At 44.5% G+C, this 288,358-nt stretch overlaps 5 protein-coding genes, 1 long non-coding RNA gene and 1 other non-coding gene across 8 annotated transcripts in view; 3 read left to right on the top strand and 4 right to left on the bottom strand.

Annotated features, from left to right (window-relative positions):
- Nucleotides 1-73,220: 73,220 nt before the first annotated feature.
- On the bottom strand, nucleotides 73,221-139,694 carry LOC129333817 (uncharacterized). The gene is made up of 3 exons (XR_008597457.1): nucleotides 139,527-139,694; nucleotides 73,642-73,741; nucleotides 73,221-73,444 (listed from the first exon to the last, which is right to left on the bottom strand). It is a non-coding gene; the product is annotated as an uncharacterized LOC129333817 (long non-coding RNA).
- ZHX2 (zinc fingers and homeoboxes 2) lies at nucleotides 138,282-201,210 on the top strand. 2 transcript variants are annotated; one of them, XM_054985711.1, is made up of 3 exons: nucleotides 138,282-138,367; nucleotides 194,794-197,419; nucleotides 199,983-201,210. In XM_054985711.1, exon 2 carries the CDS (start codon nucleotides 194,965-194,967, stop codon nucleotides 197,413-197,415), a length of 2,451 nt encoding a protein of 816 aa, XP_054841686.1. In that variant the 5' UTR covers nucleotides 138,282-138,367; nucleotides 194,794-194,964; the 3' UTR covers nucleotides 197,416-197,419; nucleotides 199,983-201,210. The 2 variants fall into 2 exon arrangements, with proteins under 2 accessions (XP_054841686.1, XP_054841687.1); XM_054985712.1 differs by lacking the exon at nucleotides 138,282-138,367 and adding an exon at nucleotides 160,352-160,429.
- A 4,895-nt stretch (nucleotides 201,211-206,105) lies between these two features.
- On the bottom strand, nucleotides 206,106-232,603 carry DERL1 (derlin 1). Its single transcript, XM_054984644.1, has 8 exons — nucleotides 232,359-232,603; nucleotides 223,888-223,999; nucleotides 219,679-219,743; nucleotides 218,972-218,998; nucleotides 216,487-216,582; nucleotides 214,173-214,225; nucleotides 211,576-211,686; nucleotides 206,106-210,279 (listed from the first exon to the last, which is right to left on the bottom strand). The coding sequence occupies exons 1-8, from the start codon at nucleotides 232,509-232,511 to the stop codon at nucleotides 210,141-210,143; spliced, it is 756 nt and encodes a 251-aa protein (XP_054840619.1). The 5' UTR covers nucleotides 232,512-232,603; the 3' UTR covers nucleotides 206,106-210,140.
- Nucleotides 232,604-234,864: 2,261 nt separating this feature from the next.
- TBC1D31 (TBC1 domain family member 31) lies at nucleotides 234,865-264,793 on the top strand. The gene is made up of 22 exons (XM_054985026.1): nucleotides 234,865-234,961; nucleotides 236,562-236,708; nucleotides 237,185-237,300; nucleotides 239,464-239,642; nucleotides 240,321-240,472; nucleotides 241,308-241,467; nucleotides 242,932-243,132; nucleotides 243,379-243,546; nucleotides 244,620-244,699; nucleotides 244,784-244,930; nucleotides 247,583-247,716; nucleotides 248,254-248,387; nucleotides 249,663-249,842; nucleotides 251,561-251,793; nucleotides 253,297-253,449; nucleotides 254,984-255,119; nucleotides 256,129-256,221; nucleotides 258,216-258,356; nucleotides 260,056-260,250; nucleotides 261,702-261,852; nucleotides 263,840-263,962; nucleotides 264,531-264,793. Exons 1-22 carry the CDS (start codon nucleotides 234,885-234,887, stop codon nucleotides 264,668-264,670), a joined length of 3,240 nt encoding a protein of 1,079 aa, XP_054841001.1. The 5' UTR covers nucleotides 234,865-234,884; the 3' UTR covers nucleotides 264,671-264,793.
- A 3,270-nt stretch (nucleotides 264,794-268,063) lies between these two features.
- On the bottom strand, nucleotides 268,064-268,136 carry TRNAM-CAU (transfer RNA methionine (anticodon CAU)). Its single transcript has one exon. It is a non-coding gene; the product is annotated as a tRNA-Met (tRNA).
- A 5,606-nt stretch (nucleotides 268,137-273,742) lies between these two features.
- On the top strand, nucleotides 273,743-282,971 carry FAM83A (family with sequence similarity 83 member A). Its single transcript, XM_054985679.1, has 4 exons — nucleotides 273,743-274,257; nucleotides 276,027-276,194; nucleotides 277,644-277,768; nucleotides 282,380-282,971. Exons 1-4 carry the CDS (start codon nucleotides 273,775-273,777, stop codon nucleotides 282,936-282,938), a joined length of 1,335 nt encoding a protein of 444 aa, XP_054841654.1. The 5' UTR covers nucleotides 273,743-273,774; the 3' UTR covers nucleotides 282,939-282,971.
- A 1,523-nt stretch (nucleotides 282,972-284,494) lies between these two features.
- Nucleotides 284,495-288,358, bottom strand: part of C7H8orf76 (chromosome 7 C8orf76 homolog) — a 12,397-nt gene continuing 8,533 nt past the window's right edge. The window contains exon 6 of the mRNA XM_054984366.1: nucleotides 284,495-288,272. Coding sequence (XP_054840341.1) covers nucleotides 288,099-288,272 — 174 coding nt within the window. The 3' untranslated portion in view covers nucleotides 284,495-288,098. The remainder of the gene's footprint in view (nucleotides 288,273-288,358) is intronic.

Consider the following 288,358-nt stretch of genomic DNA (forward strand, 5'->3'; position numbering starts at 1 on the left):
TCTTTTTAAATAGTCGTCTTCCTCAATTAAATGTGTAAATATCCCCCTCCCCCCCACCTTGTTTTTCCATTCATGAAAAAGAGACATTTTCCATCGTCTTTTCTTTATGAGAAATGTCATTGCAGCCCAGTGCATTTTTTTTCCTTTCTCGCTTTTTCTTTAAGGCACTGGAAAACAATTTCTTCTTAATCACGTAATAAGCCCTTATTGAGCAAAGAGTTATACCACCCATGTAATTGTAAGGGTCTGTGTCCTATAGTGTGCTAAGAATAGTGTGGATATTACCGCGCTAGGGGTGTGAAAAGTCACACTGTTTCGGGATTCTCGTTTCGGGTATACCCGAAATGAGAATCTGTTTTGGCAACAGCTAAATCAGAAATGGCAAGCCGTTTCAGGTTTAGCGGTTCGGGTATCGTTTCGGGTTGTTTCGGGTTGTTTCGGGTTTCTTTTTGATGGGAAAATGCCTCCGTCTTCCCGGACACCTGGGGAAGGCATTTTCCCACCGAATCAAGCCAAAATTGGTGGGGACCTTCCTCTAACTCTTCTCTAACACCCCCCAAGTTTCAGACTGATTGGACTTTGGGGGGCTATGTCCAAGGCCCCCCAAACCAGGTCCCCCTATCCTCCCCTAAAAAAGGGAAACGTGAACGTATTTTTAGCTTGCTGCTGCTAATCTTCTTCATTATTTCCTATGGGGAAAAAATGAAGAGGCAGGCTTGTCTTGCCAGGGGTGGCATTTTGCATGCAAAATGCCCCCCAACCCTCAGGGGCCCTTCTCCCACCTTTCCTCCCACCCCCCACCAAGGCTCAGCCTGCTCCCACTTGGGGGGCCATTTCATGGCCTCCCCAAGTAGGTGTTCTTTTCTCCACCAATTCCACCTGGGGGAGGCTTGTCTTGCCAGGGGTGGCATTTTGCATGCAAAATGCCCCCCAACCCTCAGGGGCCCTTCTCCCACCTCTACTCCCACTCCCCACCAAGGCTCAGCCTGCTGCCACTTGGGGGGGCATTTCATGGCCTCCCCAAGTAGGTGCTCTCAGCCCCCAAAGTCCACCCCCACATCCCCACACAAACCCAATTCCCCCCCCAGCAGCCACACACAGACTCAAATCCCGATTCCCCACATTAGCCCCTCACAGACCCACATCCACCCCCAGCAGCCCCACACCCATAACCCCAGGAACAGGCTGGCAAAGGCCAGCCCTCCCCCTTTGTTCCCTATGCTGGGAACTTCTAAACTCTCTAAACAACACAAAATAAATTTTTAAAAAATTATTTTCTCACAACAGGGACTGCTTTTATGCCCTGTTGTGCCTTCCTACAGTGTAACCTAAAGCAGTTAAAGAAATAAAGTGCTTTTGACAGCAATTTTTGGTAAACAGCAGTCTACTACACAAAAATAACACAACTCATTTCACATCAGAGAATCACTCAAACACAATTGCTGTCAAAAAAGGTGAAGTGGGCTGTATTATTTTGTGTAGTACGCTGCTTTCATGCCCTGTTGTGCCCTCCTACTGTGTAACCTAAAACAGTTAAAGAAATAAAGTGTTTTTGAAAGCAATTGTGTTTTCGGGTGATTCTTTAATGTGAAGTGAGTTGTGTTATTTTTGTGTAAGATACTTCTGGTATACCCTTTGGTGTGCCCCCCTGCTGTGTAACCTAAAGCTGTTCAAGAAATAAAGTGTTTTTGACAGGAATTGTGTTTTTGTGATTCTCTGATGTTAAGTGAGTCGTGTTATTTTTCTGTGTGGGGGACTGCTGGTGTAATGTGTCATAATGCTTTGCCTACTTGTACTTTGAAAGTGAGAAAATAATTTTTTAAAAAATTTATTTTGTGTTGTTCGTGTTTTATTCTTTGATGTGCAGTTGGTTCCCATCATAGGAAACAGTACGGCAGGCTGGCCAGGCTTCTCTGTAGGTGGTGGGGGTGTCAGGGGGTGGTTGTCTGTGTGTCAGGTCAGGTGCTCTTTCCCAGGGACAAGTTGGCACTCAGAAGTTTGCCCACCATTGTGGCACCCCTGGGCTGTGCGGAATTGCCCTGGGAAAGAGAGTTTAGAAGTTCCCAGCATAGGGAACAAAAGGGGAGGGCTGGCCTTTGCCAGCCTGTTCCTGGGGTTATGGGTGTGGGGCTGCTGGGGGTGGATTTGGGTCTGTGAGGGGCTAATGTGGGGAATTGGGATTTGAGTCTGTGTGTGGCTGCTGGGGGGAAATTGGGTTTGTGTGGGGCTGTGGGGGTGGACTTTGGGGGCTGAGAGCACCTACTTGGGGAGGCCATGAAATGCCCCCCCTAGTGGCAGCAGGCTGAGCCTTGGTGGGGGGTGGGAGGAAAGGTGGGAGAAGGGCCCCTGAGGGTTGGCCTGCCTCTTCATTTTTTCCCCATAGGAAATAATGAAGAAGATTAGCAGCAGCAAGCTAAAAATACGTTCATGTTTCCCTTTTTTAGGCGAGGATAGCGGGACCTGGTTTGGGGGGCCATAACATGGCCCCCCAAAGTCCAACCGGTCTGAAACTTGGGGGGTGTTAGAGAGGAGTTAGAGGAAGGTCCCCACCAATTTTGGCTTGATTCGGTAGGAAAATGCCTCCCCCAGGCGTCCAGGAAGACGGAGGCATTTTCCCATCGAAAAGAAACCCGAAACAACCCGAAACGATACCCGAACTGCTAAACCCGAAACGGCTTGCCGTTTCGGATTTAGCTGTTGCCGAAACAGATTCTCATTTCGGGTATACCCGAAACGAGAATCCCAAACCGGTGTGCCTTTGCACACCCCTATAATATCAATTGAATGTTGTTGTTGCTGCTGCTGTTCCTGGAGATCTAGGGATGAAGTTGCCTCATACTGAATCAGAACATTGGTACATCAAGGTCAGTATTATCAACTCAGACTGGCAGCAGCACTCTAGGGTCTTTGGTATAAGTCTTTCACATGATCTTCTGCCTGATCCTTTTAACTGGAGGTGCCGCGGATCAAACCCATGACCTTCTGATTGCAAAGTAGAGGCTCTTCTACCGAGCCACAGTTGCTTGGATGGGGCTTGCGGAGGGTGGCATTTGGAGAGGGAAGGGACCTCATATGGGTATAATGCCATACAGTCCACCATCCAAAGTAGAGTTGCTAGGTTCCTTGACTCCCCTGGTGTGAGATTAGGAGCCCAACTCCTATCTCACTGTGTTCACTGGGTCCCTGGCTCCCGGCTTGTCGTGCTGGTCAAAAGGTGGCCTGGGAGTGCTCCCGTACTCACCAAGGGGTTGGATCAGCCCACTGCAGGGTGCATTTTGGCCTGAATCAGGCTGCTGTGGGTGCAGGAGTGCGCCGCACCACTGGGGGCGTGCCATGCCATGCAGCAAGTGCCCTGGGGAGCATGCCCCCCTGCTGGCCAAGTAAGTGGGTGCAGGGGGGAGGGTGGGAGCAGGGGATCCCATGCCCCGGAAGAGGGAATGGTACCCCTAATCCAAAGCAGCCGTTTTCTCCAGGCAGCAGATCTCTGCTGTCTGGAGATCAGATGTGATTCTAGAATATTTCCAGGCTCCACTTGGAAGTTGGCAAACCTACCAAGGACCCACATGCTTGAAGAATCATCTCTCCTATGGCATCTTCACAGTTAACAGCCAGGCCTTCTAGTGGTTCCTTCCTTAGCTAGGACACAATACATTCCAGCCTAGGTTCAGAACTTTTCAGCTGCTGCCTTAGTTTCATGGAACAGCCTCCCAAAGGAGGTAAGACAGGCATCTCCCCTTAAAGCTTTCCAGTGAGGATGTAAAACAGAGCTGATCAGGAAAATGTATGAGTTCGTCTGAGGGCTGACTGGGTGATGGCTTATCTATAATACTGGGCTGGGGGGCACTATATTGTTTCTAAAGCTAGTTATTTATTGTTACAGGTGTTATTCTTTTTGTTACTTGCTATGGGTCCTAACCGCACCAGGAGAAAAGCAGGTATATAAATATTTTAAATAAACAAACAAATTTATGCCACACCACTTCTCTGCAATGCAGCAGATTGTGGAATGCTGTCCAAGGTCTGCACTCGCTTTATGCACAACCTTTGCCAAGACTTTAGGATATCACTGGAGGCTCAGCAACATGTGTGATGTCGAGCAAAGCCATCAATTTTCTGCAGGCTCAAAGCCAACAGTATAATCCTCTTTGAAATGCAAGATAGGCTGAATAATATGTATTGAGACTGGAAGACAACTGCAGTGCTTCAACCAATCAACATTTATTTAACAAATAACCAGTAACAGGGAACAACGACTACAACCATCTCTAACTGGCTATAACTGTCTCTTTTTTGTCTCTCTCAGCTCTGAGGAGAACTAGTGGCTCCGCCCCCAAAACTACAGTGGCTCCAACCGTCTAAATACATAACACCCCTTCCCCCTTAGTCATAATAGTCCATCAGGTGTCTCAGCAGGAATCTGACATGCTATGACCAACGTGGTCGCTGGGCCAGGGTGTCTGACACCCCTAGGTTTTGCTCATGTGGACCTACACCCTCCAGTTCACCCCCTGAATCCGGCCCGGTCCCACTTGGTTCTTGCTCTGGACCCTTCTGAGTACCTTGATTCCACTGTGGTCCTTCAGCGATAGCACTCATTGTCTTCATTGGCATCAGAAAGGATTTGTCCGGTGCAATTGCCTCCTCATTTGGTCCATGTGCTGGCATAACTGCTGCAACAATCCAAGGGGGACACCCCAGAAACCCCACACTCTACAATAAATATATATCAAAAGGAATTTAATTACAATGACATTCTCATAATATAAATACAGTAGTATACAAAATTTCATAAAGTGTTACACAACTTCATTCAATAATACAAGTCATACAATAGCATATGTCCATACATCTCCCAAATACTGTTCATAGCCAATGCCAGTTCTTTTGGCTCTGCTAAATCCTCTCCTATGTAAGTGCTAGAGAGGAAAAAATGCTTAAACCCGTACTCGTCCTACATGTAAAGACGTTAAAGTAACGAGTTCAAAACAGCCGTTAATACTGTAGATATTCAAAGCGGCTAGTTCCAAAAAGCACGCACAGGATCCCCCGCAGGATCTCCCGGCAGATGGCAACGAGCCCGCCAGCTACAGTTGCTCGTTTCGGTTTCCCTTCGTCCTGGCCTCCTTTATAGCAGTCAAAATCACAGTTTCCGAACTGATTCGCCCATAGCGAAGCTTTCCCTTTTCGATTAGTGCTAATTCACAGCAGGTCCTGTGAATACGCTTCAATGGCCAAATTGACTACCTACTTACAAATTATTTATTTATTGTTTATTTATGTCATTTATAGTCTGTCTTTCTCACTGAGACTCAAAGCAGATTACACAGTATGAGATTAGTACAATCTGTATCAAGTACATTTCCATACAGTACCAAGGACGTTTCCATAAACAATGCTATGGATGATTTGTGTGGTAGGAAGGAATGGTAAAAATACAAAAGGCCCAGGAATGCCTGTAGTTCCTGCTTTGACTGTGGTGTTGGCACATCTTAGATGGCCTTAACCAGACTCTTCCCCAGTATCAGGTACAGTATGTTCACGGTATACGTCGTTCCATGGTCCTGTTACTTTTTCCTGCCCATGGGTTGTGGCAGGTCCTGATGCCCTCTCACTCTGCACACCCTTGCAATGTGTCTCCAATGTTTGCAGGAGTGGCATTGTGCCCCCCTGAAACAGCATGACTACCTATCGTGTTGTCCCCCACAACTAAGACACATCTTTGTAGGTGTTTGTTCACCTCCTTGCTTTTGTCTGGCACCCAATTGGAGGTTTGCTTCCTCCTGCAGAACCCTCAAAATGTCCCCATCCTGGAGGTTGGAACTCACACTCGTTGAGGGCGCTGAGGGCTCCTGCTCCTCTGCACCGCCCATGTGCTTGCATCAGCAGCTTCGGATGCCAATGCTTCCTCTAATGCAATTCGGAAAGTGAGGTCCATCTTCGCAAACAGCCACCGCGGCAAGGCATCATCTCACAGACCACACACCAACCTGTCACAGAGCATTTCCTCCAGGTTAGTAAACTTGCAATGTTGTGCCAGCTGTCTCAGCACCGCGACATATGAGGCTATGCTGTCAGTGGGGCCCTGGCTCCGTATGTAGAATGCATGCCACCTCGCTATTTTGGATGGTTTCAGTGCACTTGCCTATTTCAGACGGTTTCCCCACTCCTCCACTTGAAGCCAGCTGACCTTGACTCCTCCACTTGAAGCCAGCTGACCTTGGGTCAGTCACAGCTTCTAGGAGCTCTCTCAGCCGCATAACAACAAACACCACAGTGTGTTTGTTGTTGTGGGGATAATAATAGCATACTTTGTAAACTGTTCTGAGTGGGTGTTAAGTCATCCTGAAGGGTGGTATATAAATCGGATGTCGTTGTTGTTGTTAAAATGTTCTTCCAATGCAGCTCCGATGTCCTCATAAGAAACAGTTGCCAACTGCTCAGGCGCCAGGAGACCCTGTGCCAGGGCAAACGTGCTAGGCCCACATACATTCAGGAACACCACTCTCTTCTTGGCGGGCTCCATAATTCCATTAGCCAGCAGGTAAAGTTCTGGTTGCGCAGAATAATTTTCCCACTTCCATGGGCAAGCAGGATCAAATTCCTCTATGTGGCCTTGAGCGGCCATGGTTCCCTCTTCCCTTCAGCCAGTCACTCTGCAGTTACCAGGCCTCAAAATTCTGCTTCGTCTTGCCCTTCAACTCAGCCAGTCACTGTACAGTTGCCAGGCCTCAGCATCCCATCTTTATCGCCAGTAATATGTATTGAGACTGGAAGGCAACTGCAGTGCTTCAATCAATCAATATTTATTTAACAAATAACCAGTAACAGAACAATGACTACAGCCATCTCTAACTGGCTATAACTGTCTCTTTTTTGTGCCTCTCAGCTCTGAGGAGAACTAGTGGCTCCGCCCCCAAAACTACAGTGGCTCCAGCAGTCCAAATACATTACACCGAAGACTTTCTAAACCAGGAAGTCTTCAACTGTGGCTCTGCTTGAGGTAAAGATGCCATTCCCCCACCGGAGGCAGGGGGACCCCAGCGTGGCCAATGGGGGGAAAGGCACCTGGGGGAGGCAGACATGCAAAGCACGCATACTCTTCCACATTGTGCTGGAAATTGATGTCATTTTCTGGCATGGGTGGCCATGCATGCTGCCTTGCTGCCCCCAAGGTTGGCCTCTGGGGGACCTGGCAATCCTTGCTTGGGGAAGAATGCACAAGGAAGGAAGTGCCTGGAAATGTTGGTTGAAGGAAGGTAGATTGGGTGTTATGTAACCTGGACAGAGTTGCTCGTATCAGGTTAGGAAGTTCTTGGAGATTTAGTAGTAGAACTTGAAGAGGGTGAGGTTTGGAGAGGGGGGACCTCAGCAGGATATAATGACATAGAATCCAAAGCATCTGCTTTCTCCAGAGGAACTGATCTTTGTGGTCTGGAAATCAGAGAATTTAGCAAGTATTCCCTGGGAGAGAAAAAGCATATTAAAAGTGGGACTACATTCTGCAGCCAACTCTATGCGAGGAAGTGTCATATACCTTAACTGAGGGCTCATCTTGTGACCCCGAATGACCTCTTGACACTCAGGCTAAAATGAATGACTGGTACTTGCAGGACAATAACTTTACATTCCCCTGCTATCAAGAGTGTCCCTGACAATACAGGCCTCCCTAGTAACCTAATCAAATGCTTAATTAATTAAACAACTTTATCTCCTGCCCCATTATCATTCCCCACGCCATCCTGAGTAACTCAAGTACTCTGATAACCTGGTTCCACTATTCGGAAAGGGTCACATTTTATGTATCTAAGAACCTGCCTGCCAGACTGACATTTTAGGTTCAGTCGTGCCTCTCTTGACGTCAAATTCTAAGACTTGGTTCTACTGCCGGACTGTCCCAGCAGTAGAGCTTCAGCTTCAATGTATCCTCCAAGTTCTGTACACACAACCAAAATGCCCCAATTCAGTTTCCAAACTGCTTCCCAGAGGTTTTTGTGTTGTGCACCATGAAAGGCTGCATCGGGATCATTCCTTGGGGTTTATACTGTTTTTCTCTCTGTGCATATACCCCCAAGGGATACCCCCTGCATCCCAGATCGCTGTACAGCTATGTGTAACTACACTCTTTCCTCCCCTTTCTTCCCCCACCCCACTCCCAGTCTCAGTCATAATCCTTTTTTTAAAAAAATGTCATCAATGTTTATTTTGTGTTGTGTGTACATGCAAATCTCAGCAGTTAGCCTTGGCAATAAATCCTCTTACAAGAAGAAACTATCAGGGTGACACTTTTGTTTTTCTCTTTTTAAAAAAATTAACAAAAAATAGTTGTGGTTGTGGGGAAAAAAACACTGCAGCATGCCCTGAATCCCTCTTTATAATAATAATAATAATAATAATAATAATAATAATAATAATAATAATAAGGAGGAGGAGGAGGAGGAGGAGGAGGAGGAGGAGGAGGAGGAGGAGGAGGATATTTGATTTATATACTGCCCTTCAGGACAACTTAACGCCCACTCAGAGAGGTTTACAACAACAATCACCCTGTGAGGTGGGTGGGGCTGAGAGAGCTCTCAGTTTATAATCTAAACTTTCCCTCCAGACCACCTCAGCCAATCATACAGCCCCCTTTAATGTCCAAACATTACAACTTCGTAATACATGCACAAAATTTTTTTAAAACCACACTGACGAAACCACCGGCTTGCGGTCTCCTCCTAGAAAGCCCAACAGCAGAAACAGGTATTTTTCTAGTGCAGAAATAAAAATCAGACTCCACTTCAGTTTGACTCCCTTGAGATTGGAATTAAAGAACTAAAGCCGTAAGGGAGCCAGAAGCAACGAGTAAGGGGATCTGATCCTCGTGGGCCGAATACCCGAAAAACCTGCTGTACGTTGAGCATGCAGAAGAGGAATCTCTGTCTGTCTGTCTGTCTGTCTGTCTGTCTGTCTGTCTCTCTCTCTCTCTCTCTCTGTCTCTCAGCTCCATTCCTGCAAAAACCCCTCTCTGGCTGCAACCTACTCCCCTCCCCTTTCTTTTTTACACTGATGGTGCTTTATAACCCAGGGCCAAGCTACACGTGAAGAATGACACTTGAACGGCAAGTGGATTGAGTGAAGGGCAAGTGAACATGGAGAAATAGACTTGCCGTTCAAGTGTCATTCGTCATGTGTAGCTTGGCCCCCATACTATTAAGTAATATGCCCTACAAAATTGGCAGTTGTTGGCTAAACCAGATGCAGAATGAGCCATCAGATTCCAGAGTCCTTGATCATTAGCTCACCCTAACAGGAACTCGCTTTTCTGCAGTCTTGACAACATGTTGCACTGCGGTGCTTGCTATTGTGTTGGCTTTCGGTTTACAAAAGATTCTTTCTTGTGTCATTTACAATGAATGAGGAAAATGAACATTTGTGGTGACAGTACCTGAAAAGTCCTGTCTTGGTTTTTTTTTTTTTAAACCCAAACTTTTATTTGTCTAAGAGAGAGAGAGAGAAATTGGTGGATCGGGAAGAGTAATTCATTGCACAGTGGAGGACGTGCTGACAGCTTTGAATGAATCTCTTTCTTCTTCCAGGTTTGCTTTGTTTGGTCCAACTGCATATAATGATTAGTCTCTAGTAGGAATCCCCAAAACAGCAATGACTTCCAAGAAACTCCTGGAAATGATTAGAGGGGGGAAATGACATAGGAAGGGGAGGGAAGATGTCTTTCAACCATTTACATGGAGAACAGATTTGCTAAGAAAAAGGATTATGTCTTCTGGCTCCAGGTTTTAATAAGTGTCTAATTTCTCTGTCGACGAACAATGGCCTCCTGCTTCTATACTATGCTTTGAAAGATGGGTCGCCTCGTTGTAACAGCCAAGAGGAGTTCAAAAGCCTGCTGGCTTTGGTATTCCTTGAGGATCATTAGAATATTTTAACATTTATAGAGCGCTTCCCATATATTATCTCAGTAATCTGTAAAATACCCTTGTAAGGTCAGCCAGGGATAAATTCCATATTTCAGACCAGGTTTGTTTTCACACGCCCTTAAAGGGACGGCCCACTCACAGAACGTTGACAGGCAGTTTGGCTTCCGTTTTTTCGGTGCCTTTTCTGTGACCACAGAAAGTGCGTTCTCAGAAAAGGCACCAAAAAAAATGGAAAGCCAAATAGCCTGTGACCTTTTTGCAAACAGAGAAGTCGATTCCTGGAGGAAAGCCGCCAGCATTCGGTGAGTGGGCCTTCCCTTTAAGGGCATGTGGAATTGGCCCAGGGCTGAGATGCAGTGGCTTCCCTCAAGCCACCTAGTGAATTCATGGCTAAACTGGGGACATCCCAGCTTATTCCTGGGGACATGCTTTATGGCAGAATCTCCATGCCAGAGCTCCTGATTTCAAGCAGCCTTGAAGCGGTCTTGCAACACTGGGAGACAGAAATTTTAAATATGGCTTTTTGCGGGCAGTAGCTGTTGATATGTAATCATCTTAATCAGGGCCGGATCTACGGTTGCCAACGCCCAGGGCAACTGAATACTGGCCACTTGCACGCGCAACACGCATGCTCCCAGAGCTGCGTGATGACATCACTTCTGTGACAGCATCATGCAGGGCAGCGCGTGCTGCCCCGCGGCAAGCTGGCTGTCCTGGCGCACCGCGGAGCTGGCGGCAGCAGTGCGACTGGCTGGGAGGCCACCCATGCCATTCACCTGCCCTGCAGGACAGGGGGTGCGTGGCAAGCCGGCTGTCCCTGTCCTACGGAGCAGGCGAATGGTGCGGGCGGCCTCCCAGCCACCCGCACTGCCTTTTGCCTGCCCTGCAGAGCAGGGGGCATGCAGCAAGTGTGCCCCCTTTCCTGCTGCCTGCATGCTTCCGGGGCTGGCAGCTGCGCCCAGTGCCCCCTCTTTGGCAGTGCCGGGGGCAGACTACCACCCCCTGCCCCCCCTGTCGATCCAGCCCTGATCTTAATGACTCAGAAGAGAGGTAGGCTGGGATAAGAGATATGTTTTGTTATTTGAAAATAGAATTATTCAGTAGCCTTCTGCACATGATCCCTCCATGGGGTCAGGGGGACACCATAGAGAGCAGAGGACACAATCTCAACATCACTATGTTCCCCTTCACAAAGCATCTGAGGACGGAGGCAAGACTTTGCAGCACAAAAACTATTGGAATAGAGGTAACTCAGAATGACTGGACACGGGAGGTTGCTAGATTTTTCTTTTACTCGAACCAGCTCTTTGTCTGAGCTAGAAGCTTCTATGTGATGATAATTCCTCTTTCTGTGCCTTTGTTCTCTCCCTCCCCTTGGTCTTGCAAAAAGCAAGACGATCCTGCAGAGCTATCTTGTGCAAGTATGACAGAGGCACACCCATTCTCCCTTTGGCATGCAGCTGGATTATCTGGCCATTTGTAATAGGGAATAGTGTTATTTAGATTAGGATTCTATGTTTTTTTTCTGCCATTATAAGAATGCAAGTGAATGTAAACCAGCTTCAATAAAAGTAAGTTTTATTTGTTGCAATATACTAGCTTAAAGAGTTTTTTTGCCACACATAATTCGACGTTTTCCTGTGTAATGGATGCTTTTATCCGTGCCTTACCAAAACTTCCATCATCCCAAAAGAAAGATTACTCTTGGATAGCTTTCAGCAATTAGTTAAGGCCTGTCGAACAGAAACTGCTCTTTGAACAAGTTCAGCTTATCAGTACATTATTTATAGAGTCCTTCTTGCAATGCTTTTTCTCATCAAAATACACAGATACCTTTTCGATTTTATTTATTTGTGTACAGCCTTCCAAAGAACACAGCATCACCGGCACTTTGGGTGTAAAAGGAATTTGAATCATCAGTGCAATGTGAAAAGATCAACTCTTAATGTTTCCTGAGAAGATGTAGCCAACACAGATTTGTGATCAGAGAGACACCTTTTTTAAAACAAATTCAAAGCTGGAAGCAGCACATTTATGCCCGAAAATGTTTATATTTGGCCACCAGCCATGTGTCCATTTTCAAGAGGTTCCAGAACTCTGTTCCACCGCGTTCCAGCTGAAACAAAGCCCAGTAACTATCTATTGCACACAAGTCTTATTGTATTTTTTGAAGCTATGATGTACATTATTATGTCAAATGCTGTTGCAATTTATTTTGGATTATGTTTTCCCCTTCTTTTTTTTAGCAAAGCCTTGTGTTGTTTTTCAATTACAGTGAACCCTTGTTGCAGAGATTCTCAAAGACCTGTTATCATAGAACATCTGTACCAAATATTAAAACATGTTTTTTTTTAAAAAAAATGCTTCTTTCTGGACTTACTTATTCAAGAGTGTTCATAAAAGAGGCCCTTTTTAAAAAGCTGGACCTGGTGCATTAAAAGTAATCCAAGGATGGAAACAAGGGTTGCCAACTAGTGGCAAGATATGAAACGAGAGGTTGGTCCAATCTGTTTTAAGAGGCCCAATCCAGCCATCACTGCCTAGAGACAGAAGCCAGTTGGCAATGACCACTGTTGCATGGTACCAGTTCTGTTGTGGGCCTTCCCATTGGAGTCAATTATGCCCATGACTTGATGCTGCTCTTGAATCAAGAATGTACATGTACACTGCTAAGCGAGCACAGGGATTGCACAAAGATACTGACGCAGACAGGGAAGTTCAATCACCATGCTCATCCATTTTAATGTAACATTGCAAAGCTTGTACAACAACAGGGAGGGGGTGTGGCTCAGTAGTAGAGCCTCTGTTTGATGTACACAAGGGCCCAGGTTCAGTTTCCGGTATCTCCAGTTAAAAGGATCGGGTGATGTGAAAGACCACAGTCTAAAACCGTGGAAAGCTGCTACCTGTCCGAGAAGACAATACTGACCTTGGTGGACCAATGGCTTGACTCAGTATAATACTAATTCATGTTCTCACCAGTAATTGATCGATCACCAAACAGTGCATACAGTTTTGATACCCATCTTTGATGGATTTTATTTCTTAAAAGGTAAAGGTAGTCCCCTGTGCAAGCATCGAGTCGTTACTGACCCAAGGGGGACGTCTCATCAAGACGTTTTCTTGGCAGACTTTTTACGGGGTGGTTTGCCATTGCCTTCCCCAGTCATTTACACTTTACCCCCAGGAAACTGGGTACTCATTTTACTGACCTTGGAAGGATGGAGGGCTGAGTCAACCTTGAGCCGGCTACTTGAACCCAGCTTCCACCAGGATCAAACTCAGGTCACGAGCAGAGCTTGGGCTGCAGTACTGCAGCTTACCACTCTGCGCCATGGGGCTCTTATTTTATTTCTTAAATAAGTAAAAAGATATAAGGAGGCATGGTCATAGAGTTTACAAGAAAAGATATTTATGTTAACACAGTGGACTGTTGAAAGCACTTCCCAATGAAGTAATAATATCTGAAATAAGTGATTGGACCAAAGTCTCAGCAAGTATGATGGACATTCTAATCTCAGTGGGAGTTTTTTTGAACTTGTACAGTTCTGAGATCCTCAGAATCCTTAAACAATATTAACTTCAGTGATGCCAGCTACATTTTCCCTCAAGCTGATGTTGGTTTCTTTAGTGGGAAGGTGGCATATGTTCTAAATTAATTAAATAACTACAACCAATAATGGTGGAGAAGATTCCCTAGAAGTTAGCATAGCTTTTGTCCACCATTACTGATCTTCCCCTTCCGTACCCTTCAACAAGGGAAATGCTAGGTGAGTTCAAGGGCTTATTCACTGTTTCTTAGCAGCAACGGCAAAGACATTGTCTCTGGCATCCCACATATGCCCTCAAAACTTCTATAACACACAGGGGGTTCCTCAGGAGACACGTAGAGGTTCCTCAGCAGACCAATCAACTTGATTCCTCAAGGGTAGGAAGTTTCAAAAACGACTGATCTAGCCCAAGAGTTTATGTAAACTTCTGAGAATGGTGACTTCATGCAACCAACATATGCTTAACCCTGAACTGCTTATTCAGACAAACCCTCAATTGAAAGAACCAAGCTTTCGTCGTTCTTGTTGTTCCTTAAATTAAACATATCAAATGAAATTTAAAACAATAAGCATATTGAAAATATACACTAACATCTGTGTTTGGGGCGCAAGCCAGAGCGAGGACGGCTGGTTTGCATTACTGTAAGAAATCAAAGCACCCAGTGAAATAGACAAAGTGGAGCTGGGAAAGGATTAAGCCTATTCAAGCAGAATTTTCGTTCTTCTATTGCTCTGGATTTCTGATGTAATAGAGGTTTGTGAGCTGCAGGGGAAAAAGTCTCTACTTTCAGATCAGAAGTCCTGCTTACATATCCTGAGTGGGAGGAACAGCCTGGATAAATGAATATTATGAAATATTGGCTTCCAGCAGGGTTTCTTGAAACAATTTTAGCTGACTAATGGGTTGAAATGATGTTACAAGTGCAGGTATTCTTGTCGAAACGTTGAAATAAATTCCATTGGGCTTACCAAATGGTCAAGTTAAACCTCACAGATCTCCTTCTCAAAATGTAGTTTCTCAAATATACAGCTGCCTGGACAGGTCAAAAGTATTTTGACATTTGAGATACAAGACCCAAATAGCATCCTTCCACATACAGTTCACTTACAAATAGGACTGATCTGCAAATAATGAGAGCCAGTTTGGTGTAGTGGTTAAGAGTGGAAGGACTCTAATCTGGAGAACTGGGTTTGATTCTCCACTCCGCTTGAAGCCAGCTGGGTGACCTTGGGTCAGTCACAGCTCTGTCAGAGCTCTCTCAGCCCTACTGTATGCCCATGTATGGGCAGCTGTTGATTTTGCCCATGTGCAGGGTGGCATCTGCAGAAAGCCCTGTACAGATAAGCAAAGCTGTCATGGAGGAACATAGGGAGAGAGGCAGTCCTGATGATATGCCATACTAAAGCCATGAAGAGCTTTGTATGTGATAGCCAATAACTGGAACTGAGCCCAGTAGAGTGGAATGTGACTCAGTATGGAACAAAATGTGGCTCTTTAAAAAGGAAAATAAATGGGTGATTGTCATGAGGATAATAATAACACACTTTGTAGACCGTTCTGAGCGTGGCCTTAAGTTGTCCTAAAGGGTGGTATGTAGATTGAATGTTGTTCTTGTTCTTGTTGCTGTTGTTGTTACAAACATACATATAATACAGAGCCAACTTGGTATAGTGGGTGGAGTGTTCAAGTAGGATCTGGGAGACCCCAGTTCAAATCTCTACTCTGTTATGGAAGCTTGCTGGGTGACCTTGGGCCTGTCGGACATTTTCAGCCTAACCTACCTCACAAAGTTGTCGCAGGTGCAAAAGCAGCTACCAGGCAAAAGGAATTGATAATCAGCCATCATAGGGCCACCATAAACTGGAAGCTACTTGACAACATATAACACAGACAACACATCTGATGAAAAGAACTTGATTCTCGAAAGCTTATGCTACAATAAAATAAAATTGGTTAGTCTTAAAAGTGCTACTGGACTCTTTTTGATTTTAACACACCTCTAAGAAGCCCTCCTGTCCCATAAAAATCTTTACCTGCTTTTACTGGTTATTCTAGCATCCTACCTACCCCTCCACATTTTCAATATTTTATTTTCCTTTTTAAAGAGCCACGTTTTGCTCCATACTGGGCCACATTCCACTCTAATGGGCTCAGTCCAAATTACTGGCTATCACATCCAAAGTTCTTCATGGCCTTGGTACGGCATATCTACGGGACCACCTCTCTCCCTATGTTCCTCCACAATAGCTTTGCTCATCTGTACAGGGCTTTCTGCAGGTTCTGCACCGCACATGAGCAAAATCAATAGCTGCCCATACATGGGTATCTTCTGCTGTGGCCCCTACCCTATGGAACAGGCTACTTGAAGAGGTCAAGAAAGTTCCCACTCTCCTGACTTTTCACAAATGATGCAAAATTGAATTATTCAAGAGAGCTTCCTACTCAGATACTAGTGTGAGTAAGTGGTCTCAAAGAGATGCATCATTAATGAGATAGGGACCATAGACTTTACTACTATGTGCTACTAGGTACTGTCTGTTGCTTTAAGTTTCATCCTACTGGTTAGTTCTATGCAGGGGTCATTTCATAGAAAAAGAGCTGGAGGGACTCAATAGCATAACTCATTGGCATATTCCACGCCTCTTGCCATTACTGGAAGTGTGTCATTAGCATAACTAATTTGCATATGCCACACACCCCTGACATCACCTATTCTGGCTGTTTTGGACCCAATCCTGGCCATTCAGGGCAGAAATTGGGCCCAAAATGGCAAAAAGGGGCTGAAAATGGCTGAAAAGGGGCCCAAAATGGATCACTCTCCAGCTGATGAGTGGGAGAGTGATCCACCACCCATCAGAGGCCCGATCCAGGCCATTTCGTCCCCAATCCAGGCCGAAACAGGCCCAAAATTGCCAAGAATTAGGTGGGTGGGGCCACCTGACATGTGACCTCTTTGGGGAACTGCCGGAACTGCATTCCTGCACATTCCCCCTTGAAATGAGCACTGGTTCTATATGGTTTAATAAGTCAGTCTTAGAATTGTTTATGCTCTGTTTCAGCGTTCCTTCAACTCTTTATTGGATTTCTGTTGTCGTTAAATCTTTGCAAAATACATTGCAGACCCCTGGTACAAGCCATGTACTGAATGAAGCAAAATTCTGGTACATCTTTCACTCTCCTGTTGAAATGGCCAAGGCTTAAAATTGCTTGAATCACGCCCTGAACTAGTTTTTGCTGCAAAGCTCTTTATAGCCAAACAAGCTCTGAGCAATTGTCCAATGGAGCTAGTGACACTATGTGCGAAACAGCTCCAATTCCGGGCTACATGTGCTTATCGGGAAACATTACAATGCTCTCTGTCAGCACCTGATCCAAATCACATGACTAACAGCCCAGCTTGTTACATTTGGATGAGATCTCATGCGCACAGCAGGAAACCTCTCTTTCTCTCTTTCTCTCTTTCTCTCTCTCTCTCTCTCCCTTTTTTAAAAGCACTTTTGATTGAAATCAAACACTTGGATTTTAAAAAGGGTCGAATTTTACAATGCTGAGTTTCAGGATGGCTGCAGATGATGTGTAATTAAAGCACAGATGGATTTTGGTCAAATAATACCAGATGTTGTGCTTACAATGATTTCCTCTCCGTCACAGTCTAGATCTACCCCCTACTGTGAGAAAACTGCACATTGCACAACTATTGACTGTTCTTTTGGACAGCTTGAAAGTCGGAGTCCAGGACAGGGGTGGAGGACCCCTTCTTTGGCTACATCTAAAGACCTTTTGCTGTCTAAGAATTAAGGTTGCACGTGATCTTTCCATGACAGGAAGCTGATCCGTCGCCTTTCAGGAAACGGGCCATGTGTCCTGGGGGGGATGTTTCAAATCCTACTCACCTGGTGAACATCCTGCCTACTTAATGCACACCCTACCAACTTATTCACTCCCCCATTAAGTGGCAATATTTACATAATGTCTCTTCGCCGCCAGTGGCTCCTTTCCTGCTGCATTAGCCTTTACTAAAATAACAAATTAACATGAGCACTGGAGTAGTGACCATTAAAGCCAGTGTCCATGAATCTCCTGATCCCCAACCCCTTCAGAAGAATTTTTTTGGGCAGGGAGGTTTTTCCTGCCCCATGGAAGAGCCAGAAATCATCCGTCTGCAGAAAATTCTGTACATCATGGATTGGGGCCACGGATGCTGATTGTTAGTAGGATCGCCAGTCCAGTGCTGGCTACCAGCAGGAGCTTTGGGGTGGCAGGGACACGGAAATCAACGTCACTCCAACACCACGATGTCACTTGCAGGATGGATCCAGAAGCGATGTCATTGTGTCATGGAGGTGCTCTAGGGTTTCCTGAAATTCTGTGGTTTCACCAGAGGAGTTAGCCGTGTTAGTCTGTAGTAGCAAAATAAAAAAGAGTCCAGTAGCACCTTTAAGACTAACCAATTTTATTGTAGCATAAGCTTTCGAGAATCACAGTTCTCTTCCTCAGATGCATGGAGGGCAGAAGGAAACTGGTCAAATATAGAGGAGGGGGGGAGGAGGAGAGGGGGGATGTATACAACTCCTTTGATATGGAGATGCAGACAGCTCCTTTTGGTGTGGGGATCAGTTTGCTTGTGTAAAAGTTCAAAGGAGTTTGCCGTGTTAGTCTGTAGTAGCAAAATCAAAAAGAGTTCAGCAGCACCCCTAGACTATCCAATTCCACTGCAGCACAAGCCTTCGATAATGTGCTTTTACCAGACTTTTACCCTAGATTTGGTGGGATCCTAGAGCATCACACCAATGTGATGATCTCACTTCCGGGTTCACCCCGGAAATGATGTACTGCAGCCAGAGTGACACCAATCCTCCCCTCCCCCCATTTTTCTCCACCTGAGGATAGAGGTTACAGAGCATTAGACCAGGCAACCCTAATAGCCTTTCCCAACATTAGGTCACATGCTAATGTGACCAAGAATCAGAACTCAGGATAGAGATAGACAGACAAAACAGAGCGGGGACAGAAATAGATTGTCCATTAAGGACAGTGAGGAAAGTCCGGATGGGCCTATAGCAGGGGGGGGGCTGCACCTTTACAGGGGCCACCCCAGTCCTGGGCTAGAGGCAGCCCTTGCCCCACGGCAGAAAGAACTAGAGGCATGCAACCCTATCGAGCCTCATGTCAGGCAGAGAAGGAAGTGTGCAGAGCAAAGGAGAATGCTGGCCAAGCCACGTGTGGTGCAGGGCTAGCAGGACATGTTCTTTCTATCCCCCTCCCTTCCTCCCTCCTTTGGGGGGAGGTTGCAGGGTCTGAGAGCGGGACCACAAGTGACGCCTGACACAGGTTGGACACTAGTCAGCTTCGCTCAAGTTTTGATGGGAAATGTAGGCATCCTGGTCTTGCAGCTTGGCTCTCTGGTATGTGAGGGGTGGGGCCCATTTCCTGGGCCATTTTTTCCCTTCCTGTCTGCCCCTCATGGGAGAGGAAATAGGAACGCTTTATCAGGGAGCCAGGAGGATGGCTCATTGCCATGATATGGCCTATGTATATAATTTAAAATAAAATTTAAAAATCCCTCTAGAAATGGTCTGGAGACCTACGAGGAAAGGTTGAAGGAGTTCAGTATGTCTAGCTTGGAGAGAAGATGACTGAGAGGCGACATGGTAACGATCTTCAAGAACTTGAAGGGCTGTCATATAGAAGATGGTGCGGAGTTGTTTTCCGTTGCGAGAATCAATGAGTTGAAATGAAATCAAAAGAGTTTTCGGCTAAACATCAGGAAGAACTTCCTGACAGTTAGAGCGGTCCCTCAGTGGAACAGGCTTCCTCAGGAGGCGGTGGGCTCTCCTTCTTTGGAGGTTTTTAAGCAGAGGCTAGATGGCCACCTGACAGCAATGCCGATTCTGTGAATCTAAGCAGATAATGAGAGGGAGGGCAGGAAGGGCTACATCAGTGCTTAGTTCTCATGCTCCCTTCTTACATGCCCAGGCTAAGGCCTATTGCCACCTAAGGGGAGGTAGCAATTTTCCCCAGGCCAGTTTGGCTAGGGATCCTGATGGTGTTTTGCCATCTTCTGGACATGGAGTAAGGGTCACTAGGTGTGTGCGTGCCTGGGGGGATGTATTTTGTGAATTTCCTGCATTATGTAGGGGGTTGGACTAGATGATTCTAGAGGTCCCTTTCAAACCTATGATTCTATGATTCTGTTTCTATCCGGCCCTTCCTCCAAGGAGCTCAGGATGGTGTTTATAGTTCTCCCTTCTCCATTTTTCCCCACAAGAATCTTCTTGTTGTTGTTGTTGTTGTTATTCATTTGTATACTGCTCTTAGGGTTGCCAGCTTCCAGGTGGTGGCTGGAGATCTCCCAGAATTACAACTGATCTCCAGATCATAGAGATCAGTTGCCCTGGAAAAAATGGCTGCTTTGGAGAGTGGGCTGTATAGCATTATACCCTGCTGAGGTCCTTTCCCTCTCCAAACCTCACCCTCTTCAGGTTTCACCTCCAAAATCTCCAGGAATTTTCCAATCAGGGGCTGGCAAGCCTAACTGCTCTTCTGGACAGATTAGTGCCCACTCGGAGCAGTAAATAAAGTCAGTGATATTATCCCCACAAGGCAGCTGGGGAGCTGGGGCTGAGATGAGTGGCTTACCCAAAGCAACCTGCTGAACTCATAGCAGTAGTGGGATTCAAACCAGCAGAGTCCGGGTATCTGGGTTTCCCGATTGGAATAAGAGAAGTGAGACTGTACATAACTTTGGAACTGTATTATTGCTGTCCTTCCACGCTCTTGAGAAAGAATTCCCAAAACAGGAGTCCAGCTTGCGACCTGTTGAGCGTTTGGGGAGTTGCACCTTTTCCAGTGTGTTCCACACCTTCGCAGCAGGATCTCCCACCTGGGAGTCAGCTTCCTGGCTTGCTCACGCCGTCGGGGTTACTTGATGAATGAATGAAGAGAGCATTGCTCCAATTATCTTAAGGAAGACTTTTTAGTCCGTGGACTCACTGGTGAACAGTTTAGTTCCATTCCTTATATGTATTCATGTGTTGTAAGAAAACAATGTATTAGCACCTGCACCTGCACTTTATTATTACTAAGTATTTTGATTACTGTTCTTAGTGGTTCAATTTTGGGATGCTGCATGGTGTACTTTAAGGATCTATAAGATTTGTTTCTACCGCTGTAGGTTTTCTTTTACTATTTGATATTGGACAATTGGTGCTTTATGTGTGTTGTGTGTTACATGCCATCAAGTTGCCCCCACCCCAAGGTGACACTACGAATAAAAGACCTCCAAAACACTTTATACTATTTCATATTACAGTATTTAATATTTGCCCTGCAATGGGATTTGATGTGTATGCTATATATTTAACAGCATTTGCTAGTTAACTGAGAATAGCATCTGACGGCACATGATAGACAACACGTACTGAAATGTAGCATTTGGCAGATGACTGGTGCTGATAGTCCACATTTAATGCCAGCCCATTCCAGCATATTCCCAGTCTTTGCAAATAGTCACCTTTGGGGAGCACTGAAATATGCAAGCCCCTACTGTTAGACTGAAGTGGCTTGGTCTGAGAAGGGCTGTGCTCAGCTGGACCCTGAGAGAAGAGAAGAGGCACCTACTTCTAAGGTTGCATGCGTGGAGATGGATTCTCTGGCTTCAGCTCCTGCAACTGGCACATATCCATACTCAGCTGGTAGCCATGCCATGAGCCTGTCTCGACTAACAAGCACGACATTTCCCAGTTACAATAAGAACGCTTGTCTTCACACTACAGCATATTCTCTGGCATTTTGTCTAATTCTCTTACGGCTGTCTTAAGCAATACCCCCACCCCACCCCTCCAATCCCCGTAGACTTTATTCATCATTTTTGGATGCTGTTCTCATTTATTCAGTCTACATTTCTCTTGGCACTCAATTTCATCTCATTATCCTCAGTTATACCTTTTAGACAGCCTTTTCAACAACAGTGTTCAAGCCTGGTGAGAATGTGCAGGTTTTCTTTTGTGTATCACAGTGTATCACAGTTGTTAGCGAGACTCGGCTTAGACTCAAGTAACCCCTTCATAGATTATGACTTCAGACAAATAAATTCAAAAATATTACATTTTGTGAGAATGCAGCGGGAGAATAGCTCTTGAGCATCAACTGACTCAAACAGCTAGAGTTTCGTTATTCGCATCCTGGTAGCCTCCCTGACTGGCTTTATTGTCCACCTTCTCCATGATCAGATAAACCTGCCCTAAACTCTCTAAATCTCTTCCATCATACTCCAAGGCTTTTATTCTTATGGATACTGCGTAGAGATTTGTGTTGTTACAGCCACCACATGGAGACTGCAGACTGTTATCTCCATTGTTGTTCATTTTAGTATTGGAGATTCTGATGATACAAATCCGACAAGATGAGGAAATACGAGGAATAAAAATAAAGGACTATTCATATAAGGTCAGAGCATTTGCAGATGACATAATGTTAATTGTAGAAGACCCACTGGAGAACATGCCAAAAGTGATAGACAAGATCAAGGAGTTTGGAGACTTGGCAGGTTTCTTCATTAATAAAAAGAAGTCAAAGATATTATGCAAAAACATGACTAAGCAGAAACAACAATTGTTAATGGAAACAACGGATTGTGAAGTAACTAGTAAGGTGAAATATTTGGGAGTTGAGCTGACTGCAAAAAATATAGATCTGTTCAAGAATAATTATGAAAAATTATGGACTCAGATAGAGAGAGACTTGATCAAATGGAATAGATTGAACCTGTCATGGCTGGGCAGGATTGCAGCAGTTAAGATGAATGTGTTACCAAGAGTAATGTTTTTGCTACAGACAATACCAATCATCAGAGACTCTAAACAATTTGAAAAATGGCAGAGGAAAATATCAGACTTTGTTTGGGCCGGCAAGAAGCCTCGAGTGAAAGTAAAAGTTTTACAAGATGCAAAGGAAAGAGGCGGAATGCAACTGCCCAACCTGAGACTTTATCATGATGCAATCTGCCTAGTTTGGTTAAAAGAGTGGATGACATTAAAGAATAAGAAACTATTAGCCCTAGAGGGATATAAAAAAATTTTTGGATGGCACGCATACCTGTGGCATGACAAAGTAAAGGTCAACTCGATGTTCCTGCATCATTTTGTAAGGAGAAGTTTATATACAATCTGGAAGAAGTATAGAATTTACCTACAAGAAGGAACCCCCCTGTGGGTGGTTCCATACGAGGTGATAGATCCGAGAGCTGTTGATAATGAACAACAATGTTTAACGTACAAAGAAATAACTAAAACTGAAGTATCTAAACTTAGAATAAAGACGCAAGAGGAACTATCACCTAACTATGATTGGTTCCAGTATAGACAGATTAGAGACTTATATAATTCGGACTCTGCAAAGGGGGGCATACGAACAGAGAACTCGGAACTAGAGCAGACCCTTCTTAAAGAAGACAAGAAAAGAATATCCAAGGTATACCAAGTACTGTTGAAATGGTATACTGAGGATGAGATAGTTAAAACACAGATGGTGAAATGGGCTATAAATTTTAATAAAGAAATAACAATGGAGGCATGGGAATACTTGTGGAAAACTACAATGAAGACAACGACATGTACTAATATTAAAGAGAATATTTACAAAATGATCTATCGTTGGTACATGACACCAAAGAAGATTGCGCTAGGGAATTTGAACACTTCTAATAAATGCTGGAAATGCAAGAAGCATGAGGGATCCCTCTATCATATGTGGTGGTCATGTGAGGTAGCCAGGCAGTACTGGGGTGAAATAATAAGAGAAATGAGTGAAATTTTACAATTTCAAATAAATAAGAACCCAGAACTCCTGCTACTAAACTTGGGAATGGAGGGAATTCCAGCCCATCATAGGACGTTAATATTTTATATGACAGCAGCAGCTAGACTTTTGTATGCGCAGAAATGGAAAGTACAAGAAGTGCCAACTATTGAAGATTGGATCTACAAATTGCTGTATATGGCTGAAATGGACAAGATGACAAGAAAACTGAGAGATCTGGACTCAGGGCAGTTTAACACAGACTGGGAGAAGCTGAAACAATATCTGGAGAAGAAATGGGAGGTGGGAGGAAAACTGTGGCAGTTTGAGAACTACTGAAGTACAATAAAAGTATAAAAAAGAGGGGTGACTTTACCGGGGGAGGAAGAGAAATGTGAATTTATAAGCAGTCAGATTAATAGATTGATATATATATAGATATGTATAGGTTAACTGATAGAATATTGATAGAGAATAATTAATGATAAGGTTTAAACATGAGGATTGAGTAACTAACAATATTTTCTTTCTTTGATAAGATTTATATGCACCAAACTGAATGTACAGAAGAGTCAAATTGATTGATTATGTGATGAGCTATATAGAATTACCATAAAAAGATGAAATGAGTAATATATAGAGAACAAATCAAATTGTTTGATTTGTTTGATTTAAATGTGGGAAATTTTTATGGTTTATGATATATAGGTTTATGATATATAGAAATATTTAAAACTGGAAAATGGGATAAATTGTTTATCTAAAGACGTACAGTTTGGGTGTATAATAAGAAAAGTAGTTAAAGATGTACTGCTTAATATAATGGAGAATGTATATCTGTTTTAGACAGAGGAATTTAATAGAAGTAAGGGAAAAGGGACAAAGGGTGGGAAAGCTGTTGGAAGTCAACAAAAGGGGGGGAAAGGGAGGGGGTTAGAAATGAAAAATTTGGGGAAAATTGAATGTAATGTAAAAATAAAAATATTCTAACCCAATAAAAATTTTTTCAAAAAAAAAAGAGACTGCAGCCACAGCACAGCATAGCAAACCATATCAAAGTGGAGTGATTTCAAGTCGTTTCCATAGGCATATGTATGTACGATCACAAAATATGAAGGTTCTCCAAACAAACCAAGAAATAGGATGATGCTCCAGGGATATCAAGTGAAAAAACTACGATTTCATATCCAACAAGCCATGGGTGATGCATACTTATGGTACAGCAGTTTCCCTTTCCTCCTCACCTCCCCACAGCAACTCACTCAATTTTTCCTTCTAGGGGGGCGGTCAGTAGTCAGAGACTGTAACAAGATGGGAAGCTAAGTAGGGGTCTAATAGGAAGGCGAAGCAGTCAAAATGCCCCCTCCATAGTAGGCTGCAAGCCTCTCTCTCCCTCTGTGTGTGTGTGTGCATGTGAAATTTCAAATGACCTCACAAGTGAATGGATTGGATCCAACCAGTTTTTCTATTCCTGAAAAGGGGAACAAGGGGTTCTCTTTGACCACCAAGAAGGATATGCTGGGAATCGTGGGTCCCACATGAGGAAAAGCCATGTAGGACCTTGTAGTAAGCAAAGGCATCAGATGAGATTGAGTGGGAAAGATGGCTTCGTTCAACTCACTAACTGATGAGACACAAGTCAAAGAATAATGACAAGAACTTGAAACCGATAGGTTTCAGAAAAGAAAAGCAAACAGAGTCCAAGAATTCCAAGGATTCAATGAACATCTTGATCCATTTCACGAGATCTTCCTGCAAAGACTCAGCAAACTATAGAACAAGCAAGAACAATTAAAAAATCTGGCTGTTTTCCAAAGATGCTGCCTCCTTGCTCTTCCCACACACCCCGACCACCTGCAGTTGTTCACCTTCATCCTTGCCTGCCACTTAGTCCTAACTTTCCCAACGTTTAACATCAGACGGATTTCTTTATTTTTCAAGATCTCCAGGAGGAACCTAAACATGCAATCCTGGGAGCAAGCCCCATCAAATAGACCTTGGTAGGATTCTGAGGGCCAAGCTACACATGACGAATGACACTTGAACGGCAAGTGGATTGAGTGGAGGGCAAGTGAACAGGGAGAAATACACTTGCCGTTCAAGCGTCATTCGTCATGTGTAGCTTGGCCCTAAGGCTGTCATTCCAACCACACCCACAAGTGAATAAGTCCCTTTGAACTCAATGGGATTCACTCCTTGAGCATACTTACTTTGGATTGCACTGTAAATCTCTCCTTGGGATTTTCAAAAATTTGCAGAGAGCTGTTTTCTGTCTTCACTGTTTCCTCCAGGGTTCATATTTGTAATCCTATTGACTTAGAACACAGGTCTGGTTGAAAGGGGACTTCAGTTTTTAACATAAGTTATCTGGGTCAGCTAGAATTGTCAGCAATGGCTTGGAACATTCCTGGAGATTTGTTTGACAGCACTGCATGAGGCTATCGTACTTTGGTCACATCACGAGAAGACAAGATTCTCCGGAAAAGTCAATAATGCTAGGAAAAGTGGAAGGCAGCAGGGAAAGAGGAAGACCTAAAACGAGATGACTTGACTCAATAAAAGTAGCCATGTCTGCTAGTTTGCAGGATCTGAGCAAGTCTGTTGGAGGTCTTTCATTCATAGGGTTGCCATAAATCGGATGCAATTTGATGGCACATAACACATACACACATTGTATGATTAATATGATCTTGTGTGGTATCATGTAGCACTGATTTGTATAATTACCATTATTGGTATAATGATAAGGGACCAAGGCCATTTTCAAACAAATGCAGACTGCATCTGATGAAGAGAACTGTGGTTCTCAAAAGCTTATGCCTCAATAAAGTTGGTTAATCTTAACATATATAAACAGCCTACTTGTGTACAAGAGTATACATCTCTCTGTGCATGCAGTTGCGAACCCTGTGAAAAGGATTACCAGCTGTACTAACTTTCAGGTGGGTAGCTGTTTTGGTCTGTAGTAAAAGAGCAAGATTCAAGTCCATTAGCTAACTAGATTTCCAGGGTATGAGCTTTCGAGAGTCAAAGCTGAAGAAGGGAGCTTTAACTCTTGAAAGTTTAAACCCTGGAATTCTAGTTGGTCTTTAAGGTGCTGCTGGACCCAAATCTTGCACTTCAATTGTACTAAGAGATCTAGATGTTAAACTACTCATTCTAATGAATGAACTTGCACCTTGTTCCTTTGTTCTCGCTTGCACAACAGAAAAAGGGCTCATATACTATCCCAATATTATGTCTCTGAACTTGCATTTACAGTTGAGGGATTATGTGGTCAGTAGTTGCCGATGAATTATTCTTCTGTTTAAAGACAGTCTTGTATGCAGCAGCTCCTGTTAGAAACCAAATAGAAGCAGCAGCATTCTGTGTGATCCCCTGCACACTGCCAAACCAGTGAAAAAAGTTGTATTTTGAGCTTATTGGAGAAATGCTGGGATATTTCCCATTACAATCCCTCTTTCAGGCACTGCTATAATAAACACCTGAACTTTTGCAATAAGCAATCTAACCTCCCTGAACAGAGGTTAGTGCTGTTACAAGAGAAACCGGAAGCCAATAATCTAAACAAACTCTATTTAATTTTATAACTCCCGAGAGATCTGTATATTTGGGGGTTCCAAGCCCTCTCATCATCCAGGTGCGTTCCATCTCCAAAACCCAGTTGCAACCCTTACCTTTTGGTGTCTCTTCTCTCCCCCCCCCAACCCCCACCTTTTAGTTCTGTCTGTTAAATATTAGCCCATGACCTTTTGCTGATTGGCTTCAATTAAGTCTCTGGATTTCCTCTTCCTGAGCCCAAGTCAGGTTACAGTGGAAGAATAATAAAGGCAAAAGGGAACGTGTTGCAGTCGTCCAAATAATGGCCTCTGGATGTCAGCAATGGAAAGTGAGCATGACTCGGAGCTCCCACCCACTGGGAAACCTTGATGGCATAATTTATGGGCCGCCTTTTGATACTGCCAGTAGCTTGAGCTTTTCCCAGCAGTCTGCTTCTTCTCCCATTAAAAAGAAAAGAAAAGAAAAGAAAAAAGAAAAGGCCTCAAGTGTCAAAAAGGAGAGAAACAGGGTGATGGAATTTAAGCGATAATAATTTTTAGGGAACTTACACCTATTTGCTAGACTGGTAAGTTAAGTCTGTGGGTAAACATATGCCACTGTAATTGTCAAACGCAGTAGCAACAGACAGGGGACTTCTCAGGCAAGGAGAAATCAATGGGAAATCTACCAAAGCAAAGGAATTACTGACATGCAACTAAAGCAAGGGCTGGATGCTGTCTAAATTGCATGCACTGGAGCACAGTTTCCCTTCCTCTTTCCTGCCCCCCATCCTGAAGCAGCTCCAAATGCTTCCTAAAATGTTGCAACTGAGGAATAAGGGACATCTAGAACCAACATGCTTCCACATGGGGGGTGGCTGTCACAGGAGGGGGAATTGCCCCACTTTCTGCTCATCAATATTTTTTTTGACAGGATCCAACCCAATACGTGGAGAACTAGTGTGGTGTAGTGGCTAAAATGTTAGACTAGGATCTGGGAGACGTGCCTTCAAAACCCAGTTCTGTCATGAAGTTCATTGAGTGACCTAGAACCAGTTTGGTGTCGTGGTTAAGAGCGGCAGGACTCTAACCTGGAGAAGTGGGTTTGATTCCCCACTCCTCCGCCTGAAGCCAGCTGGGTGACCTTGTCAGTCAAAGCTTTCTTGGCGCTCTCTCAGCCCCACCCACCTCATGATTGTCATGATGATAATAATAACACACTTTGTAAACCGCTCTAAGTTAAGTTGTCCTGAAGGGCGGTCTATAAATTGAATGTTGTTGTGGTGGTGGTTATTATTCTCTTTTACCCTAACCTACTTCACAGGATTGTTGTGAGAACAAAATGGGGGGGGGGAGTAAGGGCAAGATAAAAGTGTAGATAAAAGGTTATCCTAGTGCCTTAGTAACATAACTCAAGATCATTTTTGGAGATTGAAAATACAGAATGCAGACATGAGAAAAAAAATTATTTCCAGCCTTTTAATTTCAAGTACATGGCTTCTGAGTATAAAGAAAATAGTTTCCATTAGTCTGCCTATGCCAAAAACAGCTAACAGCAGCCACCTTGATTCTGTAGGCCAGCGATTTCTAAAGTGGGCAGTGCTGCCCCCTTGGGGGCAATTGTTGGGATTACCTAGGGGGCACTAAAAAGTAAGTGGTTGGCTGAGATGCCGGAGTGGGCCCGTCCAAGCTCTTTGTTTCACTTATTTACAATTGACCAAGCCTAGAGCAAAACATCTTCCACACTTCAAGTTTCTTCCTCTGCACGGTGCTGAAATCTGGTGGAAACTACCAGAATTTTTAGTAAACACGCTGCCAGAGCTCCAGTCAGACAAGCATACCACATTTTGAGAAACTGTTGTCACCATGTATGTTGTTACTATTGTTGAATTTTATTGCTATTATCTTCCTTAGTGAGTCATGTGAACCGCTGTTCTTAATAATGCTTTTAATACTGTAAGGTAGGGGCAGGGGGGATGAGTTTATGGAACCAAGGAGGAGGAGACCTGAAAAACTTTGGAAAACACTGCCTTAAACTTTACTTAAACTTTACTAAACTGTATCACAAGAGTCTCCTGGTGATTTTTCATTTCCCTAAGCATAAAAGGTGAAGTAAGTCTGATTCTTTCCCGGCTTCTCCATGCTCTGCCCATGCTGAAATTGCAGCATATGTCCTACTTGGTATATGATTTGGTAGCATGCCCTCAAGTCATAGTGTCAGTTGCGCCCTGCTTATCCGCCAAGTGTGCCTATTATACTCTGTATTGTATTCTGGGCCTCTGAGAATGAGTAAAGAAATAACTGTGTAGCTGTCTAACTTGTAGCTGTGAATCGCTTATCTTTCAGGTGGCTACTTTCACTTTCTCGACTGGCATAGGAAAGTGTCCTTGAAGTGCCAGTCGGAGCCGTATCTCCCTGAGACATGAAATGAGTTCATCCTTGTCTTCTCCTACCCTACCCCCTCCAACCTTCTAGGCCCTATGCGCCTAAATTTCTAACGGTCCTTGTCCCAAGGCAGGAATCCTGCCCTATAATTAACATTGCCTTTCCCCTTTACATCACTTCTGCCGAAGCTGTTGTCTGAGTGCACTGATACTGATGGATCTCTAATAAAGAAACTTTAACTGGACTCTTGAAGGGTCTGCAGCGAAGTAACTGGGGATCTAACTGGTAGAGCCTGACACATAGGTGACTTATGGCGACCCTGGTGGGATTTTCATGGGAAGAGACTAGCAGAGTAGGTTTGCCATTGCCTGGTTCTACAACCGTTGTCTTCATTAGAGGTCTCCCATCCAACTACTAACCAAGGCCGACCCTGCTTAGCTGCTGAGATCCAACAAGATCAGGCTCACCTGGGCTATCCAGGTCAGGACTGGTAGGTGATTTACCTGCTGGGAAAGGAGAAATGATACCAAAAATGACAAATATGCAACAACAAATCTCCAGCTTGAAAAGGTGCCATTCATCCAGAATAACATCACATTATTATACCGGTCATGTGGCTGGGCCTAATGCCCTTACTGGGAGATTTCTGGGTTTCCAAAGCCATAGATCCTGGATCTCAAAGAAAGGAGACTGATTTGTTGCCTGGTGGGATTGGAGAGGAGCTTGGAAGGTCAAAGGCTCCTCTGTGATTGAACTGATTGAAACAAGAGAGAGCTTCTGGTAGACTTGGTTTTGCTTAGCAACTCAAGGACAAACTGATGTACATGGGAGCGGAATAGCAAAAGCTCTTATTGGGTTTTTGGTTCTGGCCCATCAACCCAGAGATTTTACTCCTTCTTCTGCAGGAGGTGTTAGGCTCTCATGGCCCTTTCTTACATGCCTAGGGTAACGCCAATCACCACTTTGGGGTCAGGAAGGAATTTTCCTCCAGGCCAGATTGGCCAGGGATGCTAGAAGTTTTTCGCCTTCCTCTAGGCATAGATTAAGGGTCACTGGGGGGAGTGGAGGGGAGGGAAGGAGAGGAGAGGAGGGGAGATAGCTGTGAATTTCCTGCATGGTGCAGGTGGGTAAACGCAGGGCTCATTTTGAGGGGGAACATGCAAGAACATAGTTCCAGCAGTTCCCCAAAGAGGTCACATGTCAGGTGGCCCCGCCCACCTGACTCTCGGCCATTTTGGGCCCAGTTCAGCCTGGATTGGGGCCAAAATGGCCCAGATAGGCCCTCTGATGGGTGGTGGATCACTCTCGCACTCAGCAGTGGCCTGATCCTGACCATTTTGGGCCCCTTTTCGGCCATTTTCAGCCCCTTTTTGCCATTTTGGGCCCAATTTCGGCCCTGAGTGGCCAGGATTGGGTCCAAAACAGCCAGGATAGGTGATGTCAGGGGGTGTGGCATATGCAAATCAGTTATGCTAATGAACCACTTCCGGTGATAGCAAGAGGTGTGGCATATGCTAATGAGTTATGCTAATGAATTATGCTTATGAGTTCCTCCCGCTGTTTTTTTACAAAATGACCCCTGTGTAGACTAGATGACTTTTGGAGCCCCTTCTAGCTCTATGTTTCTATGCTTCTAGGAGGATCGGCCCCTGAAACATTTTCTCAAACCATGTGAATGGGCAGCTCTGGCCAGGCAGTCTCCATAAGGGAGTCGAGCGAACCAACTCACCGAGAGCATTTTCAGTCTTGAAATGGTTAACTCTTTATCAGGAGAATGCCATTCCTTAAAATGTTTTCCTGTCAAGTTCATGTTGATTTTAAAGAAATGGGGGAAATGAGATTTTGCAAAGGCAAGGATGCTTCTGACCTGACCGCTGACACATCCCAAACCCCTTGAGAAAGCAGATGAAACAAATTGGAATTACGTGGAAAGGGGAGTAATTAGATCTTGCGCTACTACACAAGACTTGGGCCAAGATGGGGCTCGACAGTGTTTCCTTTATGAGGCATGACAACTTGGCCAACATTATCCCGCCTAATTATTTCAGCTCCTTGAAACCCAGCCAACCCCTATATTGCTTCTCTCTACCCCAGGATTGATTAAGCAAGTGGGGATTTCGAGCACATTTCAATAAAAGAGAAAGGGAGGGATCTGTTCTTTTATGATGGTGGGAAGGGCCAGTTGTGTTTATAGAAAATTCAATCCATTTACCCTGCAGTAATTTAAAACATATCATGAACTGTGTAATGCAAGCTGGAATCAGTTCTTTTCCCACAATTCAGGCAGCAGGTAGAAAGTGCTTTTTCGAACACACGCAACGACAGGACCAGAGGAGTTAGCCGTGCATCTGATGAAGAGAACTGTGATTCTCGAAAGCTTATGCTACAATAAAGTGTGTTGGTCTTTAAGGTGCTACTGGACTCTTTATTATTTTGCAGTGACAGAAGTCTGTGTTCCCTTTGTATTCCATTGACAGGATCTCTAGATGACAACACATATGGGGTAGTGGAGGAGGAGTTAGCATGTCGGAATGGAGAAAGAATCAGGGTTCAAATGCCCGTTCTGCTATGAAGCTTGTTGGGTGACCATGGGCCAGTTGCATTCTCTCTCCTCATTTCCTTCCGAGAGAGAGAAAGAGAGAGAGAGAGAGAGAGAATGAGAGAGAGAGAGAGAGAGAGATGCCCTGACCTGAATAGCCCAGGCAAGCTCATCAGATCTCAGAAGTATGGCCTTGGTTATTAATTGGATGGGAGACCTCCAATGACAACCGGGGTTGCAGAGGCAGGCAATGGCAAACCACCTCTGTTAGTCTCTTGCCATGAAAACCTTGCCGGGGTTGCCATAAGTCAGCTATGACTTGAGGGCACTCTCTACCACCAGAGAGAGAGAGAGAGAGAATGTTAGAAGATCCAAAATTTTTAAAAGTAAATTGCAGCTAGGTTCCAGTTACCAACTTCCAGGTGGGGCCCATGGAGAAAAGGGCATTTTTGCATAATAATAACAGGACAACTAAACACCCACTCAGAGTGGTTTACAAAGTGTGTTATTATTATCCTCAGAACAATTGCCCTGTGAGGTAGGTCGGGCTGAGAGAGCTGCCATTGCCTGCCTCTGCTGGCCCAAGGTCACCCTGCTGGCTTCAAACAGAGGGAATCAAACCTGGCTCTCCAGATTAGAGTCCTGCCACTCTTAACTAGACATGGGCATGAATGGGGGGGGGGGGAATCCAAACACCCTGTTCATTGTTCATTGCCATCCACGAACAACGAACAATGAACAGAACAGAACAGAACATTGTTTGTGTTCGTGGCCCTTTAAAGATCCCTTTAAACTATCAGCTGGCAGGTAGCAGGAAAGGATTCCCCTTTGCCACCTGCCAATTGATAGTTTAAAAGGCCCTTTCCTGCCACGTGCAAGGGGCAGGGCCTTTTAAACACCCCACAACCCCCACCCCCCTGCTTCACCCCAGCGCCGCCAGGCTGCTGCTGCCGGGTGTGAGAGGGACGGAGAGATTCTCTCCATCCCTCTGACAGTGGGCTAAGCGAGCACTGCGGGCTGCTTCTGCCTGCTGTCAGAGGGACGAGGAGACTCACCTCTTCCCTCTGACAGCAGGCAGAGCCAGTGCAGCCATGGGGCCACTTCTGCCTGCTGTCAGAGGGACGAGGAGAGACTCCCCTGGTCATTCTGATAGCGGGCAGAGCTGGTGCCGCTGTGGGGCCACTTATGCCCTCGTTCAGAGAATAAAGGGCCCTGCCCCTTGCACATGGCAGGAAAGATCCCTTTAAACTATCAGCTGGCAGGTGGCAGGGGGGATTCCCCCTTGCCGCCTGCCAGCTGATAGTTTAAAGGGCCCTTTCCTACCACGTGCAAGGGGCAGGGCTCTTTAAACACCCCACAACCCACAACCCCCACCCCCTGCCCCACCCTAGCCTTGCGGGGCTGCTGCTTCCGGGTGCAAGATGGATGGAGAGATTCTCTCCGTCCCTCTGACAGCAGGCCGAGCTGGTGCTGCGGGCCACTTCTGCCCACTGTCAGAGGGACGAGGAGGCTCGCTCATCCCTCTGACAGCGGACAGAGCTGGTGCCGCCATGGGGCCACTTCTGCCTGCTGTCAGAGGGATGAGGAGAGACACCCCTGGTCCCTCTGACAGTGGGTAGAGCCGGTGCCACCACGGGGCCGCTTCTGCCTGCTGTCAGAGAGATGAGGAGAATCTCCCCGTCCCTCTGACAGCAGGCAGAGCCGACGCCATGGGGCTGATCCTTCCTGGTGCCAGCAGGATGGAGAGATTCTCTCTGTCCCTCTCACACCGAGAGAGAGCTGGCGCCACCCCCTTTGCTGTCATTTTCTCTTCACAGTGGCAAAAATTGTACTACCTGTTGTAAGCTACTTTGAGGGGTTACAAAACTGACCTTCCCAATGTCCAATACCCACCAAATTTGCAGGGGACATAGTCCTCACTGACCTCTGAAGACATCCCAAGTTTCAGAGAGATTGCAGCCCAGGAAAGGTATGATCCATGCCCCCCCCCCTTTGCTGTCTATTTCTCTTCTGAGTGGCAAAAACTGGACTGTCTGCTGGAAGGAGTTCAGACAGAGTTCAGCCAGAAGGAGTTCAGACAGAGTTCAGTCCTTGCCCGTTGCCAGGGAAATTGATTGAAGGCACCTGAGTGTCTGGCTTCCCGAACAGCGCCTGAACACAACGAACGACACTTGCGATGACCACCTGTTAGTTTGGAATGGGGATTCATGAATGGCCTGTTCACGAACAGATGAACGGGCTGTTCGTGGGGTTTTTTCGTTCGTATTGCTGTTCGTGCCCATGTCTACTCTTAACCACTACACCAAACTTTCTCTCCATTGCTTCCAATGGAACACATGCTTCATCATGTGTTGCTTTCCAGACTGGAGGATTTAGGCTTATATTCATTACATTTTATTTTTATTATTAGGATGGATGGGTACTTACGTGCATGTGGGGTTTTTTTTGTAATATGTGCAATTATACAGTAATAGTGATAGTAATATTAAAGGATTTACTACCTTGCACTATGTCCAGGAAAACTTTCTGCAGTGATGTGTATTATTCATATCATAACATTGTATAAAATGCTATAAAATGTACTCTTCATAAAACACTATGTATAAAATGTTTGCAGATGGACCATATAATAGACATATAATGTTATCCATAAACTTTGCATAAAATAGGATCTGACAGTATAGATTACAGACCCTTGGCCTGCAGTCTGGTCTTGCTGTTATTAGACCACCAGAGTGAAAAGTAATAGGAGAATCTCTCATTTATGGGTCAGAGAAAGAGAATCTTCCTTAACCTGCCAGTTCCCTCACTTCTCTAAAATAAATAGCTGGGGAAGGATATAGCTGAGCTTACTAATTCCTCGCATGACTTTTAATATCAAAGTATGACTTTTTAAAAGGCATGAAGAGAACAATGTGAAAACAAGACACTACAATCCCCCACAATAGGCTATTAACTTAGTGGTTAGTGAGGAAGAACTATATGCTATTAGATAAAACTAGGTTTTGCAACTCTGCATTTGTCTCATAATAATACTATTTGAGAGGCTATATTACTTTTAGGGCTCACTCAAGGTTTGTACAAAGAGAAAACAAGTCCCAACAAACCTGGAAAGGTCGATTCGCCCAGCAAACTGAGGGTAATTAACTGACATCCTTATACCACACATGTAGTATGCACAAAAGGCATTCCTTCTTAGAGAAGCTAATAGGATATAGTACACAAAGGGTTGTATTTGAACTAGGGAACGTTGTGTTCAAATACCCATGTACTGGATTTCTGCGGATTTTAAATCTTTGCAAATTTGCATTTATATACCCAATTAAATTATTTATTGAAATTATTTGAAATTGACTGTACTGACTGTGTAATCTGCTGTGAGTCTCAAACTCCTTCTGCATGGGACGGTTTTGCCAGTTCAGTTCCCATACTACAGCATTTTTTTGGTGACCATCTGCACTCAATTTGCCCCCATTAGTAGTCACTCCAACTACTATGCGGCTTTTTCACAGCTTTCCTGGGAGCACTTATATCCCAACTTTTTAAAAAAGCAGACAGAGAGGAAAGGGCGGGCACTGTAACGTAACCAGTGATGGCATTGGTCATCATTGCATTCATCTATCTCAATGCATTTTGACATGGTGCAGACTGAAAAGAATGGCACCACAATGACCAAATATGAGCGATGCAAAAGGGCCCAGCCAAGCCGATTCCATGCCTTTTGGCTTGACTTCTGGGATAGTAAGAAGTTATGTTCCCGGTGCAGAAGGGGCTACAGTGAGAAACAAAAATATATAACAAATAAATAAACACGAAGCTAAATGGGTGTTTCATGATCTCTCCTACTAATCACAGAGAATTCATTCATTCATTCATTCATTCATTTTTATTCCATCTTCCTTCCATCATAGAACTCAAAATGACTTCCATACAAGACTATACATACAAATAGGAAGGGAGAGTAAATCTGCAACCCACTCACAAATCAAGCCAATCCAGAAAAAAGGTTGAGCAGCCGCCTGGGTCCCCTTAGGGTTCCCAGTTGGCCACCAATGGCAGGCAATCTCCCAGGATTTTGCCCTGTTGACAGCCGATAGCTGCCAATTAGCAGGAGGTAACAAAAGAGCTGTCCCAAGGGCACCAAACAAGCAGAAAATACAAAGAGCCCTTAGGAAAATGCAATCAACAATTATCCCAAATTCATATATTTAAGGTGCTAAAAGGGCTCAGTGCGAATAAGTCCATCATATGAATAGTTCCATCATACAAATCGTCATATAACAAATATCAGCAATGGTATGAAATCACAAATTTCCTTTAGACATCAACGGTAGTATACAAGTCACAACATTTCTACAAGCAGTGCATGTAAACAGTACATAAGGTGCTTGGAAGCCCTAATAGTCCCATATGAAGCCAGAATTTTCCACAAGTATGTAGCTTCCAGGTCATAGAAGTCTTCTCTTGAGTAATGTACGCTGCCTACGGGGTTCACCAGCATGCAAAAAGTCCAGTCCTGTTTCTCCCCAAAGGCTTCTTCATAGGCAAGATATAGACCAAGTAACAGTCAATCTCATTCCACCATTGCAATTCCTTCCAGTCAATCTAGTGTCGACAATTAGCAGGAGGTGGCAAGCCTCCTAGAGATTGCCCAACCAGCAGGCACCCCAGGAACATGCATGGCACATGCGCTCCCAGCAGGTGTGACATAATTTCCAGAAGTGATGTTCTTGCACCAGCCCTGGGAGTGCTCCCGTGTTACGTTTGGGGCAAATTTTGGCCCCAAATAAGCCAATTCTCAAAGAATCTGCCCTGCGCAGAGTGCGAGAGCACTCCTGTGGCTGCGTTGGTGATATCACTTCCAGAAGTGGCGTGCGGAAGGCATGCAGTAAGTGCCAGCTCCCACCACCACCACCGGTAGGGTATAGAGACCTGGCAACCCTAGTCCCCTGCTCCTAGTTGAACTACATTTAAACCACTACACCATACTAGCCATATATGCTGCCATATTGCCCCTTAGTGAACCTCTTGAAGCTGCAGCTTGCAAGGTTCCTGAAACTGGGATGTCCTCCTGACTGACTCCACCCACCAAGGCAACACACTGGCTTAGCACTCAAAACACTCCCAGATCCAGCTTGGAGCTTGCATGAGCAACAGTTGACAATAGTTCTGCTTGCCATTCACTCATTTTCCTGTCTTGTGGATAGCCCTGAGGCCCCACTCTCAAGACTTTCCGCCCCCCTTCCTTGGGAGAGAGGAGCATGGTTCACTGGCAGAACATCTACTTTGCATGCAGAAAGTCCCAGCAGGTCAATACCTGGCACCTCCAGCTAAAAGGAACAAGTAACGGGCAATATGAAAAGCCTCTGCCTGGGTTTTCCAATGGCCTGTTACATTGAGAGAGGGGTCTCTCAGGGGTAAGAAAACCCTGACATAAATTATGCCTTTGCCTTCATACTTGCATTGACTAATCAAATCATGCCGCCAATGCTTGATAGGCTACCACTGTTAAGATATATATATATATCATTTAAAAGGCACACATTCATCACCAAGCAGCCAGCTTTGTGGCTTGGCCCCATCTCAAGATCGGAAGCCATGACTGTCGATGTGGATTCATATTTACTATGCAAGTAGTAAGGGAACGGTGCTTTGTTTCATGAAACTAATGGGCAAGCATTCATCAGACCGTATGCTATTCTACAGTAGTGCAGTGTAGGTCTCTTGAACATGCAGTTATATGCCACTAGCCGAGAGATCTGCCGCAGAAGAATAATGGGAGATTAATCAGGGCAGTAAATTAGAACATGCACAGTAGGAATCCCTTTGGAAATACACAAGGCCTGTAGACTACACTTGCTCTGATTCATTACTTCCCCAAATGTTACTGCAACATTTTTTAGGATGCAAAGATACGGTCTCTAGTATAACCCTACATAATCTCTCTGTGTGCTCTTATATTTTGCAGAACTAGTGCTATAATCAAAGTTTATAACTGTTCTTTCCAAGTTGATCTCTGGAGATGATCCATCAATGGGATTTTCCACAAGTCCCTCTCCTTCTCCAGCACCATCTTGAGATCTTCACATGGGAGTCTGGCGGTCTCTAAATCCAGTGTTTCTCATTGGCCAAAAGACATTACAATGTAGAACAAGATTATACTACCAAATAGTGCAGCAAATAGTGCAGCAATTACGGAGTGAGGTTTATATATGGATAAATATTGAATATAAAGCTATGATAAGATGGAAATGGTCAAATATTAATGACAAGGTAGATTAAATAATGTATTTAGTTTGTGAAGGTAAATGTGGAAATACTCAGTAGCTGGAATAGTATATGTATTCTTTATTTTAATATTAATTAACTCTGATTAAGATATGTTTTGAGTACTCTGTATTTTAATAACTCTTGTAGTACAAAATCCTACCCCTCCTTTGACCCTGTAGCTCCCCCTCTTCTTTCTGTACCCTCTTTATTTTGGAAATATTTTTTTAAAAAATGTTAAAAAAATGTAAAAAAAAAAGGAATTCATTGAAAGCCATTTTCAGACATGAAAGAATGCTATTGGGAGTGGGAACAGGATCACAGCAACAAACTGTGCCCCTGTGTTTATTGGAGCTTATGTGAAGATCCCTGTACCTGTATAAAGTACGTGCATTGAGGAGTCTCTCCAAAGCCCTGCACACACACATGTAGAAATCGGTGCAAGTAGAGGGACAATGGACATGAGCATGCTGGCCCCATCCCCATTTATACTGTCATCTTGTGAGCATGGTGTTCAGGCATGGAGGAAGGTCACAAATGTAGCCTTCCCCCAAATTCTCAGGAACATTTTTAATAATCAGAATTCTCAATAATGGGGAAGGAGTCTATGTGTTTATACTTACAATAAGCATAACCTCTATGTTGCCATAGGTAAACCCCAACCACAGGCCCTACTCCCTGAGAAGAAACTGAGGACAAGGACAAAAAATGGCGGAGTAAATGGCCTCCATAGTGACACTGTAGGAAACTCCCTGCATCTCTACAGTCTTTACTCGAGATGGGGACAAACCAGGAAAATTCCAAACTGTACGTTTCATGGTTTGTAGTGTTTCATGAACTACAAACTACGAACTTTCACAAACTTGCCCCAGTTCACGAACCAGTTTGTTTGGTTTGTGAAAACGTCACTTCAGGTTCAGCAGAAGGTCTGCAGAGAGCCCATCCCCTCGTTGCCTAGGAAACTGATTAATTAGCGCCAGGCTGTGTGCAGTGACGAACCAAAATATGAACCAAACAAACTGGGCTAAAATTCATCACGGTTCATAGAAATGAGCTCCTACAAACCACTGGTTCATGAACCACGAACTGGCCCGGTTTGTGATGAACTTTGGTTGGTATTTCGGTTCACGCTTGCCTCTGGTCTTTACCATAGAAATTAGAGGGGATTCCTAGAGAATCACCTGAAAGTGATGCCACATCTTCCCTAAAGACACCTTCCACAGGCACTGCCCTCAAAATCTCCTGGCATATGCTGAGGCAGTGCTGACAATGATAAAGAGCCCGCAATTATGCAAGGTGAAAAGCGGGGTCAGTGCATTCCTACCTGTTCCCCCCTACTCACATTGAAATCATGTATGCAGGGAGCTCAAGTGTTTGGGAACTAGGGTAGATCTAGGGTTCCTGAATGCATGGAGAGAGCTGTAGAGAGCCAGTTTGGTGTAGTGGTTAAGAGCACAGGCCTCTAATCTGGAGAACCAAGTTTGATTTCCCGCTCCTCCACTTGAAGCCAGCTGGGTGACCTTGGGTCAGTTACAGCTTCTAGGAGCTCTCTCAGCCCCACCCATCTCACAGGGTGATCGTTGTTGTGGGGATAATGATAACATACTTTGTAAACTGCTCTGAGTGGGTGTTCAGTCATCCTGAAGGGTGGTAGATAAATCGAATGTTGTTGTTGTTATTCAAATTGTCCAAAACACAATCAACAATAAGCAGAGGTCACATGTTATTATTGATGGGCCTTACTAAGCTGATACAAGTTTCCACCGGAGACCTAAGTATCAACCAGATATCGGCGTAATATGTACGCTGTTCCAAGTTGCACTGTCTTTTGCAGTTCTGGAGGTGTTATGTCAGAAAGCTACAGTTTTTCCATATGAATTGCAAAGTTTTTCGAGATGGTTCCAAGTTATTATTATTATTAGATGCATACACTTGTATGTGCATTGCAACTATATACACATTCCAGTGAATGAAGCTGTAGCTTGCTGCTCTAATCCCATTTCCCCTACTATGCATTCATTCTGGCTCAAAGAACGTCTGCAAAGGGTTGATAGATTGATACATTCCACCACTGATCTCAGTGTTAACCATGAACCTCTCAAAACATCATCCTCTGTCCGTTTTCTTCTCATAGTTCTCTTAGCGTACCTTTGTTTTCCTTTCTATTCTGGAAAACCGGACCTACAGGCTGAGATGCTTTAGAAATATACACACATCTGCATTGTGCTTTCTCTTATTTTACTGTCCTTCCTAAAGTATTTTACAAGACAAATATAATCAGCCCAAATTATTTGAAGACCATCCTGGTTTTATGAGGCCATTTGCTGCTGCTTAAAAACCAGAAAGCAGACAGAAATCTATTGTTCATAGCTTTGCCAGTAAGCCACATATAAAAAAAATTATAACGTACGGACTGTCTGATTATTATTTACTGGTTGCCACAACAAACCACCCCCCCCCAGATAGGCCTCCCTGTTGGGAGTATAGTAAGTCATGAAGCTGATTCTTGTTCCTAAGTATACGATCAAACCCCCGAGTTGTACGGGAAGATGTCTTTTCCAGAATCCCCCAGGAAGCCTCACTCACAATAGAGAAAGAAACAGTTCTATCACTTCTTTAAACACACAGGTACCCCACAGTGAGAAGGCTGAGCCAAATGGCCAATTTATTCAATAAAAGACAAAATACTGGAAAACTCTTGGAGGCGAACAGGGGACAAAAAACGAATTCTCGACCAGGACTGATTGAAAAAGATGTGGGGGGGGCTGATGAAATCTAGAGGCATTTGGTGGATATATATGCCTTGACACAAAAAGAGAAACATAAATTCAGATGGAGCATTTAGCAGCCAACAGTTGATGTTCACAGTAGGGAACAGAAGTTTATGAGTGTGTTGCATGTCGACGGCAATGAATCTGAGCCCCGTTTTCTCTCTTCGTTTCTTTGTTGCCTTAGCAAAGATACTTTATATGCTGAAACTGTGCCTGTTTACTGGTATCTGTATGGATAAATCACTGAGAGACTGAGGGGGGAGGTGATTTTTGTAAAAAAAAAAAAGCTGTAGTAACTGAGTGGCACATCTGCAATAGAGTGCTCCATATTCCATGATCATCCAAACAACAAATGCCGCTGTTTTTGTGTTGCAGCTACTTAATAAATAGGGTTGCCAACGTCCAGGTGGGGTTGGAGATCTCCCAGAATTACAACAGATCTACAGGATACCTCTGAAAAAATGGCTGCCTTGGAGGGTGGACTCTATGGCATTTTACCCTGCTGAGGACCCTGCCCTCCCCAAACACCACCCTTCACAGACACACACACCCCAAACTCCAGAAATTTCCCAACCCTGATCTTGGAACCCTATCAATAAGTACAACCTAATCCATTATGGGACTTAGCATTCAATTGGACTTTTAAAATTCATGGTCAGTTGACTAATATAACCTTGATTCCAAATCTGATGTAGGAATATTGCAGTAACAGCTGCCTGTTTAGCCGACATTTCATGGATGAATATAGGGGTACGCTTGCAAAAACATTTCTTCCCCTCTGTTCATAACAAGAATTAGTTCTTGAGGCATGCCCCTCACATTATTATATTATTTTGAGGGCTGTGTGAGGAATTAGCTTACCCTGCAATAGTCCATCCAATCAAAAAGCCAAGAAAGCACTTGTTCTTTTGCTTCAAACCAGAGTAGAAAACCATAATTGTCCTCAAATATGCTAATCGGCAGTTCCAAATGTACCTCAGAATTTCAGTGGGCAACCATATCCCCCTCTAGGTAGCTCAAGGCAGTTTAGAAACTTTTCTCTTTCACCATCACAACAGCGCAGTAAGGTAGGTTAGGCCACGAGAGAGAGGACTGGCCCAAAGTCACCCAATGAATTTTATGGCTGAGGGGAGATCAGAAGGTAAGTTTTCCCAGTCCTACTGCTTTTGTGTATAAATTGGAATACTTTAAAAATGAATCAGCTGACAAACCTGTAGAAAATAGACTTTATTTGTTGATGGTTGGAATACAAGATTTCAGGATAATATTCAACTTTTTTTTCACTTGGTAGGAAAAGAACCAGTTTGGTATAGTGGTTAAGAGCGGCAGGACTCTAATCTGGAGAACTGGGTTTGATGCCCCACTCCTCTGTTTGAAGCCACTTGGGTGACCTTGAGTCAGTCACAGCTCACTCAGAGCTCTCTCAGCCCCACCCACCTCACAGGGAGATTGTCGTAAGGATGATAATAACACACTTCGTAAACCGCTCTGAGTGTGGCATTAAATTGTCTTGTAGAGCGGAATATAAATCAAATGTTATGTTATTATTTAAAAAACCTTTTTAATTATAGTCTATTAGAGTTGTTTTGTAGAATATAGGGATAGAAACACTGATCTTGTTTGTTTCTACTTATCATTCTGGGTGATTTATCTTGCATTTACAATAAAAATATTTTCAAAAAGATGCTGTGTTAACTAATTAATTATAGCAACCATGTCAAAAGAAGAAAAAGTAGACTTCTATTATTCTCTTTGTATAGTCATACAGAGGAATTTTGTTCAAACAAACATGGCAAGGGGGCACATAACTTTTACTGAGTTTCATTGTCTACTGCTTGGACTCTGCAATATCTGGGCTCCCCAAAATCTGGACTCCTGAAGCCTAACATGACCCTCTGTAACTGGTGTTCTTGCTTGTGGACTTGATATCTGTTAGAGGTTATCTCTTCTTAGCTCTTTCCTAATGCCAGATGGCTAACTGCTTTGAAATCCAAGACTTTCACAAGTGGTTTTGTAATGCAGCACAGCAAGGGAGGTGGCTGTTCAAAGGGAAAAAACATCCCACTAGACATACTCAATCCTCTGGGGAGGAACCCCACACAGTAGCTCTTCGGATTGTTGCCAAGACATTGAGTGGCACAGAGTTACACCCAATAAAATATCCTTTGGACTCAATGGATGGATTTTCCTTATGTTCAGGGTTTGACAGGGTGCCATATTTGGGATCAGTAAAGAATTACACACACACAAACTCTTTCAAATGGGCTAGAGACCTAAGGATTTTGCCTCTTGGTACACAGTTGTGTTGGTTTCTGTGCTGACAAAGTTGTGTTGGTTTCTGTGCTGTGGTGGAGCCTTTGTCTGTCTGTCTGTTTTAATTTATTTATACCCCACCTTTCTCCTCATGGGGACCCAAACAGCTCACATCGTTCACTCTTCCTCTATTTTATCTTCACAACAGCCATGTAAGGTTGGTTATGCTGAGAGAGTGTGACTGGCCCAAAGTCACCCCGTGAGCTTCCATGGCAGAGAAGGGATTCGAACCTGGGTCCCAACACGCTAACCACTACACTACATATCAAGATAGCCCTGGGGAGACCTCGGTTTGAATCCCAATTCACAATGGAGCTGACTTGGTGACTTTGGATAAGTTTTTCTCTGTCATTCTAGCCTACCTCACAGGGTTGTAGAAAAGAGGGGGAAACTACATACACTTTCTTTCATTCCTCTTCCTAAAAATAAGACTGATATACTTGGATGGTCTTGGTTGCATAAGTGACAAGCTGAGACACAGCTGTGCATTGTTAATCACTGTGCAAAGGAATTTCTCTAACTTTTGATTCTGCTCTTTCTCGTTCCTCCATTTTACCCTCACAATAATCCTGTGAATAAGTCATACCAAGAGACAGTGACAACCCCAAAGTCACTCCAGTGGACTTCATGGCTGGGTGAGGATGTGAACGAAAAGGATGGATCCAGAGTAAACTGGCAATTTCTACTAGTTCCCCCTTCCCACTACAGACCCCCTCATGTCATTCCTCAGAGTCCCAAATCCCTCAGGAGCAGCATTTTGTGGAGATCAGGGGGCCGCAATGGGAGGGGAAGGCAGGGAAGTTCCACCCAGCCATCAGAAAATTTAGTCTGGATCCAGTCCTAAATCTTCCCAGTCCTGATCTAACATGCTAATCACAACATTGCACTTACTGTTATTAACATGACTACTGTGTCATAAGACAGTCTACGGCCTCACCTGTGGCCATAGCAAAAGACAGTTTGAGAACCACACTGGTCTGGGTTCTTCGTCATTTCCCTCATAGGGCATGAGAAAGGAGGAATTCTGGATTAGATTTCTTCCCTCTTAAGAGGGAATGGGGAGCATAGCTCTTTTAAAATGAAACTTTCCCCTCGGGTGATCAGATACCTGAGCAGCATGCCCATAGGCTCAGGTGGGAAATGCCTAGTTGGCTGTTTTAGGGTCAGGAGGACAGCCTCCTGTCCATCATCGATTTGTTCTGTTGGTAAGAGTTGCTGTACTGTGGCAGAAAGAGCTTCCCCCTGATGTAAGATGTGTTGGAATAGAAGCATCTCAGCATACCTGGACCCCAGGTGCTATTTTGTCCTTTTCTCTAGAACTAGACTGTGTATATTTTATTTTATTTATTAAATTTATAGTCTGCTATCCCTGCAAGCAGGCTTATTTCTGAAGCCACTTTGCCTAAGCTAGAAACTTCTCTCCGACACCTCCTTCCTTTTATGTGTTTTTGTTCTCTCTCTCTTTGTGGTCTTGCAAGAAGCAAGACGCTTCTGCAGAGCACTACTGTGCAAGCAAGCAGAGGCACACCCATGATCTCATACTCCCACTCACATGCAGCTGGATTAGCTGGCCATTTGTAATAGGGAATAGTGTAATTTAGATCAGAGTTTTTTCCCCTTCTGCTGCTACAGAAATGCAAGTGAATGTGAAGCCTGTTGCAATATACAGGCTTGAAGAGTATTTCACCACACATGATTCCATGCTTTTCTGGCTGTGCAAGTTTGCTGCATTAACTAACAAATATTCCCAATAAGATGCTCCAGTGATCTCGCACCGGGGAAAGGTACCATCCACCAGAACAGAGTACTTTCACTAGAGTAATGTATCTGTGGGATCCAACCCTCAGCTAGGTCACCTTCATCCTAACACTTCATTTTTCAGTGAGCTTGAGAATTGCACACAGGCCACTGTATGAATCAGAATTCTGACCTTCTTAAACATGCTGAGAGCTGAATAAAAGACGAGAGAAGATGTTGTCCCCACATTATCCATCCCAGAAGTCATATCTGAAAGAATCAACAGGAAGGAATAAAACCGAGTCTCAGGCTACAGAGCCAAAGAAAGACTGATTTATAGCTTTGCAGGTGGGACTTCTTCCAGACCTTACTGGAGACAATGGAAAGACACCCACGTATTTGGATGTGGTCCTAAGATCTTAGAACTTTACAAGAATGGGCATGAGAACACCCCTGGCCAAGTGGCCTTGTAATGAAATGACTAACGCTCAAATTTCACTGATCTTAGACACCACGAAGAAGCAGAGAACAAGAAAACCTCATATAATCTTCATTTGTTCCATGGCAGTTCCAAAAACAAACTCCCAGGAAAGACCCTGCCTTAGAGGGATGCAGATAGATGGTTGTATTTGTGTATCCTCAGTCAAGTCACAGTTGACTTATAACAACCCCAGCAAGGGGCTTCCAAAGTAGGTAAGAAGCAGAGGTGGTTTGCCACTTTCCTTGATGGTCTCCCATCCAAGTAACGACCCTGCTTAGCAACTGAGATCTGATGAACTCGGGTCATATCATGCTGCCTTCCCTCCCCGCCATGGTAAGCAGCTACTTCCATAGCCCTTAAACAAAACCACAATGGTCTTAGCTGAGTTCTGATTTTGAAAAAGATAGTTACTTCGGGGCAAAACTAGACAAGACAGCGGGAGGTCTCTGATTGGTGCTTCTGCAGTTTTTTAAATTGCTAAGTGTGGCTGCGGGGAGGGAAAATCATACCAGATCCTCGACTGGCAGGAGGGAGGCTTGATCCTGTCCTTTATGTTGATTTCTTGATTTAAAACTTCCCCCTCCAAACCTGCCATTTGCCCCATGGGAAAAAACCCTACAGGGACATACAGAGATCTATTTAGTTTTCTCCTGCAGGGTAAACTGAAGTTTTGGGGGTGATGAAAATTGGGAAGGTGGTACACCCAACCATAGTCCACTCCTGATCTGATTTGCAGTATATGAGTTCAGTGACACCTTAGAGATCAACAAGATTTTCAGGGTATACGCTTTCGAGAGTCAAAGCTCCCTTCTTCAGATACCAACACAACTACATACATGAAACTGATCTTAATTTTTGCCCTTCGATTCTTCCATGGCAACTATTAATTTCTGAGGGGGCGAACCTTATTACACACTTTCTACTGTCACGTCTAGTCTGGCTTTGAGGATGAAGCATACACTATATTAGGCCTGCAATATAGTTATTAGCCACAAACTGAGGACAGCTTCCTCCTTTTGTTACAGTTACAATGCCAGACACGCACACTATCTGATAAAACACTGGTTCAACAATGAAACTCTGACCCTCACCCAGACTTCATGCATGTTAGTCACCATTTTATGTTCTAAAAAGCACTATAGTTTTCTGTGTTTATCCCTCTATTTGATACCATCTTATTTTCTAAAAAAAACATTCAGTGAAAAACTGCTTTGAAGCTTGGTAGGAGCACAACACAACATCAGCACTAGTCCAGAACCAGTTTTTCTCAGAGCTCAATGTGAAGCTATCTGGGTCGTGACATTGTGGTGTCTCTTGGGAGAATGATGTTGGAAGCTTCTTTGGCTCTCCATTGGTGAGAAAATCGAGGTGTGTGTATGTGTGCACGCATGCAGCAATTTTCAACATGGCCAACTCTACGGTTACTTAAATCTAGAGAGTTGAGCAATGAACAGATAAGCTAGATGTTTCTATAAACCTGAAAAAAGCCACAAGTTTGCAAAAAAAAATTAAATCTTTTTTTTTAAAAAAAAACCCAAATAATAGAAGCAGTTCCTGTAGCTTTAAGAAATTAATGCCTTCTCAGTGGTCATGAAGAGGGTTGCTAGGCAACCACAACAATATTGCCAGCATTCAACCTTTGGTTTCTGTCAGTAAAATTAAGAGGTAGGGTTCTTTCCTGGGCTGCTTTGGCCTTTTGAGAGCTGTTTCATTGGAGCCAGGCGCAGCAGCAACCCCCAGGAGACTTGATACTACACAACTTGTATGACTCAACCAGGACTGAGTGCTTGCAAATGTTCAACAGCAGGCACCCCACAAGAGCCAGTGCAGTGTAGTGTTTAGAGTTTCAAACCAGGAACTGGAAGATCCAGGTTCAAATCACTACTCCTCCATGGCAGCTCACTGGGTGAGTTTAGGCCAGTTACTCATTATTAGCCTAGTCTACTTCACAGGGTTGTTGTGAGGACAAAATGGAAGAGAGGAGAATGATGTAAGCTGCTTTGGGTCCACGCTATGGAGAAAGGCAAGTTATAAATGAAGTAAATAAATAATAAATATGACCAAATGTAGCTTGGTGAGTGGGTGGGAAGGACAGGAGTTTCCAGAAAGAGAAAGAGAGAGGAAATAGTGTGGGGAGAGGGATACAGGAGAAAGCGAGTCCCCCCACCTCATGAGTTCCATAACATGCAGTTGGGCCACAGTTTTACCTGGTAGAGGCTGCTCAGAGGAGGGAAGGAGGGAAAAGCTAACCACAGGTCAAGAAGCAGATAAAGAAAGGTTGACTGTTGAGTGGAAAGGAAAGAAAAAAGAAAGAAAGGGGAAAAGGCTAAGGGGGATTCCAGGGAAGGGAAAGAAGAATTTTTATGTGGCCCAACTGCATGGTATGGAACTGGGCCCAGAAAGTTTGAAGCTGAATAAAGGACCTAGCTTTTAGTTTTAGTAGCAAACATGTTAAGTTATTGTTGTTGTATCCACTCAGCTTTTAAGCTGCTGAAAAAGGGATGAAGTGTCCCATTAGACCACCAAAAATGCTACACTGGGCATCATGGGACTTCCATAGAGAAACATCATATGGGGCAAGGGCTGTAGTAAGAAGGCGTATTGGGGAGGACTGAGTGCAAAAGTTGGCTGGATTCAACCCTTGGTCTTTAAACAGATTACATTCTTCTTCTTCCATTGTTCTTCTACCTAGGTCTTGAACAATAAGGCTAAGAGAAAACTTACTACAGAACCCATGTCTAAAAACACCTTCCTTTGACACTTCTCTGCAGCCTCTAAAAACTGAGCAACAAAATAAATGAGTTTGGAGTCAGAATTCTCTAAGAGGAATTGAACTTTTTGCTCTGATGTTGCTAAAGGAAACATATTCCATTTATCAAAACAAAGCATAATCCATTTTAGCCTAAACTGGAGCACATAAGGGCATTGCAGGAGAAAATGTACAAGAGAGTCCTCCAGCTGGAGGGGGCAGAGTAACCAATCTGAAAAGGGGATCCCAAGTAGACGACCCAGCAATACCATTGAAAGAGGGCAGTTAAATCGTGCATGCATAAATATCCTACATAACTTAGCTAACCGAGGATTCTAAATAGGGAGTTTACCATTAGACGGAGAGCACATCCTCCTAGCATCAAAATGAGTATATCTCTTATCTGTAGCATAAATTAGTTTGGTCATCTGTTTTCTACATTGATTTACCAAGGAAGAAAAAAGACCCTCCATCTTAAGATTTGTAAGAAATAACTTCTGTTCAAAAAGCTGGAGCCAGGGAGCCTTATAAATGTCCCTGAGGGTTAGGCTTACCAAGCTTCCTTCAGGAACCTCAAAAATAGATGAAACCAGAAATTAAAGGCACAGGTTTCTATAAAGCTAAAACCAAATTCATAATGAAGGGCTGATGATGAAATGTACCTAGGGAAATAAAACACTTAGATTGACATAAAACACCTAGATACCTAAAAGAGGAAACCTGCGAGATCTTCTACCTGTTAACTATCCATGTATCTCCTTTAGTCAAAGAGCAAGACGCAAAGTTAATAATTTTAGTTTTAGTAAAATTGATAGATAGTTGTTCATGCAGACAGTAACTATGGAATCTTTTCAAGGCCCAAAGAAAGCTGATCTGGGTTTGGGAAAGTAAGACTCAGTCATCTGCATATAGTAAGAAAGGTACTAAAATGTCTAGTAATTTAGGTGAGTGCAGAGAAGGATCAATTTAAAAAACCTGGCAAACATGGCTACATAAAGATGGTGCTAGAAAGCACCCCTGTTGAGCCCTCCAGATGATGGGGAAGGGGGTAGTTAAGTGACCCACACTATTACATTGCACTTCTCCAGTAGGATCCATATAGAGATTTTTAATTAATGACAGCAATCTCTTGTCTATTGTGGTTTGCTTCAATTTAGCCCATAGACAGCTTCTAGATATGGAGTCAAATGCATATGAAAGGTCTATGAAAGCTGCATATAAAATGCCCTTCCTTAAAATGGCATACTTACCGATCAGGTGAGATAGACCATGACAATGATTGAACGTACTATATTCCTTACAAAATCCTGCCTCTTCAGGGCCAACGGTTTTAGAATCAGCCATCCAAAACTGAAGTTTGTTCAACAGAAATGCTGCTTAGATTTTGCCTACAACTGACAACAAATTCTAATAGGTCAATAGTTCTTATGGTTGACTTTGTCTCCAGCTTTATGGAGTGGAATAATTATACTAGAATGCCATTCAAAGGAAATCACACTAGTAGAATTCACTCTAGTAAAAAGATTCGCCAAAAGCAGCACCCACCAGTCCATGTTATTAGTAATAAATTTTGCTAGAATACCATCAGGGCCTGTGGCCTTTCGAGCATAAAGTCCTTGAACAAGGTTTGCTATCTCTGAATACAGGTTGTCATTCTGGGAGATCAAGAGACATTGAGACATCTAAATTGTCATCATTTTTCTGACTTAGAATACAATGATGAAAAATGCAATACTCAGATCTGAGCAGTAATAATATGAGAAAAACTATCTCTAGTTTTTAAAGAAGAAGAGACAATTGACCAGAATCTAGAGGACTCATTATTAGAGATAGGCATGAACCAGAACAAAAACGAACCATGCAGTTCGTAGTTCATCACATTTCACGAACCACGAATTTTCACGAACCTGCCCCAGTTCATGAGCCAGTTCACTTTTAGTTTGTGAAAATGTCACTTCCGGGCCAGCAAACCACCACTTCTGGGTCAGCAGAAGGTCTGCAGAAAGCCCAACCCCCGTTGCCAAGGAAACTGATTGGCACCAGACTGTCTGCAGTGATGAACCAAAAAATGAACCAAACAAACCACCCTAAAATTCATGGCGGTTAGTCAGAAATGAGCTCTGACGAACCAGTTGTTCGCGAACCACGAACTGGCCTGGTTCATGATGAACGTTGGTTCGCATTTCGGTTCATGCCCATTTCTACTCATTATACCTGGCAGCTTTAATTAGCTTCTTCACAATTTGCTTATAAGCACCGTTAGAAGCCTGGAGATCTTTCACCAAACTATCAGTCTGGAGCTGTCTCATACATTGCGATTTATAGTTGCAAGCTATTCTTAGGTGCATATACTGGGCATGGTAGTAACAGTTTTTCTCTTTTAGTTAACATTTAGTAGACGTGACTAAACCACTGTCATTTTTGCTGCTAGGGGTCTTCTGGAGGCATTCAGCTCATCTCAAATGACTCCAAGTACAGTTCCAAAACCCCATATATAAAAATTGCCTTCTAAATTAGACCAAAGTTCGAGCCCCTTATTCTCTCTGCAAAAGCAGCAACAGCTAAAATGTATCTGCATAAGCTCACAAGCAGGGCATGAACCAGATGTGAAGACACATCTGGAATACTGTTCCATTTGCCATATCATAGAGCTGGAGAGATTATAAAAAGGGGGTTCACACACCTCCCCTACATGGACAAGCAAAAGCTTTGGAGAAAACAGATTTATAATATTAAGGATTGTAGGTAGAGAACAGTTATTTATGAGTGAAGTGTTCGATTTGGGACTGATTTAACTGTCTATTTACACAACTGCTCAACATGCAGAACAACAGCACAGCAAGTTTAAAGGGGAACTCCATCAGGCTGTGTGAGGGTGCACATGTGTTCAAAGTGTATTGCACTATTAGGAAATAATAGCTGAAGGAATTTGCTGAAGAGCCACTGATGAACAAGCGAACGGTCTGCTGAAAATTCAGCTCCCTGTTCACAACTGGCTAGGAGGACATAAGCCAAACCTGTGGGTATTTGAACATGCCAGCCAAGGGCAGCCCTAGAATTGGCCCTTAATGAACTACTTGGTGACGTATAAGCATAGGTGCCAGGGCCCTGTTCAAGCATAAAAAAGAATGTGGAGACAACTGTGCGGTAGCGTGAAAGCTTTGGGCTGTCCAGGCCCACCATAAACCTTGCAAGCCAGGCATGCTGCCCTTGCCTGGTCAACAGAGCCATTTGTCCTGTCTGTTGTAACTTCAGAAACCAGATGATGCTCCCACTCCCTTCACTGACCTCAGAGGCCCCGGTCTGGAAAACACAAACTTCAAGATACACAGATTCACCCTTGGTCCTGCCCTAACCCTTGCATGTCTTTCCTCCTTGTATAGGAGAAAACCTACATCTGTTGAGAGGCAGAACTAAGGGGAATCCCTCCCTTCCACTCACACACACACACACACACACACGTTATTTAATGTAGTTTTAGAAAAGCAGATCAATGCAAAACACAGAGCAAACGTATATACAGGAAAATAAAAGAAAAAATAGTAAAATAATAAAACAAAATTAACAGCTACCTGCGGAGTCATAATTTAACAAACCGTGGAATCTGATAACAATCAAAAAAGTGTTTACATCATGGGAAAGGATTGGGGGGGGGGGAATCTACCTAATAGCAGAACATAACATTGTAAATACAAAATGATGTTTGGATGGCTTTATAAAATGTGAACCCGCTTTATGTACAAATACCTGGTCTATGGCAGTCAAAAATAATGAAGAGTTCTGGAACACCTTAAAGAATAATGAAGATATTTTAACATTTGTTTGTTGTCTTTGCTCACTTCATTTATAGCCCACTAAGACTCAAGGTAGATCACAACATTTTAAAAATCATTCAAACCGTATATATAAACATAAGTAAACAAACAACATAAACTGCCATGAGTCAAAAACTATGATGAGGGGTACTTTGATGCACAAAAACTAGTGCCATAACAATGTTTCAAGGCATCACAGAACTCTGGGTTATTTTGGTTCATGTATTATTATTATTATTATTATTATTATTATTACTACTACTACTACTACTACTACTACTACTACTATTACTATTACTATTACTATTACTATTACTATTACTATTACTATTACTATTACTATTACTATACACTTCTAGACCGCCCTCCCCGTCAGACATGATCTACAAACAGTAACCAAACTCCCATAAATGCATGTCTCTGCCTTACACATCCCTGAATTCATTAATCTTGGATTTTTTCATTTAAAAATATCTCAGACATTGTCTAACCACTGAGCCTCAAATGGGATGCGGTTACTCTTCTACTCTACCCACAGATCTGTCAATCGCTTCACGTACACAGTGAGAGATCAAGCTTAAGCAAGGGGAAAGAACATGAATCCATAGTACTTGAGATATCAAGTACATAGGGGCTACATGGTCTTACTTAACTCAGTATTATCGGCAGCGGCGAAGTGAAAGGAAGTGCTCCAGGATAAGCTTTAAAGCTCCATCCGCTTGCAGGATAGAGGGAAGAAATTTGGCTTAAACAGCACTGAGGTTGTGACACAGACACTCTGACTAAAGTCAAGGGATTACGAGATAAGGGTTCAACTTTGACTCGCAAACAGAAAAAGAAAAGAAGGCACCGTGTAATTTAAAGATGGGATGTCAGCCTTATCTAGGGAATATTTATCACTCTGTAAGCCTTATGTTGGAATAATTGAAGCCATGTGTTTACTGAAGCCAAGGACCAATCAAGCTTACCATTTTGTGTGTGTTTCCAAACAGCTTCTTAATTTTAAAGCTACCCTCATGGTAATTCAAAGAACTAACCATTTAAAAAAGCACCAAGATGACTGGACACATAATAGGCTGTACTGAAGTTTTCAGTAAGAAGGTTGGACTAGATATCCTATTTAGGCTGACATTTTATATCTGCCTAGAATTTGATTTACTTGTGGTGATTAGACATGGGCACGAACCAGAAAAAAAAGAACCATGGGGTTTCCACGAACCACAAAACGGCATGGAACTGGCCCAGTTACAAACCAGTTCGTGGTTTGTGGTTCATGGGGTTTAAATGCCCCTTTCCAGCAGAGAAAGAGGCATTTAATCATTTAAAGGAGCCCTTTCCTGCCGCTTGCAAGGGGCAGGACCCTTTAAACTATCAGCTGGCAGGAGGGGGAATCCCCCCCGCTGCCTGCAAGCTGATAGTTTAAAGGGACCTGCCACTTGCAAGGCAGGGCCCTTTAAATGACCTGAACCTGAGCCCCCAGCCCAAGCCCCCAGCCCCTCACCCCCCCAAGCCCAAGCCCCAGCCCCCCACTTTCCTTCCCTCTGATGCTGGGGTGGTGAAGGCCTCCTTCGCTGCCCTGCAGGCCTGTGCAGTAGAGGAGAAGGCCAAAAACGCCCTTTCCGCCCCTCAAATGGCAGCTGTGGCCATTTTCAGCCACTGCCCTGCGCGCCCACAGGGCAGCAGAGTAGGAGGAAAAGGGCCCTCCTGCCCCTCAAATGGCAGCCATGGCTGGGGGTTGAGCCATTTAAAGGGCCTTGCCAATTGCAAGCGCCAGGGCCCTTTAAAATACCAGCTGGCAGTCAGCGAGGGGGATCCCCCCTGCCACCTGCCAGCTGATAGTTTAAAGGGACCAGCTGCTTGCAAGTGGCAGGAAAAGTTTAAATGGCCCTTTAATATGAACCAAACGAACCAGTAGTCCAGTTCGTGGAAGTTCATACAAATGAGCTTCCACGAACCCTGGTTTGTGAACCCTGAACCAGGCTGGTTTGTGGGTTTTTTTGGTTCGTATTTAGGTTTGTGCCCACCTCTAGTGGTGATATGGTTGCTTGACCTTCCGTCGAGGTCAGAAGCTGCAATTCAGCACACCATCCCAAACAGCAGAAACTGCCAAAGTGTACTCTCAACAAACCACTGGTCTAGCTGGTTAACCCATAGTTCCTTCCTTGAGATGGAAGCATGCAGTCTCAGTCCTCACTTGTTGACATTCAGGTCACAAACGCAGCACCTTACAAGTTTTGACTGTGATGCATTGAATATATGATGAATCCGTATGCAGAAGTTTTGCGGCAGATGCACCAGATTCCAGGCAGATGAAAACCTCTGACAGAAAGCAAATAGCTTCCCCCATGCCCAAGACCTGATTTAGAATTGCCTTATTGAGTCAAGAGTGTGGCTCACTGACTGCACATTTCGCTCACTGATTGCACATGATCCTTCAGCTCAGCACTTTTGTGTCAGCTTGTGCTAATTTTTCATTTATTTTATTTTACAAAATCTATACCTTGCCATTCTGCCCTCAAGGCCACCAAGGTAGTTAACAAATTAAAACATGCACAATAAAAACCACATTTTAAAAGCATTAAAATCACTAAAATCATTAAAACCCTTAAAACCGGAGTTAAAATACACAATAAAAAACATTGGGCAGGAAGGAGGAATTGCTGAAGGAATGCCAAATGAAACAAAATAAAGTCTTCACCTGCTGGAGGAAGATGGCAACAGGCAGATCTCCTTGGGGAGAAAGTTCCAGAGGGTTTTTTTAAAAAAAATTATTCCGTCAATCATCTTTCATGAAGAGGGCCTGTTTTACTTCAAAAGCAATGACTCTACTATTGGGAAGGCTCTCTTTCATTTGTATAGGACAGAATGTTATAGCATTTCATGGCGGATCTGCTTTCAAAGCAAACATGTGTCCCCTTCAGCATTTTGCACCCAAGACTAGAGGACAACAAGGATAAATTGACAAATCTCATAAGAATGCCTGAATCTTAACAATGCACCATTATTTAATCCAAAGCCGGAGCTCATCTGTTGCCACATCTGTTTTCCTTTCCCTGGATCCGTAATTGAGCGGCGCTTTCAAGACGGTGACATTAATGTCTTCGCATTTCAGTTCCTTGTTTGCTTTCTGTAACACTCAATTATTATGGGTACAAATCTCAAAGGGGAGAATAAACTGGCCTTCTCTTTTGTAACTTCTACTAACTTGATGGACTGCTCTGTAGAAATTGAGCTAATGTAAAGCTCTCAGGTGTTTGTCTAAATTGACCTATTAGAATCCCTAATTGCTGATGAAAAAAATAATTGCAACATTCGCTGGCCTCTGGGATGGGAAATTCCAGGAGATTTGGGATTGGAGCCTGAGTTGGCCGGGTTTGGGGAGGGGAAGGTTCTCAGTGGGGTATAATGCCATAGAGTCCACCCTCCAAAGTAAGTATTTTCTCCAAGAGAACTGATTGCTGTGGTTTGACAATCAGTTGTAATTCTGGGAGATCTCCAGGCCCCATCCAGACATTAGCAAGTGTAGATGGTCTATGGGGTAGTGGCAAAACTCATGTGCTCTTGAGGAGCACGGCAAGGCAAGATCTCTGAGACATAAGCTTCTGCCGGTCAAAGTAATGTGCAATGTGGACCAATTATGTGGCTTGACATAAGACAGCTTCTTATATCTGTTAGGAAGAGCTGAGAAAAGTCACTTCTGTTTTCTCATTTATACACAGAAAGGTTACGAACAAAGAGACTTGGCAAAACAGGTTCCAAACCAAGCCTTACTGATTTGAGGGTCACAGTTTTGTGATTGGTTAACTGTGAACATGATGCATTAACCTTTGCCACTGCACTTCCTGATTTTATCAATGCACCATTAGTAGGGAAGCCATAAACATCCAGGATTTCCTCCGCCTAGCTAAACAATCAGTGGAAGTTCCATGATAGTATTTCCTAGTATTTTCTTGATCACTAAAAGGCAGCCAGGAGGAAGACGGCTACACTGGATCAGGGACACACCTACAGTGACGGGGGCTACATGTTTCCTTCATACTATTTTCCTGAAAAACCTTGCCAGTTGCAATTAACCACGGGGCGGGGGGTGGTGGAATAGGCATATGTATTGTGTCAGTCTTCCCCTCACCCATGGCAGCAAACAGCATCTTAGAGGGGGTAGTTTTTTTCAGGGAAGGGGTATTGTCCCCCAATGATTAAGCCTCAGTCTTTATTCATTGATGAAAATATTTAGACCCCATCTTTTTCCCTTCCCCGAAAAGGTGCCCTAGGCTACAACCATATACAATCATTTTGGCTACTAAAAATTATATTCCACAATTAGGCTTGCCTGCATGTGGTGGGCAAACCCCCAATTTCAACATTAATTCCCTGTCCTTGATTATTTGCATGGGGGAAAAAATAGGGGAGGATAATGACAATGGTGACAGTCTAGGAATTTCCCCAATCCCTGTGATAAATACCATAGAGTTTGTTGGGCTTCCTAGACCATGAGCTAAAGATAACATCACATCCTCTCTGGTGCTCTAGGAATTTTCCCAGTCTCTATGGTTTCTACCATAGAGGTTAGGAAATTTCCTAGAGCATTACATCCCGTGAAGCTCCACTTTCCTAAACACTATCCCCCAAATCTCCCAGTATCATAATCCACAAATTTTGCCTACAGAAACCACTAGGAGAAGAAAGAAAACTGTTGCAACACTGCAGAGAAACTTCTCAAATAATGGCTAGAACTCAACTTAATTGTGCAAACAAAATAAGCAAGCTGACCCTGAATATGCATCAGTGATTCAGATCTGCATAGACATGCATACACAGTTTTTGTCTATGCTTTCAAATGGGAGATGATGCACAGTTAATCTAATTGCTCATGCATTGTTTAGCAATGATTCAAATCTCTGATAAATAAATCGCTGATCAGTTTTTGCAGATAAATGCCCCAATTATCTGGCACCAGCATGCAGGAAAGAGTAAATACCAATTTTAAAAGTTTCACATGTCCCTAACCATGTACAATTTTGTGAAATGGTTCCCCTATAATTCAGATGGAGGCTCTGGGCAGTGTTATTCATACAAATTGCCATCTTCATGTTTCCATGTTTCCTCAATCCTATAACCATGCGAAAAGTTGCATAAATAGTCCTTCTTTACATTCAGGATAGGGGAAAATAACAGATTTTCATTTGACTTTCGGAAAGGGATTATCTAGACAAAAGAAAATATTTCCCACATATATCAGAAAAAGCTATATTTGCTCATTACTGAACCTTTCTCTGTGATCCGTAAGCTGGTCAGCTTTGAACAATCACAGATCCAAGTTTCACGTAGGGTTCCAGTGGCATTTGAAAGAGCTTTTTCCTTTGCCGTGTATCCTGAAAAGGTCACGCCAAAAAGCATGTCATGGGAGACATCACTTTGGAGTAAGAAAACATCAAAAGGTGTGAAATGATCTCTTTTGGAAGTGGTCAACTGGAAGATTTGCCCTTCTCGATATCCCCATACTGGATGGGTCAGACACTAAAAGAATAGGAAATAGAAGTTCACTTTGACTTCTAATGAACGAGCCAAATATTTACTTTTCAAGGGCAGTGACACTTATGGCGATGCAGAATGTTCTATTATAGTTCCAAGGAGTGACAACCCAATCCTTGAAAAATTAAATGGCAAACAAGAAATAAAAGTCAGGGGTGATGCTGAGCTCTCAGTCAAATCTAATAGGTGGTTCTGTTTGCAGATTCTAGGATTATTGTGATTTTTATTAACCCATGAAGCAGGAAATGTGGAACGTTTAAGAAACTAGCAGTTGGTTGAAACTTCGGCCTGAATTCCGCTTGAGCGGTATGGAACTGGCTGCACTCGGCTGTAGCCTTGAATGGGAATGTACATCTTTCTCTGTATCGAAAGAAGCATCCGACTAGTTCATTGGGTGTGAATGAAGCATCTCCATGTGGTTCCATGCGGACATTGGAAGCACATGGAGAAGAAGCCTGTTACAGCCGATGGTTCATCTGGGCGGGATTGAAACACATAAATCAAATGCATGGTCCCATATGTGTCAGTGCATACCTGTGTGATTTGGGTTTGAGCAATAAATTCACATTGGTTATGCACTCTGAAACAAGTACTTTTGTCACAGGAGATCTCATCAAGGACTCCGAGCTGTATTTTGCAACAGAGATGTGCTGTTTGTGTCAAAGAGTGCATTTAATGCCTTTGTGACAGTTTTATTATTAAAAACATTTTTATGCTGCCTTTCCACCCATTTAGGATCCCCAAGATGGCAATCAATCAAAAAGATTTTAAAACAGTTGTAAAAAAATCCATGTTTAATTCTCAAAGTGGCCCAATCTATGGATACTTAAATCCGGAGAGTGGGACCATGAACAGACAAGACAGACCAAACTGAGAGAAGCCCCAGCTTTGCAGAAAAATCTGAAATGTTAAAAGTGGAGGGAGTTAAGCCTTTCTCAAAATAATAGTTCTACTGGGCAACACTGCATGGATGCAACAGTGGTGGTAAAGTTTTTCTGGGTTTTGCTACCTTTAGTGCACAGAGGAGTCTCCAAAGCAAGGTATGCCTGTTGGCCCCTTGTGTGCCACCACTAGCCAGCTAGTGGAGCCAATGAAGAAGAAAGGGGGCTGCACCAAAGCAAAACGAAGATGAAGAGACAATTGGGGAAGAAGAAAAGGAATCTTTAATAATTGTACAACCTCCTATTTTTAAGCTCATTAGAAATTTGAGATTAAAAGCTTATTTGGGGGGAAATGTTTTAAAAGGGAGTTGTACAATTATTAAAGATTCCTTTTCTTCTTCACTAATTGTCTCTTCATCTTAGTTTAGAGCCAGCCAATGGAGGTGCTGCCCCAGGGTGCCAGTTACCCCCTATGCTGTTAACAGCTGGCAGTGAGCAGAGCCCCTGCAATGCATTGGTGCCCCCCCCCCTTTCATTGTGTTGCCCCAGTTACTTGCATGATGTGGCTGGAGAACCGTCCTATACCGAGCCGGCACATCAACAAAAGTTGCTTGTAGTGGTATAACACAACAGTTAAAATGCATTTAGTAATAATGTCAAGCATTTCAAAAGCTCTTTCTGCAGTTAGAAAGTACTACACACCTACAGTCTTATTGCAGTTCTTCCAACAGCCCTGAATGGTAGCTCAATATAATTATTCCTCTCTAGCGGATGAGAGAAATTGGTGACACCTAGAGAGGTTATGGCTGACATGAGACTCCAATCAGGGACTTCCAAGATCACAGCGCCTTCTTTTAGCCAGTCTGCTACATCAGCTCCATATCTGATGGAGCACTGTCAAAACAACATAATAGAGAGCACAAATCCTCACATTCCTTTTCCCACCATAATGTATGGGAATATATTATAAGAAATTGGCCAAGAGTAAAGTGCAGCCATGACTTTATTAGATGGCCTTTGACTTGCCACTGTCTCTCACACCCTCTTCATACTGGTATAACAATACTGATAGCACTGTTAGAAGAATTAGGATCACAGCCTTCCGTCAACCTATAACAGGTAGATTGCACATGTGCACAACCATACTTCAGATAGGGCCACACCGGAAGGGAAGAGCGGATTTATCCCCTCTCAGTTTTGCTAATAAAAACCTGGCTTCCTTTGTTATTATTAGCATTTTAAATAGATTTTTAAGGACACATGAAGCTGCCTAATACTGAGTTAGACCTTTGATCTAGCGAGGTCCACTCTTGGATGCTATTCTGGCAGCAGTTTTCCATGGTCTTGGATAGAGGTATTTGATATCACCTGTTCCATGATACTTGAATCAGAGAGGCTGGGGACTGAACCTGGGATATTCCTCATGCAAAGCAGATGCGCTGAGCCACCGGCCACCCTTCCCAATTTTCCCCCCTTAAAACCATTAATAAAAGCAATGGGAACCCAATTTCAATTAGTGAAATCCAGCAAGGCTTGAAGACGTAAATCCCTGCTTCCCTCTCCATGTGGCCCCAATCTGAATCATGTCTGCATGTACAATTTACCTTTTACAGAGATTCATGACCAACATTCATGAACCTTATTACTTCTGTTTTGGCCCACGGACAATGTCTGTGAAGTGCTTTGAACACTCTGTGCAAATGAGAAGTGTCATCTGAACAGAATACAGTCCAAGTACGCAAAGATTCCAGGAACATGTTATAAAAATTCCTTACCGTTGGCACGATATAATAATAATTCCATGCACCATTTTCTTTGTAGACCACAATTGTCCGGCTCATTCCTGACTCATGCTGGATTGTTTCAAATATCTGATAGACCATAATAGTTCCTACGAGACCATTCTGGAAGATTGCGGAAGATTGTGAAATGTAAACACAACTCAAAAGCACAGACCCATGGTGAAATTGTTCATGGAAAGAAATCACCCAGAACATAGAACAAGCCCTTTTATTTAAAAACAAACATCTTTGCTACATACTACAGAAAAATAGTTGGAAGGAATGACAGTGGATTAAGTGTTTTGTGTGTGTGTGTGTGTGTGTGTGTGTGTGTGTGTGTGTGCGCGCGCACCATCAAGTCACAATCCCAGCAAGGGACTGTCAAGGCAATCCCAGCAAGGGACTGTCAAGGCAAGTGAGAAGCAGAGGTGGTTTGCCAGTGCCTTCCTCTGCAGAGTCCTCCTTGGTGGTCCTCTATCCAAGTACCAACCCTGCTTAGCTACCAAGATCTGACAAGATCGGGCTATACCATGCCGCCTTCCCTCCAGATTAGGAGTAAGAATACCTTAACTTTCTTACCAGTACTGTGTCTCTTAGGGGGCTCAAAGCCAAAGATGGTGAGTTACCACTTTGGCCACTTCTTTATAGGTACTAGCCTGTATCAACTTCTCTGTACTAGCCTGTACCCTTATAGTTAGGGATGCTCAAATGCCCGCCCATTTGTGTCTTGTTTGCCAATTGTGAACAGGAAACTGATTTTCAATTATCACTTGACTGATCGTCACTCTATTTGTGGGTGTTTGGCACATTGTTTCACTGTTTTCCTTCCTAAACATGGAGTACAGTACAACTGTACTAACAGCATCTTTGCACATGGGCCATTTTGCAAAAACCCAATACAAACCAGTTCAGCAGGCCTTGACAGCTGTTCAGCACAATTGTTCAGCTGATGTCTGAGCACCACCTTCAAACACAGTAAGTTCAGATGTCAAATGTGTTTGAGGAGAAATTCACAGTATCCCTACCTGCAGTTGGCAGGCAATAGGTAGATTGTGGATTAGCCAAGGCTACCATCAGTAATACATGTCCCTATTTACCATGGTGTCACGGACCACCCCAGTTTAACATGGGAAGATGAATCCACATCAGAGGAGGAGGAGGACAGCCTGCTCCCAAGCCCTATCCTCTAACTGAAGATGCAAAATCTCCTGTGGGAAACAGTTCTATACAAATTTTAGATTTAATAATGAAAGTTCACAGTGCTTATAAGTATGTAAGTACACAATTTAATGAATATCACAATTAGAGATGGGCACGAACCAGAAAAAAAACAAACCATATGATTCATGGTTTGGCAAATTTCATGAACCATGAACCACAAAATTTCATGAACCTGCCCCCAATTCATGAACTGGTTCATTTGGTTCATGAAAACATCACATCCAGGTCAGAAAATCATCATTTCTGGGTCAGCAGAAGGTCACTTTCAGGCCAGCAGAAGGTCTACAGGAAGTCCATCCCCTGTTGCCTAAGAAACTGATTGATCGGCACCAGGCTGTCTACAGTGACAAACCAAAAAACTAACCAAATGAACCAAGTTCATGACGGTTCGTCAGAAATGGGATCTGATGAACCGCTGGTTCACAAACCATGAACCAGCCTGGTTCGTCATAAATTTTGGTTCGTATTTTGGTTCGTGCCCATCTCTAATCACAATATATCCAATAAATACTTATAAATATCAATAAATATGTTCACATCCTGTAGCTCTTAAAGTCCCACTTCACTATTTCTAAGGACCAAAAATAGTTCTTTATCTCTCAACATCAAAGTACTTCAAAGCAGTCGGCTGGAAACGCACTCTAGTCTTGAGGTATTATATTAATCCAGAATCAGTGGTAAGTCCAATGACAGGTAAGTGTTAAACGTCTTACTTCCCTTATATTTATGCTACATCCTTCCAAGTTCAACACCTATGTTCTTGTGAACTGCAAGCTGACCAGCTGATTCTTAACAGTTGTGTCTCCTCAGATAAGCCGCTACTATGCCAAGACCAGGATTAAATGTCCATAATGTCCAACAGGCTGCTAGCACTAATCCTGTTTCGAAGTATCTTTTTCAAGGATGTCATGAATATACAGAAACCTTTTCAACACCGCATCATACTTTTTTCTTGTGATGTCCATGTGGAAAATACCATGTATCGAGTCAGGGAGTGGTCCTGGCAGATCCCTTCTGTGTGATGGGCCCTTCAGCAAGCCCTCAGGTGGGACTCAGAGCCAGCAAAAGCCCCTGAGAAAGAAGCCAACAGGATCGATCCACTGTCAGACCTGCTATCGTTTCCCAAAGGACACCAGGAGCAAAGAAGGTGAAGGGCTAGGGTAGAGGTCTGGACCAGGCACAAGACTGTGCACTTGACACCCTGGGGCCTTCCTTCTCCTGAGGAATAATAATAATAACATTCGATTTATATACTGCCCTTCAGGACAACTTGACGCCCACTCAGAGTGGTTTACCAGGTGTTATTATTATTCTCTTGACAACCACTCTGAGGTAGGTGAGACTGAGAGAGCTCTGAGAGAGCTGCGACTGACCCAAAATCATCCAGCTGGCTTCAAGCGGAGGAGTGGGGAATCAAACCCAACTCTCCCAATCAAAGTCCTGCCGCTCTTAACCACTACCACACCAAAGACTCTCTTGAATGCAAAGTGAACTACTCAAGATATTAACTGTAAACTCTTCAGAATATTTACTATAAAGTGCTAATCTTAGAAAAAGTGCATCATGCTTCTAAAAAATATCATATAGTAAATACAAAAATCAATATGGTCAATACATAAATACATATCAATTAAAATACTCATGTTCCGGTACATACTCACAGTAGGAAATACATTGCTAAAGAACATCACAAACCATAAAACCACAGTACAATCCGTATATTAACAAAAATTCCAAGGCGTCTCCAATAAGCTGAAAAAGCTCCTTGCTTAGGTGATGGGATGACTTGAGTGTAAAGGTATCCCGCCTGAAATGAAGGCATTACAGTAGAAACTCTGCTGCAGCTCTAGCATATCATTAAACAGTAGAGTCACTCACAAGAGCAGAGCAATAAAACAGCTAGATGCAGAAGCACGTCCCGTCGACAAAACTCTAGCAATCTTTGTTTCACTATATTAGCTTTTTCAGGGGCTGTATCATATTTCAACTCAATCATATTAACCAGAAGTACCTGGACAGAGTTCGAAGGAAGCAATGTCGATCCTAAGCAGAGTTATTCCAGTCTAAGTCTACTGATTTCAATGGGCTTAGACTGGAGTAACTCTGCTGAGGATTGCACTGTAAGTCACTGCAGGATCTGGCTTTTAATACTCCTCAGGAGTAGAGGAGATGACTCAGAAGATGATTTAGTTTATAGAAAGGAGCCTTACAAGGAAGCCTGCCTTACCTGTATTGACTCACTGTGTATGTAGTAAATAAAAATGAATGAATAAATTAAGCTTTTAGTAGACTGGAACATTCAATTTTAGATGCCTTTTGATTTTTAACCGGATATTTTTATGTGAATTTAAAATCTGTTTTTATTGGACCCAAGTCCTCAATATGTTTGTGTGTGGGTAAATCTGAATAGATTAATATTACAATTGTGTGAAATACCATTTCAGGGCCAAAGATGAATTTTTTTTGGCAGGAAGCATAGTTGAGATCCTTTCCTTTAGTCCAAGAAGGACAACTTTTTAGCCATGCAACTTGTCCAGTAAAATAATTAAGAAGAGGAACATTCTGTCCCAAAAAACTGCAGATTGGAAGGAATGTGGCTGTTTAAAGAAGGATTCACATTACTGTATCCATATGATGTACTGCTGTATTTCCCCAATCCAACAAGCACAGTTCATGTGCAGAAATGTGTGCAGAGTGCCTTTTAGGATATGATCCAGAAAGGTGTTAAAAGGTATGCCATGGGGGGATCTTATTCCAATAGGTCATGCGCAATGGTGAACCTGCTCTGTAAACTGAAGAGTGGTAGATAGGGCCAAGCTACAAGTAATGAAGGACACTTGAATGGCAAGTGAACAGACTCACGTGTATTCCTCCCTGTTCACTTGCACTCCACTTGATCACTACGTTCAAGTGTCATTCGTCACTTGCAGCTTGGCCCATAGCCATGCTCCTATTATTTCAAACCCTCCAAACCATTCCCAGATAGAAATAAGATCATGCTTGGAAGAAAAATCCTATATGAAAGATCACTAACTGTTGCAAGTCCTACCCTTTCCATTGTTGAAGGCTATTCACTGCCTGGCTGAAATTATTTACTTGCAAATGGCCTGCCCTGCACAGAAATAAGATCCCCCAAAAAAGTTTTGTTTGGGTTACAGCTATTTTAAAAGAACACAACTGTTCTATGCTACATAATTAGCAGATCAAAATTAAGTAACCCAGCGGCAGGGGGCAAAATGACAGTCTCTCTCTCTCTCTCTCTCCCCCGCCCTTGCCGGTAGTAGGCTGTGATCCTCAGGTCATTACCTAAAGACCACAAGCCTGCAGGCTTATACCCAAAGGTCATGCCTCTAGCCAAACCCAGGCCTTAAACAAGAACGAGAGAGAGACTCGGTCTGCCATCAAAAACACCCTTATTCTTTCTGTTAGATGCCCTAGTTGGACATAAATGGTATGGTTAGGACTGGAGAGCATTCTCAATGGACCTTTAAACATCATGACGGAACACTAGCAAGATGTTTTAAGCTATGTTAGGCAAAACCATGTTAATCCTATTTATTTAAGTAATTTTTTACTCCACTAATTCCTGGTAAGGATCCAAAGCAGCTTCCAACATTCACTAATCTAAATAAGCAAAATGCAGTTAGCAAACAAAGAGGAACAAACCCAGACCATACGGTGGGCAGATTCTGAATCCAATAGTCAGTTCACTCAATGGCCACTTCAAGCCATGGATCATTAAGAGTCCTTTGTCCCGTGCCTTTTGACTTACACCAAAAGGCTTGGTTTCCTTCCTGTTTGCAAGGGGCATGAGCCTTTTGGCTGAGATGTTGCACAGCTGAGAGCTAAGCTACAAGTGACGCCGGACACGAGGCAGACACAAGGCAGATTCCCAAAAGTTTTGATGGGAAGCATAGGTGTCTTTTCTGACTACCGCAGCTTAGCTCCTTCCCAGCCACCGGGGGCTGGAGTTTACCAAAGGAATTCTTATAGTTAACAACATAACACCTGCCCAACTTGCCGAGTTGGAGGGAGAATGCCTGCATAAAGATTGCTAGTATTTACAATATACGTTGATTACAAGCGAAGCGCGCTGACGGCGGGGTGCAGAGAGCTCACCTTCTGCCAGCCCAAGGGAGCCCCTGGCAGTTGCTGCCGCTCCAAGCCCCCTTGTGCCATTTCACCAGCAGCAGGACAGTTGGAAGCGCTCCCACCAGCAGCAGCACAAGAAGCTTCCCGCGCCTCGCACACCCCACATCTGCTTTGCCTGCTGGGGGGGGGGGGTCAGGAGAGCCAGGCACCAGTGGAGAGAGGTGGGTAGGTGGGTGGCAGGAGAGGTGCTGGAGAGCTGAGGGCGTGCGAGGCACAGGAAGAGAGCCGAGGGCATGTGAGGCGTGGGAAGCGCCACCCCGCCTCCTACCGGATCTTGCGCAGCTCTCCAGTCCAAGACAGGGTGGGTCTATACTAATCCTGTTGTTCTCTTCCGTAGAGGTTCTTCTCTTTCCAGATGAGCAAGAAATCCTTGCCACCTCTTTCACTAGGGTTGCCGTTTAACCTCTTGTGGCAGGAGTCCTCCCGCCATGTACCCCACACTCACTCAATACAGCAGTGGTGAGAACTGGGAGGGAAAGGGATGTCAACTGAGTTTGTGACATCACTTCCAGATTTTACACAGAAGTGATGTTACAATGTTCTAAGAAGGTGCCGAAACTCTATGGTTTAACTGTAGAGTTTTGCAAAATTTATAGAGCATTGTAACTTTGAAAGTTCCCCTCTCTGTGACTTGATGCCAGAGCTCCCAGAGGTTGATACTTGGCAACCATATTTTTCACCTACTCCTTTTTATGAATATGCAATGCAAACATGAAGTCCAAACTTTCACACTTGGACAGATCAGAGGATGCAGACATTAAAGACACTATTAGATACAAGGCCCAACTCACATTCTTAATATACTTGATTCATCCAATATTTTCTGGACAGAGACCAAAACCAGACAGGGAAAAACCGCAAGAGCAAAAGAGTTTCAAACCTTGGGAAAGCTTTGCCAGATTTCAACTTTTTAGTGAGAGGCAGACATTTTTCTTATGAAATGATGAGCACGGGTAAAAATGTCAGAATACAGAATTTAAATTAATGGAATATGCTTTTTTTTTTTTTTACAAATTCTGTATTCATTTTAGAACTGCCAGATGGCTGTTACTTGATGGGAATGCCCCTTATTCCAAAACACAGCTACTCCACTGAATTATTTCTAAGCCCCCTAGGCTCAAAGAATCCAACTGAATTTTTAATTTTTGCATGCATCCAAAAGCTAAGCAAGGGCACACTTTAGCAATCAAAAACTGAAACAAATTCTTCTAACATAGTACTTTTTTTCCCAGTTGCTCACTCATGATTTCTGCTCAGAGATGAGAATTTTAACCATTATTGGGGTCACTAGAAATATATCACAAGATGAAGATCTTTGGTCGCCTTGCTCTCAGGAATAGCTTGATAGTCCTCCTGAAAAATCTCTGTGCTAGAGCATCAGAGATCTAGAAGGTCTGATAAAATATCACAGTCAGGGCTCATTTTGAGGGGGAACACACAGGAACGCAGTTCCAGCAGTTCCCCAAAGAGGTCACATGACAGGTGGCCCCGCCCACCTGACTCTCAGCCATTTTGGGCCCATTTCGGCCTGGATTGGGGCCGAAACGGCCTGGATCGGGCCTATGACGGGTGGTGGATCACTCTCCCGCTCAGCAGTGGCCTGATCCTGACCATTTTGGGCCCCTTTTTGGCCATTTCACTCCCTTTATGCCATTTTGGGCCCAATTTCAGCCCTGAATGGCCAGGTCCATCGGGTCCAAAACAGCCAGGATAGGTGATGTGGGGGGCGTGGCATATACAAATCAGTTATGCTAATGACACACTTCCAGTGCTGGCAAGGGGCGTGGCACATGCTAATGAGTTATGCTAATGAGTTCCTCCAGCTCTTTTTCTACGATATGACCCCTGATCACAGTGATTTACAGCCTGAATCTATCTGATTCTTCCACATCTACAGGTAACAAAACAAAATATTCAGAATCTCTACAAGGTCTCTGGGCCAGGAACTTGTCATCTCTGTTTCCTCATTCATAATTAGAGATGGGCACGATCCGCATTACGATCGGAAAAAACCCACGATAATGGCAATCATGCGATTGGGAGCCGGCGGATCATGCTCAGCCATGGCCAACGATGCAGCGATCGGGGGGGGGGGGGGGGGCTGGATCGGGGCTTGATTGGGGTGATCGTGCTCTGCTCAGGTGCCAGCAATCTATTCCCCTGGCAACGGAGCCAGGGGAGTGCCTGAGCTGTGTTTGCCCTCGGTCTGTTGCCCTGGAAACCCGAATGGAAGCCTAGCTTTCCTTGATCAGCAGGGCTTCCTTCCAACCACAGAGCAGCAAAGCAGTCACCAGTTGGGAGAAGACAGCCAGGGGAGGGAGGGGGAAGGGGGTGTTCTGTAGCCATGGGCACTCCAATCTCATCCCTGCAAACCCTGATAGGCAGCTCTGACAGCCAAACACAAGCCAGACCCCTGCCCCCTGAGGGGAGGCGATTCATTGCCGTCTCCCCGTGCCCACTGGGCCTGGCATCCGCCGCCAGCACCCACCTTCCCACATAGCTGGGAATAGCAGCATGGCCAACTTTGGCCTCCACGATCCACGGATCAGGAACCAGAGATGATCAATGTGGATCATTTATTGGGGATCGTCACCAGCGCCGATCCACGATCAGCTGGATCGTTGATTTATTTTGGATCATGCCCATCTCTATTCATAATATACTTTGTTTAAATCAGGACTTAAAAAACGTAAGAACCTGTTGGATAAAACCAGGAATCCATCCAGTCCAGCTTCCTTTTTTACACAGCGGCCAACCGATTGTCTGGAGGACAAAGGGGCTGTAGGGGCCCAGGCCTGCCCTTGCCATTGTCTCCCTGCACTATTATTCAGAGGTTTGCTGCCTCTGGATGTGGAGGCTCTCTTCAGTCAGTATGGCTAGCAGCCATTGAAGGATCTCTCCTCCATGAACCTGTCTAACCCTCCATATATCTTCGTGGCTATCACTACCTCCCCTGGCAGTGAATTCCACAGTTTAATTATTCATTCAGTAAACAAGTATTTCCTTTTGTCTGTTCTGAACCTATTTCCCAACAATATCCTTGGATGCCCCCAAGTACAAGTATTGTGAGAGAGAGAGAAAAAGCTTCCTCTATCCACTTTCTCTACCCCATGCATAATTTTATAAACCTCAATCATGTCTCCCCTTAGCCACCTTTTTTCTAGATTGAAAAGTCCCAAATTCTTCAGCCTTTCCTCGTAGGAAAGCTGCTCCAACCCCCTAACCATCTTCGTTGCCCTCCTTTGTTCCTTTTCCAGTTCTGCAGTGTCCTTTTGGAGATACGGCAATCAGAACTGCACACAGTATTTCAAATGATGCTTCACCATAGCTTCATACAAGGGTATTACAGTATTTGCCATTTTATTTTCAATTCATTTCCTAATAATTCTTAGCCTGGAGTTTGCCTTTTTCACTGCTGTTGTATAATGGGTCGACATTTTCATTGAGTATTCCTCAGTATTTATTTATGTTATTTATAGTCCGCCTTGCTCACTGAGACTCAAGGTGGATTACACAGTATGAGATTAGTACAATCCATATCAAGTACATTTCCATACAGTATCAAGGACATTTCCATAAACAATGCCATAGGGTAAATAGATACAAGTTTAAAAGACATGGTGTTGGCAAGAATCCAATACAAAGTAGAAGAAAATACTGAAACAGAACATAATCACTGCTAGGATTGACATTGGACAACATAAAGCACAGGTAGTACATAGGAGTACATATTTAAAGCAACAGATAATATGTAAGGCAACATAGTGGTAAAGTCTATTGTCTCTAACTCATTAGCAAAGCATCTGAGAGCTCATCCCTACAATACAGGCCCAACATCTCTTTCAGTCTCAGCCAATCTAGATTCCATCAACGTATATTTAAAATTGGAGAGAGGTCCAATATGTATCACCTTACACTTAGCCCCACTGAACTTCATTCATCATATGGGTCACCTATGCGTCCAGTTTAGAGAGATCCTCCTGTAGCTCTTCAGAATCCACTTTAGTGTTTACTATCCTGAATAATATAGTATCATCCCCAAACTGCTCAGTCCCAGTTGCAAATCATTTATGAACAAATTAGATAGCACCAGTCGCAGTACTGAACTTTGCAGGACCCCACTGCTTCCCTTCATTGCTAAAACTGCTCTCTGATTCCTGCCATTAAACCAGTTTTTAAGCCACAACAGGACACATCCTCTTATCCCATGATTGCTAAGTATACTCAGGAGTCTTTGGTGAGGTACCTTGTCAAACGCCTTTTGGAAGTTCAAGTGCAATGTCTACTGCATTACACCTATCCACATGCTTGTTATTCCACCCAAAGAACTCCAAGAGGTTGGTGAGGCAGGAATTGTCTTTAGGCTTACCATTTGCTTAAGTCCATTGCCCACCACTGCTGCAAGCAGTTGCAGGGGGCGGAAATTAAAAATCAGTCTGCATCCTCTGTACTGACTATGTCAATTCTAGGGGAAAACTGGACATGATGTAAGGTAGCTCTAGCAGAAACTCTATGATAAAAGAACAGAGTTTATGACCATTCCTAGAGCTTCCCCATACCACTTCTAGGTTTTCTCCAAAAGTGACATTGCAGAGCAGAGGATGTGACACACCCCATATCCCTGCCCATAACCTTTCCTCCGATTTCCAGGCCCTGCCTGACAACCCTACTTCCCTTTGCAGAAGCCATGTTGATTTTCCCTCAGCAGACTTTATTCATCAATGTGCTTAATAATTCTCTCTTTAATAACAGTTATATTGGACTTTTTTTTTACATTTTTCTCATAGTAATACCCCAGAATCAAAATTCCTTTTTAAACAAATCTTTCCTCTTTACTCCATTTGGGTTCTGCTGATTAATAAGCCAAAGATTTAGCTGACTAATCTACTAATTATACCAATTAAGTTTTCAGATCTATATGAAAACTTTCAGGGCTTTGGAAATTTTGCAAAAGTCAAGATTCCTCCCTCTCTAATCAATGTAAATGTTTCCAGAACTTCTTGTTTTGTGTTGGTGCTCTTAATTCTTTCCAATAAAATTGTCTGTTTCTCCCCCCCACACACACACATCTGCTTTTTCCCATACAGTAGGGTGCTGCTCAACTAGCTAGTAGTTTGGTCAACCCCTCAGCTGAAGAATGATGGCAATAGTTCATCTCCAGGGACAGATGAGGTATATTTTGAGGCATTATGGGGCCTGCTAATAAGCCCATCTTTGAAGAGCTGTGTATCAGATGTCAGCTGACAAGCACCAAAGGCCTGATAAGTGGACAACTCGATAGTTGAGAGGAAGTGTTATGTAGTGGGTGATATGTTAGATTAGGACAATCTGGATTCAAATACTCACTGACCCATAGCAGCCATTAGATGACCTTGGGCCACCTAGTCACTCTCTTTCAACCTAATTTACCTCACAGTATTGTTCTGAAGATAAAATGGAGGAAAGGAGATCTACGTATGCTACAGGCTGAAGGGTGAAGTTAAATGTGTAACAAATAGATCTTCTGACATAGGAATTGCAGAGTCCAACAGAAATCTTTGAAAACCAATAAGGCAGTGACTCGGTTCATATATAATGCAAAGCCAAGGTTTATTTGAACTAAGATTAGTTTGTCAAACCAAGATTCAGCTCACAGACAATTGTTCAAATGCTGGTTGGTTTTGACAAACCCTGGTTTCATTGCCTTCTTTCAGTTACCTAGGAGAGCATCTCCAGAGACCAAGCCAGGTTTAAATGAGAAATAAACTAGCATATCTGTATTCAGACAAAAATCATTGTTAAGACTGGGATCAATAAACCAATTTCCAATCCAGATTTAAAGGGCCTTAACGAACCATAGTTAGCAGGATAGCCTGCATTCAGACAATCGCACTACCTATAGGTAATTTAATTAAAACATGGTTTTGCACAGTATCTGAATCAGGTCAATGTATTTGGGGGGATGTGAAGCAACAACAGCCCCATTTGGCAGTTGTTCAGCTGCACTGACAACATGAACCACATCGCCACTGGCAACAAGAGACTGGGCTTTTTTTGTAGTGTCACTGACTCTCCTCACCTGTCACCTGTGGAATGACCTGCCCCTTGAGGCTTGCTTGGCACGGACTCTACTTTCTTTTAGGCAATGGACCAAAATGTTTCTTTCTATCCAAATTTTTATCTAGAGGTTGAGCTTTTTTGTTGTTTTTACAATCCTCTTTTATCCTGAAGACGGTTACGAGGATTATGTAAGTGGACAAATGTTTTAGGACCCAGGTTTTTATTTGATTTTATGCTTCTGAGTTTAATGGTTGTTGATTTTATGTTTTATTATTTTACTTCCATGTTGTGTGAGCCACCTAGAGCAGATCTCTGAAGTGATGGCCTGTGAATGTTTTAAATAAAGTAAAATGGGATCAGGGTTGCCCCGTTGTGTGACTTCCTTCTGTCAGACTTGGCACCAGTCAAGTTGGACACTGGGCGGGGAGAGATAAAGGTCAACCATGCCAATAGACAAAAGGGCAGCAGGAAGTCTGTCGACAGGAGCAGAGCTCAAACCATTGAACAAGCTTGACCTGGAAGACATTACAGGGGTCAACAGCAATCATCTGACCCACTCTGGCCTGCTGCTGTTAAGAGACTTATTTGCTGATCTCTGAACAGCTCCCACTCTTTGGACTGAACTAGGTGGTGACCCAGGCCATATCCCAGCCTAACAGTCCACAATGTTCTAGACCTGCTTTGAGCTGACACCTTCTGTAGAAACTATGTACACCATTCTTCCCCCTCTCAAAAAAAATTGCGCTATTCTTTCTCAGGCAACCTAAGTGAATACTCTTCTGCCTCCTATGCCAACGTTATGGAAGGAAAGAGGGCCTCTTAACCAAGTAACAAAACGTACATCTTGATGGATTAAATCTGCTTTGTCAATTAAGATTATAAAAAACAGAGGATCTGGAAAACAAATTTATAAACTACAGAGCAATTTTATAAGTCTTTAGGTTAATATCATATTCCCTTCTGTTGGTTCAGACTCTGTGATCTTTTCAAAAGGAGGGAGGACATAAACGTGCCTAAAAAATTCTTTGGAAAAATAAATATTGTCCGTAAACCACATGACAAACACAGGGCTGCTCATTCTCTGAAACCCGTCTTGTGCGTAATGTGACTCCATAACCTCCTCCAGCTCCCAAATGGACAGGCGAGTTGGTGTGCTAAGAAAAGATAGCATTTTTCCTCACAGAAAAGAGGGTGAAACGTGCCTTTGATGGAGAGAACAGGTCTGTACCTACAACCAAAAAAGGCAGAAACAATTTGTGGCAAATGGCAAGGAATGGGTCGGATGCGTGTCTCTCTTCAAAGTTTGTATAATGGAAGATCATAAGAAAAGATCTTCTGAATCAAATGAGAGTTCCATTTAGGCCAGCATCCTCTTTTCCAAAGTCAATTATTCTGGAAAGTTTCCTAAGCAGTGAATGGAGGTCAAATCCTCTCCCTGCTGTTGCCCCCCCTCCACCAACGAATATTCAGAGACGCATGGCTTCTGAACATAAAGATTTTATTTAGCTATCATGGCAAAAAGCCATTGATGAATCTCTCCTTCATGGTTTAATTAATTTTAGAGTAACATAACCTGATGGTCATTGCCATATTGTGGCCCTGAGATTCCCTAAATTAATTATGTGCTATGAGAAGAAACTATCGCTTCAGACTATTGACAGTCTCTTCACAAAACTTTTTTCACTTCAAGCATATATAATAATTTTGCCAACTAGAGGCTGAATCCTACCGGTTTTTCCATTTAATCTCTCCTGATTCTATGTAGCCCCCATGCCATGTGGCTTTTGCCCACTCCGGTCCCACAATCTCTGGCATAGCTTTTTGGGTGGTCAAGGGGGGTTCCCTTCTTCTTTCTTTTGCCCACAGAAAAGCCGGTAGAATATAGAACCCTATGCTTTATAAACCAATGGTCCAAAATCAGAAGTGTGTATTCTCTGCATTTTAAAAAAGGTAGAAATCTGCACCAGTGTCCCAAATTCTGCAAAAAGAAAAGGTAAATTCAGCTATCTGATTAAGTACATGAATTAGCATGATTTCTCTTATTTTGCTTAAGGAACTAATCTAGATACACGGATCACTGGAAATGTTATTTTAAAAATTCCTCTGGCTTCTTTTACCAGGCATCAATCACATACTTTTGAGCATGTTTACAACTCATAAGGCCTATCAACTTACCATAGGGACAGACTAGTTGTGTGATAGAAGAGTCCACATGTATCCCCTCTGCTGTCTTCCTTCACTGTTGCTTTCATCGTTATTCTTCCATGTATTGAAGCTGGATTGGAAGGGGGGAAAGGTTGAAAGCACCATAACATAGTCAGGTAAGGCAGGAGAGAGTCATAGAGTAGTTCCCCTCACCCATCATCCTATTTAAAAAAATAGCCCTCATCACAGCTTTAGACATGAACCGGTGGAGATGTACATCAATATCAGTGGACTGGATAGCCATGTGTCCCATCTAGCAGAATTTTCTATCCAGTTCCACATTTTTGCACTTCCATGTATATACAACCCTGTCCCTTATATTCCATAAGATTTCCATTTCCTCTTCTAATAATACTGTACGTGTTTCAAATAACTATTTTGCAATTCTAAATTAGATGCGACAACAATCAGCGTCAAACATTGGGTACATCGTGTGTTCCCGGAGTCAGTCATTTCCCAAACAGCGAATGTTCTTCGCCAACATGAGCTCCAAGGAGTTTTCGAGGCCAACATTGTTCCTCAGCATTAAAATATGTAATGCTCAATTTGTCCTTAACATAGGAAAGGTAGCCCTAAGTGCCGCTGTCCTAGACAAAACACGGAGCAGGCGGTGCTTCTTGCAAAATACTGAAAAGTTTGCTCAGAAACTACATTCGGCCTCCGTGTCTGTCTTCCCGAGTCAGTTGCACTGAATCATTAAGTGAAAACAAGCCATTTGCCATCTGGTAATTACCTTGGGGGCTGAGGTGTAAATCCCTGTTCCTTAATCTTGCCGCCTTAAAGAAAACATTTCCACCTAGGTGGTCCAGATGGTGGAGAAGCTTTTACACAATGAATAGAAGGAACCAGAGATGTGCTTGCCTAGTAGCAAATGCACAAGAGGATAGTTTTGCAAACCTTTGGCCATGTGAGTCATTAAGAAGTTTTCAACTGATCCGTAGGCCCCCAACTATCCAGGTTCACTTCGGGTACTTCTTGGTCTCCACCCCAGCAGATCACTGTCCCTATTTTTTGTCTTTGGGGAAAACCTTGCTACAATTGTGCGTGTGTAATTTGTTAGTGTTGTCATTCTATGGGGTTCATGTCCTTCCCCAGGATTTCTAGATGGCAATATTGCAATCCTAAACTAGGGTTAGCAAACACAACTTAGGCCTGGAGTTCTCCCAGTGAACTTTAAGGAGGAGAGCATTCCGGAGGTGAGGTTCCACCACAGAAAATGTCCTGTCTCTAGTCGCCACCTGCCTCTCCTCTGAAGGTGGGGGCACAGAGAGCATGGCTTGAGAGGTGAGTCTTAACCGGTAGGCTGGATAGTTTGGGAGGAGACAGTCCTAAAATTACCCTGGCCCAACAGCACTTTGAATTGTGTCCAGAAACAAAACAGTAACCAGTGAAGATCTTTGAGCACAGAGGTGATAAGATCCCTGCAACCAACCTCTTATTGCTCTCTTATTTACAGAATACTTTATGCTGACCAATTAAATTGTATGATCCACCTCATGTCTTAATAAGAAAAATGGCTATAAATAAATAGACAGATAGACAGGATTCAAAGTACATAACTTAGACACCAGAAAACTATAATTGGAGACCACATGTTTACTTGCTTCCTCACCAAAAACTCCCTTCTCATTTCCCCCTTCACCTTCTTTCCCTCAGCACTTCACAAAAAAATTCAGTTCTTTACATTCCATACGTACTCCATATACATGCACATTATGGGAAAGTTCTCCATCTTTTCCCTTGCGTCCGATTTAAATGTGCCAAGATTCACCAGGGTTCAACTTCTGTGTATTTTTTCCCAAGTGTCAGTGGACAAAGAGAATTAGCCAATATAAAAAAAAATCCAATATGCTTTCAACACTGGAGCTTTGAGGAGGAGATCAGAAGAAGGGAAAACCAGCAACAGAACATAAAATAATATACTTTTGCCCATTCCTTTGCTGTCTTCTGTGAGAACTTTTGCGATGAACACTTGAAGTTTTTGGCATAGCCATAAGGAGAAGTTTATAAAGTATTCAGGGGTTTATATATCAGGTTGGATCTTGTACATAATGTTACCCAACCCCGTCCTTCCTATGGTCTAGAGATGCCAATTATTATTTATTATTATTTATTTAATTTGTAGCCCGCCCTCCCCACGAGCAGGCTCCAGGTGGGTTACAACAGTAAGTAAAAATACAAGGAATGAAACAGTAAAATCAGCTATCTCAAAAGGACATAAGTTTCAGTAAAACAGCGGATATAAATTCCAACATCCTAAGACGGCCCCTTCACTCTACCCCGCCCACTTTTAAAAGAGGGGAGGTGAGAGTTGGTATCATTCTGCAACGTCACATGCATGGGAGACAGAAGACTACATAGCTACCCACCCACCCCACCCCCCACTAGCAGGAGACTGGTAGGGAGGCTTATTTGATGGACCTAATACCAGCCTCAACCGAATGCCTGTTGGAACATCTCTGTCTTGCAGGCCTGCTGAAAGGATACAAGATCTTGGTGGGCCCAAGTATCTTCCGACAGAAAGTTCCGCCAGGTTGGGGCCACTGGTAGTGAGAGACCTCTTGAGGTTCCATCCCATCCTACCTTCCCCTGCTCTTTGGAGAGGTGGAACAAAGGCCGTGGGGCTGGAAAAGATGGCCAGCAATGCATGACATCACATCCACCTGAAATCTCAGATATGACGCCAGCACGTAGGGCTATGCTCTGACCATCCTCAAAAACTCCATGGTAAGTACTATGGAGTTTTCAGGGACGGCCAGAGCATTGTCTGATGCTCATATCCAAGATTTCCAGCAAATGTGACATCACATGCCTCCAGACATTATTTCTGCCCATCACCTCACTCCAAAAGCTCCTAGGGATACTGACCAGTGGTCTGGCATCCTTATTATAGCCCCCATCATACATGGCTTTTATCCACAATTCCCAGCATAGCTTTTTTTGATGGTCAAAGAGGGATAGGGTTGCCAACCCCCAGGTGGAGCCCGAAGTTCTCCCAGAATTACAATGGCTCTCCAGACCACAGAGATCAATTCTCCGGGTAAAATGCCAGTTCTATGTGATTTGATAAACAGCAATTCCCTTAGACTCTTCTTTCAGATACCCCCACTCTCTACACCTCTTTCCCTTCCTTGAATATACTCCAGGAAGGGCAACACAGCAAATACTTGTGGGAAAGAAGTCTTTGAAAGGGGATCCATGATCATTGGCCACTTCCTGGTGTCTGCCTTCCGCACGAACGGCAGCAGAAAGACACTCGTGTACAAACAAGACTTCTGGGTTTGCAACTAGCAAGGAAGGCGTGAAGCCAAAATCAGGATTTGCAGAATGAACCAGCCAGCTCCTAAAAACTGTGCTCTCATCTTTAGATGTGAGGCTGGCTAGACACTTCCCGCCCCCCGCCCCCCCCCCAAAAAAACATGAGATTATTTAAATGGCAAACTGGGGTCTTTTTAGTGGTGGATCGACTTGTAAAAAAGTACACCAGCCTGTTGAGCCATGGAACTACTGAATTATGTAGGAGGCCGTGAGCTATATTTAGGAGTTGCCAACTGGCTTGGGGGAAAAATGTCCCTTTAATACTTTGCAATCCTAAACAGAGTTACTCCAGTCTAAGCCCATTGAAATTAATGGACTTAGACTGGAGTAACTCTGCTCAGGATTGCGCTGTTAATGTGTGGAAATGGACAGTCGACGCTTTTCATGGCATGGAGGAAAGCAGCAGCATCACCTGATAAAGAAAATCTCATGAAGCCTTTGTTCAAGGGACAGACTGTTTTTCTCCAGGCCTGTTGGCAACCCCAACTATACTGAGGACTTCAGTAAAGGTTTTAGAGTCTTATCTGTGACCCCTTTGCTTCAGGGTGATAAGTAGCCAATGGGCATCAAATCAAGACCTATTGTCAGTTAAGGTTAACGTAGACTTAGCAGATTTGTAAAGGTTTTATTTAATCCTGATTTCCCTATCTCATGCTTTGAAATCCAATTTCCAGATCAGGTTTTGTTCTAGCCAGTTTTCAGTTTCATTGTGGTTACAACAATCTTCCAACATTGACAGATTTCCAGTGCTGTTTATGAAAACTCTAAGTAGAACTGTAGCCAAATTTGATATAATTTATGAAGGCATTAAGCCTGCTAAAGCAAAGGTGTTTACAGCACAACACAGCTCCTCTATAATATGTAGGCTTACCCGATATTTGACAAAATAGGCTGAGAAGGTGGAACATAAGGAGTCAGCCATTGGCAGTGGTGTGATGTCGTTTCTGGGTTTTCGCAGAAATGATGTCATGCTTCTCTAGGAATCACCAAAATTCTCCCTGTTGGATCAGTGGTGGGAAACAAAAGGGGGGGCAGGAGATCCCCCACCTGGGAACTGGCAACCCCATTGAAAAAGTTAGCTTTGAATCACGGAAGTTTATACCCTGGAAAAAAAATTTCAGTTTTTAAGGTGCTATTGGGCTCAAAGTTTGTTCATGTAGGCTTAACCAGATAACCTCCCATCCTTGCCAGCTCTTCCCCCTCTTGCCTGCTCTCACAGCAGCAGAAAATGGAGGAAATGATATTACAGACATGTGAGCTCACTTCCAGTCACTTTATCCATAACACTCTAGAAATTTCCCCAATCTCTATTGTCTTTACCATAGAGACTGGGGGAATTCCTAGAGTGGGTAGGAAGGTGATGTTACTTCAGGTCTGGCAACATGTAGTTCATTGGCCAGTTTAAGATTTCCACTAATTCTGAGTTGCTAAGCAGACTTTGCTAGACCTGAGACATAAGCTATTTAGCAAAAAAGGCTTGTCAGAAGGTGGGAACTGCAGAATGAATACTCTACAAGCAGCCCGCATGACTCCCTCCTTGATAACACTTTGACATGGAGAATACAGGCTCCCATAAACAAGCCTACCATCCCTGCTGTCATACTAAAAGCCAGAACAGTGTAGTGAGTACAGTTTCGGACTATGATCTTGGAGAACTAGGTTTGAATCTCCAGTCTGTTAGATCGTGGAGCAAGCATTCACTCTCTCTCAGCCTAACCTATCTCATGGGTTGTTGTGAAGTTAAAATGGAGGGGGAGGAGAAAGATCTTGCAAGTCCCTTGGCTTCTCCACTGAAGAGAAAAGCTGGTATAAATAAATAAGTATGGATTAACCTTGGAAGGATAAGGGAGTTCAACAAAACAACTGGAGTGGTAGGCAGGTAATCCGCTCTAGCAAATCCCTACAACCAAGCAGGCTCCAGATGGCTGCTCTTTCTTTGAATTCAGCTTGAGAAGTCAAGAGACCAATTTTCCAGATGTCTCAGACCCCGGAGCAATCTATAGCTTGACTTTTGTAGCCAGCTACGAAAAGGTAGTTTCCATTCATGCTATGGACCTGCTACCTTCTAAAGACCAGTGGTGGGCAGCGACATGTGATGTAGAGTCCCTGGGAGGAGCAAAAAATGTGACAAGTGGCATACAATTTTCACTTTCTTCTACTCAGAAGCTCTTTCCACGTGGCAAAATTATAACATTGGAAGTGTTTTGTAGGCTGAACCAGCCTATGTCGCTGAGGGAAGGGTGCTTTAAAAGGGTCCCATGTCCATTAATGTGAAACATTTGCAAGTGTGTAGCTCAACCGTTGATGAAAAACAGTCCCCTGTTGTCTGTAGCTCTGCTCCAGCCCCTTCTTTAAATGCAATCTTTTATCAAAGTCACATGTGTTTTCAATAAAAAATCACATGTGGCCACAGTTAGACCAGGAAACTGATTCACAAGTCCTTTTTTGAGGCTCTCCTATCTTTCAAGCCCACCTAATGTTTCCTTCTGTAAGAGTACGGAGGGAAATAATCAGTTTGGTTTGCTCATAACACTACTCCCATGATCTGAATCATAAGTATGGCATTGTTCAAAGGAACAGCTGGTACCAAATTGAAAACTTTAAATATCCCCTCTGAATAAGAAGCAGGGGGGGGTAGGGTGGAACTCTGTGAAATCTGTTAGTCATCAAGTCCCTCAGGTACCGACTCCAGGCTATAGTTCTGCCTATTGCTGCCCCAGCTAAAAAGATTAGTTGTTAAAGGTTTTCGGAAGAGAACATTCTGCACACAAGAAAACATACAAATGCTTCTTTCTTGTCTTCTAATCTCCACTGTTACTTTGCATTTCTCTCTCTCTTTTTTTAACCACACATGGGCAATCACACTTCAAACAGCAACAATGAGGCATTTAAGAGCCACTTTTAGCAACAGTGAATTCACAAAGCCGCCGTTTGACCTGCAGGCCTTGATCTATAGAAGCAACACGGAAGGCAACCTTACTGTAAAACTGACTCCGATTCAATTTGTTTGCTCCCCCCTCCTTCCGTGGCAACAAGAGGCATATGTAACGTGCATACTCTATTTATAGGGTATTCTGGGACAGCAGGAAGCAGAGACCAGGGCCGAATCCACATTACCTTCGCGCGTCCCGGTGTTGCGCTAAATGTCCGCGAAACACCCGGAAGTATAGAGTCTTTCAAGCGCGATTTCAGAAATCGCGCTTGAAAGACGCTATACTTCCGGGTGTTTCGCGGACATTTAGCGCCGCGCGGAGGTAATGTGGATTCGGCCCAGATTTATAAAGCCAGCCCGATATGAATTTGGCTTTTCATTTCTGTGATTCCAATTTCGTTGCCCTTCAGACAACCTTTCAAATGAGCTGCTGGGAGTCAGGAGGAACAGTCATCCCCTGTTGCCAAGCTGAGGAACAGTTTATAAGAAGCTCATTGATTGATCTTGGAGACTAATGAGATGTTGTGGGGGATACATGACAACCCTCGGTTCTCATTACTCCCACACATCTTCCTGACAACATCTCAACAACATGATATTCACTGTTCCTCCTCCACCACCCCCCACCCCCACCACCCCGCAAATGGCAGCCAATGAATTAGAGTGGAGTTAGAGAAACAGGAACGTCAGGGGCATCGCAACCTGCTTGCTAAAAGGTTGTAGGGAGCCATGTGGTAACCACACATCACTAATAACGGCCTGTATCCCACCACTCCAACAAGGCAGACTTCAAAGCCTTCCTCCAATTTAAGTGGCTGTACCCCTGACAGAAGAGCCCCTTGAGTAAGAGGAAGGGAATTTATACTGCAGAAATGTCCTTCAGCCCAAGGTGGGATACTGCTGAGTGTCTAGTTAAGCATTCAGATTCCACATAGTATGCAGCCACTTTGAAGAGGAAATATAACTGTTTCTCTTATATCTTGTAGTTTGGTGTAGTGGTTAAAAGTGGCAGGACTCTAATCTGGAGAGGCAGGTTTGGGTCCCCACTCCTCCGCTAGAAGCCAGCTGGGTGAACTTGGGTCAGTCTCAACTCTCTCAGAGCTCTCTCAGCCCCCACCCATCTCACAAGGTGATGGTTGTGGGGATAATAATAACATACTTTGTAAACCGCTCTGTGTGTGTGTAGGACATTAATACTTAATTTGCAGAGTTTAGCAGAGATTGCTCATTGGATTTAATAAGAACATACACACATTCTAGTTTAGCTCTGTAAAAATTACTTCACTACATAAAGGATAAAATAGGGTTACATTGATAGAAAATAAAATCAAAAAGAGTCCAGTAGCACCTTTAAGACTAACCAATTTTATTGTAGCATAAGCTTTCGAGAATCAAGTTCTCTTCGTCAGATGCCTGATACAGAAATTGCTAGCTGACATCTTTGCTAGTAAAAGGTAAACTCAAGACTGAGAGTGAACAGAACAAACAGCCATAAAACTTCAGCATATATCTTCACTTAATTGCCGCCACCACCACCCCAATAAACAGGTTGCCCAATAGAGAATCCTAATTCTACTTCATTATGTTTAGAGAATCCCATTTCTATGACGGGAATCCTTGCTCGAGACCTAAGTGGTTACATGCAAAGTAAGTTTACTAATTAAGTTAAGTTTCTTTCAAACAGTTTCTTTCATGACTAAAATGGAAACACTTGCTAAAATCCCAACAAAGGGCAGGGCCAACATGCTTGTGCCCACCCTATCTCCCCACTTGGTGAGTGAACACAAGAATGAGTCATCCGCATTGGGCTAGAGAGAGTTGTAGAGGCCCATTTCTTTGTGTGAATGTATCATTTTATCATTAGCTTGAAAAACATTTCATTGAATGGGTGTGTAATAAAAAAATCCTTTGCCATAAATGTTAGCAATCTATTTTATAGAGTGAGAAGGTAACAATCGCTATCGCATGTGGTCAAGAAATATGTGAATGCAACTGTGTGGATATGGCCCCTTTCCCAACTGATCTCATATCCACACTGAAAGAGCTGAGCAGAAGGAAAGTACTTTTATTCACTACCTCTCCTTCTAAAAAAGCTCAAGATGGGTAGCCGTGTTAGTTTGTCTGTAGCAGTAGAAAAAAGCAAGAGTCCAGTAGCACCTATAAGACTTAACAAAATTTGTGGTAGGGTATGAGCTTTCAAGAGTTATAACTCACTTCTTCAGATACACTTAGAATGTGAGTCCATTTGTCCTTATATCTTGGACAGTGGAGCGATTTCAGATACTGAATGACTATAGCCGGTGTGGCAAAACAGGGCCTTTCCTCCCAGTGGTAGACCCTGCTCTGCCTACCCCTCCCTTTTCGCCTCTGGCCAGGCACCTGAAGGGGCTGTCTCCCTTTCCTGTCTCCAGGTAGTTGCTGCCACCACTGTCCCTGTATGGGGTCCTGGTTAGGCGGGACAGCCTCCTAACCTCCCTCCTCTGCTAGTGGGCCCAAACAGTTAGGGAACTATGTGGAACAGAAGAGCTTTCTTCCTTCATAAATTCAAAAATCATTTATTTAACTTCTAACTATACACAGGCAAATATACAGTGGATGGAATGAATAATAAAACAGAAACCCCTACTCTTGCTCCCTCATGCCCTAATTAAATGTTGTGTAGGGCAGGCCCAGGTACTTTGATACCTGGGATTTACCTTAGATCGACATCTCCCCTCAGAGCCATCCCTCCCTCAACTTCCCAGCCACTAACTGTCAATTCCCAACTCCCACTGACTCGCTCTCCCTCCAATCAAATTCTACTCCAGAACTGGCCCCTCCCTCTGCAGCCCATAGAAAGTTAACTCCACAAACAGAATGGCATTTCTCCACAGCCAGTGAATGACAATAGCAGGCATGATTGAGTTAGGTGGGAGATGCAGAGGGGTAGTAGGCGTGGAGAAATCGGCTGTTGGCTTAGGTTGTACACCCAGCATAACAAAATCCTCATACCTAGACCGTGATGCATACAAAAGAGCTAAGGTATCTCTGACTGGTGAGGCATTGCTACAAGCTTAGGAGGAGAGGTTAAGATAGAATGAAACCAGAAATAATGTTTAATAAAAGAACTAAGACAAGTTTCGGCTGGAGAATTAGCAGATCTCTAGTCATCCAAATAATATCGTGTTCGTTGTTCGTTCCTAATACTGTGTACTATGTTCGTTCCTAATACTGTGGTGATGGAAGGTGCCATCAACTCACAGCTGACTTATGGCGACCCCAGCTGGGGTTGTCGTGGCAAAAGACTAACAGAGGTCATTTGCCATTGTCTGGCTTTGCAACCCTAGTTTTTGTTGGAGGTCTCCCATCCAATTACTAACCAAGGCCAACCCCTCTTAGTTTCTGAGATCTGACAAGATCGGGCTTGCCTGGCCTATCCAGGTCAGAACACCCAACGGTAGAAGGATCCTAAAGAGCCAGTCACTTCAGGCATCCAAATGATATGCAAATTACTTCATGCAAGAAGGAGGCAGAAAGATAAAGCAGAAGAGGAAGCAAAGATGGCTATAGATCCAGAGGAGTTAGCCATGTTAGTCTGTAGTAGCAAAATCAAAAAGAGTCCAGTAGCACTTTTAAGACTAACCAATTTTATTGTAGCATAAGCTTTTGAGAATCACGTTCTCTTCGTCAGATGGCTATAGTTACTGAACCATACCAGGGTCCAAAAACCAAGGCAAAGGTCCAAGTATCTAGGCAGCAAATAATCCAAAAAGGAGAGAGATGCAGAGAGATACATATTTGATGTATCATCAGGGGCTCAGATGGCAAGGGCAATTCTGGACAGGGAAAAGCGTACACTGAGCAGAGCATTCTAGGGCTAATCACACTTTGGGGGTAGATTCAGATTCCAGTTGTTGGACAGGCAGCAGAATTCCAGGCTTAGAACAGAGGAAGGGGTAATGTGTGAAACCTGCCTGTACAAGGGAGAGAAGGAGATAATTCCTTTTCTGCATAAATGAACTCATCTATCAAAGAAGATTGTCAGCTTTCTGTGTGGACTTACTTACTTACTTAGTAGATGGGGAAGCATTCAAACGAAACATCCCACCTGTAGCCATCAGTTCAAGAAAAGCGTTATCTCTTCACTTTGCTAAATGCATGAACAGAGATATTTGGTGGGGTAGAAGAACAGGGAAATGCCTACCTGCCAGCTCTTCCACTACAGAACTGATCACCTTTCCTGCATCTTCCTTTCTGCTCTTTTCCCTGTTTCAAATCAGGTTCTAAAGCAAAGAGTGTATTCAGAGCTTCTATGCTGTAGCATAGCAGTTAAGTGGTTGAGCTGCAAATCAGCACTCTGCTGGTTCAAATCCTACTACTGCCATGGCTAAGCCACTCTTCTCAGCCCCAGCTGACATGAAGAAACTTGCTGTAGCATAGTGGTTAAGTGGCTGAGTTGCAAATCAGCCCTCCGTAGGTTCAGATCTCACTCCTGCCATGAGCTCTGCAGGTGGCCTTGGGCAAGCCACTCCTCTCATCCCCAGCTCCCTAGCTGTATTGTGGGGATAATAACAACACTGACTTTGTTCAGTGGGGCAGTAATCTGTCTATGAGAGCGGTATGTACGTACAGTCGCTGTTATGGTAGAGGCATTCACCAGTGTAAATACCCTTGCTTTAGTAGGAGAGGCATGTTTTGCTGGCGGAAGGCATGGTAATTAGCCCAAGATAACTAGCAATGAAGGAAACCAAAGCAAAACACATTGCAATTCACCTCAGCAACTGTGCAAAGGTGCTGAGCCATGTTGCAAAGACCTTCTAACATGCTGGGTTCCGGAAGCTTAAACCTGGGCAGAACGCATGCTGTTGGAAGTGCCCACATTACTTTGCAAATTAAGATCACCCTTGCCATACCTGTGCCACATTTGCAGCTCATATTTTAAGATCTAATCCTGATTTTGGGGGGCAGGTGGCAGGTGTGGAAGAAAGAGAAGTACAGAGTGCCTGGACAGGCAAAGCATAGAAGAAAAACAAAGGCCAGGCAGACATTAGTATGGGCATGGCTCACTAACCAAGTTTAAATATCCTATGCATTGCCCTGGCTGGACAGCTACCAGCTGTCTCTTTAATACAGCTGGAGGGGGCTCTGGCATTACTTAAACATCAGCTCTCCAGAAAAGCGGGCAAGAGCTCAGCACCTGATGCCCATGGAAACAGAGGCCACATTAGAATAATCGACATCACCACTGACTTGGGGACAAAGCAACAGTGTGCCGTTATGACTGATTCAGTCTGTTGCTCGCCTGCCAGATGTTTACATGGAACTGTGCGGACAAGTCTGGTTTTTTGCACCTGCTGGCAGGAAATTGAAATGCTATATCTAGGAAAAACAGATTGTAGCTCAACTTCTGACTGCCAAGTCAGCAGCGCCTGAATATGGATTCCATACCATGGGGGGGGGGTCATGAGAGCAGGTTTGCAGTGGGGCAAAGGAGCATGCTATGGGCCTGGGAAGGGGTCGAATGTCTTTGGGCAGTGCGGGATGAGCAAAAGATGAGACGGTAGAAGTTTGGGGTGGAATAGTTAAAAGAAAAATACATACCCAGCCAACAGTACGATCCTGGTGGGGAGAGAGTACAAGAGAGCCAACTAGCCCTTACGCTTACCTCTCTCCCACTTGTGTCAATGTAAGCTGGCACAGATGCCAGGTGGTTCCTCGCCAGTCCTGGGCATTTGCATTGCCCCACTGTTGCTGCCTGCCAACAGCCTATGAGTGTAAACCTCTGTGCCACAGTGGGTGGGTTGGGGCTGTGCCAGGAGTTAGCCAGGTCCCTAAGCTGCTCCAGGCTGGGAACACCCTCCAACAGCGATGGAAAGTTACACCATGGAAAAAGACAGTGTAGCCTGTAGGTGCCCATGCAAAGGAAAAAGACCCACCCAAATGACCTGGAGGAGCACAGGATGCCAACTACAGCTGCAGCTAATCCCCTCCTGACCCTGTGGCAGCCAACTCCCCTTCCCAGCCCCAAATCACAGCCCCTTGCCCTACATACCCCCAGGCAGGATGCCCTAGAAGTCATTCGATAGGGTGCACAGCATGGGGCTCTGTTTCAGAACTCCCTTCCATGCGGACTTAAAACCCGAGGCACTTGGGTGGCAGGAGTGGGCCCTTTGCAGTACTGGGCAAGCACGTAGCACTAACGGCCCAGGGAGAGAACACAGTCAAGCATGTTTGGCTAAAGTCTCTCACTGCAGACCCCTGACAGACCCCATCTCTGGAGGCTCGCTTGAAGGGATGAGGGTGCACTAACAGGTAAGCAAGAGCTGGGAATCCAGCTGCCTCGGCCCAGGTATCCACATCCATCTCCCCCTTTCCCCTCACTCAGAGCCAGGGGCTGCCCCCACGGCGCTGGCTTCCACAGCCAAGGCCAGAGTTTTGTTGGGGGGATGTGGCCTGAGCTTGGCCCTCCAGGCACCATGGCCCATGTCATGCAATGGGGAAGGCTCCTAGGGAAGTGTACTTAGGAGAGCCACCTCAGATGGGGGGGGGCAGGGATGCTTGCAGCCCCATACATCACAGGACACGCCCCCCCCCCCGATGGTGGACAGGGCACAACTGTGGGTTGAGGAGGCTGGGAGCTCCCCCATTGTACTCCCTCAACAAAGTGGCCAATCATCCTTGGGACTCATTCCCTTGCAGGCTCAAAGCCCAATGTAGCAGCAGCAAATTAATCTTCCCGGCCTTTCCACACTAGATGGGTAAGTGTCATTGGATGACAATGGCCTCTGCCCTAGTGGGGTTTCCTCCTCCCCGCCTTTCCACTGAACCATGCCTATCTATGTGATAATGACTGGCTGGCCCCATGAAGCTGGTGGTGACATCACTGCTGCCATGGGGTGTCTAATGCCTGCTGGCATGTCTCTTTGAAAACTACCCTCCTGGTCCTGGGGTTGGGGGGGTTGGTCCTGAGTATCTGGGGCTGTGGATTCAAGTCTGGTTTTGATCTATTTTTTCTTGTTGTTCTTTGTCTTTCTATTTTTTGTTGTTGTACCTCTTCTTTGCCTATTTTTGTTGTTGTTTTCCACTTTTCTATTTTTTGCTGTTCTTGTTTGCCTTTCTATTGTTGTTGTTCTTCTTCTTTGTCTTTCTATTTTTTGTTGTTGTACCTTTGCTGTTGTTCTTGTTTGCCTTTCTATTCTTATTCTTATTCTTCTTTGTCTTTCTGTTTTTTGTTCTTCTTTGCCAGTCTATTTTTTACTGTTCTTCTTCACCTTTCTATTTGCAGTTCTTCTATTTCTATTTTTCTGGGGAAAGGAGGTGTACGGCTCAGAGCAGGGGTGTTTGTGAATGAGCAGAGCTCTTGCTGCCAGTCTGGCCCTCACCAGCAACAGGGTGGGCATCCTGTTTGCCACGGAGGTATCCTCTCCAAGCAGGGGAGGGAGGCTTTCAGGCCATGTGCCTCTGTTGGGGAGCTACAGTCATGGAGTTTTTCCTCCAGTCCACTGGCTCTTTGGGGGGAGTGGCATTGAGGCTCAGTGGGCACACTGGCAGCCAGTGATTGGCTGCACCTGTGAGTACTCAGCCCTGTGCACTCACAGGGCTGCCATTGGCTGCCACTGCATGCAATGCCCTATGGATATTGCAATTACATGGGCATCCATGCATGCCCTAGTGGTATTGCAACTACAATGCCTAAGGGCCCTCAGGATTGCACTGTTAGTCTTTAATTGGTAGGTAGTCCAGAGAGCCTGACAGAACCAAGTTCAGATCAGATAATAGCCATTTGCATCTTCGTAATCTCAAAACGGAAATATTGCAATGTATTCTACAATGTTTGTTTTAAAAAGGGATGGAAACCAAAAGCCTATGAGCCTCCTTAATTTCATTCATTTTAACAACAGAAACGTATGGGGAGGGGAGCCCAAAAGAATGTGCAACATATGAAAACTGTTGTTGATTTTGCTTTTTATTTGTTTTTTCATTGCCGTAGAAGTACTTTGCATTAGATACATTGTCTGGAACAATATGTCGATTTCACCAAAAGGGTCCAGGTAGCGGGAAGAGTGAAAACAGCAGAACAGATAGACTAGCAAGTTCCTCGGTCTGCCACAAAGAAACATTCTAGCTTATGGGATGTATGCCTTTTTCTGCTTGTTTCTTTATTTAAATTGTAGTTTTGTAAGTCATTTGGGTCCCCATTAGGGAAAAAGTCCGGTTTTAAAATATCCATATAAATAAATGCCCACTTTAAGCTCCCCGTCATACTCATGGCAAAAGCAATTAAAGGAGGACCTCTTTTTCACAATCTCTTAAGCATGGCAGAGATAAGAGTGACCTTAAAAACTCTACCCTGAGTCAGAGAAACTTTCAGTACATCAGGAGTTTACAGCTCGGGCAGGCCTTAAAGAATCTTGATCACAGCTGAAGGGGGGGGGGACCATGGTGGCTCCCAGCTCCATTATGTCCCACATGACTGTTTTGGGGGGAAAGGTCAGAATGAGGGTCTCAGCTGTCCTTTGGGTGGAGAGGGGGCATTCTAACACACACATAGCCGGGAAATTTCCCCACTGCAACCCAGGCACTAGGCAGGGCCGAATCGATGGGGGGGGCAGGGGGTAGTCTGCGGCGCACTGCGTGATGACATGATGGAAGTAACATCATCACACAGCACTGGGAGTGCACACGCATGTGCGTGCAGGGGGGGAAAGCTGGACATGAGTTGCCCTGGGCATGCCGGCAACCCTAGATCCGGCCCTGGCACCTGGAATGGGTTCATGGAAAAAAATGGTAATTTTTGGTCTTGGATTTTGGGAAGGGGATAAATACTGGTATTAAATGGTATTTGGGAGGTACCTGGGAAATTCACAGGATCAAAATAAAACAAAACACTTGCTAGTAGTTATGGTAAGCATCTGAACACGAAAAACTACAAGGATTTTTCGGAGGGGGTGGTTCGTAATGCCTAAGAATCCTTGATTTGTGTGTTCCATAAGATCATGGTAATGACCCGAAACAGCTATTTTCATGTATATTTTTGGCTCGGGCATTCCAGGATGCACTCTCTTACCGTGCACTGATGTTTGCAAGTCTCTGTATCCCTGTGGAGATATTAGTTGCATTTTTGTGTGCATGCAGATGCAAAATATTTTCCCCTTGCATCCCAGCTGCCTTTTGGGATTGTGATCCACTCCCCATCCACCCCAGAGGGATGCAGCAAGGAGGTTTCCAGGAGGAGCAGGAAGGGTCAGGACGCAGAATCCCAGAGTTCTAAGCACTCTGACCCTCAAGCTTCTCACCACATCCCAGAGGAATGCACCAAGAAGTTGCAAGGAGTTAACAACTGGCAAGGGGGGGGCGGGGTTGAGCCCCTGGCTGTACCATGCAACTCCATCAGATCATATGTGGCCTGTGCACTATATATTTTTAACACCAGGAGTAGGCACTTTGGGGACTGCTAGTCCAGATTATTACCAAATGGAGGGACACCATCCATTCCTGATTGTTTTTTAACCAGAAATATTCCTGCTTTAGAAACACGTAGGGTTGCCAGGCCCCCTCAACCTCTGGGCGGGAGATAGGGGCCTGGCACTTACCTTGGGGGAGAGGGGGTGTGTGTGTGCAAAGCATGCACAACCACACCCCCACAGGCGCAATGATGTCACTTCAGAAGTGAAGTCATCGTGCAGCCCCTGGGATCACATCCAGGCTCCGCAGGGGCTCAAAACAGGCCTGATCCATGCTGAAACGGGCCCATTTTTGAGGCGCTGTGGAGCACATGAGCGCTTCTGCGCTCCATAGCACCTGAAAATGGGCCCATTCAGCCACAGATTGGGCCTGTTTTGAGGCGCTGCAAAGCGCAGGTGCGCTCCTGTGCTCTGCAGTGCCTGAAAACGGGCCCGATCCACAGCAGAACGGGCCCATTTTCGGGCACTGCAGAGCACAGCAGCGCTCCTACGCTCCGCAGCACCTGAAAACGGGCCCAATCTGTGGCTGAACGGGCCCATTTTGAGGCTCTGCGGAGCACAGGAGCACTTCTGTGCTCCGCAGCGGCCCCAATACAGGGGTTCATTGTTGTGCCATGTCATGATCTTCTGTTGTTAGCTGCCCTTTTTTTTAGTTTAAATGTCATAAATGTCGTAAAGGTTTGGAACTATCATCCTTTCTTAAATTCATTGACTTCAGTGCAAGTAACTGTATTTAGGACTACACTGTGTATCTTTAACATTCACGCTCTGACTTATTTTACTGGTTTTTAAGACAGGTTCTGGCGTTTTGTTTGGCATCTTCTGCTGCTTTGAGAACTTTTAGGAGGGGGTTTCCTTTGCATTAAAAAAAAATGGCTGAAGGAACCCTTAGGGAAAACCCAAGTGGAAGGAGTCATGAAGTAATCCTGCATCTGGCACTCGATGTTTATATGTTCTAAGAACACATGCTACATTTCTGTAAAGCAGAACTCCTTGCAAAGCACCGGTACAAGCGGAAACCAGCCACATGACTGAAAGGCCCGGCCCTGTTCTCCCAGGGAGCTTGGCTGGTGAACTCCCAGCTTGAGTGGGTTCTTAAATGTACACAAACGTGTTTCTGATTTAGCCGCTCTTCTCTGTGGCGGGAATGTTTTCTGAAGTCGGTGGAGGTAAAAAGGATCAGACCGAAACCTGAGAACTGTGGGCTTTGCTCCTGGTGCCCAACATCAACATACTGTTTCTAGGGAGCTAATTAGCCCCCCCCCTCCAGCCCCCCTATTTTTAAAGCAAAACCTCAGATTGGAATAAATGTGCAATTTTAATGGAACTTTAGCTGCATGACTGTCCTTGATTATCTCGTCAAAATATCATTAAGGAGACATAGTGACAAGTTAATTATCATCCGGGTTAGGATGATCACGTAAAAACAACTGAAGTCGGCAGATTTTATAACGTGTGACAGAGGGCCTTTTGGCAAGCAACCTCCCCCCCCCCTTCTGCTATTGCCAAGTTTGCACTTGACTGAGAAAGGCAGCCAATCTTAGCTCTTGGGTGAGGCAACCTGTATAATGTGTGGGTTGTCCAAATGTGTTTGTCTCGATCACACATTAAAATGATTAGGTATTAAAAGGTGTTCAAGAAGACACAGCTATAAAGGGACAAGGGCTGAAATGTTGGCACTTTTCTTTGCAGGCACGATCTTACTGCATCGTTTTCTAATTTCGGTCATCCGGTTATTTTATTTCTTATGTCATGTTGTGTAATGTTTATTGCATTGTTTTCCTGCTCTGTAATCCAATCATATTACTCTGGTTATTGTATGCCTTAGTATCGTATTGTTTTGTTTTAAATTCTGTAATCTGCCTTGAGTCTCAGCAAGAAAGATGGAATATAAATAAATATCTCTATGATCTGAAGAGAAACCACAGTAAAAACGTATATGTTACTGGCTTCTTCCACATGGAGATTTTTTTTGCCCACAAGGAAAGCAGGAAGCCTCCCAGATTAAAGGGGAATATTCACACGAAGTTGTACTTGTTTTCAGCCTGACACGGTATTTCCATTTAAATCAAAGAAAAAATAAATTTGTTTTTCTCTGGCTCAAAGGGGACACTCTGGAGTGGCTATAGGGGAATATTATTGTGGATACTTCCTCCAATGACATTACAGGGTGGGGGTCAGACCCCCTAAGCTCCCTGTCAAAATAGGATGGGGTGGCTTCCTGCTAGGCACCAATTAGTCCTTTAAAGATTTTTTTCCACTTTCCCTGCAGAGCCAATATAGTGTTACAACCAGGGGTCATTTCATAGAAAAAGAGCTGCAGGAACTCATTAGCATAACTCATTCGCACAACTCATTAGCATATGCCACACCCCTTGCCATCACCAGAAGTGTGTCATTAGCATAACTGATTTGCATATGCCACACCCCCTGGCATCACCTATCCTGGCTGTTTTGGATCCAATTCTGGCCATTCAGGCCGGAAATTGGGCCCAAAATGGCAAAAAGGGGCTGAAAATGGCTGAAAAGGGGACCAAAATGGTCAGAATTGGGCCGCTGCTGAGTGGGAGAGTGATACACCACCCGTCAAAGGCCCGATCCTGGCCATTTTGGGACAAATCCTGTCTGTTTTAGGCTCAATCCTGGACATTTTGGTCCAAATCCAAGATGAAACGGGCCCAAAATGGCCAAAATCAGCTGGGCAGGGCCACCTGACATGACCTCTTTGGAGAACTACCAGAACTGTGTTCCTGTGCATTCCCCCTCAAAATGAGCCCTGGCTACAACACAACTGGGTAGGGGAAGGAAAATTCTGCAAAAGGAGGGGAGTCGGGGTCATGTTAATCATACCTGAGGTTTTTGCACAGGTGTACGGAACGAAAAGAGAAGGAACAAGGGCTGAGGACAGCAACAGCCATTCGTGCAAAAAACAAGAAGGTGCGGATGCCATTCTTGCTTTTTCTAGGCCTTTCATTTACCCCCTTTCATTCATTTAAATTTATCTGATCTCTGCAATATAGACCATAGAGACTAGGGGAGGCAACCTAGAGCATCACAGAAACATGACATCACATCCTCCCCAAACTCCACCCTCTCCACCCAAATCTAGCATTTGCCGAGGCAGTGTAGGGAACCCTATTTCTGTGTTGCTTGCTGATGCTTCTGCCGAGCTGGGGACATGTTTTCATGCCGAAGTTTGGAAGCAGCTCCAGTCCACTGAGCTACCAAGTTCACATTGCAGAGGTTGGGTAATGCAGGGCCCTATCTGGATCCGAGTCCTCTGAATCCTGGTTATGGAGCTTTGCCATTAATAAGAAATGAACCAATAATGGCACAAACCAAGGGGAAGATGTTTTTTCATTGTCCTGATTGGGACTCTCCTTGCTTCTCTCTGGGCTTAGCTCCAGCGGAGTTTCTGAGGCGGTCACTAGAATAGGACTACCTCAGTTTGGTGTAGTGGTTAAGAGCAGCAGGACTCTAATATGGAGAGCTGGGTTTGATTCCCCACTCCTCCACCTGAAGCCAGCTTGGGGGACCTTGGGTCAGTCACAGCTCTTTCAGAGCTCTCTCAGCCCCACCCACCTCACAGGGTATCTGTTTATGGAGACAATAATGACACTGTAAACCGCTCTGAGTCAGTGTTAAGTTGTCCTGAAGGGAAGTATATAAATCAAATGTCGTTGTTGCTGTTAATCTGGACAACCGGATTTGATTCCCCACTCCTCCACTTGAAGCCAGTGGGGTGACCGAGGGTCAGTCGCAGCTCTCTCAGAGGTCTCTCAGCCCCACCTATCTCACAGGGTGTCTGTTGTGGGGAGAACAAGGGAAAGCGATTGTAAGCTGATACGATACTCCTTTGGATAGAGAAGTGTGAGGTATAAAACCAGCTCTTCTTCGTCGTCATCTTGGCATTTCTTTCCTCCTTCCTCTACTTGTGGAGACAGAGCCACCTTCATCTTGGCTAAGCAGCTGTCAGAAGTGAAGCTCCTGTATGGTCCATTACCAGTCCCTGATTGCACAAGGCCCCACCTCCAATCCCTGACCCAGTAGAGCTTGAAAGTTGTATGTTTTATGAATAGAACTAACAAACTGAATAGGAAAGAGAAGAGGTAAACCCAACTGCTTTGCTAGCCGAGACAGTTCTTGAGAGTTCTCAGAAGGAGGAGATTACCCTAAGATTAACATCCTGCAAACAGAGAGAAAACTCCCAATTAGAAAGAAAATACAGTCCTGTCTAGCTAGAGCTCCCTGCAAGACTTTCTTCTACACACTTCTAACACATAATGCTGGTTTATTGTCACACAAATTATGTTTGAAATGTGTACATTGTACAGAGGAAAAACATTGAGTGACAAAACAGTAAATGGCACAGAGATTTATTCATTTTAAAAATGTATATGCCACCCTTCCAGAGACCTACTTGAGCCAGCCTGTAAGCAAAACCATACAATAAAAGCATAAAAACAAGCCAGGGCATAAAAACTACATAAAACAGTATGTAGCAGTTTGAAATGATAACCATAAAACAATCTTCAGGCTGGAAGCAGATAATTAAAAGAACTTTTAAGAGATGGAAAAAATGGCTCACAGGCTTAATTCACACAAAGGAGAATCAAGACTGAAATGGGTTGGGGGGAAGGTCAAAACAGCTGAGAAATTCAAAAATCAACCTTAGCAATAACATTACACAGATATGCTACAGCAGTATATTTTTCATAAGGTTCTACATTACAATCAAAGATGTATTTTTAAAAAAAGATTGTGATGTGTTTGGACATGAATGTGCAGCAGCTAAATCTTTCTAAAGGACTAGGAGGCAGTCGGGGAAACTACTCAATAAAATGGAGACATCTGACCTGGGAATAAATGTCTCAGAAATTCTCAGCTACAGTGATTTATTTGCCATTGCCTTCAAAAGATAATAAAAGCTTTCTAGAACAGAGGGAAGAATGAAGCAACAAAACCCTGCATTTTTTTAAAAAAAGTGCACGTTGGGTGTTCGAGGAGAGGTTCCGTCAAATGAAGCATGTGTTGGAATATTTGCTAAATGACTTGTCAAATTCAGATGATGTCCTTTTTGTGGGGACAGTCTTGAACGGTCAATATTCCCTGGCCACAATTCTCCACTTGTCCTAAAAAGGAGACCTAACTGAGAGCGGAACCACAAGTGACAAAAGGCACAGGTTGGACACTTGTCAGCTTCCCTCAAGTTTTGATGGGAAATGTAGGCATCCTGGCCTTGCAGCTTGGCTCTCTGACTGCCATACAATGGACTTTTCAACTGTCACTTGTCCAACATTCCGCCAAGCTGCCTACATTTTTCATCAAAACTTGAGGGAAGCTGACGAGTGTCCAGCCTGTGCCTTTTGTCACTTGTGGTTCCGCTCTGAGTGTATATTGGGTTGGATACAGTGCAAATTTCGACTTGCGCTGGAGCTCTCGCACAAGCAGAAATACAAGACCATGGCATCTCCTGCTACCTGATCCTTTTAATTGGAGATGCCATAGATTGAACCTGGACCTTGTGCCTGCCAAGCAGAGGCTCTTCCACTGAACCACAGCCCTTCAGTGTGTTCATGTGGTAGTAGAGACTGCCATCAAGTCATAGTTGACTTATGGCAACCCCTGGTGACAGCCAGCTTGGTGTAGTGGTTAAGAGTGTGGGACTCTAATCTGGAAAACCGGGTTTGATTCCCCACTCCTCCACTTGAAGCCAGCTGGGTGACCTTGGGTCAGTCACAGCTTCTTGGAGCTCTCTCAGCCCCACCCTCCTCATAGGGTGATTATTGTTGAGGGGATAATAATGACATACTTTGTAAACCACTCTGAGTGGGCGTTAAGTTGTCCTGAAGGGCAGTATATTAATCGAATGTTGTTGTTGTTGTTGTTATCACTATCATCATCATCATCATTATTATGGCAAGAGACTAACAGAAGTGGTTTGCCATTGTCTGCCTCTGTAACCTCGATCTTCTTTGGAGGTCTCCCATCCAATTACTAACCAAGGCTGACCCTGCTTAGCTTCCAAGAACTGATGAGATCGGGCTCACCTGGGCTATCCTACACAGTGCTAAATCCAAGCCATTGAGTGTACAAAAGAGGGAGTGATGGGAAACCCAGGTTCAGTCCTCCACTAGTGTGGCCTGACTACATGACACATTGGGCCAAACTACAAGTGATGAATGACACAAGTTGGACACTTGTCAGCCTCCCTCAAGTTTTGATGGGAAATGTAGGCAGCTTGGCGGAATGTTGGACAAGTGACAGTTGAAAAGTCCATTGGACAGCAGTCAGAGAGCCAAGCTGCGAGACCAGGATGCCTACATTTCCCATCAAAACTTGAGGGAAGCTGACAAGTGTCCAACCTGTGTCATTCATCACTTGTAGCTTGGCCCAGTATTGTTTCTGGGGCTGCCCCGGGTCCTGTCAATGTAATATGCACTGGAGGGATCCATACAGATTGAAAGAGGGACATGCAGGGAGAGGCAGCTTAAGCCTTCCCTCTGGCACCATGTTCCTGATGTAAAACGGCCTTAAGGAGCTGCTACTTGCCCTCATGGGGAAACTTATGTAAACTGATGGGCTACATGTGTACCAAGGGGCAAGACAAAACTCCCTTTCAAACACACTTCCATGAGCTTGATGCATTAGCTCAACTTTGAAACATTAGCCATTTTGGTGTTGTGGTTAAGAGCAGCAGGACTCTACTCTGGAGAGCCGGGTTTGATTCCCCACTCCTCCGCTTGAAGCCAGCTGGGTGACCTTGGCTCAGTCACAGCTCTCTCGGAGCTCTCTCAGCCTCACCCACCTCACAGGGTGATTGTTGTGAGGATAATAACAACACACTTTGTAAACCGCTCTGAGTGTGGCATTAAGTTGTTCTGAAGGGCGGTATATAAATCCAGTGTTGTCGTTGTTGTTATCCTTTAGCCTTTACGGCAACAGGAGACTCATTATTGTCTGAAACTCCTTATACTGTACTTGAGCCAGTGTCTGTTCTTGAATGGCTTACGGGATAGTGCCGGGTGGAGCGTATTGCCCAGAAGCCCCACTATTTGCTTCCTGCACAGCTCTTTGGATTCAGACCTGAAACTGGACTGCAGAGCAGTGGGTGCACTCAAGCAACATCCAAGGGAAGCCTTGACGGAGGATTTTCACAAAAGCCAAAGGAGGGCGGGGCTCAGTTCTCCAAGCTCACACAAGGATGCCAGGAAAAGGATGTGCCAAGAAACTGACACCGTTTGGTCATTCTGATCCATTCTCAATCCAACCCAATGAGTACACCAAGCTGAGTCAGACCGTTGGTCTATCCAGGTCAGTGTTGTCTGCTCCCAGAGGCCATGCAGCAGCTCTCCAGAGCGTCAGGTCGAGGTTTCTCGTGTCTCCTATTTGCAGATCCTTTTAACAAGACATGCCAAGGATTGTACCAACCTGGGACCTTCTGCATAGAAAGCAGGCTGTGAGCCATGACCCCTAATAATAGTAATAACTAATAATAACTGCACTTATATACTGCTCTTCAGAGCTGTGAACAAAGTCAGTGTTGTTCTTATCGCCACGGTGCCGCTGGGGAGCTGGGGCTGAGAGGAGTGGCTTTCCCAAGGCCACCCGCTGAGCTCATGGCAGTAGTGGGATTCGAACCAGCAGAATGCTGATTTGCATCCCAGCCACTTAACCACTATGCTACAGCAGCACCTCCGTCCCTCTCCATCCAAGCCACATACAAAGTGTTCTTATAATCAGAAGTTCAGACTGACATTTGCTTAGGTTTCTACTGACAAATGGTTTATCAGATCACAGAGTTGCCAGGTCCCCCACCTTGAAACTGGGGGAGGGGTGTGCGGGGGGGGGCACCAGTTCTCCTTGTGTGTGCCCGTACACTCCACGGGGCTTCCAATGATGTCACTTCCTTTCAAACCAGAAGCAGCCTGAAACATAGAGAAAACACTATATTTGGCCCTGCTGAGACCCCATCCCTTCTGGTTTGAACTCCACACACCCCACTGCCGAGTCAGCAGTAGCAGGGAGAAGATGCTGGGGGTGAGGGATCTGCGGCCCCCCCAGTGGGGGGCTGGCAAACCTACCAAATCAATATGTGGGTGATGGCATTTTACGCACTTTCAGTCCTTATTACCCTTGAGTCTCTTACCTTTGAGCAAACCTACCAAACCAATGCCTAAGAACATTTCCCTAAGAACTAGAAGACTAAGAACACTTCCCTGGAAGTAAGCCCCATTAAGTAAACTTCAGTAGGCTTATGAGTAGACCTGTTTAGGACTGCACTTCTATTCCTCCCCTCAACACTCTGTTCTCTTCCCATGATCTGGCTTTAGATTGTAAAGTCCCAGAGCAGAGACATTGGCCGTTTCCACACATCTCCCCCTCCCGAAAAGTAGTGCAAAACTTATGGAACGACGAACCTTCATGGCGCTATGTCTCATCATGACTTTGCTCCCTGGCGCATTTTCTGACATCGCACCACGAAGCAAAGTCGTGTCGGGAAATCGCGCCATGAAGGCACATCGTTCTGTAAGTTTTGCGCTATTTTTCGGGAGGGGGAAAAGACGTGTGGAAACGGCCATTTTCTTGCTTTATGCTGCAAACTGCCAGAGACAAACACATGAGAAACCTGCTTTAACTTCAGACGGCCAGGAGAGCTCAGCTAAATGGGAGTTCTCTTTGGAGATCTTTAATGCCCCCTAGGTGCCAACAGTTTCTTGACTAAAAGATAGAGCAAGATACTCGTTAAACCTCCTCCCGCCCTGTTTGTCAAGAGGAGCTCCGTATCAGCGTGAAGGCAGCCTGGATCAGTTGTTCTCTTTGTTTTCCTGCAAAGCATTAACTCTCTTTATAAAACAGACACAAGATTTACAGAAGCATCCTCCTAATAAACACCAAAAGCAGAAGGTCAAGACAACCCCCTACTGGCAAGCCAACCCCTCTCCCAGTTTGTATAGATTTATAATGAATAAAAGTGAAGAGAGCGTTTCTTTTTCAGCCTTATCCAGTGTTTTGGATTATAGCTAATATTTTCTGGCAAGCTGGTCAGCTGCGTCTGAGCATTCCAAAACAGGAACAGATGTTACGAAACTGGATCAAAATCCCAGCATTGACTATCCTGGCCATTCGACAGCGTGTATGAGTTTTTAAAGGGGGGAGGGAGGGGTAAATTAAGATGTTAACTTTATTTCAAATTGCCAGGAATCATTTCGACAGGTGAAACTAGACGCTTCCCTACCTGGTCTGCGCACAGGTCTGGTTGCTGTATCTCCAAAAGCACTGGGGAAATGTACAGAAAGGGGCAAACCAAACGATCAAGCAGCCGGAGCACTTCCTTTACAAGGAACTGAATGGACTCTAGATTCAGGACAAACAAAAGGAAGTACTTCTTTACTCAAAGAGTAATTCCGTTTTGGAATTCACTGCCAGCGGATGTAGGCCACTCACTTACCTGCCTGGGGCAGAGAATTACCAGCCGCTAGACCCAATTTCCTGCCCCCCAAGGAATTGAGGAGCAGCAGAAAAAATGGCCTCCACATACTGACGCTCTAGGAATCTCCTCTATGGTAAAGACCATAGAGATTAAAGGCGGCAGCCTAGAGTATTATCTAGATATGACATCACATCATCCCCGTACTCTGCCCTCCCAAGCTCTGCCCCCCAAATCTTCTGGCCGTTTTGTAAACGATGTAATGACAGCAACAAGCATAGATGGCTTTAAAAGGGGATTAAACAAATTCATAGAGGAGCAGTCCATCCATTGTTACAAATACTTAAGGGGAACCTCCATGTTCAGAGGCAGGCACCCTTCGAATCCCAGTGCTTAATAGCTGCTACAAGAGGAAGTGTTTCCTCTCTCTGCCACCATCTCCCATAGCCATGAGGCTCTTCCCCCTACAAAGTGATACCTAAGGCAGCTGCCTAGGAATACTTAGCAATGATGCTGCCTAGAGCCCAAATTTCCTACCTGGAGAGGTCAATAGAATCAGCTGCAAGATTCAGAAAGGGTAGGTGATGTGTGTGCTTCTGGGGACAGATATTATTGTGTGTGCTTAATGTATAATGTTTGGATGTACAGTTATCCTTAGAAGTATGAATCACTTCAAATGCTTACAGGGCAATGAACCCGTTCATGTGAAGGAGCAACAGGTGTGTCCCCCACCCCCCGCTTCTAAAGTTCTGTGTGATGCAGCACTCCATACGTAAGGTTGTCCATGCATAAGGATGATCTGCGTGTGCTTTCTTCCCCCTCCACCTCCCATTTTGGAAAGGGTTGATGAATAAGACTAGTGCATAAGTTCTTTTTTGGAAAGTATATGATCAAGAAAACCCGGCCTCTCCAGACTGGGCGTGCAAGACAGGCTTTCAGGGGGAGCATTTAGATTATACATTAGATTGTAACAGTATTCACAAGACAGACCAAAAAATTTCACATAACAAGTAGTTGATTTGTGGAACTCACTGCCACAAGATTTAGTGGTTCGGATGGGTTAGCAAGGGGGTTGGACAGATTCATTGGAGGATAGGTCAATCATTGGCTGTTCAGCCATGACAGCTGAATGGGACCTGACTGTCAGATAATGGGGAGGGCTCTTGTTTGTGGGCCCTGCTTCTGGGCTGTGAAATCTGACTGGCCTCTGTCTGAAACAGGATGCTGGACTAAAATGGACCATTTTTCTGATCCAGCAACACCCCTTTTATGTTCATGTGAGGTGGAATCCACAAAACGTTCCAAAATTAATGGGAGGTTTTCTACTGGGTTCAGTATCAGTAGATCTGCATACTTGTTATCTACTTAGAAATCCAACTTGCAGTTTATAAGCACACACATATTTGTGGCTATGGTTAGAAATCGTACCTCCCTGAATAAAGAGTTATTTAAATGTGGAAAGGGGAATTCCCACACTTACTCGCTGCTGTATGCATGGCTTGTCCTGTTTTCAGACCTTCAGGCCTGGTTTCCAATTAAAGATGCCCGCTCCAGGTTGGGAAATTTCTGGAGATTTGGGGGTGGAGCCTGGAAAGGGCAGGATTTAGGGAGGGGAGGGACCTCAGAGGGGTATAAAGCCATAGAGTCCCTCCTCCAAAGCAACAATTTTCTCCAAGGGAACTGATCTCTGTCATCTGGAGTTCAGTAGTTGTATTTCAGGGAGATCTACTGCCATCACCTGGAGGTTGGCAACTGTATTTCCAATGGAGCCACACATGTTACTTAATGGGAGACCAATTCAATGTGAGGCATGAGGGCTCGTCCCAGGTATGATGCCCTTCCCTTCCTCCATGAGGCACACATTACACTGTGAGTGCCTCTCATTCAATGTTAAAATATCCCATTTTCAGACCTCTCCCCCGTAATCTTGTACACTTCAGGTTGTATCCAACCAGTCTTTTCACTTCATCTCACCCAATTCCCCTCCTCAGTGAAGCCTCCATTCCCTGTGACTTTTGGACAGGTGGATCCTCCAGTCCCCAGCGTAGTCTTTCGGGGTGGCAAAAGGGGACCCCTACTTCTGTTTTCACCAGCAGACAAGCTGGTTGGATTCAATTCTCCACCTGCTGTGGAAATACACTAATAATGCTAATACCCCCACATGAGAGAGATTCTCAAGATTAGAAACAGAGACCTGGAAGGGGTCATCCAAAGGTCACCTAGTCCAGCCCCTGCAGGAAATTCACAGCAACCCCCTCCCCATTCCCCCAGTGACCCCTGCCTAATGCCCAGATGAAGGCAAAAAGCCTCTGGGATCCCTGGCCAATCTGGCCTAGAGGAAAATTCCTTCCAGATCCCAAAGTGGCAATCAGCATTGCCCTGGGCACATAAGAAAGGGCCACAGGAGCCGAGCACTGGCTCATCCCTTCCTGCCCTCCGTCTCACAATCTGCCTATGTATATACAGCTAGGATCAGCATTGCTGACAGATGGCCGTCCAGCCTCTGCTTGCTACGTCTTTGTATGCTAGAGTCATTTTTAACGTGCCTTCTAGTCAATGTTGCTCTGACATTCCATGTACACAGAAGAAAAGAGCAAAAGTCCAGTAGCACCTATAAAACTAACAAAATTTGGGGCTAGGGTAAGTTAGTCTTATAGGTGCTACTGGACTGTTGCTCTTTTGTGCTGCTACAGACGGACTAACACGGCTACCCATCTTGATCCATTTACACAGAAGAAAAGCAAAATGCAATTTTAAAATGCGCACATGGGTTGCATCCAACAGTCAGTTTCCACTGAGAGCCAAGCTACGTACAAGTGATGCCTGACACAGGTTGTAGGCATCCTGGTCTTGCAGCTGTAATGGAGAGCCAAGCTGTAAAACCAGGACGCCTACATTTCCTATCAAAACTTGAGGTAAGCTGACAAGTGTCCAACCTGTGTAAGGGGTCACTTGTAGCTTGGCTCTCAGGGAAGGCACTTCCGCCAACAGAGTGGAACTTTCCTTCTCTCTCCCCCCCCCCCACCCGCCCCTGCCATGCTACAGCTCACTGATTCCCAAAATTCTGTTCCTGGGGAATGGGGAACCCTCAGAAACAACGTAAAGGAAGTCTGCAGTGGGATGGAGGATTTCAAGAAAATCAGCCCCTTCCCCCTCCCCCCAGTTAGTAGGAAACAATCTTTGGATCCAAACCATAGTGTTTATATTCAAGTAATTCTAGAAAGTAGGCTAATATTGTTCCCCCACACACACCCCACCCCACATTATAAATGGGAGTTTCAGAGAATAGCAGCTTGCCTAAGCCGGTGAGTACAGAGCTGAGATAGGATTTGAACTGGGGACTTTATTCCTACCTCACAGTTGTGCAGCTGCATCCCAATGCTCGGGCATTCTTAATGAATGTCTCTTACTCCCGAGTAACTGTGCAGCCTTACCTAAAGTGCAGCAGCATTAAGCCTCACTTGTGAAAAACAGCCCTTGTAGGGGGTAAATGCTGTGTCAAAACTTACTCGGTTTGTGAGGCGAGAGCGCCCTCTACTGCTTCAATCTGTTTTCACAGGCTGGGGAGGATGAAGTAAGGCGCATCTCAGCTCTTCCCAAGGCAGATATTTGTTTCTCTTGCTGTTAATAAAACAGGAGGAACTTTCCTTGACATATATGACCTCCGTCGGTATGGCATCTTCTGCTGACTTGATACTTAGCCAAGAGGAACTCGTCTATTTTAAGCATTCATATATGCTGCTGCTGTAGGAATTTCAGTCCAAGGCAAGAATGTCAATGTATTGTCGAAGGCTTTCACGGCCAGAGAACGATGGTTGTTGTGGGTTTTCCGGGCTGTATTGCCGTGGTCTTGGCATTGTAGTTCCTGACGTTTCGCCAGCAGCTGTGGCTGGCCTCTTCAGAGGTGTAGCACCAAAAGACAGAGATCTCTCAGTGTCACAGTGTCACACTGAGAGATCTCTGTCTTTTGGTGCTACACCTCTGAAGAGGCCAGCCACAGCTGCTGGCGAAACGTCAGGAACTACAATGCCAAGACCACGGCAATACAGCCCAGAAAACCCTCAAGAATGTCATTTTACATGAACATTTTTGGTCACTGAAATACTAATGAAGCTTTTGAGAAAGCTAATGGGAGAGGGGCCTAGGCTGCCCCTGTGTCAGAGCGAGGGTGGCTGGGGCCCCTGCTATAGTTTCCGATGGAGCCCAAGGAGCAAAATGAAAACAAAAGCAGCAGCATAGCGATGCCACAACTTCACCTCTGGCTACATACCTGGAAAGTAAACTTCAGTGTTGCCACAACTTCCTAGGAATTTCTCAGATCTCTATGTTCCTCACTGGAAGTGACATCACAGGGCTGTGCACCACAACTTCAGCCTGCCCTATCCACAAAAGCTCCTGAGGACTGCCGGGCAACAGGTGGCCACCCTAGTTGGAGCTGGTATTATTCAAGTGAGTAGCTATGCTGGTCTGTGGTAGAACAGGATTTGAGTCCAGTGGCACCTTAGAAAGTGGCTTGTATCTGAAGAAGGGAGCTTTGACTCTCAAAAGTCAAAATCTGGAAATCTTGTTGATCTCTAAGGTGCCACTGAACTCAAATCCTGCTGGTATAATTCAAGCAGGTTTTTAAAAAATAACGGGGGGAAATCTAATCCCATGAAAGCTGAAGAAAGGCCTTAACCCAGAACTACGGAGAAACCCTGCCCTGTAGTGTTGAAATTTCAAGTCTGCTAAGAAACCCTTTCATGACAATCACTGCACATGTTACAGAGGTTCAAGGCAGGGACCCCAGGTTCCCTGGGAGGGGGGATCCCCACTGCCACCTTCTACCTCCACGACCACTCACCTGGCCGGTGGGGAGGGGAGCAGGGAAACACGCCTCCCACAGCACAACGTCACTCACGGAAGTGATGCCATCATGCTACCCCACCATGTTTCGCAGTGGGCCGATTTTGGCCCTAGATGGGCTGAATCAAGCCCGGAAGTGACATTGCACCACCCCAGCAGTGCGCACATGAAGACAGCAACAAAGATGAGTGTCAGGTCCCGTCTTCCATCCCACTAGGAGGATAAGGGGACCCGTCAACCTTTTTCTGGGAGTGTTCTTGAATGCATATTGTAGAGAAGACTGGAAACATCTGCTGGGCCTCACCATACACTTTTTAAAAGAACATTAGCCAATGACTGCATGCTTCAGGGAAAGAAGGGCTGTCTCAGTTCGGGATGAATGTTATGATTCCTATTTCATGTCTTCTAATGTATTTGTTAGCAATTTTAGCTGTCCATTTTCTCCTGTTGCATTTGTACTTTGTTTATATTGCATCCCCACATCAAGTACTTTTAATACACAACTTATACAGTATTTATATATCCAGTGCAGATTGTTTACATGCATAATGCTGATTTATTGGCATACACTGTTGGAAAATAAGCTTATTTTATCAAGGGAAAGGGGAGAAACAGAAAATGGCATGAAATGTTTAAAACTGCAGTTTCAATTCGCACAGGGGACAAATAATACCAAAATTGGGCTTCTCGAGTCTCAAAACGGCAAGAATAAGAATTTCAAAATCATCCATAGTAGCAGGCAACGTATCTTTCAGGTAAGCTTCTTAGATTGATCTTTCCGTTGCGAATTCCCAGGGTTTCCCAGAACACAATTTGAAAACCACCATTGTAGCCCCTGCACTTAACTTTGCTGTCATTTAAAGGAGAGCCAAATATAATATTTCATTTAAACTCTTCCCCCTCCTGCTGAATTATGCCCCTAGACTTGCCTTCTGGGTTAAAATGTAAAAACACACTGAGAAAGCAGAGAAAATCCCATCTAGTATTTGGCTTGGCCTGAGGCCCAACGTTTGTAGTCAAAGTGAGTGTTCCGTGGATGTGTTTCCCATTAACATAGTTTGCTAGCAGAACGTCATTCATTCAAGGCGCAAGAAGGGACCACTCAGTGGCTTCATCCATATGTGAACCGAACATCATTCGGTTTCTTGACTTAATTTGCACTCCAATCACTGTTTGGTAGAAAGGATACGACAAGCCAACTTTAGGCTTAGCCAGATATTTCATATTCTCATCTATGTTCTTACAGGACTGTGGCCGTTTTCACACTGCTTACCCGATCACGCAAAACTCCCAGAACGACGAGCCTTCCTGGTGCGATTTCCCACGATATCCGGAGTTATGACGGGAAATCGTGCCAGGAAGGCGCATCGTAAAACGACCTATGTTGGGAGAACACAAGCAAGCTGAAACTCCAGAGCAGGATACAATTATAATGTGGAAACAGTATAAGGAGTCAACAACACTTTCTAAGGAGGGAAAGAGGCAGTCCCCATAAGGTTGCCAGCCTCCAGGTGCTGGCTGGAGATTTCCTGGAATTACAACTGATCTCCAGGTAACAGAGATCAGCTCCCCTAGAGAAAACAGCTGCCTTGAAGAGTGGACCATGGCATTATACCCTGGGTGAGGCCCCTCCCCTCCACAGGCTCCACCTCAGGAATTTCCAGGAAATCTCCATGAATTTCTCAACCCAGAGCTGGCAACCTGAGTCCCCCATGGTTTAGAGCGTGTGAGGTTGCTATCAAAGGCACTTGTACTTCTTACTATTATCCAGTATTTATTATCCAGTATTTAAAAACGTCAGCCAACCTCCTGACATTTCAGGCAGCTTTCTTGCTTCTTAAAATTAAACAAATCTGACTGTTGGCTTTTGAACTTTCCTGCAAATCTCCACCTCACACATTCTACTCCAGAATATAAAAGCGGGTCTTTCCAGGAGTCAATACCTCAAACGTTCATTGAGATTTCAGGTTTTGGGAAAGAAAACCAGAAAATTTGGCTGTGAGGAAAGGAATCCTCTATACCAGCGGTGTTCAACTTTTACACACACAGGGCCCACTGAACATGACGAGGGACAGGGAGTCTTAGTTACGTCCTCACTGATATCAAGGCCAGGACTGTGGTCAACAGAACAAGTGAACCAGGGAACCAGCAGCAAGCAGGGTGAGAGAACATGGGGGTGTAGGGTTGCCAGCCTCCAGGTGGTAGCTGGAGGTGTCCCAGAATTATAACTGCTCTCCAGGCCATACAGATCAGTTCCCCTGGAGAAATGGCTGCTTTGGAGGGTAGAGTCTGTAGCATTATACCCTGAGAGCCGAAACAGACGTGATGAGATACCTAGGTTCAACTCGTGTTCTCTTACCTCAAGGTTTGTCAGGAAGTGTAGGCGTCCTTGCGGGTTAAAGTTTATGCAGCTCCGAGCTGCACGGCTTCAGGTGGGGGCCAGGCAAGCGAGGGGGAAGATGCAGTGATGCCCTCGCCCAGCCCCCGCAAAGTGACGCCAGGCTGCACGGGGAGAGCAGGAGGAAAGGCACCCAGAGCATTGCTGCATCTCCCCCCCCCTCCCACTCGCCTGGTCCTCACCTGAAGCCACGCGGCTCGGAGCTGCATAGCTTGCCGTCACTCTGCGGGGGCTGGGCAAGGGGTGGGTAGAGCAATGATCCATGCGATCGGGGTAAAGGCAGAGCACACCGGGCTATGCAGCTCTGGGCCATGTGGCTTTGGGCAGGGGCCAGGTGAGCGAGGGGGGGAGATGCTCTGGGTGCCTTTCCTCCCGGCTCTCCCAGTGCAGCCAGGCATCACTCTGCAGGGGGCAAGCCGGGTGAGGGGGGGGGAGATGAAGCAATACTCTGTGTAAGCGGGGAAGGGAAAATGCCGCAACGCACCTCAAGAACGGGAAGAAAGGCACCCTACGCCTGCACTTCCCTCCCTGCTGCTCTATAAATGCTAAACTTTAAACTGCAAGGACGCCTACACTTCCCGACAAACCTTGAGGTAAGAGAACATGAGTTGAACCTAGGTATCTCGTCACATCTGTTTCGGCTCTGAAGAGTAGGGTTGCCAGCCTCCAGGTAGTAACAAAAAAAAGAGGAGTGCCATGGAGTAGGCAACCAGTAGGAAAAAGAAGAACCTGCCGTGGTTAAAACAAACTAGTAAGGAAATGCAAAAATTTTAAAAGCACTACAGCACAGTGATTCTGTTAATTACAAATTATATTAGTTACAAAAATGCTAATGCTTTCCGTAAATAACAATTGTTTGTTCACATCCTATAAGAAACCATAACAGTGAAAGTCCAGTCATTTACAATCACATAAACAAACTGGCAAGGAAAGGGAGTCCCAAAAGATCGTGGATCCATCCAATGTTGTCTTAAATCTTCAATTCACTCTTGGTTGTTCCTTTACTTAGGTGGTTCCAGCACAGATGACTTTCCAACTCCCAGGAGAGAGTGGTCGAGGAGGGACCCCCAATTCTGCCAGGAAGAGTCCCAACGCTGTGAAGAGCTCAACAGAGATGCCAGCTACTCTCCTGTTTCGGATGTGGTTTGTCAAGAGCCTCCCCAAACAGCAGCAGTCTACAATGCCAGATGAACAAGGTAATTCCTCACTTCTCTAATGCCATAATTGGACCCCTGATAGGTTGGGACTCCCTTCCCTTGCCAGTTTGTTCATGTGATTGATTGTAAATGACTGGACTTTCACTGTTACGGTTTCTTATAGGATGTGAACAAACAATGGTTATTTACGGAAAGCATTTGCATTTTTGTAACCAATATAATTAACAGAACTACTGTGCTATTGTGCTCTTTCAATTTTTGAATTTCCTTACTAGTTTGTTGTAACCATGGCAGGTTCTTCTTTTTCCTACTGGTAGCCTCCAGGTAGTGGCTGGAGATCTCCCGGAAGTACAACTGATCTCCAGGCTACAGAGATCAGTTCACCTGGAGAAAATGGCTACTTTGGGGGGGTGGACTCTATGGAATTATGCCATGCCAAGGTCCTTTCCCTCCCCAAACCCCACTTTCTCCAGGTTTCACCCCCCCCAGATCTGCAGGAATTTCCCAACTTAGAGCTGGCAGCCCTACGGAGGAGGTCCCTCCCTTCCCCAAACTCTGCTCTCTTGAGGTTCCACCCCTCAAATCTCCAAGAATTTCCCATACTGGAGCTGGCAACCCTTCGGGGGTGGCATCCGCTAGGCCCTGCCCCCACTTTGCTTACCGCAATTCCACTTCATGCCCCTCCCTCTGGCACCAACATGACAGATTGCGTTAGCAATGAGGTGACAACAATCATGCCCTCCCGTGCCAGGCTATCCCCTGATACATTGAAGGAGGAGGTTGGCTCCACCCCCTCCCTCAATTGATTGTAGAATATCCACACAGACATTCTGCATGCAGCCACCCTGCAGTTTCCCTTTGGGATGTGCTGCTTGTACGAAGAGTTATGCTCGGAATGAGTGTGGAAGCTCCTGAAAAAGTGGGGACATCCTGCTGGCCACGTGGGGCCTATATAGGGCTGTCAAGCCCCAGTTGGGGTGGGGATCCCCTGCCCCAAGCTCCTGAAGCGGCATGGGAAAATTTAAAAACTCATTGGCATTGCAAGCATGATGTCACTTCTGGGGAAAACCCAGAAGAAACAGTAGTAGCTTTAAAAATCATGAGAAACCATAGAATTTCTGGCAATTCCTAGAGCTACTGCTGTTGCTTCCAGGTTTTCCTGAGAAGTGATGTCAACATGCTCATACTGTTACCCCCCATGCCCCCACTGACTCCTGCCAATTACTGGCAACTCTAGGCCTATATGAGGCATTGCTGTCATCTGACAGGCTTACTCATGCGTTATATTATCAATATGCTTTCTCTTTCTCACATTTATACAGTTATATACGTTTTGGTGTGACTCAATAAAGGAAGCCACAGCCTTAAGTTTGCAAGACCTGAGCAAGGCTGTCAGTGATAGGAATTTGGAGGGGGGGTCATTAAGTCATAGGTTTGCCATAAATCAGAAGCGACTTGACAGCACATAACACGCACATGTTTCGGTGCAAGCCGGCTCTCACACAAACAATTTTCCTATTGATTTGAAATATTTCCAGCAAGAATGCTTTCTCGGAAATCAGAAATGATTTTCTCAGGGTCTCTGTAACCTCGTTACATATGCAAATGATTCATTTTCTGATGCTGTTCTTCAATAAACTGAAAACAGGGCTTTTACTGGCAGCGGGCCTTCTGCTGGCAATGGGTTACAAAGGACTTTTTCTCCTTCTCCATCCCCAAAGGAAACAGACCCATTAACTATGACAACAATGTGAAAAAACTTACACAAATTGTATTTGGGAAGTATTCACAACTCCAAGCCAAATTTCAGCATACCTTGGGGTAGTCAAATGACTGACAATAGGGGTGTTGAGGGGGTGCAGCATTCAGGATATTAAATAGCTCCCAGGGTCTTTTTCAACAAAGCCCAAAGTTTCAACACACAATTCCACATGTGGTGGAATCAGTGGTGGAGTGTGGGGGGGCAGGGGGGCGGCCATCACGGACACAAAATTTTAAGGGGGCAGCACGTCCATGCCCCCCCAGGAGCGCTCCCAGCCCAGCTCCACGCCCCCACACACCTCCCCGCTCGTCTCCTCCCCACTTCGCTGCAGCAGGCCACGCTGTAGCCACCCACACTACCACCACCAGCTTGGTGGCCAGCAAGCCGGGCGCCCCAGCAGCGCAGCAAGTGGCCCACCTCCCCACTCGTCTTCCCACCCCTCCCTGCTCTCATGGTTCAGGCCGCTTGCCTCCCCTGCCCCTTACTTCTTTGCTGCAGCCGCCCACGCCACTGCTGTCAGCTCAGCACCCAACGGCGGCACAGGCAACTGCAGCAAGGTGGTAAGGGGCAGTGAGCAGCCTGAACCGTGGAAGCACTCCCAGGGGGTGGGGCACACCCCTGCGCAATGACATCACTTCCCAGAAGGGACATTATCGTGTAGGGCCAAAGCATGCACAGGGCCAGGGGCACCACCTCCTGCCCCGGGTGGCCCTAGCCCACACTACGCCGCCAAGTGAAATCTTTTTTTCTAGGTTGCCCCTCCTTTTTTATTTGGAAAATGTATTTAGTAAATTTATATGCTCTCTCTCCAGAGACCTGCTTGCTATATTTAGAATCTGCACAATTCTTCATCTTCCCCATTTCATTCATTTCCCATGTGAAGAAAATCATTCTGTCTTTTGTTTACAAATGAAGTATCGAATCTAACAACTATATACATGCCTGTGACCATAGAGTTCAAGGCTGTGTGAGGATGTGAAATCAGGTCAAACACATTTTATTCTCAGATGGGGAGGGAAACCTACTTAATAACTACAGGGACAATCTTTTAAACTGCGGGGATTTCCAAGCAATTTCCATGGTATACATGTTCCTCGGTTGTTAGAGAGCCAGGTCAGTACAGATTGCTGTTTTCTTTTTCATGGATGGAGGAACTGAGAGCTGTTTGGAAGAGGGCTTAATCCTGCCACTTCATGGCATCCCTTATCAGTTGCGGGAGAGGAAGAGGAGTGGCTGTCAGAAATAGCTCGAGAAGACGATGACCACAAGAACTTGTCGACACATCCTTAAAATGTAACAGTGCCTTCCTTAAACTCCCTCTAGGCCCAACCCAAGGATGTAGTTTCCATCCCCAATGAAAAGATTTTTTTAAAGAACTGTTAGGTTCAAGCGTGCTTCCCCATCACCACACACACACACACACACCCCAAAAAACCACCAAAAGCAAGCAGAAGAATTGTAGTGAATCTTGGTTACTTGGAGAGCTTCAACAAGGGTTCTTTCGGGCCAGAATCAAGCATTAAAACATAGCCGTGGCAATCATTAAAAATGGCCACCATCTGTAGGCAAATTCACACACCTTCAGCCAGTTTGGTGTAGTGGTTAACTTAAGAGCGTGGGACCCTAATCTGGAGAACTGGGTTTGATTCCCCACTCCTCCACTTGAAGCCAGCTGGGTGACCTTGGGTCAGTCACAGCTTCTCAGAGCTCTCTCAGCCCCACCCACCTCACAGGGTGTTTGTTGTTGTGGGGATAATAATGACATACTTTGTAAACCACTCTGAGTGGGCATTAAGTTGTCCTGAAGGGCAGTATATAAATCGGTGTTGTTGTTGTTATTGTTGTTGTTTCAAACTGCAGGGACTAAATATCTGGAGGGGCTGGGATCACACCTGCTGGCCCCTCTCTAATCTCCATGCATTCTTCAGTAGATGTAAACTGGTATGAATATATCAGGCTCTGTACACTGAGTCAGGAAACCAGCCGTTGGAAATGAAGGACTGTGCAATGTTTCTTTGTGCCAAGCACACCAGTACTCTAGAGTAGAGCTAGTAAGGTGGAAAGGTCAGATTCATCCGTATCCTTCCTTTTGGTTGTTCTGCAGCTGTCTCTTTGTTGTTTCTCTCAGGGATTTCCTCCTGGCTGCTTCCTTCTCTTCCTGCCTAGGGTTGCCAGTCCTTGACCAGCAATCCCCAGGAGACTGGGAGTGGGAAGATTCATGTGAAAGGCATCCCACAACCTAGTATCATCATTTCCAGCTGCATAACCAGAAGTGATGTCGCCATATTGCAGGATGCTCTAGCATTTCCCAAACCTCTATGGTAAAACCATAGATTTTCTGAGAAATGCTAGAGTGCCCAGCAACACAATGACATCACTTCCAGTACACAGCTGGAAATAATGTTGTGGCTTTGCTGGATGCCGTTCTGCCCTCCCTCTTCCCTTTTTCTTCTGCTGGTTCATCGAGTGCCAGTGAGAATGAGGGTTCTGGGAGGGGGTTGCCCAATGGCACTCCTATTCCTGGGTTTCTTTATCCAGCCTCTATGAGCCTCTCTCTCCAACCTAGCCTAAACAGATAGCTAGAATGCCTCTTCTTCCTTCCCTATCATAGTACAATGTTCCTTAACAATAAAGGACATCTATTTACATTTACATGACCCTCTCTGGAGTTTCTCTGGAGTTTCTTCATACCCTCCATGCATCTGACAAAGAGAGCTGTGGTTCTCAAAAGCTTACGCTACAATAAAGTTGGTTAGTCTTAAAGATGCTACTGGGCTCTTTACTATTTTGCAACTACAGACTAACTACAGACTACAGTGCACTCCACTGGTTGTTGTGAGTCCTTTATCAGGAAGTGGCCCACACAAGGTCTTACAATAAGTAATATATATACACAGGAGTATGATACGCGATTGTTTTTGTGCACAAGTATAAATCTGCAGATAGTTTTCACTTGCTTTCTTGGCAGCTATTCACCTCAGTCATTTCTCTGGCTGTACAGCATCTCTAAGAAGCCCATTAGTCCCACAACAATCTTTGCCTGCCATTTCCCTTCACATACTGGTTATTCTAGCATACTGCCTACTGCTAGATAATGTAAAGATTTAATTTCCTTTTTAAAAGAGCCACATTTGGTTCTGCACTGAGTCCCATTTGGTTCTGCAGCCATGGTCATTTCCACACATCCTAATGTCGCACCACACTCATGGAACAAGGGCGTCTTCCTGGCGCAATTTCTGGCATTATAGCGCCACGATCCTGTTTCTGTGGCACGATGACATAGACATCGCGCCAAGAAGACTCCCTCATTCTGTGAATGTGGCACGTTAGGACGTTTGGAAACGACCCATGTCCTAACAGCACAACGTTTTGTGTTTCCTCACTTCTGTTCCACCCCGTTAACCAGCACTGACAATGGACCAAGAAAATGCACATATGTTCCCTGGAGGTCGCTTCAATCAGCTAATAAGCAGTTGCTGATGGTCCCTGGCCCCAGGGAGGTCTGTCTGGCCTCTACCAGAGCCAGGGCCTTTTTGGTCCTGGCTCCAACCCTGTCTGAGGAAACTAGGGTCCGGCAGGATTTGTGATCTTTCCGCCGAGCCTGCAAGACGGAGATGTTCCGCCAGGCATTTGGTGGGGGATAGGTTGTCCTCTCACCGGCCATACCACTGAAGACTGTCCACCACCCATGCAGGAGCTCATAAGTGTGACGCAGGGCATGATGCAAGAGCCAAGCCCTGTGTCTAAAATGCTGTATTTTAATATTTATATCTGCCAATTTTAATTGTCTATGGAATAATGTTTTAATGTTTTATAATGTTTTATAATGTTTTTACTGTTTTTAATCTTTATATAAAAAGTGTATGTTGTTACACCTCCCTGAGCCTGCCTGATGGGAAGGGTGGTCTAGAAGTGTAATAAAATAATAATCATAATCATAATACCACAGCACCAGATAAGTTGCGCTACATCTTACAAAGTGGGAGGGAACAACTGCACACGTGGCTGCTGTTTTCAGCGGTGGTCATGTGCATATTATTGTAACATCTGCTTGCTGTTTGTGCAAACTGTGGTGATTCATAAGGTACATCAGGTTTTTGATTCTATCAAGGGATCCAACAAAGTTCTGCATAATCCCATCATCTCCAAGAACACTGTAGAAGTAACAGACGAAAGTGCCGAATTAGGCTGGAAATATCAACTATAAACAGAAGAGGCAACCCACTCGTTACTTTACACTTGAAAAAGCGGCAAGTGGCTGCAGTGAAAACATCACATGATTCCCCAGTTGTGTGTGCACTCTTCTCTGCAATGCATGGATGTAGTTTCGAACGTAAATGCAATAAACGGTTTAGAAGCCTTTCAAGCATCCTTCTGGGTACTGGCTGTAAGGTTTTCTAAAAAGTAACAATCTGCAAGGAACAAGTGAGCCAGAATAATTGCCCTTCAATGTAACACAGTTTTAAAAGCACTGAGTGAGCTTGTATTAATTACACCTTTTAGGCTGCAATAGTAGTCATACTTGTGAATCAATGGAACAACTGGCTAACTTGCCCTGCAAAACTGATAGGCTTAGCAGCTCTTCTAACAGCTATGGTTTGCATGCTCAGTAAGTATATCAAGCCAACACATGCCTCCATCCAAGTGCCCGTAAGGGGGGGGGGGAAGTATCCATACCAGCCGCTGAGCAAATCTTTGTGAGACCGTTGGTCTTATTTCTGTATTTATTTAAAAGCTTTTAACTCCTCTTTCTCTAAAAATCCCAGATGCCTTACAAAAACACTAAAACCCCATTGTTTCAAAATATATACAATCATCCAAAAAGCATCAAACAATTCAAAGGCAGAGCCAAAACAACACACACAATTCCTTGAGCAGCTAGCCAGCTAAATCCATTAAAACAGGTTCAAAACACTAAATACCTTCAACTCAACCTTGCAGAGTTTTCTTTTTAAAAAAAAACAACAGAAGGGTAGGAGCTTATCTAACATGGTCTACCAACTAGATCTACAAACCGGGGAAAAGATTTTCCAAACAGTCACAGCACAATTTTAAAGAATTTTAAATAGTGCAAAGTGCAAAGTATTAAGTGCAATTACAATAAGTATAATAAATACAATAAAGAGAATAGTAAAGATCAAGTTCACGTGGTAAGAACTCCAACTGGTGAAGACCAGAGCGCTGTATCAATTTTGTTATCTTTTTCATCAGCAGATAGAAGACCATCATGTAGAAGAACTAAAGCTGAACAATCCTTTAGACATGCAGCCGACGGGTTTTAGCTTGCAAATTTCCAATTCCCATTTCGTGGTCTTACTTCTTCACAGGCAAAGTCTTCAAAGATGGTCACCAGAACTTGGTTTCTCACATCACGCAGTTGGCAAATGATGGCAAGATTCCGTCATTCCGTCATTCTATCTGCTGATGAAAGAAAAAGATAACAAAATTGATACAGCGCTCTGGTCTTCACCAGTTGGAGTTCTTACCACATGAACTTGATCTTTACTATTCTCTTTATTGTATTTATTATACTTATTGAATTGCACTTTGCACTTTGCACTTTGCACTTTGCACTTTGCACTTTTGCACTATTTAAAATTCTTTAAAAATTGTACTGTGACTGTTTGGAAAATCTTTTCCCCAGTTTGTAGAACTAGTTGGTTAACCCACCCGGGCGTTCTCCCCTTGTAGTTATCTATCTAACATGGTCTGGCAAACAAAGATGGGGCAGCCACTGAGAAGTCCATGACTAGGCAGGAGCAGATCACACCACACAAAAGGATGGGACAACCAGAAGATGCTACTGAGAAGAACTAAGGTTCGGATGGGGAGACATGGTCCTTCCAGTTGTGTAAGAAGACTGCCTTGCTGCTAAACACCAGGATCCCCCCACCCCCGTTTTCCTGGGGAGCTTTGCCCGCCACTCGAACCCCAGCATACCTGCTTAGGGTATTTCCTTAATAACTCTCTTGGCTGCTTTTCTTTGATACATAATTTCCTGGCTCTCTCGCCTATGAAGTGGAGACTCTCGCTGAGATTAATATGGCATTGTTTAAACTATGCTCTTGAGACACTTAAAAAGGAAAACATAAAAATGAGCGCTCTTGGCAAGGAAACAAGCCATTAGAGGGTTTCTAACTCCTTCTGAAAGAGGTGCTTAAAGCTTCACTCAGCATGGGCTGAAGACGACAGCGGTGGCCTGAAGCCCTCGCTGGACTTCCAAATGAGATCTGGGGTATTTGTAATCTGCTCAGCTGTATCAGATCAAGCCCCATAAGAAGCGACAGTTAATTGATGTACTTCATTGATACCCCACCTTTCAGCCAATGAGGGCCCAAATCAGCTTACATGGTTCTCCTTTCCCTAGCCAGTGTCAGGATCCAGTCTGACAAGATGCTGGAGGATCTATGAGCAGATCACCTGTGCCTTTTTATTGCAAGGACAGCCGTGGAGGGTGGATGTGGATCAGGACTACAGCATGGGAAGAGGCTTTAAGCATTTCCTGCAATTTTTCTGACCTCAGATGACCCCACACACACATACCCCAGTTGCTATGTGTTGATCTGGGGGCAGGAAGACAGGTTGCATTACTTTGCCTATATGTTTCCCCATTACAACAAATAGCAGTTGGGGGTGGGGGTATTTGAGACTGGGGAAGGAGTGAAAGGAAAATAGATTTTTCTTTAAAAAGCCTTCCTGCACCATGGACTGAATCTGTTGGAGCTGCCTACCCAGCTGGAATTTAACAACACTCTAGAGCTCAGGCTCAAATTACGTTACGTTTTCTTTCCTTATCATTTTTTAAAGTTTTTTTTCCCAAAAAGGTAGTTGCGCAGGGCTGTTTTTCAAAGGAGGAAGAATAGCAAGGGGTATGGTTGCCAACATGCAGGTTTCCACCTGGAGATCTCCCAGATTTACAACTGATCTCCAGACAACAGATAGAAAAAAAAGATGGCGACTGGCTCAGACGCTTAATGCTGAGCTCCGTGCCGCTCGCTCAGATTTGTTTTATAAACTCGTCAGCTTTCCTAAACAGCCTTCCTAAACTGTAGCTGTGTTTTCCTGAGTATCACAGTGGTTCTCCGGAGGCATTCAGAGGTATTTTGAATCATTATCTTTAGCTGACTTTTATTTTAGCAAAGCTACACTGAAGCCAGCACGGAGTGGGAGTGCTCTCCGTAGCAGACTAACTGTGATAGTGAGCTACTTGCCAGCATAAACCAAGAGAATTGGAGGAACTGAAAAATAAAACGCTTTATAAGAAAGAAGAGAGGACAGACAGGGGAGGAAGGAAATCAATAGAGGACAGATGGGTGCTTTAAAGAGGCCTCGCGGCACTGAAGAGGAGGACGCCACCATGCCTATCTGTAAACAGACAAAGATAAGTGAGTTTTTCCCCTTGAGGGACGAGACAGTATATAATATTCCAGTAACAAATCGCTTTGCTGCACTGGGCAAAGAGGGTGTGAAGGGAAAAGATCAGGAGACAGGAGGAGAGAGTGAGAATGAAAGAATTGCAATTGGAAATAATGAAGAGGGAAGAGAAAGCAACTGCAATCCAGACAACAGAGATCAGTTCTCCTGGAGAAATTGGCAGCTTCAGCAGATAGACACTATGGCAGTATACTGCGCTAAAACCCCACCATCCCCGGCTCCCCCCCCCCACCAAAAAAATCTCCAGGAATTTCCCAGCTTGGAGTTGGCAACCTTAGCATACTGACAAGTGCCACACCTCCTGTTGCTTTTCCACTGAAAAACACAGAAAACACCAACAAGTCATTCTTACTCCCATGGGGTGAGTGGATAGGTTGTCTATAAATTTTCCCCAGAAGCAGTTAAAGTGGCTTGGAGCAGCTTTTTTTTAAGCGGGAAAAGGCCAGGGGAGGAAAGGGATAAAAGCCTTTCTTCCTCCACCTTAGTCTCCTCACTGAAAAAGCTCCTCCAGCAGCTGCCTTTGGAAAAGCAGGAAAAAGTCTTTTTTTTAAATGGTCACAGAAGAAAATGTTAACATGTCACTTGAGCCTTGACTGATGTTTGGCTACTCAGCCGATGGTCTTCAAAACAGCAGGGAGGGGGGGGGTGGCTCTTTGTTGTCTCATGTTCCTCAGTGCAAAAACATGTCATGGCAGACAAGAGGCCCTGAAAGCTTTTGCAGATCTTCCCCACCATTGCCGAATCCTAAGGAAGAGTGGGATGTGTTCCGACAACACAATTAACATGGAGCAATGGTGGTACTCTGGTGTCATCCAGTAGCGGGTGGTCTTGCTTTTTTTAATTACGTGCTATATCTGGGATCGATTTTGCCGCTGCTGAGACCATGCCGCTTCCGTTTTTCAATTAGAAGTGACGTCACTGGGGCCTTAAGTGCAAGCATAAAAGGAAGCCAGATTGGGCCTCCAGGCCTACAATGCAACCACCCATCCCCCACTTTAATAATAATAATGATAACGTTCGATTTATATACTGCCCTTCAGGACAACTTAATGCCCACTCAGAGTGGTTTACAAAGTGTGTCATTATTATCCCCACAACAACAATCACCCTGTGAGGTGGGTGAGGCTGAGAGAGCTCCAGAGAGCTGTGACTAGCCCAAGGTCACCCAGCTGGCTTCAAGTGGAGGAGTGGGGAATCAAACCCGGCTCTCCAGATTAGAGTCCCGCGCTCTTAACCACTACACCAAACTGGCTCTCTTTGGAGATAAGGGGGCTGGCAACCTTAGCTGCCATAGCTGCATAGCAAGCAGAAAATCAGCCGGGGAAGTTTCCCCTGTTGTTGCTATTTCAAAAGTATCCAACAAGCCATAGTTGCTTCGCCATGGCAGTATCTGTTGAACATCTGCCTGTCATCACTCTGCAGGGAAAAGAATATGGAAGCTATATGATCTCTTGCTGGGACTTAACATTTGAAAAAGGATGCTACTTTGTGGAGGTTTGTTCTACACTTCCTGCGCATTAGCACTTTGAAATCGAACCATGGCTCCAAGTTCATGCGGATGACCAAAAAGTAGCGTGTTTACCTGAGACAAATCAACAGTTTCCAGAAACAAGCAAGGAGAGTGCAGGTGGCAGCTCACATAGTTCCAAAGCTTTTTTTTGTAATGTGAACTTGGCTCCCTCTAGTGGGAATGAAAAATTAGACATGTTTGAGACCAATAGCGCCTTAAAGATCAAGATTTCCATGGTATAAGCTTTCAGAAGTCAAACTACCTTCACCAAAAGGGAGCATGGCTCTCGGAAAGCTTATGCCCTGGAAATCTAGTTGGTCTTTAGGGTACTACTGGGTTTGAATCTTGCTGGTCTACTGCACACCAACGAGGCTGCTCTCCTGAAACTTCGACAGTTTGCAATGCGTGTATGTTCAGGGATTTGTGACCATGTCGTTTTTTGCCATTTTGTTCTGCAAATTGGTTTACCAAAAATTGTCACATCTATTTTTAAAAAAATTCTATGCCATCATATTGATTCTTTAAATTTGGGCCAAAGAGACATTAGGAGGGAAGTGAGAGACGGTGTAGTATAGCTGCTAGAGTGTTGGACAGGGATAAAATGGGAAGGGAAAACCACATTTGAGCAGCTTGGGGAAGCGGGAAATAAAAACATATATGATGGAGTCTCCGGCCCAGTCCTTCCTCCATGATATTTGGTTTCTTACTGGTTCTGTCCTGCAATTTCCCTTCCTAGATGCTTTAAAAGGCCTTTTGCCAGCTGGGCTTAGGTTGCCTGGAGAATAATGACCTGTCTCTTTAACAGAGGGATTAATGTATGGAAATGGGCAGCTGAAGGTGTCATGGCATGGAAATAAATAACATCACCTGGGCTATGGGTTGCCAGCCTCCAGGTGGGACCTGGAGATCTCCTGGAATTACAGCTGAAGAACTGATCTCCTATCTACCAAGATCAGTTCTCCTAGAGAAAATGGCTGCTTTGGAGGGTGGAATTATACCCTTCTGAGGTTCTTCCTCAGGCTACACCCACAAAATCTCCAAGAATTTCCCAACCCAGAGTTGGCAACCCTATGGCTGGGCTGTTTCCAGGTCAGTTATCTGCCCCCAGTTCAATACTTTTGGGAAGAGGGGCTTTCCTGGGTTTTCTCCTGGGTTTTCTCTGATCTTTTCCAAAGTAAGAAAGTTCAGAGTTTCCCACCCACATCGCAGCCATTTTCTCAGACCCTGTCCCCAGCCATTTTCTCCCCTCAACATTAGGAAAGCCTCTTTTGTGGGTGTGTTTTATATTGTCATGTCATTATAACATCAAGTTCTCTGAATTCCCAGCTTTCATTTTTTTTAATAAAAGGAAGACTTTAGCTCCTTTTCTTGTGGAGATGTAAAGGCAAAGGGGCTAAAGACTTGTTTGTTTAAAAATTAAAGCTGGGAATTCCGAGAACTAGATATGCATTATAACAATAGTCAATTGCTAATTTAAAAAACCTTTAAAACACTCTGATGTTATGATAGAGGGGGTGGTATCTGCCAGGGGACTGGCCCAAGGAAATTATAATAAAAATAACAATAACAACATTCAGTTTAAGGAACCCCATGGCACAGAGTGGTAAGATACAGTACTGCAGCCCAAGCTCTGCTCACAACTTGAGGTCGATCCTAGCGGAAGCCAGGTTCAGGTAGCTAGCTCAAGGTTGACTCAGCTTTCCATCCTTCTGAGCTTGGTAAAATGAGTACCCAGTTTCCTAGGGATAAAATGTAGATGACTGGAGAAGGCAATGGCAAATCACCCCATACAACTCTGAGTGGACATTAAGTTGTCCTGAAGGGGGGTATATAAACTGAATGTTAAAGGTAAAGGTAATCCCCTGTGTGTACCGAGTAATTACTGACACATTGCTTTTCTGTCCCTTTTCTTTCCCTGCCCCTTGCCTATGTTTTAGCATTCAGCACTGGTATAGATGGTTGCAGGTGTGGTGAGCAGGATTTCTGATACAGATGTGTGTGTGTGTGTCATGTGCCGTCAAGTCGTTTCCAACCTATGGCGACCCTATGAATGAAAAACCTCCAAACCTCCATTTTCTCATACCCTGTCCCCAGCCATTTTCTCCCCTCAACATTAGGAAAGGCTCTTTTGTGGGTGTGTTTTATATTGTCATGTCATTATAACATCAAGTTCTCTGAATTCCCAGCTTTCATTTTTTTTTAATAAAAGGAAGACTTTAGCCCCTTTTCATGTGGAGATGTAAAGGCAAAGGGGCTAAAGACTTGTTTGTTTAAAAATTAAAGCTGGGAATTCCGAGAACTAGATATGCATTATAACAATAGTCAATTGCTAATTTAAAAAACCTTTAAAACACTCTGATGTTATGATAGAGGGGGTGGTATCTGCCAGGGGACTGGCCCAAGGAAATTATAATAAAAATAACAATAACAACATTCAGTTTAAGGAACGTCCTATCATTAACAGATGTGCTCAGATCCTGCAAACTGGAGGGCGTAGCTTCTTTTATTGAGTCAAACCACCTCGTTTTAGGTCTTCCTCTTTTCCTGCTGCTGATACAGATGAGATTATCATAAATGCAGATGGCACAGAGTGGTAAGATACAGTACTGCAGCCCAAGCTCTGCTCACAACTTGAGGTCGATCCTGGCGGAAGCCAGGTTCAGGTAGCTAGCTCAAGGTTGACTCAGCTTTCCATCCTTCTGAGGTTGGTAAAATGAGTACCCAGTTTCCTAGGGATAAAATGTAGATGACTGGAGAAGGCAATGGCAAATCACCCCATAAAAAAAATTCTGCCAAGAAAATGTCATGATGCGACGTCCCCCATGTGTCAGCAGCTGCAGGCCAGGTGCAGCAGGCGGCCAGGGTGGCGTGCAGAGCAACTGTGTGGGATGGCTGGGAGGACATACACATGCTGTCCCAGCTGCCTGCCGCATGTCATCATCACGCAGTCCAGGTGTGCACACGTGCTTTGCACGCACATGTGGGGGGAAGCAATAGCAATAGCTTCTTTCAGCCTGCTTCTCCACACAGTTTTAGCTGCCGATATCACCTTATCATCAGGCCTTATCTGGATTGGTTCTTGAATTATATTCCAAGATATTTTATTTAAATTTCCCCTTTAGTAACATGCCCAAGCGTCAGGCTCCTTCTTGGTACTATGTGGCCCTAAGGATAGGAATGGGATATAGGAATGACAGATACTCTGGGATATAAAAAAGCAAAGGAAACTTTTATTTTTATAAGTGTATCGGTTTCATAATATTTCTTAAGCTTGATGGTTTCAAAGAGTGTTGTTGGTTCTTAAAGTTTCTTTTCATAGACACAGTCACTCAGATCTCTCAGACTTCACACAGTTTGCCTACTACAGATAGCAACCTCTCACTTAAATACACATAGACTTTCTCTCTCAGGCACACACACACAGTTTGCCAGCTTCAAATAGAATGAATATATTGTCTCACAGTCACACACAGTTCAGGCTTCCACACAGGTTGCCTTTCTTTCAGAAATACATGGACCCTCTCAGGCTGCACACAGCTCGCCTCTCTTGCCCTGACTGACTCTTTTATTTCTCTCAGAAACTAAAAACTGCCTTCACTCCGCCCACTCTCTGTCATCAACCAATCATATCACTCACTCGTCCCTCTCTTTCACACTTCATCTGTGCCACACCAAGCATTTAAACACATACACACACACACACACACTTGAAAACATTACAGATATGTTTAGCCAAGAGAAAAGAAAGCTGGGGAAAGGGACATAATTGCGTCCCAGTTTGGTGTAGTGGTTAAGAGCGTGGGACTCTAATCTGGAGAATCGGGTTTGATTCTGGAAGCCAGCTGGGTGACTTTGGGTCAGCCACAGCTTCTAGCTCTCTCAGCCCCACCCACCTCACAGGGTGTTTGTTGTTTGATGGAGGAAGGGTGAACCATGGGTTTCATTGACATTCCAATTGAGTTGCATAAAAATGTGACAGTGGAAATCAGGTTGGGTTTGGACCTGGAAGAAATTTGTACTGAGAAGTAGACACTTGTTATACTCAAGGAACTAGTTCCTCTTTTTTTGGACCCTGATTGTCGGACAGTTTGGTGTAGTGGTTAAGAGCGCCAGTAGTGGTTAAATCAAAAAAAGTCTAGTACACCTTTAAGATTAACCAACTTTATTGTAGCATAAGCTTTTGAGAATCACAGTTCTCTTCATCAGATGCATCTGACGAAGAGAACAACAACATTAGATTTATATACCGCCCTTCAGGATGACTTAATACCCACTCAGAGTGGTTTACAAAGTATGCCATTATTATCCCCTCAACAAAACACCCTGTGAGGTGGGTGGGGCCGAGAGAGCTCTAGAGAGCTGTGACTAGCCCAAGGTCACCCAGTTGGCTTCAAATGGAGGAGTGGGGAATCAAACCCGGCTCTCCAGATTAGAGTCCCACTGCTCTTAACCACTACACCAAACTGGCTCTCTTAACCACTACCGTAGAGGAGTTAGCCGTGTTAGTCTGTAGTAGCAAAATCAAAAAGAGTCCAGTAGCACCTTTAAGACTAACCAACTTTATTGTAGCATAAGCTTTCGAGAATCACAGTTGCTGTTGTTGTTAAGTGTTCTCCTGAAGGGCGGTATATAAATTGAATGTTGTTGTTTTTGTTGTTATAAATACCAGAAGCGTTTGTTACATGGAAGAGGGCAATGGTTTGTTCTCTGCTGCTCCAGAAGAAAAGAATACATCTAATGGGCTTCAGCTACAGAAGGGTAGAATTTGGTGGGACATGGTGCGAGCAATTTGACAAAGGAATCAGTTATCCTGGGGCCTGAGGGACAGGCTCTGCCTCTCTTCAAGTAGGGACTGAACAGCCGTCATGGGGGGATGCTCTAACTTTAGGAAAGGGATTGGACTAGTGGACCTATAAGACCTGATCCAGCATGGCTACTCTTATGAACCAAGAAGAAAAACAAGATGGTCACACCAATCACAGAGATTAAAAAAGCAGGCCAAAAAAACCTGATAGTGCAAACAGAAAAAAATATTTGTTTATATGGATTAAAATTCCCTAAGCAATTCACCAAGAAGGTGTCCTCAGGGGAATCTACAACACAGTATAGTATATTCTGCTTCAACAGAAAATAAAAAGGCTTTCTTTCATGTTGAGCCAGATCTTGTTTGATGGAGACTCATTATTTTATCTCTCGAGTACTGAGAAATTTTTGCTCTCTTCCTTTTAAACGATCCAAGCAATGGAATGGACGCTTGCTGTTTGAAATAGTTGCTCTTTCAAGTAGTTGTTTTTTAACCGTTAATGACTGTACATTTGCTATTGAATACATTTTTATCTTTTGTATATTATATAACTTAAATAAATGTTATCAATTAAATTAATTAATTTAAATTAAATTATTTTTTAATTATGGGAAGTCTTTGCTTATAACTCTTTATTATATTGTGTTGTAGATTCCCCTGAAGAAGCCTTCTTGGCAAAACACAGAGAATTTTAATCTGAATAAACAAATATTATTCCCTTCTTCCACTATCAGATTTTTTTTGCCTGCTTTTTAAAACTCTTATGAGCCGAAAGACAAAAGAAACAAAGAGAAGAGGGAAAGGCTTTCATAGAATCACAGAGTTGGAAGGGGCCATACGGACCATCTAGTCCAACCCCCTGCCCAGTGCAGGATCAGCCTAAAGCATCGCTGACAAATATTCATCCAGCCTCTTCTTGAAAACTGTCAGTGAAGGGGAGCTCACCACCTCCCTAGGCAGCTGATTCCACTTTTGAACTACTCTGACCGTGAAAACGTTCTTCCTAATATCCAGCCGGTACCTTTGTGCAGAAACCTGTGTCTGGGCTATACTACTTGCCACAACTAAATGATCCTCCACTCAAAATAATGCCTTGCATATAGAAAACAAGCTGGTAAAAGACTTAGAATTCATTTGCCTGTCATCTAGTTTTCTATGTGAAGGAGGCAGTATACAAGTGATAATACATTATCCACAATATACAAGTAATAATATGTTATCCTCCACATCTGATGCCCTCGGATGGCCATCAAACATGACACACCTTTCGATCGGGAATGAAAGATTAGTATGATGTAAATAAGCTTCTCGCTAGGGACATAACTGGAGCCATTGATTTTATGTTGAGAACACACAGAATAAAAAATGGAGCAAGCTATTAATGAAAAAACCATTAGCAATGAAGACCCTTGCAATAACTCCACATATAAAGATGAGTGATTGCATTACAACTTTCTGTTTAAACGTAGCTGTCTATACGCTATAATGCTTCTCCCAGGTGCTTCAAAGAGCGCATGAAGTGAGAAGCACAGCTCATTTCACTTGGATGCATTGCAACTTGACAAGCACATTATGAGCTGATCTCCAGAGCCGTGGCTTATGATTTTCCTTCAGCATGATGAAGGCATGAGATTATTAAAACAGAGTTTATTGCAGGCCAGTGTGCTCTTGGGAGGAGAAACAGCGTCCTCCATGATGGGATTAGAGCCTCTCAGGGGCACATGAGAATGAATTGGAACTACAGACCAGATAATCAGGTCAGGTGCCCTGACTTGGATAGCCCAGATGAGCTTGATGTCATCAGATCTCAATAGCTAAGCAGGGTTGACCTTGGTTGGTAATTGGATGGGAGACTTCCAATGAAGACCAGGGTTGCAGAGGCAGGCAATGGCAAACCACCTCTCTCAGTCTCTTGCCATGAAAACCCCACCAGGGGTCACTATAAGTCAGCTATGACTTGAGGGTACTCTGCACCACAAATCAAGCCAGGCAGAGGGATGAGATATAACTGAAGGTCAAAGAGAAGCAATCCAAGTTCAGTTCCAAAAGACTGTGATCAACCACTGAGCTATGGCATTCATTCTCCATAAATGCAAGTTTCCTTTGTAGGTTCCACCTCTGAAGAGACTGTATGGGAACAGGGCTTTTTAGCCACGGTAGGGCCTCAATTTGCCCTGACCTGGATAGCCCAGGCAAGCCTGAGCTCATCAGATTTAGGAAGCTAAGCAAGGTCAGCCTTGTTTAGTGATTGGATGGGAGACCTCCAATGAAGACCAGGTTGCAGACCAGGCAATGGCAAACCACCTCTCTTAGTCTCTTGCCACTGATGGCACATACCTCACGTCTGACCTAGTGCTCCTGAAGAAATATACTGATCACAGGCAGAGCCAGAGGACATGATCAACTTAACTTGTTTAACCGTTTAGACACACAAGTGCCTTGAACTTCATACTGCACCACTGAAGTAGGCCAATTAGCTTGAATGACCATATATGGAATAGACTGTCCTTAGTATAAAAGGGGCAGCAGCTTTGTTTTCTGTGAGGAACCTGAGGTAACTTCTGTGTGTTAAGAACCTGGTCCTCCCTTTATTGCAATAAAGACTTTCTGTACTCCTTCTACTCTGCCTGCCTTCTCCTTATTTGGGCCAGGAGTGGGTGGGACCCTTTTGGGCTAACACTATGAAAACCCACCAGGCAGCTGCCATAAGTCACCTATGACTTGACAACACTCTCCACTACCACAGGCCTTCCATTTACCCACCTGGGACATGGAATTACCTGCCCTCAGCCTCAACTTCCCACCACCAAGAAATTAAGAAGCAGAAGAAAAAAATGGCCTCCACATAGTGACTGTCTAGGAATTTCCCCGGTCTCCATGGTAAAGACCTCAAAACCTCCCAGCATTTGCAGAGGCAATGTTTGGAAACCCTACACAATGGATTGTCTATAACCAAGTATTTGCTTTCTTCCTTGACTGGTGATTTATATGGACAGGAGACCAACACTGGCTCATGGTTTGTGTATGATGATGTTCCCCATTGCACAGTTCAGGCTCCATATTGTCTTTAAAAAATTAATTGGCTAGGAATTGATCTCAGTTAGCCAGTTCAGTTATACTCAGCATATTCCTGCTCTGATCATTAGTTTTTAACTGGTTTATGTTGCATTTTTACTGGATGTGCACGTAACACCTATGAGGTAATTGGTTGAGCCCAGTAGGGTGGAGTCATGAGCTAAAGCCAGGCAGCGGAGGAAGAAGATGGTAGCTGAGGAGCTTAAAAAATTCTTAGCTTAAAATTGTGTGAAAGGTTGCTTCCTAAGCCCCATAGAACCCATACAAAGAAAAGTTACATGTACATTAAAGCTTTTTGTCAGACCAGTTGTTCAACTTGTGCCTTTGTTGTTGGAAAAACGGCTTGATATTTAATACGGAAGATATCTTGTTTTAATGAGTATATTTAAGGAATCTTTGCACTTCGCTATAGGTGGTAAGCGGTAGCCAGGATGGAGAAGCATGAGATAATTGTCAAAACTGTTAGCCCCAGGCTAAATATAGAGATCTTCTAGACCAGCTCTGCACTACCAAAGTTCACCTGATGAACACTAAACAACACATTTCCAGTGGCTATTGATCGCTCCAGCAGTTTGCAATAAAAGAGGAATGTTAGCAAACGGTGCCCTAATCTGACCTGACCTGCATAGGCCAGGTGAGCCAGATCTTGTCAGATCTCAGAAGCTAAGCAGCATCAGCTTTGGTTAGTAATTGGATGGGAGACCTCTTGCCATGAAAACCCCACCAGGGATTGCCATAAGTCAGTTATGACTTGAGAGCACTCTTTGCTGTGTGTTAGCAAATAGTTCCATTATTGGTAGTCATGGGCAAACTCTCCTCAGCCTGAATTATAATTTGGTTGCAAATTCTAACCAACATCCTGGAACACTAGAAGAAAATGATGGTTGTTGTGGATTTTCCGGGCTGTATAGCCGTGGTCTTTGCATTGTAGTTCCTGACGTTTCGCCAGCAGCTGTGACTGGCGTCTTCAGAGGCGTAGCACCAAAAGACAGAGATCTCTGTGTCACTGTCCCTCTAATCGCAGTTTAATAAGATGATGTTTACCCAGTGATGTTATTTACCTCCATGCCATGAAAGCGGCCTTTCCATTTCCATCCATTAAGCTTCTGTTAAAGTGACAGCCTTTTTTTCCTCCAGACTGTTGGCAACTTTATCCAGAACTCAGGGACTGCAAAATACTGCCCCCCCCCCTCCATAGAAAATGAATGATGGGTCTTTAGGGGACTTATTAATAAAATGGCTTCACCATAAGGAATACAGCTTAGCACTGACTCATCTCCTTTATCATTCTAATGAGCTAATCTTTGCAAAATGCTTAATGGCCCATAAAAATAGAGAGCATTTTGCCAAAGATCACTTGTTGTTTTCTCCCTCTTGTGCCCCCTCCCAGCACACATTGCTTGAACAGGCCCTGTTTGAGCCTTCTATCAGGCACACCGCTTCCAGAAGCAACCCTCATCCAATAAGAATTTAGCATTGTATTCTGCAGTTACTGGCACTTCGATTTATAAATTGGGGAGAATTGCAGGGTCAACATGAGCGCGATAAGCCACGCAAGGAGAGGAATACAGACATACGGAGCCTGAGAATTTCTCTTCTGTCACTTCAGCTTTTTTTCTCCTACGACTTCTGCTTCTGGAGGCCAAGAAGAGCACATTTGGTTGCTTCTTCCACACTAGCCATTTAGTCCGGAATTGCAAGGATTAGTTCTTTTCAGTCTTAATCCAGATGACATCACTGGCAAAGTGCTGCATTCCACTGTTTTCCCCTTTGTCTTCCTGTCTCCCCCCCCCCCCCGATTTAATTTGTGGTGATTTAAAGAAATAAAATCCACTTCTTATGCTCGATGACGATGGGGACACTAAAAGTGCGACTGAAGTTTTTTTGGGATTATCATCCCTTTAAATTTTCCTTCTACCTTTCTGATTCTAGCTTCTGAAGTGTAGCGATTAGAATGTTGGACTCGAACCCGAGAGACCCAGGTTTGAATCCCCATTCTGCCACAGAAGCTTCCCAGGTGACCTTGGGCCAATCACATACTCTCAGCTTAATGTACTTCTCGGGGTGGTTGTGGGGCTAAAATGGAAGAGCGGAGAATGATATAAGCTGTTTAGGGTCCTGACTGGGAAGAAAGGTAGGGTACAAATGAAGTAAATACAATATTAATCATTCTAGTGCTATTGGGAAATTGCAATCAAAAATGAAATAAATTAGCACTGGCTTTGGCTACAAAGAGAAAGGCACTCTCACTTACCTACTAACACTCCAACAAGAACTAATAATGACCTACTAATTCAAAAATGCCATGACTGGATACAAAAAGAACAGAATGTAGTCTATCAGGCTGTAAACATAGCAAAAGAAAATTGCGTGGAGAAATAGGACTTACTTTCAACTAAATATTTTGTGGGCTGCTGCCCACAAAATGGGAGCTGCTAGATTTTATCAGGAAGTCAGAGTAAATTTGTTATCTGGGACCCCTGCTTGAACTCCAGTGCAATCCTAAACAGAGTTACCCCTTAAAAGCCCACTGACTGGACTCCGAAGGGTCCCATTTTGTTTCAGATTGCACAGATAGCGTGAAAGCGACCATTACAAGAAACATTTTCATGGTTGGCAGTCCCCACTGGAGATGGGGGATCCCCTGCTCCCACTCTTCACCCTCTACCACCGCTTACCTGACTGGCAGGGGGAAAGGAAGGGGAACGTGCCTCCCAGGGTGCGCTCCCGGGCAGCGGGGTGTGCACCTGCTCTCTGAAGTGGACCAATTTGGGCCCAAACGGGCCAAATTGGCCCCGTTTGGGACCTAAATTGGCCTGCCATGAAGAGGCCTGATTCAGCCTGCAGCAGAGGGCAGGAGTGCTGCCAGGGGAGCCCAGGCAAGCTCCTGCACTTTGCAATTTAGGCCCCAAAGAGGCAAAATTAGGCTCCTGCGCTTTGCAATTTAGGCCTCTTTGGGGCAATTTAGGCCCCAAAGAGGCCCAATTCAGCCCATATGGAGTCCAAATTGGCCCACTGCAGAGTGCAGGAGCACTCCCAGGGGTGACACAAAGCCCTACGCAATAACATCACTTCCTGGAAGTGCTGTCAGTGCACAGCCTGGGAGTGCGCATGCGCTATACGCAAGTGCAAAAACATCTAATAAAGTGAATGCCAGGCTACCCACCTCCTGCCCTAAGGGAGTGCATGTGATCACATACCCTTAAATTCTGGGCTTGTGATTCTGAGTAGCAAAGCTGAAAAAATAAGCATGTTTCTCTATTAACACACAACAGTGACCCCCATATAGGACTTCATAACCATATGTCCAGGAGCAGACTTCAGGAAACAAAAAGATAAGACGAGTTAGGGAAGTACAAAGGCACTGTAGACGAACTTCAGTGTCTTGCACAGGTGCTTTTGTGACTTTGTTCCCTTTGCAATCCTGCGGTGGAGGGGGGAATTAAATCCATATTTTTCCTCACATATTTTGGCTGCCAGGCCTGGAAGGAGATTGTTAGTCTGCATTTATCACTTCACAAAGCGTTGTTATGGAAATGCTTCAAATATGAAATTCAGATTTCACAGCTGAAATGGTAGTTAAAAAAGACGGCCCAGCCTCCATCACCCACAAATTCAATACAAACATTTCAGACCCTTGCTCTTCTCATCTCAAATCCTCAACCTTCTATTCTCATCGATGTCTGTTCCTACAGCCGTTTTGTCATGATGCATATGTGGATGTGTGAATGCTCACACTTCCCTGAAGAAAGCAAACATTGGCTTTTAGTACATAATTGCCACCCCAACACAACACAGCAGGGGTTATAAATTTGTGGCTTGAACACCATTGATCACCCTTAGTGGCTGAAAGATCTTTGGGACACATTTCTTTTCATTTATGTTGACTTTAGAGTTGCCAGATGGCCTCCCCCACAAAAACAGACAGGGCCCCCAACACCGACTCAACTGTTTCTCTCCACTCAATTCCAACATGATGACGTCACTTCCTTGACACACTGGCAGCCGGGCAAGTGGGCCAGCCGGCCGTATCCTCGGCTTGCAGGAAGTCAGACGAGCAGGCTGGAAGCAGGGGAGAGGTGGCACAGGTGGTGCAGGCCTGTTGGCCACTTCCCCAGGAGAGCGGGGGGGAGGACATGGTACAGGAAGACCTTCTAGTGCTACCGTCAGTTTCTGCAGGCCAGAGGCCAACCACTCCTCCCCCACATGCAAAAATACCAGACACTTATATGTACGGTATTTTAACAGCTTTCCCCCCAAACAGTCTGATAAAAAAACAGACTGTCCAGGGGGGAACCAGACACCTGGCAACCATAGTTGAACACCAAGTGGTGCCTTGAGATCTCCAAGAATTGATCTCCAAGTGACATAGATCAGTTCCCCTGGAGAAAATGGCTGCTTTGGAGGGTGAAGTCTATGGCATTATACTTAGGGTTGCCAGCCTCCAGGTAGTGGCTGGAGATCTCCTGGAATTACAACTTGTCTCCAGGCCACAGAGATCAGTTCACCTGGAGAAAATGGCTACTTTGGAGGGTGGACTCTATGGCATTATACCCTGCTGAGCTCCCTCCCCTCCCTAAACCCCACCCACTCCAGGATCCACCCCCAAATCTCCAGGAATTTCCCAGCTCAGAGTCAGCAACCCTACCTGGAAGGAGCGCCGTTGCTTGTAAAATATACATTGATAACTTAAGTGAAAAGAAAAATGAGGTAAGATTACTGAAGAATATTAAAATAAGCAATAATATATGTAAACACATCAGAAGCAGGAAACTGGCCAGGGAGGCATCAGGGCCCTTGGATGACAAAGGGAGAAAGAGTTGCTAAAGGAAGACAGGGAGATTGCAGTGAACTGTATGAATTCTTTGCATCAGTTTTCATTGTGGAAAATGTGGGGCACGTACCCATTCTGCAGCTGCAAGTTTCAGGAAGATTTTCAAAAGAACGAGTGAAATAAAGGAGGTGAGAGAGGATGTGTAGGCCTAATGGGCAAATGAAAAACTAACTAGTCACCCAATCCAAACAGCACACATCAAAGATTCTTAATTAACGCAAATGCTGAATTGCTGACTTCCTAATAAAAACATGCAACTTGTCACTAAAACTGGCTTCCTCTCCCTTGGAGTAGAAGGTAGCAAACAGAGTGCCAATTTTTAAAAGAAGAGGATCCAGAAAATTATAGTCTGGGTTAGCCGAACGTCTGTTCTGAGTAAATTAGTGGAAACTGTTATTGAAGATAGAATTATTAAGTGTCTGGAGCAATAAGGACTACTGAGGAAGAGTCTGCCTGGCTCCCCTCCACATCTCACCAACCAAGGGGGGTTCTTTGGTAATCATAGGGTAAAAAGATGGGTCTTCTCTAGGGCTGCCAGCTCCAAGTTGGGAAATTCCTGGCGATCTAAGGGGTGGAACCTGGAGAACCTGGGGAGGGAAAGGACCTTGGCATGGCATAATTCCATAGTGTCCACCTCCCAAAGTAGCCATTTTCTCCAGGTGAACTGATCTCTGTGGCCTGGAGACCAGTTGTAATTCTGGGAGATCTCCAGCCACTACCTGGAGGCTGGCAACCCTAGTCTTCCCATGAATGAGAAAGCTGCTGGATGAGAAAGAGCAGAGCAGAGGAGCAAATGGTCAGCTCTCGCTATGAAGGAAAATAACTAATGGGGATGGTCTGCATAGATCAATAGTCAGAACTATTTAATTGATTTGATGATCTGAAATTGACACGACATTACATAGGATGGTGAGGACGAGAGCCAGTTGTGAGGACCCGCCTCCCCACTCCAAGGATCTCTCTGAACTGAGTGGGCAAATGACGTTCAATGTGAGTGATGCTAACTTTAAATGTATGCTGATGGGCAGGGCTTTTTTCAGCTGGAACGCGGGGAACGTCTTGAAAATGGTAACATGGCCGGTGGTCCCGCCCCCTGATCTCCAGACAGAGGGGAGTTTAGATTGCCCTCCACGGCAAGTGGCACGAAGGGCAATCTAAACTCCCCTCTGTCTGGAGATCAGGGGGTGGGGCCACCAGCCATGTGACCATTTTCACCGAGGGCAATTTAAACTTTTTAAAACTCCCCCCTTGTTCCAGATGACCCAAAGTGACGTCATTGGCCCTGGGAGCATGTGTGCACTTTGCGCACGCACATGTGGTACCAGGGGCACCACCTCCTGCCAAGGGTTGCCCCCTGTGCTGGCAACCCACTGAGTTCCACCACCTCTTTTCCCAGAAAAAAAGCCCTGCTGATGGGGCAACGACTGCTCCTGGAAGTGATCTTGAAGTCATGGCGGATAGTTCAATGGCAACATCGACTCTCTGTGCATCAGGAATAAAAGACTGGCAATAAGATGGCCAATATCATAACGCTCTGGTATAGATCTGTGATGTATCTTCATTTGGAATACTGTATAAAGTTCTAGTTGCCATATCACAGAAAAGGATATTGTAGCACCGGCAAACGCTCAGGAAAGAGATATCAGAACAAGACCTATGAGGAAAGGCTAATGAGACTGGGACTTTTTAGTTTAGAGAAAAGTTTATAAAACTATGCATATGGTGAAGAGAGCTTTCTCCCCTATAGGCTGATTCCGCACATGTTGGATAATGCACTTTCAATGCACTTTATCAATCGTTTGAGTTGGATTTTTTGTTCTGCACACAAAAAAATCCGTTCCAAATGATCTATAAAGAGGATTGGAAGTGCATTATCCAACGTGTGCAGAATCACATCTGTTCACAAGTCACAATGAATGCATGTACAATGCATGTACAATGTACACTTGATTTTTCTTTATACATAAAGTAATTCTCTTGTTACATTCAACACACGTATAGCTGCCCATGTGATTTAAATCCCACATTTATCCGGGTACTGATCCCCCGTTTCATTTGTAAAGCAAACATGCCTTGATTCTTACTGGCATGTGTTTCCACAACATATGAACAGTGCTATGGGCACTCCATGAAGTCGATGGGCTGTAGACTTAGGATAGACAGATACTGCCATCCTAAGTACACTTTCCTGAGAGTAAGGCTGATTCCGCACATGTTGGATAATGTACTTCCAATCCTCTTTATAGACCATTTGGAACAGATTCTTTTTGTGTGCAGAACAAAAAATCCACCTTGAATGATTGATAAAGTGCATTGAAAGTGCATTATCCAACGTGTACGGAATCAGCCTAAGTCTCATTCAGTAAGATTCTGAGGAGACTTGCTTAGAATGGCACTGAGAAGGAACTACTACTTTACTTTGAGCTCATATAATTCTCTGGTGCAGGATGTGGTGAGATCCATGAGATCAGTGGGCGTTAAAGGAGATGAGACAAATTCACAGAGGACACGTCCGTCAGTGGCCATTAGCCATGGTGAGTAAGTGGAATGCCTCGATTTAGGAGCAGCTGGTTGGTTACTCCATGAAAAAGAACGCTGGACTAGATGGACTATGGCTTGGATCCAACATGGCTACTCTTATGTTACATAAACAATCAGGAATATTGTCTAATCGTGGTCATTGCTTCAACTTGTACAGATCTCCCACCCATTCACGTCACCTACAGATCATGAATACCAATTTGATTTGCACCCTGACCCTAAACTTATTGGCCTACACATGAAGGGGCGTACCACTTCTCTTCCTTGAGAAGGAACGTGGACACATGAAACGGTTGAAGACATGGAACACTGTTGTTTACAGATGAAAACCTTATAGATCTAGGACTTTTGAATGTATTTACATCTCACCAGTTTCAGTCCAGCTTATTCAATCTTTTCAGGAATGGTGAGGAGGACAAATAATTCAGTCTAGACAAATTGCAGTTTTTTGAACACAATTGTATAATTTGCAGAAGGAAGAAAAACAGGAGAATGTTGGTATATCCCATAGTTTCATAACACCCAAATCAAACTGGGGGGGGGGGGGGGATTTGAAATGTGTTGTTGAAATATAAATCCAAACTCCAGGGCTTCCATGACTTTCAAGTAAGCTATTAATTATCCTCTGCCAAAGAGTACCCTATAATTACCTTTTATCCGATATTAAATTGTTATTGTGTTCTCACGGGCCATAACAACATGCAGCCTGGTATTTAGAAAATCAAATGCAAACCAGCAAGTGGGATAATTTTAAAGCTCAAGCGAGTGTGAAATAAGAATACAGTTCACTGGAGGTGATAAGTCAAAAGGGCACTAAGCCATAGCAGCAATTTGAAATGGTGAAAGCATTACTCTAAGTGCAATTGAAATACAATTAAAGCGTTATTGGAGAATGGAGATTTAGAGCTCAGCATAATAATCACCGAGTTCATTCATCACAGATTAAAAGTGTGACTGCATTATAGCGAGAACTTAACCATGTTTACTCACAGGAAACATTTATTCTGATCAGTGCTAATCCACTGATATTATTAATATTATATTGTAAAACTAGCAAAGCAGTTTGCGACCCATCTTGTACAACAACCTTATGAGACAGGCTATTTTCTTTTCCCCCATTTTACAGATGGAAAACTTAAGAAAGGCTGGCTCGCTCAGGACTATACAGTGAATGTGCCTCCTAAACTGAAATCCAGTGGTTTCTCTGCTGGATTGTGCAAACAAGGTAGTCAACTAGCTCACCAATGCTCCATTTTAACTTATAAGATGCAATTGTTCAAAGTTAAGTTTATAAGCTTATCCTTGTTCACCTAGTGAACCTGCAGAGCGAAGTGGGGATTAGAACCAGAGACTCCTAGATCTTACTGTGACCACTACAACACACCAGCATTACATATCATATCACATCGCACATGGAACGTTCATCTGCAGCTTGCACAGGACTCGCTTCTGATCTGTTTCTTTAACAGCCGCATGGCAGGCTGAAACGCCACTGCATCTCTAAACTGCACGAATTGGATTTCTGCCTGGCATGCAGCTGTTTAGTGCCACAGGGACCCCAGGAGGGAGAAAATAGCCCATCTCACAAGGTGTTTTTTTTTATTTATATTTTATTCAATAATTTTTCAATTTTACAGTCATTAACAATTAATAAACAAATAAACATTAAAGAGATTTAAAACGTTTGAATATGTAATTCTTGTCTCCTTAACTTTAATACAGCAACGTCGATGAAGTAGTATACAATACTTACAAACTATTTACAGATGTACAACGATACAGTAATCTAAGAAAAAAATCAAAGTGATGCCAGTCTTTGACAGTATTCCATTCTTGGGGATGTTTGGTTTGTGGATTCATTATTAGTTAGATATTCCAAAACTGGAAGCCATTGCTCCAAGAAATGGGAGTTATGTTTTTGTTGTTCCATTTGGGTTATTTGATCCGCCAGCTTTTCCATTATGGAATAGTCTCATAGTCTATCTTTCCAATTTGTGACTGTGGGCAATTTTTTTTGTTTCCATTTGGAAGTAATAACTAATTTGGTTATTGATAGTAGGGTTGAGATAAAATTAATTCTAGTTCTTGGTATGGAAGGATCTGACCAAAGACTCAACAATATAACCTCTAGTGTTTGAGGTACCACGTACCCTGTGATGGCTGCTATTGTTTTGATTATATTCTCCCAGAAGTTTCTTATTTGCTCACAAGATCGTTGTACAGGGTGGATTGCAAAGTGTTTTTGCAAAAAAAAAAAATTTAATGTAATATGTCAGTCAACAAGTTGACTAAAGTAGACTCACACATTCCTATTAAGTTGCTTAGATCAGGATTTATCATTGCAAACACCGAGGCAGGAAATCATTCTGTGAACATGATCGGTATTCTCAGCCCCTTCCCCGGCTCCCACCCAAGGCAAGCTAATGCCTAGGACTGCCAGCAAAGTGGAAAAGGGTGGCGGGGGGCGGGGGCGGGATGCCCTGTCCCTTTAATAGAGGCTTAATATGTGGAAATGGGGAGCAGAAGCTCCTCAAGGCAGGAAGGTAAGTGACATCATCAGGCAAATAACAGCCTCTATTAAAGGGCCAGCACCCATTTTCTCCAGGCTGTTGGTAAGCCCACAGCGTCATGTCTTTCCTTCTCCCTCCTGGCAAAGGAGAAGCAGGCACACAAGAGAATCAGCCCCACACAAGCGAGCAGCGTCGCCCAGGCTGGGAGCACGTTGCTCTTTCTTGCGATCACAATATACTCACCAGGCGTCTGGCAGCTCCACGTGGGTGCTCGCAACAGTTTGTGGAACTCTGCAGTGACATTGTGAACTTTACTTTTTTTCCCCCACATGCCAAAATATATGGAAGATTGCATCAGATCTGCTCAGGCACCCCTTGGCATCTCCTTCTGTCTGTCCCCTTTCAGCCTGAGTAGGGGGATCATTATTCACTGCAATTACTTCTGGTTGCCACCTCTGGGTTGGGAAATTCCTGGAGATTTGGGGGTAGAGCTTGAGGGAGGGGTTTGGGGAGGGATCACAGTGGAATAAAATACCAGGTAGTCCACCCTCCAAAGCATTCATTTCCCTTCAGGGAACTGATCCCTGTCATCTGGAGAGCAGTTGCAATTCCGGGAGATCTCCAGGTCCCTCCTGGAGGTTGGCAACCCTAGTGCCAGGTCAGCGGGATTCAGGGTAAAGGTCAGCCGCGCACGCCTGAAAACCCACCCGCGAAGCAATCCGACCACTTCTGAATCTGGTCCTCGCTGCACGGCATCATTTCTCACCCAACCGCCGACCTACCCCCAGGCCAGTCTAGACGGCGTTCACCGCGTCCCACGGAGGGTGGGAAGTTCGGGTTGGATCTTTCTAGATTGGGAGGGACTCTGCCCGTTTCGGAAACTTATCAACTGTCTTGGTCCAAGCAGGATATTTTAAAGTAGAATTCTTCGAAGTACAATAGGAAAGGGGGGGGGGGCGCTTGCCAAGAGAACGTCATCCATCGGAGGGTCAAAACACGTGACTACAAAGTGACCCGCAGAGGAAACTGACCCGCCCCAAATCATTTCAAGCACTGAGATCGAATCCAGCTCTTGGGGTGGAGTTTCTTTGGAACAAAGCGACAGTGGCTGGGACAATGAATGGGATTTCCAATTGAGGTCACAGCGTGTTGGGCGGGGGAGGGATCTGTCATGGTTTCATTCAGACCTTTGTAATTTGTGACTATATTTCTATGGAATGGGGTGGGGGGGGGGAAGGCTGAACGCATAACAAAAGCGTTTACGCCTATGTAATGCCTTTAGAAGGTACGGACCAACAGCATTCAGGAAGCAGCAAACTTCTATTGAACTCTGGATTTTCAGGATGTCGCTCTGGATGTCGCCATGGAGGGAGGAGAGGGGGATCGGAGAAATAAACTTTCTTGGTCCAAGCGGAATATTTTAAACTAGAACTGATCACAGAAACGGACGCCATCCAACATTTCCTTTATTTTCCGATGCTTCTTTTATTTAGGAGTGAGCCCCATCGTTTTCAGTGGAGCTACCGAGGGTAGGAGAAGCCCTACCGAGTTCAACTGAACTTACTTCCAAGTAATTGTGTATGGGATTGCAACTTAATCCTCTCTGTCTTTACCCTCCGCGGAGTTCCTCCAGTCTAAGCTCACCTATTTCCGTAGGTTTACCAGTAACGCTGCAGGGGACCGCGTTGTAACTCCTATGAGGAATTTCTCTCCTAAACAAGCGAGTTTAATCAAGATGGGTAGCCGTGTGAGTCTGTCTGAAGCAGCAGAAAAGAGCAAGAGTCCAGCAGCACCAATAAAACTTAACAGAATGTGGCAGGGTATGAGCTTTCGTGAGCAACAGCGCACTTCTTCAGATACTGAAGAAGGGAGCTGTGTCTCGCGAAAGCTCATACCCTACCACAAGTTTTGTTAACCGAGTTTTAGGGAGCGATTCTAAGCAGATCTACTCAGCAGTAAGTCCCGCGTTATTCAATGGGGCTTACCCCGAGGAAAGTGTTTTTAGGATGGCAGCCTTGAGAATATTCGCTGGTGAGACGGACTGCCACACGGCGTGCTCATCATCATAAAGGTTGGATGAGCAATATTAGTATCTGCGATTCTTCTCCTCCTGGAGTCAAACTTCCACTTTATTGCAAGATCTGTACATCAAAGTCAGGCTAAAACGTGGCACAGATTTGGGGGGAGGGGGGTCAATCCACGTGTAGACAGAGGGCGGAAAAAGAAGATTTACTCTGCGCGCATCCTTAGTAGTCCCACTAGGTTCAGTGGCGCTTCCTCCCAGGTAAGCACGCGAGGACTTGCACCCTAAATTAGTTACTAAATAAAAAGTAAAGACATACGTGTGCGTATTCGAAAAGAATCGCTGGAGTTTGCGGGAGGCACGGGGAGCGACGCCGACGGAGCCGAGAGTTGGCTCGCCGCGGCAAACTTTCTACCGACTCCAGGGTCCCTGGGCGAAGCAGCCGCGGGTTGTATCGTATGCAAATACGCAAGCTGACGTCAGAGATCATGTGGGTTTTGGCGTAGATCGCCGCCGCCGATCGGAGAGACTTTTAATTTTTTTTTAAAAAAAAAAAAATCGCCCCTGTTTTTTTTGGGGGGGGGATTGTTTGGGCGAGAGTCTCGACGTTCTAGAACGCGCGCCGCGAGTTCCATTCGGGGGAAAGTTCGTCTCTCGGCGTTCCAAAGCTCGGGTCGCAGGTAGGAAAAAAACTTCGCCCTCCTTCCCTCCCTCCTTCGCCTTCCCTCCACTCACCCGCCCTTATGGAGGGGGGAAAAAAGAGAATTATTTTTTTAAAAAACGGGAACAGCACTCTTGATCGGAAGGAGGAAGCGAGGCTCGCCAGTGGATCTGCCACACTGGACTTTTCTGGGCTTGAGCTTTGCGCCCTGAACCGGGCAGCTGCGGGCGACGCAACTTTTCTTGCCTCGGTTTTGCGAGGAGCGCTTCGGCGGGGGGACGAGGGGAGGTGAAGGGGGTTGGGGAGGCAAGGAAGGTGGTCGAGCAAGAGAGATCGGGTGGGTTTAAAAAAATATGGGGGGGGTGTTTTTTTGGCAAGGCATCTTTTTGCAACGCACCCTTCTAAGTTTCTTTAAAAAGAGGGGGCCGAGGGGTGCGTGCCGGGGGGAGCCCAAAGAGGAGAAGACGACGGCGCACCCCCCCTCCCCAAAATAAAACATGTCTACGTTTCCCTGTGTCGACATCAGCGATACAAAATATGGCGTCCGCTTGCGAGAGGGCGTTACGTAGAGAGAGGCGAGTAGGGAAGGCGATCTTGGAAAGGCAGCCTTGGAAAAAGAAGCACCATGTCGGGCTTCCCCCCCCCCCCCACCAGAGCTGCATCGCCGGGGGGGGGGCTGTTCGCCCCACAGTCCTCATCGGGCGCCTCTTGGAACCGGCGCAAATTCAGCAGCCTCCCCCCCCCCCAAAACGTAACCCGTCCGCTCCAGCTGGGAGTTGGCACCGATTTGGGCTGGCGTTCCCCGCCCCCACCCCCTGTGCCCTGACTGTGGCGAGCAGGCAGGCACCGGAGATCGCTGGCTCGGAGCCCCCCCAGGAATTGCAGATGGAAGCAGCAGAGAAGCAGACGTTGCATTTCGGCACGAAGGAGAGGATCGCGTGTCTCTAGGTCCGGGCTGAGATGGGCAGAGGTTTCCAAACAAAAAAAAGGAAATCTCCCTTCTACCCCCTCCTCATTCCAAACCCACCCCCCTTCCAACATGGGCAATCGTTCCTCTCCCCATCCCCCCTTTGCGCATCTTTCTTTTGTCTTTGCCTTTTTTTTTGTAAATATCCTCTTTAGAAGTCTTCTTTGCCCACGGCTAGTGCGTAAAAAAAAAATGCCCCGCTTCCTCCTACCCGTTGTTGTTTTTCACTTGTTGGTTTGTTCCTTAAAAACCTCCACGATCCGAAATTCGGAGTGTGCCTTTTCGGGTCACGCAATTCCCCTTGGAGAGGCTTCCGTGTGAACCCTTCTGAACGGGCTTTCTTTGGGCGATTCGTGGCTTTATTTTCATAGACTGTATGTTTTTTATTTGCCTTTCCTGGGGAGAGGGAAAGCGAAACATATTCCCCACTCTTATTGGGGGGGAGGAAAAAAAACATTTGATTTTCAAGGAAGTGAAGTTGTGATTTGCTGAGGAGTTCCACCTGATTGATTGACTTCAAAGCCATGTGAGGGTCCCTGCCCTCCACTGTTTCCTGGCTGCCTTTTGTTTGCTTGGTGTGGGAATTTCGGGCTGCTGTACAGCTGGGTTTTTTTAAAGGCACATTCCACGTTTCTTTTCCTGCTTGAGGTTTCTTAAGCAGTTTTTGGCAGATCTAACACTCGAGTCAAGCAACAGAGAAGGATGTGGGTTTGTAAACAGCCAGAAAAATAGATGATGAATGAGCTACAGGGAAACTTAATGACAAACATTTGGACAAAATATGATGAATGCTTCAAAAACGTGTTTTTTGAGTTGTATGGGATTTTTTGTTTCCAGCTAAACAAGAGTTGGTAGCAAGTTTCTCAAATTGGCCTTTCTTAAGCACACTTTGTCCAGTGGAAGTATCATTGGCTGGATTTAGTAAAGAGTCCAGTAGCACCTTTAAGACTAACCAACTTTATTGTAGCATAAGCTTTTGAGAACCTCAGCTGTCTTCGTCAGATGCATCCTTGCATCTGACAAAGAGAGCTGTAGTTCTCGAAAGCTTATGCTACAATAAAGTTGGTTAGTCTTAAAGGTGCTACTGGACTCTTTACTATTTTTTAACTACAGACTAACACGGCTAACTCCTCTGGATCTGCGGCTGGATTTAGTGTTCAGTAGAGCAGACCAATACAACACAAAAATGTAGACAATTGGATGCTAGATCACCCCCTTTTTTACAGTTCTGGACAATCAGTGATCCCAGGGGATTTACTGAAACCCTGATAGGCTATGCTTGTGCAGGCCTGCAGTAGTGATTTACATGATTTGTGGGGCTTGGAAGGGCCAGCAGATCCAATGATTAGAGCAACATACTTTGCGTGCATATAGGTTAAGTCCATGAATCTCAGGAAGCAGGGCTGGAAAAGAGCTTTCTCTACTTGAGATTTTGAAAGAGTTGTTGCTTATTAGAGAATGTGCTACAGAATTAGAGGGGCCAGTGGTCCTGCTCTGTATTGAACAGACTCAAATACAGAACCTTTCTTACAATTTTTAATATGGTACGCTTATTTGTTGCTGTTGTCTACCTCTAGAATTTAAATACAACGAAGAGAAGCTGTGGATCAGTGAAAGGCCTCCACTTTGCATAGAAGGTCCCAAGTTCAATCCTCAGCATCTCCAATTAAAAGGGCCAGGCAGTAAGTGATGTGAAAGACCTCTAACTGAGACCCTGGAGAACAACTGCCTGTCTTGAGTAGACAAGACTGACCTTGATGGACTAATGGTCTGATTCAGTATGTCAGCTTCAGGTATATAAGAATGGTACACTAATAATTAGAATGGAAGAAGTGAGATCTGTGAACCACCTAAGACAAAGCTAAGGAACCTTCCCATCTGACTAGCCATCAGTCACGAAAGAGGATGCATGTATGTCTTCTCTTGCTGTCATCTGCTCCAGCTTGCTTTGGGGGGGGGGCAAGATGCTGCCGTAGCATAGTGGTTAAGCGATTGGGTTGCTACTCAGCACTCTGCTGGTTCGAATCCCATGACTGCCCTGAGCTTAGCAGATGGCCTTGGGTAAGCCGCTCCTCAGCCCCAGTTCCCCAGCTGTATTGTGGGCATAATAATAACACTGACTTGGCTCACTGCTCTGAGTGGGACACTAATCTATGTAGAAGAGTGGTATATAAGTGCAATTGTTGTTAAGATCTTGCTTGCTGTAGTAAAGGGGAGGAGAAACTGCAGCTGCATTGCTGGAAGAGATCAAACTGGAGGGCTACCTCAAGTGCAACCCACGGCCACTACAAAAAGTGGGAGGTGTTTGAGGAATTCCGTAACCCATTCAGAATCCCATAGCTAACAACCCTAACTTAAGCCAACTTTAGCTATCCAAGGATAGCTAAAATTGGCTTAAAGTATGGTTGTTGGATCCAGGCTTTAGTTATTTTGGTAATTCTTATTTTGCTCTCTAAAAGCAGCTTAAATGGTTATCAGCGTTCCATCTAGTTACAGGCTATGCTGAGACTTACTGAACTTTAAAGCATCACCTGCCCCCAGTAGATATGCACTAGATCCAGAAATTATAACAACAACATTTGATTTATATACTGCCCTTCAGGAAAATGCTCACTCAAAGCAATTTACAAAGTGTGTTGTTATTATCCTCACAACAATCACCATGTGAGGTGGGTGAGGCTGAGAGAGCTCTGGAAGAGCTGCGACTGACCCAAGGTCACCCAGCTGGCTTCAAGTGGCAGAGTGGGGAATCAAACCTGGTTCTTCAGATTAGAGTTCCACTGCTCTTAACCACTACACCAAACTGGCCCCATAAAGTTATGGGGACCCACCCCCCATTTTTGTTCACAGAAAAACCAGAAAAAATAAGAAGGAAAAATAGAAGATGCATGTTTAAGTTCTTACCAACAAACTTATTTTACTACCATAACAACCAAAAAAATACATCATTGAGAAAATACTTAGCATATGAAAGTATACATGCATCGGACGAAGAGAGCTGTGGGTCTCAAAATCTTATGCCATGATAAAGTTGGTTATGCTTAAAGGTGCTACTGGACTCTTTCCTACTTTAGTCACATTTATGACACTCAAAAGTATAAATGCTTTTGTTCTGTACAAGTAAGATAACAAATAAATTCAGTACTGAGAGCATTCGGCGCTCCGTGGGCAAGATTGGTCAAGTTTCCCTTGAAGACAGACCTCAGGCCTGGTTAGTGAGACTTGTGAGTGTTGGCTAGAGGCTTGGTGCTGGAGCGCAGGATTTGCACCTAGTGCAAGTTGCTCCAACAAGGCAAGCCATCCAGTCATCTTTAGTAAGCTGGGAGGCAATTGGGTTTAGCTACCCTGCTGTGCTCTGGCCAGGATCCTGTGAGGAAGTATTACTCTCAGAGTACTTTTCTGGATTCATGATGAGATTGCGTGTAGCCAATCTGACGCTTTGCCTCCTTGGCTCTACCTCGGCATGGTTCTTCCACCATGGCTGCTCTTGTGAAGTGGGGGCGGGTCCTAAGGGGCTTGTGGGCCCTGGTTTGTGTCCCTGGTGGAGGCCTGGTGGCTATCTCAGAGGCCGGTAGTGAGATCTCCCTTGCAGGCGCTTGCAGGGTGATCTCTGGCACTTCTGGAACGTGGTCGGCAGCTGCCTCTGCAGCATCCGGCCCTTTCTGGTTCCTCTGTGCATGTTTGTTCAGGAATAAGGCCCACTGAATTCAGTAAAACCATGTTCTGACATCTCAACAAAACCTCTCTGTCTTTGGTGGCCTTGAGTACATGTTTTCTCACACACACATTCCCTCCTACTTCTCATCTTACGTGGAACACTTGTGAAGCTGCCATATTCTGAATCAGAACGTTAGTCTATCAAGGTCATTCTTGTCTACTCTGACTGGCAGCTGCTCTCCAGGGTCTCTGGAAGAGGTATTTCACATCACCTGTTACCTAGATCCTTTTAACGAGATGTCGAGGGTTGAACCTGGGCCTTTCTGTACATGCTTTGAATCAATCTCCAATTAACTATGAGATCTGAATGCAGGTACTTGAGCAAGTTGGAATGTGTTATCTCCCCCGCAAACCAGGGTTTGACATCTTGGTTTTATCTCCGTTTTGGGAGCATGGGAGAGAATGCACGAGCTGCATTCGTGCCTATCCTAAACAGAGTGGGTGACATCTGTCTGCAGTTCATAATTTGCTCCCAAGCAAATGGGCAAAGGATTGAAGCTTTAAACTGTGGATAGTTTTGATTCTTTGTATCAAGGTCCATCACGAATTTAAGCTGTGCCACATTTCAAGGATGGAGAAAGTCTAGCTCTCTTGTTTTAAAGGAAAGGTTTGGGCCATGCCAACTAGCGTTTTTGCTATGGGCTTAATAGGGAATGTTTATAACACTTACTGCCAATTACATGCTTTATGATTTGGTGTGAAGAAGAAAGTTTCTTGAAGCACTTTGGGCCAGGGTTGTTTTTAATCAAATCATGACTTCATTAGAAACTTAGTAAAAGTTTATCATAATTGATTCCTAGTTTTGCAAGGTTGTTAAGCTGAAATTCAATAGGACCAATGTGTTCCACTCAACATATAACTCGATTGCCATGTGTGGGATGCTGGAAAGCTGTTTATCGTTAGGAAGTGGGGAAAAATCCATTGTTGAGTTCTAAAAGTAGTCTAAATCTATGCAGTTCAAGCTGTTCTCGTTAAGGTAGTTCCACTGACATCAAAGGGAGGGCAGGTTGCAGCCATTTGCCTGGTTCAGACTTCTGTTTATATTGCAATATGTGCATGCACATGCGCATACAGGCATAGATCTTGCACGTGAATGGATCCTGCTTCCTTTTATTGCAAAGTGTTAATGTGGATTTGCAAAAAATTGTAGAGGTGCTGCACCTCCAGTGAAATCACTGATGAAGAAACTTTTTTTAAAAAGCAGAGATCTCTGCATCGGCACACCTGTGTCTTAACAGTTGTAGGACTGGGGTGTTTTAAAAACTGGCCTGGGAGGAAAACATTTTGGCGTGGTAGTTGATGGATCTAAATGTTTAAAATTTGGAGGGTAGTTGTGAAGTTTTCCTTAAGCCAAACTATTCTTTTAACTATGGTGTGATGGACAGGACTGGGTCCAGCGCCTCTCCTGAGAGACAGCCAATGGAAGTAGGTGGAATGCTGGGCCTATTAGAGTTAGAGTCTGTTGGAGGGGGGGGAAGAGGACTTTGGGGAGACTGAGAGAAGAAGGGTTTGAGAAGCTGCTCAGAGAGGCAGCAGAAAGTTAGCTGGCTGTTAATCAGTTGCTTTATTTTGAAACCTTTTTAACCCCACTATGATCAAGATGAATAGCCGTGTTAGTCTGTCTGTAGCAGTAGAAAAGAGCAAGAGTCCAGTAGGACCTATAAGGCTAACCAAATTTGTAGGACCTATAAGGCTATCCAAAGCTTTCATTAGTCATAGCTGAAGAAATGAGCTGTGACTCATAAAAGCTCATATCTTACCACAAATTTGTTAGTCTTATAAGTGCTACTAGACTCTTGCTCTTTTCTACTAACCTCTGTATCTGTTTTTGTTTAAAATCCATTCTCTCCTATATTTCTTCTTATAAATAAAGTTTATTTTTGTTTGGTTTAACCCTAGCTGGCCTGAAGTTGTTAGCTGAGAGGGAAATAACAGTCACACACACAGAGGTCATGTGCATTAAATGGTGGCAGCATATATTGAGGGAAGGTAACTTCTGAGTTCCCCTTTTCCCCAATAGCTCTGGGCTGTAGCTGGGTGAGGGGAGCAAATACAGGGAATGGGCTGCCTGTCTAGTGGAGCCTCTGGGAGAGGAGAGAGGGAACCCTGTGAGGATTTGAGTCAGGGGTCTATACCTGTGATAGTGGAGGTTAGACCGGTGGAGTGTGGTGATCAAAACTTTACTTACCTAGGTGGCAAAGGGTGTGAAAGGCTTGTGAGAGGTCCCGTCCCCCATCATACATGGTTAGCTTGTGAAATCAGGATTTGACTTGCAAACCAATCAATAAGTCAATCAGTCATTCATTCATTATGGTCAGAGACTAGCAAAAGACTTGGAAATGATCACTCAAGCCCTGGTTTGCTTAGACAAATGATGGTTTCATCTCATTTGCTGCTCCCCTGCTGATATCCTGGCTTGCATTGTGACACAGGCAGTTCCAGGGAACAAAACTATGATTAAGCCAGGTTGTCTACATTGGTACATCAAGTGAAATCATGGTTAAGACTAACTACCAGTTTCAAACCATGGTATCAGATCCTGGTTTGCTGTACCCTACTTAACCGTATTGGTGGAGTGGCCCATGTTTGTACAATCTTCCTAACTATAGATAATTTAATTAAACCATGGATTCAAGAGATGTATAATCTGAGTGTATCTATGTCTTATTCTTTTATCCTGCCCTTCTTCCATAAAGCTGCAGGTCACATGAATGTTTCTTCACTTTTCTGATTTATCCTCATGATCTGCCTATGAAGTAGGTTAGGCTGAGAGAGAGACAACAACTGCTCCATTATTGTTCAGCGAGCTCCATACCTGTGCAACGATTTAAACCCATCTTTCCATAGCCCAAGTCAACACTATTTATTTATTTGTCAAGACATTTATACTCTGTTTTTCTCCCTGGTGGGAACCCTAAGCAGCTCCTAACATAGTTCCTCTCTCCTCTATTTTATCCTTACCAGAGAGGAATCCAAGGTCACCAAATGAGATTCGGTGGCAGAGTGAGAATTCGTACTTGGGTCTCCCAGATTCTAGCCCAGCTCTTTTTAACTACTATACAACACTGCCTCTTAAAACAATAAAATAACTTTAGTTTTTAAGAAGATGCTGTTTGAGCTCAGCATTATTTTATTGTTCTCTGTCAAATGTTGGTCCTCACCCCACAAAATCTTGGATCTTTTTCCAGCCTCGTCTTGGCCACTTTTTCATATGTAAAGCTGCAGTGTAAGTCAAAATAACTGGCTGGTTAATTATGGATGACGATTTAGGCAAAAGATAAGAATTTTCATATGTCTGTGAATTCTTGAAGCAACCATGTCAACAAAAGATGCAAAGAATAAGGGTTGGATCCAACCAGTTTTTCTGGTGGTGAAAAAGAAGAGGAGTTCTCTTTGATCCCCAAAAAAGGCTATGCTAGGGATCATGGGATTTGCATGTACAAAGGCCACGTGGGATCGAGACCATAGTAAGGAGGGGAATTAGATAAGATTGAATTAAAAAACCTCGTTGTGTCCAACTGGAAACAAATTATCTGTAGGTCTCGTATTGTATCAACCTGGTTTGTCAAATAAATTATTTCATAGGGATGGTCAGAATGGGATGCTTGGCTTTTGTTTTGAACTTGTGAATCAAGTTAATGCACCATGTAACAGGGAACAGTGATTTTCAGTTTGGACCCCAAAAATATGGCAACGAGCCTAAATAATGTGGGAGGAGTGGGGGTCAGGTATATTTGCTTGTTGAAATCCTCGTTGATGAGTAGTTGGCCATTTTTGTTGGAATGAAATATGATGGGTCAGAACCACTGGCGCCACTTTCCTCCGGCACAGTGAACTTTCCCCGGCAAAAGAAAGTCTCTCTGCAGAACCTCTTGTGTCATCAAAGGTTTCTTACCCCAAGAACAATGCCAAGATTATCAGAATGGATCCACCTAATCCAACCGTCACCTGGTCTTTCTTCTCATTGTAGTTTATTAAAAAAATGAGGAAATGCCTTGATAGACAAGTGTACCATTTTTTAGTAAAAACATAATTAAGAAGACTTTTTGAACAATGTACTTGCTTTGGGGATGCATCTCAATCAGTAATCTTTTCTCTTGAAGCACGTTATCTGAATGTAAACTGAGAAACAGGAATCTGTTTGCAGATGTTCATAAAAGTGTCTATAGCTAACTGAGTCAGGCTTACTTGGATGGGATGTATGGTCGTTTCCTGGTCAGCCAGAGTGTGAATTTTTGCCTCTGGCTTATACAGAGATATCCTGAACCGGAGCAATTAGTAAGTTACGTAGGCTTTGACATTTAATGCAAGGACGGAGTGGGAACTGTGAACGCTGATGCACACATGGCCAAAAACTGTCTCTCTAAGGATACAGAAGTCCAAAACATCCAGGGAAAAAACGCATTTCACCTGCATTTATCATTGAGCTTGGAGTTCCTGGAGCAACTTAGATTGACAGTTCTTAGAGTCTTGGAGTGCCAGTTAAACGTTTATACATGTTTGGACCAGAAAGGAATATAATTGGATTTGACTTACTGAGTACAACAGTTCTTCTGCTAGTGAAGCTTCTCCTGACATGAGTCTGTTGTTAAATAAGAGACGTGGAGGAAACTTCATTTGATTCTTCCTCCTCACATTGCAGCCTCTCCTTGTGTGATTCTTAAGGGGCCCAAATTGGCCTGCTGCAAAGCGCAGGAGAGCTCCCAAGCCCTGCATGATGATGTAACTTCCTGGAAGTGACGTTATTGCTCTACTCTGGGAGCGTGCGCATGTGAGTGCCAGGTCCCTCCCCTCCCAATAGGAGGGAAAGGGGACGTGGCAACTCTACTACAATCTGGAGTGATATAATCCCCTAACAAGTTTATCTCCTCATCTTCTGTTTGAGAGAGCTAGGTCTATGGATGGAAGTGGGTGTGGAGTTGAATACAAGGATGCCACTAAAAACTGTATCTCTGTGTCAAGCTCTTCCACTTTCCCACCTGTGTTTAGGAACACACATACTTGCCGTAACATCACGTCACACATCTCCTTGCCTCTTCCTCCACATAATTGACAGATAAGGTAAAGTAGAGCCATGACTCCGGCAAGTCTTTCTAAATATTGGGGAGAATTTGACACTGGGCTTCCATTTTTGGCAGCAGCTCTGTGTATAGCATCGCATGAAGTTCCACCTTCAGAAACTACAGGGCTGCTTAAGATGAGACCCTATGAAAAATAGTATTAATGGCTAAGTGTATTTGAATTTCAGTTGATATTGTTGTGCCTTTTAGTAAGCTATTTGTCCTAAATGGAATTGTGGTTTTGATAAAAGCTTACAGTTGAAACAAGGAGTAACCCGGGCCTTCCCGTTAGCAGAACAGAAAACAGAACAGAAGTTCTAAACAATAGTTCAAAACTGAAGGCACTTTTATAACAACAGAAGTTCAAGACTGAAGGCAATTTAATGTTGAAATTGGAATCTGCAATTTTTCTACTTTAAATCATTGTGGACTTTATTCTTTGTGCATGGCTATTATTTTATTTTAAATAAATAAATAAATATAAATATTGGATATAGAACACTTTATATTTAATTGCAAATATTTTGTCAATGTGTCTTTAAATTGTTATGATTGTATGCTTGTGTAGGAGATATTGTATAAAACAGTTTGTTTAAACCTAATTAGCCTGCTTTCACAGTGGGTTGCTTATTTTGCTAGTATTACATAGTGTATCCTGTTAGTGATTATCATTGAGACCCAACAATACTGGCCAGCGTTGTGCGTAAATTTACTGTAATTCCCTACAGCAAGCACCTGTAGTCCAGATCGATGTGAAAAGGTTTCTGTCAAAGGAGGAAGCTTGCAAACCACTAATACAAATGTTAGAGAAATATTTCATCAGGAACTTTAGTCAATAGTTTAGCTAATTTTGATACCCAGACAGACAATCAGAAAGATCACTCTGGTAAAAAAACAGAGAAGTTCCGCACAGAGCTTCTTATCTAACAACATTTAATTGGGTCCGTGTTGACGGAAATTAACACTGCCTGGAAGCAGTGATATGTAGGGTATGAAGGATCACACTTGCCACGTGTTTTCAAGGATTGTGGGATTTAATTAGCGCTTGTGGGGGCAGTGAATGCGCCTGCTTTCTGATGTTGGATCCCATCAGAACTTCCGTATCCCCATCTGTAACACCCCGTTCTCTACATCATTGGGAATTTGTCAGGAGGTGTCAAAAATTATTCAAAAGGATTTTTTACTCAGATAGGAGGGAGGTATTGTAGGGAGGGGGTCTCAGATGCTTCACCAATGAGCTAGGGACCATAGCTTTCACCACTGTGTTGCCTTACATATTATCTGTTGCTTTAAATTTGTACTCCTATATACTACCTGTGCTTCATATTTTCTAATGTCAGTCCTAGAACTGATTACCTTCTGTTCCAGCATTTCTTCAACTCTGTATTGGATCCTTGCTAATGCTATGTCTTTGTAAACTTATATTTATTTACCCTATGGCATTGTTAATGGAAATGTCCTTGACACTATATGGAAACATCCTTGATACTCTATGGAAATCTCCTTGATACTGATTGTACTAATCTTGCACTATGTGATCCACCTTGAGTCCTAGTGAGAAAGGCGGATTATAAATGACAAAAATAAATAAATAAATAAAACAGGTGAGAGGTGAGACCAAATTTCAAAAGCTGTCCGGTTTGATTCGAATATTCCGTTTTGAAAATCAAACCTGCACCAGTTTCTTTGACCTTGCTCTTGATTATGTTCGGTTTCAGCAATTCTTCAACTTTGTATTGGATCCTTGCTAATGCTGTGTCTTTGTATACTATGGCATTGTCTATGGAAATTTCCTTAACACTGTATGGAAATGTCCTTGATACTGATCGTAATAATCTCACACTATATAATGCACCTTGAGTCTCGTGAGAAAGGCAGGCTACAAATAACATGAATGAATGAATGAATGAATGAATGAATGAATGAATGAATGAATGAATGAATATAAGAAAGGTTATATAAAAGTGCAGATAATAGGAAACAATATTGATAGCCTGGGACTATGCCATACATGACCTGGTGAATTTGGCGAAATCAGGTTTTTATTTTATGACAAAACAGCCCTTTTTGGCACATCCCCACCAAATTCATGTACCAGAGTTTAAACCCCACCTCTTGTGGCATTGGTTTCTTGAAGTTAGTTGTATGTTGTGGGAAGAGTGAGCAAAATTAATTGTTCCTCTGTATTCAGAAAAATAAATCCCTGTACACAGAAAATAGGATAACAGCAAGAAGGCTAGGCTTGTCCCTTATACGCTTCTTTTTCTCACTACTTTGGTCTCCATTTTAAGGAATGTTTTCAATTGTGTTCTTTTATTGCTGTTCTTCATTCATTTGTCATCTCTTTCCCCAGTTGCCAGAACAGGAACTTTTAACGTTTATGAAATCTAGATGTGTTGTGATTGGGGTGCTAAGGAGGTGAGGGCAGTTATAGTGGCTTTTTGTTTGCTATTCTATTCTTCTATCCTCAAGAGCAGATGTAATTTAATTTTTAAGTTTTTTTAAAAAGTGTTTTGTTTATAAATGGCCACGTACATGAGAGAACCTTCAAACATATAGCCTGGACCTGCAGTCTTAATAACGGATGCCCAGGAACTGGATGGAGCAGCGGTAGGATCATTTTAAAAAAAATAATAACATCACCAATATTGCTATGTCACTTTCAGGTAAAACCATAAAGATTCCGGTGATTTCTAAAGCTACCCTTGTCCCGACATCGCACCGCCCATGTTCCCACCACAGCCCCCCACATATACCAGTTGCCATGGCTGGTAACTCTATATTAAATTATCTGGCAAACCAAGCCAGCCCTGGTCATCGTCTGAACCAGGGATGTCTGCTATCTCCCTCATGTGTGCCTCCTACTAGTGGTTAACATCATAGTCCCGGCAACCATGTATCTGTGTGACTTTGTCAGTGTAACTTTTACTTCCATCAAAAGCGTTTTCGATAAAAATCCTTTTTTAAAAATGAAAGAAGTATGGGAGTTTTGTTCTGAGGATAATAACAGACTTTGTAAACTGCTCTGAGTGGGTGTTAAATTGTCCTGAAGGGCGGTATATAAATTGAATGTTGTTGTTGTTATTGCTAATCAAGCCAGTCTCTTGGAACTGTTTACTTAGGGTTGCCAGCCTCCAGGTAGCGGCTGGAGATCTCCCGGAATTACAACTGGTCTCCAGGCCACAGAGATCAGTTCACCTGGAGAAAATGGCTACTTTTCGGGGTGGACTCTATGGAATTATGCCATGCCAAGGTCCTTTCCCTCCCCAAACCCCACTTTTTCCAGGGTTCACCCCCCCTCCCCCCAGATCTCCAGGAATTTCTAAGCTTGGAGCTGGCAACCCTATGTTTACTCCAGAAGTACATTTGGGCACATTTGTACTCCAGAAGTACATTTGGGCACAGTCAATTTAGGGCAATCCACATTCCTCATTGATCACTTCTCGAGTTTACTTTTTAGTTTCTTTTATTTTCAACTGGGCCTCATGTTCACAGTGATTTGGAAATGGGAGTGGGGTACTCGTCTCAAAAATCCGCCTTATCCATCCCAGAACATAGTCATGTGATGTGAGGAGGCCAATGAGAGCACCGTTTTTTGGGGGGCATTTGAACATTTTGCTCTGGCAGAGAGGCACTGTTTTGCACCAAGCAAACAATTCAAACCACACCAGAGCAATCTGCTAGAGGCTAGTGGAACAAGCGTGAAAAGTATTTTGTAGGTTTCCACCACCAATCACCTCTCCAGAATTTTTAAAAAAAAAAAATGGTGGGCCCGGCATTGCCCAATCAGCTAATACAGGGACAGAGAGAAAGAGGGGAGTAGTGAACACACTGGATTGCAACATTACGATCAGGGTTTTTTTTCTGGGAAAAGAGGTGGTGGAACTCAGTGGGTTGCCCTCGGAGAAAATGGTCACATGGCTGGTGGCCCCACCCCTGATCTGGTGATGGCTGGTGCCCTCCGCGCTCAGCGGTGTGGAGGGCAATCTAAACTCCCCTCTGTCTGGAGATCAGGGGGCGGGGCCACCAGCCATGTGACCATTTTCAAGAGGTTCCGGAACTCCGTTTCCCCTGCATTCCCCCTGAAAAAAAGCCCTGATTACAATGCATGCGCTGAAATTTTTTTTTAAAAAGTGACGTCAGCTCCAGCCCCCACAAAAGGCAGCTTTAAACAGACACATCTCAACTTGTCTGAAATAAAAAGGTAAACACCAAACCTCCTTGAGATTGTGTAGTGCGGAATGCCAGGAGCCCAAGCCTATTCAGCGCTCATAGGCATGGATACTCTGAAGCGCCGGCTTAAAGTGCACCATGTGGAATGGGCCTTGGTCAGGTTTAATGGGACTGACTGCCAAGGAAGTGTGTACTGGACACGCTTGCTTGAAAGTAAATGTCTTTGAAAGCAGTGGCACTTGCTTTTGAGGAAATGTGCGTGCATGGGCTTGGACAGTACACATATTAAGTCCTTCAAGCGATCACTGGGCAGCAGAGGTGTTGGATGTTATTAAGGGCTATGGTGTCCTGTTACTGCTTGAGAGACAGATAGACTTGCAGACCTGGTAAACAGCTCCTGCCTGGTTTGCTGGGGGCAGAGGGTGCATTCTGCCTACTTAGTTGTTCTTGCATTGCCTGTTGTCTGTTCCGTGTTTCTCTATCTGGCCTTGTTTTTCAGAAGGCTTCTCTTGCAGCAACAACAACAACAAAGGATCAAAAAATTCCAAGAAATCAATTGCCACCCAACGTCAAAATAAGGTAAAATATAATTTAGGTCGAGGTGGATTTGATTTAAATCAAATCAATTTAAATCACTAGTCAGTAAGACTAGATTTAAATCATGGTTTTCTACATAAAGACTCCTCACACTTAGAGCAGAACCACAAGTGACAAAAGGCACAGATTGGACACTTGCCAGTTTCCCTCAAGTTTTGATGGGAAATGTAGGCAGCTTGGCGGAATGTTGGACAAGTGATAGTTGAAAAGTCCATTGGACAGCAGTCGGAGAGCCAAGCTGCGAGACCAGGATGCCTACATTTCCCATCAAAACTTGAGGGAAGCTGACAAGTGTCCAATCTGTGCCTTTTGTCACTTGTGGTTCTGTTCTTAGCTTCCTGAGCAGATCTATTCTACTCCCAACAATCTTCTATTTATTACATTTTTTGAAACAGCACTTAAGAGGTAAGGGGTTGGTTCTGTGTACAAAGGTTTGCAAAGGAACAATGGGATTGAGGTCTTTTTTTCAACTGTGTATGTTTATTTTATAACCTTTTTGCTGTGAAGAAGAGACGTGTGATCACTGCAGACACAAATTCACAGTTTTGAGAACTGTAAAACCAAGCCTCTGTGATAATATCTTCTAGACAGAAAAACTACCCAATAATCTTACAGAAACCTCTGGAAGAGCATGACATTGTGAATGGATTAATGGAATTCGTTTACCAAAAAAATTAAACATTGCATGAACACACAGCCTCATGCTACGTAATTAAAAACTAATCTTTATTTCGTGATGACAACTTTTGGACTATAATGTATCTTAAAAGGAAAACTATCTTTAGATAGATTTTTCCTCAAAAAACGTTTTATTTAAAAAATCCGATTTAAATTTTAAAAAATCAGCTTTTTAATTTTTTTAAAAAACTCATTTTTATCTACCCTGATTTAGGTCAACTGATCTCCAGACCACAGAAATCAGTTCCCCTGTAGAAAATGGCTGCTTTGGAGGACGGACTCTGTTGTTTTATATCCTGCTGAGGCCCCTCCCCTTCCTAAAGCCCACTGTTTCGAGACTCCACCCCTCAAAATCTCCAGTCCAGAGATGGCAACCCTAAACTCTGGTTGATTTGTCTGCTCACCTAGAGTTAGTAGGAACTCTCGATAGGTAAGAAAGCTGTACAAAAGCTTTCTTCCCCCCCCCCCCCCGGCTCTAAAAAAGCTTATATAGGCATGAGCAAGCAAGTACAATTGTTGATATTTTGGTGCGCTGCTAAACGCTTAAATGTCTTGCCAGACTATTAGATCTGTATTAAGCTACATTCTGACTGAACTTGTCTTGAATGGGCAAGATTTTTGGTGCGTATGTATGAAAATAGCCAAATGTTTCTCTTTGGTGAGCAAATACTTCCAGAGCCCATACATGAATTTTGCAGTAAAACAAAAAGGAATGGATGCTTGAGTATTAGTTCCAAGTATCCTCTTCCAAGGATAGGATGTCTGGCATATCCTAGTATCCAAGAAGACCATTTTGGAATGCAGCGTTGGTTGATGGGTCCCTCTCAAGGTGAATATATGCACATACGAAGTTTCTTTATAACAAGTCAGACCCCGGGCTCTCCCAGCAGTAAGTCCCCAGTCTTTTTCAGAGAAAGGCTTTCTCTTCCTCCCTGAGATTCCTTTACTGGAGATACCAAGAAATGCACCTAGGACCTTCTGCATCCAAAGCTTATGCTTGACCACTGACTTGTGGCCCCTTCCCATGTGAACTTGTGCAATTTCTGTCCAAATCATACCACTGCTCAACTCAATATATTCTGTTCTGGCTGGCAGAAGCTCTCTGGGATCTCAGGGAGGAAAAGGCTTTCCCAAAATCTCCTACCTGAGGTCTTTTAACTAGAGATACTGAGGACTAGCCCTGACCTGGATAGCGCAGGTGAGCCTGATCTCATCAGATCTCAGAAGCTAAGTAGGGTTGGCCTTGATTAGTAATTGGATGGGAGGCCTCCAACGAAGACCAGGGTTGCAGAGCCAGGCAAGGGCAAACCATCTCTGTTAGTCTCTTGCCATGAAAACCCCACCAGGGGTCGCCATAAGTCAGCTATGACTTGAGAGCACTTTTCTCCTCCACTGAGGACTGAACTTAGAACTTTCTGCATGCGAGGCATGTGCTGTAGCACTGAGCCACATCTGCAGACATGGGTGACATCCTGGACAGTAGCGGACTAAATGAAAGCACCAAATAGGGCGCATATTACACCAATACTGCGTGAGCTGCATTGGTTGCCAGTGGAGTACCGGATCAGGTTTAAGGTTCTGGTATTGACCTATAAGGCCTTGTGCGGACTGGGGCCAGCGTACTTGAAGGATCGTCTCTCCCCATATATTCCCCGGAGGACCCTCTGATCAGGAGAAAAACAATTGTTGTCAGTCCCAGGCCCCAAGGAGGCTCGCCTTGCCTCGACTAAAGCCAGGGCTTTCTCAATCCTGGCTCCTACCTGGTGGAACACTCTGTCTACTGAGACCAGGGCCCAGCAGGATTTACTATCTTTCCACCGGGCCTGTAAGAGTTGTTCCGCCAGGCTTATGGCTGAGGTTGGGCCACCGCTGGCCGGAGGATGCAACATCTACCCACCTCCCTGTGAAAGCTGCCCACCACTGTTTGTTTTTCAGCTGCTGTTACTGTGCTGCTATATCTAGTTGTACTGCTGTATTGTTAGTTAATAGTTGTATTGCTGCCACCAGGCAAAGAGTGCTGCTATTTTTATATGATGTTTTAATGTTTTAATACAGAACATTTTAAAATGATTTTAAGGTTGTTATCCACCCTGAGCCCGCTTGCGAGGAGGACAGAATACAAATATGATATAAATAAATAAAAAATAAATGGACTGACGATAGAATACATAGTTTGCATGCAGAAATGTCCCAGTTTAAATCCCTGCATTTTCATTTAAAAGAGTGGCCTGTCAGCAATCCCTCTTGCTGTTGCCGCCGTCTCAGCATCACACCTTGCCTTTAGGTGGATAACTGTCATTGAGAGCAGTTATTATTCTCCAAGGAGGGTAGTTTTGGTCCCAGGAGTCTCTAGTTGCTGATCCATGGCTTACACAGCCCCTATGCACATGCTTCTCTTTCCCTATGCCAGAAACTCCTCCCTAAATAGCAATTCTGTTTTTCATGGGAAATGCAATTCTTAATTAGATTCCTAGACGGCATTTGAAGTCTCTTGATGCTCTACCTCTGGGCAAAAATATGCAAGCATATCTCCTGAAGGTAAAGGAGCTGTAGGTTGGGAAAGCACTTGAGCGCAAATTCATTCATTCTTTGTTTTTCCAGAGTGAGTTAATTAGACTGCTTTGCCTTTCCGAAACCCCTGTTTCTACTGCCTTCAACTACTAGTGACCTGAGCAAGATCTGAGAACTTGTGGAGTATAGAAATGGTTAGGAGAAGTGACCAGCAACACTGGCAGTAAGCAAAGAATAGCTGTCAGGGGCTGTAGTTCAGTGGTAGAGCGCACAGTGGACATGGGAAATCTCTGGTTTGATCCTCGATGTCTCTGTTTAAGAGTCTTACCAGGCAGTCCTAAGAGTTATGCTCTTCTAAGCCCATTGACTTCAATGGAAAGGATGCAATTCCATTTAGGATTGCCTCTGACAGTGAGAAGACTTAGTAACTGATAGTCAGCAAAGACGGCACTGGGCTAAATGAGGGAAAGGGGGGGAAAGGATACCGTTTCAATATACCATCAAAAGAAGTACTCAGGTACAAAGGGAGAAACCGTGAAAGTGGAGAAAATAAAGTCAGACCTTGAATTTTTGAGAGGAGATGTGAAATTGTATACACACAGTCATGTATTTTCTGTTTTTTCACCTCATGGGTTGGTAATAATGAGTCAGGCAAAAAGTGATGAACCTGTTTTGGATATGAGGAAAATTGTTTATTGAAATGACTTGCTAGCACACATTCCATTCCATTATTGTTCCAGTACTCCTAGGTTTGGCCTTCTTATAGAGGTTCATGGATGCCGTTGCCTATATTATTGGATGCATGTTTTCATATTGTATGAATAGCGAGGTATTAGATATAATGCGACTTTATCTGTTTGTGCCATTTTCATTACACTCTTAATTTTTGTTTTGTAGATGTTCATTGGGCTCATTGTATCTTTCTCCACTTTCACTCTCTCCCAGGGCTTTTTTTCAGTGGGAACGTGGTGGAACGGAGTTCCGGAACCTCTTGAAAATGGTCACATGGCTGGTGGCCCCGCCCCCTGATCTCCTGACAGAGGGAAGGTTAGATTGCCCTCCGCGCCGCCGAGTGGTGCGGAGGGCAATCTAAACTCCCCTCTGTCTGGAGATCAGGGGGCGGGGCCACCAGCCATGTGACATTTCCTCTGAGGGCAACCCACTGAGTTCCACCACCTCTTTTCCCAGAAAAAAGCCCTGCTCTCTCCCTTTGTAACTGGACTAAATGAACCAGGTCGATGGAGATGTCTTGTGTTTGTAGAAGAAGCCTTGTTTTCTGGCTGCTGACGGGGGACCTGGGAGAGCAGCATAAGTCATTCTAGTGGAGTCCAAGCCCTGTATTTGTTAAAGAGTGGATACAATTTTTTAAAACATTAAAAATGACAGGAAGATCTGTAATCAGATTTCACCCTTCTTTGGACTTGAAACTTACTAGTTAGTTCTCAGGGAGGTGGTAAATGTGTCTGAGCCGCACCATTCAGACCTCACAGAGCAACCTTCCTAGACCTAGAAAACTAGGTTACGGCTTCTAGCCAATCCCTTTTCCTGCTGGGCTAGTTTTCTCTGTGCTGGGAAGTTTTTGTAGAATATTACCCCATGTGAACCCTCACCTGCCGTTTGGTGATATAGACTGGATACAGGAGGTTCAACACCTCAATGAGAATTCAGTCTTAATTCTCTAGATAAATGGTCAAAGATTATAAAACAGCTACTTCCAGCTGACTCATTAGAAACTCTGACCCAGATAAAGGTGTCTGAAAAATCATTTTGTCCTGGAGAGCTGCCTGCTCTCTTTTTAACACAATAGATCTGATCCTTTAAAAAAAATGCACACACCAAGAAAAGGGGGTATCTCAGCAGCTTCTAATAATACTGAGCCGGGAGGAATAAAATGAAGGGGGCAAGTTATAAAGTGTTTGTATGATACATCTCTATTCTTCAAAGCAGTGGGATGGGGGGAAATACTGCATTTTTATTCTGCTTTTCCTTGAAGAATTCATCATAGCATACATTTTATCCTCATAGCCTAGGGAGGTAGGGTAGGCTGAGGAGGAGTAACAGGCCGCAGGTGTCCCGGGGAACTTCAGCAGCATAGTGGAAATTGGAAATTTGAACCTGTCTCCCCCCAGTCATAGCCTAACATACTGACAACTGAATTACTTAGAAAAGACAGTCACTGGGAGCAGTACAAGTTGGTCTGAAGACAAGTGTCCAGTTCATACATTGTCATGGCAGCGTGACTCGGGCAATTAGCAAACTTAAGTGTCAGAAAAATATCAAGCATTCATTGTAATACCCATCATCAGAAAGGTCCCTTAGCAATCAAAGCATGTATAATTAACTCCAGTTGAAAGGTGAGGCAAGAGGCCAAAGGGGTTAAATCCATGCAGGTTAAGTCCATGCAGGTATCTTGGGCAGCAAATAACCCCAAAAGTAGTAATAATAATAAGAGGAGGAGGAGGAGACTGAGACACATCACATGGTGGATATTCTGCCACCCACAAGACAGAGGGAGTCCCAGGCAGGCAAAAACTCACATGCTTTGGAGCATTTATATGGGATCTTCAGAGTTTCTCCTTCACTACGGGTGAAGTACGGGTGTGGCCCCAGATGGATGCAACACTTATTCTGGGAGGAAAAAGCCCTTTTGGGACTGGAGGCTGGATGCTCTTAAGTTGAGATGCAGAAGGGCCTCGGTTTAATGCAAACAGCCTCACATTGCAATGCGTCTGGCAGCCGCAATAGAACCCACAGATCTTCCACTGTGTAATCCATCTTGAGTCTCAGAGAGAAAAGGGAACTACAAGTAAAGAAAATGAGGGGAAGGACTGTGGTTCAGTGGAAAAACCTCGGCTTTCCATGAAGGAAGTCCCAGGTTCAGTCCTCAGCATCTCCAGTGAAAAGAAACAGGCAGGCAGTGATATTCATTCATTCATTCATTCATTCATTCATTCTATTCGTTTTATATTCCACGCTTCCCACAAATGGGCTCAGGGCAGCTAACAATAACAACAATAAATACAAATTTAAAAGCAAAAAAACATAAATGCAAATCACAATATGAGAGAGCGCTACCTGAGACCCAAAATCTCCAGGAATTTCACAAGCCAGAGCTGGCAACACAACCTTGAGATAACTGAAGAAGGGAGCTTTGATTCTCAAAAGCTTATGCTCTGGAAATCTTATTGGTCTTTAAGGTGCTACTGGATTCCAATCTTGCTCTTCTACTGTAGACCAACACTGCTACCCGCCTGAAAGAAGTTAGAGTAGCGTACTAAAGAAATACTACGTACTATACTGTAGTATAATACACAGGACAAATAAAACAAAACTGGATGACAAAATTAGAGAAACAGTTTAACTGCGTGGTGCACCCAATGAACAAAGCAATGAAAACTACCTACAGTTTCATGGATGTTAACTACAACCCTTTCCCCTTGATAAAAAGGCCCTCCCGAGTCCCGAATATGTCTGTTCCATACATTCTGCTGATGGGATCTTTCTTGACGTCCTCAGGCAGCCATTCCACCGAAGTGGAAGTCACAACAGAGAATGTATGCATATGAGCAGCTGTTGATCAGATCTTGCCCGTTTTCTAGGGTGGCACCTCATGTTCCCTCCTACAGCTAAAAGGGCTGAGCTTTTTTTAAAAAATTGTTTATGTTCCTGAGACCATTGACAACGCAGCGAATAACAACCCAATTTAGAGCAAAGTCCCGGGAAGCTTTTTCATGCCATCATTAAGAGCTGTTTGATTATGGCTTTCAGCTAAAATCAGGTCACCAGCCGCAGTCTTGCCGGCTGCGCTCCAGATTGTTTCTCATTTAACACTGTAGGTGTAAATACACATAAGCAAATGAGAGATAGAGGTCTGTGGAGGCAGAACAGCAGTCATTCCAATGGGCAACAGAGATACACGCACAATTATGCAGGCAGAGAAAGGCAAGCGATTTCTTGTGTTAATGGCAACCTTGTACATTCACATTGGTTGCCTTGGCCTTTACCGAGAAGCTTTAACCACCTTTATGCCAATATTTTTCAGCCAGCCTAGAAACTGTTGGGCAACTTGCTAACTAACTTTGGGGATGGGCTAGATGGGTGTGTGTGGAGGGTTCTGTTTTCTCTGTATCCAGGGCAGAGAAACCAAAACAAAGTGGAATGGAATGGATTTCACACTGTGATATGCAGTCACAATGTGATACGCAGATCTAATTTTCAGACCTGGCCATACTCTTTTGTACGTTTGTCTAGCAACTTGTCAATAATGCCGTGATTTGTTGTTATGTCATCCAGACCTTCTGACAACCATCTCTGAAAAGTGGGTGTTTCCACAATCCCGAAATGGTCACCAGGAACTCGGGACCAGCATACGCTATGGGTAAGGGCCATAGCTCAGTGTTAGAGTATGTGCTTTGCTTGCTGCAGGGACTAAACTCTTAACATCGTTACTTTTGAAAAAAAAATATTTCTTGGGTTGGAAAGGACTTTTGCTCGAGACTTCGGAGAGCTGGTGAACACCAGAGCAAACTGTGTTCTTGTGAGAGTCAGCGTTGTGCAGTGGTTAGAGTGTTGGATAAGATCTGGGAGACCTAGATTCAAATTCCGACATTGCCGTGAAAGCTTAACGGGTGATATTGGGCCAGTCGCACACTACAAGCCTAACTTAACTTTCAGGGTTGTTGTGAGGATAAACTGGAGACTGGCAGACTGTTGTAAGATACTTTGGGTGCCCACTGGGGAAAAAGGTGGAGTAGAATTGAAGAAAGTAAATAAATGCCTGTCACAAACAATCCTGTTTGTTGTGACATCTGAATGTGGCCTTAGCTTGCCTCAAAACCAGAACTGGAAATACAGAGGTGACCTGAGCATGTGAGGGGGGAAGAGAGCACAAGAATCCCATGTGCAGCTTCCACAGCGAAACCTAGCTTTGGCCTTGAGGTAGGGTTGCCAGGTCCCTCAAATACCCAGATAGGAGGTCGGAAGCCTGGCATCTATCTCTTAGGTTTCCCTGAGCGCGTGCACACTCCCAGCCCACACAATGATGTCACTTCCAGGAACTTCCAGGAAGTGATGTCATTGCGTGGGTCATGTGCTTGCCCTGTGAGCGCTCCCACACTGCATGGGGCCAAATGGGGCTCGATTCAGCCCGAATCCAGCTGCTGTGGAGCATGGGAGCACTCCCATGCTCCACAGCCATGGGGCTGAGGTGGATTGAAAGAGCAGCGCATAATTTTCAGGTGCATCAAAACAGCAAACTAGAGAGCCCTCGAATTCATAAAAGGTGCAGGCAGTGATCTTTAGTGGTAGACCTAAACGCATGTTCCCTTTCATAAAACTTCAATTGGTTGATTAGAACGTCTTCCTGAAATAGGAAACCGCTTAACAAAACACCTTGAAAGTGGTCTGGAAAACATGCCTAGATGCCCCAAATGTTTAGAAACAAATGTTCAAATTGTAGGTCATCCAAGTGTCCTACATTCTATGCTGATTTGGTATAGGTGAGCTTTTTTGGTCCCGAGTGCCAAAAGAATGCAACGTCAACCTGTCTTCCTATGAAGAAGTTGGTGTATGGCGAGCGGCAGAGATTAGGATTACATTTGGAGGAAGCCACGCCCCAGTGGCACTGCCAGCATCTCAGGAATTCACCTTGCATTCAGCTGGTAGCTCTGCAGGTCTCGGAGATGATGACAGGCATACACGATGTCTGTTGCCTTCTCCCTCACTGCCAGACCTCAAGAGACTGAGTGGGGATGGAGACTCACCGGTTTGGCATCCATGGTGTTGTCACAACATTTTTGGCCACATAACTGGAAGTGATGTCATCATAATAACATCATAATAACATTCAATTTATATACTGCCCTTCAGGACAACTTAATGCCTCGCTCAGAGTAGTTTACAAAGTGTGTTGTTATTATTATCCTCACAACTATCACCCTGTGAGGTGGGTGGGGCGGAGAGAGCTCTGAGAGAGCTGCGATTGACCCAAGGTCACCTAGCTGGTTTCAAGTGGAGGAGGGGGGAATCAAACCCGGTTTTCCAGATTAGAGTCCTGCCACTCTTAACCATTACACCAAACTGGATTTCATGTCCTGGGGCTGTATGGGAAAAGCCATGGTTTCAGGGAATTCTATAGCATCCTGCAACATGGTAACCTCACTTCCAGTTACTCAACCAGAGATGACATCATGTGTCAGTCCCCGGCAGGTAGACCCTCAAGCCCATCCACAGTGAACACGTTGGTTTCAGCAGAAGTAGCTTTATTAGAATCTATGCAGCTCAGGTCTATACTCCATCACAGAGTTTGACAGAAGTGACAATTCAAATCAAGCAGTCTCTGTTATAGTTGATTTTCCCACGCTCCAAATTCCAGTTAAGGTTTTGGCGTGCAAACCTACACGAGTTCTATGAGAATCTATTTAGTTATGACTATGCACCCGGTATACAATAAAGTATTCCCAGAATCTGGGAAGAGTAGTGAAAGCTGGCATCTAGACACACCAAGGTCACAGTTAGCCGAGACGCGCATATTTCTCTTAAGATAACCGGGGAGGCCCGTTCTGGGTCCCAAGCAAGTAACATCTGCAATATGGTTATGAATGATCAGAGAGAGTACACATCAAGTTAGTAATAAGGCAGTATAGCTTCAGCATATTGTGGCACATGCAATACAACAAACAGACAACCGTGGCATGGCTGTACACAGACAAGGCATCGTGACATAGTGGGAGGCTGTTTCAACCCCCACATTTCCCTCCTGCTGCTTGCTGGAATAAGGGTGGGAGTTTCCCCTACCCTCGGTGGGTAAATGGGAAGCCTACCACTGCTACTTCGTTTGTTGCCTGGACATCATGTCAGGGGTCGCCTACCTTGAAACTTGTCTATTTTTTTTTTAATGAAACATGATTCCTAGTGCTGCTTAGTTGCTGCAACGTTTTGTAGGGAAAGGGGGCAATCCAGTAATGTTTCGCAACAGTTTAATGGCAGCCATTGCACCTGGCATACTTTAGCTTTCCCCTGTTGCTATAGTAATGTTATTTTAACAAATAGCTGTGTTAATATTTCATGGAAACCATGCCTTTGGCAAGGCGAAGAACTAGATCGTTAGTGCAAAGAGTTAGCAGTGAAAAAGGGTCTCTTGTGCCAAGTTTTTTGGCATCGAACTGTCAGCTCCCCTGACAAATCACTGTAATTCATTAGTTGTGTGAAAATGTACGTCTGTTCCCAAGGCAGATAGCAAATGCAAATGTGAATTCATTGTTAGGACTCCACAGTCACTTCCTTATCGTGTTAATATGCAGGCGGTTGTGATCGCGTTGATGAAGGACTGTTGAAACTTCTTTCCTTCGCTTTCTGTTAGTCAAAGTTTTATCCAGATTTTATTTGTTCGTTTTCCATGGGTTGAGTTGGATAATTTCCTTTCCCACAGCTTGCGCAGAAGCTTGGATCTATGTGTAGTTGGAAGGAGGGTGGGGTGGGGAAAGAGAAATGAACTTTTCTTGGCAGATGGGGAATTGTATAAAACAAATCTTCAGCAGGGTGACACAGAACATCAAAAGGTTGTGGGGCTTTGCACTTGTATTTTTGTGAATCATTCTGTATTTCAGAACATAATAACATTAGAAGAGCCCTCTTGGGTCAGACCGGTGGTCCATCGGTTCCAGCATCCCGTCTCACACAGTGGCCAACCTGTTGTTATAGCCATAGATGATGATGATGATGATGATGATGATGATGATGATGATGATGATGATGATAATAACCAATTTATATACCGTCCTTCAGGACAACTTTGTTTTTTTAAAAACATTATTATTGGTGAATACATAAATTTTACATAAATTCCCCATATTACCTAAATTATAACAACCCCCACCCTTTCCCCCCTCCTTATTGACTTCCAACAGCTTTCCAACACTTAACCCATCTTATCGTTTAAATTATTTTTAACTATATTCTTCTAAATCTTATATATATTGTATCCCTTATTCTAAGCATATTCAAATTATTCAGGACAACTTAATGCCCACTCAGAGCGGTTTGCAAAGTATGTTATTATTATCCCCACAACTATAATCACCCTGTGAGGTGGGTGGGGCTGACTAGCCCAGGTCACCCAGCTGGCTTCAAGTGGAGGAGTGGGGAATCAAACCCGGCTCTCCAGATTAAAATCCCCCGCTCTTAACCAGTACACCAAACTGACCTTCCCCAGATGTTACCTCCTGGCACTGGTTTCATGGAGTTTGAATAATTTATATGTTTTCATATTTTATTAGGACCTTTAAAGACAATTTGGATGGGGGAGGTCTGTCAGAGTTTGTTTCTCCCTCCGAGAAATGTCTGTGCGGCATTTGTAGTCATTGAGAGTCATGGAGGAGAGATGTATCAGTGGCTACTGGCCACAGTGACGAAAGGGAATCGCCGCATTCAGAGACAGTGAACCTCTGAATACCAGTGCCAGGAGGCAACTTCAGGGGAAGGCCTTGGCCTCCATAGCAACTGGTAGGCCACTGTGTGAATGTGAGTGATGCTAGACTAAATGGACTACTGGTGTGATCCAGCAGGGTTCTTCCAATGTTCTTATGCAGTCACTCGAGTTGATCCTAACCTTATCCTACTGCTTCACTTTTATTTATTTTTATTTATTATTTTATTGTATCTTTTATTTTTTTTATTGAAATATTTATATCCCCACTTTTCCTTTTGGCTGAAGTTTAAAGCCTTCCTCCTTGTCTAAGGAGACTTCCTTCAACTTCAGTGGCTCTTCCATTGGAAAAAGCCAGTTCAGTTGGAGGAAGGCTCTTTGGAGGATGGTTAGATCCATCCCACTCAGTAGTAGAGGTGAGAATACTAGCTGTGTCTTGATCCATATGTGGTCAAATTTAGGGTAGCCAGGTCCCCTCCCTTCCCAGAGGGAGGGAGGGAGGATGTGCATGCTCCTGGGTGTGTGTGTGTGTTCATGCAATGACGTCACTTCCTGGAAGTGATGTCATCACGCAGGGGCTGGGAGTGCTCCCAGGGTGGCACAACATCACTCTTAGGAGCACGCCCAGGAGGTCTATTTCCCGCCCCCTGCTGGCCAAGTGAGTGGGAGCGGGGAACCTGGGATCCGTTGATCAGTTTCTGGACAAGATGGGAAAGTCTAGCCATGTTTTCCCCAGGACTAGGGGCTAACAAGTAGCTGAAAAAGATATGTAGGCATCAGATAATCGGGCAGAGTGGAGGGATACTCTTGGTGCCTCCCTCAGCAACAGTTTGCCCAAATGGAGAGAATGCAGCTGATTTGGCACAACTTTATAGCACACAGTTGCACAGGATTGGCTCTCTGCAGTCACCTGATTCCTACAGCCAGGAGGATTCTGGGCTGTGGTCCCAAATCAATAGAACAGAATAACAGAGGAAGGTTGCAGTCACTCGCAGGAGGGCACCCATGTGGCCTATTCCCCTGCATTTCCCACCCGCTGGCCCTGGGCAAGCAGGTGAGTGGTGGCAGATGGGCCAAAATATATGTGAGTAAATATCTAATTCACTCACAGTCACACACACACAGTTCCTGCTGCCATGGCTGGTGATAGCTATAAATACAAATCAGACAGCCATAAACATGAGGAGGTAAGAGAAAGGGAACAAAAAGAAGCTAAAAGGACAGTAATCTGTCCTCCAGTTTTTCAGCTCAGACAAGAACTTTCTCCAATCAGCTCACAAAACAGTAATTAGAGTAGCAGATGAAAATTATTTCAATATAGAGACTGAGTCTGTGGCAACTTATTTTCAATGAAGTATGCACATAGCAAGTGACTGGAAGAAACTGAAATAAATTCTAGCAAGCTAGTGCTCATCAAAAACTGCAGGTGTTTTACAATGGGGCAAGACCCTCCTGGGGGAGGGGGGGCTCAATACTTACCAGCAGGGGCCGGTTCTTTGAGAATCGGACCCAGGTGACACGCGGGAGTGCTCCCACAGCCAGTGTGATGACGTAACTTTTGGAAGTGACGTCGCATTTGCTGGGAGCGGGCATGCCGTGAATGTTCCTGGAGTGCCTGCTGGTGGCAGACAATTGCTGAGTGGCCTGAAACCTCCCACTGGTCGCCAGCAACCAGTGGGCAAGCAGGGCAAACTGGCGGGCACTTGTGATCTCGAGACAAAAAGGGTTAAGCTATTTAGTTGTCTTGTTTGTTAACTGTGAACTTGCAAGAGAAATTAACTTGGGGTGGGGGCTAGTTCATCAGTTTGCGATGAAAAAGGCCAGAAAAATAAAGCTTTAAGTTAATTGGCCTAATATTTGCAGCCACAGTGGTCCATTTGTATTTTATTTTTTACAATACATTGACAGGAGTCAGTTGTTCGCAAACTTGTAGGACTCTCATGTTGGGTGCTATTATCACTCATCTGAAAAGAGCCTTCTGTATGTGCCCACCCTGCAAATGGACAAAATCAACAAGTGCCAGTATATGCACATTCTCTGTGGTGGTCCCCACTTTATGAAAAGGCCTGCCTTGATGAAGTTAGGAAGGGTCCCACTCTCCTGGCTTTCTGCAAACTCTGCAAAACCAAAGTATTAAAGAGGGCTTTTTTCCACAGGTAATTGGTAAAGGGATAAGAACTGTAGACTATGCTACTGGGTACTGTGTGTTGCTGTAAGTATGTTCCTCTAGGTAATTTTTGCATTGTTTAACATTGTTAATTGTTCATTACATCGTTTAACATTGTTTAATTGTTAAATTATTGTTTTAGTATTCATTCCATATCAGATTTCTGCTTGTTTATGCTTTGTTTCAGCATTGATTTAGCTCTATGTCAGATTTATGCTTGTTTTCAAATGTTCTGCTATCCAGTTTGGTGGCAAGTGCCATCAAGTCATAGCTGACCTATGGCGACCCCTGGTGGGGTTTTCATGGCAAGAGACTAATGAAGGTGGTTTGCCATTGCCTGCCTCTGCAACCCTGGTCTTTCTTGGAGGTGTCCCATCCAATCACTAACCAAGGCCAACCCTGTTTAGCTTCTGAGATCTGATAAGATCAGGCTCACCTGGACTATCCAGGTCAGGGCCTGCTTTCCAGTACCATCTTGCATTGTTTATTGAATGTGCCAGCCGTAGATCATATTAACTTACACTACGTGACTTTGAGTCTCAGTGAGAAAGGCAGAATATAAATAACATAAATCAACAAAATAAATATTATGAAATGAAAATTGCAAAAGCAGGCATTTTCCAGAAATGTAGGATATGTAACAGTGATTTCATAACTAAAACAAAATTTTGTCATGGTTCACAAGATTGTATGTATCAGGAATTGTGGTGTTATGCAGGGGGGCACTATTTTACAAATTCGTGCAGAGCCCAAAAAATAATGCTTGGGCCCTGTTTATAATGTGGTTTCCAAGTAATTTTATATGGCCTGTTTGTTTTTGTTTTGTTTTTTTAACAAAATGTGGATACTGTTTTTCTCTGCAATGTTTTTTAATACCTTTCAGGGACCAAATTGTTGAAATGGTTGATGAACTCTTCCAGGGTGTGAATAAAGGGAGTAAAACATATTTTACTTGTTTCAAAGGCCAAAGTAAACAGCTAGTGACAGAACTTCAGGTGGAGATGGAGGAAATTCTTAATGCATTAATTCTCTTAAGCAAATATTGACTTGTCCTACATGTGCTTACCCATTTATTCGTCTTTTTTCCCCAAGCTTTGTATATATGCTAAATATTTCAGGAAAAAATACCATCCTAGAGCACATTTACTATCGATTGAAAATTTCAATCTCGCTTCTAACATAATCAACAAAGTAGATTGATCCCATTGTTGATGTTTTCTGTTGCTCCTTGCATCGGGGCTGAGACGTTCCCTGTTCTTATTCTGCACCAACAGTTTTGTCTGAAGCATGGAATCTGATCTAGGTCTACCCACACAGTATGGGCACCCTAGGGTTGCCAGCTTTCCAGCATAGGTGGGGGATTCCCCATACCCATTTCTCGATTTTTTAAAAAAGGCTTTATCATAGAATTTCCTAGAGAAGTGTGACATCACTTCCGGGTTTTCTTGGTAGTGGCATCATGCCATCTTTAATGGCTGCCCCCCCCACCTCCCCAGTCTCCAGCTGGTTGTCTCGTTTTCTCTGCAAGGGTTAAAAGCAGTTTAGGGCACACTGTGTGGCAAAGAGTTACCACCACCACCACCCGCCTTTACCGCCACCTAGCTCTGATCAATATCACCCCTTTCTAGTATCATTTTTTTAGGCTAAATTGCATGCCAAGGGATAAACACATGAGCGCATGAAGTTGCCATATATTGAGTGAAGTTATTGTCTATCAAGGTCAGTATTGGCTATTATGACTGGTAGCAGCTATCTGGGGAGGGTTGCCAGGCCACAGCCAGGAGCATTTGGGGGTCTGAGAGTGGTAAAACCATAGAGTTTTTACAAATCTTAAGAGCATCCCATGACATCACTTCCAGTGAAAACATTGTGTGCTGGCATGATGCTGGTGTGCTCCCCTCAATTCACCATCTTTTGCTACTAACCTTTCAGGTGCCATTGGGTAACTTTGAGGTTTGCCAGGAGGTTTGTTGGCACCCTATCTCTAGGGTCTCAAGTAGCAGCCTGATCCACCTGATCTAATCCTCTGGAGAGGCCAGGGATTGAACTAGGGACCTTCTGGATGCAAAGCAACTGCTTTGCAACTGAGCCACAGTCCCTTCCAGTCTGACCATAGATCTCCAATCCCTGATGTAGTCTGACAACAACACTGAGAGACCGAAACTCAGGGCCAGAACTTTACACTTTCTGCAAAGCAGAATGTTGTGTTCCCCCCACCCTGCACATGTTAAGTCTGTGTAGTTTTCACCGTTCAATCTATTCCTAGTTCTGCTGTTGTTGCAAATAAGTCTAAAAAACAACTAAATAAATGAAATCCTGCCCTCGAGTCATAGCGGACTTATGGCGACCCCTAATGGATTTTTTCATGGCAAGAGACTAACAGAGGTGGTTTCCCATTGCCTGCCTCTGCGACCCTGGTCTTCATTGGAGGAATCCCATCCAATTACTAGCCAAGGGCAGCCCTGCTTAGCTTCTGAGATCTGACAAGATCTGGCTCTCCTGGGCTATCCAGGTCAGTACATTTTTGCTTGTCCCCCCTCCACAGTATGTGTGGCCTAAAAGAAATAACCTTTGGTAAAGGTTGCATGGTGGAAATTCTTGATCTCCTGGAACAGGAGTTGCAAAGATAGCTCTTTGCAACTTTGATGTAAACTAGTTATTTGCTGTGCCCTAAAAATCTCTGATTACTTGTGCAAGGGCAAGGTGGGGAGCTGTTGCTTTAATCCTCTTTTTGTAGGCTTTCTGGAAGTTCTGGCTAGCCACTGTTTGGAAACAGTGAGCCACCGTAAGTGCTGCTTTTTTTAGAAAGATGAGGGGTCATGGCTACCAACTCTGGGAAGGGAGATTCCTGGAAATTTGGGGGATGGAGCCTGGGAAAGGGTGGGTTTGGGGAGCTGGGTATAATGCCATAGAGACCACCTTCCAAGGCAGCCATTTTCTCCCGGGGAACGGATGGTCCTCACTGTTGATCGTATTGTATTTTTGCTCTGTGAATGTACTAGATATTGATTAGCTATTGATTATATTGTATTCAGTTGCAGTATGTAATCTGCCTTGGATCTCAGTGAGAAAAGTGGACTAGAAATAAAATAATCACTGTCACCTGGAGAGGAGTTGTAATTCTGGGAGATCTCTAGACAGCACCTGGAGATTGGTAACTCTACTCTGAAACTCCTACCTTAATTGGTTCTTGGAATTCCTGTCTTCTGTGAATATGTATAGTCGACTTTACTGAGCAAAACCGGGTAGGCAGAAGGGGGGAGGAGAAGGGGGGAAAGGAAAAATGTATTCCGCCTCTGTGCCTTTCGTTGCCTATTCAAGCAGACCCTCCTGCATTTTTACGTGGATTATCTTGGCAGGGGTTATTTTGTAAGACCCCAGAATGACCGAGTTCCACTAGCAAGGTTCAGTGCACCGCTGACCTTCCAGGAATGGCTAGAGGGTGAGTTTTGTGGCGTTTCAGCCAAAAGCAGAGATACTTTGCTGTCAGTATTTATCAGCCACTTTTCACGTCACCTGTTCTGACGGGCAGCCTAGTTTCTTTCTGCCTCGTTGCCTATTGCTGTGAGAGGAGCCGATTTTTAAGGGTCACCTCCCCCATGCTTGTTGCTTGAAGATTTTATTATTTCATGACGTTACACAACTGCGGTTCCGAACTCCCGACCTCAAGCGATCCGCCGGCCTCAGCCTCCCGTGTTCAGGCTGGGATTACAGGCGCGTGCCACCGCGCCCAGCTTTATTATTTCATGGTTTTACAGTTGGATGAAAAGGAATAATTCCCCTCAGTAATGACAACTCTCCTCAAGTAATGATGACACATTATCCTCACTATTTTACATTATAGCCTCTGTGTTTCAATGAAATGTTCACAATCGGCTAATCAGACCACCAGAGCCAAAGATTGGGGGTCAGCCGAGTGTTCAGCTCAACATTTAGTGTTTCTAATTTGGGTTGAAACTTTCTGTTGTTTCTAAATTGTTTTTCGTTATTTGATCTGTTTTGCTTGGAAAGCACCCGTTATTAAATGGCATGGTTCTCAGTGGCTCTCTCGACACCCAAATCCCATTTTCTTCCTTTCTGCATGGTTCGGGTTTCCTGTAGTGAACACCATATGGCTTCCAAGATGGAGATGATATCTTACGGCATAACCGCTGCAGAAGCACGCCGTGAGACCTGAAATTGCTTGACTTTCCAAGGCACCCTTGAAAATTGCCTGTCAAGCTTTTGTGATTTGGGTAGCTGCAGAAAGCAGTTATTTTGAAGAAGATAAGTTTTCTTGCAGTAATGATGGGGAAATGTGGATATGCCGGTTGTCCTCCCATTTAAATGGCTGCTTGGTGCCACAACTCTTTGCCTCCTTCATCAAAACTGTAGCTTCACTTTCTTTGTTGAGAGGGTGAAAGTGTCTCCTGGCGCACTGTCCTGACATAGCTACTCGAGAAGGTCAATGGATCGATATTTCAAAGCTAAGAGGTGCTTTGGAGTTGTGTCCGAAATTAGGGGCTCTCGTTATATTACTGGGCTGTGTTGAAGTGGTGAAACAAAGGGCATCTATTATGTTGTATGAGACCATAATGCTTTCGTAAGAAGGGGTAATCCTTAAAATCAGGGTCCGCTGGCATCCTAAACTAGAAGGATATTGGATCGTAAGAATTCAAGACTTGCTGGGTCACACCAGAATCCTATTCCCCAAGGATGCTTCTGCATCTTCTTTTTCTTTAAAAAACACATTGGATCTTTGTTTCTAAAGGCTTGTTTAGTTATATATTTATTGACTTTATTTGTACCCCACCTTTCACCCCAGTGGAGATCTGAAGCTGCTCACATTGTTTTTCTCTCCTCCATTTTATCCGCACAACAACCCTGTGAGGTGGGTTAGTCTGAGAGAGAGAGTGCCTGATCCATGATCATCTGATAAGTTTCCATGGCAGAGTGGGGATTCAAGACCAGGATCTCCCATATCTTGCCTGACATCACCTGATCCATCCATAATCTGTTTTATTTAGTGTAGGTTTTATCCTGCTACATCCCAAAACAAAGCAAATAAAAAGGACACCGAGACTAAATATATTGATCCACGTAAATAATAGTAACCAGAGGAGGTAACCTGATACCAACCAAAGCAGTAGAGATAGTAACTACTAAATTTAGCAAATACATTTTTTTAAAGTCCAGCAGGATACTTGTGTTAGTCTGTTACAGCAATGATAAGTAGGAGTCTAGTTGGACGAACAAGATTTTATTCTAGCATACACTTTTTGTGGACTGGAGCCCACTTCTTACGGTGCAACGCAGTGGACCTTCCCTAGGCATGAGGTTAGGGGAAGAAGTGAACTGCAGAGTCAAAAGGTCTTGGCTGTTCAGGGTGTAATGTGTAAAATTTAAGTAAAGAGACAGTTCTCAATAGCAGTTAGCCATTTCACTGCTTTGCTAAGTCTAGGGTTGCCAACTTTAGGTTGGGAAATTTTTGAACGCTTCGAGGTGGAGCCTGGGAAGGGAAGGGACCTCAGTGCAGGAGAATGCCATAGAACACCCTCCAAAGCAGCCATTTTCTCCAGGAGAACGGAACTCCATAGTCTGGAGACCAGCTGCAATTCCAAAGGATTTCCAGGTTGGCAACTCTGACTAGGCTAGGGTTGCCAGGTCCTGGTTGGGAAATTCCTGGAGATTTGGGGGGTGAGCCTGGAGAGGGTGGGGTTTGGGGAGGGGAGGGGCCTCGGTCGGGAATAATGCCATAGAGTTCACCCTTCAGAGCAGCCATTTTCTCCAAGGGAACTGGTCTCTGTTGCCTGGAGATCCAGTGTAATTCTGGGAGATCTCCAGTTACCACCTGGAGGCTGACATCCCTAGACTAGGCTGTTCAATTCCAGACATGGAGGGGTAGGAGCAGGTATGACATCCATCATGCACCTGGGTCAACTCATATTTGCCTTTTCTACTTCCCTCCCGCCAATTATTTCTATTTCGAAAAGTTGGGGGGGGAGTATGTGTAAGGTTGGATCCTTTGGTAAATCTCTGATACAAGTGGGCTGGGAGTTCCTCTCCAGTTCCCCTTCCTGAAATGCTGCTCCTGGGATACTGGGGACGCCCTGGAAAAGCATTGGGGGGGTGTCAGATACCTGGAGGGGGAGCCTACCCTTCTGTTAATGGAAATTTTCCTCAAGGTCCAATCCATTATTTCCAGGCTTTTTAAAATTCTGTCTTTCGGTCTGTTCTCTCTCCCCACTCACTGCTCCTTTTCACTGGTCCATTTGTTTTAAGGTTTTACATTTTTAATTGAAATCTGTTGTTGTTGTTCACATGGAATGTTACATTTTGTGAATCTTTGAAGCTGCTTTGGAGACTGAGTAAAAAGTGGAACAAAAATCCTATAAAATAGAGAAAAAGTTACACGTGCTTGGTAGCTATCCCAAGGCTTCTTGCATAGAAAGGACATTTAATACCTCTTTAGGTACTCTCTAGGCAATTCTCACTCACCCCCATATTACATTTATCACTACATTATTTGATTTTTTTTCTTTTCCATATGGAATAAATAGATACATTCTCAAGACGGCATCTAAAAAGTCCAGATATATTTCTTTGAGGCTTAGCAAGGGCAGATGACCAGGCAGGAATGCCATTGTCCTAGCATCTGTACTTGCAGTTTAACACAGTAAAAATCTTTCGCCATCAAAGACTCTTGATAAGGAAGGAGAAATTAGAAGTGTGCTTCTAGTCAGCTATTTGGTGATTGGAAAGCAGCAGCTGGCAGGCTTTTTTAAAGCATCTGTGCAGGAGCAGTCTATCTGAAGGGTGAGAACTTGAGATTTTATTAACAGCAGCCTTATAGGTCCACAGTAGGGTTATGAGCCCGTGGTGGGAGCAGGGAATCCCCTGCTCCCAGCCTCCATTCCTGCTGGCAAGGTGGGGGAGCTCGGGGAATGGGCCCAGAAGCTCCGGAACGTGCAGGAACATGCTCCGGAGCGCATCCTTGTCGCACTGGTAACAACAAGGAAGGGAAGTCCCTTGTGCAGGGCTGATTTGATGAAAGGAGGTAAGTCCTGCCCTGCATGCCCCCCCCCACTCCCCATCCCCTAGGTTGGGCTCCCCTAGTCCACAGTCATTCTCAAGTCACCCCACATTATTGAATCACACCTCACGGGGAGGGGGGTCAGTCCAGGGGAAACAAAATTAAGCTTTTGAAATATTTACCAGTTACATAACAAATTACTAAGCAAGCAGAACAGAAGGATTGAGAACTCAGAGAGGGGACTGCGGTAACAGCCAAGACATTGGAGAGGATGAGTCACAGGCGTATTTTGTTTCTTATCTTGAATTGGGGGGCCGTGGCCCCACCTTTTCAAATTTTGAAGATTGATGAGCCTGAAGGGATGAAGCTGTCTGACTCTGTCTGAAGTCCCCAGTGAGGACAGGCATACTTCTATTAAAAAATGGGACAGTATCACCTGGTCAGAAGTTATACTAGAGCGATGATGAAAGAATATACACTAGGAATAACAGTCTAATTCATCCTTAAAATGGCACAAGGGACATGTCTTTTTTCTTCTCTCTGTATTTTTTTTAAAAAAAGAATTTCTTTGTGCTCCTCTTTTTGAAAAGATCTTGTCGTCACACTGCATAGGGATTCAGGATCCTTTCATCTCTTCATTTCCCTTCTTCCCAGCAAGCCTCAGTTATAAGCCACTGATTCTGAGCTGACATTTCTCTGAAAACTCTTGACCCGGTGCTGCATATCTTCAGAGGGCAACCCTTTTGAGTTGCTCGGAGTTGGCAGCAAAAGCACACGGCTAGGCTAAAAAGATGGCTTCTCTTCATCCAGCTCTCCACAGGACTTGCCATTTTCCACTTCACTGGTGCTGGGCCGTACCCCTCGGAAATGGTGGTCACAGAAGCTATTATTAGAACCCTTTGCTTACATTTCTCTTTTATATCCACCAAGGTTGGGGGGAGATGGACAGCAATATTCTTCTTCTGAAACCCCTTTTCATTCCTTGAGCCTGGAAGAAAAATTTCCTCTCCTCCCCTTCGCAATTCTTGTGATTTCCTTTAAGTCACCTATGTGACCTTCTCGGTGCTTTACTTGTTTTTAAAAACTGCCATTACTCATATATATAAAGTCATACCAATTCCTCCCTCAGAACTTGGAAGTTGTTAAAAAAGAGAAAGTTAAGAACTTGCGGGATTTCAAAATCCAAACAAAAGGAGTTAGAATATAAGACTCCAGATATTATGGTGGTGGAAAGTTAGAAGGTCAAATTGATCAATGTGGCGATTCCAGGTGACGGTCAGAGATTGAAAAGATAACACAATATCAAGACCTAAGATTTGAAGTTTAGCATCTCTGGGAGAAACATACAACAGTTATTCCAGTGGTGATAGGAGTACTAGGTGCGATTCCAAAAGGAATAACTAACAGTGCAGTCCTATGGAGAGTTACTCCAGTCTAAGCTCATTGACTTCAATGGGCTTAGACTGGAGTAGCTCGCCATAGGATTGCACTGTAAATGTCTAGGTGATACCGTCATAGACAGGATAACAATTGGATAGTTGCAAACAGCCACGCTACTTGGAACATGCCACATACTAAGGAGATACCTCACTGACTCCTAGATTCTTGGATAAAATCCACGTTGGTGAGGGACCAAAAATTCCAGACCAAACATCTGGTGGACTGGGATAACGTTTAACAACAATAATAAAAATGGAGGAGTATTCAGTTAGTTGATCCCTCACTTGCAATAGAAAGTGATACAGCCCGCACAGAGGTTTACCACCCGCAGTAGAGGCTTAGATCAGTATCTGGGTTGAATTTCTAGTGGTTTTTAGCAGTAATAATAGAAATTCAGCAACATATTCCAGAGGGGTAGCCATTTGTTCTGTTGTAGCAAAACCATCTAAGGAGACTTGTATAGAGATATGATGGCTTGAGGAGGGGATCCAAAAAAATGAGAGACACATTTGTTTCTTGTTATTTTTCAAGGGTTTTCTTTCAATATTTGCAATTTAAAAATTGGGAAATTTGAGGGTGCATTTGAAAAACGTTCCTGTGAAATATTTTCTCTTTTGGAATGAGTCAAGTCATTTTTAAGAGAAGGTTTTACTCACTCAAGATGTGTCGCATGACATTTTTAATGTAAAACAATCTGTAATGTTAGATCATGATAATCCCTCTGTGGACATATACAATGTATCTTCAAGGCTACGTTTGTTGTTTAAATGTTATTAAAGCAGGCAACAATTACTATGTGATAATTATTACCAAAGATTTCAGTGTTTTCAAGGTTATAAAGTTTAATTTGATATGCTGGCAGCCCTATTGTGACTGTATGAATCGGTTTCCGTCCAAACAAGACACTTTTGTTTCCTACAAAATTTGATTTCTAGCTTTGAGACTTAACCTTACTGGTCAAATAATAGTGCCCCCCACCTCACCCCCCCCCCAACAATTAAACACTCTAATCTCTGGCTCATTGTGTTGGCAATAAAACTTTGAAAGGAGAGGGGTAGGAGTATTGGGAGAAGGGAAATGCTTTACACTGTGTGTGGCCTACATTCTGGTCTCCCAGTCCAAGTGAATCATATATACCGATTCCAAATGACTCACTGGTCTACGTCTTTTTTTCCTCCCTTGACTGTTTTGCAGAACACCAATGATAATAGCTAATATCCACCCTCCTACATGAACTGGCATTAAAATCATTCAAATGACTAGCCAATTGTCTTGGTTTCCGATCGCTGGCCGAGCGTCAACAGAACCAACAGCCAGGCCCAGGGAGGCCGAGTTGCACATTTTTGGCTTGCTAGTTGTAGTTTGTTTTTCTGGCAGAGCTGTTGTGCCCTTCACAACTGTGTAAGGAACGTGGGTACATGCTGCATATATGTGTGTACATCTGTTTGCGCAAAAGAGCCAACAAGCGTTCACTTTGCCAGTGAAACTGGGCACCGGTACCTGGATAAATGCGGCATTTAAATCACATGTTCCGCTGCCCATGTATGGAATGTAACATGAGAATTACTCAGTGCATGTACAAAAAAAAAGCAAGTGTACACTGTACATGGATTGTACTTGCATTCCCCGTAACATATGACGTGCATTCGCTGTAATTTATAAACAGGGCTACACATTGATACAGTGGGTAAAGCTTCACCTGCTGGATTTCTGCTTCTCCCGAATAGGACATGTGTCATCATGTCAGAGACATGGGAAATTGTAAAGACGATTGCAGTGCAATGCCTGCTGGGAAAATGCCCCTGCAGCTGCTTCACACTTGAGAATTTTCCTACACAGAAATAATTGCCGGTTTGGGGAGTGAAAAGTGCACACACAAAGCTGTCTTATATTGACTTAAATGATCCATCTGACTTTTTCTTCTGACTGTTCAGGAGGAGAGGTGCCTTCTCGTGAAGATGTTGGTGTGCCTGCAAGCTAAATGTGGATGAGGAGACAAAGAGTGTACTTGGCCAAACACACTGCGAACATGCCCAGCCCCAGAGGCCCTGCCAGTTACTGAGGCACCTTGCCTCAAATTTGGCTGGTGGCTGCATAGGCCCGAGAGGCAAGGCCAGGCATAGACTGTGCTCACTGCCTTCTCCCAAGCCACCACCTCGACGCTACCAACACCTCGGAGGCTTATGAGGAAAACCAGACTTGTGTGTGGGCTTTCTCACTCACGCCAGCTCATCTCAGTTTCACTTGTTTTCACAGCAGGAGAAAATGGGGGATGACATCACAAGATGCAGTAATGTCACTTCTGGCTGTTGCATTCCTCTAGGAATTTCCCCAGTCTTTATGGTCTTTACTTTAGAGATTGGGGAACTCCTAGAGCAATGTGGGATGGCCGTGATGCCACTTCCAGGTAATCACCCAGAAGTTATGTTGTTGTGTCCCTCTCCCCACATCCCACCACCCTAAGCTCCCGGGGGTTGCCAGCGCAGGGGCAGTAACCCCACCTCTGTGCCAAACACAATGATCATTGACATTGTTCGGCATGTGTTCCAGGTATTGCCATATTTCTGATCTAGACCAATATTGTCTAGTTGACTGTCAAGAACTTTCCGTGGTCCCAAGCAGAAGACCTTCTCAGCACAGACCAGAGAATTTTTTAACTTGTGCTAATCTCTGATTAGCCTATCAAGCACCAATCCATATGCAAAAGAACCTCCTCAGGATACAGTGAAGCCTCCCTCCATTAGTATTCCACACCCTGGGAAACTCTTACAGGATGACTCAGCCCAAACCCACCTTCCTGAGAAGATATAAATTACCTGCCAACATCTTTTCCACACTGTGACACTGAGAGATCTCTGTCTTTTGGTGCTACACCTCTGAAGATGCCAGCCACAGCTGCTGGCAAAATGTCAGGAACTACAATGCCAAGACCACGGCTATACAGCCCGGAAAATCCACAACAACCATCTGACACTGAACTTGAAACCTTTTACATTCAAAGTATGTGCTGTACGATAGAGCCATGACCCCTCCTCATGTGCTGTACGATAGATCCATGACCCCACTGCCTTGTTTGTACCCAGCATTTGTTTTCAGTCTTTTGCAGTGAGGACTGAAAGCATTTAGCTTTGACTGGATCCTGTTCAATATTTGAAAATTGTTTTCAAATTAAATGCTTGCACTGTCTTCAGAGGTGATATTTTTCGTAAATGGAAACACGCACATACTCCCACACAAACAAACAAACAAACAAACAAACAAGTCCATAGTCGTGTACACGACAGACCTGAGATTACAGTTAGATAAGTCTTGTACTGAGAAAAAGCTGGCAGTTTTATAGACTCCTACAAGCTGGTGTCGGTGCAACTGATGAAAAGTACAGGGAGTCTAATAGCTAAGGAATGAGCAAAGCATTTATCCACTTCTAATTTTGCTCAGATTCACAGTTCTCTTATAAATCAGAGGGAACAAGACAAAACACCAGCAGACAGTCTGTTGGAAAAGCTGATTTAAACTGCAAGCATAATAGGGGAAAGAACTGGGGTTCATTTCTAATGGCATGAGAGCTGTTTCTCTGTGGCTCCTAGGCCAGTGTCTTTCGCCTTCTTAAAAATCAGAGTACTGAGCGATACAGAATGTTTTCCAACATTCCATATCCATCACTGGCTAGCCAGATGCCTTCTTGCTTGGTCTGTGAACTTGCCACGGGCAAACAGCCTTCCCTTTGTCTTCAGCACCTGGCTGAAGAGGTTATACTGTCTCTGGATAGGGAGGTTCCATTTCATTATAATGACACAACCTCCATGAGTGTGTCAGCTTTCTTTTAAAAAGCCATCTTTAAGAAGATTCTTCCCACGCTGCTCTAATACCCACCAAATGCACAAACCACGTCGCTGAAGCCATCTGGAGTGTGCAGAAGGATGTATTTACTGCAGAAGGAACCAAGTTTTTGTGCAGTTGAGTGTACGGGCTAGATCCCAGAGATCTGCTCCACTAACAGCCTTTCCTTACACAGGAGGAAGATGTCACTGTTAGAGAAACAAGATTCTCGTGATCCAACCCCAGGAGTTTAGCAGAGGCTGTTTCTTACAAATATAGAAATGAGAACAAAAAGATAAAACGGAAGATTTATGAATAGGCATCGGTGGCTAAATTGATTGCCTATTCACATAACAGACCGATAGCCGAACTTTGGGGGGAACGGAAGGACCTTTTTACTTAGGCAGAAATTGACTGATATAGAAGCTTGCATAACTAAAACTAACCAAGGAGAGAGAAGGAGAATTATGATGTATCTATGCTTAGGTATAATAAATTTAGACTATTTTTTGTTTATTAGATCAGTGTAAGTTTAAATGTATTGCTTGTTTAACTCTTAAAACCATTCTATATGTATGGTTTATACAAGATTATATTAGTCTCAACACAATTTCCAATCTAGTATCTGTATAATCTTTTATTAGCACTTCTTATTTTCACATCTTATCTTTGGTGTAGTGGTTAAGAGTGCGGGACTCTAATCTGGAGAGCCGGGTTTGATTCCCCACTCCTCCGCTTGAAGCCAGCTGAGTGACCTTGGGTCAGTCACAGCTACTAGGAGCTCTCTCTGCCCCACCCACCTCACAGGGTGTTTGTTAGGGAGATAATGATAACATACTTTGTAAACCCAAAAGTTCTGAGTGGGCATTAAGTTGTCCTGAAGGACGGTATATAAATCGAATGTTGTTGTTGTTGTTAAATAAAATCTTATTTATAAAAAAAGATAAAACAATATGAAGACATGTCCGTCCAGATGGGGAGGGAGTTGTCTACTGGCTGCTTATGCAATGGAGGAAACACTGGGAATAAATCCTATAAGGGAAGGTGAGCGGGGCTGTGATTCAGTGGCAGACCATGTGCTCAATAGAAGGTCCCAGTTTCAGTCCTTGTGGTCTTTCTAGCTAAAGAGATCAGGTAGTAAGTGATATGAAAGACCTGAACCTCAGGTTGTGGCAGAGCTGTTTCTTGTTAGATTAGACAAAACGAACCTTGATAGGCCAATGATCTAACTTGGCATAAAGCAGCTTTGTACAGGTGGTAAGTAAGCATCCTATTAGCTCCATCCATATGGTTTCTGTAAAATGTATTGGCATGGCATAGGAAGAAATCATAATAGCATGTTAATCGGCTCTCAGTTTACTTGAAATGTGGTGGTCCAAATGTCAGCCGCTACTCGGTGCTAATGCCCTTCCAAAGAAAGTCTCATTTCCTTCAGTCACACAGAGTTTGTTTCCCCCTGTTTCTTTTCTTTTGTAGCTGATTAAAAGCAGGCAACGCTTTGGTGGCTGTTGCTAATGGACTGGTCTGTTTCCAAGCTTCTTGTTCTGGCAAGCTTTGAACACGGGCCAGGAGGAGGAGGGAGCTCCCCCATGGCAGAATCGGTTAACAGCTTTATCGGTAGACATTATGGAGCTTAAATCTGCCACCCTTGAGATGTGATGTCTTGACAAGAAGCTTCCTTTCAAAAGCTGCAAGCAACACAGCTCTGCTCTTGGCTGACCTCCCTGGCAAAGAGCGCTCAGATTCGATGTGGCAGCCACTCCTGAGCCATAAGGTGTGATTCCTTTGGCATATGTGTCCTTCATTGAGCACGAGGTTTGAGAACTGACCTTTAGCTTCAGGGCATCCTATGTGGAGCCCTTGATATGCATTTGCCCCAGATGTCAGTGGAAGTCCCTCAGAGCTTGACACCTTAACAGTCTGAGCATCAGGTTGTCTGTGCCAGCTAGGATAGATGTCGTGCGAGGAGGTCAGGCGTGAGGAGGTCAAAAACGCTAGTTTTATTTCCATTGACAGGAGTAGGTGACCTGTGTTTGAGTGGCTTTGAAATGCACTTTTAGAGGCAGCTGAGAATGTGTGACCTCTTTATCTAACTCTGATTCTTGCAAGCAGGAGGTCAGCTAGAACAAACACACAAGATGGAGAGAAATGTTTTTAGTGCCACCCAAGCCCATTTGCTAATGGCATTCGGGCAAGATATGATTGCCATGTTGTGTTGAAGAGCCATCGTCATCTTAAGGGTTAGAGGAAAGGTTCACAAAATTCTCATGATGAAGAAGTTTCCTTATTCTGTGGGTGGACTGGAAGCAAAAAATGGCCTCTGCCTGCCCCAGCAGGAGGGAAGGAAGAAGAAAATGCCTGCCAAGCCAGCCCCACACAACTGTTGGCTGGGCACATCCTTTGCTGTGTGGGACAAGGCCAGACTGGGCACATCCTTCACCAAGTGGGTAAGGCTGAGCTGGGTGCATCCTTCTGTGAGAGGGACAAGGCTGAGCATGTCCTTTGCCATATGGAATGAGGCCAGACTGGGCATGTCCTTCTCTGTGTGGGTGCCTCCTTTCCCATAGAAGGTGAAGCCAGACTCCTCTTTCCACACCCAGTGCTGGTCAAGGGATGACTGCTTCTGGAGGTGGTGGGTTGCACCTAGGGTTGCCAGCCTCCAAGTAGTGGCTGGAGATCTCCCGGAATTACAACTGGTCTCCAGGCCATAGAGATCAGTTCACCTGGAGAAAATGGCTACTTTGGGGGGGGGGTGGACTCTATGGCATTATACCATGCCAAAGTCCTTTCCCTCCCCAAACCCCACTTTCTCCAAGTTTCACCCCACAGATCTCCAGGAATTTCCCAACATGGAGCTGGCAACCCTAGTTGCACCCATCCCTCACTCGGGGATAGAGGTGGCCTTGATGGGGAGGCGGATCCACAGTTCATCGGCTCACTGGGACTTTCTCCAGTGGCTTAATGCCTGTTCTGCACCAGGAGACTATCAATCTATCTAGCTCTGTATTCCTACACTGATTTGCAGCGATTCTCCAGAGTTCAGGCTGGGAAATTTTTTCCCATCCCCTCCTACCAGAGAGCCGTGTTGGTCTACATCACAAGACTCCTGCTCATTTTAACAGGTTATTGACCCGAGGGCCAGTTAAAATAAGCAGGCATAAATGGAAATGTTCGTGGTGCCGTGGAATTGTTCAAGGGATTCTTTTTATAAAATGGTTTGTGGATGATACATTTATCATTTGGCCATGGGGAGGAAGAATTGATGGAGTTTTTGAATCATCTCAACAACATCCACCTGAACATACAATTCACAATGGAGAAAGAAATCGAGGGAAAACTCCCATTCCTGGATACCTTGGTCATCCGCAAAGCAAACTTTCAGTTAGGTCACAGGGTCTACAGGAAACCGACTCACACTGATCGGTACTTACACAAAAACTCCAATCACCATCCCCGACAGAAAAAAGGCATAATGAAAACATTAGTGGATCGTGCAAGACGGATATGTGAGCCGCACTTTCTCAATGAGGAAATTAATCATCTAAACCACGCACTTCAGGCAAATGGCTACTCCAGAAATGAAATCCGAAGAGCAATCAAACCCAGGATGAATCAAACAACCAAGGAAAAACAGTCTCCTACAGGAAAAGTGTTTTTGCCATATATCAAAGGAATTACTGATCAGATGGGAAAGCTTATGAAAAAGCATAACCTCCACCCACCCGATTCAGACCCACCCGAAAAATACAACAGATGCTACGATCAGCAAAAGACAGTAGAGACCCCCTCACCTCTGCAGGAGTATACCGTATACCCTGCAGCTGTGGACAAGTTTACATCGGGACCACAAAGCGTAGCATCCAGACAAGAATAAAAGAACATGAAAGACACTGCAGACTTGGACAACCTGAAAAATCAGCAGTGGCTGAACATAGCTTAACTCAAACAGGGCACAGTATCGTATTTCAGGACACCAAAATACTGGACAACACTTCCAACTACTTTGTCAGACTGCACAGGGAAGCCATTGAAATTCACAAGCATAAGCAAAACTTCAACAGGAAAGAAGAAACCTTAAGAATGAACAGAGCATGGTTTCCAGTTCTGAAAAACACCAGGCTAACAAAACATTCTATCCCCGACAATAGCCCTGCAGAGAAAATTAGCATATCAAGCACCAATCCATATGCAAAAGAACCTCCTCAGAATACAGTGAAGCCTCCCGCCATTAGCATTCCACACCCTGGGAAACTCTTACAGGATGACTCAGCTCAACCCCACCCCTCCTGAGTAGATACAAATGACCTGCCAACATCTTTTCCACACTATGACACTGAGAGATCTCTGTCTTTTGGTGCTACACCTCTGAAGATGCCAGCCACAGCTGCTGGCGAAACGTCAGGAACTACAATGCCAAGACCACGGCAATACAGCCCGGAAAACCCTCAACAGCCAGCATCGACTCTTCTTCAAAGTTTCTCCCTTCAGAGCCTGGCCGGCCACATCTGAGCTGCTTAGGGCCAAGAAGGATTGGCTGAGCATTATAACTGAATGGCAGCCACTGAAGACCATGGGCAGAACTGGGGGAGGTCATGGCACTGCTGCATTCTTGTTTGGGCTTTGCCCCCATATGCCGTTGCATTAGGGTTGCCAGGTCCCTCAAGTCTCCCAGCGGGAGACTGGGACGCTGGCTCCTACCTCATTGGGGGCTGTTCTTGTTGTGCCCGTGTGCGTGCGTGCGCGCGCGCTCCCAGTGTGCGTGATGACGTCACTTTTGACATCATGCAGGGAGGAAGGGCAGAGAGCACGGGCAGCGCTCTTTGTCTCTCTCGCCGCCACCGCGCCCCTTGTCCCTGCTGGCACAGGCAGCACACGGGCAGCAGCGGCGACAAGAGAGCTCTTGCACGGGCAGTGGCCGCTGCTGCCCCTGTGCTGCCTGTGCCGGCAGAGACAAGGGGCGCAGCGGCGGCGAGAGAGGGAGCAGGCTGTGGCCACCGCAGCTCGCTCTCTCGCCGCCTCTGCCCCTGTGTTGCCCGTGCTGGCAGGGACAAGGGGTGTGGCGGCGGCGACAACGAGAGCAGGCCATGGCCACCGCAGCTCACTTTCTTGCTGCCGCCGCCGCACCCCTCGACCCTGCTGGCGCCGGCTGCAGAGCACTGGCAGTGGCCTTGGCGAGAAAGCGGGCGGCAGCGGCAGCAATGAGAGCGGTATGCTCTTGCAACTGCCACCTGCTTTCTCTCTGCCAACGCCTGCTCTCGCGGTGCGGGAGCGCGCCCCGCACCCAGGGGCGCGTTCCGCGCCACCCGGGGAGGGGGCGCCCCAAGGAGCGCGCCACCCCCCCCCCCCCCGCCGGCCAGGTAAGCGGGCGCAGGGGAGGGAGGGTGGGATCGGGAGATCCCCCACCCCGAGCGGGGGGATGGGAACCCTACGTTGCATAGCTAGAGGCCCAGCAGTACGAGCCAATATTTACTTGACCAGCAAGTGGTACTTACAAATTGTCCAGCCTTAAATATATGCCTAGGAGAGCCTGATCTCGTCAGATCTCAGAAATTAAGCAGGGTCAGCCTTAGTTAGTAATTGGATGAGACCTCCAACAAAGTTTTAAACCCCACCCCCATGGGCTTTTCTTAGGTTTGAAGAAAGATCTTTCTTGTCTGTCCATAGTCCCAATCTTCAGATTTAAATATTCTCAAAAGGGGCCACATTGAGAATTAGATATATTGATGATTTATACCCCTACTTTCTTCCCAAAGGGGATCCAGATTGGTTTACATCATCCTCTTCTCTATTTTATCCTCACAGCAACCCTGTAAAGTAGATTAGAGAATGTGTGACTGGCCCATGTTCACTCAGCAAGCTGCCATGGCAGAGTGGGATTCAAACCTGGGTCTCCCAGATCCTAGTACGACACTCTAACCACTACACCACAATGGCTCTAGTTTTGTAAATGAACTCTGAGACACTCATTGTGCACAAAATTTTATCTATTTTCATAAAGAAATAGCAACAGAGGCATGGGAGCACTTGTGGAAGAATACAATTAAGATTACAACGTGTACGAATATTAAAGAAAATGTATACAAGATGATATACAGATGGTACCTAACACTGAAGAAAATTGCGCTGGGGAATGCTAAAATGTCAGATAAGTGCTGGAAATGCAAAAAGCACGAAGGATCATTATACTATATGTGGTGGACTTGTGAAGTAGCGAAGCAGTACTGGGGAGATATAATAGAAGTAATTAATGAGGTGTTGCAAACCCAAATAAATAAGAACCCAGAACTGCTGCTACTAAACTTGGGAATGGAGAATGTTCCAGTGCAAAATAGAACATTGTTATTTTATATGACAGCTGCAGCAAGATTACTGTATGCGCAGAAATGGAAAGTGCAAGAAGTACCTACTGTAGAGTTCTGGATTTACAAATTGCTGTACATGGCAGAGATGGATAAAATGACAAGAAAACTTAAAGACCTGGATCCGGGACAGTATTTGGCGGACTGGGCGAAACTGAAACAATTTTTGGGAAAAAAAATGGGATGTGAAAGGAGAACTGTGGCAGTTTGAGAACTTTTGAAACAAGACATTTTAAACAGAAGAGAGAAGTGGCTTTACCATTAAGAATTTATATCTATTTTAATCTAAGCTTGGATTATAACATAGCAGAAGAGGGGTGAAATTTAGAACTGATTTTTTAAAGAATAAGATAGGGAGGTTACGATAAGTAATACCTTTCTCAGAGTATATGAATAAGGGAATAGTTAAACAAATATACTGATGGGGCATACTATATATACTATTATGTTGGTAGATCAGATTGTATATTATATAATGAATGTGCAGTATGGTGCTGTGTGCGGTGCCACATTGGTGGCAGGGTGCACAGTAGTGGTGTTAATACATATTATAATGACAATAGTATATTTGATAGAATATATGTTTAAAAGAAATAGAATATGTTTAAACTAAGACTTTTGTTTTATATTATATTATATTATATTATATTATATTATATTATATTATATTATATTATATTATATTATATTATATTATATTATACTGGTCTGCTATATTGAGGGGTATAAGATCTATACTATATCGATAGTATAATTGATAGATGTATATTATACTGATAGAATATTTGATAGTATAATTGATAGAAGCATGCTATATTGATAGGATATTTGATATATATGATAGAATACCTGGAAAAAAATTAGAATGTGCTTAGACTAAGGGAATTATCAAGTAATAAGAGGGGGTAAGGGTTGGAAAGCTGTTGGAAGTCGATAGAGAGGGGGGAGGAAAAGGGTGGGGGATAGGGTTAATTAGATATTGAGGGAATGTATGTTTTGAATTTGAAAAGTATACTCACCAATAAAAATTTTCTAAAAAAAAAAAATTATCTATTTCAACAAGAACTTTATGGAGAAAATTGGCTAATGCCCTGGAGGAGGGACAACGAACTGCAGCAGTGCATGAACAACTCCCTCAGCACAAGAGATTGCTGTAGATGGCGTGATTATTTCAAGTTCTCTGGGCCTCTCCAGGGAACTACTGATATGTGGCTGTTTTAATATGCACAGTTAATGAATCCAAAACTGCTTTAGTGCAGATTTTTGAGCAATTAAATTTCCAAGCCTGGTTACTACAGACAACATGCAGGCATCACACAATGCAGTTTTTCTCAGGAGGCAGGAAGTTTTCTTAAAGGCCCTTTTTCTTACCCAGCAGTTCCAGTCTCTCTGAGAGTACCTGAAAGGAAGCCACCCTAAAACATCCTCATACTATCCTCTTTGCTCATGAACTGCAAGTTACTTCAGAACAGTAGATGACTTTGGGGTTGCTAGGTAGAGAAAATCTTGAAATATTCCCTTCATTCCACATTGGGGAAAAACTAAGTGAGCTTTTCTGAAGAGCCGGTGTGGTGTAGTAGTTAAGAGTATCGGACTAAGGTCTGGGAGATTCAGTTTCGAATCCCCATTCTGCTATGGAAGCTTGCTGGCTGATCTTTGGCCAGTCATACACTCTCAGTGTAGCCACCTCACAGGGCTGTTGTGAGTATAAAATGGAGGAGAGGAAAATGATGTAAGCTACTGCAAATTCCCACTGGGGAGAAAGGCAGGGTATAAATGAACTGAAATAAATTGGAGGAAGAGCATTATAAATGGAGCTATTGGGAAGTGACAGGCCAGATGCTAAAAAAACAAGCATTTATAGTTTTGATTCACGATGGTTTTGTTCTTGCATGCAAGTATCTGTAAATTATTTCACAGGAAAACTGAGCTGATCTGTTGCATTTGCAATAAAAGAGGCTAGCTCCACATATTGTTGAATATGGTACTACAGCATAACCTTTCTCTCAGATTTCCCTGGCTGGATAGAAAAATCTAAGAGGTGAATGATTATGACAGTGTAATGTTCAGTGTTATGTAGATCTTCCTAAAGAGACTTGTGACACTCTAAAGACTAGCCGAATTATTGTGCATAAGCTTTTGTGGAGCACAACCTACTTTGTGAGATGCTAATGCCCCGTGGTGCAGAGTGGTAAGCTGCAGTACTACAGCCCAAGCTCTGCTCACAACCTGAGTTCGATCCTGGCAGAAGCCAGGTTCAGGTAGCTGGCTCAAGGTGGACTCAGCCTTCCGAGGTTGGTAAAACGAGTACCCAGTTTCTTGGAGGTAAAGTATAGATGACTGGGGAAGGCAATGGCAAACCACCCCGTAACAAAAGAAAAAAGTCTGCCAAGAAAACGTCGTGATGCCTCAGTGCTTGCACAGACTAACCTTTACTTTTTTTTTTAATACCCACAAAAGCTTAAGCTACAATAAAACTGTATTTGATTCACAGTAATAAGGTTTGTAACATAACCAGCTCTTAGACTGTTTTCACATTAGGGTGGCATTTTGTTGATTTACTAAATCTGCTTAGAAAGGCTAGCAATATTTTTGAAGAAAAAGATATACTTTATTCTCTAGGCGATGCCCACATCTGTCACAACAGACACCATCTCAGAAAAGGCATTTCCCTTCTATGTGAAAGCAAAGGGGAAGCGCTTGAAAACGGCACCTGCCGTCTGCAGGTTTTGTACATATTAAGAATAATTCACAAGTCAAAATCTGCTGAGGTTCACCACCTGACTTTTCCCAGAGGTTGCCAGCTGCAGCCTGGCAACTCTGTTACAGCCTCTTCTCTACTTTTTCCTCCATCTTTCTTTTTTTTTTTTTTTTGAAAAATTTTTTATTGGGTTAGAACATTTTTGTTTTTACATTACAGTCAATTTTCCCCTAATTTTTCGTTTCTAACCCCCTCCCTTTCCCCCCCCTTTTGTTGACTTCCAACAGCTTTCCCACCCTCTGTCCCTTTTCCCTTACTTCTATTAAATTCCTCTGTCTAAAACAGATATACATTCTCCATTATATTAAGCAGTACATCTTTAACTCCTTTACTTATTATACACCCAAACTATACGTCTTTAGATAAACAATTTATCCCATTTTCCAGTTTTGAATATTTCTATATAAACCTATATATCATAAACCATAAAAATTTCCCACATTTAAATCAAACAATTTGATTTGTTCTCTATATATTACTCATTTCAACTTTTTATGGTAATTCTATATAACTCCTCGCATAATCAATCAGTTTGACTCTTCTGTACATTCAGTTTGGTGCATATAAATCTTATCAAAGAAAGAAAATATTGTTATTTACTCAATCCTCATGTTTAAACCTTATCATTAATTATTCTCTATCAATGTTCTATCAGTTAACCTATACATATCTATATATATCTCAATCAATTAATCTAACTGCTTATAAATTCACATTTCTCTTCCTCCCCCGGTAAAGTCACCCCTCTCTTTTATACTTTTATTATACTTCAGTAGTTCTCAAACTGCCACAGTTTTCCTCCCACCTCCCATTTCTTCTCCAGATATTGTTTCAGCTTCTCCCAGTCTGTGTTAAACTGCCCTGAGTCCAGATCTCTCAGTTTTCTTGTCATCTTGTCCATTTCAGCCATATACAGCAATTTGTAGATCCAATCTTCAATAGTTGGCACTTCTTGTACTTTCCATTTCTGCGCATACAAAAGTCTAGCTGCTGCAGTCATATAAAAAATCAACGTCTGCTCCAAATACGTTTTGTTTTCTTCACAAATTTTATTTATTATTTTCTTTTCCCTTTTCTTCTTTAATTGCCATGCCAAATATTTCCCAGGTTTATTAGCACCCTCAAAAGCTTTTTGATTCAGTCTTTTAAGGTTCCACTCCAATTCTTTATTACTCATTGCTGTTAACTGTTCTTGAAGAATTTTGATTTCCTGATGTATTTTCTTTTTCCCTGGTCTCTTTTTTAACTGTACTTCTTTGGCCTTTATTTTCTCCTCAATCTCTTGTCTTTTCTCCTCTTTCTTTTTCCTTGCTCTACCATTTAAGTCCATTAGTATGCCCCTTACAACCGCCTTATACGCGTCCCAAACTTTACTGGTTGGTACTTCTTTATTCACGTTGTATTGTATAAAAAACTTAGTCTCTCTTCTCAATGTTCCCATATTCTCACTTTCCTGTAACAAGTCCTCATTTATTCTCCAGGCTTTCCTTTTTCTCCTTTTTCCAAATTTCCACATAATTGGGTTGTGATCTGAGCCTACCATCGGCATTATTTCTACCTCCTTAGTCCATAACGCTAAGTCCTTTGAGGCCCAGATCATATCAATTCTTGATAATGTAAGATGCCTTGCAGAATAAAAAGTAAACTGTCTGGTTTTAAGATATTCTCTCCTCCATACGTCTTCGAGAGTCTCTTGTTGAATCAACTCAAAAAAAAGCTTTGGCAATAGTCCTCTTTTCTTTTGTGCTTTTGTAGTCTTTTTGTCTAGTTCCAAATCTGTCACTCCATTGAAATCTCCAGCAAGAATTATCTGGTCATATACAAGATCGTCTAAGTGCTTCCTTAAGTCCTCAAAGAAGCTTTCCTTTGCACCGTTAGGTGCATAAAGTCCGACTACCAACACTCTCTTTAAGTTCCAATTACATTCCACTGCTACAAATCTAGCTTCCACATCTCTCATAACAAATTTTGGCTGCAGCTCCTCTTTTATATACAACACCACTCCTCTTTTTTTCTTGTTGGAAGCCGCTACAAATTCTTTGCCCAATTTTCCAGATTTTAAATATTTTACATCCTGTTTTCTAATATGGGTCTCCTGCAAACAAACAATATCACATTTTTGTTTTAGTAGCCAATGAAAAATATTTTTTCTCTTATTCGGTGAGTTTAGTCCATTTACATTCCAAGATAATACTTTACACTCCATATTCATGGTTTTGTTGGTAAGTCTTTTTCATTGTCCTTAATAAATCTCTCCATCTCCCGCTCAGATCTGATACGCTTTTTTGCCCCTCCAAACTCAAAGGACACTCCTTCCGGTAACTCCCATCTGTACCTAATGTTCATGTCCTTCAATGTCTGAATTAACACTCTATATTTTTTCCTGTCCAGTAACACTGATCTGGGCAATTCCTTCATTATGATAATCGTCTTGCCATCAATCTCCAATGGATCTTGAAATTGTTTTGTCACAATCCTCTCTTTCATATTTCTAGTTGTAAACTGCACGATCACATCCCTTGGTAGTTTCCTCTGGGTTGCAATTCTCGAGTTCACACGATACGCCACATCTAGGATAGCCACAATTTCCTCCTCCTCCTTCCCCAGGTATTCAGCCAACACCTCAGTCATCTGTTCTTGCGCTGACTTCCCTTCAACTTCTGGCAGACCACGAAAACGAAGCTGCTTCTCCATGTGTTTAGTTTCTGCAACTGACATCCTCCCCTTTACCAATCTCATCTCTGTTTGTTGCGTTTCTATTAAATTCTCCATCGCGTCTTCTACTGTTTTGACTCTCTGTTTCGTTCCTTGTAATTCACTGCTAATCGTTTCCACGCCTTTTTTCACTTCTGACAGCTCCGACTTTACTGTCTGTGTAACTTCTTTGACCTCTTTAATAAGCTCCAATTTCGTGTCCTTAAGTTCTTTCATCATGTCTATAAGTTTTTTGTCCAAATTTTCTATTGCCGATTGCCACTCTTTTTTCGACATCGTGGGGCTTGCTTTAGCTCGCTCCCACGAATCTGCTCTCTTCCTCAGCTCCGTGGCGTATAATTAAACGTTTTCCTTTTTTTCAAATGTCCCAATCTTTGCCAAAATTAATTTTTTATATCCAAAATGTCGGGCGTCTTTTCTCTATGGTTTCTCTATGTTATTATAATCCAAGATGGCCTACTTCCTCTTCCGCTGAAGCCACGACCCTTCCACTTTCAAAAATGGCGATTCCCCACTTCCTGTCCCTTGGCAAGGGCCGCTTCCCTCCAGCCACTCTATTGTTGTTACGCACTTCCTGTCTCCCGTCTTCCCACAGCAAGTCTCGCGATGGTGTCTTTTTCCCACAGCTCCAAAACCACAGGTATTCAAAACAATAGTCCGATTTTTGTAATAACTTCTTTAAACTTAGTCTCTTTTAAAATACAACTCCTGCCGAGTCTTCACCTCCTTTTCACTAGTCTGTTGCAGTTTAAAAATCTACTTTCTTTCCTCTCTGTTTTTGTCAATCTGTCCCGTTTCAAGAGATAGCGATCTTTACCTTCTCTTCAACTTTCTCGGGTTGTAATCGCTGTTTCGATCTTAAATTCTCCTCTCGACTTCCCTCCCCGATCGAAGCTTGGGTATGTAGGTCTTATGCCAGCCGAATTGGCCCCAAAATTGCCGCAGAGATTATAGCCGACCCGTCGCAAGGTGGGACCGCAAGGATCGGGGGGGAGACTCCTTGTGTAGAGCCCCCCCTCGTCCGAGATCTAGCTCACCCTAGGGTCTTGAGCGTTCTTTGCCTGCTCCCCGCCTGAGAGCAGTCGGCCGCGGGTTATTTTCACCCCTCCGGCCGGTTAAAACGGCAATCCGGTCAGCTCCGCAAATGGAGCTGCGTTAGACCTCCATGAATCCCAAACCGGAAGTCCTTTCCTCCATCTTTCTTTCCCTCTCCTACTCTGCCCTTTTCAGTATCAAGGGATCTAGTCTGCCCACCAATAGAGTACGGTCTGCCGAATGGGACAAACTTCTAAACATCAACAATGAAACAAGCTCCAGCTATTAAAACATAGCTCTTAGACAATGGCTGAATCCACACTTACCGGCATAGCGCTGAACAGTCGGAATAATAGCATCTTCCTGGCGTGTTTTATGACATCATCGCGCCATGAGAGCGGCATTGTGGCACGATGACGTCATAAAACGCGCCAGGAAGACGCTATCATTCCGACTGTTTAGCGCTATGCCGGTAAGTGTGGATTCAGCCAATATCTTGCACAAGCAGAAATGTGGTTTGGAATATGCTATGTTTAATTTAGTGTAAGGGGTTAGTGAGAAGTTTCCCCCTCACACACACACTTCTGCTTGTGCAAGGACCCCAGTGTATACAGAAATCTTCCAGTGGACCCAAGACATTCCGCACAAAGTCTTAAGATAGGAAAGACCCTGATTTGTGCAATAATAATATTTTGCATTTTATAGTGATTTCAAGTATTCAAAGACCTTATTATCTTATAATCCACATCCTATACAATAGCCCTGTGAGTAGGGTTGCCAACGCCAGGTTGGGGAATGCCTGAAGATTTGGGGGGGGGGGGTGGAGCCTGGAGAAGGGGGGGTTTCAGGAGGGGAGGGACCTCAGCAGAATATCATGATATACAGTCCACTCACCAAAGCAGCCATTGTCTCCAGAAGAACTGGTCTCTATAGTCTGGAGAACTTCTGTAATTCCAGGAAATCTCCAGAGAGAGAGAGAGACTGACATTAAGGACATTTATACACAGTCCTGAGGCTCTCTGGGATCATTTTTGTATAACTATGTGGCATATTTTATTTGGGACATGGAAATAATGCAAGCAAAACAGCCACAGGATAGATGAGTGATTTTTCTCTGGGTCCATGAGAATAGTCCAGAGGTCCACAAAGGGGTGAGCTCCTTTCACATTGAGCCAGCTGATGTGGAAACAAAGCCCCCCTCCTTTTTCTAGGAATGGCAACAAGGACTCTTGGCCTCAGTAGAAGCAGAATGAGCTCCCCTCTTTCAAAGGGCAGCAGCTCACAGAGCCACTGCTAACCACAATCACCTAGCTTCCAGATTCCCTCAAAAGGGTAGCCAAAAATGTGTGCTGCAGTAGTTTAGTCCAAGGAACTCTAAACTGGTTGAGTGATACCAAGGAGGTAAAATTCCAATGTGGTTGTCCTAGGGCCAAACTAGACACGATGACATCCTTGGCTCTGACCTGGGGACGCTGCTGACAGCCTAACACTAGCAATTAAAAAATACCGTGGGTGCACAGCATGGGAGGACGTTGTGCTCTTCTCCCCCCACCACCCCATGCCCTTTCAAGGGTCAAAGCAGCCATGGGGGGGCGGGCGGTCAGTCTGTTTTGGCACTTGAAAGGGTGGGGGGGGACAAGCACCTTGTCCCACAGTATTTTTAAACCAACAGCATTAGACTTTTAAAAGGTTAGCAGCATTCGTGGGTCAGACCCGGACCATCACGTCTGGTTTGGCCCATAGCTACTTCAGCTACTAAACTCATTTTCTTTATTTTTCAGTTTCACCACAGAGATAGAAGACCACTGTGCAGCCATAGACAATAATCACCAATGGCATTTTTTAATGAAATACCAAACATTCAGGTTTTGTGTAACATCAATCTTTTTCTATTTCCATCAGCAGCTTTGAAAGCTTTTCTAGGCCTCTTTTCTCCAGCCCTGTTCAGCTGGCCTCAGGCTAGAATTTATTAACCAATAAGGAATTTTCTTGCTTTCTGTGTTCCTTCCAATTGAAGGGGAAGATTGAATAGAACTTGGGTCAGGGCCTTCTGAGTGGTGGCCCATCAACCACCTTCTTAGCTCCTGGCTTTCTGGGCCATGTACAGGCAATACTAATATTGTACTTAAACTTTAATTTAAAATGTAGCTAAAGAGTAGCCTCTCACTAGAGGAGGAAGTCTCCATGGGGCATGTACAGCCTTTTCTGTATCTTGACAGGAGGTTGTCCAACACATGGTGGTAGCTGGGGCCAGGGGTTCTACTATAGAAAAGACCTTCCAGCCTGGCCCCACATTGCCTACCACTGCTCAACAGTCCAGTGAGGGGGAAAGGAGAGATCTTCAGGGACACACCTACATGTGATGTCATTTCCAGTGTGAAACCAGAAGTGATATCATCCCATCAGTGCAGTGTTATAGGATTTACCCAAAACTTCATGATGGGGATGAATCCTGGAGTACTGTGCTGACGCGATGATGTCACTTCTGGTTTTGTGCAGGAAGTGATGTTGCATGTTGCTGAAGAGCTTATCCCCGCCCCCCAAATTCTCCTGTCAGGGTGCCAGTGACAGCTGGCAGCCCTACATTCTTGAGCACCCATGAGGGAGAGGAGGGGGGCTTGGGAGTTTGCAAACAAACTTTAAAACAAAATGGAGCTCACCAGGTTGCTACAGTTTGAGAATTGCTGGACAGGGAAAATTGGTTCTAGAAATGAGAGGTAAAGGCTAACTCTACCAAGTAAAAGGGAGATTAGTTGCTATCAGAGGCATGTAGTAGAGAAAAGGCTCAGCCATAAACCAGGGTCGAAATGTCATTTTTTTGGGCCCCATAATGCACCCCCATTCCAATCCCATCAGTGCATAGAAAGGATTCCCTGCCCACCTTCCCATCCATATGCCGTAGTAGTGTGAAGGAGGTACGACAGTAAAGTACATTACTACTGAAGATAACACTGCTGCTGGGAAAGTGTTGTGTGAATATATTGTAACGACTTGTGTTTTGTGTTGCAGGCATGACACAGCCCAGTTTGCTGGGTGACCACAGCTTGACGGCCAGGGCTGGTGCTAGAATTCTTTAGGATATATCCAAGGCGACCTCGGGAAAACGAAAAACCATCTAAGAGCCACTTTGGAGCTTGTTCAAGGAAAGAAGAAATCACTGCTGCCGATTGCAGGGCTACCATGGCTAGTAAGAGGAAATCAACGGTTCCGTGTATGGTGCGATCAACTGAGGCCATGGACCAGGAAGGTCCCAAGGACCCAATAGCAGGAAAGGCAGCTGGTGTTCCAGAGCGGGACTCAGGAAATGGTTGGTCTGCCCTTAAGGAGAACTGTGAGAATGACTGCGAAGTGATTGAGGGGAAATCATCCCCGGCCAATCCTGCAAGGAAACCTTTAGGCGGTTACGAATGTAAGTACTGCCCCTACTCCACACAGAACTTGAATGAATTCACAGAGCACATAGACAGCCAACACCCCAACGTGATCCTCAACCCTCTCTATGTATGTGCAGAGTGTAACTTTACTACCAAAAAGTATGATTCTTTATCCGACCATAACACAAAACTCCACGCTGGAGAGAACAACTTTAAGCTAAAGTTAATCAAGCTCAATAATCAGACTGTCTTAGAGCAGTCCATTGAAGGATCAAACAACCCAGTTGTTGCTGAAGTCCCTGAGTACGAGGTAGTTCCCCTTGGGGCAAGCATGGCAAATAAAACTAGTCCAAATGCGAACACTGGAAAGTCTAAAGGGGAGGCCAAGAAAGCTTCCATAGACAACCACTTGGACGGGTTCCGCAGTCTTGTTACTGAAACCAGTGAGCCTATCGCCTGTATTAATAGAGCGGAGCTCCTCCAAGATGTACTAGCTCACGTGATGCCCTCGGTGCAACTCCCACCAAATATCAACCTGGTTCCCAAAGTCCCCGTACCGCTGAATAGTACCAAATACAATTCTGCACTGGACACTAACACAACCATGATTGGTTCCTTCAACAAATTTCCCTACCCTACACAGGCAGAGTTGTCATGGCTGACCGCAGCATCCAAACACCCAGAGGAGCAAATCCGAATTTGGTTCGCGACTCAGCGCTTGAAGCATGGCATCAGCTGGTCACCTGAAGAGGTGGAAGAGGCGAGGAAGAAGATGTTCAATGGCACCATCCAACCCACAGCCCCTCAGACCATTGCTGTTCTGCCAGCTCACGTCACCCCCACGAAAATGCCGCAGCCGCTTATCCAAACAGCTGTGCCTTGCCAGATACTCAGTCAGACTGGCCTGGTTTTGACACAAGTGTCCAACGGATCCAGTGTTGCGCCAATTACACTTGCTGTCACTGCCAATCAAGGGCAGAAACGGTGTGCGCCGAACCAGTCGGCTGCCCCAGAAGCGAAACGTCCCCATGTCATCCCAGCAGAAACCTCACCGAAACAGATGACTCCTACTGCTTCGGCTCCTGCTCCCCCTTCGGCTCCTGCTCCCCCTACCGTTACACCTACAGTGCCATCTCCTGCTATGCCACTGGCCTCACCAAACGACCGCAAGAAGACCAAGGAACAAATAGCAGCTCTGAAAGCAAGTTTTATAGTCAGCCAGTTTCCCGACAACACGGAAATATACAGGCTTATAGAAGTCACGGGTCTCTCCAGAAGTGAGATCAAGAAGTGGTTCAGTGACCATCGGTACCGAAGTCAAAGAGGAATTGTTCACATCACGAGTGAATCCATAGCCAAGGACCAGCTTGCTCTCGCGGCTGCACGGCAAGGGCATAGTTATGACCCCCCCATAGACTTCATGACCCAGAAGTTCAAAGAAAAAAGCCAAGAGCAACTGGGGATCCTTGAAGAAAGCTTCCTGAAGAGTTCTTTTCCAACCCAGAGCGAGCTGGAAAGACTTAGGACAGAAGCCAAGATGACTAGAAGAGAGGTGGATTACTGGTTTGCCGAGCGGAGGAAGCTCAGAGATAATATGGAACAAGCAGTCTTGGACTCAATGGGATCAAGCATAAAGAGTCACAGTCAAGGAGCTTCCAACGGTGCAGTAAGTCAGACGGAGCAGATGAATACCTCCCAGGCACCAGCATCTTCGTCTAGGTGTCCTCCAGCCTTTGCCACCAATAGCCAAGAGCAGGTCCACTTACTAAAAAGCACGTTTGCAAGAACTCAGTGGCCCTCACCACAAGAGTACGATGAGTTGGCAGCTCAGACGGGGCTCACTAGAACTGAAATAGTGCGCTGGTTTAAGGAGAACAGGAGCTTGCTGAGAACCGGGACGTTAAAGTGGCTGGACCAATGCCAGCAACAGTATGGAATTGACGGATATAAAGACCCCAAAGGGCCAATTCCCATCGTGATTACAAAGATCGGTAATGATGTTGTTCAGCAGCCTAACAAGGAATTTCTGAAGGTGGGGAAGCTAAACAGGGAAGGAATGGAGAGATCGGAATGCAGCAGTCGAAGTAGCCAGGGCAACGATGATACCCAGGAAGGCGGGAACACAAGTTGGGTGGAGGTGACCATAGAAGACGACAATCCCTCTTCAGACAGTATGAATAGTTTGACCCAAATAGTGCCTGAAATCAAAGTAGAGTATGATTCCGAAAGTATATCTGGTGATATCTCTCACACCTAGACAGGTAAAGATGCTTGTGTTTTTTACCTAAGTTTGCCCGTTGCCTTCTCCCCCACCCACACATAACTTTCTTTGTTACTGCCTTGTTCACAGTTCCCGTTCTTGTTGCTCACGAGCGCATTTTGAACAGAACGCTCTTGTTCAGGCGACTTCGCTCAGTAAAGAATTTGCCAGTTTTCTTTCCTTTTGACAAATTTGGCTAGACATTGTTTAAGAAAGAAATATTCCACCGACGGCGTAGTGTTGCTTTAAGCTCTTTTATGGAATAATTGTAATGAGGAAAGAGTTTAACCATCACTTGTCCTCATAGCCATCCTGTGAAGTTGGTTTTCCTTTTACACAGGGAAAACTGAGGCTGAAAATCATAGAATCATAGAGTTGGAAGGGGCCATACAGACCATCTAGTCCAACACCCTGCCCAGTGCAGGATCAGCCTAAAGCATCTCTGACAAGTATTCATCCAGCCTCTTCTTGAAAACTGCCAGTGAGGGGGAGCTCACCACCTCCCTAGGCAGCTAATTCCACTTTTGAACTACTCTGACCGTGAAAAAGTTTTTCCTAATATCCAGCCGGTACCTTTGTGCATGTAATTTAAGCACGTTGCTTCGGGTCCTACCCTCTGCTGCCAACTGGAACAGCTCCTTGTCCTCCTCCAAATGACAGCCTTTCAAATATTTAAAGAGAGCAATCATGTCCCCCCTCAACCTCCTCTTCTCCAAACTAAACATTCCCAAGGCCCTCAGCCTTTCCTCGTAGGGCTCAGTCTCCAGACCCCTGATCATTTTCGTCACTCTCCTCTGCACCCTCTCGATTTTGGCCACATCCTTTTTGAAGTGAGGCCTCCAGAACTGCACACAATACTCCAGGTGTGGCCTGACCAAGGCAGTATAGAGAGGGGCTATGACCTCCTGCGATTTCGATGCTATGGCCCCTTTGATACAACCCAAGATTGAATTAGCCTTTTTTGTCACCGCATCACACTGACTGCTCATATTTAGTTTACAGTCCACTCTTACCCCAAGATCCCTTTCACATATACTACTGCCCAGAAGTGTATCCCCCATCCAGTATTTGTGCTTCCCATTTTTGTGGGCCAGATGTAATACTGAGCACTTGTCTTTGTTGTATTGCATCCTATTCACAGCTGCCCACTTCTCCAGAGTATTCAGGTCTTGTTGAATTTTAATTCTATCTTCTTGGGTGTTTGCTACTCCTCCCAATTTGGTATCATCAGCAAATTTAATGAGCAGCCCTTCCACTCCTTCAACCAGATCATTGATAAAAATATTGAAAAGTACCGGGCCAAAAAATCTCTGAATCAGCAGTTTGCCCAACAAATCCAGGGCCATCATAGCATCCGGATGTTTTTCAAGACTCCTAACACCTATGCCCTCTAGTGGGAAAACATACCACCCCGGTGTGCTTAAGATTTTCTACTTACGCATTTGGGCCAAAATCCAGTATAGATTTAAGATCAGCGGGGTTTACTTCGGGTGGAAGCGCAACCCTGAATTTTCTTTTACAGGTTTGGTATATTTTATTGTTTGTAAACTGGTGTGTGTGCGTGTGTGCATGCATTAACTGTGCTTTAAAGGCTATATTTATAAATTTAAATGTAAATAAATTTGCGTTGTGATTCTCATGTTTCTTTTTACTGTTTATAAAGTAACAGTTATCCGCATCTAGAGTGCGTCAGATAATGAGAACACAAAGGGGCACAGAAGTATTCTGGGTATTGAGCTAATTTGCTTGCTCCGTGTTGAGTACATCACCTCCAGTTAAAAGGGTCAGGTAGTAGGTAACATGAAAGAGTTCTACCTGAGACCCCAAAGAGCCACTGCCAGTCTGAGTAGCCAATACTGACCTTGACGGAACAAGGGTCTGATTGGGTATAAAGCAGTTTCTTGTGTTTTAAGACTGGGAAAGGCAGGTGCAATAGGACTGTGCAGTTCTTAAAAGCCATGCTTGGCTACTGAAAGCACAAAGCCCAACTCCAGAAAGAACCCAGTGGAGTTATTGATACTATTTCTTGTCCCCGAAAGAACTGAGAGGCATCCACAAGGGTACCCAGTATAGGAGAAAAATCCTTGGGGAGGGCAGAGGATAGCTGTTGGGATGCTTTCCCACCCAAGAAAACATTCTGCATGTTAAAAAATGAGCATTGGACTTACAACTCTTCTTTCTAACATGTAGTCCCATGTTTAAAAATTCAGAATTTGAGTTATTTTAAAAAAAGAAAACGAAAGAAAAACTTGTGCATGCTCATGGAGGATAAGAATCAGTGGCTACTAGCCATGGTGACTAAAAAGAACCTCCACATTCCGTAGCAATATACCTCTGAATACCAGTGCCAGCAGGAAATACCAAGAGGAAGTCTTGGCCTCTGTTCCCTCCAGAGTAACTGGTTGGCCATTATGCGAGACAGGATGCTGGACTGGGTGAACCACTGGTTTGATCCAGCACAGGTCTTCTTATGTAGGTGCATGAAAAAATGTGCTTTGGGGTAGGTGTGAATATGGATTCTTGCACTCATATAATAACATTCCATGCCTTTTTCTTTTTCTTAGGCATATCAATTGTTCTACTGGTTAGGTCTACTCATTAACTTGGTGACGACCTTGGGAGTCCACCATTACTGAGCCTGGAACAAATCTTTTGTTTTCGGAAATACGATATCTGATGAGTTTTTACTCCAGACTCAAACCATGCTGGCATAGTCCCAGTGAAGAGGAGACCCTCCTCTGTGGAGTAGCCACAGATTCGATGGTGCCAAAGTCCTGCAGTGGGCTTTTCCAAAAAGGGCCCTTGTATATATGTTTCGTCCTACTTGCTTGCCTTCTGTTGTACGTGCACTGGGAAATTATCATAATAATGTCCTAACCCACTGGGAAACATTTTTGCTGCCTTTCCCAGCTAGTGCGTGATAAGCTAAATTGATGCGGATCATTGCTGTCTCAAGGTCAAGTGTGGCTCATCTGTTGTCTTAAGAACGAGTAACCACTGTTACCCGCTTTGGAAACGATCAGGGAACCCTTCTGTCCTGCTGCATTAGTTTCAGAGAACGGGTTTCTAACTGTAAGGAGAGTTTGCTCAATCTCAGCATTCTCAAAAGTTTATCCAATCTCAACATTCACAATGGATATCAACAATCCATCCTGGAGTGCCCGGGGGCCTTGTTTGACTTTCTCAACACCCGTCTAGATGTGTTCATCCACATGCATGCAAAAAATAAAAAAAGTTGTCATGATGGGAAGCCAATCTCCTGTTGCATCCTGTATTTCACCCTTTGCCAAAACATCTGGACTGTGGAACTCTGGAAATGTCAGTTGTACACCTTTACTTGTTCCAAGCACCTTGAAAAAAAACCCTACACATAAGACAATCTCGGAACAAAAGGATTTTACAGCAGAGGGCCTAAGCATCTTTATAACAAAACTTGGTCATAATTCTTAGTTGGGGCAAAGTTGGGGGACATGTCTTTTTTTTGCCAGCCTTTCAGCCTTAGATATGGCAGCGTGCAACAGGAAAAGTTGTTTGGACTTGCCCCCCTCATTTTTTAGCTTGTTTCTAAATCTTCAAGTGCACTTGCACTTTCCACCCCCCCTCCCCCTTGTTGAAAGGTGGAGAGCAAATGGTTGTGTATAAAAGTTAACAGGTGACCTGCTGTGGTTTTGAAAGGCAGGTCTGTGGTTCCCAATATACGCTGCACAAGGATAGGGCATTTGAATAAAAAACTTTTCTAACATTGCTTAGTTGTTGTAATTCAATAAAACAATGGCTTGGTGGTTTCAGTAAGCCTTTCCTCTTGTCAATATTTTGTTTTTAAAAAAATGTTAATACTTGTATTGAGCATAGGAACCATTTCATTTCATGTAACATATTACTGCTGCTGATTGGTACCAAATGTTAGCAATATTAAGGGGCAATTGGAAGAAATATATGCACAAAAGAAACATATCCAGGAAATGACAGGCCAGTTAGCCTAATGTATGTCCCAGGCAAATTAGCAGAAACTATAATCAAATATAGAATTATTAGGCACATGGAGAAACAAAGCTTGCTAAGGGAAAATAACAACTGTGCTTATATACCGCTCTTCTAGACAGATTAGTGCCCCACTCAGCAGTGAACAAAGTCAGTGTTATCATTATCCCCATAATACAACGGGGGAGCTGGGGCTGAGAGGAGTGGCTGCCCCAAGGCCACCTGTTGAGATCACAGCAGTAGTGAGATTCAAACCAGCAGAGTGCTGATTTGCAGCCCAACCACGTAATCTCAGCATGGCTTCTGTAAAGAGAAGTTCTGCCTAACCAACCATTCACAGTTCTTTGAGAAAGTGAACAAACATGTAGGTAATAGTGACCTAGTAAACACTATATACTTGGACTTTCAAAAGGCTTTTGACTAGGTTCCTCACCAAAGACTAAGCAAGCTTAGCAGTCAAGGGATAAGAGGCCAGGTCCTTTCATAGATTAAAAATTAGCAAAACAAAAGGAAGAGAGTAGGAATGGATAGTTTTCACAATGGAGGGAAGTAAGCAGTGGGGTCCTACAAGAGTCAGTATTGGGACCAGTTCATAAATTATCTGGAATTGGGGGTGAATAGCGTAATGGCCAAGTTTGCAGATGACACAATATTATTCAGGATGGGGAAAAAAGACTGACTGAAGAGCTACAGGAGGATCTCCACAAATTGGGTGAGTGGACAACAATGTGGCCAAGTGTTCAGTGTAGGTAAGTGATGCGCAATGAAACAAAGTTCCAACTGTAGGTACGCACTAATGGGGGTCTGAACTTGCTGAGACTGAGTCTCTACACAAGATGCCTTTGCATGTGCGCACTAATGGGGGTCTGAACTTGCTGAGACTGAGTCTCTACACAAGATGCCTTTGCATGTGTTTGTAAGTGTAAGGAGATGCAATGTTAGCTGGGAAATGTACTTTAAAAAGAACCTCAGAGGGTTTGTTGATTTCCTCTTCACCCCGCCCCCCAAAGGCTCTGTCCATTTCAACTCTCCAGTCTAAAACTGGGATCACAACCAGAGGGCAGTGAGGAATGGAAATGGGTGGGAGCTGCCTTCTAGAGCCAGGCTTGAACCTGGAGAAGTTATAATGGGCTGAAGTTTCCCTGCTGGCATTTCACAGCCCCTTCAAACAGCTCCAGTGTATAGCAAAGCCTTTGCCCTGCCGCCGGTTCTTTTTAAAGTACCCTTCCCAGCTAACATTGCATCTCCCGACATATTCTTCAGGTATCAGATGTCTCATGTGGAGAGACTGAGAGGGAAAGAGACCTTGGGGTCATAGTGAACAGCTCAATGAAAATGTCAACCCCATGTGCCGCAGCAATGAAAAAGTAAAAAACTATACCGGAAATTGTTTTTAAAAAGATTGACAATAAAACAGCTAATGTTATAAAGCACCTGTACAGATCTATAGTGCAGCATTGTTTGGAATACTGTGCGCCAGGTGTCCCAACTGTGGCGCCCATGGACACCACAGTGCCCACTAATGCCTTTCCTGGTGCCCACCAAGTGTTTTTAGAAAGCGGGCAGGGCCAGCAGGGGTTTGATTGTTGTGCAGATTTTTAAAAGACTTGTTTCTGCAACAGCTGTCACCACGGCACAAGGATCTTCACTGCATGACTGAAGGTTAGATGTGTACACAAGAAACCATTTTTTAATATGTTCTTTTTAAAAACCATCCTGTTAAACTGAGCCTCTCTATCCAGTGTTGAAGAGTATCTAATTATTAAGGGTTATTCATGGCCTCGCACCCTGCCATTTTGTGCTTGGCTCTGCCTCCTGTGGCAGCCATTTTGTAGTTGTACCCGCCATCTTGGGTCAGAATTCAAAGGATGCCCACAAGTTTTAAAAGGTCGGGGACCTCTGCTCTGTGCCACTCAGGTCACTGAATCTGAAAGGAGGACATTGCAGGCCTGGAAAAAGTACAGGAAAAGGCAGCCAAGGTGATCAATGGAGGGAGGGGAGCTGAAGAGTCGGGGGCTTTTCAGTTTCGAACAGGGCAACCATGGAGAGGGAATGTGATATTTATAAAATTATTCACAGGGTACAGTAGATAGAACCTTTTTTGGCCACAGGTTAAAAAAGAGACATTCATGAAGGATAATAATAATGACATTCGATTTATGTGCCGCCCTTCAGGACAAAATGCCCACTCGGAGCAGTTTACAAAGTATGTTACTATTATCCCCACAACAAACACCCTGTGAGGTGGGTGGGGCTGAGAGAGCTCTGAGAAGCTGTGACTGACCCAAGGTCACCCAGATGGCTTCAGGCGGAGGAGTGGGGAATCAAAACCGGCTCTCCAGATTAGAGTCCCATGCTCTTAACTACTACACCAAACTGGCTCTCCGGATAGGTCTATCAGTGGCTACAAGCCAAAGTGACTACTAGCCACCATGCCACTTTCAGAGGCAGTAAATCCCTGAATACCAGTGCCAGGAGACCACATTGGGGAAGGCATTGGCTGGCTTCTATGCCCTGTTGGCTCTCCAGTCTGATCCAGTGGGGCTCGTCTTACGTTCTTAAAGTGAAGTTTGCTACTGTTAATGTATTTAAAATAACACCCCTGGTGTTTTTCTAAAGGCTTTGAAAGGTTGGAGGACCTCTTAAGGCATCAGCAAGGACTTTATTAGGTCCTCCAATCCTAAATAGTCTTCGGATGGTGCCTGTAAGCCAGCTTTGGTGCCACAGACTTACGCTCACAACCGTTACCCACATTCCCTTGTTTCCACACTGACTTTTGTCCATCAAAGTTGTAATTGTCTCTCCTCTTTTATTTGATCACTTTTAATTGTCCTGTTGATTTTTCATCCAACATGTCTTTTAATCATTGGTTGACTCTTTGAAGATGAGAACACCTTTACCATCATCATACACAGGCAGCTTGCGTTGGAAAGCGCCATCATTTTCCCATTAGCCATTCAGAACCCTCTACCAGCCTCGAAGTGCCCCAAGCCACCCCTCTAGAACCCTTCAATATAAGTTTTTCTGGGCACAGCTACTGTTGTAGGAAGAGAATGGAGGGTTAAATTATGGGTGATTTTTCCCCCCTCCAACTGCAAGATTATATTTGATTGCGGAATTCTTAAACATTCTAAATTCTGTTCTATGCATTTGTATGTACGTTTTTCAGAATGAAAGTTATTTAATAAAAATAGGATCCAAAGTCTATCAGCAGAGTTTTGCTGATAGAACTATTCCACCCCCTGTAGCATCCCACTTAAAATGCTACTTCACAGGGACAGGGAACCCTCAGGAAAAACTCATGGAGGGGGAGCCTGTGTTGGAGACCAGAAATCAAGAAAAAAAATCCCTCCTCCATCTACTGGCAGAATTGCCTTCCTTTAGAAAGTAAGAACCACTGTATCCAACCCTCTCCTTTATATAAACCATGTATATCTATAATAAATATTTACTTTGTACCTATGGCAGCCAGCAAGTAAAGGAATACCAGATTTGGAGCTGAAGCATTTACCTGGATAGCAAGTCAGAGTTTCCCCCTTGATTTATGAACCACAAGCCCTAACCTGGATAAGCCAGTTGAGCCTGAGCTCGGCACAGCAAATACATCAAAAGTTGCAAAGAGCTATCAGCCTCACTGTTCCAGGAGATCAAGAATTTCCACCATGCAACTTTTACCAAAGGTTATTTCTTTTAGGCCACACATACTGTGGAGGGGGGAAGCAAAATTATACTGACCTGGATAGCCTAGGAGAGCCACATCTTGTTACATCTCAGAAGCTAAGCAGAGCTGCCCTTGGTTAGTAATTGGATGGGATTCCTCCAATGAAGACCAGGGTTGCAGAGGCAGGCAACGGCAAACCACCTCCATCAGTCTCTTGCCATGAAAACCCCACCAGGGGTCACCATAAATCACCTATGACTTGAGGGCACTCTCCACCACCACTACAAACCACATCAGCCAAGCTGTTCTTCTGCACTATACTGTGGAGGTCTAAAAGATGTCCTGCACCCTCTGTGCTGGATCCAAACAGAGTAGAGCACTTTAATCAGGAACTGGGAAGCCAGGCTAAGTTGCAGGATTTCAGTTATTATATATTATGCACAGGAGCGTGACTATAGGAAAGCTTTTTGCCGAAGGAACAAGCAGGGTATAGGAGTTAAATGCTCCTTATTACATACACAGCTCACAATAGTATTCTACACACAATTAAAGCTCCATACATGATAAGCTTCTAAACATTACGCTCCTCCTATCTACACAGTGCCTCAGCACAAGTGCTTATAAAGACTTCCCATTTCATACTTTTAATGATACAACAGATACAGATCTGGAACAGTGGTTTGGGGGGAAAGTATCATCAGAAAGGTAAACAGAAGTATGTCTGCCTGTGGAGCAGCATCTAAAGTGCTAGTGGGTGGCCTTTGGTGGCCATTATTTCAATTTGTCCCTTTATCTAAAATAGCAAGGTAATAACTCATCTGCCTTATACTAACCCTATGAGGTTTGCTGGGAGAATGGATGGAAGAGTGTATGTTCCTAGTTAATTCACCGCCCTACAAATTACAGTAGCAGTAACCAGCAAACAGAAGTATTTGCTTTAACACTTAGGAAAAGGGGGGGTGGGGGTAGAAGCTCTCTCAAGGTTGCACCATATGTCAAGGGCTTGTGAGAGAATGAAACACAATTTAGCACTCCCAGACCAGCATAGAGTTTCACAACTTTTAATTTAAAAATTTTGCCAACAAAAAAGCCCCCCCATTTGGTTACAAAAAAAAGAGAGTGAAAGAGAGAAGTTCTCCGTACAAAAGAACAGAAGTACTGACCTTCCAGTACTGATCTTCCACCACAACCGGCCATTGTGTCAGCTTGAAGAGAGCCAAAAAGTGCTTCAGGTAAACCAGTGAAAAGCAGTGCCGAGTGTTATAGTGAATTCTGAAAGCTTGTCTATTGGCGAGAAGGCTTGAAGCTCTCTTGTCAACACATGCGCTTTCCATAAGCAAAGAGATGGGGGACACACACCTCCAAAGAGCCACGTCCAGCTTTGAGAAAGGCACAAGGAACAGTCCTGAACACAACAAAACCTGCTCAACATGCTCAGGGGGGAATTGCTTTAAGGGTACAGTCCCATGAGGATTGTGTCCCATGCTCTTCCCAAACGTTTGACTTTAAGAGTATTATTTCAACACCGACACTGCAAACTCCTGCACCACAAATAGAGGGGTCAGAAGTACCTTAGGGACAAGGAGATGCCACTGTTCCCTTTGACCACTCCAGCGTTTCAACCAAGTCACTCCTTGTGCGGGTTTATTTGGCCAGGTTGGCCATGCAGTGGCTTGGATCCTGTATCTTTCCTCCATTTTTGCAGCGCTTGCTCCATTACACAATACATCGCCTCCTCCCCAACCCCGCTATGCACTTTCTGAACAGGCAGCTCCAGGATTTTGCATCCATTGAGCAGAAATGATCCAGCACCATACTCTGCAAAGGAGGACAGCGCTGCACAGGTAAAAGAACAGTGTAAGATCTAAGCCAATGGTTCTTGCCCATCATAAAGACCAGCATCATCACTATGTCTCTTGAAGCAGCTGACCAAATCCACTGCAGGGACTAGAAAGGTTGAAGATACACCACAGATCCCTTACATTACAGGCAAGCTATACATTTGGGGGGAAATACAAGAATATCTTTTCCAGAATGCTGGGGAGGGTGTTAATCATCTCCTCCCCCATTACAAAAATTCTCTGCCTGTGGAAAGTTAGTGCGGTAGAAAGAATGGTTCTGGCCTTGCCTCCTCCCAAAGCTGCTTGTTTTCTACATGGGGGTGTAATTCAGACCTGCAATCCCTTGCTTACGTTCCGTAATGCTACGATACGAGGAAGGTTATGCCACATACCTTTCGTGAATCTATAAACCAGCATTTTGAACTTCATAGGGAAGCTCCTGGTGAGAAATTCTACTTTGTACAGAACGGCTGACGATCCCTCCCGATCCAGGGATAAGATAATGCACAGTAAGCAGAACTCAAGACATTACAAGTGTTGAGATTTGGATAATTTAACATTCACAGTATACGCTTGCTGAATTGGATTCCAAGGATGAGGGGAGAAATATACCCATGCACAGCCAGACCTTTGCTTTCTGGTTTGGGTGCAAAAGAGCTAAAGCTGCAGTTCAATTTAAAAAGCGGCTTGTCTCTTTGGGAGCTGCCAAGAAGAAACAAAAGCAGGCAAAGCACGAGATACGTGCATAGTTCTCTCCCCTTCTTCAGATACTAGGTCATCAGTGACATTATTCAGCAACTATCTACAGTTGGAACAGGGCTTCCCAAATTCTACAAACCAGAACTGGCAGCAAGAGGTATAGTACAATCTGAGCCTTGGGGACTCTTGCCATCTTCTTAAAAAGATAAATAAAAACCAAGGCAAGAGCCACTGAAAGGTCTGTTACCAGGAGCAGTAAAGTGCTAAATGATTTCTTAATCCGTATCTTTCTGCAAAGACAGCATGACAAGACTTCCATATTCCCTCAATAAACAGAAACCATCACAATGGAGTTGGAATTAACACAAACATATGTTGTCAGATCTAGTCTTAGGCGAGCAGGAACGCATCGAGTGCGTCACGGCTTCCCAGGTCAAGCAGCTAATATAGTGTCGGATCTAGCCTGCTTTTTAACACTATCCTGCCCCAATCCTACCTACCCTCCTCTTACCCACAGCCCCTGTCACATATGGCTGCGGTCCATGCAGTTCCCATGACCATTTTCCATACCATTTTCCATGGTCAAAGGGGATTCTCTATTTCTTTTCAGCAGTTGAAAAACTGGCTGGCTCTAACTCAAAAAGTTTTGAAGAGCTTGTAAAATCTCAGTAGTAGTTAAGCCAAGAGTTCATATTTTTTAAGTATAGCATTTTCCATTTCTGCAGTGCTATGGAGTGAAAATGCCTATTAGCTCAGCCAGATATAAGCCCATTTCACAGGTGGAAAAATAGACACATACCGTGGTTTCATGGGGGGATGGAGATGAGAGAGAGACCAAGACTGACCAGAACTGCTGTAATGCTTCTTCGGTTTGACAGGTGACACTGATTAATGGTTCCATCAGTTACATTTTTTTTGAAGGACAGAAGAGACCCAAAGCAAGAGAAATGAATCCTTACAGTGTACTTCCTGAAGATCTCCATCACTGCCCCATATTGTAAAATGATCAAAAGCTCCACATATACTAGTGATACAATACCCATATCTTCTAACGAAATTAAATAAAACTTGCATTAAAGGTTACCATTTCAAATTCTGTGGTGTCGAAAATTTCAGAATGTCAATTATTGGGTGGGGAGACGCATCTGTCTCAAGCCCTATAACCTGGTTTCATTAACAGTTCCTTGATTTTTAAGTGAAAGCTGTACTACGAGCTACTTACAATCTGTTTTGACTATTCATAAATCCTGAAAATGATAATTCTGTCTCCTATTTGATTTTTACAGGCAAAACGGTTACCATAGTGTTGGAGCTGTTTTGACCAATAAAGGAGGCTGCAACCATTCCCTTTTGGAATTTCGAAAAAAGGTGGAGGACACCAAACAGCATCTGTCACGGGGACAAGACTAATCACTTAGTGGGTGGGAGATTCCAAGCAAAATGTCTGAATAGGCCTTCCCTACATTTACATCATGTAGGGGCATCCCTTTCTCCTGGACACTTTGGAAGCACCTCTTGCCCTAAAGAGGCGGCAGAAAAGCCAAGATCACCTCTTCGCTCTTTCCTTAGAAACTGATACCAAACAGTATCACTTCCCCCAAAGCAGAGTCTGCTCCCAGTGTAGCCACAGGGAAAGACTGACAAGCCCAGAGACGTATCTATGACCAAGCCAAGGGCGCCTGGCTGTGAACCACTCAGCTAATCAGTCAGCTGAGAGGGAGCCCCAAAATCCCCCTTTTTTCCATTCAAGATACATTTTTTTATCCCAAAGAAGCAAGCAAGCAGCCACCAGGAAGCACACTGATGGGTACACTGTCACTGGGATCACTGGTCCAATTCTATACGTTATTATTTACGCAGAGGTCTCAACCGGTTTAATGGGACTGACTCCAGTTAAGCATACAGCAAGTATTGTGGCAGAAGCACTTAGAGGTGGCCACTTTCAAAAGGAAAATGAGCCTCCCACTGTTTGCCTCACCCGTTGCTTCAGCGGATCAAGTTGGCAAAGCTTCCCAACCAAAAACAAAGCAAAGACTGGTGAATTAGCATTAGATACCTCACAGAAGAAGCTTTTACTGACCTATTCCTGGCAAATAAAGGCTAACAACAACCTGGAAAAAGATTTCTTTGAGAACTCGAGTGAATATCTTTGATCGGTTAAACCAAAAGAGTTTGGGGCCAAATGGTGGATTCTGACAGGACTCTGTTGACCTCTTGCCTGACCAGAAAAGAGGCCTGAAAGACAACTACTGCCTCAAAAGACAGGTAAGAGAAAGGACACTGTGCTAGGAAATATTAAAATGTTTAGGGGGGTTGTTTTTAATGGCAGCACTGAGCTGAATCAAATCTACCTTGTCTGTTTAATTATGTCATTTCCCACCAGAAACAACAACAACAAAATCCTTTATAGGTCAGACTCCACAGCACTAGAGCACACCAGGCCCTTATGGACGATCTGCAGTACTAGTCCTTCCCGTGTGTGGTTGAAGATGTTCATCAAAGAGGGGGGAACCAAAGCAGCAGAGAAGAGGTTTTTTTCTTCACTGATCACCAAGTCGAAAGCCCCGTCCCCAGTTGTGCCTTCCACCACCCGGGTGTTCCTCCGCTGGTCTGCGCCAGCTGGTGGGTGGAACGCCAAATCCTGATACTCCTCCTCTCCTATTGGGAAGCCAGCGGTACCTGTGAGCCAATGGAAACAGTTGTTCAATCAAAGCTGATAACATTCAGTAAACATGTAAGACCTTTAAAATAACAACAACAACAACAACAACATTCGATTTATATTCCGCCCTTCAGGATCACTTAATGCCCACTCAGAGCGGTTTACAAAGTACGTCATTATTATCCCCACAACAAAACACCCTGTGAGGTGGGTGGGGCTGAGAGAGCTCCAGAGAGCTGTGACTCGCCCAAGGTCACCCAGCTGGCTTCAAGTGGAGGAGTGGCGAATCAAACCTGGCTCTCCAGATTAGAGTCCTGCCGTTCTTATCCACTACACCAAACTGGCTCTGGCAACTGACAAGATAATGCAAATTTGGTATTTGCCTAGACGTTTGTACATTCAATTCATATTTCCACAGTTAAAAGCTTGATTTAAAGTAACATTTCAAGCAAGATGTCAAGTGTGATTTTTAGCCTTAATACTTTTGTAAACCACTTCAAGTCCCACGGTCCAGACCGTATCGGAAAGCTGGATAACAGTTCAAACTAGGAAAAGGGCAATAGAGGAAGACTCGAAGTCTACATTATGTTCAGCAGAGGGTGAAGAATAAAGGCTTCGCCTTCCTGAGACTGCCAATTTGGGGTGGGCTGCCAAGATCCCAGACTTTTAACCGCAACAGTGCAAAATTAATACAACTTTCCAGCCTTACAACTTTGCCAATATCCCCTTCCCCACACCATTTCTCCCCTCTCTCGGCAACCCCCAAACCCTCTCCCCTATCCCTCTTTCTCGCCTTCCCACTCAAACAACCAACCTTTCTTTTACCCGCCTCACCTCAATCTTCAGCTTTATTTATTGGCTTTATTTACTTCAACCTCAAGCACACTTCCCCCCCACCACAAACTAGCACTACAAAAGTAGGCACTCACCTACTTTACTTTACAGGGCTGTTGTATGAATTACTGAAACAGGAGAGCTTTGAACACTCAATACATACTAAGCATTACTAAAAGCCTTTGGTATTAATTCTTCTACCAATACTGCTAGTGCGTCCATTTGACTAGTCTCAGGAAATGTACGCTCTATTTCAGTTTCAGTTGACAGCCGTCTCTTTTCTCTCTTCCCATTCCAATTAAAGTTTCAATTAAAAACCGTATGTCACCTCTTAACGCTGCAGTTGACCCAATCACCTGGAAAATTCATGTTTCCCCACCCCACTCTCTTGCTGCTGTCAAACATCTGCAACTTATTAACTGGGATACGCTACAGATATTTCAAAGTTACGAGACATTTTAAAAAGAAAATCAACTTACAGAATCTGAGGCGTTGACAAGAAACTTCTTCCTCCCAAGTCTAATGGATATTTGTACATTAAGAAAAAGTACAGATGGCCAACCAGATTGCCTATCAGCTCTTCGATGAAACTGGAGCAAAAACAGAACAAGATGTTACAGCTTTGAACACTTCAGAAGCATTTTCTGCGGCTGCTATGAAGGTGTCCAAGAACTGCAAATATGTACGGCTCTACTAGGAAGTCACGGAGCCAAGCCCTTCAAGGGTTCCATATTGGTTGAACAGCTTGGGTTTCCAAAGGCAAGTGCCATTTCGCACATCTTTGAATCCCAGGACTCACTACCACAACAAAAAAGGATCTTCAAGTATCTCATACTCAAACTCATCTATATGTCACATTTCAGAGCTGTGAAATACACACGCCATTCTGAAAGATCACAGTCTCACATATCCTAGATGCTGGCAGTTATTCACTTCCCCTCCCAGCTGAAGGAACTGACTGCGAAAAAAATGTTAACATCAACCCATAACATCCAGACAGAATGGCCCGAGGAATGAAAACCTAAGAACAGCAAAAGGTGTGTAGCTACTGGCGCTCCCTGCAGTTCACTCAGTCGTGAAATGACCTTCTTAGAAGGCTTAGCAAAATTTCATCATCTTTAGGAGGTGTAGATCAGAGGAGTTAGCTGTGTTGGTCTGTAGTTGCAAGTAGTAAAGAGACCAGTAACACCTTTAAGACTAACCAATTTTATTGTAGCATAAGCTTTCAAGAGCCACAGCTCTCTTTGTCAGATGCATACATGCATCTGACGAAGAGAGCTGTGGCTCTCGAAAGCTTATGCTACAATAAAGTTGGTTAGTCTTAAAGGTGCTACTGGATTCTTTACTATTTAGGAGATGTGAGACTTCTGAGCTATTAAGTGGGTAAGATCATCAATCAGGCTTTGTTTTAAAGATACTAAGCAAACAATTGGAAAGGCTGATGTCTAAGCCAATGAACTTCTTTTACAAGAATCTGCTTGGATAAACAACTCTGCCTTACATGCCACCTTAATTGCCAATACAGATAGTTGATCTCACAGGACTGACATGGGCAGTCTAAGACTCTACCAATGGAACAGCCCTTGAACACTGGCAGAAAGCCACCCCGCAAACACCCAAACGCCCCACTGCCACAAATATTAGAAACCCAGCACATGTACTCGAACTGAGCTTTGAGTACATGGTTTGCCTGCCTCAGTGATCCAAAAACCTAAAAACAGTGATCCAAGCAACAGTCACTTTCAGATTAGACTACTGTAACTTGCTCTACGCAGGGCTTCCCTTGGCTCGTTATGATTGAACTGTATGTTATTTTATGATTTTAATGGACCTTTTAATATATTGTTATCCATTCTGAGCTCGTTCGCAGGGAAAGCTGAATAAATCAAATCAAATCAAGGTAACCAGAGGAGCAACAGGTTCAGCTCTCTTGGCTCCTGTGCCCACATATTCTCCTTGCAGCCTGCTATGGCCACTGGGTCCCCAAGGGAGCTGTTTCCACGAAGGCAGCCCCCCAAGGGACAAAGGCCATGAAGGCCTGCATGATGGGTTGGTGAAAAGTCCAAGCAAAGAATACCACCTCAGCATGCATTTGTACATAAGAATGTGCCATCAAGTTGCAACAGATTTATGGAGATGCCAGCAAGTGGTTTCAATGCAAGCAAGAAGCAGAGGTGTTTTGCCATTGCCTTCCTCTGCAGAAGATTCCTCGGTGGCCTCCCATCCAAGAACTGACCCTCCTTGGCTATCGAGGTCTGACGTGACCAGGCTACACCACCCTACCTTCCCTCCCCTCAACCTGCACGCCACACTCAAGACGTGCCATGCAATCACACTTCTCCTGATAATCCCAATGTTCTGAACGTTCTGCAGGGTATGGGTTGGATCCAAGCAGCTTTTCTGCTGTTGAGAAGAGAATGTTGGGAAATGCTCAAGGCTATGCTGGAGATCACCGGACCTGCATGGAGAAAAGCTGTGTGGGATGGGAGCTGTAGTAAGGAAGGCGAACTGGATGAGACTGAACGGAAAGGGTATTTGGATCCTACTCATATGGAGTGAACTGGATTGTGAATTTAATGACAACAACAACTGTGCTTATATACCACTCTTGTAGACAGATTAGTGCCCCAGTCAGAGCAGTGAACGAAGTCAGTGTCACTATTACTACTTCCCCCACAATACAGCTGGGGAGCTGGGCTTATCCAAGGCCACCTGCTGCGCTCAGAACACTGGTGAAATTTGAACCAGCAGAGTGCTGAGTCACAGCCCAACCACTTAGCCACTATAAAAGGGGGAGGCAGCAGATAGGATCCAAGCCCGAGTCTTACATAAGCCTTTCTGCAAAGCCCTTTTCCATTGAGAGGGTGTTTTTCTGCTACAGAGGATATTCCTCTACTGCCGGTCACTTCCACTCACACAGGACCAGGGTCTTTGAGCTGAAAAGTGCCTCGAGCCAGGAGATCGCACTCAGCCCCTGAGCACTACCCCCACCCCCAACAGAAAAATAACTGTGTATATGGGGAGCAAGGCTCTAGGCCTCAGATTCCCCTGAGAAGAGTATTTTGTCAACACTTACGCGCCTGAGACGATCAAGTTGAATAACAGGATAACCCACGGTAAATAAAACGCCTAGAGAAAGATATCAGAAGAACATTTAGGGCCGGATAAATTGATCATCGCTCCCAGAATCCTTTGAAAAGCATGCCCTATCTGAAACTCAGTTAATATGTTTTGACAGCACAGAATGATCTTCCCAAAATATTAAAGACTTTAAAAAAACCCGGTTGTATCCAGAAGGTCCCGTGCAATTAGCATTGGGTTGGATCCTGCACATCAGTTCCTCAAATGGAAGCAGAAGTGGCACTTTCAGCGGAAAAGATTTCTGGAATCCAGATCAATACTCTGGAAGAATCTCCCTGCTGGACTATAAAATGCCAGAGACTTCTTAACAAATATATTTAAAACCCTACCACAAAACCCCAGTTAGGTGCCTTTGGCCCCACCCAAGGACTCATCCCCAGTTCTCTTCTTGCACGTGCAAACCTTCCCTTATCCCTGTGCCTCTTTCACCATTACACAGTGGGTTCAACCACTGCAGTGATAAATTATTTCCTCCGAGAGCATCATAAAAGCAGCAGCGCTGGATCAGACCAATGGGCCATCCCTTCCAGCATCCCATTCCCAAAAACGGCCAGGCAGGTATCACAAGAAAGCCCAGAAGCGGGAGCTGCAGAAAACAGCCGTCACTGCTAATTGCTCCCCAGCATCAAACCGTCAGAGGCATTCTCCCCTTGAAGGGAAGATCCCATTCAGCTACCATGGAATTAAAGGCCAGCAATTCGCCCATCCTCTTAACAATTAGTTCAAAATCACAGACATAACTCGTCATTATCACTTTAAACTATCTAAGCTCATGAAGATTTTGTTTCTTTATCACCGTGGCTAAAAAGGAAGCCACTATAGCAGAGGTTTGATTGTCAGGAAAGTTATCAGACAGTAGCACTGAGATTGCCCAAGGAAGGAAGGGAAGCTTTTCTTTTAACATAATAGGAATAATAAATCTCTCTCTTTCCTTACTCCACTTAGGGCAAAAAACTATTATATGATCCAAGGTCTCTAACTTTCCTTGTCCACAGTCACAAACTCGTTCAGAATAAGGGAGTCCAGAGAAACGACCAGAAAGCACTTTAGAGGGGAAGGAGTTAAGTCTAGCCAATGTGAAGGCTCTGCGTTGAGCTGGAATCTTTAAAGAATAGCAATAAGATGGAATAGCCTCTGGGGGTAAAAGTCCCAGGGATAAGCCCGAACATGTACGTCTGGCTCTCTGGAGAGTACTGCTGTAATCGAGATCCTTTAGTTTTAATTTTATAACTCTTAGGGCCTCATTTGACTGTAAAGATGTTATATCAATATCCAGAATTTTTAGTTTCTGGTTAATTAAATTAGTTCGGCTACTCTTATAGGTATCCTGCGGGATCAAGTGTGCAAAACCTACTTTCCCTGAATTGTCCTTGTAAATTTCCTTGTTCAAGAACAACTTAAAGGCTGTATGAATTGTCTGTGTGAATTGGGTCTGTTCAAGTGTACAGTTCATATTTTGTTGGTGTTTGTATGGCTTATGGCTTCGGCCGGAAAAGCAATAAACAACAATAAATAAAAAAAATATTAGTTCAAAATGTGATCGCCAAGTGGCCATCATCATATCTTGCAGCAGTGAGTTCTACATGTCAACCATTCGTGAAATACCATAACCCACAACTGAATTAACACCCCAAAACTCGAAGGCACAATGATTTGGGGTGAGATGGCTGGTGGTCTCAGGGGGTTCAGTCAAGAAGTTATGCAGGACTTAATGGCTACTCCTTAATGTCTAATGCTTAGAGAGCCAGTGCAGTGTAATGATTAGCGTGTCAGACTAGGATACGGTAGACTCATGTTCAATCCTCACTCTGACATGGAAGCTTACTGGATAACCTTGGGCCATCACTCTCTCTCAACCTAACCTACCTCACAGGGTTGTTGTGAGGATAAAATAGAGAACAATGTCATAAGCCATTTTGGATCGCCACTGGGAAAAAGTGGGGTGCAACTATTTAAAATAATAAATCCTGGAGCTTCTTAACATGCTATGAAAAATAAAGGTTTAGCTAGCTCTCGCTCCTAGCAGCTTCAGTCATGCCCCTGCTTCCACAAGGCATGCTCCAGTTCTACTCTCCCTAGAGACCTGAAATGAAGCATCTTTCCTGGCAGCAAGAGAGACGATCCAAAACTTGGATTTCCTCAGTGATCTGGATGGGCGTACCGGACATGGGGGAATACAGTCTTTCCTCAGCAGGAAGGTGAATACTGTTGGGGTTGGGCAAAAGACTCAAGGAGCCACTCAGCCTTACCTTAAACTGTGTCCCGAACAAAAATGATACAGTGACGTCTTTGTTCACCTGGGCCCAAATGTAAATCACGGACATGACCCCGGCAACCATCAGAACCTGCAAGAGAAACGAGTTTCTTACAGCGAGAACAGAAGACTGAAGCAACTGCAGAAGATGCCACAACTGATAAGAAGATAGGGAAGCCCCACGTGCTGTTTTCTTGCATACAGAAAGGACTCTCTCCAGCTTTAGTTTGTGAAGCAGGCCTGTACCACCGGAAGCCTTGCAAACTAAAAACAGCTCCCCAGGCACATCAGGGCAGCCCATCAGGGGCTTGGTGCTAGCCTGGGATGACAAAAAAAGGATACGATCAAGCCACAATGTATGACTGAAGGGGCTGCCTTGGGCATGGTGAGCCACCAGCTATGTAGGCCAAGTGCCAAGAGAAAACTCCATTCTTGACCATGTGAATTCCAGAATTAAGTCCCACTGCTTGAGACTAACTTCCACACAAGCACAGCTCTCAGGATCAGTGACCAATTAAAAAGAGCATTTTCTTCAAATCTGATAATGCCACCCACAGCGGACAACTGAACTGAAATTCAGGGAACAAACAAAGGCATTCCAGATTTTTTTGGGCCTGCTTATTCAGAACTCTCAGTTTGAACGCCCAAGGAACTACATCTACTGCAAAACAAAAAATCTAAATAAATCATTTGTCGAGTTATGTCCAACGTGACCTTTAACTGAAGACAGAGACATGTTTCTGTAAAAAAGGGAAGGGTGTTTTTGACAGAAGCATCAACGCCAGGCTTTTAAAAATGCGCCTTTGACTTCTTCAACATGCATCTGCCTCTGGTGTCTCAGCCAAGAGATTCGCTTGCATCTAAAATATCAAGATTAACTGCACTTCTTCCAATTTGGCTCTAATGCAAGAAACTGATTGCGACTGAAAAATCGTGGGGTGCTGGGGTGGGAAAGGAGGGGGTACTGCGAGACTATTATTCACTAAAGATTTTAATAGAGTGTTAAGTTGCAGGCACTTCATTAGGTTGGGGGTAAATTGGGGTTTTATTGTTACTGGCATGTTTTTAATTCTGTATTGTAAATTTCCTTGAGCCATAGGGAAAAGTGGAGTCCAAATGTTTAGATTACAGTAACGACAAATGCAACTGATGAATGATGCAGCTACCAAGGCACGTTCATGGACATAACCTTGTGGGTATTACTACAAAACTCCCAGGCAAGATTTTGGGCAGGAAATCACATGTTGAAGCAGCCACAAGGAAAACAGGGATAGAGTCACGGTTCAGTGGAAGAACATCTGCTCAGCAGGCAGAAGGACCCAGATTCAGTCCCCGGCATCTTCCGTTAAAAGAATCAGGTCGCAGATGATGCAAAGTCCTTGACCTGAGACCCTGGAGATATGTTGCCAGTTAAAGAGCAGATAATGCTGGTCTGACTTGGGAGAAGGCAGCTGGTGCGTTCAACATCACCCTCTATAAAAGAACCAGGTGGGGAGATCAAGACGGCAGCTGCAGGAGAGACTAGAGGTGAGGAGGAAGATTTACAAGCCCAGGGAAGCCTACAGGATTACGAAAAGGGAACAGCTGGAAACATCTGCCTTCTGGTCCAAGAGCCTGGGCCATTAGCACTTGGGCACACTCCTGTCCAAACACTGATAAACCTAATTATTTTACTCCCATGACTAACAAGAGATGTATTCTCTTAGGGCATTTTTCAAGCTATTTTGTGCTCAAGCACCTCCACCCAAATAAAACATGAAGTTGCCTTATACCGAATCAGGCCACTCATTGGTCCATCAAGTTCAGTCCTGTCTTCTCAGACTGGCAGATGTTCTCCCAGGCTCTCAGGTACAGGACTTTCCCATCACCTACTGCCTGATCCTTTTAACTGGAGATGCCGGGGACTGAACTCAGGACCTTCTGCATGCAAAGCAGACGCTTCACCACTGAGCCACAGCCTCTCCCCAAAACAACAAAATACATCCGACTTAGGTCAAGCAGGCCCTGATTTGGATAGCCCAGGTGATCCTGAGCTCGTCAGATCTCAGACTCAAAACAAGGCCAGCCTTGGTTATTAATTGGATGGGAGACCTGCAGCGAAGGCCAGGGTTGCAGAGGCGGGCAATGGCAAACCACCTCTGTTAGTCTCTTGCCACGAAACCCCCACCAGAGGTCACCATAAGCCAGCTATGACTTGAGGGCACTCTCCACCACCATTATATGTCAAGCAGGAATGGCACAGAATTATTTTTACATAGTATTTTTCTATTACAAACATTTACAAGCAAAGACCAATCTCTTCCATACCACCACATGCCTTTGAGCAAGGACAGAAACAAATGCCGGCACACACCCTTCTTACTTGGCAGGCTGCACACCTATTTTGTATCTTGGTATCTGCACCAGAGTACAAAAAGAAATGTAAATAATGACCAGTCGTAAGCCAGATCATTTTGAGGAACAGAGAGGCCCTTACTTACCCTAAGGCCTACGGTCAACGAAGCAATCTTTTAAGATGTGACTAAGGAAAAAAACCAAACAGCTTTAAAAACAACGAGACCTGCACAGCTGTAAGGCAGGGTAGCATCTCAGATCTTTTAGCTGAGCTCTTACGCAGCTTTTACACAGCCTGCAAGATGATCGGTTTCTGGTATTAGAATTGGGATATGAAAAACTATATAGTGCGGCAAGGTAAGGCTTAACAGGGAGGAAGGGACACACAGAGCATCGCTCCCCTCGCCCAATGTCAGGCACAGGGAAGGGAGCGTGCAGACCACAGCTGGTGGAAAGGAAACCCACCTGCTCCCTTTTAAGCCTTTCAACTCGTCCCCTTCCTATCAGGTAGGCCAGTATTATCAACATGGAATGGAAAAGGACAGGATGGCGGCAAGCAACAGTGACTTGCCCAACTATGCTCACTGAATTCATGACTGAGCCACAATATAAACTGGGTATCATTAACTAAGGTCCCCCCATCTGGGCACCTCTTACTCCATAGGTAAAGACCTTAACTGACAGAGGTTCCCGGATGGAGAGAACATGCCCATGTCCCACACACCCTAGGTCCGTCCGAGGCCAGCTCTGGCACCTTTACGGCCTGGTTAACAGGTACATTCTAACACTTCTGTGGCCGCTGCTCGCTGAACTCACAACAGGCTAAAACCCCTGGTGGCAAACAGAAGGATACAGCTATGCAGATCCAGTTAAAAAGAAGCAAGAACAGGTAGTCGGCTGGCCGTCCATCGAACAACCCTGCAAAGAAAGAAAGATGTGAGCAAAACAAGTGCTCAGGTTTCAGTTCACGCTACGTTCCCCCAAGAGGCACTGGGTGGCTTTTACAGGCTATGATTATGAGGGACACAACAACAGCAGCCTTTGTTCAAAGGAAAGAACAAGATTTTGTTTGTAACCTGCAGGAACAAACCACTACCCCCACTCCAAAAAAAGGAGCGCTTGAGAATTTGGATTAATTCAACAGATTCTTAACTATATTGTCCCATAATTTGAGATAAGAATCTGTTTATTCAGCACAGACACCAGTTTGGGATTAGGTGTTATTCCTCTGCCAAAAGACAGAAGAAACAACAGCATAAGAGCCAAACATCTGCCTGGAAGTAGCATCCATGCCACGATCAGTAGTTTAAAAATATAGCTAATACACCTATCCAGTTATTAGGACTGCAAGACTTAACTGGTGTAATCAGCCGATCAACCAATGAAGCAATTCTCTGCACGTTTCCCAAGGGGTAAGGCCCACAGAGTTTGGGCTGGCTGCTAACTAAGCCGACATAGGAGGAGGTGAGGCAGTTTTGGTTGGCTAGATCAGCAAGGAAAAACTTTGGTGGGTTGCTTGCTTATTTCGACTCCAACGTGTCAATGCAATGTTAACGCTCAGGTTAAAAAATAAACATGGGGAAAAAGTTACAAAGTTTCCCCATTTCCTTCAGTACGTCAAAAAGATGCTTCAATTACAGTAAAAAAGCCAGTGCACTGCAAAATTTATTTTACTAACTGATCCATCAATTAAGAAGCAGATCTATGTGAGCAACAGGCCAAATTTATACATATTATACTAATAAACAAATATTTGTCACCATACTAGAGGTTAAATCACCCTTAAGGTGTGTCATATGAATTGTACAATACACAAACACATTCTTGCAAAAAGTACCAGCCTCTTCCAGTTACGCAACTGGCATCATCTATGCTATAGTTTCAAGGCAATGAGGAGACCAGTAAATGTTTCTATCGGTCTGGGCTGGTTTTGTACTCACTTGTACTCCTGTGACACATAATGGATTCAAGAATGCTCATGTTTTAGGTGAAGGCAAGCTGCTCCCAGAGCCACTCCTTAGGAAGCCTGCCTGATAAATACTTCCCCTGGCATTGAAACCTGACCTGACAGATCTTAAGCAATGCTTATTTCCTAACAAGTCAATAAGCAATAAGGAGGATTTTTTAAAATGGATGGCAGAGAAATGCGGAGCAGATCCATCATCCATATGGTACAACTATATCACGAGGTTGCTGGCACTTCAACAGAACCACGCCACAAGAGGCAGAAGATGTCATTCATAGTCTAGTAACACACGTAGCTTAGTTTCCATTTCTCCCTCATCAAAGTGGTTATCCACTGCCAAGACAAAGAAATCTATTCCTCTTGGTGTTACCAAATTGCGGCTTAATCTTTGTACGTCTCTATGGACTAGCCCAGACCACAGGTCATAATGCAATTGTTTACTCCTTTTCCTTCGGCAGGGAGGAACTCATATTCCCAATTTATTTGCAGAGCTGGCAACCCAAAAATAATGTAGCATCCGTTCATAAATATAAATATTTTTCAGATTCCATTGCCGTATTACAGTAGGTACCTTCAAGCTGTGTGGTACAAGGTGGAACAAAGCTTAGAGCTATGTTGTGGATTCAACTAGATCCTCAATTCTGCACCTGGTCTGCATTCCACTTGGCAAGCCACAAAGTGCGCTGGCCTTCTAGCCGGAGCCGGGCATGTCGACTCTTAAATGGCTTCAGGCAAGATCTGCAGGGCTTCAGCCTGGAACACGCTTCAAGTTACTCAGTGTATTTTCTGGCCAAGAAATCTGACCCTACTGATTTTCCTCAGAGGCACCAATTTGTACCTGGAACCCTGTTTTACCTCCCTGCCCCTGGTACAGATTACACACACACACACACACACACACACACAGACACCCCTACGGGGACTGAAAAAGGCACAGCATGGATCTCAGTTAGCAGACCCAACAACTGACAATTCTGAGCAAGAACTAGTATTACCAATACTACTACTAGTACTAAACACACCCTACCCAGTGTCTAGCTTCAAAGTACCAAGAGGAAGGAAGGAAGGAAGGAAGGAAGGAAGGAAGGAAGGAAGGAAGGAAGGAAGGAAGGAAGGAAGGAAGGAAGGAAGGAAGGAAGGAAAAGAAAAGCAGCACAAGTTGTATAGAGAAGGCCCACTGCTTAGTCTCTATACAAGTTGTATAGAGAAGGCCCACCGCTTAGTCTCTATACAAGTTGTATAGAGAAGGCCCACCGCTTAGTCTCTATACAAGTTGTATAGAGAAGGCCCACCGCTTAGTCTCTATACAAGTTGTATAGAGAAGGCCCACTGCTTAGCTCATTAAAGGAAGTTCCACTCATAGGTTTGGGCAGATTCAAGCCTGTATTTTATTTATTGAATTTTTACCCCATCTGTTATCCATGCGTCTCAGGGCAGTACATATCATTCTCCTTTCCTCCCATCCATCATCACAACGACCCTGCAAGACAGGCTATGCCCAAAAAGAACAACTGGCCCGAAGTCCTTTACTGCGTTTCATAAGAAAAGGTCTGTTGGATCACAGCATTGGTCCATCTAGTCCAGCATCCTGTCTCACGTAGTAACCAGTTACCCTGGAGAGCCAAACAAACAGGCCACAGAAGCCAGGGACCTCCCCTCATATTCAGAGGTTTACTGCCTCTGAATGTGGCGAGCAGAGATTTGAACACAGGCCCTCCAAATCCAACACTCTAACCACTTCACCCCAGTTGTGTCCCATTAATTCTCAAAGGAAAAAAAATAAACAGATTTCAGCCTTCCTGCTGAGCAAACAGACGCTGGTGCAACACTGTGTAACCTGAGAGAACCCAGCCATGAGGCACTCTCTCTACAGACATCCATAGAGAACGAGGAAAAGCCTGATTCTCCACACACGACAGCAGCATCCTTAATTCTGAGGGGAAACTGAGTAATGGCTGAGGCAACTTAAGCATGTCCCATACTTGACCAGCCCCACTGCCTAGCCATGTCCAAGTCCATTTCTAAAATGAGGGCCCTCCTCCTCTTACATTTTTCTCTAGGAAAAAGCTACTGCAGTGGGAAACAGAAACTAAGCAAATCACTTCACAAATGTTAACAGTTCACCTCTTCTCTCACACACTAATGTCAGTCATTTGCAGTCTGTAAGACAAAAGGTCAACTTTTATTAGACTTCCCTGCCTACAGCCATCGCAGTGTAGTGGTTAAAGGGTCACAGTAGGATATGGGAGACCCAGGTTCGAATCCCCACTCCGCCACGGCCAGTTGCTGGGTAACCTTGAACCCATCACATTCTCAGCCTAACTTTCCTCACTGGGTTGTTGTGAAGATAAAAAAGAGGAGAGGTGAATGAGGTAAACTGGGAATAAATAAAGGTTTCCTGGAGGCACTTCTCACTCTCCATGGGTAAACAGCTATTTACCCACCTGAGGAACAGATGTACAGGGCCTCAGGGCCAGCTTGTGACCTTCGGCTGCCTTCTCTCACAGAACTAAAGGCAAGTCATGTGTCAATTAGCAGTTGTAAATGAGTAGCCAAAAAAGAAAAGTTCCCTGCAGGTAGCCCTCAGCCGTACAACCCTAGGCTTACACAGGGCTTGTGCACTTTGGCCACTAAACAGGCATCTGTAAAGTGACTGGCAATAACGAGCCAGCCGGAAATAGACACAGAGCGGTTCCCTACATGTATCCCACCATTTTCAACCACGTCTCAGTTCCACCTCTCTTCCTTCATCTTTCCCTCTGGCTTGACATACATTACCCAGGAAGCCTCCAGCCTAGGGGAAATCCACCCAAGATTCCCTCCACAATCTCCTCTGGGTTCTGCAGTCCTCTCATTTAAACAAAAAGGTGAATTCAGCGAGCTTTAGAATTAAGAGAGTTTCAGTATCAAAAGTACGAATCCACCCTCACATATAGTTCCATTTCAGATGTTGGAATGCAGACTTGACTCTGTGCTCTTCCATACAGGACAGACAGGCATCGAGGGCTCAAAAAGCAAGCCAAATGTAAGCCATCTAATTAAATACAGTGGACGACACAATCCGCATACACATACAAACGTTAAATGGTAAGTTACCTGTTTCCAGCCGTGATGAATACTGATACAAAAAATATAAATTCACCAGATAATGAAACCCAGTCATTGGATTGACAGGATAAAACAACATTGCGCTTATTGGCCTCCAGAACTGTTCAAACAAAACAAACAAAATTATTAATTAACTTCATTTTATTTCCCAAGCAGCTAGCTTAAGTGGCACCAGAGGTGAACGTCTGGCACCGTTATTGCCCAGCAAGACATTATTAACCGTATCAGGTGCAAAGAACGATACTTTCATCATTTGCACAGCACCAAACCCAACAGATTATGGAAAGCTAGGAACGCGGGACTCCATACACCTCTGAGGGAGGAGACACATTACTGAAAAAAGTCTGAGGGTCCAGACAGCATGATAAATCCTCAGCCGGAGCACTGTTAGCACGCCTATTATCAACAATTACCCGATTCATTATAGTAGTGAATATGACTTTTCAACCTGCTGACTAAAATATGTATTTTTCTAAATAAAGTTCATACTTGATGAACTGACAAGTCAATTCATTATATTTTATCCCACCTTGCTTCTATGATGGAACTCAAGGTGAGACATATTAGGTTCTCAGGAGGTCTCACATCCAGGCAACAGCCAGACCCAGACCTGACTCACAAATTTGCAGTATCAGGGTCAGAGGACAGTAACAAAACGGTGGGGTAGGGGGAGGAAGTGTCTGGAAAATAAACCCTGCAAGAAATGGTTGAAAGAACCAGGTTGGTTTAGCCTGGAAAGTCCAAAGGGAGGCCTCATCACCTGTTCAAATACCTAAAGCACTGCTGCATGGAAGAGGGCAAAGATTTGTTCTCTGCTGCTCCAGAGAGCAAGACTAGATCTAATGGGCTCAAAATATAGATGAGTACATTTGGGCGAAACTTTAGGAGAAACTTCCTAATGGTGAGAAGTGGTTCAAGATATGAACTAATTACCTAGAGGGTGACAGGCTGTCCTTGCCTGGGGTCTTCAAGCAAAATCTAGAGGGGTGTGTTAATTTATGCAAGCCAACCTTGTCTTTAAAATGATTACACTGATTTCAAAAGAAAAAAAAACTCCCATGAATTTTTTTCTGTGCTCCCCAAAGTTTCCCCAAATCCTCAAACTTTTCCAGGCCTTCGCATCTCTTGGTCTGGTCTGATCATATGCATATTTAGTCAGAAGCAGGTCCTACTGGGTTTAAGAGGGTTTATTCCCAAGCAGGGCTTTTTTTCAGCTGGAACGCGGTGGAACAGCATTCCGGAACCTCTTGAAAATGGTCACATGACTGGTGGCCCCGCCCCCCTGATCTCCTGACAGAGAGGAGTTTAGATTGCCCTCTGTGCTGCTCAGCGGCGCGGAGAGCAATCTAAACTCCCCTCTGTCTGGAGATCAGGGGGCGGGGCCACCAGCCATGTGACCATTTTCTCCGAGGGCAACCCACTGAGTTCCACCACCTCTTTCCCCAGAAAAAAACCCCTGTTCCCAAGTAACTGTGGACAGGATTGTGGCTTAGAACATATGAGGCTGCCTCATGCTGAGTCAGATCATTGATGCAGCCAGCCTAGTGCTGTCTGTTCTTGTAGGCCTGCGGATTTGTGACATCTTACCTACAGATTACTACTGACCAGAGATCTTTTTCTATAGAGCTGACAGCAGCACCTGACCTTGGGAACCTTCTGCCTGCAAACCGTGTGCCCCGCCACTAAGCTCTCTCTTCCTCATCCCCTAAATCTCAAGAAACTGTTATCTAAAAAAGTGGACTATGAAGACTTGGAACAAAAAAAGTGGTCATCTTTAAGGTGCCACTGAACTCCTTGTTCATGGAAAACTTGTCAGTCCTCTTTGCAAAAATAAGCCCCCAGGGATGTATAAAAATGACGAGTTATTTAAAAAGAAATGGGCTCAGATACTAAACAAATGTTCTTTTGACTTGATATTGCTTCTAATTGAACGAATAGCTCAGGAGAAGGATGAAGTAGGGTTGGAGATAGAGAATGTGGAGAAGGAATTACAATCTAAATACTCGGAGGAGGAATTCAAAACTAGATCTAATGACATTAACAGATTAATTAAGGAATGTGAAACTAAACTTAAGGAATTGAAATTAAAAAAATTAAGCAGAGATAGACATGATTATTCGAGTGGGAACATTTATAACTGGAAAGATCAGACCTCCAAGAAAAGAGTCACTTGGGCTCCTTCTACCTTGAATGGCCATGATTTTGATACCACAGATCCGTCGGATACTGACCTTTCTGGTGATGAGGGGGGGCGAACTCTAAGGAATCGCACTATACCTAATCAACCCCCGAGACGCTCTTTTTTGGCCAGGGGTCGCCCCACACGCAGGGGGAGATATCGGACATAGTCTTTAATTTGTCTAATCAGCAGCTTTCAACTACTGAACTACAGGTTTTGAATAAAGGATTAGGCTTCGTCCCCTCCCCCAAGTACAATGCCCTTAATACTCGTGTAGACTTGTATAAGCTATTTCGTCAACTAAAATTAAAAAAGTTTTTTGGAAACACCAGTGTGCCTCCCGTGGTCCCTGGTTTGAGGAGTAAATCTACCTTTATGCCCTCGGTCTCAGACATCCAGCTGGAGACCTTTGAAAAGCTGGTACTCAAAGAGGTGGAATTATTGGAGGGCCAGCCTAGAAATAAATGGCAAAATTTGACCAGATTAGAAAGAATAGCTTTACAGTCTTTACAGAAGGATGACAACGTGGTCATCAAACCGGCAGATAAAGGAGGGGGTATTGTACTCATGAATCGCGAGGACTACCGACAGGAAGTATTAAGGCAATTGGGGGATCGTAATTATTATCGTCCTATTGATCACGACCCTACCTCAGAAATTCAGCGTGTTATCAAGATTGTTATAGATAACGCACTCGCGGACAACCTGATCGGTCTTCCCTTACATCATGCCCTGTACAATCAGGATCCTCGGGTTCCTGTATTTTACTGCTTACCTAAAATTCATAAACCTGACCGACCCCCCCCGGGCCGCCCAATCGTTTCCGCATGTAGTTCCATCTTGGAACCATTGGCTATTTATTTGGATAATATCTTGCAGCCCTTTGTGTTGGAGGTCAGATCGTTTATTAAGGACACCACGGATTTCATTAGACTAGTGGAGGATATGGAGATCCCTGCGGGGGCTTATTTGCTTACCCTTGATATGCAGTCACTGTACACCTCAATCCCTCACAGTGAAGCTAGAGCGGTTATTGAGCACTTTTTGGAAAAAAGATCATTGAAAGCCCCCCCCCCCCACTGCTTTTCTTTTGGATCTTGTGGATCTTATTATGGCGAAAAATTATTTCAGATTTGAATCCCAATTTTTCTATCAGGTAAAGGGGGTTGCAATGGGATGCCCTGCGGCCCCCAGTATTGCGATCCTCTTCATGGCCGCATTGGAGGAAAAATATGTATATAATGCGGAGAATAACCCTTTTTTCAAACAATTAGTTTGCATAAGAAGATTCATTGATGATGTTTTCTGCATAATTAGGGATGCATCGATGGCTGAAGGGTTTGTGAATTGGCTTAACAGCATAGATTCTAACATACGGTTCACATCCCATGGTAGTTTGGAGAGCGTGCCTTTTTTGGACGTAGTTGTCTTTAAGCGGTCAGCTACCTCTTTAGGGGTTAAACCATTCCGGAAGCCGACTGACAGGTCGGCTTACTTACAGTACACTTCTCATCACCGCCCCGTCTTAAAGAAAAACATCCCAGTGGGACAGTTTATGCGCATTAAGAGGAATGCGTCATTCCACTTTGATTATTGTAAAGAGGCAGATAGGATGGGGAAGGCATTTAGAGCATGGGGATATCCTGATTGGGTGATCTCCCGTGCCTTGAAAAAGACCGATGAACTAACCCGACCCCAATTACTCACGTATAGACAGAAGGATCCTGCAACTACGGGTATCTCTTGGGCTATTGATTATTCTCCTCTGTCTGGCCCAATTGCTAATATCATTAGGAAGAATTGGCACATCCTTTTACAAATCCCGGGATGTGAAAATTTACCGAGGATAGGGTTTCGCCGCACCAGGAATCTAAAGGATATGTTAGTTCAATCCGATCTTAAAACACCTCCTAAAGAGAACTCTTTACCACGGGGGCATTTCCCCTGCGGGCACTGTAGTGTGTGCGTCCTGTCCTGCGATCTTAAAGATATCAATTATCCATCGCCCATCCAACCGGTGAAGTCTAAAGGGTTTTCTACCTGCAATACTGATAATGTAGTATACCTCCTTCAATGCGACTGTCCCCTCCTATATGTAGGTTGTACCACCCGGCCGATCCGTCAGCGAATTCAGGAACACGTGTCACGGGTTAAAAATTACAGCGAAATGACAACACTTCACCAGCACTTGTGGCGGACGCATGGCAGGGATAAAACCTTTAAGTTCTCCATACTGGAGGTATTATCCAAACCTGGAGTGAATAAACGTCGCCTTTTACAGGCAGAGACCAGATGGATTTTTAGATTAAACACCATGGCTCCACAGGGCTTAAACACCGAGGTAGACTACTCAGCCTTTTTGTGATCCCCGGGATGATTCAAATAGGAAAGGACGGGTCTCCAGTGACAGCTGGTACCATCCCCCATTCAGAACTTTCCTTCTCCTTATTATTGATTTCTCTTACTCTACCCCCTTCCCCGTTCTCCCTCCCCCCCTTTTTTCCCTCCCCTACCTTCTCATCCCCACTCCTCTCGCCTATTGTAGGATATGAATAGATTGGTCAATTGAGGGAGTTTTTGTAGCTCCCTTATCTCGGAATCGAGATTTGACTTGTGTCATTGGCTTTTGAAAAATACGCAGAGTGGTGGGGCTCTTTGATTAGTGTATTTTGGGGAATATGTGCAATAACAATTATGAGGAGACCATCCTGAATTTGATTTTTTAGGAAATAGATTCCATATAGTTGGTGGTCTTTTCAGGACCAGAACCCAATGAAATGATGTGATGAATGATTTGTGGGGAGGGGGATGGGATCCTCTCTTGATTAGAGTATTTATTAACTTAGATATGACCTCCCTGTTACCTTTGAATGCACTTTATACTGCTTCTGTACTTGGATGTTTTCTTTCACGTCTTAAGACCATGTTGGAATGGAAATAGTGAGTATAAATGAGTGCCTTTGAATATCAGTTCTGTTATTGGATAGTGTGAGACAGTCTATGATGGACTTTTAACGATAAATTGTAGGTTGGTGGCCTGATGAAGGATTCGTCTTGAAACGAGCCAAATAGGATTGGACCGGTAAGCTCGTTGCCACTCAGCGTTCTTCATTGTTTTCAAACGGCTTCTACGGATTTCGGGATGAAATAATATGAACTGACAGCGACGTGATCATTAAAACTACTTACCTGTTGAATACTTGAAGAACTTTGATGGACCTTTCTTGCTCCTAATATTGATATACTAAACTGCTCTCCTTTGGTGTATTCCTTGTTGTAAAATTATTGTAATACTGTGTATAGGGCAATATACTTTTTGGCTTGCTTCCTTTATTGTGTTTGGTGCAGTTTTACTGAGGAAGCTTTTCCCTCTTGGTTCCTGCAAAAGTTCTTTGGGGCAGGAATTTAAACACTGCAGTGGCCCTTTAACAAAAAAAAGGCATTTATAATAAGCTCAAACGCTCTGAGCTAACAGACTAAGATCTGGGAGACCCAGGTTCAAATCCCCCACTCTGCTGTGGAAGCTCACAGGCTGACTTTGGGCTAGTCACACACTCTCAGCCTAACCTATCTTACATGGTTGTTGTGAAGATAAAATGGAGGAGAGGAGAATGTTGTAAACCACTTTGGGGAGAAAGTTGGGTATAAACATAAATAAACAGCACATATTTTGGGCTATAATCAAAATGCCAAAGATGAAGAAATTGGAATCAGCCCAGATTTCTTCTTATCTATTTCAGCAGGCCTTTGACCAGACATGATTAATATGGAATCTTTGCCCCCTGGTCACTGTTTTTGCTAATGGCTGTATTTCTGGGACCACCTAATTACAGTGTTATGTTTTAAATTTAAACATATGATATTATTGCCATTTTAATTTGTTTAATTGTATTTAATTGTTTCAATTGTTGTAAACTGCTTTCGGCCTCATTTGAGGGAGCAGCAGTATAAAAATCTAATAAATTAATTAAACAAATAATTGGAGGGGGGAGATTTCCTTCACCAGAAAATATATACATTGTGTATACAGCATCTGAGCTTGTATCAATTTACAACTTAAAAGAAAACTATTATGTTCCGATACCAAGTTAAAGTCCTTGGTTTAAAGAACTGATTTACTTTTATTATCTTCATATACGTGCCAACTAAACTGAAAACATTATTACATGTAATATTGTGGCAGAATTAAACCTTGCAGCTAACTAATAGTAAATAAAAGCTGACTATCAAGTCCAGCTGGATCACCACTATGCCAAAGATATGGTAATATGGTAATAACCAGAGATGTGAGGTGGAAAACTTCCCATTTCAAAAGATAAACTGATTTTTAAAGTTAAGAACAATAAAGGATTGCAAATACAATGTCAAGCAAGCTTGGCACTTTCAAAATTGCAATTTATTGCTAACTATGTTTATATATGCATGCGCTACTGATTTGGAAATGGGAGGGGGAGATAAAATCTCAAATACATAATCTACACTTTTAAAAAAAATCAAGTTATGAACTAACTCAGTTGGTTTTGATTTGCCCTGTGCAGCCAAAGCTAAAATTCTTATTTATACGTCTCCTCTCACATGATGGAAGAGATATTTGAATCACTAATCTGATAGAGAACTAACTAGGAATAGTGGATTGGACTCAACCAGCTTTTCAATGGCTGAAAAAGGAATGGTCACACTGACTACTAAAAAATGCCATACTGGTGATTGTGCAACCTGCATGGATCGAAGTCACATGGGACAGGGGCTGTGGTAACTTGAAGGTCTGGGCAGGGCTGAGTTGAAAAAGCTGGTTGGATCTAACCCAAAGAAACAGGTGCCCCAGGAAACTTCTGGAAAAGAGGTAAATTTTGTTGAAAGTTTTGCTTCTCCATCCAAGAATGCCAAGACAACCAGAAGGAAAACAACTTGATACCATCCACACCACCTCTCACCCTCTGAAACCAGGGAAACAAAGATTTGAGAACATCATGGACTGCAAGATTTTCCCTCTTGTCCCCTAGAAAAAATTAAAGACAACATAGCATGTACTTGCCTTATATTATTTATATTTAGGGGCGGGGGGACTAAAAATATGCCTTGGAGATTTTCCACCCCTTAAAACTAAACAACAGAAGGAAAGCACATGTAGTATGGACTCTAAAAATTTTACAGGAGGAAAAAAGTGGTGTGAGAAAATGCCTTCTGGGCATTTTGAGCATCCTTGGAAAAAAGAGCAAAAATGGCAACCATACAACTGCAAAATTAAAACTGACAGTTAAATGTCCCTGACACCAAGCTAATTTCAGAGAGCCCTTAAAAGGCAGAGGCATTCTAGGATCTCAGGTTGAGGTCCTTCACCTCACCTACTCTCTCCCAACCCTTTTAAATGGAAACACCAATGGCTGATTCTGCTTGCAATGCATCTTCCACGGTCTCTACAGCCTCTATCCTGTGAACCATATGAACACCTGAAGCTTTAAAGCTGAACTATCAGGACCCTAGGCCCTGCGGCACGCAAAGCCGGTGTTCTACCATGAGCTGTGGCCATACTCCCCATTCCTTTTTGGAACTGCAACTGCTTGCTTGAAAAGGGTAAATTCAGTCCCCTTCAACAAAAAAATAACACGTGATTTCAAGTTCTGATTTAAAGCTCTGCCACTTCTAGGATTGTTATACGGTGGGGGATTTCTTTTTCTGTAAATCATTTTTTTCAGATATAGCCACTGATTCCTTCCATCCTCATTTTTCTCTTTAAGAGCAAGATTTCTTTCATTCGCTTCAAAGAGACATCAAGGTGCCCTTATGTAGCTTCAGCCCAGTTGTTTTATGTTATACACCCAGGGGAGTGCTCTAGCAGGAAGACAGGAAGGCTTGGGAAGTACTGCCTGCCTCTCAGCATTTGCAGAATGAAATCCTAAAATTCTGCAGAGCATCCCTTCCTGCTCCTCCTCTCTTTAAATTTATCTTTGATCAAAAAGGAATTGATTAGAAATCTACACCAAATTTCTAAAAAGAGGAAACAAGCAGGATGGTTGGATTTCAGGAAGAAATGGGGCAAAGCAGAATTAAGAGAATTTCTCTTAACGACTCAAGCCACTTCCCACCCATTCATAGCCAAATTGACCCTCCAAGATCACCTGCAGCCAATGGGAACACCCAATCAACTACGGCTCCCAGCATGCCACAAAGTCCCCTATACGCGACTACAACTCCCAGCCTGCAAATCGCAGCCCTCTGTGCTGTTATACAGAACGGGGCGCGCTGAGCATGTCGGGAGGTGTAGTCCCGACTCTCCTACCTGGAACTGTTTGAAGAAGGGATCGGACAAGAGGACGAGATAATAGGGGTTGACCAAGCCGATCTTGCCGAGGATGGTGAAGCCGACGGTGAGGAAGAACCAGTAGCGCGTGATGAGCGGGATGCCCCCGATCCAGTCCCCGATGTCCGACATCTTGCCCCTCACAAGCGCAGCTCGACGGGGCGTCGGGCCTTGAAGTGGAGGCCTTGCGCCTCACGCGCCTGCCGGAACCGTCACTACAACGACGCCGGGGAGGAGGGACGGTGGGCGGAGCCCGCCTTTCTCCGACGTGGCCTCTCCGAATTCGGCAGCGACTGCAGCTACTTCCGCTCCAGTTGCTAAGCAACGAATAAAAGAGAAGGCGGAAGGCCTTCCGTTCCTTAAAGGGGCCGGCGTACCTGAGTGGCTTTTGCTGTCGACATTGTACGACTCACGGCCGCAAAGCAGCTCCCTAATCTATTTATTAATGTAGATATTTATACCCCACTTTCCTCCCCAGGAGGAACCCAAAACAGATTATTTATCATCTTTTTAAAAACTCTCACAAACACCTAAAAATAAAATAGATTTTTTAAAATGAATAGTTAGGACATAATACTCTGTACATTTATTTAGTAATTTTAAACATTTGTATGCAGATTTTCTTCCTGGGGAGTTTCTATGTTGTTTAATATGTCAGTCTTAAAATTGCTTATGCTCCATTTGGCCATTTCTTCAACTTTGTATTGGATTTCTGCAGATTTTAAATCTTTGCACATTTGCATTTATATACCCCATTAGTTGTTTACTGAAATGTCTTGAAATTGACTGTACTGACTCGCATTGTGTAATCCGCCTTGAGTCTCAGTGAGAAAGGTGGACTATCAAGAGAAAGTCTTTAGGAGAACTCACCTGTAGTTATGGATCAATATGCCCATATACGGACCATTAATATGCCCATATAGGGACTCCCAATATTTGTTTAAATAGCCTGCTCCTGGATTATTTTAATGCCTTTAAAAAAATTATTATTGATTTTATGGTTTTGTGACTTTTAATGTATTTTTTTAATGTTGTTAGCCGCCCTGAGCCCATCTGTGGGGAGGGCAGGGTATAAATCAAATCAAATAAATAAATAAAAATAAATATGCAGATTATACTAATCTGTACTCTCTATCCAAACCTGGCAGATCTTGTCAAATGGCTGAAAACAAACAAAAAGAAAGAAATTGAACCCAGAGAAGATGGAAGTGATGCTAGCTGGAAAAGCAGAGACCTTGAAGCACATTGTGCTTCTGACTTATTTTATCAGATTTTTATTTCACCCAGCCTCTTAAGAAATTCAGGAGAGTGCCCGTTGTTTCATCAAACACGCCATTTCATTCTCAACCACCTTACGAACTGGCTTAGGGAAGCCAAGAGACAGTGGGCGCAGCAAGGTCCTTCGATCAGTTTACGGTCCCGTGAGGAATTTGAGCCTCTCTGGTGCTCAAATGTTATTCAGAATCATAGAGTTGGCAGCAGCCATACAGGCCATCTAGTCCTACCCCCTGCCCAGAGCAGGATCAGCCTAAAGCATCTCTGACAAATATTCATCCAGCCTCTTTTTGAAAACTGTCAGTGAGGGGGAGCTCACCACCTCCCTAGGCAGCTGATTCCACTTTTGAACTACTCTGGACTACTCTACACTTTTGAACTACTACCTATTTGGTTGTTGTGGGTTTTCCGGGCTGTATTGCCGTGGTCTTGGCATTGTAGTTCCTGACATTTCGCCAGCAGCTGTGGCTGGCATCTTCAGAGGTGTAGCACCAAAAGACAGAGATCTCTCAGTGTCCTGGCACTATCTTTTGGTGCTACACCTCTGAAGATGCCAGCCACAGCTGCTGGCGAAACGTCAGGAACTACAATGCCAAGACCACGGCAATACAGCCCGGAAAACCCACAACAACCATCGTTCTCCGGCCGTGAAAGCCTTCGACAATACTACCTATTTATTTAGGAAAATGGAATAGATCCATTCATAACATCAATCGCTGCTTTAATGGTTGTTGCAAATAATCAGGCCCATGCCATCTTAAAAACATATTAACCACCATCAAGGTGCCTTATGCCTTGCGTGCCATAAATTCATCAGGTACCGCTTTCCCCCCATCTTTGTACCCTCCATGCAAATCACGCCTGTTGAATTTTCCGCTTGCTAAAAAGCGCATGAAAGCTGGCAGGAAAAGCGGGTCTTGCCATTGCATCTTCAAAACCCAAATAAATTCTCATCTCAGCGCGCACCAGCATGCCCTTCCCACTGCCAAAGCCAGCCTGTTCTCTCTAGAAAATGACTACATCTCCCAGCAGGCACTAGGCTGGACTGAACAGGTTGCAGGAGGGGAGCCTGCCCTACCCTCGCGTTGGAAGGCAGGCGTCTGCCTTCAGTTTCCCCCTGTGCATTGGTGCCTTCCAAAAGTGGGCCGGCTGTGTGGGAGAAAGCGGCGGTTGGGGCGGGGCGGTCCGTTTGGAACCTTTTGGAGGGCAAGAGCTGACTTCTCGGCCAGGATGCAAAGCACCGATCTGGGCAACAAGGAGGAGGGCAAGATCTGGCACCGCAAGCCTTACCCAGCAGCGCAGCAGGGGTAACCATACAGGGGGTCGGGCTGGGAATAAGATGCCTTTTCTGTCTGGCTGAGGCCCGTTTCTTTTCAAGTAGAGCTTCTATGTGCAAGAGCAGTGTACTTTATATTCCGGGTTTGCTGTAAACTGGCAAACTCTGGATAGATGGTTTCTTTTTTTAAAAGGCAGTGCTTCCATGTGCAAAGGCAGTGTACCTTGTATTCCAGGTGTGCTATAAGCAGGTAAACTCTGCATAAGTGGACTTTAACAAAAAAGGAGTTGGCAAATTTGTGGTGATCGTTCTGTCAAGGACTATGAACTCATGGACTATGAACTCATGAACTCAAGGTTGCCAGCTCCATCTTGGGAAATTCCTGGAGATTTAGGGAGTGCAGTCTGGAGAGGGCAGGGTTGGTGGGGGAGAGAGGGACCTCAGCCAGGTATAATGTCATAGAGTCCACTCTCCAATTGATCTTTTTGGCCTGGAAATCAGTTGTAATTCTAGGACATCTCCAGCCACCACCTGGAGGTTGGCAACCCTACTGATGGACTTGCCTTGTATTAAATTGGGTCCCTGTTCTGTCAAGATCAGTATCATCTGCTCTGATGTGTACCAGTTTTCAAAGGTTTCAGATAAAGATCTTTCATGCTACTTGACCCTTTTAAATGGAGATGTTGAAGAGGTACCTGTGACTTTCTACTTGCAAAGCAGGGGCTCCGCAACTGTGTTTAAAGGGAACCTCGCCATATATTTCAAAGTACCAGGGAACAAATTGCCTCCCAAAGCATCTGATTGGCTTTTGCTGGAAATGAAAGGTTAGGCTAAGCAGATCTTGGTCTGAGTAAGGTTGGAAGGTAATCAGTGGCAAGACATAAATGAGGGGTGACTACTGCTCTGAAACCTGTGGATTCCTCTTTCTCCCTATAGGGTAAAACCCCCTAACTAGCCCTTTCCCCCCAAACGGTCCAGGGCATATTGTACTCCCTGGGAAACATACACACTAAAGAAGAGTCAGAGGGAGTCTGTTTATCGGCCTGTTACTGTTGCGGTTCATGAAGGAAAACCAAATTATATTTTACAATATAATCCTAAAAAGAGTTCTAAGCCAAGCTGAAGTCAGTTAGCTTAGAGGAGTGTAATTCTGTTTAGGTTTGCACTGTTAAAAAGAAGGTTGAGTACAAGCTACAGTTTTGTTTGCTTTTGGTTTTCTTGTGATAACTAGCCTAAATTCATCCGCTCGATTTTCTTTTCTTGTACATCTTAGAACTCTTTGGTTTTTTTATCACAGTGCTTCTTAGCTACCTTTTTAATTTTATTTTTCTCTTTTAAAAAATTTACATTTTATCAGAAGATTTTGCACATGGTGTGTATTTATAGTCTCCATAGATCTCACTCCCTTCTAAGTAGATGTTTTGCAATAGCATAAGAAAATTTGGAAGGATCTGGCTGAGACAGATTTTTGTCCAAGAGTTTTGCTTGCATAAAAAATCTAAAAGGTGAGATTGTACAAGGAAAATGGGGGGGGGGGGCTGAAGTCCAAAGCCCATTTGGTTTTAGTTATCTTGGGAGCGCTTAATTTTGCATAGGATCCAGCTATTAACTTCCTGTTGTACTCTTCTCAGAGTCATCGCAAATATTATTCACAGTACCACGGGCTATCATTCCAAGACAATTCGGTTTTTACACGCAGCCTTTGACAGTTCTGGAGACTCGTTACTTGCTGGAGACCATCAAGGAAATGTCTATGTTTTTGATCTCGTGGGCAACCGGTGAGTGAGGCTTATTTATCTTCAGTTGGTCTTACTTAAAATATATTAAGAGCAGGTGCCCAGATATACAGTTGGTGTCAGATGGGTGAACTTTCCTGATACTGCTATTTATTTTTAAATGTTGTGGCCCACTTGTCTTCTAATCAGCAGACCGCCGTTTCCCTTGTCTTGGTAAGATCCTACTTAGGTCTTCACTCGCGTGCTGTGCTACGTCTTCATAGTACTGTATTTCATATAATGCTATGCTAAATACAACTCTCTGTTCATGCTTGCTTGCATTATCTTGAATGTTTGAGAAATCTTCTGAGCCATTTAGGTATATGATACTGTTCCACATTTTGTAGGATTGTCATTCCATGAGTATCTGATAGAGCGATTAATATATCAGCATGCGTCTTGTCAACAGTCTCTGCAAGTGTTTTGCGAATTACTTTTTCTAGCACTTGAACAGCATCGTTTTTTATTTATACAAACAGATTTAAACTGGTTCAGCGCACAACGCAAGCATGCACTGCTCTGGCTTTCAATCTTCGCAGGAAAACAGAATTTCTTGTCGCTTTGGCTGACTATTCCGTGAAGTGTTTTGATACAGGTAACGGATACTGTTTATGAAACTGGTGCTCCTGATAGAAGGCTGTATTGTCATACCTTTTAATTTTCATTTCATTTATAGTCTGCCTTTCTCCCCAATGGGGATCCAAAGGGGTATACATTATTCTCTTCTCTATTTTATCTTCACAACAACCCTGTCAGATAGGTTAGGCTAAGAGTGTGTGACTGACCCAAAGTCACCCAGCAAATTTCCATTGCAGAGTGGGGATTCAAACCTGGGTCTCCAAGATCCTAGTCCAGCACTCTAACCACTACACCAGACCAGCTCTTGGTTGTCAGATTGCATCCTCCATAGCAATCATCGGCTTGAACATAGGTCAGTGCCACATAACCAGCCTTCCATGAGGCTGATGAAACAAAGCATGATATGTGATAAATGAAAAATATGTGAATTATTATTTTTATTTATTTATTTATTGCCTCCCTTTCTCGCTGAGACCCAAGGTGGATTACACAGTGCAAGTGAAATACAATATATTCAACAGCTAGGGCATTCACTGAGAAAGATACAATAATAAACAACAGTTAGGTCCATCATGTTGCCAGTGGGCAGTGATTCTTTTGGATCTGAAGACAATAAACCCACCAAGTGTTGAAGGAAAACAGATGTAGTAAATTCCTTCAATAATTTATTGGAAAGAAATGAATAAGTATGGAACAGATTGTATGCTTATACCTCTATACTGCTGTAGGGAACCCCAGGAAATGACAATGGGCGGACCCCTGGTTCTGGCTGGTTGCACAGCACCATTGTCGTTTCCCGGGGTTCCCGACAGAGGTGTAATTCCATGGCTTTAAAGTGTGGGGGCCTAAGCAATCTTTCATTTTTAAAACCTACTATTATTCTTGTATCTTAATTCCTCTTTATGATCTAAGCTAATTCATTTCCACTTAACTTCAGCAGTGCTCCAGCTTCAGGCACTCTTAAAACACTTATTGGGCCTGCTCGGGAATGATCATTAGCAGGTTTTTGTCTGAACAAGGGTTTGGCACCATTTCCTTCGCACTAGTTGCCATGGTTAATATTATTATATATTTGGAAAAACAGCAGCTGTTCATGCCATGCCTCATCTGTTCTCGGATGATAACACTGGGGCTCATTTAGATGTCCAGTTTAATCACAGTGCACGATGAAACAATTGTTGTTTTAAGGCTGGCTTTGATTCCCTATGATGTATGAATTCAGGCGTGTGGCTGGAGGTAGTCAAATCAACGTGGAAACTCCAGCTGGTACGGAATGGTGCAGACTGGTAACGTCCCATTCTGCTGTCAGTCCATTGGCTACCAGTCAACCACCGAGTTCAGTTCAAGGTCCTGCTTATTACATACGACATTCTTAGAGGTCTTTTGGCCTACACAGCTGCAGAACTGCCTCCCCTGCTATGCTCCGCTGTGGCAGCTTCTCCCAGCTGATCAAAGCTTTCTGAAGGGGCTACCCTGCAAATGGGTAAAATCAGCAATTGCTCATTTATATGCATTCTCTGTAGTAGAGAGGAGTGGCCTGCCTGAGGAAATCAGGGAGGTTCCCACACTTCTGTCATTCTGCAGAATGTATAACAGGAATTATAGAACTGGAGTAAAACGGAACAGTCCCGGTGGGCAGCTTTATAATGGGAAAGGACTGTAGTCTATTGCAACGATTATTGTCTGCATCATCTTGCTTTTCCTGAATTGTCTTCCGCCTTTGTCATTCCACTTAGCGCATTGTTTATAGTATATCTTTTCTTAGGCAGTTTGTTTGCATTGTCTTCCGATTCCATCCCGTTGCATTGTCCATTGGATGTCTTATGTTGTATGAGGACATTGTTTTTATTCTGTAATTCGTCTTGAGTCTCAGCGAGAAAGGCGGGCTATAAATTAAGAAGACTGACCGGGTCTTAAACCAAGATTCAGTTAATAATCCTATTTGGGGAGTCTAAGATGCATACCTGCATTAATACCACAAAGGTAACCAGAGTTAGTATTAAATTCAGAGTAAGTATTCATTGTGTTGCATGCAAAAAGGGAGGAGCTGGGGTGCATGTGCAAGCCCAGCCTGAACTGGGTTTGTGCACCTTGTTATGTAACAATGTCAGTCGGACATCAGAACACAGCCTAGAACGACGAAAGCTTCTCAGGATGATGTTTTTTGTTCTTGCTACAGATACCAAAGAACTTGTTAGCTGGATGAGGGGCCATGACTCTTCAGTGTCCTCAATCTCTGTCCATGGTTCTGGCCGATACGCTGTCACGACGTCTGCAGATACGGCCCAGCTGTGGGATCTTGACACCTTTCAGCGCAAAAGAAAGCTGAATGTTCGCCAATCTGTGGGCATCCAGAAGGTTGGTCCTACAGGAACTCTTTCTCCTGTTCGTGCCATTAGTGTCAGACTCGGTTGAGGCCAGTCTGTCTCCAGAAACGGCCACACCCTGACTTAGAAGATTTAAGCAGGACCTGCTCTGGCCTATTATTCTAAACTGGTTAAGCAGGACCTGCTCTGGCCTATTATTGTGACCTCTGTTCTAAACTGGTTGGTTTTCCTCTAGATCCCTCTCCTGGCTGTAACTCGATGGTGACTCACAAGATCGGTCTCAGCCTCAGGTTCTAGCTTAATGGCCTTTGGGCCCATCCTAACAATAGCTTAACGTGATACTCACGTGGGTTGCCAGGCCTAGCCTAGCCTGGCAACTGGCAGGAGGGTTGGAGGTAGAAACATGGAGTAAAACCATAGAGTTTCCATCTATTTTTAGAACTACCTAACGTCACTTCTGAGTTTTCCCCGGAAGTGACATAGGGTGTAGCCAATGTTGCTTTTTCTTCTCCTTCCACTCAGAGCAGGCAGCCATGACTGCCAGCAGGCGGCCTAGCAGCCTGGTGCTCACAGAATCCTTTCAGGTCATAGAAATGTCAAAGGTTAGAGATACGCTCTATTTGAGGAGCTGAAATAAAGCTCTTGCTAAGCTAGAGAAAAGGCCTTGTTTTAAAATACCACTTTAAGGTATTCTTTCCTGTGCTTTCAGGTGTTCTTTCTTCCACTAAGTAACACCATTATTAGCTGCTTTAAAGATAACTCGGTCTTTGCCTGGGAATTCGATACTCTTCACTGCAAGTATCAGTTGCCGTCTCCGATAGAAGGCTCGTCCTTGCGTTACAAAGTTTTTGCTGCTACACGGTACGTTGAGGTCTTCAAGTGGGCAAAAATCCTCACCGGCCTTGCTGAATGCTTTTTATTGTGATTACTGCGTTACAGTTCTCTCTGGCTTTGTCATGCGCTTCTAAACTAGGGGTAGGGAACCTTTTCGACCTGAGTACCAAACTGCACCCTCCCCTCCACCGCAGTCTCTGTGCTGGGATGTTGGTGTGCTAGTAAACAAAATGGCAGTGAGAGGCAAGGGGGCTAGGGTTGTACTCAGCCTGAAACACTGGGAGCAAGCCAAGCCTCAGCATTGCTGCTAGTGCCTCAGGCGCTCTCTTCAAATTCACCCGGTGGTTATGTGGTGGCAATGGTAGGCCTAATTGACTCCAGCGGCACTGACCAGTGCATTAGGAGCTCACCTCAGGCTGGGTGGAAAATCAGCCCTGTGTACAAGAAGATGGGAAACCTTGATGCATAACCTGTCAGCGCACAGGCAGTTTGTTGGGCTGTGTAAGTTACCCCGCTGGAGCCATTGCAGGTCAGGAAGATGGTGCAGTTGGTGCAGGCTTTAAACCCTCTGTCCTTATGGTCCCAATCTGAATTAGGCCTGCACACACTTGGAATTTCCTGGGTGGGAACTTAATTCACAGGACACAATCCAATGGGACCCCACAGGGTGAATGCTGGGCCAGGGGAGGGGAGGTACGGCACATCAGGAAATGCAAAATCTCGTTAGGCCTTCAGTTTTTCAGGACTGGGCTAGAGGTCCCACCTGCCTCCTAGTTTATCCTTCAGGCCAACAGCTTAGCATGTAAACTCGAAATTGAGTCAATCAGATTAATTCATGGTGTGTATTGTTTCCGGACTGTAGAGATGGTCGCGTCCTGGCAGCTGGCGGCAAATCAAATCACGTTCACTTGTGGTGTTTGGAATCCAGGCAGCTGTTAAGGATAATCCAGATGCCCACAAAAGTGCGATCGGTTCGCCACATCGAATTCCTCGCAGACAGTTTTGACGGTGGTTCTAATCAGGTCAGTGGTGGACTTTGACGCCAAGGAATAGCTCTAGGTTCCCCACACTTCAGTAGCAGAGGTATGCTTTCTTCTGAATTTGAATTGCAGCCACTCTTCGCCCTTACACTTGAAAAAGCATGCAAGAGTTATCCTTGGTGTTTCTGTGTGAGTTGCTGTTCTGGATGCAACTTAAATAGAGGCAAGGCTAGAGCAGTGATTCATTCAGAGATGCAACGGACAGCATACTCTGGGACTGGGTATTTGTCCTGCGGCTCTGCATTGGGGGGGCACTTGTGCATTTGATGCAACAGTGCAGAGCAGAACAATGGATTCATGTAGCAATGTAGCGGGGACAGTCCTGGGGAGCCGTTGATCACTTTAGTGAATTTTAGTCTTGGGATGAGCTAACAGTTATCCCACATTGTTTGGGAACAACTCTATGGAATCGGTTAATGTGGTTATGACCAACAGGATAGCGTCTAATACTTATTTCCTCTATTTAATCCGTCCTAAATGTCAGCAAATACTAAATTTAATAATAACAACATTTACATGGCATCTTAGAACATTCAAAGCATCCCACACATATTACCTCGACAATCCTTTAACAGCCCTTTAAGGTAGGTCAGTATTAGCTATATTACAGGTAAGGGGGTGAAAGGAAGCAGCTTGCCTAAGGCTCTCTGATGCGTTTGTGGTTTGGGCAATACTCTTTGTTTAAATTTCTGTCCCGCCTTTCAACACCAAATGAGCTCTTAGGGATGACCTACAGCATTCCATGAACCCATCAAGCCAAATAAAGCGTTCGAACAAAATATACTCGATCAGTGGCCTTGAGCGTATGGGGCGGAGCTCGTAGTTGGGTCGCACAGCCTACTTGCTTGGGTCACTAGCCACTGTAGATCTTTCTGCTGCCTTTTGGAAGGACCTGCTGCTGCATGGAGAGCACAGTTGGTGCAGCAGTATAGCCAAGCAGGGTCCCTTCGTGGAGGTCATTCCTCCATGGCTCTGACCCTTGGATTTTTTTATTGGGTACATCTCTTAGTGTTGGCTTGCATCTAGTGCTGGCAACTCTCTCACTGTGCTGCCCACATTCCTAGCCTTGATGCTAGCAAAGTCCGTAAAGCTGCTGCCCCTCTTCCTAGCACATCATTCTGTAGTCATATGACTTCCTCTCTCTTTTTGGCAGCTCAACGATGACGTGTTTCCCTGTAATAGGGTAATAGTGCAATCTTCAGTAGAGTTACACCCTTATAAGTCCATTGAAATAAACTGGCTTAAAAGGGTGGACCTCTGCTTAGGATGGATCTATAAGATTTCTAAAATGCACGGCCCAGTCGCAAGCATGATTTCTCGCAACCACAACTCCAATATGACATACATTTGAGGACTGCAGCTCAAGAATGCTAAATCTCTTTCTCAATGAAACTTGTGTCCATTTCACACCAAACAGGCTTTGCAATGCTTTCTTGTGTACTGTAGGTTCTTGGAGTGCTGAGTCAAGATAGCATCATGAGATTTATCAACATACGGACATGTAAGCTTGTCTTCGATGTTGGCAGCCATGAAGAGGGAATCAGCACGGCTGTCATCAGCCCCAATGGAAGATACATTGCAGCAGTCATGGAGAATGGTAGCCTTAACATATATAGCATCCAGGCTTTGACTCAAGAATTGAATAAGGTCAGTTCCACAGGATATGCAAACCATCACAGATTTGCATGAAATTCTCAGGGAATTCTCGCTGAATCTACTCAGCCGCATTCCACTTAGAATATTCAGCTCTGTATGATTCTCACACACTCTGGGTTCTGTTTAGACATCAGAGAAAATGAACAGATTTGATCCGAGGTTTGAGGCACCAAGGCTTTACCCTGTCATTCTTTTTAAAAGCTGTAACTGGACAGTTTAAAATCTTTGTTTTTTCAGCCTCCTCCACCTTTGTTTAAAGTGATCGAGGAATCTTCCAAAGGTACAACCAAACTGACCATGAGAGTGACGTCTGGAAGGCCAGAGAGGCCTTGGAAATCAAAGGGGGACAAAGTCCATGCTAAAATGTTTAGACTGCAGCCGAATGTGTCACTTGAGAATAAAGAGGTAAGAGCGTGTGTGATGGGGCTGGCCCAAGATTTTGTGTCTGAAGATCCAGATGAAAGACATCCGCCATCTATTAATCAACATGGTGGAATGTTCTCTATTCCAGCACTCCTGGAAGCTGCATGCTCACCATGTCTGTCACTCTCTGAATGCTTCCCTTGGAGTGATTCCACACACGTTGGATAATGCACTTCCAATCCTCTTTATAAATCATTTGGAACAGATTTTTTTGTGTGCGGAACAAATAATCCACCTCAAACAATTGATAAAGTGCATTGAAAATGCATTATCCAGCATGTGCGGAATTAGCCTTGGACTCAATGACAAGGTCTCAAGTGGACACAGTAATAAAAAAAAAGTAGTCTTTTCACTACCTGGAATTCATCTTTGAAAAACACAAAGCCCTCTTGTAATTCAATACGATGCTGTTCCCTTTCAAAGATGGAAGGTTTTGATTCCCTCCTCAATCAGAAAAACCGCTGACCTTCCACCTCATGAAGTGGGAATTGAGGCTAAAAGGATTAGTTCCCTCAGGTCAAGATGTTTAGAGAGCAATTCTGACCCTTCCCCAATTCTGTTCCTCCACCCCCACAGCTAACACATTTCTCGTGCTGTCTGTGACTCAATAAGTCAGCTGATATAGGCTTGTTTGTGAGGAGTGTTTAATGGACGGCAGCCATCTTTACATCTGGCAATTTGAAGTCCGCCTCTGGCAGGGAGATGGAAGTGGCCCTGTCTGGGAGTGTCGCTGCCCTGTCAACCAGTAAGCAGGGCTCATTGCTCTCCATACTTGCCTCAGACACTGGAACTCTGCCCAGCAGAGCAGCCATATGGGGAACAGAAGCAATTAGGGTTGGAAGGCAGTAAATGACATTTAAAAGGAATATTAGAATACTGAAGGGACCACTGTGGAGAATAGAAAAGAGGAGGGATCATAACAAGTGTCAAAACTGTTTATGTGGCTGGAAAATTCAATATATTGGGGAGAGGCAGAAGAAAAGAGGCAAGCAAAGCTGCAACAGGGTGTTGTTATCCTCCGTGTAGGGGAACTACTTTGTTGGTCCTGTTTTTAGAATGAGTTGCCTGATGGACTGAACAAGAAACGTCTGCAGTCCCTGCTGAAGGGTTTCGGGGAGTATCCGGCCAAGTACAGGTGCGTGCCGCACCCTTAATCTGTCGTTTCCTGCCTGATCAAGCAAAACGGATCCGACTCTTTAAATCTGTCTCGTGATTGCAGGATGTTTATTTGGCGGTCTTTACTCCAGCTCCCGGAAAACCACTTGGCCTTCAGCAGCCTGTTGGATAAAGGGACCCATTCAGCATTTGTGCACCTTCAGAATGAATATCCTATTAAAAGCCGGAAGCTCTTGAGAGTCTTACAACGGTAATTCCAGACGGGCAGCCCCAATAGTCTGTCGGAACAAAATAAAACAAGAGTCCAGTGGAACCTTGGAGGCTAACAGCGTTTGTTCCCCAGAAGCTTGCGCTGGATTAAAATCTGTCAGTCTCTAAAGTGTGGCTGGGCTCCTGTTTTTATTTTACAACAGTAATGCTGTGGTTGTCATGGCAGGAGGTGCTTCTGTGAATTTCAGTTTCTCACCTGACAGTTGCCTGTACTAATCATATTACGGACAGCTTGTGGTAATCGTCTGAGGTTTAAATTGAGGCAACCTTTAGTATTCCATTCTCTCTGTCACAGTTCAGGCCCGGATGTGATCTGCTAGGAGGCAAGCGGATTTTTTTCCATACGCAAAGAGTCAGCGCAGGCTAGACCGTCTCTCAGTCTTTCTCCTGCCTCTTCTCTTCTTACCATTTTTACCTCCAGGGTGGCATACAATGTTCTCCGCTCGCATACTTTACCCTGAAAATAACCCTGTCAGGTAGTTGAGGCCAAAAGACAGCAAATGTTGTGAGGTCACCCAGTAAGCTTCATGACCTTTGCAGTAAGAACTGAGAGCCAGTTTGGGGTAGTGGTTCAGAGCAGCAGGTCTCTAATTTGGAGAACTGGGTTTGATCCCCACTCCTCTGCTTGAAGCCAGCTGGGTGACCTTGGGTCAGTCACAGCTCTCTCAGAGCTCTCTCAGCCCCGCCCACCTCACAGGATGATTGTCGTGAGGATAATAATAGCACACTTTGTAAACCGCTCTAAGTGGGCGTGAAGTTGTCCTGAAGGGTGGTATATAAATCCAGTGTTGTTGTTATTATGTCTGGTTTCCCTCCTTCCCTTCTCTGAGAGTGGCGCACAGGAGGGGGCACCTGTAGAATTCCTGTGGGAATACCTGCACTGCTCATGCAACTTGCTTCAAAATATTTGCTACCAGCATCACGTTCCCCTGTGATGCTTGCCCTTAAAGGCCCTGCAGTGATGTGAAGTGATGGTAGGCAGGGCTGTAATAGACCTTCAGGACCAACTGTTGGAATCACGTTTTTAAATGTAAGGGGAAAACCAGTCCCTGCAAGTATGAACCTAGGAGAACGGGCTGACTTTTCTCCCCCATGTGCCAGATATATTTTACTTACAAAGGGAGCTCTTACGTATTTATGTATAAATCAGTACCACTCATGTTAATAATATAGAACTGATAACACTAGTGAAATGAAATGCGGCCCTCAGAGTTGACCTATGGCGACTCCTGGTGGGGTTTTCATGGCAAGAGACTTAACAGAGGTGGTTTGCCATTGCCTGCCTCTGCAACCCTGGTCTTCGTTGGAGGTCTCCCATCCAATTTCTAACCAAGGCCAACCCTGCTTAGCTTCTGGGGTCTGACAAGAACAGGCTCTCCTGGCTTATCCAGGTCAGGGCAATAACACTAGTAAAACACACACAAACCTGCGTTATACTGAGCCAGACCATTGGCCTGTCAAGCTCAGTATGGTCTGTTCTGTCTGGAAAGGTCTCTCCAGAGTCAGGCAGAGATCTTCCATATCACCTGCTCCCTGATCCTTTTAACTGCAAACATCAGGGCTTGAACCTAGGACCTCCTGCATGCAGGGCAGTTGTTCCGCCACTGAGCCGAGGCCTCAAGACAAACAAAACAGCAGAAGTCTGAGGAGAGAACACTTGCCACCTTTGTCAGCTCCTCTGACAAGTAGGGGGAAAGCCCCACTCACCCCAGTTATTGACATCCACAACATCATTCAGTGATGTCTGCTTAGAGAAGGACTATATCCATTAGGCTCACTGCAGCCTCTAAGGAGAATCTCACCAAGATGGAGAAGAAGGGATCAGTAAAAGATGTAGACCCAACATGTCTTTGAGCCAGGGAAGGAAACCAAACTTGGGAGGGGCCTGAATTGCCTCATCCCCCCCCCATCTTGCCATATTCTGCGCCTTTCTACTGCCTCATTGCCTTTGTCCCATCGCCATGTGAATTGCCACCTCCTTCTGTTCCTTTGGCCATGTTTGTGGTGCAAAGTTCTTGCAACCCATCCAGACTCCAGTGTTCCACTCTCCCCCACTCCCAGATGCCCCTGCTGGGATGCCATGCCAGACAGACCCTGGTGTCCGCTAGCTGGTGTTTCATTGCATTCCTTTACGTTATTCCTCTACAGTACTGATAATGTAGTTTCCTGTCATAAGCTGCCTCCGCTTCCTCCTGAGGCAGAATGGCAGTACGTACGCATTTTTCATACAAACAGAAATCTGAACGGAGGTGACATTTGTCACTGGTTGTTTTTTCGGCCCTCCCTGCCAATGTTATCTTTAAAGGCACTTTGACTTTGGCCGTTTCCACACGTCTTCTCCCCCTCCCGAAAAATAGCGCAGAACTTACAGAACAACGCACCTTCGCGGTGTGATTTCCCAACATGACTTTGCTTTTTGGCGCAGTGACGTCATAAAATGTGCCACGAACCAAAGTCATGATGGAAAATTGCGCCATGAAGGCGCGTTCCGTAAGTTTTGCACTATTTTTCGGGAGGGAGAGACATGTGAAAATGGCCTTTTTCAAAAGGCTCTTGGATTCTGGAACATCTTTTGCAGTTTGACTCTGCCTCACAATGTTTTTCTAAGCCGTTGCTTCTCTTTGTTGCACAGGACATTGTCTGCTTTAGCTCACTGGTCTGCCATCTTTGGCGAAGTGCCCTACATCGCTCTGCTGGCCTTCCCTTTTGTCAAACTCTTCCAGAACAACCAGCTCATCTGCTTTGAAGTGGTTGTCACCGTCATAGGTAAGGCAGGATTTTCTCAAGGAAAAGCATTCAGTCTGCACAAGCTGACCGTTGTTTCGCTCCCACCTCTCCTCCAAGAAGCTTTGGGTGCCAAAGAGCTCGGGGGGCATGCGTGGTTCTTATCCCAGTTTTATCCCCACAATAACCCTTTAAAGTGGTAAATTAGGCTGAGAGACTGTGACCAGCTCAGGATCACCCTACATGCTGTGTGTAGAGAAGTTCTGTGGTATCTCCAGTAAAAATGCTCTCTGAGGTTAGGACGGACTGTGGCTCAGTGGGAGAGCATCTGCTTGGCATGCAGAAGGTCCCAGGTTCAATTCCCAGCATCTCCTTACGATGTGTTTACATGATGAAGAGCTGAACCGGTTGTGACTTCTTGGAGCCTTTACCTGGTGAAGAAAATGCATGTTGCAGAATAAATCTGTTAACTTAAAACATGGAATGACTTTAATGGGGGCGGTGGGGAGATGAAATGCCATCGTGTGCAGTTGCTAGATAATGGAAATATCTCCAGGAGCTCTTTTGTTTCTTTTCCAGTGAACTGGTGTCAGCACTGGTTTGAGTTTTTCCCCAATCCTCCCATCAACGTGCTGAGCATGGTGGAAAACATCTTGGCGCACCACGATAAAGAACTGCTGCAGCATTTGATGAACTGCAATGTAACCTCACAGGTAAAATTTCAGCTTGGGTTTGGGTAGAGCACAAATGTTACAAAGGGGAGCAGCAGTGAGAAGAGATGGCGCAGTTGACAAATGCCCCAGAGCAATCGGAGTTAGGACCCTTTGTTCAGCTGAAGCTCCGTCCCAGTTTGGGACATCTTTAGAATGCCTCTGAGAAATTCCCTTCCCTTCCTGACTGTGGACACCCTCTGGCTGCTGCTGAGGGTGAAAAATCCTCCTACGAAGGAGGCTGTATGCTGCTTGCTTCTGTTCCATTCTTGTGTGCCTGAGGAATGTTCTCAGGAAGAATGTTCCCAGGGCAAAGGAAGTTTTCTCCCCCCTCACTGGAAGCCACTGGTCATTCTAACATTTCGCGTAACCTTTTGCCTTTGCTGAATTAGAGTTCCCTCTGGGCTCGCAGATTGCCCAAGCCTTCCTGTCCCTGTGGACAAATAGCCCAGTGATACTGCTACCCTCTGGGATCCAAGCCTGCTTTACATGTGCAGGAGAGTGAGGTGGTAGCATGGACTGCTCAGCTTCAGATTGTAGGTGGGGCAGGGGGCGACTTTTTGGAATGCACCCCTACGATCAAAAACTCCTTGCAATTATAAAATGAATACAGTAAGAAAAGCAAGGTGGGTGGAACTTCCGTCTTTGCTGTGTTCGTTTTCTATTTGTTTGGAGATTTCCATGTGATGGAACATTCAGCTCTGGAATTCATCGCTCGCAGTCTGAGGTGAGCAGTTCCCTGCAACTGCCTCATTCCTATTGTGTTCTCCTTCATGTGGGATCCTGGCCCAAGTCTGAAGCAGCTAAACCCACCAATGGTCTCTCAGAGATAAACAAACAAGTTGAATTGTGTGCATGCCATAAAATTCTTGCTAGTCTTTAAGGTGCCAGAAGGCTCTTGTGCATTTTGCCACAACAAATTGGCCATATTTTCTATGTGGTTGGATGTAGTCTATAATCCTAGTTGGCCTTCCCTGAGGAAGGATTGCTTCAGGGGAAAATGCTATTGCGTCTGGCAGTGGCAGGTGAAAATATATTTCACCTCTGAACAGGAATTAGGTGATAAAGTGTATGCTCTGACCCTCAAAGGACCGAGCTTTCTGTCTGTGAGACATAGGAGGGCTAATACCAGATGAAGTAGACTCTGCAGTGTGCCAAGCTCATCCAGCTACCAAGGGAGCTAGAGGGGTTGTTTTGTGAGGAAACTTGCACATTTTTAAAATATAGCTGAGTTTTCCATTCAAGCTTGTCATCGCTGGCTTGTCTTCGCTGCTTCAGGTATACGCTTGGCCACTTCTAGAAACCATGTTTTCTGAGGTACTGACAAGGGAAGAATGGCTGAAAATGTTTGACAATGTCTTCTCCAACCATCCGTCATATCTTCTGGTGCTTGTTGCCGCTTATGTGATCTGTTCCAGAGCTCCTTTGCTTCACTGTAATCAGAGAGAAGATTTTGAGGTAAACATTTCACTGTTTAAAATAGCCAGGTTCTACTTTCTCACGGCCTGCTCTTTTCTACCCTGTGGGAGCCAGAATTATGTGATATTTTTAGTGGCACAACCCAGTCCCATCTTAGGTAGTCACACTCTATAACAACATCAAGGTCCTTTGGCCATAACGTCTCCACAGTTCTGAGGCATTCCAGCTTGTGTGCAGCTAAGGCATTAAATACAAAACCCAAAAGACAGATGCAACTTTAAATGTTCTTTTTTTATTATTTGAAGCTTTTCACGAAGACAGTGCTTTCGTGAATATTTGGTATGGCACAGGATAAAATGGCTGTTGTGAACCAGAGCGAGCACACAGTCTGCCCCTGGGCCTTTCCTGATTTAAGCCCAAAGCCTTACACGTTTGAAGGGCAGGTATGGCTTGCAAATATCCTGCTGACTTCTAATATCAAAGTAATGAAAGCTGTATTTTTGCTGTTTGGAGCAGTGTGTCTCTTTCTGGTATGTCACGAATGATTTCTTGGATGAATTAGATGAGATGGTAGTCAGCAGAGTTGCTGTTCCATCTGAGCAAGGAGTTTTCCAGAGCCACAGTGCCTTGCAACATTTTGGACTCAGCTACTCTACAAACTTAAACCAGCGTGGAAACTGGTTTGGACCTGACCGTATCTGTCCTGGTTCTCCCAAGGAGTCCATGTTCATTGATGCTTTTGTGCAAATGCTGAAATACCTTTGTTTCAACCCCTGTGCCTTCACAGAACCACAGTTCCCAGAGTTTCTTGGCTGGGTGCCATGATAAGTACCCAAGTTCAGATGTGGGTATGTGGTTGTTTGGAGGCCTGTGGGAGAGTGAAATGTGTATATTTCTCTTCCAGCCAAGCTTCTTCTTGTGTCTTCTAGAAATGTGGGGGAACTGTTAAATAACAAAACCTCTTTCTACTCTGAATGATCTTCCTTTTGCATTGTGCAAATGTTTATGGGGGTGGAGATGTTCTCACTGCTCTGTCCTCTGAAAAAATGAAATATGGTTTCTCAGTCAGTCTGTCTCCCCCACTCCCTCCCTACTCCTATCTCCCAACAAAATAGGCTAAGCTAACATGCCCTACCATGGCATCTTTGAAAGAAGACAGGAGTACAAATAGGATAAATAAAACTGACCCCATGTAAGAGAAATGTTGCCCTTAGCAAAGCAATATCTAAAACCAAGAATAAACTGTGGCCTACTTACTATCCCGATTTAAAGATACAGTATACCAAAATAACACAAGTCTTTTATGTCATAGAATCAATAACAATTCAAAACAAACTCTAAATGGTTATATAGTTGGCAACAGTCAATTTGTGGAAGGCACAGTACATGAAGCAGCTAGCAGCATCATACAATAAATACAATACAAAATGCAAAAGTACTAATAGTTGTGCTGAGCACACGCCATTGAGCGAACCACCACTGTGCGTGGAAATTGATACGTGACTTACCATGATTTATCTCTGTAAGTATCTTTTCAGACACAAATGCATTTTTATACTTTTATTGTTGAATTGCTAATGAATTGCATGTTATTTCCACAGTTTGGTAACTGCCAGGAGGAAGGGAATATCGGAAACGGGAATCCTCGCTAGCAAACCCGTTGCGGTTACTATTCTTACTATTCTTTCATTTGGAATTCTTCAGAACAAAGTGTTGTCTCTGTGCATACATGCTAAGCAGAATTATCTTTGTTGCAGTATTTCTTCCATCACCGGAACAACTTGGATATCAGCGCCGTGATGAAGGAGGCCTACCATCTCATGGAGTGTACCCCTGCAGACATCCATCCCCAGCGATTGCTAGACGACTTTGTCCCCCTGACTAAAGGGCAGTACCCAATATTTAATAAATACCCCAAGTTCATCGTGGATTACCAGTCTCAAGAGCGTGAGCGAATCAGGCAGGATGAAATCGAGTACCTTAGAGAGAGGTATTGCTGGAAACCAGGGAGGGGACTTCTCTCTAGTGTCTAGTTAAAATGAATCAATGAGATGCAGTTGAGGTGGGGGATAAAGGAAGAACCGGTATTCCACAGTGATTTGGGCTTGAGGATGATCTAGTCTTAGTTCCTAAAACAGAACCACGGTTCCGATTTCCCTGTCCCTTTTCAGGTTAGCCCCACATTGAACTGAAATGTAGTGCGGTAGCAGAGTTAGAGGACAGATGTGATCTTTCTAAGAAATACCGTAGACAATATGTAAAAGAGTTAGTAATTTATATTTTATGCCACTTTTCCTTTGTTATTCAAAGCAGTTTACAAGAAAACAGCAAATTAAATCTGATCAGAATCCTGACACACCAAGGCGTTAAAGCCAAGTAATGGCATTAAAGCCCACTAACGAAAAAGTCAGCCTAAACGGTACTGCCATACATTGCTTTGTGAATTGGCATAAGGGAAGAGGCACCCGTACTTCAATGGGCAATCCATTCCACAAGGATGGAGCCCCACAGAAAATGTCACCGATTTCCTCTCTTTTAAGAGAGCCAGCCATTTTGTGAGGCTGTTAAGTTCTGTCCAGGTTCACATGGGGAGAGGCTGTCCTTCCAAGGATTATAATTCGCCACAGATGTCAGACAAAGGGGTAGAAATAAATATTCAGAAATAAATACTCAGAGAAAGGAGTAGAAATAAATAAATACTCGGTTGAAATATAGCATTGGAAGATTGGTGAGGACAGGCAAGTACTTCATCCAGAAAGCTTCACCTGGTGATCACAACAAATTGGAGTTTGGCTGAAGGGTTTCCAAACAAGGATGTTTTTGATCATGCTTCAAGCAGAAGGGAAACATATGAACGCGCATTATGGTCACAGTCTCAAAACGGAGGGGAAGGGATTTGGGTGCAACAAAGGGGGAGCAAGCCCATGTGGTTGTCTGGTTCTGCGATTCACCATTAGGTATATGGAAACAATTGGCTGCATTCACACCCACCATGAAAAGACATGTTTGTTGTGATGTCTGAATGTGGCTGTGGCTGTCCTGGGCCAGAGAAAAGGAACAGAAAGGCACAATGATGTTCTGATTTTGTTCCTCATTTAGTGAACTGAGGATGTTTCTTTAGACTTCTTCTATAAACCAGGCTAAAGTGTGAAACAAAAGTTTCTGTTGGCACTATGGCCACACATGACAGTCTCCAGCAGATGTATAGCTTTTAAAGCAGACTGAATAATAAAGTGGGGGGACAGTGCAGAGATTCATTCTCCTGTTACAGTTCTGTCACCCTTCCTTGACAGCCGCTGTTATTGTGATGTATAGAACCATACCTCCTTGCACTCGGGGCAGGCGTAACTAGCACGATGAGTGTTCTGCACCTCAGTTAAACATGTTTGTCCCAAGTTTTACGCTAGCAAGTCATGCTTTTACTGAGAACATAACAGGCTTGCCTGAAGAGCTGCTTCAGGTGGGAAAGTACGACGTGATTCTCTTCATGCAGGCAACTGGTCCATGAGATGGAAGCTGAAGCAGCCCAGAGGAGGGTGGACGACGAAACGTGGTATCGGAAGCAAGAGCTGCTCAGGGAGGCCGAGGAGCAGAGGAGGAAGATTCTGCTGAAGGAAGAGGAGAAACTGGCGGCGCAAAGGCAAAGGTATTGCTCTGTTCTGCAGCGGAACAAAGGGCACTGCAAGTTGCTGAGGCAATAAATGAAAAGGGTGCTCTTTTGTAGCTGGACTTGCAGGAGTTTGCCTTGTCGGGCCTACCCTGTCTTCTGAAGGTAGGCCCTACAGCTCAAGCAGCCACCTGCAGTACGGCACATCTTTATCCTACCCTTCCTCCAGGGAACTCATAGCAGCTTTTGTGGTTCTTCTTTCTCTAATCCTAGCAACTATGCTGTGAAGGAAAGTAAAGCTTGGAGAGTGTGTGACAGGCCCAAGGACGCCCAGAGAGCTTCCTGGCTGAGTGGGAATTTGAGCCTGAACCTCCCTGGTTCTAGTCTGATGCTCTAACCACTACACCACCGCTGCAAAGATTCATGGTCTCTGTGGGGGGACGTGTGTTTTTTTGTTGTTCTATACCACAGCCAGCATCTCCCCACACAGATGCAACTGGCACAGCAGGATTTGAGTCCAGTGGCGCCTTAGAGACCAACAAGATTTTCAGGCTGTAAGCTTTCAAAAGTCAGAGCTCCCTTCTGCCACTGGACTCAAATCCTGCTATTCTACTGCACAGAGAGGTTTAGTGGGGGCAGCTTCTCTGGGCAGAGTGGTGTCATGAAGAGAAAAGCCTCTTCCACCCTTTTTTCCTTTTGCCACATGGAGGGCCACCATAGTGTAGTGATTTGGCTAGGATCTGGGAGACCCAATTTCTACCCCCACTCGACCATGGAAGCTTGCTGGGTGACCTGGGGCCAGTCACACACTCTAGCCTAGCCTACCTCACAGGGGTGTTGTGAGGAAAAAATGGAGGAGAGGAAAATGATATTAAGCTGCTTTGGGTCCCCACTGGGGAGAGAGGCAGCATATAAATAAATAAAACATTCAAGGGGCATTGAATGCTCACCCATTGGAAAATGGGGGGACTCCTCTCTGTTCATAGAAAGATAGCGCTGAAGTAGCCTTTTCCTGCCATGTTTTAGATGCAGTGCTTGTAGTCCGGTTCAGTAGAGGTTGTCAAATGATTCAGTTGCATGTGCAGCCCAGCTCAGGGCCAAACTGCAAGTGACAGCAGCCATGGGTCCATGCTAAAAGCCCTAGTTCAGATCATGTGCGTGGCTGCTTCAGTTCTTCCCCCTCCCCCTTCCCCCCCCCCACACACACCATTTCAGGTGCCAAAATAGCCCTCCCTTTGCTGATTTGGCACCTGAAAAAGCACAGGAGGAGGGGACAAATGCTCCTTGGGCGCACTGCTTGTGATCTGGATCAGCAATTTTCAAAGAACTACAACTCCTTTCAGAATAGCATTGGTGGCCACCAGATGGACCTGTGGCCGCTGTCACTTGTAGTTTAGCCCTCAGTGGTTGTTATCATTGTTTCCCAAAGGGAGTTTCCTCTTGTTGTGGGGGCAGGGGAGGTTCATGGGGGCAGTGCTGAGGATAGATACACTAGATCCCAAGAAATCTCACTGTTTCAGAAAAAGTGTCGCGTCCTTTTACTAACTGTTGGGTTGTGGGGGTGCTTTTGAAGGCTGGCTGCTGTCAAGAGAGAGCTGAAAGTAAAGGAGCTGCAGTTACTGGAAGCCGCAAGAAGGCGCTTTCTGAAATACCAGCAAGACCAGCGGGAAATGGAGCTGAACAGGCTCGACGACGAGATTGCGAGGAAGGTAACCACTTGAGAGGCAACCCGGTGAAAACATAGCAATGCGCGTGTAGGCTTGATGCAATTCGATGTTCCGTCTGCTCACCTTAATGAAGTCTGCAGGTTGAATGAGTAGATTCTGCAAACGGTATTGAAACTTAGAAAGGGGGGGAGTGGTCTGGGTGACGTTTCCAAGAATTTGAAGGTGGCCTTTCCTTATCTCTTACGTTATCTCTTATGTTATCTCTCTGTCTTTCACTTTCTGCGGCGTCATCCAAGTCAAAAGTGATCTGCAGAAACAACAAGGGTTTCTCCCTTCAGGAAACTTGAATGCATGAAGCCTGTCTTATATCATCGTAGGCCATTGGTCCATCGAGTTCAGTATTCTTTACCCTTACTGGCAGGGGCTCCCCAGGGTCTCAGGCAAAGGAAGTTTTTTCCCAGCACGTCCTGCCTTGAGCTCCTTTGTGCTGGAGGTGCTAGGAATCGGCCAGTGAAAGGACTCCTAGGGGGTCTTCTCCAGCAGCTTCTTATTTTCCAAAGGATGGGGAGTGCCTTCTTGGGTCTAGGGGAGCTGGATTCTCCAGGGCCTTAGGGAAGGGGCTGTGGCTCAGTAGAAGAGCCTCTCTTTTGCATGAGGAAGGTCCCAGGTTCAATCCCTGGCATCTCCAAGTAAAAAGACTAGGCAGCAGATGATGGGAAGGACTTCATCCCGAGACCTGCTGCAAGTCTGAGTAGATGATATTGACCTTGATGGACCAAGAGTCTGATTTAATATAAGGCAGCTGTGTGTGTGGCCAAGCAGCTGAGGGAGGCTCCAGCCCCTGGCTAGTTCGACTTCAGTCTCCCAAGCTTAAGAGGTTTCACTGGTCTTGATTATGTGGGGAGGGCTGGGAAGGTCCAGCCTTTAAATAGGATGCCCTCTATCCTGCTCTGTGATTTCCTAGTTCGAATTATCTAGTAGAAAAGGAGACGCTGGCAAAAAGGGACAAACCGTTTCACTCCTTTGGCATTTCTGCGCATGTCTGTTCTAGGCAACCATGAGAGATCGAGAGACAGCTGCCACCGTTCGAGACGTGGAAGTGCGGCAGATGGAGCTTGAAGCTCAGAGACGGCTTTTTGAGCAGGTGCGTGTATATGTTGCATGGTAACGCATGAAGCCGCCTCCTACTCAGGGTGTCGTTCTGTCCAGGTCAGTACTGTTTGTTCAGATTGCCAGCGGCTCTCCAGGGTCTCAGGTAGAGATCTTTCAGATTACCTACCACCTGATCCTTTTAATTGGAGCTGTCTGGGATTGGCTCTGGAGCCTTCTACATACAAAGTAGGAGCATTGCTAATGAGCTATGGCCTTAACTCTTATGCAAAATATAAGATACTAGCAATAAAGCCCATTGTGGGGGGAAAAACAACGGGCTCTAGAAAGGGGAGGGAGGCGGGCATTGCCACCTGCTCCACTCCTGATCCCAACTGTGTGAAGGTGGAGGGGGGGGGCATTGCCACCTGCTCCACTCCTGATCCCGGCCTGGGTTTCCCACTGCAGCAGTGCCCTCTGAAGGCACACCAGGGTAGGAAGTGAGTTGTCTGGAACACGGTTAGCCTTTTATATAGTAGGATTCATGGGCTTTGTTTGGGCCGTGCCTTGCCCTGAATTAGTGTCAGTCTGATGTACCTTTACAGTGAATCTGGGCCACATCCTTTCCACTCAGGGAGGCAGTGCAGGGGAAGAACACTAGGTCAGAGAGGACAAAACATAGCCAAAATCCAGGAGGTTCCTGGGTCAAGTTGCCTTTCAGCCACAGCTGCACTATGTGACTTGGGGCATTTTCTCTCAACCGCCCTCTCCTATCTCAGCTAACTAACTGAGAGGTTAATACTGGTAAACATAATCTAGAAAGAAGGAGGATTTATAACAGCTGCAGGAAAGAGTGTTCAAAATGGACCCCAAATTTACGATCTCTTAGATTTCGAATTGCTTGCTGGCAATATGGCTTCTCCCTGGCTCATTTTGCTCACATTACTACAAGTCTCTCTCGCCAGGCTGTTGTTGGAAATACTGTCAGCACTGAAAGGGTTGCACAAATGCTACTTTTTTGTTATTAAACTAGACAAAAAGAAAAAGGGGAGTTTCGTCCATTCTTGGGAAGTGATGTTTATTTACTTGATTGGTATTTCACTTTTTCCCACAGTGGGGACCCCAAAGTAGCTTACATCGTCTCTCCTCCATTTTTATCCTCATGGTGAGGCTGAGAGAGTGTGACTGGTGAGTTTCCGTGGCAGATCAGGGGTTCAAACCAAGATCCTCATCAGATCTCTTAACCAGAACTACCCCATACTGGTTCTTGTGCCAGAGACTTCCATAAAATATGAGGTGGGGTCGGGGGAAACCAGGAAGAGATGTAGTAGTTAAAGAGCGAAAGGATTAAGATCTGGGGAAACCCAATGCAAATTTCTTGAAGCTCATTGGGCCAGTCAATCTCTTTCAGCCTCACCGTCTTCAAATAGTAGTCTTGAGGAGACTGTTGTTTTGAGGGGGTGGAGCCATGAGGGGGTGGAGCCCTTTACTCCATGGAGGGAGAGCAGGATAAAATTATACTTAACAGGTAAGATGCGCAACGACACAGGCTGGCATGAAGTCAAGAAAATGTGCTGCCCCAGAAAAGCCTGGCTGCACTCTGAAGCCGTGTGCAACATTGAAGGGTAGAAAAATCAGATGGCAAGTGAGCTATTGAAAGCAAGTAAAGAATGGACACTAGTCAGCTAGTCAATTTGGAGTGCTGCATGTAACAGGGCTGTGCTGAACAGGTTATGCCAGCACCTTCCAAGAGTCGGTGTGGCGTAATAGATAAGAAAAGGAGTTAGAATTCAGGAGAGCACCAGGTTCGAATCTCAGCTCTGTCCCCAAACTCACTATATAGCATTACACAAGCCACACTTAGCCCCTCCCCGGCAACATGGGGGTCATGATACCAGCCCGCTTTACAGGCCTGTTAAAACATTACCACACAATAACGTCTGTGAATTGCTTTTGGTGTTCAAAGCACTATATAAATGCTAAAGCACCAGTATTGTGTACTTGCTGCTCTCGGGAGCGGTGTCCTAACTGTCTTTTATCTCTCCACAGAAACTTGTCAAAGAGCAGGAAATGGCAACACAGGAAGTAAAAGGGGAGCTGAACGCCAGCCGGAGGAAGGCGGAGCTCGAGGACCAGCTCCTGCAGAGGCTGATTGAGGCAGAGCAGGACGGGGAGCGTAGAGCTCGCACTGTAAGGGCAAGAATTTGAGCTTGAGGAATGGCCATCTCTTGCAACAGATTAAAAGTTGCTTCTTTATGCTTCATCTTGCACTGAAATCCCTTAAAGCTCCTTTTTGTAATGGCAGGGGTTGGAAGGAAACCTCTGTAGGTAGTTGCAGGAGAATATTCCTTTTCTCCTGGGACAGAGCAGTAATGAAGGCTCAGAGGAGGTTATTTAAACCTGGCTTCATCAGTCATCGTGCGTCCCTCCGTCAGCTCTACCTCACAGCTGTGGGCTGATGTGACAGAAACTGAGTGGATACACAGCCTCCGAAGATTTTAGGGGATCAGGCTTGTTTAAATACAAGCTTTCCCACAATTTTTTCCCTCAGTTAAAAAAAAATGTGTTAGTGCGGGGGTCCCCAAGCTTTTTGAGCCTGTATGCACTTTTGGAATTCTGCCACAGGACATCAGAGAGCAAACTTATGCATAACTGTCATAGTGACTCTACAATATTTCAGGCAGAAGCTCTGTTTAACAGGATGCCTTTTAATCTGCACAGCCCATTAGATCTCCAGTGGCCAATTAGAAGCCATGTTAGGTAATAGGCCCACCTGGCCTCACCCACTCTCTAAAAAGTAAAGGAGTTGGCAAGTACCATGGTGCCCCTGGGCACCATGTTGGGGACCCCTGTGCTAGTGTGTGTAAAATGGTTCACTGCTGTGAGGTAAGTTTTGTTGGGTGATAGTAGGACACTAAGATCACTTGAGGCTAGAATTTAAACGTACAATAAAGATAGTTTATTTGTATTTCAGACATTTAAAAGGCCCCTTCATCCAACACAGGCTTCCAAACAGACAAGAAATAGCCTGACTGAGCCACTTATTCACTAGTTTACAGCTTCAGGATAGAATTTAAGCTTCCTTTAACATATGAGACTGCAGGCTTCAAGACTTCAACCATCAGTAAATGATGGTTGTTCAGCCTTTTATCAGTCAGGGCCTTTCCCCATAATCTGGTGGTTTCTGACAGGCGTCTACAGCCTGAACACTAAGTTAAGACCCTCTTGCACAGAGGGGGTTGCAACCACACCAGTCTGCCCCTTTCCCCCAAAAGTCAGACTAACCTATTACAATGTCCGCTTATCACCAGAGACAGGCCTAAAAAGGGTCTCTCTGTCCACTTCTTTGGCAGAGCTACCCCCTCTCGGCCTGCTCTCTTGCTGAGGCAGACCAGAAACTCTTGAGTTGCTGCACTCCCCCCACAATTCGTCCTGCTCTCTGAAAGGGGATTGGATGTTAGAGCAGCATTCAGATAGGCTCAGGCACAATTGGCTGTTTCATCTTCGAGGGCTGGACAGCCTCCTCCCCGTCACAGCTGGGTATCATATACATCTCACCTGCAGGTGTCTGACTTCCTGTAGGGACTTGTGTGTTGCAAGAGGCTTTGGCAACTGGAGAGTTCAATGGAACAAGGTTCCCCCAGCTTTGTATTTTAGCCCCGTAAATAATCCCACGCAGGTTATTAGCCCATGTGCCCAAACAAACAAGTTAGGTCTTTTGTGGCCTAATTAGAAGCAGGAATGAGAACCAATTTTTGTAAACCTGCTTTGCTTGATCACTGTGAGGGTACTCCTTCCTGCCTCCTGCAACCAGGTATGTGGCTATTTACAAAGCCTCTGTCTCCCAAGACCATGTTTGTTTCACTTATTTGGGCTGTGTCTCGTTTAGCTGGCTGAAGAGCATCTGGCCAAGACTGACCAAGAACTCATTGATGCCGACTGGCGAGCTCAAGTCCTTCGCAAACAGCGATGTGAGGATCTGGATCGTGAAGCGTGCTACCAAGAGCTGGCCAAGCACCTTCATGGCAACAAAGTGACGGAGTCAGAGCTGCTCGATACACTGAGGGAAGAGGAGGCTAAAAAAGTAAGAGCTTGAAGAGGTTGCCCAAGGCCAGAGGGTCAGGGAGCGCTCGAGCCTGGAGCGGATCTCAGGCTACCCATGGACATCAGTTCTGTACCTGTTACAGCTTCCTCCAAGGATTCCTGGGAAGTCTGAGAGAGCTGAGAAATTCTCAAGATCCGCCATCTTGTTTTTTCTGCCCCCCCCCACCTTCCACAAAGGTTTCACCCTAATTCTGTGTTGTGTTCATGTGCTATTCAGGTCTGGTCTGCTTCTAAGGAGCAAAAAGTCTGCTTAGAGCTAGTTTGGTGTAGTAGTTAAGAGCAGCAGGACTCTAATTTGGACAACTGGGTTTGATTCCCCACTCTTCCACTAGAAGCCAGCTGGGTGACCTTGGGTCAGTCACAGCTCTCTCAGAGCTCTCTCAGCCTCACTCGCCTTACAGGGTGATTGTTGGGATAATAACAACACACTTTGTAAACCGCTCTGAGAGGCCATTAAGTTGTCCTGAATGGCAGTTATATTAATCGAATATTGTTGTTGTTGTTGTTATCTGAGCACAGTACATTCACATATAAACTGACCTACTATACAGGATTATGGCTGACCTAACACAACTGATGTTGCTAGCAAAAGGTCTGTCAAGCCCTCAGTCCTTCAATGATGGAGAAGTAGCCAAAGCCATAAGAACATCAAAGCCCTCCTGGATCAGCGGACCATTGAGTCCAGCATCCCGTTTCACACAGCAGCCTGCCCCTTGCTCTGGAAGGCCAACAAACCGGGCGCAGAGGCCGAGGCCTTCCCACAGTATTACCTCCTAGCACTAATATTCACATTGCCTCTGGATGTGGTTCCTGTGAGTCACTGTGGCTATAGTAGCCACTGATGGGCCCATCGTCAACGAGTGCTCTTCTTTTCAACTCCACCGCCTTCTCTTTTCGCTAACTCTATAATCCTGTATATTTTTTTATTTTATTTTTAACCCGCCCTCCCCGCAAGCAGGCTCAGGGCGAGGTACGACGTTGATTAAAATACAACTCAAAATCAATCATAAAAACAGCAACAGATAAAATACTGTACCCCTTTCAGGGCAGCCAGCGTGAGTGATCTCTCCATGCCCCTTGTAGAGGGAGACCAGTGGAAGGCTCGGCAGTGATATAGCCACTGATGGGCCCATCGTCAACGAGTACTCTTCAGCTCCACATCTACCCTGCTAACCATAATCCTGTTTAATTAGGGGCCTTCCCAAGTTTTCTTTTCTTGGGATACCAGTGACCGAGGAAGGATAAACAAGATAGGAAGAGTCGAATGGGGTTGTGGTTGACTACCGTGTCTTACCTTCTCGCTCCCTTTCAGCCGTCATGCTGTATCACTGAAAAATCACTTTCAGGCGGCCCCAGCTGTAGAATCCTTATCCCACCCCTTTCGTTGCTGCTGCTAATAGATCCAGTCTGCTGTTTCTCTCTCCTGTATAGTGGGAAGAAGTCCTGGAAAAGAGAGAACAGGTGGCGGCAGAGCAGGCCATTACCGCAGCTTTGGATGCCAACCGGAAGTGGCTTCTGGAGCGCGAAATGAACGATGCTGTGGAGCTGTCTGCAAAGCTCCAGGATGATGACGGTTATTTTGGTGAGTCGCTGCTGAGCTTGACAGCGGGTTTATTTATTTTTATTTTGCTGCATTTATATCCCGTCATTCTCCCCAGTGGGGATTTAAAGCGGCTTACATAGTTCTCCTCTCCTCTAGTTAATCCTCACAACAACCCTGCGAGATAACTTAGGCTGAGAGTGTGTGACTAGCCCAAGGTCACCCAGCAGGCTGCCTCGGCAGAGTGGGGATTTGAACCTGGATCTTCCAGGCCTGAGTCCAACACTCTAGCTACGACAGCCTGCTGGATTGCACCACTGGTTGCAAGCCAGTGTGGGGTGTAGCAGATGCAGACTTGGTCTTGGTCGTGGGAGACTGGGTTCAAATCCCTGACGAGTTTTGAAATTCACTGGGTTGAGGGGAGTTTCATTGCCACCCACTTCACAGGTTGGTCTTGAGAATAAAACAGGCACCTGCTGTTCTGAAAGCCAGAGAGGAAGGGAAGGATTCAGGCACTACAGACCAAACTAAGCTGTTACGATGTTGGTGAAGCTGAAGGAAGTTGGTATAAGCCCCCAGTCTCATCCCAACATGCTGCCTTTTGGCTTCTAAAGTTTCCATCTTGCCCTCCCTCCAAGTTGCTTAGGGTGGTTTGAGAGTGTATTATCCCCTTCTTAAATTTGCAGGGTGGGCTACACCAAACTTGATCACTCAGCAAGGATTCAAACCCAGACGCATGACTGCGTTCTGTATGCAGTGCGCTTCCTTTTATCCATCCCTCCATTACCTGCACCAGGGCCACACTTGCTTAGCTTGGTCAGTAGGCCCTGCATGTGGAGTGTAGTTGCTTCTGGAGTTGTTATGGGGAGAGGAATTCCCTTTTTTTAAATTCATTTTGTTAGATACAACAATTCTTTCCTCTTACTCCCTTTTTTCTCTTTTAAGAGAGGGATTTTTCTTTCATTTCTCTTTGTAGAGGAATCAACACACTTTTTTTGTAATTGCAGCCCTTGCAGTTGTGTTATATTACAAATGCCTTCCCAAACCTTTCTGCCCTCCTGCTAGAGCAACACACTGCTAGAGCAACACACAGCACAGGGTGTTGCTCTAGCAGGAGGGTAGGAAGGTTTGGGAAGGCATTGCCTGTCTCTGAGCATTAAAAGAGTGACAATCCGAAATTTTGCACACCACCCCTTCCTGCCCTTCCTCGCTTCAGATTTCTTGTTGATCCAAACAGACTCCTAAAAAAGAGGAAAAGAAAAAGATGGTTGGATTTCAGGGAGAAATTGGGTAAAGAGGAATTAAGAAATTTTCTCTTTACAACCCTAATTGTTTTATCACAAAGAGTTGGATTGCCCCTTTCTAACTGTATGGCTGTGTAAGCCTCAAGGCTAGGCTACTGTGATGCCTCATGAAGACTGTTCAAAAGATCTGCTGGAGTAGGAACGAACTGAAATGGTGCATCTACCATTTCAGACCACTGTTCAGGCTCCTTGCAGTTTGGGGGCCTCTTAATTCCTGCCACTGTTTCCGATCTCCACAGAGAGCACCTTTTGCATTATATCGTACCATATGTTGTCACTATTTCATAGTGATGATTTGAACCCTGATTGAGTACTTTTAAAAGAAAAGCAGGCTTTGGATTAGACCCTACACACTACGAGGAGAAGGTGGATCTTTACAGTTCCCCCCCCCCCCCCCGCTTCACTGTAGCCTCCATATTGCATGGCTTTTTGTCCATATCAGCCCTCCTATGTCTGACCTGACCTTTGTGTGTCTCAAAGAGCTGCTGGGAAAGGATGAGAAGGGAGGGCGGAAAAGATCAGTCTCTGCCAACATCTTCCAGTGTTAGTGAGTAGGATCCACCCCTTGATAAACTCTGTGATTTATACATCTCAAAGCTACATGATTTTCTTCACTGGTTCAGAGTGTGAATATTGGGTGTCCTTGCATTATAATGCGTGTTTTGGAAAAGCATGTACCTAACCTTACTTGCAGCTTAAACAATAATCTGGTCTATTTTCTGCAGAGAGGCTGCGTGACTTGAGAACCTCCCGGACCGAGCAAGGCCGTCAAACGCCCTGTAAGACTCCATCGCAGCCTGGCAACGTCTGTTTAAATGACTCATCAGCTGTGAACTCCTCGTTACCCCGTTAGTATAAACCAAGGGTCCTCTTTAAGTTTTCCACTTGGCTTCTTCAGGGCACCTGAGCGAGTGGCCAGGCACCATTTGCTTTGCTCTTTTCTGCAATCGGGGGTGATCCAGCAAGATTGTGTTTTTTGAGCTAGCAAAACGATTGCAATCTTTGTCCTTTGAAAATCGGACCCTAGAATGTATAGGCAGCATGGTGTAGTGAACACTGAACTTTTTTTAAAGAGATCCGCGTTCAAATTTGCTTGACCGTGAAGGTCGCTGATTGCAGGCCAGTCATTGTATCTTTGCTTAACTTACTCTGCGGCTGTAAGGATAAAGGGTGGGGGGGGGTGTCACTGTGTGCCCCTCTGATTCCCTTGAAGGAAAGGCAAGATGAAGCATAAGAGATACTCATTTTCCATATCCTTAAAGAACTTTAAACATTGATGTGGGAAACCATACAGATCTTAAAGCTTCAAAGGAACTCAGCTGGAGTTACATTTTCCAGTGATCCAGAAAAGATATCGTACTTTGAACTTGTAATCCCCTTCTAATGCTAGCTCTAATTCTTGTCTTTCTTTTAAAGTTTCCTTAGACAGAGGACGACAAAACCTGGAATCTAGAGAGCGGGACTTAATGGCAGAGGTCAGACAGCTCAGACAGAAGCTAATGTCCCAAGCTCGGGTGAAATACGCCCCACCACCAGATGCACAATGGAGCAGCTGAAGGGACATGATCCGGCTGCAAAGAGACTTTTAATAAATTTTCATATAGGGGATGAAAGTGGTTCTTAGACTGATTGTTGTAAATGCTCGTAGAAATATTTTTTGTACATAAAACATTTTTTAAAATTTCCATGCATCTGTGTATTACTGCAGTTTTAAGCCACTTGTTTTGAGTAAATATTTTAAAATAAAATACCAGCCTTATTAAAAGCTAACGGTATAAAAAGTCCCTTGAAGCTCAAATATGGGCAGATTTGTCTTTGACCTAAATTGGTTCTAAAACCTATTCCCATTGATTCTTCCAACCAGCCAGTATTATAGTATTTGAATGCAACCTTGTTTAGTCTTACTGATTGCAATAGGACTAAATTCACACATATAATCCACCTTAAATGCCTTGAACTGGATAGCCCAAGTGAGCCTGTTCTCATCAGGTTTCAGAAGCTAAGCAAGGTCGGCCTTGGTTAGTAATTGGATGGGAAACCACCAACACAGACCAGGGTTGCAAAGGCAGGCAATTGCAAGCCACCTCTGTTAATCTCTTGCCATGAAAACTCCACCGGGGTCGCCATAAATCAGCTATGACTTGATGGCAGTCTCCACCACCAATCCACCTTAAATAGTTTGTATTAATTCTTACTCTTAATTCTGTCCATGGTCTTGCGTGATGTTTGCTGTTGTCAAATATAATCCCTTTGGAAGAACAGCCCAGAATATTAGAGGGAATTGTGTGATTTTCATGCTCTCCAATTACCAAAAACTTCTTTCCTCGGGAAAGCTAGCACATTAGGGCATTTTAGTTGGCCTTTCTCTCTGCTACACTTATTTTGTTTTGCAGGGACTTTGCTGGGGGTGGGGGGAATAATTCAATTATTCTGCAGAAATTATTCTGTGTACGATCTCTGTATTTTGCAGAAATTTTTCTCTGTACAATCTGCCAAGAATCACACACCAGACTGTTAAAAAAAGCTTGGTTTTTAATATATCTTACAAATCATTTACTGTATGAGTGAAGTTCAGGGGAGGGGATGTCTATGCACTTACATGAACAGCATTAGAAATGTCTTACTTCGGAATGTGTGAACATGGTGGTGACAATCTAAAAAACACAAGAGCCAACTTCTAAACGGAATGTGTGCTACTGCTAGCCAGCGTTGATTTAACATTTGAATTAGAGGAGCTGGAAAATCAGCCCATTTCCTATGAAATGATATTTGTGGAAAAGGCAACTTCTTCCTCTGGGTGCTGTTGCAGCATGAAATTCTACTATCTTGCACTCTTCCTTAAGGGTTTACATACTTGCCTCGTAAAAACCTACAGGGCTGCTTTCCTAAGCATGCAAGAAGCTGCTAACCTGGTGCCCGTAACAAAGGCATAGAACGTCAGAAGTGTTAGGCTGAAAGAGAATAATTCAGCCTGCACTCACATAGTGATATCCATGCCTTTTTGTGTGTGTATGGATTTGAACCTTTCCAGTCCTAGTCCGGTGTTCCAACAGTTCCACCACTCCTAGTTCTTCCATCCAGTTTCTTGTACAACTTTCTCAAGAGGTGATAGGCTATGAAAGTAATCACGGACAACCATTTGCTGGGCTGCACAAAAATCACATCAAAACAGAAATAATGCATGAAAGCCCCTATGAAGTAAGCCACTCTCCCATGGTAGAAAGCAAGTGCGGAAAGCATTTTCAAAAGCGATCTGCCTTATCTCAACAGCTAAGGGCAAGCTGCTTTGCAACATCCCCTGGCTTTCTGTTTGTGGTTCTCAGAGTAAGTTATCTGCCAAATGAATGTACCTGATGAACTGCGCTCTGACTCAGGAAATCTTACGCTTGCAGTACATTTTGTCCATCTATAAAGTGCCACTGGACTCCTATTTGCACAAAATAGATGCAAAATAAACTCCAAAAAACTTCAGCTTAATATGAGCTAGGAGGAGTTAACCCTGAAAACCTCGTTGTCTCCCATGGAACTTGAAATCTTCCGTGCTCTGAATGCATCTTCAGTTATAAAGCGCTACCTGTGACTAGGGGAGGGGAGAAAGCCCTGAAACCCTCCTGTTGTAAATTACAGCCTCTAGAACACCATCTTTCCTGTTAAACCTTACAACCCACGTTTGGAAATGCTTGCAGGGGCATTGACCCTGGAGAAATGGGTTGTTCCCTTTAAGAACATTTATTGCTCACTTTGGGGGGACCACTTACAGTGCAGGAAAAAGCAGAATATATCAGATTTTCCATGGTGGGGAGGGGGGCAGGCAGGAGTAGTGCTGAAAGGGAAGTCTGTTTTAAGAATGTTCTCAAAATACTTTTTCGAGATCCCACGCTTTGAGACTGGCCTGCTTGTTTCACCAGGTTGCTTATTCCAGCCAGTTTGGTGTGGTGGATAAGAGTGCTGGGGCTTTAATCTGGACAACCTGGTTTGATAGGGTTGCCAGCTGCAAGTTGGGAAATTCCTGGAGATCTGGGGAGTGAAACCTGGAGAAACCTGGAGAAAGTGGGGTTTGGGGAGGGAAAGGACCTCGGCATGGCATAATTCCATAGAGTCCATCCCCTAAAAAGTAGCCATTTTCTCCAGGTGAACTGATCTCTGTGGCCTGCAGACGAGTTGTAATTCCAGGACATCTCCAGCCACTACCAGGAGGCTGGCAATCCTATGGTTTGATTCCCCACTTCTCCCCTTGAAGCCAGCTGGGTGGTCTTGGCTCAGTCACAGCTCTCTCAGAGCTCTCTCTGCCCCACCCGCCTCACAGGGTGTTTGTTGTGAGGATAATGATAACACACTTTGTAAACTGGTGTTGAAGGGCAATATATAAATCGAATGTTGTTGTTGTTGTTGTTCTATGTTATGACCGGTTTGTGCATCGCTTTTGATAAAATATTCTGTGTGCACGGAAGGAGTGCTATACATAATTTCCGAACAACTCCATAATTAAACCCCTTATTCAAATATTTTAAATAACGGATCGCAAGATTTAAGGTGGAAAAACAGGGGAATCCTCCTTAAACGCATTGAAACTGCAGCGAGCATGCCCGAAAAACATGCTGCGGAAACACACAAGTCGAAGTTGCCTAGAGGGGGGAGAGGCAAACGCTGCAAAAAGACAGGCAGCACAATTGAAAACGTGGAAATAACTTTGCTCCCAGAAGGTAAAATCTGCATCCATTATCAAATCGCATAAATGCTGCAGTCCATACAGTCATCTGATGTTTATCATCATCTTTAACAGAGGGTGGGAAAGCAACCTTCCTTCCCGAGTAGATATGCAGAGGCTCAAACAACGGCATTTGTTTGCAACGGTAAAACGTGCTCGTAACGGAGGAAAGGAGGCAACAAACTGCCTGTGCCTATTTATGTATTTATCTTCTATTAGGAAAGGGGGGAAAAGATTCTGCTGCCCCGTGTGAGGCTCGAACTCACGACCTTCAGATTATGAGACTGACGCGCTGCCTACTGCGCTAACGAGGCGGCTGAAAACCCTTGCCGCAATTGAGGTTATAACGCTTTCAGCGAGTGACAAGTCCCTATTCTGCACGATTTTTTGGCTGAATTTCTTCCCTGAATAAAAGCAGAGGTTTAGGCTGGAACTCTCTGCCCCTTCCTTTTGCATGGAGAGAGGGGTCGGGAGGAAAAGAAAAGGCGGGTTTCTCCTTTGGGTTGCAGAAGAACCGCAGCATGGTCAAAATACTTCCGAATTGCACAGTGCAAATGAATACAACAGCTAGGATAGTCACTGCGCAAAAAAAATGCAGTATGACCAACAGTTAACAGTTCCGTTACCAGATACATACATGTACATCTGCACAGTAACTGGATAGTCCTTGCAACAGTCCTGAAGCCATTGATCTCAAAACAGGGGCCAACCAGGAAAGGTTGACCCCTGCAAATAACAACCCAACCGTTGCCTGGCTGGGTCAGTCCAGCACCTCATTTCATCTAGCGCTGTAGTTTCCAGTCAAAGGACTCTGTCAGGTGCCTCCACAAGCAGTGACCATCCTCTGCAGTATGTTCCCAGCAGCAACTGCTCAGAGGTAGACTGCCTCTGGCCATGGAGGTTCTATAGTCTACAGCTGCAGCGGTCGCTCATGAACTTTGCCTGAATGCTTATTTAAAAGCCAGGTAAGCTGGTGGCAGTCACCACACCTCGTGGCAGTGAATACCTTAATTACGCACTGTGTAATTTCTTTTGACTGCACTGCCAGTCCTCTTCTTAGGAAGGCTGTCTGTAAAGCCCTTTTCAGATGTTCACGTTTGGCACACCAAACACACACAACAGCAGCACACACTAACCACAATCCTCAAATATATTTTCCTGCATTGGTAGAACAGAACACTGGGGTTTTGCATTGGTTTGTGTGCTGCCCACCAATGCTATAGGCCAGGGCTGGCATCAGCATGCCCTGAGATAGGGCAGCTGCCAAGGCACAGGGCTTTTGTAGGGGAAGGCTCCTGCCACCAACCTGCTGCCTTTCCCCCACCTGGTTGTTTGCAAGTGTCATGACCCCCTTCCTGTCGTCTAGCTAGATTTTGCCTTTAACCCTCTTCTTACACCCTCTGGGTAGCTAATGCTGCCACCAGGAATTATATTCCAAACTAGTTAATTTAAATTTCCCCCTGAATAATGTGCCCAAGCGTCAGGCTCCTTCGTGGGACTATGTGGCCCTGAGGATAGGAATGGGGTGTAATAGGAATCACATGTATTCTAGGGTGAACAAAAACACAAAATAAACTTTTATTATTACATGAAGCGTATTGGTTGCACACTATTTCTTCCGCTTGATGGTTTCAAAGATAGCTATCAGTTCTTAAAGTTTCTTTACATAGGCTCAGTCACACAAAAGTAATTTTCCACACAGGTCTTCTCTAAGAGGAAAAACTCCACACAGACTTAGATTCATTCAGGCCTTTCCACACAGCTTGCCTGATTTAGATAGATGAATCTCTCACTCACATATACATATGAGCTTTCGTGAGCCACAGCTCACTTCTTCAGATGGTATCTGAAGAAATGAACTGCGGCTCACGAAAGCTCAACCTACCACTAATTTTGTTAGTCTTATAGGTGCTACTGGACTCTTGCTCTTTTCCACTGCTACAGACAAACTAACCTATCTTGGCCAGATATACATAGACTTTTGCTCTCAGGTGTACACACAGTTTGCCAGACTTAGACAGAAAGAATATTTTCTCTCACAAACACACAGTTCGGGCTTCACATAGATTGCCTGTGTGAGAAATCTTTCAGGCTTCCATGCAGCTTGCCTGCTTTGCCCAGACTCCCAATGCCTTTCACAGCACTAGTTTGGATTCTACTTGGGAAAACCCTCTGTTAATTCCTTACAGCTTAACAGTCAAACCCCAACTCTCTCAGCTAACTGCCTCTCTTCACACACACACCTCTCAGCTGCACCCACACTCTCAGTCATCACCACTCACCTCACTCACTCATCCCTCTCTCTCACTCCCCGTTCTTCTTCTGTAACACACCAGTCATTGAAAGAAACGCACACACTTAAAATCATTACAGCAAGCATTCTCCATCCATGCTCCTAAGCATTGCCCAGCATTGTTGGGGAAAGGGTGTGAAGGTAATGTGCGGGTAGTAAGAGTGTGGGTAGTAAGAGGACTCCTGAGGGGATGTGGCACGGACGTGGTTGCACAGGCAGGGGGTCTGGTGGTAGGGAGAGAAGCAGAGGGTATCAGGGCACTCTCTACCCAGAGCCTCCCAAAATCTGGACCCCACCCTACAGTAGGCACATGGAAACATACACATGTCCTATTCACACAAAATGGCAACCATGCCTATCAAGAGGTTTATGAGCCAAGCATGCTCCCATGATACATAGTTGGTGCTCCAGAAGTGTACAACTGAAACAGGTGTGAGGGAGAGAGAGAAAGCCAGAAGCATCCCTTTCTCCAACCCAATCAAAATTTTGTAACTTTTTATCAAGGGCCTCATATAGACCCCACCCCTGCATTTCCAAAATCAATTTTTTAAAAACCTTTGATAATTAATATTTGAACCTTTTAAGAGTTGCATAAGTGAGCTGGTGTGGAGTGGTGGGTCAGAGTGTCAGATCCAGGTTTGACTTCCCAGTCTTGAATGGAAATTTGCTTATCCCCAGCATCAACTGCTCAGAGATATATTGCCTCTGAACATGGAGGTTCTGTAGTCAAAAGTTGTAGAGCTCATTCATGAATTCTGCCTGAATACTTTTTTAAAAGCCACTTATTCTCAGCCTAGCCTAGGGTTGTTGTGAAGACAAAACCGAGAGGAGGAGAGTAATGTAAGCTGATCTGAATCCTCCTAGGGGAGAAAGGTAGGAAATAAGTAAAATAGCTACCCTTTTTCTCAGCCCTTCATGACACATCTGTCAAGACAGACAGGCAGCTGTTCCTACTTTTTCCTTTGGATCACTACTACCCAAAGAATCCTCACATATTTCCTTTGATCAGGTTGCAATTGATATATTGAGTCTCTGTGTCCTTTACTTCCATGGTAGTAATTCCAAAGAGGCAGCCATATTGTAGCAAAAATTAACAGCATGTCTTGCAGCACCATCAAGACAAGCGAAATTTTTGTGAACCAGAGTCCCCTTCTTCGGATGCTTTAGTGGAAAGTGGCTCTTCTGCCCTCTCTGAGTGCTTTTCCAGCTGCACCTCTGGTGAGGGTTCTAGTCTACAAAAGCTTTGTAATTTTACACTGGCAGGCAGACATTCAACAGGCAAGGCATTCCCATCACTACAGCTTCACATCAAAAAAAAGCTGCAGTTGACTGCCTGCCTGTTGCGATGCTGTTAAGAAGGAAAGCAGAAAGCTTCTTTAGAGATGAGTCAGACATGGTTTGAGCGGCCATCCCACCCCTCCAAAAACCAGCCTCAGTAACTTAAATACCTGTAATGCAGATTTTAGCTGGTCTGATTGAGGCTGGCAGGCGGTTATTTACCTGTCGAGTTAATAATTCCAAATAATTCTTTCCTGTGTAATAGAATTTAGCAGGTTGCTGATTAATTACTTTTAGGGTTTTCTTCTTCTTCTTTTTTGCTGCTTGGTACAACTCAGACTATTGCTGAGGCTCAACTGAGATTTGCTAGCATCAGTTCTCCTAGCAGGGTGACTATGAGCAGAACCACAAGTGACAAAAGGCACAGATTGGACACTTGTCTGCTTCCCTCAAGTTTTGATGGGAAATGTAGGCAGCTTGGCGGAATGTTGGACAAGTGACAGTTGAAAAGTCCATTGGACAGCAGTCAGAGAGCCAAGCTGCGAGACCAGGATGCCTACATTTGCCGCCAAAACATGAGGGAAGCTGACAAGTGTCCAATCTGTGCCTTTTGTCACTTGTGGTTCTGCTCTGAGATAGTCCACTGCAGCAAAATTAGACAGGAGTTTTATGACATCTAACTAACAATATTTATTTTATTGAGAGCCAGTGTGGACCATTGGTTAATGTGTTGGACTAGAATCTGGGAGATCCAAGTTTGAATCCCCACTCCACCACAGAAACTCACCGGGTGATCTTGGGCCAGTCACACACTCTCAACCTAACCTACCTCACAGGGTTGTTATGGAAAAAAGTAGAACAACACAACCTGTTTCAGGACCCCATTGGGGAGGAAGGCGGGATATAAATGAAGTAAATCAATCAATAAAAATTTCTGCATCAGCTTTCATGGGTGAACTAGAGCCCGTTTCTTCAGATCCAATGAGTAGATTCTCATGAAAAGAAGGATCAAAGGCCCATAAAATGCAGAAAGCCCTGAGTGTCCACCTTATATAGTTGGTGTCATCTATGTCTTTCTACATATCTGCCATGAATATTTTTCTGTATTCTGTGCTCTGTACTGATCCTCTGAGAGTACAGAAGTTGCGTATCAGTGGCCTGTTTGGCTGGGAGTTGTTTATCTTACAGGTGCCTGCTGTGGTGTCTACTTTCGTTTTCGCAGCTGCTTGAGAATGTATCCTTGAGGGTCGGCTGGAGCCTGGGAGCTAAAAATGACTTCGTGTTTTGCTTCTCTCCTCCAGTTCTTCTTTGCTCCTATCTCAAACCCCCTTCCCCCCACCCTTCCTGGCTATTTCGCGGCAGAATCCTAACCATCTATATCCTACAGGCAGGAACTTGCCTTATAACTGACCCCTCAAACCTTATACATGTCACTTCTGCCAATACCCTTGTCTGTGTTTTGCTGATACGGATGGATCTCTAATAAAGTAACTTTAACTCATACACTGGAGTGTGTGCAGTGGAGTACAATGAGGACCTAATTGCCAGAACCTGACAGTTGGTAACTAGCTAACCATAACTAATTGAATGCATTTTTCCTGAATAAATGTGAATTTTATGAAGTCTTGCTTCCTCACAGCAAAAAATTCGGCACTTTGCTTTCATTGTCACTGTGAATGCAGAGGCATGCTTACGGACAATGAAGCTTCCACAAATGGAGTTTTCTGCACACTTTCTTCTTCTTTTTTTCACATTTCATTCTGTACCTAAAACATTCGTCAGACATTGCAGATTGCTGTTGCAATATTTATTGATAATGCAAATGAACGACATTAAGGTGCTGACGGCAATTGCTCCATTAGAAATTCTGTAGAAAGTTCAGCAATCCCGAAGCCTGCTCGAAAATTGTGCAGTCTTATTCAGGAATGCGTTTGCCAGAGCACAGTGTTTGCTTTATACTTGCATTGTCAGAATGAATGATGAGGAAGGGGTAATTATCTGTTGAAATCAGAATTGGATAATGAGCCTCTGAATCTTTCTTTCTTGTTCCCTGGGGCGGAAGGTGTAACTTTCTCAGATGAGCAAATAAATCATCTTGAAACCTGGATACTATTTGGAGCACAATAGTTATTGAAGTGCATTTTCTAAGCAACAGGAGAAAGCTGGCTGGCGTAACATGCCCCAGGCACTGAGGGTTGTATATTTTCTTTAACAAATGATGCTCTTGACAAGAGTGTTTGCAGCAAAACCCATCCAGGTGTTGAATGTGGGATCTCCACACCTGGACAGTTTACACATAGGAAGCCTGCTAGATTAGAGTAGATTTGTTTAAACACAAGGCACAGTCTCTTCACTCTACCGTATGAGCCTGGCGAGGAATCATGAACCGATCGAAGCACACGGGCAAGATCCGGAGGCGACTGGAGGAGGTCAAGAACGGGTCCTTCCGACTGACCAAAGCAGATTTTAGCCACAATGAGAGCGTGCGGCTGGCCACTGACGCCCTCTTGGATGGTGGCATCCAGTCCTACTTCAAGGCCTTGGAGGAAGAGGGAGAAGTGGATTTTCTGTCTTCGGTGGAAGCTCAGTACATCAAGAGGAATGCCAAAGAACCTTACTACGCCAGCGACATGCATGCCGACGGAGAAACTGGACCACGGCAGACGAACGATGCCAGGTCCATGGAGTCAGGAACTTATTTCCCGTTCAATTCGGAAAGCAGCGAACCAGCCCTTCTTCATACATGGGGTGCAACAGAAAAGCCCTACCTGAAAGAGAAGTCGAGCGCCACGGTGTATTTCCAAACGGATAAGAACAGCAATATTCGAGACATCATACGCCGGTGCATTAGCAAGACCAGCCAGGTATGGGGACAGGAATTTGGTGGGCCAGGCTAGCTCAGCCGTTGAGGCAGGTTGAGCCTAGGGTGGCAGACCCTGAGAGGTGCCCCCAAGATGGAAACGGTGCTCAAATCTTTCTCGCTGCATTGTTTTAGGCCCAGCAAGTTCCCAAATTAACATAAAATACTATGCTCAGCAGTGACCCAGTCATTTGTTGAGAGGCAATGCTCAATTTGCATTGCTAAAATGTATTTACTTCATTTATAGGTAAAGTAGGTGTGCAAGCACCGAGTCATTACTGACCCATGGGGGACGTCGCATCATGACATTTTCTTGGCAGACTTTTGTTACGGGGTGGTTTGCCATTGCCTTCCCCAGTCATCTACATTTCACCCCCAGGAAACTGGGTACTCATTTTACCGACCTCGGAAGGATGGAAGGCTGAGTCAACCATGAGCTGGCTACCTGAACCCGGCTTCCGCCAGGATCGAACTCAGGTCATGAGCAGAGCTTGGGCTGCAGTACTGCAGCTTACCACTCTATACTTCATTTATACCCCACCATATCTTCCCAATGGGGACCCAAAGCAGCTTACATCGTTCGCCTCTCCTCCATTTTATCCTCACAACAACCCTGTGAGGTAGGTTAGGGTGAGAATATGTGACTGGCCCAAGGTCACCCAGAAAGCTTCCACTGCAGATCAGGAACTTTAGACCTAGATTTCCTACATCCCACTCTAACCACTACACAAACTGGCTCTTAATGTTTATGGGGGATGCCCTTGTCACAGGCTTGGTTGGGACAGGAAAAATCCTTGAGCAAGCCTTCCTCTGACATTTAAGGTGAGTGAATGCATACATTCTTTTTGGCAAAAGGGCACCTTTTGCTGAACTTCTGTAAGATTGCCCTTGAAAAAAGCAACAGGAGCTAAAACGGTAACTTCTCAAAATTTACTGGGTGGCATCTGAAAAAGCATCCAGAGAAAGTTATTCGCAGCCTTCAGACAGATACCTCAGACTGGAATAAGCATATTGACCTTCCTAACAGGAATGTGATTTTAAATTTAGTGCCATGTGAGAAAAAATATTAACAACAAAGAACTGCCAAAATACAAATAACTTGTCTATAAAAACAGGGATACAATGTCAGGCAACTAGTTAAAGTGCGAAGACTAACTGAATCGGTTGACTGAGAGGAGGAAAGCAAAGTGTAACTACTTGCTATCAGTGTTGGAAAATTTTTTGAAAAATTTGGCATACTACTCTTGGATTAACAATAGACTTTTTATAATTGTGTATCTCTGTTGTGATTTCTCTATGATGATGGTTAATATTTATGTTAACTTGTAAAATGCAATAAAAAGTATTTTAAAAGCAAATATTGACTTACCTTACAGGACAGTTGTCAGCACGACCAGGATAAAAAACTAAGATAGGAAACTCTTGTAGCATAGTGATTAAGTGGTTGGGTTGCAAATCAGCACTCTGCTGGTTCAACTTCCACTACTGAGCTCAGCAGGTGGCCTCGGGCAAGCCACTCTCTCAGCCCCAGCTCCCCTGCTGAACTGTGGGGATAACACCACCACTGACTTTGTTCACTGCTCTGAGTAGGGCACTAATCTGTCTAGAAGAGAAGTATATAAGCACCTTCTTTAATAAGAAATGTGAAGGATTTTTCTGTATGCTAAACATTCTAACGTGATGCTAATGCTGCCGCCTTCACCTCCCCATTCCTCAGGGCTGAAGATTTCAGAACCTGATGCAATATTTCTGCTTTTGTCTCTTTCCTCCCAGGTATTGGCTATTTTGATGGATGTGTTCAGTGATACTGAGATATTCTGCGATATCTTAGAAGCAGCAAACAAGCGTAGGGTCTTTGTCTACCTGCTGCTTGACCACAGCAACCTCAAGCTCTTCACCGAGATGTGCGACAAACTGCATGTCACGGAGGGTCACTTCAAGGTACCACTTGACAACTGCAAGCTCCCAGCTGGTTGGTGGTTGTACACGTTCCTTTGAATCAGAGCATGATCCTGCCATTTGTGTTTGGATATTTTCAGGGGGAAAGTGGGCTAACCTAGAGGCTGGCCTATCAGGGCGGGGGGTAGATTTGAGATGCTATTCATAGGAAGCAAATGGTCAGCGATTTGATGTTTTACTATGGGAGCAAGGGATTTTTTTCCCAAGTAGAGATGATAATGTGCCTCAGACCAATCCAGATACAGAAAAGTTCATTAAAAAAAAATCATTCTCTTCATTGTTTTAGATGCTTTATTTGTTTGTTTATTTATTTAGTTCGCTGAATGAATGAATGAATGAATGAATGAATGAATGAATGAATGAATGAATGAATGAATGAATGAATGAATGAATGAATAAATGTTATAGTGGGAAGGACAGAGTATAAATATTCGACACCAATAAAATTTGGTATATATTTAAACATATAATGCCTAGGACAAATATGTAATGCCTAGGATTTCTGTTATCAGAAATCTCTATTTGCCAATCTAGTGTGGTGTAGTGGTTAGAGTTTCAGACTAGGATGTGGGAGACTCGGGTTTGAATCTCCACTTTGCCATGGAAGCTTGCTAGGTGACCCCTGAGCCAGCCACACACACTTAGACTAACTTACTTCACCGGGTTGTGGCAGGGAAAAAATGGAGGAGAGGCTAATCGCGTAAGCCACCTTGGGTCCCCATGGGAGAGAAAAGTGGGGAATATAAATGAAATAGAGTCTTTAAACACTTGGGAAGTAAGCTTTTAGGAAAGAGGTCTGCAGCCTATGGCTTTAGAGACAAATGCAGCTCTGAAAGGAATAAAAATGTCTTTTAAAAAAAGGAAATCGATTGGAGGGGTAGGTTGGGATGCTAGAATAACAAATACGTGAAGGGCATAGTAGGCAGAGATTTTTATGGGACTAAAAGGTGGCTTAGGGAGGCTTTATGGAAAGGGAAATCATAGAGATTATGAACAGTTGCTAGAAATTGGAGTATGCACCATATGCAGATTTATGCCACTACACTAACAATGCAATCCTAAACAGAATTACTCCAGTCTAAGCCCATTGATTTAAATTGTCTTAGACTGGATTAACTCTGTTTAGAATTGCACTGTAAAATAATCTCAGTGTATATTTACGTTGTGAATATTTATTACTTATTGTGAGATTACCTATGTGCCGCCTGCTCACAGCAACCAACTTTTGGGCTGCAAAAACTTCCTAGGTCATTAAATCAATAGGTCAATTCGCAGTAACGTTAAATTCTTTGTTTTCAGTCATGCAAAAATGAGCTTCCTTACAGGCTCCATTGGACTTGGACATAGTTTGGCTCTTTAATTATGAAAAGGCCGTGACCTGTGCCGTATCACTGTAATAGAAAATTACTTAATGTTTGTCGACTTTGACAGAATATTTCCGTGCGAAGTGTTACCGGAGAAGTTTATTGTGCTAAATCAGGCCGGAAATTCTCAGGGCAAATCCAAGAAAAATTCATCATCTCGGACTGGAGATACGTTCTGTCTGGATCATACAGGTAAGATTACCTGCCATGTTTTTGTAAGAGTTCAGCTCAAAGGTGTCTTTTAAGCTAAAGCTCAGATATTTAATGTCCTGCGCTTCGAGAACAGCAATTGTTCCCGCAGTGAATAGACAAGGGCAACATCTTCTGGCTGCCACAATACTCTTTCTTGGACTCGGAACAAGCAGTGCAGAGCTAGAAACACTTTGCAGCTCTGCAACACTCCTCCCGATTTGGGGAACGAACTCTGAGAGCCAAACTACAAGTGACGCCTGACACAGGTTGGACCCTTGTCAGCTTCCCTCAAGTTTTGATGGGAAATGTAGGCGTCCTGGTTTTACAGCCTGGCTTTCCATTACAGCTGCAAGACCAGGACGCCTACATTTCCCATCAAAACTTGAGGGAAGCTGACAAGTGTCCAACCTGTGTCACTTGTAGCTTGACTCTGAGGCATTCTCCCAAGTGTTTTTCTTGGTCCTTTATATATAGAACAAGGACAGAAGAATTGAGAAGTCACACACACACACACAGCTGCAAACCAAATTTCAGCCAAGTAAATCTGACGTGCTTTTCATGACCTGATAGCCGTTGCCTACCTAGGTGGTGCTAAAGAATGCTGACTGGTGATGGAAAGTGCCATCCAGCTGACTTATGGTGATCCCTGGTAGGGTTTTCAAGGTACGAGACTAACAGAGGTGAGTTGCCATTGCCTGCCTCTGTAACCAGGGTCGTCATTAGAGGTCTCCCATCCAATTATTAACCAAGACCAACTCTACTTAGCTTCCAAGACCTGACAAGATCAGTCTTGCCTAGGCTATTCAGGTCAGAGTTGGAGTGCTAAAGCCTTTAAAAATGCACAGCAAGAATTCACTACAAGGTGTGGCCTTCTGGCATTTTCACACTCAGACCAATGCACACAAACCAAAGCATGCTCAATTTTGGCTACACCCAGCATCTGCTTGTCAAACTCAATGAACTCCCATCCAGCAAAGTGTTTGACAGGTGAGGAAATTGCAGTAGCCGTGTTTAAACTCCAGGTAGCTGTCTACTCATTGGTTGTGAGCACAAATAAGAGTTAACTCAGACAGAAGAAAACCTATCCGCTCAGCACTTCATTTTTCAGACACAAGCAGGACCCCCCGATGCCTCTCTGCCATAGCACAGTGCCAACCAAATGGCTTGTCCCAGCTGCCTAAGCATACTGTAGTACCAGGATGCCCTTCTGGGTCCAGGCAGCAATCCAAAGAAATCTAACAATGTTGGCTGTAGTCCATGAAAGCAAAGCAAACATCATAACAGCCAACAAATTCCTAAATACATAAAACAACACCTTTAAGGGCCAAACTTGCTGTTATGTTAGGGGATATGGAGAGCAGAGGACTGTATTTTAAGGCTTAAAAGAGGGGGGGATTGTTATCAAGGCTGCAGTGAAGGGAGGAGCAGGTTGATTCTTCTCTCCCATGCTGTTTTGGGAAATGCATACTCCTCCACGTTATTTCAAGGAGCAAACATACAGGCTGTCTAGGTATTTTCCACTAGGGATCAAACAGCAGTTTTGGGGACAGGGAGGGGGAAATTTGAACTGGGAAAACAGCACGGCAAAGGGTCCACTCCCTGGCACCCACAGCTAATGTGCTGTGTGCTGTCATAGGCAAACAATTGCCTCTCTACCATTTATGTTGGCTAAACTGGACAGTTTCTACGGAGAATAAATGGACATAAATCAGAAATTAAAATGGAAGCACCAAAAGATAGTTGGGGAGCGTTTCTTCTTCCAAGAACATTTAGTAACAGACTTAATGCTGCTGTAGCACAGTGGTTAAGTGGTTCGGCTGCTGATCAGCACTCTGCTGGTTCGAATCCCGCTCCTGCCATGAACTCAGTAGGTGGCCTTGGATAGGCCACTCCTCTCAGCCCCAGCTGTATTATGGGGATAATAAGAACACTGACTTGTTCACTGCTCTGGGTGGGACACTAATCTGTCTAGAAGAGTGATATATAAGCGAAGTTCTTATTAGAGGCTGCAGCACTTCAGCTGAAAAATATCAGAGGGTTCCTGAGAGAAGCTGCTGAGATGGAATTCCTATGCTGATTTTATATGATCAGATTTTGATTCAATAGGAAATTGGAGCCCTGACCTGGATAGCCCAGGTGAGCCTGATCTCATCAGATCTCAGAAGCTAAGCAGGGTCAGCCTTGGTTAGTACTTGGACGGGAGACCTCCAGCGAAGACCAGGATTGCAGGGGCAGGCAATGGCAAACCACCTCCGATAGTCTTTTGCCATGGAAACCCCACCAGGGGTCTCCATAAGTGAGCTATGACTTGAGGGCCCCACATGCACACAGGAAGTTGGGATTGCTTAGCTCACGGCAAAAAGCAATTGTTCCTGTTCAGATTCATCCAGTGTTTCAGGGAGTGGATCTGTTTTTTCCCCCTCCACTCTGCAATGTCATGTAATAGCACTCTCTATGTCATGGTAAAATGGTCCTTCTAACCTCTTTTTGAAATAATTCCACCCTCCACCCTGATCCTAAGTAGAAACCTATTAATTGAATGTAACACTTTGTGTCCCCGACAAAGTGGGTTCTGGCTTGCCGCAGCTTATGCCGCAATAAATGTGTTAGTTGTTCAGGTGACATGAGACTTTTTTGCTATTTTGGCTGCAGCAGTCTAACAGAGCTCTCTGTCTCTCTCTGGGATTGCATCTGGGGAGTGGTAAACGTGATTAAATATGTGGCGGTGCGAACCCACTGAAACAAAAAACATGGATTCGCTCCAAGTACATTTTTATCAGGAACTGATTTTGCTCTGGGCTGGGGCGCTCTTTCACACCCTTTTTGCTTTTCCCTAATACATGTGTTTCAGCTTGAAAATAGTAAGTGGTATTAAGCAACACTTGGAAAAACCGTGTGCCTCAGAGCAGAGTTATGCTAAAACCTGAAGTCCCCCCTCAAGCTTGCAAAACGTTGAATGTTGAAAATGGGCCATGACAATGGATAGGGGAGACGCTAAATAGCAATTTTTGCTTCTGATTAAATATGTGCCGTAAGGAAGGGGAGAAGAGCAGGAGGCCCAAGCATACCTAAGGGCTTTGTACCTTTCCTTACACAAACAAAAAAATATCCCCCATTTTTACTTGCAGAGAGAAAAAATATGCAAGCCAGTTTGGTATACTGGTTAAGAGTGGCAGGACTCTAATCTGGAGAACCGGGTTTGATTCCCCACTCCTCCGCTTCAAGCCAGCTGGGTGACCTTAGGTCAGTGACAGCTCTCTCAGAGCTCTCTCAGCCCCACCCACCATACAGGGTGATTGTCGGGAGGATAATAGCACACTTTGTAAACTGCTCTGAGTGGGCATTAAGTTGTCCTGAAGGGTGGTATATAAACCAAAAAAACCCCCATTCTAGCCAATAGTTTTTTTAAAAGAAGCAAAGGTCTACCAACTGACAGTAGGAAGGAAACCAGTTCCTAAGGGATGTGAAAAAATAAATGGGTGGGTATTTATTTAATAATCTGTGTAACCTCAAACGATCATGCCGCCCAGTTTTTTTTTTTAACTGTTGGACATACCTCCACAACCAGGAGCAAACCTCTGAATATCGGTGCCAGAAGGCAACATCAGGGGAATGCCTTGGCCTTTTTGTTTGTTGGCTTTCCAGGGCAACTGGTGGCCATTATGTGAAACAAAATGTCGGACTAGATGGGTTACTGGTTTAGACCAGCAGGGATCATTCTATGTTGTTCTTAGAACTGACAATGGCCCCTCCATCGAAACTTACTTCCTAGAGGTGCTTTCAGAAGAGTTCTGTTCTAGATGAAGCGGTGGAGGGGAGATCACCTTAGTGTAGCACAGCGGAATAGAGAAAGCATTGGACTTGAACGCTGGAGACCCAGGTTCGAGCCCCCTCTGCCACCGCAGCTTGCTAGCTGACCATAGGCCAACCTAGCCTACCTCACGCTGCAGCTTCTTTTGTGGGGATAAAATTAAGGAGAGAATGCTGCTTTGGGAAGAAAAGCAAGTGAATAATTGCAGCGATTCTTCCACTTTGAAAATGGCTGCGTGGTCTGGGGTTATACACAGTAACAAGCCTCCAGTGTGGCTAGGGTTGCCAACTCGTTTGGGAAATTCCTGGAGATCTGTGGGTGCTGCATGTGGACGTGAGGGTTTAGGGAGGGGAAAGAGCTCAGAAGGGAGATGATGCCACAGAGAGCAGGCTCCAAAGCTGCCATTTTCTCCAGTGGAACTGATCGCTGTAGGATAATAATAATAATAATGTTTGATTTATATACCGTTCTTCAGGATGACTTAACACCCACTCAGAGTGGTTTACAAAGTATGTCATTATTATCCCCACAATAACAATCACCCTGTAAGGTGGGTGGGGCTGAGAGAGCTCCTAGAAGCTGTGACTAACCCAAGGCCACCCAGCTGGCTTCAAGCGGAGGAGTGGGAAATCAAACCTGGTTCTTCAGATTAGAGTCCTGCGCTCTTAACCACTACACCAACTGTTCAGTTGTTATCCTCCAGGCTCCACCTTGACTATATATGTATCAGGTGCCTTTTGGCAATGTAAAGGAAGCTGTAAAATAAATGTTCCCTCCTCTTCTGCTCTTCCTCCTGCTAGCTTCACGTGGCTGTGCGGCCAGGTTCATCGCAACTTCCTCTCCAAGTTCACAGGCCAAGTGGTCGAGCTGTTTGACGAGGAGTTCCGGCACCTCTACGCCACATCCAAGCCTGTGGCGGGGCTGAAGTCCCCATCGCATCCCTCGTTCTTGCTCAACAACAGCATGGCAGCTACCCAGGGCAGCCTCACCAGCAGCAGCAGCAGCAGCAGCCGAGAAAGCAACCACAACCCATCAGATTTGTTCACCTGCCCGTCGAACAACAACACCTTGCCCCGCAAGCCACCTCCCAGGACTCCCGTTTACAACGGTCACCCACCATCCCAGTCTCCGCTCAACAGAGTCCACTCTTTCCACGGCTACACCACGTTCATGACAACCCCACCACAGAGCAGTATCCAGGTCAACTACTACCAGCGACAGTATATCACTGATTCACCGGCGGTCGTTTACAACAACGTGAACCTCTACAGACCCACGAGAATCAGACCGGAGGAGGTCAACAGGGCTCAGCTGAACCCGGTCTGGAGGTGCCTTCACAAAGCAAACCTGATTAGATGATTGGGGAGTGGGGTTTAGTTACCTTTTATACCGGGGGGCTGTAATTTGAGCAAGGTAGAAGGGGGGAAACACTGCAAGAGACTCCTTGATGACCCAATGACAGTTGCAAGCAGCCCCAAGAATCTGAGCGATTGCATGTTTCTAGACCTCCAGGTCACTAAGAAAATTCAGAAAATATTACTGGGTGTGCAATTCCTCAGGAAACAGAAAGAATCCCAACTGTATAAATAATAAGCATGAGGACGTGGGCTCTCACAATCGTCACAATTCCAGAGCTCAGTTAGATGGAAAATATGGTTGCTGCAGAGTTTTTAACACGCTGTCAGGTGAGAATGAAATGTGCACCAAGCTGCCGTGAGCAGACCTTATTCTTGCTGGATCCCAAAAATGAAATCTTAAGGCCAAATTTATACACAAAGCAGAGGGAATGGTATCACTGTTCCTGAACTGTAGCATTTCAGCCTGCAGCGGCGTGGTGTGTGGGCATGCAAACTAAGCCAAAAGAAAAACGGACAGCCTTGTTTATGCAAGACCGAGGCTCAAGAGTTTGGCTGGGATCCCAAGTAGTACGAGCAGATTTGCACTAGAAGAAGGCAACTCCTGTCCCCACTACAGCTTTGTGTGGCCCCCAGTAAAGCTCAGTGGTCCCCCAGGAATAGTAGGGGGGGGGTCTAGAGTAGGAGAGGGAAGTGGGAAAGATCACCCCCCCACACACACACACAAACAGAAAAACTGTTCCATGGGTGGGACAGCAATCTAGGACCCAAGGCTTTGCATCTGGCCTTTCTTGTGTGAAGGAACAGGGAGGGGAAGACAGAAAATCTAGGAGTGTTTCTATGGGACAATAACTCAGACGTCCCCCTACCCTGGATCTTTTCCACATATTACTTAATATATCAGAATAAAGCCCAGTGGAACTTTAAAGACTAACATTTTATACCACCATAAACCTTTGTAAATCGGGTTGTCCTGTAAGATGCACGAAGTGTCCGCCCATGAGGCAGATGAATTTATACTAAAAACTACAGACAAAAATGAGGGGGGGGGAGGGCAGTGTGTGGAGATGCTATACGTGTTTATACATCTGACAAACTGAGCTCTGAATCACAAACATTTATGCTAGAATCAATGTTGTTAGTCTTTAAGGTGCCACTGGACGCTAGCTTTTCTGCTAACGCAGATTAAAGTAGCTACCCCTCTGGAATGACTGAAGGGCCATTCATTTCATAAGCCAAATAAAACTTTAAAGAAACAATTCTGATTACTGTGGATTGTACCTCTCCAAATTGATTGCCTGAACCAAAATTCACGAGCGCCGCAAAATAAAGTGATGCACATTCTAATCTGCCCCTGCCCCCGCACTGAAGAATATTTTGAAGACTCTTCAATGGAATTTTGTTTTTATGCCTATCTCAAATTACTAGAAAAAGATAAAAAATGTGATGAAGAGGGGGAGAAAACTACAGTCAGAAAACAGCCATGAGCATATAGATAATCTGGTAATTTGAACAAAGGCGGATATATTTTTGATCTGTTTATATCAAACGCGAGTTTTTAATGAAAAGGCCGTTGAGCAACTTCAAAGTATAATTCGGTTTCTAAGCAGCATTTACAGAGATACAGCTTCAGGGAGTGGTTAAAAAAGTCAACTGAGTTCCTGAGAAATCTTCATTTCCAAACTATTTCCCATGGAAGATGCAGTATGCTCCTCTTGAAAAGTACAGGTAATAGGGGGTTTCCAGTCCTCAAGGTATAGAGCAAAGATCCCCAAAGCAGTACCTGTGGGTACCATGACACCTGTGGATGGGGTTTTATTTTTATTTAATTATGTTATTTATAATCTGCCTTTCTCACTGACTCTCAAGGGAGATCACACAGTGTAAGTCAATATGGTCAACAACGGGGACGTTCAATAAACGATACAATAGGATTTGCATTGCAGGAATGTGAAAAGCAACATAAAATCCAAATACAGGAATAAAGAGATGAAACACCGCTGAAACAAAACATAAGTAATTTGAATTTCTGGGCCCCCGTTTGCTCCTTCCCCAAAGCAAAGAGCCAATTCTGGCTCTCCGCATCGCTGGAGCAGGAAAACCCAGAAACAACTGATTTCGCAGGAGGACGATTCTTGGCTTGCAACGTCCCAACGTTCTGTGACTGGCCCCGGTTCACCATGGCAGCCATGTTGAGGTGAGACACGTTCCCCGCTGTCAACATTCTAAAGAGGCCTAACAAGCTTTAACAGGACTGGGGGCTCCTGGTTTAAAGGAAAGATTTAAAGGAACCAGCTGGAGACAACAAAAATTAACTACCAGAAAGGTTTGAAGAGGGGTTCTGGTGCTGCTTGCCCACTTGTTCTACCTGCCTTCCATACCCTCTAACCCATACTATTCCAAATCCACAATATTACAAAAATGCAAATCATGAGGCAAATTCAGCAACGATTTCAGAAGCAGAGTAAGGCACAACGTTAATCCCTGCAGCTGTACCAGTTTGCATGTCACAAGGGTCGATTAGAAATACAAAAAGCTGCAACAATAGTGGTCTTCATCTCCTAGTCCGCTGGCTGGGAGGGACCATCTTAGCAGCAACACTGCGTTCTTGGCCAGTCTGAAAGCCTTAGCTCAGCCTCTGGCATGCTTCAAACACAAATGGCTAATATGCTGGATACCAGGGTTAGGATACCTTCTGGACTGGGGCAGGAGAGCTGCGGTTCCAGCCATGACATTGATTCAGGTTGATACCCCCTCCTCTCTCCAGCCACTCTCTGCCGCCTCATCCACTAACTAGAGTAAATCTGTGCACTCTGTAGCCCCCCCCCCCCCGCCGCCCCTTCTCAAGGCAACCACAGCCTACCAGCTACCCAATGTGGCCCGCCTGGTGTTTGAGAAGCACCACGCTTTCACAAGACTCTGAAAAGCCCCTTCCTCTGTGGCTGGTATATGGAGCCCCTAATGAGCCCCTACACATGACTGGGGGTGGGGGCGCAAGAGCTGCATTTGGCTCGGTGCGTCAGAAATTGCACCAAGTTGGGACTCGCATCAGAGCTACTTCAGGAAACTGCGTGTGTGTTGCTGCACAAGCCGGACGTGCACTTATTTGGGGCACATCTGCCAAACAGACCGAACACTAATCCCTTGATAATCTTTCCTAGTAGGGCTGGGGAACGGACCTGCCTATCTGGAGCAGGTCAGAAGGCCTGAGTTATAAAGGGGCTGGGGCAAAACTTCCACTGAGGTTTTGGAATCCTCCTGCCCACTGGTGACCTGTAGGCTTTTGAGGTGGAAAGGGGGGAGGCCACTGGGAGGGAAAAGCCGCTGGAACAGTTTTCTCTGTACCCTAAGATACGACAACTAAAATCAGGAAAGCCACATTGTGTACGCTCATGAACCATTTTGGCTCCTACATGAAGCTGACAGGGCAGACCTATATAGGGCAAAGCAGTTCCTTATCATCACAGCTGCAGGTAGAAAAACAAGGGTTTGAATCCTACCACTCTGCTCAGCAGAATCCGAAGCCTTCCTCCGGACTAAGGAGCCAAGATGGTGGACAAGCCACTTCCTTCAGAGGAAGGCTTTAGACTTTGGTAAGCTGAGTGGCAGGATACAAGGCAGTGAAACCTGAACTGACCCAACCCTCAGTTTTCTTAAAATTCTTAGGGAACTATGTCTGCAGACAGGCAGATGACTTTTAAAAATCACTCCCACGGATCCAAGGTGTGGTTGTTATACAGCAAGGCATTCTTAAGAAAACACAGCAAGAGTGAGTATATTGAAAGCAAAGAAATGTAAGAATCAAAGCCCCAGAAGGACACGAAATCATACAGAGGTTCTTGTCAACTGTTATCAGAACAAATCAAGCAAAATAAAAAGCCACAAGAAACGCTTGAAGGGGAAAGGGGGAAAAATGGCCACCCACCTACACACCTTGATTTCTGGAACGCGAACAGTCCTGATGTGGAAACTCAAATCTGCTGGTTCCTCACCTGGGAGAGCATCTGATGATATTAATACGGTTCAAAGCAAATAATTACACTGGAAGGGACTATCAGCAGCACAAAATGGAACACTTGCCTTGGAGATTTCATACGGGAAACCTTCTCAAATACAAAATCTCCTTTTCTGCAAGCAGAAGGAAGAATTCCCCATGTATAGCACAAGCATGAAAGTGACTAAACATAACCACACAACCAATGGGTGGCTTGAACCCGTGTTTGACCACCAGTAACAGCCCTCCCAAAGACCTATTTAAATCAGGTTTCCATTCTTGCACGCACAAGGTAGTAACAGTGTGCTCATATACCACTCTTCTGGGTAGATTAGTGCCCCACTCAGAGCAGTGAACAGAGTCCGTGTGGTTATTATTCCCACAATACAGCTGGGGAGCTGGGGCTGAGAGGAGTGGATTACCCAAAGCCCCCTGCTGAGCTCATGGCAGTAGTGGGATTCAAACCAGCAGAGTGCTGACTCGCAGCCCAACCACTTAACCACTATACTACAGCAGCTCTCTGATGAATGTTTCTCAAGCTCGCTTCCATTGAGCAATGAACACTTCTTTAAATTGTTAAAAGACACTCTGGACTTTGTTCTGCACAGCATTTCACCACGTTTTCAAGTGGGACAAGCCTGGGTAGTCGGAGGCTCAAACACAGAAATCTGACAGCACCCCCACCCCTCAGTCCAGGGACTGCCACAGGTTTATAAAGAGCACCAGGGGCAGAAAAGGGGAATGGGGCTTAGCTAATATTGGAGGAAGTGACAGCTGTGCTCCTTGCCCCACGAGAATTATTTCCTGTATAGCATGTCTGTCTTCCACCATGAAGCTCAAGGTGGCTTACAGAGGATTCCCCAAGCCTCCCATCCAGGCACTTAACCAGACCCAAAGGTGCTTAACTTCAAGAAGGCTGCAGAACCACATGCTTTTAAACCTCTCTCTGACCCAGCCCGTTCACTTCCCGACAGCCAAGGAACTCTGATGTGCGCAGAAATGATGTTCTTGGAGGAGGCAGCCGCGGGCCACTTCAGGTGTGGCATCCCTGCTCATCCCCCTGACCTGCATGAAGCAAAGCACCCCGGCTGTACTTGTCGTCCGCTGGATTCCTCGTTCCAAGCAGGGTAAAAACCAAACAGAACAAATATTAACTGCAGCCAAATGGCGTCATGTGCAACCGTCCAAGCAGCATAACTTTTCTCTGAGCTTCTGGAACCACTTGCTTTCAAATCCTGCCATCAATGCCGTCATTAGGGAAGTCAAGGATGAAGCTCCTATGCATTTCACCTCTCCCTGGGCATCCTCCTTGAGTTTTTCAGGGGTGAGATCCTCCCCCATAACCTGCAGGGAAAGGGGGGAAACTATTAACTAGTAAGCAAACGTTAGTCCTTGCCCAAGTAGGAGGAGATCCTACCAAATACTTACCA

This window comes from Eublepharis macularius, chromosome 7 (assembly GCF_028583425.1).
Source record: "Eublepharis macularius isolate TG4126 chromosome 7, MPM_Emac_v1.0, whole genome shotgun sequence".
Classification (NCBI taxonomy): domain Eukaryota; kingdom Metazoa; phylum Chordata; class Lepidosauria; order Squamata; family Eublepharidae; genus Eublepharis; species Eublepharis macularius.

What these genes read in the sequence shown, in the direction of transcription:
- FAM83A (XM_054985679.1), top strand. Translation starts at nt 273,775, where the DNA reads ATGAACCGATCGAAGCACACGGGCAAGATCCGGAGGCGACTGGAGGAG. An exon ending in GCATTAGCAAGACCAGCCAG is followed by an intron (nt 274,258 to 276,026) that starts GTATGGGGACAG and finishes CTTTCCTCCCAG; the next exon opens with GTATTGGCTATTTTGATGGA. An exon ending in TCACGGAGGGTCACTTCAAG is followed by an intron (nt 276,195 to 277,643) that starts GTACCACTTGAC and finishes CGACTTTGACAG; the next exon opens with AATATTTCCGTGCGAAGTGT.
- TBC1D31 (XM_054985026.1), top strand. Translation starts at nt 234,885, where the DNA reads ATGCAAAGCACCGATCTGGGCAACAAGGAGGAGGGCAAGATCTGGCAC. An exon ending in TTGACGGTGGTTCTAATCAG is followed by an intron (nt 241,468 to 242,931) that starts GTCAGTGGTGGA and finishes TGTGTACTGTAG; the next exon opens with GTTCTTGGAGTGCTGAGTCA. An exon ending in CTCTTGAGAGTCTTACAACG is followed by an intron (nt 244,931 to 247,582) that starts GTAATTCCAGAC and finishes TTTGTTGCACAG; the next exon opens with GACATTGTCTGCTTTAGCTC.
- ZHX2 (XM_054985711.1), top strand. Translation starts at nt 194,965, where the DNA reads ATGGCTAGTAAGAGGAAATCAACGGTTCCGTGTATGGTGCGATCAACT.
- DERL1 (XM_054984644.1), bottom strand. Translation starts at nt 232,511, where the DNA reads ATGTCGGACATCGGGGACTGGATCGGGGGCATCCCGCTCATCACGCGC. An exon ending in CCTTCTTCAAACAGTTCCAG is followed by an intron (nt 224,000 to 232,358) that starts GTAGGAGAGTCG and finishes TTGTTTGAACAG; the next exon opens with TTCTGGAGGCCAATAAGCGC. An exon ending in AACTTGATCGTCTCAGGCGC is followed by an intron (nt 211,687 to 214,172) that starts GTAAGTGTTGAC and finishes TTTTTGCTCCAG; the next exon opens with TTTCATCGAAGAGCTGATAG.